Source organism: Mirounga angustirostris, unplaced genomic scaffold (assembly GCF_029215605.1).
Source record: "Mirounga angustirostris isolate CCGP_5_RB_7025 unplaced genomic scaffold, mMirAng1.0.hap1 SCAF_1, whole genome shotgun sequence".
Taxonomy (NCBI): Eukaryota; Metazoa; Chordata; class Mammalia; order Carnivora; family Phocidae; genus Mirounga; species Mirounga angustirostris.
The window spans coordinates 93,649,897-93,938,254 of record NW_026991709.1 but is presented as its reverse complement, the minus strand read 5'-3'; the positions used below and the strand labels follow the sequence as shown (position 1 = coordinate 93,938,254).

General features: G+C 38.0%; 4 protein-coding genes and 2 pseudogenes across 17 annotated transcripts; 4 read left to right on the top strand and 2 right to left on the bottom strand.

Moving 5' to 3' along the window:
- Positions 1-8,725: 8,725 nt before the first annotated feature.
- SEC62 (SEC62 homolog, preprotein translocation factor) lies at positions 8,726-33,023 on the top strand. Its single transcript, XM_045903411.3, has 8 exons — positions 8,726-8,884; positions 16,362-16,470; positions 18,131-18,236; positions 22,654-22,858; positions 23,107-23,199; positions 25,596-25,656; positions 27,909-28,028; positions 31,811-33,023. The coding sequence occupies exons 1-8, from the start codon at positions 8,849-8,851 to the stop codon at positions 32,275-32,277; spliced, it is 1,197 nt and encodes a 398-aa protein (XP_045759367.1). The 5' UTR covers positions 8,726-8,848; the 3' UTR covers positions 32,278-33,023.
- A 9,885-nt stretch (positions 33,024-42,908) lies between these two features.
- On the top strand, positions 42,909-44,123 carry LOC123862892 (large ribosomal subunit protein eL6-like; annotated as a pseudogene).
- A 20,665-nt stretch (positions 44,124-64,788) lies between these two features.
- GPR160 (G protein-coupled receptor 160) lies at positions 64,789-183,676 on the top strand. Of its 5 annotated transcripts, none has more exons than XM_064585569.1 (5): positions 64,789-65,048; positions 65,749-65,880; positions 71,628-71,714; positions 106,200-106,304; positions 110,459-111,729. In XM_064585569.1, the coding sequence occupies exon 5, from the start codon at positions 110,531-110,533 to the stop codon at positions 111,545-111,547; it is 1,017 nt and encodes a 338-aa protein (XP_064441639.1). In that variant the 5' UTR covers positions 64,789-65,048; positions 65,749-65,880; positions 71,628-71,714; positions 106,200-106,304; positions 110,459-110,530; the 3' UTR covers positions 111,548-111,729. The 5 variants fall into 5 exon arrangements, 3 of the variants coding, with proteins under 3 accessions (XP_064441639.1, XP_045759365.1, XP_045759363.1); XR_010409693.1 differs by lacking the exon at positions 71,628-71,714 and adding an exon at positions 183,539-183,676 and having other exon boundaries at positions 64,791-65,048; positions 110,459-110,600; XR_010409694.1 differs by lacking the exon at positions 71,628-71,714 and adding an exon at positions 157,995-161,063 and having other exon boundaries at positions 64,791-65,048; positions 110,459-110,600.
- Positions 113,552-191,099, bottom strand: PHC3 (polyhomeotic homolog 3). 7 transcript variants are annotated; one of them, XM_045903401.3, is made up of 16 exons: positions 190,967-191,099; positions 187,894-188,059; positions 183,545-183,700; positions 182,352-182,429; positions 169,608-169,766; positions 167,493-167,591; positions 158,990-159,236; positions 152,022-152,893; positions 151,685-151,732; positions 147,581-147,731; positions 142,664-142,914; positions 139,300-139,459; positions 130,241-130,355; positions 127,099-127,231; positions 126,776-127,007; positions 113,552-121,518 (listed from the first exon to the last, which is right to left on the bottom strand). In XM_045903401.3, exons 1-16 carry the CDS (start codon positions 190,978-190,980, stop codon positions 121,364-121,366), a joined length of 3,036 nt encoding a protein of 1,011 aa, XP_045759357.1. In that variant the 5' UTR covers positions 190,981-191,099; the 3' UTR covers positions 113,552-121,363. The 7 variants fall into 7 exon arrangements, with proteins under 7 accessions (XP_045759357.1, XP_045759358.1, XP_064441621.1 ...); XM_045903402.3 differs by lacking the exon at positions 190,967-191,099 and adding an exon at positions 190,668-190,954; XM_045903404.3 differs by lacking the exon at positions 113,552-121,518 and adding an exon at positions 126,301-126,600.
- A 3,902-nt stretch (positions 191,100-195,001) lies between these two features.
- On the bottom strand, positions 195,002-196,060 carry LOC123863633 (calcium load-activated calcium channel-like; annotated as a pseudogene).
- A 20,551-nt stretch (positions 196,061-216,611) lies between these two features.
- Positions 216,612-284,347, top strand: PRKCI (protein kinase C iota). Of its 4 annotated transcripts, none has more exons than XM_045903400.3 (18): positions 216,612-216,935; positions 233,100-233,221; positions 248,313-248,402; positions 250,074-250,124; positions 253,539-253,624; positions 255,124-255,264; positions 257,754-257,808; positions 258,904-258,962; positions 265,573-265,749; positions 266,180-266,277; positions 267,275-267,361; positions 269,177-269,312; positions 272,627-272,714; positions 273,976-274,101; positions 274,656-274,735; positions 277,040-277,129; positions 277,511-277,626; positions 281,726-284,347. In XM_045903400.3, the coding sequence occupies exons 1-18, from the start codon at positions 216,835-216,837 to the stop codon at positions 281,811-281,813; spliced, it is 1,791 nt and encodes a 596-aa protein (XP_045759356.1). In that variant the 5' UTR covers positions 216,612-216,834; the 3' UTR covers positions 281,814-284,347. The 4 variants fall into 4 exon arrangements, with proteins under 4 accessions (XP_045759356.1, XP_064441588.1, XP_064441591.1 ...); XM_064585518.1 differs by having other exon boundaries at positions 216,620-216,720; XM_064585521.1 differs by lacking the exon at positions 216,612-216,935 and adding an exon at positions 227,017-227,043.
- Positions 284,348-288,358: the final 4,011 nt, after the last annotated feature.

Genomic DNA, 288,358 nt, shown 5'->3' with positions numbered 1-288,358 from the left:
TCATGACTGTACATGCCTTATCCCATGTTAGATTTTTCTGGTAGGTGAGCACTCAGCTGCATAGTAGCCATAATTGCCTCTGGGTTACTTTATACATTTTTTAAAGTTCATCATCAAGATGTTGGATTAGCACAATTAAAGTCACATAGAAGAAAATGATCTGAATAAGGATGACACAATTACTATTACTCATTTGCAACAGGAGGATAATGTTTCATGAAGATCTGCTTGTTTCATGGGTTGGAAATAGCTAATATGTGTGCTCTGAAGACCAAGCAAACTAGGGTAGATTATTGTTCTAACCCTAGATCCTGATGCCTTATTATCTTAAGACAACAGGTACAAATGAAGCCCAATTGATATTAATATCTGAATCTCAATTATACCCACTCCCACTTGCTCAACTCTCTATAAGAGGCCCAATTTTTAAGTGTCCTTTTTTCTGGAAATTTGCTAGAATCCTCGGGGATCTTCCATGTGTCCATGTGTCAGTAATGCCCATTTATTGCCATTCTGGTGAGTTCGACTAGGATTGCAACCTCGGGGGCTAATGGTTCCGTAGAAGTGACACCCAGAACTGAAACTGCCCCTGCACCCAAGGCTGCCCCCTGGATCCTGGTGAAGCAGAAACTCAACAATGCCTAGAGCTACCTCTAGTGTTACTGAGCTAGAGTCGGGTCGCTGGTCTGGTGGAGTTGGAATCGAAAAGTTGTCCTTGACGGGAGAGGTCCAAATGTCGATCTCACAAAGTGAGAAGGAGAATATTCTTTGGAGAAGGAGAATATTCCCTCTGGGTGACACTCAGGAACAGCAGCACTGGGCCCCACGGTAAGGTTGCGTGGATCCAAAGTGTTTGTGCACTTAGTTTCACAGTTACTTTAATGAATACATTAAACATCTTTTGCCAAGGGTCATACCTACTGCCAGAGGTCCATGTTGAGGTAAGTTCTACAACAATGATCTAAAATCCCCAGCCCCTCTGAAGCTTTGTTACTGGGTCTGACTTCCCTGACCAGGCTCCTTCTTCTCTTGTAAGGTGCTCCCATTGCTCTCATGCTGCACATTATTCCTTCTAAAATTCTGGCTCCTGGGAGGACCCTGCCAGTCCATCACACATGTTGTACATGCTTTCACAGAGTTCAAAGTCTTTTTCTTGCAAAGATGTCTGGCTTCGATGTAGATGAGTGGATGCAAATAGATTCATAATGAGAGATGTTCTCTAGGTCTTCCCCACAAAAACACATGAGCTCTTTTCCAGACCCTCCCCCCACAACACAACTGCACAAATAGCACAAAAGAAGTAGTTGTTATGGGGTGGAATAGAGAACATAGTACTGTGTTGTCTCATTCACAGACCATTCCTAAGTGATGGTCTCAGAGACTCAAGCCAAACTGATCGCTAACTAACTAACTAAATAAATAAATAAATTATTCCCTACAGTATAGTATCCCAATTAATAAATGTAGAGGGAATGAGGGAAATAGAAAATCACTGTTTGGCAAACATAATAGTAATAATTATTTCAGGTAGAAATAATTAATGGACCCTAAAATAAGTTGTCAAAAGTATGATGAAAAGCAAAATATTTATGTAGTTTCAAAGTATCACCTCCTTCAGGACACCTGGTGGCTCAGTCGGTTAAGCATCTGCCTTCAGCTCAGGTCATGATCCCAGGGTCCTGGGATACAGTCCCGCATCTGACTCCTTGCTCAGAGGGGAGCCTGCTTCTCCCTCTGCCTGCCGCTCCCCCTGCTTGTGCTCATACACTCTCTTTCTCTCTCTGGCAAATGGATAATAAAACAACAACAACAAAGTATCACCTCACTAGATGCTTATAAATTTCAAAGGGAAGACAGTAACTTTCCAGTGGTGGAATGGCAGCTGGTAGATGACACCTTAACTAAGTGATCAAAATTAGCATCACCAGTGATAGGACACATCGACTCCGTTCTTCCTGATAGGATGCACTGAGAGGCAGTGTCATTTCTGTGACATTCTTGCTCAAAATGTATAACCTGAACGTAATCATGAGGAAATATCAGAAAAACCCAAATTGAGCAACATTCTAACTGGCCAGTCCTCTTCAAAGAGTCAAAGTCATGAAAGACAAAGAAAAACTGAGGATTTTATTTTTCTTAAGATTAAAGACTAATGAACCATGAAAGCTAAATGAAGTGCACGATCTTGGATTGGATCCTGAGCAGAAAAAAGATACATTAGTAGGACATGACAAAATGTGAATAAGGTCTGTAGATTCCTAGGTAGTATTCTGTCAAATTAATTTCCTGCTTTGAAAATGGTACTGTGGTTACATAAAATTTTGACATTTGTAAGCTGGATGACAAGTATATGGTAATTCTTCATATCATTTTTTTTTTGCAACTTTTCATATGTCTGAAAGTATTTCAAAATGGATTGTTGAAAAAAATTTTAAATAAATTTTAAACACCATGGTGGAGCAAAATTCACTTATTACAATATTGGTTTTTGGACAAAATAAAAATATACATGTTAATTAAAAGAAATAACTTCACTCTTGAATTTAAGACAAGTCTCCTTTGATTAGTCAGGTGTGGAGTTATTCAGGCATTTCTTAAGCATACTCTAAGCTTTTAGCATTTATTTTATTACCAAAACTTGAATATCAGAATAGCAGTTGTATGTGAAATTTCTTAGGTAATTCAGGTCTGTCCAACAATATGAATAGACCTCAGGTGGGAATTGTTTTATTATGACAGTAGAATTCTAAATACACTGACCTACAGATCAGCAATTCCTGGGTGGAAGGTGGATAGAAGAGGACATTTTCCCAACTGGCAGATTAAAAAATGAAGACCCCTCCCCATATCCCTTTCCTTACAACGTATAGCTTAGGAAAGGAACCTAGTACTTTTTTTGCTGTGTACCTTGAAATATATCACTTCAAATGCAATGAGTTCTTTTGGGGGGCAAGGGAGAGGCTGCATAACTTAGGGGCAACCTGTAGAAAAAAGATAACAATAATTGGAGCCATGGGAAGCAAAATATCTTACATGTCACATAGTAACAGTTGCCTACATAAATATACAAGGAAAAATAATTGAATAGCTTGTAGCTTTAATTTGGGGTTAGACCCATAATTACCACAGCCTCCACCAAGTTATTTAGATAACTACCTAAAACTTAAAATACCCAGGGCACCTGGGTGGCTCAGTTGTTAAACGTCTGCCTTTGGCTCAGGTCATGATCCCAGGGTCCTGGGATCGAGCCCCACATTGGGCTCCCTGCTCAGCAAGGAGCCTGCTTCTCCCTCTCCCTCTGCTCCCCCTGCTTGTGTGCTCTCTGTCAAATAAATAAATAAAATCTTTAAAAAACAAAAAAAAATAAAAGTTAAAATATCCAATCTATAAGATTTACTGGCCTGTTCTTTTTATTTCAGAGAAATCAGCATTATTGAACTAGTACTCAAGCACAAGAGCTGTCAGAAAATTATCTGAGGCCAACATAAGAAAGGAAAAGGTTAGGATTTTTATCCCAATGTCCAGGCTCTCCTGGTCTAGGAGCCCTGGTTTTCTTGGCCCTCCTCACTTCCATTCCATGAATTTTGTGCCAGTTGGACTTCTGTTCTTTATTGCCAATCCTCTCCTCTCTTCCAGTCCTCATAGATGTTGGGTTTGCACAAAAAACAAGTTCTAGGTATACTAATAACCTCTGAGGTTTAGCTGCCTTTCCGTGTCCAAAAGGCTTTAATCTGAGGCATTTAGCTTTGTCAAACCCTGTATTTCCTCTCAGATTGCTAGGTTGGAGGTAGGTTGAAAGGGTAGATCCTCACATGTCTCTTTTCTCAGATAAGACTACACTCACAGGAAACTGGGAAAAATGACTGATAGATAGATTCTCTCTTCTTGTATGGAAAAGTGCCTCCTCAACCTAATCTAGGGGAGCTTCTTATTAAATTGATTTCCTTTTAAATTTCAAGAGGACTATAGAGATAGTAGAAGCCTTGAGATATAATGAAGACTTCCCAACATAATTTTGTCTGCCTTATAAGAATATTCCTCTCATTTACTAAAGCTCCAGAGAATAAGGACCTGTCATTCTCATCATTTGTCATCTACTCCATTGACATCTATTCACTCTGAACCAGGCACTGGATTAGACATTGAGAACAGTCTGAGTGTTTCACAGTCTGGTAGAAAGAAAAACAACAAATAATGTAAATTTATATACTATAGCAATGAGTACACGAAATGTTATAAGAGCCAGAGAAAGACACAATTAAGTCTGCTGAAGGATTAATTCAGGGAAGGTTTCACTGTGGAGGTGACGTGTTAACTGATTCTTGAAGGATATGGTAAGTGGGAAGGGGGAAAAAATGGGAAACATGTGAGTGTGAAAGTGCACAGGCAGGATGGGGGAGTAGGAGGAGAAATGTAGTCTTGATGAGGGATAGGAGCAGAAAAATGTTCACCTTTCACCCAGAAGGCTGACCTATAGCTTGCATAGTTTTGATAAGGATCAAATACACAGTGGTTGCTACATTCTTTTTTTTTTTTTTTTTGGTTGCTACATTCTTAAAGCGTCTCATGACTGCCTGTATATCTCACTGATGGTCAAAATCAAACTGAATGATAAGCACCAGAGAAATCTTGCAAAAGTAGTTTTATGAATAGAAATTCAAAGAAGTTATTTATGATCTAATACTCCTGCACATTCCCTCCCCCTTGAGCACTAAGCATGTAACCATCAGCTTCATACAGCAGAAGTGCAGCCCTTTCTGCCCATGGGTCCTGTCTCTGTGCTGCTTCAGTAAATTTACTAAGTTATACCCTAAAACGTCTCGAGATTTCTTTCCTGGCCCTTGCACTCCACGACCCCGCAAGTCTCACCTTATCAAAGATGAAGGAGGAAAGGTAGACATGAACTAGGTGATTCTAAAGAAGAAGATAATGGTTGCACGTGGTCAACTAGCACACAGTATAAGAGGAAAGCTAAAGTGTTCATTTCCCGACTCCCTTACAATTAGAATTCTGGTTCTAATTCAATGCACTGGCAGGAGATCAGGACAAAAGTAATGAGGAGGCCATCTTCCTGGTACACTGGCCTTTACTCTGCTGGCAAAGTAAGGTCATGGAGACACAGGGTTTTTCTAGTGTCCAGTCTTGAGTGTGGGAGTTAAGAGGCTGTTGTAGCCGTGCTGGCAATAGCTTCTGATCCTGGCTTTCTGACAGCTGGGTCACAGTTATCCTGGTAGGTTCTTGAGCTCAGTGTTGCTAATTCTGGATTCCTGACTCCCCAAGGGTAGATTTCCCTAACTGGTCTATGCTGCACAGTTCTGGCAGTCATTCAGGCAGCCTCAGACTTGAACCTGCTCCTCCAGTCTTTCAAGGATGTTGGAAACATCTAATTCCCCTAATTGAGTTCCTTTCTTATTAAAATACCTAGATTAGTTTCTCTTTTGTGCACTGAACCCGGACTAATAGGGTAAAAGAAATTGTGAGTATCTGGTATCTGAATGAGATTGGTACTGCTAACATTTGTGTTTGAAATGACAAAATAATTACCATTTCAGTTAAAAAGACAGTGAAGAGCACCTGGGTGGCTCAGACATTAAGCATCTGCCTTCGGCTCAGGTCATGATCCCAGGGTCCTGGGATCGAGCCCCACATCGGGCTCCCTGCTCAGCGGGAAGCCTGCTTCTCCCTCTCCCACTCCCCCTGCTTGTGTTCCCTCTCTTGCTGTGTCTCTGCCAAATAAATAAATAAAATCTTTAAAAAAAAAAGACAAAGTGATTTTTATTTATGTTTTTTATATATTTTTTAAGATTTTTATGTATTTATTTGAGAAAGAGAGCATGGGTATTGGGGGGAGCAGAGTGGGAGGGAAAGGGACAAGCCGACTCTGTGCTGAGGGTGTAGCCCAATGCGGGGCTCAATCTCATGACCCTGAGATCATGAATGGAGCTGAAACCCAGAGTCAGACCCTTAACCAACTGAGCCACCCAGGTGCCCCGACAAAGTGATTTTTAAATATTAAACATAAAAATATACATTTTTTGTTCCGAAACATTTTTATTTTTCATTTAACATTAAGAACACTTTTTCCATTTCTACTTTCCATTTCTACTATTCTAAGCAATGCTGCTGCAGTGAATTTCCCTTGCACACATAGTATATATATATATTTTAAAATATTAGCATGTTAATATATAGCACTTTTTCAAAACAAAATATCTGTGCTTGTTTTTCAATGATACAGGCTCAATGTCTTATTTATGCCATTTTTTATTTATGCTAGAAGTCTAAAGAATCAATTTATTTTAAAATATTAAATCAGGGGCGCCTGGATGGCTCAGTTGGTTAAGCGTCTGCCTTCAGCTGCGGTCATGATCCTGGGGTCCTGGGATTGAGTCCCCGCATTGGGCTCCCTGCTCAGTGGGGAGTCTGCTTCTCCCTTTCCCTCTGCTGTTCCCCCACTTCTGTTCTCTCTCTCACTCACTGAGATAAATAAATAAAATCTTTAAAAAAACAAATATTAAATCAATTTTCAAATAAAATGGGGCTTACCAGCCCTTTAAATATATTAAATATATTTATATTAAATGTATTTTTCTTTGTAATAACAGCTTTAAGTCATTGACATTATTAACTACATATTTTTAAATGCTCTTATAAAAACCATGCCCCAGGGGCACCTGGTGGCTCAGTCAGTTAAGCGTCTGCCTTCGGCTCAGGTCATGATCCCAGGGTCCTGGGTTCGAACCCTGCATCAGATTCTCTGCTCAGCGGGGAGCCTGCTTCTCCTTCTGCCTGCCTCTCCCCCTGCTTGTGCTCGCTCTCTCTCCCTCTTTCTCTCTGTCAAATAAATAAGAAAAAATATTAAATAAATAAGTAAATAAATAAAAACCATGCCCCAGAAAGTCCTGTCCATTTATTTGCTATACTTCCCTATAATTTCTTTCTTTTTGATTTAGTCACACATACATGTTTAACATAAAAAATGGACCCAGAGAAAGTGTTATTTAAAACAAAAATCTGAATGTACCAGTTTCCAGTTTACTTAAGTCTTATCAATGGGAATACTTCTATATACTATTCCCTTCCAATTACTGGGATGGTAGAACCCAAGAAACTGAATTTTTCAACCCCCACCTATTCATCAGTCCTCCAGAGACGGGATCCAAAGTGGAGAACCCTTTGTTTAGTAGAGCAAGGTAATGAGTCTTTTAATCTATATGCCCGAAGGAATCCAGTAAAGAGTGAAGACCTCAATTTCTCTATTCTATGAAGCAAGAGAAATCTAATTTTCAGAGGGAGCCCTAGGGAGAAGAAGTGACAGAGCGCAGGGGCAAAGGAAAGTTTTGCTTTGGTGAAACATAGGAGAAGAGGCAATGCTCCTCCTTTGGGAAAGAAAGAACAGTCAAATGACAGGAGTGAGATTGTAAATTCAAAGGGAAAGCAGAGCAAGAAGTGGCCAGGAGAAATTCCCTGCTACCGCCATCAAATATATAAATGGAGTGCTGGGAAGAGTGTTTGAGCTGTTTTTATATACATATTAAATAGAAGAAATTTGAAATTTGGCTTGTATGTGTGAACATTAGCTATCATGAATGCTGTACACAACTGGAGAGCCATGGGATGGTGGAGTGGAAGACACTTGGGATGTAGCAGAGAGGGCAGAGTTGGGGCAAATGATCAGGAGGCTCTTGCAACAATAGTCCAGGTAAGTAATGATAAAGACCTGACAAAGAAATGGCAGTAGGAATGATGAGGAAGGAAAGAATTCCAAACATCTCAGTTGTAGAATCAACTGGATTGGTAACTGATTAGCAAAGCATGTTTGGGATACTTCCAAGGTTTCTAATAGGAGTAACTGAGTGAACAATGACAAAGTTATCAGAGATTTAAAATACAGCCAAAGGGGCAGGTTTTGTTGGGGAAATGGTCTTTTAATTGGACATTCAGTGGAAATATCCAGAAGACAGAAATAAACATTCATGCAATATATTTTGAAATTAAGCTGTAAGCATGACTGAGAATCTCTAAAATAATAATAGTTGGAGTAGTAAGAGTAATTCACCAGACTAAGTAGCCTGCCTCCCAACTTCTTAGACTCTTTCTCCCACTTATCTTACTAGTTGCTTGTACTTCCCTAAATTCTGACTCTCGGATTCTAAAGGTGAGTTTCGAGAAACAAGGTAGAAAATGCAATGGAGAATCCAAACTTTAAGATGAGCCCTACTACCCCGTACTTTGTACGGAAAAAAGAAAATTGGTTTAGGGCTCGGCTCCGCCGGTCTACCACCTGTGGAGACTTAGGTAAATCAGTTCATAGCTGTGCCCCTCAGTTGTTTTCCCATCTCTTAAATGGGTTTAAAAGAATTTACATATGGACCAAGTCTCGTTGGTGCGTCAGAACTCGTTGAAAAGATAGGAATTGCCAGAGACGGCCGGAATTCCGCAGACCTTAGTAAATCTCTCCGTGAAAGGTCCCACCCCAAACGTACCGACCCTGGGAGGGGTGGGGCCCGGGAATCTGTATCTTAGCAACTTCCCAGGTGATTCAGATGCCCAGTCGGGTCTGAGAACCAAGGACTCTCCAGCCCTCCTGTTCTCTGAACCTCTTCTCAATTCCCTTCTTGGTCCCAGAGGTTTCCAGTTCCTGCAACAAAAGGAGTGAAGAGGAGAAAGAAGAAGCCAACCAGGCCCGCCCGGCGGGCCCAGCCTCTCGCCGGCCTTCCCCCGCCCCGGGGGGTCGGCGGCGGGCGCCCGCCGCCAGATTACATAACGGGCCCACGCGCGCTCTCGCGAGGTTTCCACCGCCCCCCTCCTCGCTCCACGTCAGAGGGAACCGGGCGGAGCGGCCAACATGGCGGAACGCAGGCGACACAAGAAGCGGATCCAGGTAGTAAGGGCGAGCCCTGGGGTAGGGGACTTCAGAGCGCTCGGCAGTAGAAGAAGCGAGGGAAGCCCCTGGAAGGGCGAGCGAAACCGAGGGCGACACAAGCTGGGGTTCCGCTGCGAGGTCTCCGGGTGCGGGCTGCGTCGTTGTGAGGGGCCTGGGGGGGGGGTGTTGGCGACGGAGGAGAGCGAGGCGGACGTGGTGGGGCAGCGGCGGAAAGCAAAAGGCGCCCCTTGGAATCGGCCGCCGAGGCGCGGCTGCCAGCGTAGGGTTGCTGTGACTGTTCCGGCCCAGGCCTGCGCCGAGAGGTCGGCCTCCTCCCGAGCTCAGACACCGACCTCCCCGGGCTCCTCCCCTCCCTTTTCTGCCTCATTCTCTCGCCTTAGTTATCCCGAAATTAAGGCCACGGTAATTAGGGTAGAAGGAGATGGAGGACTGGTTGACCTAAAGCAGCCGGTTCTTTGTGCGCAAATAAATAGGAGGAACGTAGGAGAGGGAGTAATCCGGGTTCGGTCAGCTGCCCCGGGGGCCCGGCCGACGGTCTGCCTATCCAGATGTTCAGTTGCGTATTCCCTCCTTTCTCTTCAGTGGTACTAACTTAATAGCCCAATCGAAGCTTTCCGGCTCTTTCAGGCGATACAGTGTAAATAAACACAACCTCATTGGTACTGCAGCGACCTGGTCATGCAGAAACCTTTCACCTGCTAGTGTGTTAGCCTCATAACCTACAGAACATCCGTCCCTTGTTCCACATATATGTTATCTGTGCATTTCTTCCCTGCAGTTTTCCCCCTGTTGTTCTAGCTTTTTGCCAAGAGGATTAAATAGAGGAACATCTTAGACTCAGGATGTTTTTATTAGTCAGTTGTCTTATTTTATCTGCCTAGAAACCTTCATATGTCATCATAAATTGATAAAATGTTGTAATTTGTTAATATACTAATCACAAATTGTTACACTTACTTTCTGTTTCTTAGTATTTCATTGCTTAGAATGACTTTTTCTGTTTAGGGTTTTATTCCTCCATTAAAAAAAAAAAACAACTTTGTCACTTAATTGGCCTATACAGGTGATTTGAGCCATGCACGTTAAAATTCTCCGGAAAACTGTGAAGTACTACGAAAAAAAGATGCCAGTGATCAGTAAATTTGGAATTTTGGAATTGAGCAGAAGTAAGAATGTAGTTCCCAACAAAGTACAGAAGACAATCAAAAGGGACAAATTCCCCCAAGTTCCAACAGGTCATCAAACCAGGGTTTAAGGTTATTATGGAAGAAGTTTCTAATTATACTATTCCTAGTTTCAGAATTTAGGATTATTGGTTGGGTGTGGATATATAATACTTTCATTAGAATTTGTATTGAAGTTGTTGGTTAGATTTGTAATTACTTAAATTTATGCATATAGTACATGTTATACCCTTTAATAGACATTATTTGTATATTTCAACTTTCGTTTAACATTATTGTAAAGGTGATCCTTACTTTTGAATAGCTGCTCTTTTTTCAGTTTTGATCTTATATTAAACAGTAAGGTAGATGAAGAAGCTGTGTGGTAGTGGCAGGGAGACTTGGGCCAGACTGCCTGTTTGTACCCTAGTTTGACTAATTATTAGTTGTGTAACTTTGGGCAAGTTACTTCAATTTACAAATATTCAAAAAGGATATGTACCTCAAAAAAGGGTTGTAGAGTTATTGTGAAAAATAGGTGAGTCAGTGATTTGTTATTAAAGGTTGTAGAAGTTAGTAAAAGAGTGTTTGGCATATAACTCCTTCCTTTCCCTTCTCCAAAAGGAGGAAGGATTTAGGATAGTTTGTTTTGGTTTTTGTTAACCACTGTTTTACGCTGAAGAAAGATTAACAGCTATCCAGTAAATAAACCATTAGGTTGTGAGTTCCATAAAGTATAGCTATTTACCTAATATTGTTTATTTGAGGATCAGATAAATACGTGAGGATCTTATTGTTAAAAATCAGCTTGACATATTGCTAAATGAAAATATATAACATTTGTTTTTTTCCATCCTGGAAGTTTATACATAGCTGCGCTAGAATGTTGTGGAGATCTTGGGAGTGCTATTTGGAGTACTACTATGCAGTGTTTAACAAATTAATAAAAATGTAAAATATAACATCCTTGGGTTTCTCTCCACCCACCCCGTCCCAAATCAGAAACTATAATATTGGCATCGCTTTAGACAAAAAGATCAAATGTAATGACAAAGTTCAGAGTTTAAGTTACAGAAGAGATTCTATTGTAAGACTTTGGGCAAAAAAGTCTGTAATATCAACTGAATTTCCTGTTGTTTGTTACTTGATGTTTCATGTTTAGAAAAGATTTTTATGTTTAATAGGTTCAAGTGACCTTGAATTGTAATTTGTACATTGGGAGAAATGATTGATACAATTTCAGGGTTTGGAAAAGTAGCTAATTTATTTGCTTTTTCTAGTGTTACATAATTTCAGATTCTGATATCCCATCAAAGTTGGAAGGAAGGGGACTATTTTGTCACATTTTCTTCTTGGATTCACTTTACTGATCACTGAAAACTGGAAGTGTGCTACATGTTTATTAACGTTATAATAGGAAATTTTAATGATTGAGATTCTCAAAATGAGAATGAGAATGATGTCAATCAAATTAATGGACCATTTGAAAATAATAAATAATTTTAAGATTTAAGAAATGAATTATGTAAGTTTTTAAGAATATACAGTATGTGCTTGTTGGCTAACAAAGTGCTTACTGGTTTGGAATGCTGGTATCATGAAATTTTAGAGTTGAGAAGGATTTTCAGATAATAGAATTTGTTTGGAATCCTTTTGCACAAATGCAGAATGATTGGCCCAAAGCCCTGTCACCTCAGTACCCCACTACCATCATCCCATACCTCATGGTCCTTTAAGCTGTTTTTAGGACCAACATCTAAAAGTTTGCTAGGTATAAAACTTATTGATCTAATATGTCACCATCATTTTATAGATAAACTAAGGTTCAGTGAGGTTATGTGATTTGATCCAGGGTCACTCGTCAAGGTAGTAAAACCAGACTTAGACCAAGTCTTCTAATTCCCAATTGAGTGTTCTTTCCACCTCCCCAGTGATAAAATAAAAATAAATTGTTCCGAAATGCTTTAATCCTAAAATTTTTATATTAAATTATATAACATAAAGTTTTAACATAACTTGTCCCTGCTAAAGAGAGAAACATCCCATTTAGTATTCTGCTTACGTGTATTCAGTTGAGTTTTGGGACATTTAAATGGCTTACTAATTCTTAGAACTTTTATAATCTTCATCTCAGTTAATTTTATTGCACCCATCTGTCTGCCTGGCAGTAAAACCCTGACATATCCTGGGCCTTGATGCTTAATTTCAGAAAAGGGAAGGAAAGAGAAAGTTTGTGACCATACAATCTGACTCTCTCAGACCTTCTGAAGAAAATAGAAGGAACCCAAGAAGCCAGTCCTAAGTCTGAAAACTCCCCCAGAGGCTTAATGAAGGGCTTGCAATAGGAGTGAAACAGTGGGGTATTTACAGAAGGGCACTGTCATAGTCAAGATACAGAGACTCTTGAAAAGCTTTATTAGTAATATGCTGTGTGACTTTAAGCAAATGATTTATCTAAGGTCCCCTCCAACTTTCAGATTTTACTGTTAATCTATTTGCATTTCACAAATATTTTATACTGCTTGTATGAAGATACAAATTTATGATTTGTGAACTAATCTTTTTCTTTTTTGCTTCCTTCACTCGACAAAGCAACCAAGCTTATTTCTATTGAATATAGCAATTTAAAAAATTCTGTAAGATTGAAGACTGGCTTATTGACTCTTTAATATTTTTTCCCAAAAAGGTTATCATAGGTACTGGCTAAAATAATATATAGTTAAAAATGGTAACACCCCTATTTCATTATTGTATTTGCATCTTGATCTACAGTAAAAATAGTACTTGTTAAGGAACTTAAAAAGAATGTTCTAACCAAACTTTCAACTTATATGATTTTGGATTGTGAGTTGTGACAGCCAGCATTTTGGTATTTGGGTGCAAAGATGGCAGTCCAGCCTCAAAACCTATTGGCTCTTTCTTTGCTTTCTCTTTCTAAGACATTTGAGCTCACTGATTGAGCTATGAAGTTCTTTTCATTTGAGGGTTGATGAGCTGGCTTCTCTTTATTAGTGGTTGATGCTATTCCCAAAGGCCTTCACTTCTTGTTAGAAGGTTTCTAGAAAAGTTATGAAAATATTCTGAAGATTTGTTCACATCAAAAGGGAACAAAGAAGGGAAGTACTATAGTCTAATGTATAAACAGGAAGAGGATAAGACTGTTTTATACTCTTTAGGCTGCAGCAGGGGAGCAGTGAGAGTGAAGACTCCATGGCAAGATCTTCTACCTAACCAGCTTCCCACGGTCATGTTCTCTTGGTAGTCTTTTTTTTTTTTTTTAAGATTTTATTTATTTCTTTGACAGAGAGAGACACAGCGAGAGAGGGAACACAAGCAGGGGGAGTGGGAGAGGGAGAAGCAGGCTTCCTGCGGAGCAGGGATGCGGGGCTTGATCCCAGGACCCTGGGATCATGACCTGAGCCGAAGGCAGACACTTAACCGACTAAGCCACCCAGGCGCCCCTCTTGGTAGTCTTTTATAGCAATCCTTCTTTCTGTCTTCAGAGCCCCAGCAGATGGCACAAATTCTATACTTTTCACCTAAAGGCATTCTACAATATGTATAACTTATATGTGATATAATGAACATTTCATAATTCACAAAAGAAAATAGAAACTTATTAAGGATCAAGGAAGGTTATCAGTTCTGTTATACCAATATCTTGATAGACTTCATTACTTTTCTTGTCATTTTCAAAGGAAGTTTGATACTTTAAAAAAGTATCAATGTATAAGTAACTGTGTCTACTTGGGAAAGATTATCTAAGTCCATGTTTTCTGGGTCTCTTCTGTTCATTGTTATTTAGTAGTACCTTTACCAAGGAGGGGAAAGGAATAAAAATAGATTACTTGAGTCTGTCTTGAGGTTGTTTGAAGACTTTGGTGAACTTGAAGTTAATTGTTAAAATGAGGTTTAAAAGTGTTGTGGATTCATGTAGAATCAGATTCCCTACTGTATAATAATAGAATGAACTTTTGCATATACTGTATAATAATAGAATGAACTTTTGCATTTCTTGTGTATCCTTATATCAGATTTTACATGTGATGCCTCTGTCAAAAAATCATTAGATTAGTACATTTATACCTCTCTTTAGTAAATAGTTTGAGTGCTAGTATGAGTATAAACTTGTCACATATAAAGTTGATGTGCTTGTAAAATATATGTTTCTGGAAAATAGCAATTGCTATTTTGGATAGTTGTAATATAGTTATCACACCTTACAAATTTTGGTATTAACTGAAACACCCAGAGGTATTCTAAGGTATACACACAGTAAGTATGTATTTGAACAATTTATGTTTATTTAGACTTATGTCACGTGGTCATTTTCAATCAAGCATATCCCAGTAACAACTTATTAATTACATAAAACTTGACAACAGATCTATCAAATGAGAAAAAAATTGAGCATATGTGGGTGTGATTATAAAATAGAATTGTTTCCATAAGCTAATTTATAGTATCACATTATTTTCAACTATTTATAGTATTACTTTTTTGGCTGTACCATGAATATATGGGATATTATTTACTAATAGATGAGCCTCCTAGAAATGCATTGTATTGTACAAGCACAATTAAATACTACCATTTAACATGATATTAATACATATCAATATACTTTAGTGTGATTTCAAAAATTGAAATACAGACTTTTCACCCTTTAGTTTGTCAGAAAGTATATTTTGTGGCTAAGCTCCAAATCATTATGAACCTTGTAGCTGTTAGTGAACTTGGAGTGTAACATTTTGTTAATTAATTTTGTTAATAGTGTTAATTTTGCATTTGTAAATTTTTAAGATTTTATTTTTCTGTGATACATATTTTTTATATAAAACTAAAGGCTTTTTATTCACACAGATATTTGGTTTTTACTGTAGTCTTCATTTGGATTGAATGGTTTGAGCTTTTAATTTTTATTGCCACATATAACCCCGAAATGGGTTACTAGCAGAGTATAAGAATCATGCACTATTAATTGGGCAATTGGAAGTAGAGGAGTTGGAAAATGCAGAGGAAGAAATAGGAGAAGTAGCTACCAGGTGATTTAACAACCAAAGCACAGGCTTTCACTTCAACAAATTATTCCTTTTCAGGATAAAATTGAAGCTGGAAGCTTGGTTTTTTGTTTCCTCATTTTCATCAAACATAACTGAATTCAGACTTATCTAAAATTTGTAGGAAAACTGACGTAAAGACAGATGATTTGAGTAGATCATTTTTTTCTATTTTGTGTTATTAGAATGTCTTGTCTAAAACATAACTGTCTTTAGTAGCATTAATTGTTTTCAGCATCCTAGATTCTTGGCAGATAATTCTTTACTAATATTTGGCACTTCGTTTAGTTAAGAAACAGACCTTCCTGAAATCATTCACATTTAGATAATACATTGCTGGAAGTAGTGCTTGAGTATGTATCATTCTTAAACATGAAATTAAAGACAGTACTTTTGTTACAGTAGCTTATAGCAATAAGACAACTTATACAAGTTGAAGATGTATACAAATGTAGACTGCCTTCATTTTCTTCAGTATTTGGGTGGAGTAGTTCAGAATGTAAGGAAATAAAAGGAAGATAGGAAATGATAAACAATGAAGAAAATAATAGAAAATTTGGAGAAAGGAATGGAAGAAAGCAAACAGGGAAGGATTAAAGCAGCCTTTCCAAACTCTTTGTGTACTTCCATTAATGAGTTAAATTAGATTATAATTTATCTGTTTATTGCATTTTTATTTTTGCCTCACCCCTACTAGGGAAGAAAAGAAGAAAGACAAGGTGAGAAAAGAGTCTCAAATAGTCTTATGGCTCCCACACTGAGACAGCTCTCTTTGGTTAATCTGAGAATTCCTCCTACAGTCTTTTGTCCATTGTTCAGGGTTCATAGCTTTGACTATTACTTAATATTTATTTATGGCACCTGTTTCTACTTACTTTTGACATTTGGGCACTCACTATTGGCAACTTCTTAATCTTTTAAATTATTGCTTTGTGGCTTATAAAGAGATCAGGCAAGAGTGAAGGTGAACTAGTACAAAGTAGTTACCATACTGGAAAAACAACTCAAAATAAATAAACGCCTTGTAGCTGAGGCAAAGAGGCAGGTTTTGACCCTATCAACATGTATTTTAAAACACATGTAATTTTAAAAATCTCTATTCTGTCTTTTGTATACATTACAAGGTCTGCTCCATAGAAAGCTTGAAAGAAAGGCTTATACTTCACTTTAAAAGATTTGCCAAACACATCTGTAAATTCAGTGCGTGAATTTGTGAAGTAAATGATTATATTAAATATTCTTATTTTGCAGGAAGTTGGTGAACCATCTAAAGAAGAGAAGGCTGTAGCCAAGTATCTTCGATTCAACTGTCCAACAAAGTCCACCAATATGATGGGGCACCGAGTTGATTATTTTATTGGTAGGATTATATCAGTAAAATGATACTAGTGTACATATTTTATGAAGATAATTAAATTTCAGTTTTGTAGATGTTTTAAAAGTGCTTTCCAAGTATGCTTGATGAAGCTGGGTGATGGGCATATGACAATTGATTATTCTGTTCTTTCCTTTTATGATTGGAAATGTCAATAGCAAAAGATAAAAGGGGCACCTGGGTGGCTCAGTCAATTAACTGTCCAACTCCTGATGGAGCTCAGTTCATGATCTCAGGGTTGTGAGATCAAGCCCTGCATAGGCTCCTCACTGGGCATGGAGCCTGCTTAAGATTCTGTCCCTCTCCCTCTGACCCTCCCCTGCTCTCTCCCTCTTAAAAAAAAAAAGGTAAAAGAAAGTGCTTTGTAATACCATTTGTTGCAAATTTTAAAAATAAGATTTATTTTCAGTATTAATACTACCTTTTGTTCAGATAGTATATGTACTTGAAAATAATCTTTCTTTAAAACTCTGGAGTAGGGGCGCCTGGGTGGCTCAGTCGTTGGGCGTCTGCCTTCGGCTCGGGTCGTGGTCCTGGGGTCCTGGGATCGAGTCCCGCATCGGGCTCCCTGCTCAGCGGGAAGCCTGCCTCTCCCTCTCCCACTCCCCCTGCTTGTGTTCCTGCTCTAGCGATCTCTCTCTCTGTCAAATAAATAAATAAAATCTTTAAAAAAATAAAAAAATAAAAAAAAAAAACCTCTGGAGTAGAATTCAGTGTGAAACAAGTCTTTTGGAACTAATGTGGGAGCTTTGGTTCTTCACATCATCCAAAGAACATTACTATAAGCTAATGTCATCTACAGTATAGCCCCATAACTCAACCACTAACCACTAAATGGTTGAGTTTGCCTGTCTCATTGATTAAAATTGAATTGCCATTACAAAGAAGAAATTTTGTTATCTTCCCTTTCTTTAGTGTTACAATTAATGATTTTGATGTTCATTAAAAATAAAAATAAATGCCATCCTCTTCCGATCTAATATATTTAGCTTCTTCTGGTGGTAGCAGTAGATTTTTCACAGAGCTTATTTCTCAGTGGGTAACAGTAAAGCTTGATAACAGAATTTCCATTACCATGGGAGAGGAAGTTTTTTGGTTTGTTTAGCCTACATTTAATTGTGATTATTTGATTAAGAGTGATACTTATATTTATTTTAAATGTTTTTGTTTAGAACATTTTCCCATAACATTTTACTTAATATTTTTGAATGTCAGTTATTTCCCAGCATTACTTTAAAAAGACCCTTATTGCTATGTTTCATAAATTGAGGTTTTTTGTTTTTTTTTTTAAAGATTTTATTTATTTATTTGAGAGAGAGAGCACATGAGAGGGGGAGGGTTGGGAGGGTCAGAGGGAGAAGCAGACTCCCTGCCAAGCAGGGAGCCCATGCGGGACTCAATCCAGGGACTCCAGGATCATGACCTGAGCCGAAGGCAGTCGCCCAACCAACTGAGCCACCCAGGCACCCATAAATTGAGGTTTTAAGGAACTGTTTATTTATCGTAATCATGTCCAACTCATTTTCCTCTGGATTTGGTTTTATTTTCTGATGCCAGAATGTTGATATTTGTCTTATAAATTATTATTTAGACAGACATAAATTCCCATGTATACTAAATTTAAAATGACAAATTTCTTCTTCAGCTTCAAAAGCAGTGGATTGTCTTTTGGATTCAAAGTGGGCAAAGGCCAAGAAAGGAGAGGAAGCTTTATTTACAACGAGGGAGTCTGTGGTTGACTACTGCAACAGGTAGTGTTTATTTCTTAGTGACGGATAACATAAATAGTAATATCAAAATACTCGCCATAGTCCAGAAGCTCCTTACCCATTTTTATTATTAAATCTAGTGATATTACAGCATAGCTCAAATAGAACTTTTACATGCAACCTGGATTTTTTCAATACCTCTGGAAATGGCATTTATTTGGTGTTAGATATATTTTCATAATTTTAATTTGTGTTCTATTATGTTTGTACATTTGCCAGGCTGACTGAACTGAAAGATCAGCAATAAAAATCATATACCAGTGCCAAAAGTAACCAAAAAATTCTTTTCTAGGGCAAATGGCTAAGGAGTCTTTTCCAGAACTTTGGCAGGAATTCTTAATAGACCTATTATCCCTCGGTTGGTTGGTTGGTTATTTTTGTGCCTACACGGGGTTATTAGTCAGGTACCCTTCCTTATTTTGTTCAGTGATTGCTCATGTTTTACTGGTAAAATCAAGGCAACTACAACATCTGCCTTTTCTTGATTCCGTGGTGAAGTATCGATAGTTCAGTAACAGGTCCATGTTTTTCATAATTGGTACTTTGGGAAACATCAAAACTGAAGTTTATAATCAGTAGGAATTTAACATTTCAAATTATTTTATAGCCTTGGTAGTGAGATACACAAAGTATTTACTAATGTATTGTTTAATGGCATTTAAAGTATCAGTCAGATGAGACCCATTTAAAAACCACTGTTTCACAACCTGGTTTTAAAACTGTGAAGTTAAAGAATTATCAAATATTTCTTAAAATTCTTAATTGCCAAAAACTAAAGTCACTATTGGACCTTTCAAAAACAATGGAAGTTTCACTGGTGGGGCAGGAATGAGCTAACAGTGGTATAGCTGGCATTTTTCTCTACAGCCATTTATGTAGAACTCCAAAGTGCAAATTTCCCTGCCTGCCTCAAAGTAGATTTATTTTGTATATATGGTGTGAAAATTAAGAGATGCTATACATGCAAAAACAGAGAAGTTAGGTAATTTACCCAAGGTCACACAGCTAGTAAGTGGTAGAGCCAGAATTCTAAATCCAGCACTCAAACTCCATAGTCCATGCTCTTAACCACTGTGGTATACTATCTCCTCCAACAAAATGAGGATGCATTTAATGAAACAAAAACTAAGATGAAGGATTCGTCTGTGAATACTATTTGAATATTAAATCTGTGAACCCAGACAGAGCAGCCAGTATTAACCCACATCTCTTGTCATTTTAGGAACCTTCATACCGTGTTCTATGAAAAGCCCTAAAGACCTAGAGATACACTCACTTTTCATTGTATATGTTATTCCCATTCATGTCAGGTTGTTTGTGTCCTTTCTGCACTAAAATAGAGAAGCATAACCACCTAAGTTCTTCAGAGCCACTTCTGATAACAAGCATGGCCAGCCCTCATGGGTTCCAGCCTGACTACAAACAAACCCAGGAAGGGACATTTGTCTAGTCTCATTTTATAAAACTGATAAGTGGACTTGAGGGAGTCTGAAGAAAAAAGAAAGCAGGAAAGTGTAGGATGGTACAAAGCAGCCTTTTCTAATATGCTCTGTGCCTCTTAATGGCCTAATTTGAGTATGAACCTTTGATCTAGCACCATTCTAACTCCATGTGACTTTGCATCTCCAACCCACTAGTCCAGTAATGTCCTTCTCACTCTCATTCATATACCACTTAATAAAACCTCACCATTGCCACATAGGTGAAAGTCTTAAACACATGTCTGACTTCAATAAATGTTTATAAAACCTGAAAAAAAAAAGTACGAGGTGAGAAAAAATATAAGCAATTTAATAATTTTGTACAAGATGCTTTTAACAATCCGTTTAAATTTATCAAATATCTATTGTATTCCAAGCCCCAAGAATACAGAGATGACTGTGACTTGGTCTCCATCCCCAAAGTACATATTCTAGCTTATTAGAGAAGAGTTATGACTAATTACAGTGCATTGCGTTCTGTAAGGAGGACAGGGATGAGAAAACTTCAAGAATGGCTTCACAGGGAAAATGTTTAATCAAATTTTGAAACATAAATAGGTGATTACTTGGGAAACAATGGGAGAAAAGACAGTCAATCCTGGCAAAGGGGACAGAACACACTGGGAGAAGGAAGTAGTTCTGTGAAAATGTAAGAGAGCTTTGTTGAGTGATTTGTACTATATGATGTGTTAAATAAATGGAGACACTGATTTTATTATAATAGTAAATATCATCTCACTTTTCCAGCCATAGAGTGAGTTGAATTAGGCATTCTCTAAAGACCTACCAAGGAATAAGTCAATAATTTTACTTATTACTGAATAGATTGATGCTGTAATGTAATAATATGAAACCAAAGTGTGTGTGTGTTTGTGTGTGTGTGTATTCCATAACTATTAAACAAAATTAAGATTTTGCTATAGCAATAATAATGCTAACTTTGAGTACATATATTCCAGGCACCATGCTATAAACAATCTGTGTGCTTCTCATTTAGTCCTAGAAACCCCTGCGAGGTAGATACCCCATTTTAGAAATTTTACTAAAATTAAGTAATTTACCCAAACCCACACAGTTAGTTAAGTGGTAGACATGGTATTTGAACTCATGTACCTGAATGTGAACTTTTCAACACCAGTTTGACTGGTTAATAGTCTGCAGTTGACCCTTGAACATGTCAACCCCCACACAGTCAAAAATCCATATTTTCAACTCTTCCACAACTTAACTACTAATAGCCTACTGTTGACCGGAAGCCTTACTGATAACACAAACAGTTGACTAACACATATTTTGTATGTTACATGTCTTATATGCTGTATTCTTACAATAAAGTAAGCTAGAGAAAAGAAAATGTTATTAAGGAAAACATGGGGGGCACCTGGGTGGCTCAGTCGCTGAAGCATCTGCCTTTGGCTCAGGTCATGATCCTGGGGTCCTGAGATCGAGTCCCATATCAGGCTCCCTGCTCGGTGGGAAGCCTGCTTCTCCCTCTCCCACTCCCCCTGCTTGTGTTCCTTCTCTTGCTTTGTCTCTCTCTCTCAAATAAATTAAATCTTTAAAAAAAAAAAAAAAAAGGAAATCATGGGAAAGAGAAATGCATTTACAGTGCATACTGTATCTATCAAAAAAACAAACCACATGTAAATAGATGTGCGTGGTTCAAACGTGTTGTTCAAGGGTCAGTTGCACCTGGGTAATAGGCATTAATGGTAGAGTTTTGGGGACATTTCAGACAGTTGCACAATTTTATGCTATACAGATCTTTTGAACAAGTAGAAGTCCAAATGAGAAGACCTAAAAGTTAGTTTTGTAGAGATGTTCATGGGGTGGACCTAATTGGGTAGCAGAATAAAGCCCAACCAGGCAGTTGAAAACACAGATGCCTCAGAGGGCACAGCATAATGACCAGAAATAAGTGGTCACTGGGCTGGAAGGAAGCATAAACTTAACAAGTGGTATGATGTGTTGGAGCAGGTATTAGTGGAGGTAGAAAGGTGGGTAGTCAACAGGCACAAATAGTGGCAATAAGACCTAGCTTATAGGTTGTGTTTTGGTAGTTGTACATTATCAAGGAAGGAATGAAGGAACAAACCAAGAACTCTGAAATTGGAACATAAGATTTGAAAGGATGGCTTTTAGGTAACAAAGGTAAGGGCAACCCAGTTTCTTGAGTAGGATTATGAGGTTAGAAAGGAACTACCACCTAGATTGACTTAATTTTGGGTCTTCTAAGTTTATCAGATAATGAATAAAGCAAAGATCTCCTAAGTAGTTTATAGTCTAGTGAAGGGGGCAGACAGACATAAATTGTATGTTAAGTTAGAAGATAAATGCTATGGATAGGATAAGAGGAAACAAGAGGGAGGGCTGGGGTGGGTTTGTAATTTTAAACAGGATAGGACTAGTTGAGAAGGTAACATTTGAGGGAAGACTTGAAGGAAGTGAGGGAACATCAAGAAAGACAGCTGAAGACATGATTTAGATCAGTCAAATCATGGGCACATTTTTAATCTGCTAACATTTCTTAAACTGTTGAATTTCCCCTTTCTTATGTCTGCTCTTGAATTTGAGACTTAACATTAAATAAAACAGAATCTTGATTTACTCTTATGAATTCAGAGAAAAGTTTCATAAGGATAATTCCAAGCCTATAATCTGTTATATCTAAATTATATAGTTGAAAAATGATGAAAATTAGATTGACAAAAATTTTATATAATCACATTGGCAGTACGGGGTTTTTTTTTTTTTAGAGGTGGAGTTGACTATTTTTCCATTGATTTACTAGTTGTAATTTCTTTTGTGAGTTACCAATGTAGTCTTTGCTCATTTTATTTGGGTTTGGTGTTTTTTTCTTTTCAGTCTGTATCTGTATAGTTGGTAAGGAACGGAATGTCATACCATTTTTTCCATAGGCTTTTAAAGAAGCAGTTTTTTCACCGGGCACTAAAAGTAATGAAAATGAAGTATGATAAAGACATAAAAAAAGAAAAAGAGAAAGGAAAGGCCGAAAGTGGAAAAGAAGAAGATAAAAAGAGCAGGAAAGAAAATCTAAAGGATGAAAAGACGAAAAAAGAAAAAGAAAAAAAAAAAGATGGCGAAAAGGAAGAACCCAAAAAGGTGATTTCAGCTACATTTAAGTAAAAATAAATTATTATGTGCCTATGATCACTGGCATATGAGCACTTTTGAAATGCTGTGCAACAAGCACTTAAAAGATAACTATATTAGGGTTCTTATAAATACCATGGTTGAGAATTTTTATCTCTGTGTCTCAAAAGTGAAACTTTTTTTGACTTTGTGAATGTCTTACTGTTTTTTGCTTTTTGTAAGTGTTTTTTTCTTCTGTCTAACTTGTGTTTTAATAGGAGGAAACTCCAGGAACTCCCAAAAAGAAGGAAACTAAGAAAAAATTCAAACTTGAGCCACATGATGATCAAGTTTTTCTGGATGGAAATGAGGTGAGAGTATCTAGCTTATAAATAGAAATCCAGTTTTCCATAGGAGTTTTTAGAATTATCTTTGGTAACTTTACTAAGAAAAGAAGTACTTTTGGTAAATCTAACCATGTAGCTACTACTCTTTAAAAAAAAAATCAGTAATTTCTCTGAATTTAGAATTACAAAAAATGTATAAGAAAATTAGTCAGAATTAGGTTTAGCTGTCTATGAGTGATAGGAAATCTGAAATAACAGTGACTTAAAGTAGATGCTTGTTTCTCTCTAATCAGTGAAGTCTGAAGGTAAATAGTACAGATCTGGCAGCTCTATGGTGGAGCTATTTGAGGCAATTAGTAAAGGTTACCTTATGGTCCAAAATGACTGCCAGCCTCATAGCTGCATCCAAAGGAGGAAAGGAGAATGAGGGACATGCCTCCTCTTTAAGGACACCTTCCAGGAAGCTAGCAGTTGCATTTCTGTGTGGATTCCAGTGGCCAAAACTTAGTCACATGGTCGTGGCCTACCTGCAGTAAAGTCTTAGAAATGTGCTTTTTATACTGGTGGTCATTTGCCCAGCTAAAATGCAGTATTTCCTTTACAATCAAAGAAAAATGGGTAGAAGGGTTAATGGAGAACACCTACAGTTTTGTGCCTCTTATAATCAGACACACTAGGGGCCTAAAATTTTCAGCATTACTTGATGCTTTACTCAAGGAAATTGTTTTTATTTCTTTTGTAATGGGAGATTTGTGTGATGGTAGCCTTCCATGAAGATTGCTTAGTCATTTAACCAATACAAAAACATGAGTTATATACTGGCCATTGAGTTCTTGTGGATTTCAAGACCTATTTTTTCTGTTATACTTAATATAAAAGTAGTATATATAAAGTAGTGGTTCCTAGAGCTATGAGTTTGAAATTCTGGGAAGGCTTTTCAGAAAATACGTGCTCTTGGCTCATTCCAGACATACTTGCATGAGAATCTATAGTTCAGAATCTAAGGGTGTGTGTGTGTGTGTGTGTGTGTGCTGTATGTGTGTGTGTGTTGTATAATATGTTCCAGGGTGATTCTGATGTGAACCCCTGGTTAAGAACCACTGTAATAGAAGACCACGGGTCTTCCCTAATGTGAAAGGTCAAATACCTTCATTTAAACATCAAGCATGAGCTGTATGCAAAGACATTTTTATAGGTGCTCGGAATAGCATGATAAATAAGATAAATTCTTTTCTTGGAAGTGCTTTATACTCTAGCAAAGATACAAGCTTTTACACATTACTGTATCACAGTGTGGTGAGTGTTACGATTTGAGAACATCAATTAAGAATATTAAGTTTAATCAAGACAGGATAAGGAGAGTCTGGAGACCTTGAACACTTGAGCTGAGCTTTGAAGGATGACTGGCAGATTACCAGGTACACTGGGAAGAAGTTACAGATCTATTAGGTGAAGGAAGCAGCCTGAGCAAAAGCAGGGGTGCTTGCGTTCTTGAAAAGACTATATTTTATTCTGTAGAAAGCAACATGCTTTCAAACTTTTAAAGCTGGGAAATGTCTTTAAAATCTTGGTTTTTAGAATGCTAACTGGCAGAAGTGAGGTCTGTGGATCTGATTTCCAGGGGAAATGTGCAGTTAAAAAAGAGGAGTGGAATCCCTTGTGTTAGAAGTAGAACCAAGTCAAAAAGACAATAACAAAGAACTCTGGTCAAAATAAAATCAGGAAATGGAAGAGTACTGATATTTATAGAAACTAAGATAAAACTAGGAGTTTTAGATGGGGATTGAGCAGAGTTCTGATTGTTCTAAATGAAGTAAACTTCTCTCGTGTAAAAGTAAATCAAGCTTTAAAGCAGTGGTTCCCAACTTACAGGCTATAGACCCTCCCCAAGGGAGTAGGCAGTGTAATTATGGCAGATAGTCATAGAATCTTTATGTTCAGTAAGCATGAACTTCATTAATGATTCTTTGCATTTCATTGATGGGAGTCAACAAGGTAGAGTTGATTGCTGCTGGATCTGTAATAGGGCCTGGCTGGATCTATCTTAACTGTGCTCTTAGCCCAGACTGCTTCTACTTATACAACTGTACCATTACATTAGGGACAAAAAGTTGTACAGTTGCTAGTCTTTGGGTTGAGAATAAGTAATGGTTGGCACACATGAACAAATTGTTAAGTTCATGTAAGTATGTGGAAATTTACTTAAGTGTATTACAGAAGTTATAATTTTGAAAATAATTTTCTAACTAAATGAATACCTAAAGAAACCCTACTACTGAAGGAAGGGTCTTAGAAATTTGTTTACCTTAGGAAGTAGTTCTTATATGTTAAGAAGTTGAAAGCAACTGTAGTAGAGGATATAGAATTAAGCTTAACTTTCTAATGTAACCTTAAGCACTGAGGTTTCTTGATTTTTGTAGGTATTTGTGTGGATCTATGACCCAGTTCACTTTAAAACGTTTGTCATGGGATTAATTCTTGGTAAGTACAATCTCTAAAATTTAGAAAGGAAAATAAAAATACAAAAGCCATAAAGAAAAATATTCAACATAAAATAGTTATTTTAAAAGAGGTGTACTTTAAATAAAGTCAGAAGATAAATGATAAGCTGAGGAAAATAGTTACAAGACATGAAAGCAAAAATTAAGAGATTAACAACCCCGTAGAAAAACAGTAAAGGTAGCCCACAGAAAAAAAAATACAGTGATCAATAATCATGAACAAAACGTAATCACACATAATAAATATACATTAAAGCAACCATGATTAAGAGGATTACAAAGTTTGATAGCACTGAGTCTTAGTGAAGGTCCAACACTTAACAAAAAACCAACGCTCTCCAACAGTTGATTGTATGTCCATTGTTTTAGTTTTTATGGAGAACATTTTGCTGATGTCTTTCAGATTTTAAATGCACAGACACTAAGCAGCTGTGCTGCTTCTAGGAATTTATCCCATGACTGTTCTTAATACAGTTATACAAAGTATCTATTCAAAAATGTTCATTGACACATTATTCTTTTTTTTTTTTTTAAGATTGTATTTATTTGAGAGAGAGCTCATACACTTGACCAGGGTAGGGGGGTGGGTAGAGGGAGAGCAAGAAACAGACTCCCCAGGTCCCCCATGCGGGGCTCTGTGCAGGGCTCCATGCAGCTCCAGGACCCTGGGATCATGACCCGAGCCAAAGGCAGCCGCCTAACCAACTGAGCCACCCAGGCGCCCCTCACTGACACATATTCTAATTATTCTAATCCAAGTCCCTCAGACTATATAGGGTAATTAGCAATTATCTTTTAAATTTTAAATGTCTATACCTTTTGACCTAACAATTATACTTCAAGAAATTTATCCTATGAATATCCTATGTATACTACCCTAATTACAGTTGCACAGATGTACAGTACTTTGGTATTTGTTGCACTGTTGTCTGTAATAGAATAAAACTGGAAACAATTCAAGTTCCTGCATAGGAGAATGGTGAAATAAATTATAGCACAACTGCACACTAGAATACCATGCAGCTTTTAAGAATTAGGTAGGATATACTGATGGAAAAATATCTAAAATAGATTAAATGAAAAAAAATTATAAATGTAAGAAGAATATAAGCTCATTTTTGTAGAAAAAATATCCCATGTAGCTAGTTTTAATTATACATAGGCAGTCTCTGGTTGTATAAATTAGAAACATAATAGTAGTAATCTCTGGGGGTAGACCAATAATTGGATGAAGACTTCACTTTATACCTTTGGATTGTTTTTCTTACCATGGGTGTGTGTTATTCCTATAAGTTCAAGGTGGGAGCCTGGGAAGGAGGGTATTTAACAAGTAGAAAAAAATAGTCAAATAATAAGCATGATCAATATGATAGCATAGGATCCCATTCAAAATAATTCCATTAAATACTACCCGAATTGCTAATAACTGTTGATCACTTACTATGTACTAGTCACTTCGCTGAATATTTTACATGCATTGTTTCATTTCATCCTCACGACAACCTTTAAAAAAGAGGAAGAGGCACATATTAAATATAAAGTAACTTAGCCTTGAAGGGGTTAAATAACTTGCCCAGGGTTACTTAGCTTAAAAATGATAGAACTAGAATTTGAATCCTGGTCTCTGTTGCTCTCAAGACCTAAAACCAGACTTCCGATTTCTTCTGATTATTCCATGTGGTCCCATGGTACTTGGAAAAAAACTGGAGATGTTTGTATCCAGTTTCCCTAACTACCAAAAAACTATCAGAATCACCTGCTGAGCTTTTCAGTCTGTAAATGTCAAAGCTGCACCTCAGACTCACCCCGCCCTGAGGGAGGGATCTTCGGAATCATTTTTTAGTTAGTGTTGTTTGGTGATTGTTTCTTTAAGCTGCCCTATTCAGTAGGCAGATATATTCGAAAAATAATACAGACATTGCTTGAAAACAGTAGCAGTCGATCATTTAAGGAGCTAACAATTTCACATTTTTAGGCACTTTTTTCTAATCATATGTAATTTGTACTAGAAAAAATCCTAACCTAAAATCAATAGTGAAAATGTTAAGTTGAACTATGTGAAATGGCTAGTAATTTACCATTTTTTACCTATAAAAATGGCAATTTTTTATGTTTCAGTATGTTTGCATTTCAGTTCTACCCCCTAGGAAAATACTCTCTGTTATTGCAACCACGCCATTTAAAATTTTAATCTCAGAGTTATCTGTGTAACTTTGTCATTTCTCGTTCTAGTGATTGCAGTGATAGCAGCCACCCTCTTCCCTCTTTGGCCAGCAGAAATGAGAGTAGGTGTTTATTACCTCAGTGTGGGTGCAGGCTGTTTTGTAGCCAGCATTCTTCTTCTTGCTGTTGGTAAGTATTGTTATCAGTAAATTTGACCTTAGTAAGGTAGATACCAAGCAGTTGGGACTGCAGTCTGGAGCTTCAAGTAAAGTTTAATAGCAAAGCTAATGTAGACAAATGAAGTATATGGACCTACTTTTTGGGTCATATCCCAAAACTGACTCAAGTTTGAAATAGAATATGTACCTAATTCAATTTGGTCTATTGTGAAGAAAAAGTATTTAATGTCTCTTAATCTGCATGTAGATCTGTTTTAAAAGTTTAGCCACCACAAAGACTTTAATATTTTTACAGGGGTTGATCATTTATGAGGCGCAATACTTTAGGTAAAGCATTTTTATATATTGACTTAAGACAAATGAAACTTGTATTAAATGTTTAAGTTCTATGTGTGTTTTCAATAAATGATTCTAAACAATTGATTTGCCATTTGGGGAAAAATTTTGCACCCGTATACCAAAATAAATTCTAGATGCATTAAGGGGTTTTAAAATGGTTTTTAAAAATCAAACAAAACATAAGTAATGTTTTTTTACACTTCTGGATGAATAGGGTCTTTATAGCTAAAAACAAACCAATATAAAAATAACTCACTTCAAATGAGGAAATTAAAAAACAAATGATTAATAAATACATGAAAAATTCTCATCACCAGTAATCAAACAATAAAATTAAGATAATGAAGTAGTTTTTTGCCTGTTTAATTAGGAAGTTTTTTTGTTTTTGTTTTTGTTTTAAATGGAAATACTCAATGCCAGGGAGGGTTTGACTAGAAGGAAATACACCTAAATATAAATAGTGGTGATAGTTGTGAATACTTTTAAGGTTGTTCTTTATACTTGTCTGTATTTTTTACAATGAGTATGTTACTTAAACTGTGAAAAAAACCAACAAATATTATTTTACTTAAAATCCTAGTCTTTGAAGATTTTCCCATATCGGGTGAGCAGGTCTGATTTAACTTTTACTTTGAGAAAGAAATGGGAATTTTTCTCAGCTTATCTAAAGTTGTATATTGATTTTTAAACTTCTATATATAATTCTTTGGTCCCTGTAGAGTTTATATTGGCATATGGTACTAAGTTCTGATTGTTTTCCCCAAATGACAAATCCACTTTCCACCAAGATGTGAGAGAGTACTTCCTGTACAGAAAGAAAAAACAACATCACAGTATTGACCTAATGTCTGTTGTTAGAGGACATACTTTGATTATCCGAGCTGAGCACATGTTATTCTGAGGTTCTGTGATACATAGTATCCTATATTATAAAGCATTACTCATCTATTCCTAAGCAATTTTCCTCTGCATGTCCATTCACCCTGGACATCAGGGTGTCTGAGTTAGTGCCACCATCCCTGGACCCAGTGGCTCATGTAGTATTTTCATTCAATTTATCATGTTTATGGGCCTCCCTTTTCTCTCTCTGGTCTCTGACTCTGTGAAGCTTTCTTCACCCACCTTTCATATTTTCCCTCCTCTAACTTAGTCACCTTGAGGAAATCCCCTGATGCTTCTGCATATAACACAGCACATTTGTAGGCCAAGAAATTATATTTAAGATTGTGAAGCAGCTAACTAGTGGTAGTATACTACCTGCATCAAGAATGAGAAGCTATAAACTTTGATCTGACATTAGATAGAATCAAATTGGTTATCTTCAGGTTCTCAAATCCCTGAAAATTTAGAAGCTCTTTGAAAAACTTCAGTGAAGATTTAACTCTACTGAATAGAATTACTTATCTTTTATTTAAACTAGTATTCACAATAAGTTATAGTTATTATATCATTTTGCTCTTTAAAAATACCATTTTTTAGTAGTGTTTTTTATCATTTTTCATTTTAAATATACTATGAATTTAAAAATGCATTGTGGATTAATAATCTTGTAAATTAAACTATAAAACAAACCCAACATTTTGTTTATGTTAGAAAATGCAATTCCAAATATGCTTTCTTTTTTTAAAATTTTATTTTATTATGTTATGTTAGTCACCATACATTACATCATTAGTTTTTGATGTAGTGTTCCATGATTCATTGTTTGTGTATAATACCCAGTGCTCCATGCAATACATGTCCAAATATACTTTCAAATAGTTTTCATCTGTAGCCCACTTATAAACTGGATATTTTATATTATCCTGTGAAATATTATTTATTGGTCAAAATTATATTTGGTGCACCTTTGAATATGTATAAGGCCTTTGACAGTTTTCTAAATGTGTCCTTTTTAGTGTAAGAGCAGTATGGCAGTAAATACACAGTGGTTTTCCCATGATTGTTCCATGTTTGCCCCTGGTAATCTAATGCCACATAAAACCTGTTGGAATTTTGCTGTTTGCAGTTTATATATGTGGAGAATTTAAGTTTGTGCCATTTCTGTATTTTTTTTTTTTTGGATTTGAGTCAAGATTTCCAATTATGGACCATCTGTCTTATAACCTTACAACGTCTATCATGGTATCATAATTTTATTTGGAGTATCATAGTATCATAATTTTATTTGAAGAAAAAAATATGTGGCCTCCTTAAAAAACATTCATTATTTCTTTTTATCAGTGGAATTTATTCTTAAATCATAATTTCAAACATATTTGCCTTTTCTCTTTGTACCTCAAAAGATATAATGTGTACAGACTTTTAGAATATTTATGTTCTTTGTGAAAATAGTAATTACTACTTCATAAAAGTCAAGGCAGTTATAACCATTTCCTTTTAGTTATCCCAAGCAGACTAATGGAGGAGGCACAGATAGCTGAGCTTTTTTCAGACCTGACATGAAAATGGTGATATAATTGTAAAGAAAATGAAAAGCAAAACAAACCAAAATCTGTCATAATTGTTTGTCCATAACATTCACATAATTATTATGACCTTAAAAAAAACAAAACAAAAAAAAAACAGGAAAAATCACACAGCTCTGTACAACTGGTAAATTAAGAGAAAACTATATGAAATACTGAGGCTTGTGTTTGTGAAAACTCATTACTATAAACTTTAAAATTCTCAAATTCTTCCATTATCTAACCACAGTTTCGAGTTTGAGTTTTGAGAGTAACCTCAAGCCCTACCGTTTTATTATTTCCTAATATTAGGAGAGGAATGGCCCCTAAATAAGCAGAAATTAGATAACTAGTTAACAAAATTGTAGCCAGGAAAGGTATGTTCAGAAGTATGTAATTTTACTTAGAAGACTTACCGTTCAGGCAGAGTAGGCACATGCCTTGGATCCGTGACATATTTAGGGCCCTGTAGAAATGTATTTTCATTTCTTTTAAAATCAGAAGTAGTAATATGTACACATGTATATAGTAATGAACCTATGCATATTTGTATTTATACCAATATGGTCATAAAGAGTATAATTTTTAATATTTTTTTATGGAGGAATTGCCTCACAAAGGCAAAAGTGCCTAGAGTCCAGGAAAGTCATGATGCAGCCTTGTTTTTTCCCTTTTAAGGGCTTCTTAAAATATCCTTCATCCCTGACTACATTTATTTCCTTTTTCTTATACTGTGGTCTCATGCATACTTAAACGTCCAACTGAGGCTATGCTTATTGATCTACGACATAGCAAAGTGTGCCCTCAGGATCAGAGCAGAATGCTCTGCACCAAGGATACTGTGGTTGCTGCCATAAACTAGCCAGGATTTAATTGTTTATATTCAAGTTACATGTAATGTGCAAATAATAAACTTTATGAATATTTTTTCAGTTTTTTGTTAAATATTCCCCGTTATCTGAGTCAATGCTTGAATTATTCAGTTAGAGACATTTTTTTCCTACAGCTCGTTGCATTCTGTTTCTCATCATTTGGCTCATAACTGGAGGAAGGCACCACTTTTGGTTCTTGCCAAACCTGACTGCTGACGTGGGCTTCATCGACTCCTTCAGGCCTCTGTACACACATGAATATAAAGGACCAAAAGCAGACTTCAAGAAAGATGAGAAATCTGAAACCAAAAAGCAACAGAAGTCCGACAGTGAGGAAAAGTCAGACAGTGAGAAAAAGGAAGATGAGGAGGGTAAAGTAGGACCAGGGAATCATGGAACAGAAGGCTCAGGTGGAGAACGGCATTCAGACACAGACAGTGACAGGAGGGAAGATGACCGATCCCAACACAGTAGTGGAAATGGGAATGATTTTGAAATGATCACAAAAGAGGAACTGGAACAGCAAACAGATGGGGATTGTGAAGAGGAGGAAGAAGACAATGATGGAGAAACAACTAAATCTTCACATGAAAAATCATAACCTGACTAATTTGGGACTAAAAGTGCAAGAGGTTGGATTTTCTATGTTGGCTGATCATCCTAATGTACACATTTGTAGCATTCTTTAAATCCATTTGCTGAAATGTATTTGACATCCAAACAATTATATTCAGTCCTTCATTTCATAGAATATTATTATTGGTACAGTCTGAAGCCATTTATAAGTTGTATCTATTTGATAATTTTACAATAAGTAGGTCTTATTCGTTTTGATAGTTATCAAAGATGCATTTTCCACAATGATATTTAGATTAATGGCATTTTTGATAGTTGTATGGCTTTTTACTATTAGATTAATCAAAATAACTAAAACGGATAAAAAAGAAACACCAACATTTCAGATTATGCATAGTTATATAGCCATTTCACAGTTTCTTTAAAATGAAATGCTTAAACTCCTTGTTCTTGATGGTTAAGCTTTGGTTGAGTATAAAAGTATACCAGGAAATTTCTAAGATTCTGAGTTAGCAGGGTTCAAAAGCATTTTGTGGAAACAAGCCAACTAGTAATACAGCAACACTTTTAGTTTAGCTACAAATTCTCCTTTTCCAACTTAGGAAATCCAAACTGATTTGTACATCTGACTCAGAGAAAGATAGTCATCTCCAACAGAGAAAGCGAAACAGCATTGGTTGGAAGGCGATGGCTCTTCTTCCCATTTCCTTGTCGTAAAGTAAAATGTATTCTGTACATAATTTACAAATAAACATTTTATTTTAATTGTTACTTATTATTTAGACATTTTCTCAACACTTAAATTTGTAAAATTAAGACCATGTAAGGGTATGTTTTTAGAGAAATGGAAGTTTCAATAACCCACAGAACATCTGTGATCTTTCTACAGCAGCTTCAGTTTTGTGCCAACATTCCATGTATTTGAATATGAGTTAAAAAGATCCTTATTAAATAAGAGCAGACTTAAAGTAGCTGTTTGTATGCCTTAATGTTCATTTTGATTTATCTTAAATCTCTACGTTCAGAAAGGAGGTACAATATTATCAGACCAGGAGGCACTGCTATGAAAGATAATTTACTGTTCTAAAATATCAATTTAAAATAAAGAACATAAAAGAAAACATAAGAGAACCATTGGACTCTAATTGCTTTGAACTAGTTTTGCAGTTTGATTTTATGTCTTGCATACCTTAGTTACAAATCTTTTGGAAAAATCTTGTGTTTACCTATGAGCATAATATCTTTCCTTGGACTTCTACTCTTATAAAATGATAATGAATATTAAATTATTTTCCTTCAGTCACAGAGCATTTTGCTTTGTAGTTGAAATAGGTGTTATGGGTAGGTCTTTTTTTTCTTTAGGCTGTTTCCCATCTAGTGTTTGACTAAAGATGTTAAATTTTTCTAATTGTGAAAAAAGACATTTTCTGTATACCGACACCTTTTATGAAACATGGTTTGACTGCTTCTTTATAGTATTCCTTGTAAGTGGACAGAAATATGGCTATTTGATGTTAATGCAACTCTGTCAAGGCTGCAAACAGTCATTTTAAAAGTTTCCTCCTAGCAAATGTTCGTTGATTTAAGTGCCTGGGTGTTTTCCCCCTCACATTTTCAGAGCTCTACTGCTTACTTCCACAGTAAGAGTATGCGTAATTATAGCTTCTGAGCTTCTTAATCACCAGTAGCACTAATACCTATTTGGGGGTATGGTAATGGTACCAAAATTGTTTTTTCAAAAATAAAAAAATGACTTAACTTTTACTACTATGATAATACCCAGGCACTCAATATTTATCCTAAAGCTCTTATAATATATGTAGTATGTCTAGTCTTAAAGACGTCTGGAGCATGGCAAGAAAGTCAGCTTCTCATTGATGTTTGTGGATTCTTACAGAATTTAGTACAAATTTTTATATATATTTGGTGGTCCCTGGGGAAAAATATCATTCTTACTATGGTTAGAAAGTGAGTTAGAAATTTCAGCTCAGTGTCTTCTACTATACAAGGTTGTATACTTTAAACAACTATAAAAATCAAAAGGCTGCCACTATCCTGACACCTCAGAAGAATAGCTGGTTGTCTTTGTTGGCTAACATTAAATATTCTTAGGCCAGAGCATGGAGGAGCTGTTTACATTAGTCAATGAAATGGTGATTTTTTTTTTTTTTTAAGGAACTTCAAGTTTGCTATGCTACTGTAAGTAGAAGCATGAAGCTTTTGGTTAATGTAGGATTTATTGTGGAGTAGATATAAATTGGCCTAACTAAGGATTGAATTAACCAGCTGAGTCCAGGTAATAAGAATAAAGCATATGTAATTGTTCTTAAAGTCAATGTATTAGATTGTTTTCACTTTTTCCCTCCCACTAACTTTAATTTTCCAACTATATGGCCTAGACAACTTGAATTGAAATAATTTGGATTTAGTCAAATACTATTCAGAAACTAATAAATTTTAATGTAACACATCAAAATTATGCAGTGGTGATGGGTTTTAATGTTTCTCCCCCCCTTTGGTTTTGCATTATAAGTACCAGTTAGTTGCTGACATAGAAAAACCATCTTTTGTAAATTGAATTTTCTTTTTTGAATCTTTATTAGGAACTGGAAGATAGCAAGTACAGTTGATTATTGTTCTTCGTGGCAGTTAGATTTTATAGTCACCACTAACACAGAATTAATGCTGAACCATTGCTCCTAGGGGAAATACAGGGCTATTGTTCTGCAAGCCTCTGGTCACATTTTTATCAACTAATCAATACATAAGCTTGTTTCAGGTGTCTGTGTTTTGTTGATTTACTAACACTGAACTTAGGGTCAGCAGCCCTGTAACTTCACGCTTGACTAAAGCTCATCTAACGCATATTATTTTCTCCATGAGGGACGTCACAGCCTTCTTGTATACCTATTACGAACATTAGACACCCTTCAGTGCTACATCTGAGGGCCATTTTGAATAGGGAAATCACCAAAGAAAGGACAAAAATGCAAAAAACGTGGCACTAACTAGAGCAAAGGATACTCATTTATGAGAGCTGAAGTACTTTGTTCAACCTCAAGTGGGAATATATGCATTGAGCAAGTCAAAATTTTCACTCCACAGGTGACCATGAAAACACCAGGAAAGTTTAAAGAGTAGGCAAACATCCAAACACCGAATCCATGAATAATGAGGCTCAATTGTACTTAATTATATTACAAAGCTATGTTATCTATCTGCCTGATCTACAGAATGTATTGCTGAATCCTGTATTTCCATAACATTTATTTAAATTTTTTAAAAGGTTTTATTTTTAAGTAATCTCTCCACCCAACATGGGGTTCAAACCCACAACCCCAAGATCAGGAGTCACACACTCCCCTGACTGAGCCAGCCAGGTGCCCCTCCATGACTTTTTTTTTTTAAGATTTATTTATTTTAGAGCATGCAAAGGGGGTGGGCGGGGCAGAGACAGAAGGAGAGAATCTCAAGAGGACTTCCCCTGAGCATGGAGCCCAACATGAGGCTTGATCTCATGGTCCTGACATGACCTGAGCCGAAATCAAGAGTTGGAAGCCTAACAAGTGAGCCACCCAGATGATCTCCCCTCCATAATATTTTAAATGCCCACTGTCTAAAACTGAATACTTAGTTCCCACCTGTTTGCTTTTACTCAGTTTCAGCAGCATTTCAGCTCTCAGTTTAATCATTCAGTAATACTGAGCACTTACTGTGTGCCAGAATTTTATTAGGCACAGCCACGAATTTGAAAATTACAGTTCTGCCCTCTTGGCCCATCGAATAGTGTGTTATGTCTTCTGGTAGGGACTGGTCAAATGTGCTGGGTATCTCTCCCCCTCCATCTTTTCTCCACCCTCTTTCCCATGAAGCTGATGAATGGACCACAGCAGTGAGCTCCTTTGCCTCCTGGCTTCTAAGTGGGTTTGGTCAAGGAGTGTCCTGGTCAGAGAGAGACAGATGGTCAGGGTATCGATCCTTTTGGCTCTGTCATCACTTCCAAACTTACCTTCACTAATTTCCTCTGATTTGCCGTTCCCTGTGCTTTTCCCTTCTGGCCAAGGGGTAATGTCAGCTCTGCTGCCACTAACCTGGGGTTGCTAAAGCTAGTGTGCTTCCTGTTACAGCTCCCTGCACCAATGCCTTTGTACAGTATCTCCTCAGAGTATCTTAATTTAAGGACCATCTGCTTCCTCTTGGAACCAAGACCAAGAAACCAAGGAGGAATTCCTAGAGAACAAATACTCCAATGAGTTTATCTCTGACAGGTCCTTGTCACCAATTATCAGAAAGGATCTCATAACTACAGAGTATGTCCTAACAGTTTTGGTAACCCATATCCTATTCTGTAGATATCTATGCAGATACTACACAAACAAATGAATTTTTCTTGGACAAACTCTTAAGCCAATGTCTGCAGCATTTAGTTGTGAGTTTATGAGTAGATCTAAATGCATTTACTCCACTCTTCCAGCCTACCCTGGGGACCCTTTGAAACGCAGTAAGTCACACGGCTTTTCCATCCAAACAGATTTTCAATCTGAGAAAGAACATCTTTTCTTAGATCTATAGTTTTAGGATTGTGCAAAAGACCTGTAATCTCTATTCTTAGCCTGGCAGTACAGAGGGCAAGAGGGCAAAGTTTCTCTGGAGTCAGATCACCACACGTTGGTCTCATTTCATGTTAAGCGAATGCCAAGATCCGTTCAACTTTTTTGTACCATGGACCCTTTTTCAGAATAATATTTCTAAGTGCAGAAAATGAAATGCATGGGATTACAAAGAAAACCAATTATATTGAAGTGTAAGTTATCAAAATATATAAATGTGTGATACAATAATAAATGTGTTCATTTAATAACACATCTAGCAAGAGGTTTAATAACCGCTCTGACCTTGAAGTAGCATAAACACTATATTGAGATCTCTGCAACAACTAATGAGATATGAAAATACCTGCTTTCTGTTATTGACAGAGTCACAGTCACTGCCTGATACAGCTCTGCATTGTTGTATTTATGCGCAAAAGAAATACTAAATTCCACTTACAGTTTAGAAAAAATAATTCTTGTTCCCATGCAAGTGCACATATCCTCTGAATTCTACCCTTAAATCTCTTGGAGGTCTGGACTCCGGGTTAAGATTCCCTGACCTAGCTAACCAGATATTGGTGGCAATATTTCAAATAGGACAATAACATTATATTCAATGGCCAATGATACTTAATACAGCATAATTTGGTATTTAATATTCACATCTCATGTCTACTTCATTAACACATATGTAGCAAATTACATGTGTGAGGTTTTATTTAAAATAGATTATACCTTGGGGTTCCTGTCTGGCTCAGTCGGTAGAGTGTATGACTCTTGATCTTGGACTTGTGGGTTTGACCCCCACATTGGGTATAGAGATTACTTTAAAAAAAGTAAAATATTCAAAATTCAAGATTATTTTTTAGGAACTTTATAAATGAGGGAAGCAGGGCACGATCTTATTCATACTGAGGTTATCTTCCAATCATGCAATAAACATTCATGAGCCATTCATTATACAATCACTGAACTCGAGCTAGTTCAGTGAGGGACAAGTGCTTATGGAAACAAGTACTTGCCACAGAGTGTACTGTGATGTCAAGAGTATCAAGGACATGCTTGTGGGATCACATAAATGTATACCCAGCCCAGACAGGGAGGATTAGGAAGAGCTTGAAGGATGAGTTGGCAGCAGGTAAAGAATAGAGGAAGGCTATTTGCGGCCAATGCAATGAGATGCACAAAATAAAAGACAATGAAGTGAGTTTGCCATGTTCCTGGAACTGAAAACAGTTCAGGTGCAGCTGGGAAAGAGATGAGTCTGGAGAATCGTGGAGTGTGACTGATGGTCGGACAGCCCAGGGAACCTGCCTGCTGCCATGCTGCCGCCATGACCATCCCTATGTGCTGCTTCACCGTAGCAAGATCGCCGACGAGTGGGAGGCCTACCTGGGGTTGCTGCAGGCCCGTACACCGAGGGGGCTGGCCCACACCGACCTGATGGAGAAGCTGCTCGAGTCTGCACGCCTGGAGAAGTGACCGTGCTGGAACCTCCCGCTGCCCTGCTGACCACAGCCACGTGGGCTCGTGTTCTCCCACTCTGGAAGGAACCATCCAGTAAAGGTCCTGGCAGGACCAAAAGAGAGAGAGAGAGATGAGTCTGGAGAGGGAAGAGGTCATGGTTTGCCTAGAATCCTTTCCTTTCGGAAATACCCATTCTCCTCTGTTGTATGCCTCATTCCATTCTAGAGTGACTGGCCAAGGAGGAGCACATGACCCAGCCCAGGCCTCTCCCTTCCTCAGGATCTGAGTTTGAAGGACCTTGGGTTGCCAATGGCTACGTTGCTTCCACATAGACAGAGCCTGTCTAGAAATAAAACTAACATGAGAAAAAGCAGGACTAGGAATGATAGATATTAATACCATCTTTAAACTCCTAAATCTAGGCCTGCCTAAAGCCAACCTTGGACTCTTCAGTTACATGAATAAACAAATTCCTCATTTTTGCTTAAGCTACTTTGAGTGAGGTTTCTGTCACTTGGAACTGAAAGGTGACCGACTTACATAGGACAGTAAATATGAACAGTGACACTGACATCCCTTTGGAGGGGAGTGACTCAAAGCAGGGAAGCAACACCATCAAATTTGCATCATGGACAACACTGACCACTAGAAATGGGCACGTCTAGAGGGAAGGAGGATGATGTGGCTATTGAAGTGACCATCACCGTCTCTGAATATTTCTAAGAATCCTCAGATTTGCATGTACTAACCACAACCCCCCTCTTGTTTCAAAATAACTTGAGATTTTTTCTTATTACAGAAAACTCAGAAAATACTCAAGAGCAAAAATAAGGAAACAGAAAACTCCCAAACCTACCCTCCAGGGACAATCACTGTTAAAACTCCTATGCATCTTTCTAAGCCCTTATGTGTGTGGCATGTGTCTGCATGTTCACAGAAGTTCGTAGACCAGTTTCTACGTACACACTGCTTTCCCTCAGTTTTAGACTAATTTGCTTGATAGTGATTTTACTTCTTATTTCCAGTATAAAGTCTCATAATTGTAAGAGGTGAGGGCGTATACTTGAAGATATGGGAAAGTTAATGATGAAATCTTCTTCTGATCCCCTTTTACATTGATCATCGAACACATTGCAATGTGGAAATCCTTGTCTGTGGTATGCATTTGGCATTCACCTAGTCTAAGGTTAACATAAGTTTGCATTTTGAAGTTTTAAGTTGAGGAACAGGAATATGATTCAAAATCATAAGCTGATCAGTGATTTGTTCTTCTGGAAAAATACTAAACCTTTGGTTTCGCACATGTTCTTTTTTCCAGATTATTGATTTTTGCATATTTGAAGTGCAAGGTACATATGGTATGATCTCATTTGCTTAATACCTTTTCCTACTTCAGTGAACATGCAGACACATGTCACACACGTAAGGGTTTAGAAAGATGCATATGAGTTTTAACAGTGACCTGATCCACCATCCCCTTTTTTTTTTTTAAGATTTTATTTATTTATTTGACAGAGAGACACAGCGAGAGAGGGAACACAAGCAGGGGGAGTGGGAGAGGGAGAAGCAGGCTTCCCGTTGAGCAGGGAGCCCAACGCGGGGCTCCATCCCAGGACCCTGGGATTATGACCTGAGCCAAAGGCAGATGCTTAATAACTGAGCCACCCAGGCGCCCCAACCAACCCTTCTTTTCTTCATTCAGCCAGCCAACACTTCCTGAACCCCTGCTAGGTACCAATGGAAATACAACATAAGGGACCTGCAGCCTCTGCCCCCAGGCAGCTCAGAGTCCGGGGAAGGAGCGAGGAAAGAGCCTCCACCATGCAAGAACAGAGAAGGTGCAGGAGATAAATTTCTATTCAAAGAGCTATGGTCTCTGGCGCTGGAAAGTTTCCAGTCTGGAGGGGGATAGGGCAACTACAAAGCCAAACCCTATGTGCCCTAGAGACAAAACACCGATGATTGTGGGACTTGGAGAGAGAGAACCAGAAGGCGAGATTGGGGAGGCAAAGAAAAGACCAATGAGATCGTGTTTGTCCAGCCAGCGAGGATTTTACAGCTGCCATCACTCATTCCCTGTTTCTTTCTTTCTTTTTTTTTTTTTTTTAAGATTTTACTTATTTATTTGACAGAGAGAGACACAGCGAGAGAGGGAACACAAGCAGGGGGAGTGGGAGAGGGAGAAGCAGGCTTCCCGCTGAGCAGAGAGCCCGATGCGGGGCTCGATCCCAGGACCCTGGGATCATGACCTGAGCCGAAGGCAGACGCTTAACGACTGAGCCACCCAGGTGTCCCTCTCTGTTTCTTTTTTGCCATCAACAGATGCTTTCCAAAACTGAGAATATTGCCCTCTAGGAGTTTACAAATCCAAGTGAAAAATAACCACTAACTGTTGGAGTAGAAAGGAAAGGGACAAAAGGATAACTCTTTGGGCCTCTGTGATAGAGGCTTCCAGCACCAAGCCATAACATCTAGGACAATATCAACTAAGCATTCCATTTCTCTCTGAAGTTTCTTGCACTTATCATAGCTCAAGTTAAACTTGCCTAAAATAAAATCCACCAGGATGCTCATTTTGTTTACCCTACTCCCACCCACCACGTTACAAAGAGGAAGCAACCCAAGACATTGTTCTAGGCTGCTGAGAACAATTCCATTTCCTTCCTGTTGGGTGCTTTTTTTTTTTTTTTTTCTTAATAGGATATGCAATTATGGGAATTTTTTTCCAAATACATTTGTGCTCTAAAACTTAATCACTGCTGGAGCAACATAAGATCCCCCGGCACATGAAGGCAGCCAAGAACTGTGCATTTAGAGAAGGCGGTTTGCCTTAATGTTGTGTGTGACAGAGGCGTCTGTATGGCTTAGTCGGTTAAGCGTCTGCCTTCGGCTCGGGGTCATGATCCCAGGGTCCAGGGACTGAGCACCGCATAGGGCTCCCTGCTCAGTGAGGAGTCTGTATCTCCCTCTCCCCCTCTGCCTGCTTGTTCTCTCTTTCTCTCTCAAATAAATAAATAAAAGCTTAAAAAATGTGTGTGACCAATTTCCTGTTGCTTTTCAATGTTCTGCTGCTAGAACAGTTCAATTGGATAATTAATTTAGAAATGTATACCTGCACAACAAATATTTTAAAACAAACTTTTAAAGTAAAGTGTATCATACCTAGAGAAAAATGTTCATATCATAAGTGCATGGCTCAGTGAATCATCACAAAGGGAACCTACCCTTGTGACATCAGTCAGACCAAGAAGTAGAACACCAGCATCTAGAAGCTCCCCATGCATCTCCCAAGCACCTGACTCCTCCTCTCCCCACAGTACTCACTTTTGACACCATGGATTAATTTTGCCTTTTTAACTTCATGTAAATGGAATCACCATATGTAGTCTTCTGTGTTGGACTTTTCAACATCATGAGATCTGTGTAGCAGCATACATTTTCTCCACCCTGACAAATAATCACATCCTAGAGGGGAGAGAGGACGACACAGATGAGTGTGAGGTTTTCCTCAGACTGGGACTCCAAGTGCAACTTCATTTCCTCATCTCCCAGTGTAACTTTGGATAAGCATAGCTGCCATTATCCACCGACGGTGGATTCCTGGCTAGAATAATAATTTCCTGAGAACTTGCTAACCATTGTAGCTCAATCCCTATTAAGAATTGCTCTGGAGGCACCTGGGTGGCTCAGTCAGTTAAGCATCCCACTCTTGTTTTTGGCTCGGGTCATAATCTCAGGGTCATGAGATGGAGCCTGCTCAGGGCTCCATGCTCAGTGGGGAATCTGTCTCTTTCCCTCTCCCTCTGCCCCTCCCCCTGCTCTCACAAGAGCACTCTCTCTCTCTCTCAAAATAAATAAATAAATCTTAAAAAAAAAAATATGGATGCACTAAGAATACAACTTCAAAATACATGAAGCAAAAACTGTTAGACTTGATAGGAGAAATACTGTCCTACAGATATAAAGACTTCAGCACTACTGTCTCAGGATAAGTAGAAAAATCAGAAAAGATGTAGAAGAGAATTACACTATTAGCCTATGTGATCTAATTTCCATCTATAGAACACTCTGTCCAATCAGCAGAATACTATCCAAGTGCACATAGAACATTCACCAGGATAAATCATATTCTAGCTATAAACCTTTTTTAAATGAATTGAAATCATACTAAATTTTCTGTCTACAGCAGAATTAAAATAGAAATCTAAAATGGAAGGTAGCTGGTAAATCCCCATATGTTTGGAAGTTAAACAACATGCTTCTAAATAACCCATGGGTCTACAAGGAGGTCAAATGAATGATTAGAAAATATTTTGGGGGTGCCTGGGTGGCTCAGTTGGTTAAGCATCCAACTCTTAATCTTGACTTGGGTCTTGATCTCAAGGTCATGGGTTCAAGCCCTGCTTTAGGCTCCATGCAAGGCATGGAGCCTATTTGAAATATATATATATATCAAACTAAATGAAAATACAGATAAAACATATCAGAATTTGGGGCATATAGCTAAAACAGTACTTAGAGAGAAATTTATAGCACTAAATGTTTATATTAGAAAAAAGAGAAAGTTTTGCTCTTTCCCATTTTGCAAGACGGTAGGTGAAAAAGCTGAGAAGCCAGATACTAAGGAGAAGAAATCTGAAGCCAAGACTGCTGATACTAGTCAAGGTTAAGAAGTATAACCTCAAGGATAAAACGTCAAGGAAGGGGAAGCCCCATTGCAGCCGAAACCCTGTCCTAGTCAGAGGAATTGACAGCTATTCCCAATCGGCTGTGTATTCCAGAAAGGCCATGTACATATGAGAGGATGTATTAAGCAGCTAAATCCAGGGTTGAAAAGAAAAAGAAGGAAAAGGTTCTTGCTACTGTTACAAAACCAGTTGGTGGTAATGAGAATGGTGGTACCCAAGTGGTTAAACTTTGCAAAATGCCTAGGTATTATCTTACTGAAGACGTGCCTCAAATGCTGTTGAGCCATGGCAAAAAACCCTTCAGTCCGCATGTGAGAAAACTGTGAGGTAGCATCACTCCTGGGACCATTTTGATCATCTTCACTGGGCACCACAGAGGAAAGAGGGTGGTTTTCCTAAAGCAACTGAGCAGTGGCTTGCTCCCTGTGACCGGACCTCTGGTCCTCAATCAAGTTCCTCTGCATAGAACCCACCAGAAATTTATCATTGCCACCTCCACCAATATTGATATCAGCAGTGTGAAAATCCCAAAACATCTCACTGATGCTTACTTTAAGAAGAACCACCCACATAACCCCAGACACCAGGAGGGTGAGATCTTCCACACAAAGAAAGAGAAATATGAAATTACAGAGCAGTGCAAGGTTGATCAGAAAGCTGTGGACTTGCAAATTATGCCAAAAATCAAAGCCATTCCTCAGCTTCAGGGCTACCTCCACTCTGTGTTTTCTCTCACAAATGGAGTTTATTCTTACAAATTGATGTTCTAAATTTCTTGCAAAGAACCTAATTAAATAACTGATCCATAAAAAAAAAAGACAAAGAAAAAGAAAGGTTTCAAATCAATGATCTAAGACTCTACCTTAAAAAACTAGAAAAAAAAATTAAGCCCAAAGCAAGTAGAAGGAAACCATAAAGAAAAAAGGGATATCAATGAAAACAGTATAGTAAAATCAATGAAACCAAACAAGTTATTTAAAAGTATTTAAAGTGGGTACACTTCTAGTGAAATGCAAGAAAAAAAGAAATCAAGAAACAAACGACAAATACCAGACGCCTATGGACATTAAAGAGATAGTAAGAGAATATTGTGAACCATTTTATGACAATAAATTTGATAAATTAGGTGAAATAAAATGCCCTGAAAAATACAAACAATCAAAGCCCATTCAGAAGGAAATAAATAGGGGTGCCTGGGTGGCTCAGTCGTTGTTAGGCATCTGCCTTCAGCAAAGGTCATGATCCCAGGGTCCTGGGATCGAGCCCCGCATCGGGCTCCCTGCTCTGCAGGGAGGCCTGCTTCTCCCTCTCCTACTCCCCTGCTTGTGTTCCCTCTCTTGCTGTGTCTCTCTCTGTTAAATGAATAAACAAAATCTTAAAAAAAAAAAAGGAAATAAATAACCTGAATATTCTTATATCCCTTTTTAAAAACTAAATTTGTATTTAAGAACTTTCCCATAAAGAAAATTTCAGGTTCAGATAGTTATACTCATAAATTTAAAAATGTTAATACTTTATGATTCCCTTTATATAATATTCTCACAATGCAAAACTACAGAAATGGAGAATGGACTAATGGTTACCAGGAGACAGGGATACTGGTTGCATATAGAAGGGTAGCACAGGGGAGTTCTTTTGTGGTGATAAAACGGTCTTATATCTTGATTGTGGTGGTAGTTACATGAATCTATGTGTAAGATAAAATTGCATAGAACTATACACACAGGGGCACCTGAGTGCTCAGTGGTTAGGCGTCTGCCTTCAGCTCAGGTCCTGATCCTAGGGTCCTGGGATTAAGCCCTGCATTGGGCTCCCTGCTCAGTGGGTGGCCTTCTTCTCCCTCTCCCTCTGCCTGCTGCTCTGCCTGCTTGTGCTCTCACTCTCTCTCTTTCTGTCAAATAAATAAATAAAACCTTTAAAAAAAAAAAAAAAGAACCATACACACAAACACAAATGTATGTTAAAAATGGTGAAAACCAAATAAGATCTGTAGCCTAATTAACAGACTTATACCAATGTTATTTTCCTTGCTTTGATATTGCACTACAGTTATACCTTTGGGAGAAACTGGGGGAAGAGTACAAGGGACTCTATGTATGCTTTTGCAACTTCCTGTAAGACTATAATTATTTTAAAATAAGTTATAAAAAATGAACTGTGCATTAGTGAGCTGTGGAACAACTTTAAGTAGTCAAATATGTGTATAATTGGAATCCCTGAAATATGAGAGAGGGCAACTGAAAGAACATAGGAAGAATTAACGACCAAAGTTTTCCAAGTTTGATGAAAACTTTAAACCTACAGATCAAAAAGTCCCAACAAACCCCAAGCACAAGAAACGTGAGAAGTAGAAAAAAACCCAAAAAACCTACACCAACGTATAGCATAATCAAAGTGCTCAAAACCAGGGATAAGGAGAAAATCTTAAACACAGGAGTAGAAAAAACACATTGCATACAGAGAAACAAAAATAGAGATGACAGTAGATTTCTTATCAGAAGCAATGCAAGTGAAGGCAACAAAAGCGAAAACAACTAAGTGGGACTGCGGCAAACAACAAAGCTTCTGCACAGCAAGGGAAATCATCGATGATATGAAAAGGCAACTTCCTGGATGGGAGAAAATATTTGCAAATTATATATCTGATAAAGGGTTAATATCTAAAATATGTAAAAATCTCATACAACTCAATAACAAAAAAAATCAATCTGATTAAAAGAATGGGCAGAGGATCTGAATAGGCATTTTTCCAAAGGAGACAAATGGATGGCTAAAAGTTATATGAAGCACTGTACGTTAACTAACTAGAATTTAAATAAAAGCCTGAAAAAAACAAAACAAGAGGTACATGAAAAGGTGCTCCACATCACCTATCATCAGGTAAATGCAAATCAAAACTGCAATAAGATATCACTTCACACCTGTCAGAAAGTCAAAAAGATAAGAAATAACAACTGTTGGCGAGGATGTGGAGAAAAGTGAACCCTTGTGCACTGTTGGGAATATAAATTGGTACTACAACTATGGAAAACAGTATGAAGTTTCCTCAAAAAATTAAAAATACAACTACCATATGATCCAACAATTCCACTTCTGAGTATTTATCTGAAGGAAGTGAACATACTCACTTGAAAAAGACATCTGCACCCCCACTTCCCTTGCAGCATTATTTACAATAGCCAAGACATGGAAGCAATCTAAGTGCCCATCAATGGATGAATGGATAAAGAAGACATGGTATATATAAATACAATGGAATATTATTCAGCCATAAAAAAGATGGGGCGCCTGGGTGGCTCAGTTGGTTGGGCGACTGCCTTCAGCTCAGGTCATGATCCTGCAGTCCCGGGATCAAGTCCCACATCGGGCTCCCTGCTCAGTGGGGAGTCTGCTTCTTCCTCTGACCCTCCCCCCTCTCATGCTCTCTCTCTCTATCTCATTCTCTCTCTCAAATAAATAAATAAAATCTTTAAAAAAAAAAAAAGAACACCTGCCATTTGCAACAACATGGACGAACTTTGAGGACGTTATGCTAAATGAAATAAGTCAGACAGAGAAAGACAAATACTGTATGAGCTCACATGTGGGATCTAAAAAAAATAAAATAAGAACCTGAACTCAGACGCAGAGAATAGATTTAGTCATTGCCAGAGGCAGACGGTGGAGTGTGGTTGAAATGGATGAAGGTGGTCAAAAGGTACAAACTTCCAGCTATCAAACATAGTTGTAGAGATGTAATGTACAGTATGATGACTATACTTAGTAATATTCTATTGTATATTTGAAAGTTGCTAAGCGAGTAGATCACAAGGAAAAAAATGTTACTATGTGTGGTGATGGATGTTAACGAGATTTATTGTGGTGATTCTTTCGCAATTCCATACAAATATTGAATCATTATGCTATCCACCCCAAACTGTTTCAATGTTATATGTTAATTGTAATTATATCCCAATTAAAAAAAGAAATAGTTTAAGTGAAAAGATAGTGGAGCAACACCATTAAAATACTGAAATAAAATACTGTTGACAGAGAAACCTATCACCCCAGTGAAAATATCTTCCAAGAGCCAAAGAAAATACTTTTTTCAAACGTACACAAGCTGAAAGAATTCATTACCAACAGACCCACGTTGCAAGAAATGTAAAAGGAAAATGGTGCCAGATGGAAGCATAGATCCACACAAAGAATGAAGAACACCAAAAATGGCAGCAGTTCTCAACATCTGGTCTGGGGACTGCTGGTTGTCCCCCTCCAGGAGGTCTGCAGGTTCTAATTATTTTCCTAATAATGCTAATATGTTCCTGCCCTTCCGTGCCCATTTTCTCGAAGTGTACAGTGGAGTTTTCCAGTGTGATATGGCAGAGCAAAAATACACAGGCAGAAAAGAAATTCTAATTTTCTTCTATGAAGCTAGACATTGAAGAGATTTGTTAAAAATAGTACGGATATATTTTGGAAAACATATTTATGTGATTCAGGTTAACCTGTAATCTCTTTCATTGTTGTCTTAAAATTAATTATTTTTTTTACTTCCTGCTTTTCAAATGTTCAATGCAGTGAGTGATCCACAGAAGCAGAAGCTTTTCTAGCATCCTCAATCATTTTTAAGATTAGTTAAGGAATTCTGAGACCAAAAAAAAAAAAATGTGAGGGTGCTGTCCAGAGCAGTTTAGCATGTAAAGGCCCTTGACGAAGATGATGAAAATGAGGGTTTGGTGACACAAGGAGCCGTGTGGTGAGAAAAGGGATGAAGGAAAGGCTTTAGAAACGAGGCAGCCAGCATAAGACCCAGAAAACCCAAGCTGGAGGTTTGCACAAAATAAAGGAAGGGCAAAAGCTTTGAGATTGTATCCGGGGTGTAAATCACTTACCTGCTCACTGTGGACCCCTTATGCCTGGCAAATATAATTGCCCGGCAACTTCAGCAATGAGTTGTTTGAGACACAGATATGATTGCCGATTGCGGCTGCATTTAATAATACTATCATTTAAATTGCATCGGGGGCGCCAGGCTGGCTCAGGCGGTAGAACATGTGACTCTTGATCTCAGGGTTCTGAGTTCAAGCCCCCTGTTGGGCATGGAGCCTGCTTAAAAACAAAACAAAACAAAACAAAAACTTAAAAAAAAAAAAAAGTAAGTAAATAAATAAATAAATTGCATCGGCACATAGGGACACTGTCCTCGTCCCTGGCGGAATCGACATTCACAGTTACCTTTCCACCATCCCGCATCCATTTTCCTTTAAAGAAACTGCACGCTTGCAGAAGGCTAGAGTGTGGGACTTTGGATTCAGGTAACCCCGGACTCAAAATCCCCCCAGTCCGGCCTCCCCCTAGACATCACGATGTGAGATGTTATGCATTTCTAGCTCGAACCGCTGAAGATGTTGGCCTGGGAAACAGGAGAGCGCGGGCCCCGCCCCAGGGTGCCTTCTCCCCCTACAGCCCGCTGTTTGAGCTCCAGCTTTTCCCATGAATCTCAGAGCCACACGGACTCTGCCTCTCAGTTCATTTTCCCTCAGCCCCCTCCTCCCTTGCACTTGTCACGGTCCAACGGTTTTACTACAGGGTTGATTTCTGTTGTTTGCGGCTAAAGTGACTGTGGGTGATCTCAAAACAAATCAAGCCCCAAGCACTTCATGGAAAACCCTCCCTATGTGATGCTTCATCTTCCCAGTTGAGGGACTACTCTGACTTGTATGAGCCCAGAGCAGTAAGAAGTCAATACCACATAACCCCAGAAGGCAAGTAGCATTTGCCCAGGAGGCCGTGGGGAATTTTCCACCCTTCTGAAATGGAGAGTTCGTGAAAATATCTATCCCTAACTTCCAAGTCCCAACATTTGCAAAGGCTCTCTCTGAGTCCTGGACTCCACGTATAAATCTGGTCACAGGTTCCAGAGAATTAATACATCTCAGGAGCAGCTTTCAACCAACTGTTGGGGACTCGTAGATAACTATTCCAGTTCCCTCATCCTGCAGGATAGTTTTGTTAAAGATCCTCTCTCTCTCTCTTTTCATTGAGAAAAAATTCACATGCCATAAAACTCACACTTTATAAAGATTAGTTATTTGAGAAAAGGGGAGGGAGAAGCAGATTCCCTGCTGAGCAGGGGGCCCAATGCGGGGCTGGATCCCAGGAACCTGGGATTCCAGAACATTTTCATCACACCAAAAAGAAACCCTATACCCATTAGTAGCCACTCCCCATTCCACCCTCCCTCTAGCCCCTAACAATCACTAATGGACCTTCTGTCTCCATGGATTTGTCTTTCTAGAAATTTCAAATAAATGGAATCATGTAATATGTGGCCTTTCATGATTGGCTTCTTTCACTTAACATGTGTTCAAGATCCATTCATGTTGTAGCATGTATCAGTACTCCATTCTTTTCTTTACTGAATAATATTCCATTTTATGGATAGACCACATTTTGTATATGCGTTCATCAACTGATGGGCATTTGCATTGTTTCTGTTTCATTTGGCTGCTATGAACATTCATGTACAAGTTTTTGTGTGGACATGTATTTTCCATTCTCTTGGGTATATACCTCGGAGTGGAATTGCTGGGTTATATGCTAACTCTATGTTTAAGTGTTTGAGGAACTGGAAAACTATTTTCCAAAGTGGCTGCACCATAATCTCACCAGCAAGGAATGAGCGTTCTTACTTCTCTATATCTTCATCAACCCCTGTTATTGTCCATTTTTTTATTATTAGCCATTATTCCCTAATTATTTATGATATTGCTATAGACCGAATGTTTATGTTCCCTAAAATTCATATGTCAAAGCCCTAATAGGATGGTGTTTGAAGGTCAGGATGTTGGGAGGTAATTAGGCCATGAGTGTGGAGCCTCATTAGTTTCGTCGTTAGAAGAGGAAGAGAGCTAGTCCTCTGTATGAGGATACAATGAGAAGACAGACATCTGCAAGCCGGGAAGAGGGCCTTCTCCAAGAACCTGGCCATGCTGACACCCTGATCTTGGACTTCCAGCCTCTAGAACTGTGAGAAATAAATGTTTGCTGCTTAAGCTGCCCAGTCTATGGTATTCTGTTTTAGCAGCTCAAACAGACTAAGATGGATGTTAAACATCTTTTCTTGTAGTTTTTGGCCATTTACATATATTCTTCGGATAAATATCTATTCTCGCCCATTTTTAGACTGAGTTGCCTTTTTATTGCTGAGTCTGGCAGGACAGTTTTGAGATGCGCATTCCCCCTGGTCTGCAGAGTGGTGCATTTGAGGCACGTTGGTAACTTGCTTGATAGCAAATCTTTTATCGGCACCTTCTCTTCTGTATGAGTTTGCTGGGACTGCCAGAACAAAGTTGTAGAGACTCGGGCTTTGACAACAGAAATGTATTGTCTCACAGTTCTGGAGGCTGGAAGTCCAGATCGAGGTGCTGTCCATCTTGGTTTCATCCAAACAGAGAAAAAAATCTGTTCCATTCTTGTAAGCTAGCTTCTGATGGTTTGCTTGCAATCTTTGCTGTTCCCTGGCTTACAGAAGTGTCACTCTGATCTGCCTTGATGTTCGTGTGGTTTTCTACCTCTGTATGTGTTTGTGTTCAAATTTTCCCTTTTATTTTATTTTATTTTTTTTTAAGATTTTATTTATTTATTTGACAGAGAGGGAACACAAGCAGGGGGAGTGGGAGAGGGAGAAGCAGGCTTCCTGCAGAGCAGGGAGCCCGATGCGGGGCTCGATCCCAGGACCCTGGGATCATGACCTGAGCTGAAGGCAGATGCTTAACCAACTGAGCCACCCAGGTGCCCCTATTTTTTTTTTTTTAAAGATTTTATTTATTTATTTGACAGAGAGAGAGACAGCGAGAGAGGGAACACAAGCAGGGGGAGTGGGAGAGGGAGAAGCAGGCTTCCCGCTGAGCAGGGAGCCCGATGCGGGACGCGATCCCAGGACCCTGGGATCATGACCTGAGCTGAAGGCAGACGCTTAATGACTGAGCCACCCAGGTGCCCCTCAAATTTCCCCTTTTAAAAAAACATCAATCATGTTGGATTAAGGCCCATCCCACTTCAGATGACCTCATCCTAACTTAACTAATCATATGTGTAATATCCTATTCCCAAATAAGGTCACATTTTGAGGTACTGGGAGTTAGGAATTCAAAATAAGTTTTGGGGGAAAACAGTTCAACCCCTAACACCTTCTTTGTTTTACTTTCCTACTCCCCAGTTGATGTTTGCTATCACTGCCCAATAAACTAGGTGCACTCAAATCCTTGTCTCAGGGCCTGCTTCCAGGAGACCCAAAGTCAAGACAAACAATCAGGCCCTTGCCAGGTTTAAAGGCAAACATCACTCCAAGAGCCTATGATCACCTTCTTCCAACAGGGTCAAAACTTCCAGTGACACTTATCCTTTCTGAAAGAACCAAGGGTTTGGTCTGGAAATATGAACTCATTGGCTACTTTTCTTCAGAACTTAATATAACTTGGTAACTCTGGGGGTGGGAGTCTTTGTTAATCAAGCTTTTGTAGTTTATTTGGTGACATTTTCAACTTATAAAAAGAATTTAAATGAGGTAGGTAGATTAGAAGGGAAGGTTTTTGCCAGAACTATGAAGATCAAGTAAAGAGGCTGTCTAAAACTCAGATAAAAAATTGGGCACACCACTGTTCACTTCCCCCAGTGACCACCACACATGCTTCTGATGAACTGGAGTTTCAGATTTCCCTAAACACACCAAGCTCTCATAGATCTTTCTGCCTTTGCCTGGGCTATTTTCTCCATCCCACCAAGAATTCACAAGTTCTGACACTTTAAGTTCCAGCTCAAATGTCACTCCTTATTTTAAGTCATTCCCAACTTAGTCTAATCAGAGTGAATTCCAGGACCTGTGTGGCAGCTATCAGTCCAGATAGGCAGGTGGCCTGGAGCTCCTGGCATTCATCTTGCCACCATATGGAGCCTGAGAATGAAGCCAACACGGAGACAAACAGACAAGAGAAATGGAAAGAAGCCAAGAACCAGGACATCATTGAACTCCTGGATCAAACTATGCCAAACCCTGCCAATCCCTTGACATTTCCATGTCATGTGCCAAAGTATTTCACCTTCTTGCTTAACTCAATTTGAGTTGGCTGTTGCCTTTTAAAAATGAATCAGAGATCTAAGACGGAATCATCCATGAGATACAACTTCCAAGACATGGGCAGGATGGCTATGGAGACCTGCAGGCCTAACCTTCACCATAGCAGGGGTCCTAGAATGAAACAGCATCTAACTCCTATGTCAAGTCTCTTCTGGGTAGAACATTTTGTTAATCAAGTCACATAATCTGGAAGTTCCTTTTATGTCATAACCTCAAAAACAATATTCCCTAATGTTTTAACAAAAGAATTGAGGAAATCTTAATATTTTCACTGTATCTTGCATTTAGTAGATATCCAATTAAAATATCTAGTTATGATTTTTCTATTCCTTAGAATCTCGATTTTAGACGAGAGGAGATTTTAAAGGTATGGAGAGGAAACAATTGCACAGGCATTTAACATTTGGTTAAATGGCTTTGCAAAGGTCCTGCGGCTCGCTAATGGGGGGTGAGAGGGAGCCAGAGGGAAAGAACCCGGTCTCTCAACTCCTATGCCAATGCTTCTGCATTATTCATCTACTCCAAAGCATCTAGCACAGTACTGAGCACATAGCAAGTGCCTGATTAATGAAGAAATGACTGATGACCCACGGGGCATGCTGCTCAACTCAGGTGGAGGCCTGAGAACATCAGCTCTGAGACTTCTCCAAAAGGACAGGATGAATGCTCGAAGAGCCTCCTAGCTGCAGGGTTCCTAACTTAGTTGGCCTGCTTTAGCCCCCTTCGTACTGTTTTGGAGAGCAGCTCAGATCTCAAGTAAGCCGGTTTCTTGCAAGTCAGAGATGATTCCTCCAGGGCTGCTGCCAGCAAATGCAAACATCCAAGAGGTGGCTGGGATTGAAATCGTGCTGCCGAAAGCCACACTTCTTATTGCTGCTTTGCAGAGCCAGGTGATTCAAAGAGCCGGTCTCTTGGTCTGAAATAGTAACTTTCCCATCTTTTAGGGAAAAAACACACCATCACCTTTAAGGTGATTTTCAGGTGGAAAACAAGCTGGCCTATGACATGCCCCATGTTGAAGGATTTGGTGTTTTGAAGTCACCTTCTCCCCACAAGGGATGGGAGATCACAGACAGGCCTCTGATTAAAAAAAAAAAAAAAACCCTAGCTCTCAAAACTACACCAACCAGCTCAGTAACCAAAAGCTTAGAGCCACACTGGACTTCTGACATGACAATTTAGCCCCACTACAAAAGGCTTCATGTTTGGCTTTTGAAAACCCCTTACCCTCTTCCTCGTTCTAGGGCTAAAATCCTAACAGTGCAGATAGGGAGGAACAAAATGGTCTGCTGCAGACTCAACCACCAAAATTACCTGGAGCCCAACGCCCAAATCCCGCCTTCTTGTTCAAGGAGTCCCTAGGTAGCTCATAAATGCTCCCCAGTGGCCACAATGGTCCTTTTGTGACCCTAGCATGCTCCCTGCCTCCCTCACCCATGCTCAGGGACCACCTGTGCTCTGTATCCATCCCTTCCTTGCTATTCTGTCAAAACCCTTCTACCATAGAGGCTGCCCCTGTCATCACTCTCCTGACATGCTGTTGTCTCGTCCTAGCCACCCTTCCACCGGGCTCCGGCAGGCACGGCTCTGCCCCTGGAGCCTTCCACTCTCTGGTTCTATCAACTGTCACTGACAGACTCTGTTTCATGAGGCATTTCCCTCTCTTTACAGGAATGTGATGCCCGGCACCTGGTTGGCTGGACCGGAAGGTAAGGTGAGGGTACTGCCAGGGCCCATTTTCTGGGAAGCATGCGAGCCCTTGGCAAATGTCCCCACAAACCAGTCTCAGGAAATGCTTAACAAAATATTCAACTCCGAAAGAGTCCTTATCTCTCAGAAATACATACTGAAATATTTACGGATGAAATGATACAAAGTCTGGGATTCCCTTCTGAACAAAACGTGGGCAGAAGTGGGTAGGTAGAGATGAAACAAGCCTGAGCTAAGAATTGCTGAAGTTGGGGGGTGGGAACATGGGGGGTTCATTATACTATCCTATTTTTTGCATGTTTAAAATCGTCCATAATAAAAAAAGTTAAGGCAAAAAAAGGCCTCATATTTCACTTTATGTCACTGAAAGGAACTTAACATTTGGATATATTTTACTCCCTAAGTAATTGCCTTGGGGTGCCTGGGTGGCTCAGTCGGTTAAGCGTCTGCCTTTGGCTCAGGTCATGATTCCAGGGTCCCAGGATCGAGTCCTGCATTGGGCTCCCTGTCAGCAAGGAGTCTACTTCTTCCTCTCCCGCTCCCCCTGCTTGTGTTCCCTCTCTCTCAAATAAATAAAATCTGTAAAAAAAATAATTGCCTAGATTAAAAGAATAAATGCAAGCATACAGATATTTGACAAAACAGTCATTTTCTATGGGTCACTGGAGTCACAGCAGAGAAGAGAAAGTGCTGGATATCTTGACTGATCTCATCTTGAAAAAATAATGGTCCTGTCCTCCAGAGAAGAAACAATAAAACTCTAGAACATCATTCCAGTAATTTGATTCAAAGAGCTAAAGATATCATTTGGGAAAAGACAGCTTAACTTGATTAAGGGATGACTGTGGCTCTTTATGATGAAAGTGATGAACTGGCTTAACCTGTCTCAGAATGTTTATGCATTAATTTCCAGGCAGCATATTAGCATTAGAAACCCTTTGGGTCATGAAACTGTGGTTTTTAGCCTCAGTACAAAGCTGAGAAAAACAACTTGAGAAATGGATAGAATTTTCTTTGGAACATCTTCACCTGCCTTTTCAGCACTCCTGTGAGACAATACTATGTAGTGAAAAGACCACAGACTTTAGAGCCAAAGAAGTTGACTTGACTTCCATTTCAGCACCTGCTGTGTGACTTTGGTCAAGTTGCATAACCTTTCTGAACCTCAATTTCCTCATCTATAAAAGGGCCTTCTAATATCCACTTACAGGGAAGCTGTGAGAATTTTGGGTAAATGTACATAAAATCCTTCTCCATCACAGACAGTTAATGGTACCCTACTGCATTTCTCTTTAGCCCACTCTATATCTCCCAATAGAGTACCTAGCCCATGGTAAGAATGCAACAAATGTTTGCTGAATTACATTAAACCTGGAGGTGGTAGATAGAGTTAGTGGGAGGAAGTAGTTGGACTATCCCAGAATCCCCCCTTTGCAGGTCACTCAACCTCATGAGAGTTTCTCCACCTGATTGTTCAAGCCAGACAACAAGGACCCACTGGTGATGTCTCCCTCTTCCTCTTCCTCAGATATAATCAATCACCAAGTTCTATCTATGCAAGTTCCCAATTACCCCTAGAACCTTCCACTTCCCTCAAATCCTACCACTATCACCTCAGTTCAAGATCTTATCTTCTCTTTCACCTGGTCTGCAGCAAAGTCAGTTCCCCTCACATCTGTTCTGACCCCTCTACAATCCTTTCTGTTCATTGTAGCTGGAGAAATATTTTTTTTAATTGTGGAAGAATTTAAATATTCACAAAAATAAAGAGTATCATGTACCCAGCATGCAGCTTCAACAATGATCAATGAATGGCCAATTTTGTTTCATATATACTCCACCCACTTGGTTCAGTGTCCTAGGATTATTTAAAACAAGTCCAGAAGTCATAGCTTTTTGGAGGGATCTTTTCACACATTCAGAATAAAATTCGAATTTCTTCACGATCTGATCCCTGTCAACTTCTCCAACTACAGATCACAATTTGCTATTCCCCCCTTCCCAGATCCAGCCACACTAGCCCTCTCTCAGTTCCTCCAGCATTTTCGGTTGTCTCCTTGTGGTCTGGAGGCCTTCACGTTGGGCTATTTTCAAGTGCCCAGAAAGCCCTTCCTTTCCCTTCTCTTGCCCTTGTTGCTCGGCATCAGCTGCTACTGCTTCTGCTGTCACCCTGCACATCACTTCTGAGAGGCCCCAACCCTGGGGCTCAGCACCCCATGTCTGCACCCTGTGCTTCTCCTCCAGTTATACATACATAATTGTGTAAGTAGTCATGCAAAGTCGTCTCCCCTGTTAGAAGTCAACTCCATGGGCATAAGAACTGTGTCTGTCCTAGTCCCTGATGAGGGACCCAGCATGCAATTCAATACCTTCGTTATAAGAAGCACTTAATAAGTATTTGTTGAATAAGGTGCCCGAGAAAGGTAAACACAAAAGCCAATGCATTTCATGTTATAAATTGCTTAGAGATCAATGTCCTAAACCTTTTATAACTGCAAGAGCAATGCTTAGGCTTTTAATTTTCAGTGTGTTTTATTCTGTTCAATGTTACGTTACATGTTATATTCAATGACTTTTAAAAAAATATTATGAGCTGTATTATGCTAAACACTAAGGATTCAAAGCTGAATAATACACGGATCCTACCCTCAAAGAGCTGAGTCTAGTAGAAAAGACAGTCTAATTGTTTGAAAATTGGTAATTTCTCATGTTTTATATATATGAATCAGAATATTTAATTAGCCAGAGAATCTGTAAAGTGTCAAACAACTAAGAATAAACATAAACTGCTATAAAAATAATAGCTGACGTTTACTGGGTCCTTCATTTGGTCCAGGTATGATAAAAAAGCATATTTCACACATGCTGTCATTTAATCCTTATAACACCCTTTGAGATATGCTTTATTCCCATTTTGCCGATTTTTTTTTAAACTACAAAGACATTAAAAGCTTAGATAACTCTAAGTCACCCAGGATTTGAAACCTGGGAATCCAACTCCAGATGGCAGGCCCTGACACTCTTTGCTGGGGCTAACAAGTAATCTTTGAGTACTGCTGCAAGAAAAAAATAAAAAAGGACACTTTCCAATTCATCAGTGCTTCCTACTTGGTGTCCTGGTTTCTGAGCTATGTGTACACTTTCATAGGAAAACAGCAGCTGTTGAAAAACCTGTTACTGATAAGGTCAGGGTCCTGTGGGCCCAAGGCTTTAACCATGAATTTGGACTTTGTACCAAATCTTTCCTATAAAGAAATACGAACTAGAAACTCGCAAGTTGTAAAGACACTACCTGCTGTGAACCTAGCCTGTCTTCTCGGCCAAATTGAAAGCTCCGCTTGTTTCCTTCATTGCGCAGTGGATCTTGTCTGCTTATTTCCTACAGATGGGTTCTGACCCAAAGGAAATTGATTGTATTTTAAAAGGGTGAAATTGTTAGGGTAAATTACACGTGTGCACTCTGAACCATGAAAAACGATTTTCTATTAATTATGCATATTTGGGAATTTGTTTTTAATTTTTTATTAAGGAAATTTTCCATCATATACAAAAGTAGTCCAAATAATATAATAAACCCCCTTGTACCCATCACCCTGCTCTAACCATGACCAACTCATAACCAATCTGTCTCATTTATATTGTCATCGACTTTCTACCCCTCTTGTTTTGTGTTGAAGCAAACACATTTGGGGATATTTTGAATGCTATGTTCTGTTGGTAAAATATAGAATGTAGGGAATCAATCGAATAAATAAACATGACTCGGGCAGCAAGATACTTGGGGAAACAGGGACAAGAAAGAGGAGTAAGTTGTATGGTTTGGAACAGCACAGAAAAGATGGGAGGACTGGCGTCGATTATTGGCAGTGTTTGCACAAGCAGACAAGAAGGCACCATGGGGGGGCACCTGGGTGGCTCAGTCGGTTAAGCGACTGCCTTCGGCTCAGGTCATGATCCTGGAGTCCCTGGATCAAGTCCCACATCGGGCTCCCTGCTCAGCAGGGAGTCTGCTTCTCCCTCTGACCCTCCTCCGTCTCATGTGCTCTCTCTCATTCTCTCTCTCTCAAATAAATAAAATAAAATCTTTAAAAAAAAAAAAAAAAAGGCACCATGGGGCAAAGTTTTGATTGTGGACAAGGGAATATGGTGCATCTACCTGTCAAGTGTCTTGAACATACCACCTCTGCCTCTTGTTCTTCTCCGGCATGTTCACCACCAATGTAATTAAGCCATCTGTTTGTAGATCCATATTGCCTCCTGTCTTGCCTAAACCATTGCTTCACAAAAGGGACCCCTAGAGCAGCACTATCTGATCAAAATATAATGTGAGCCACAGGTACAATTTTACATATTCTAGTAGCCACATTGTAAAGGGTAAGGAGAAGAAACCTGTGAAATTAATTTTTAATTCTCTATTTCATTTAACCCAATATATATAAAATATTATCATTCCAATATGGTACCAATATATAAAATTATTATGAAAATATTTTACATTCTTTCCTTTATGCAGTGTGTGTTTTGAAGTTACAGCATATATCAGTTTGAACCACTGATATTTTAAGGGCTTAACAGCCATATGTACTAGTGACTACCATATTGGACAGAGTAACCCAAGAGATCCCAGGGCAGCGGAGGCAATGGCTACTTGGCAATTTACTTGAAAATAATGCTACTGAAGATTTCTGGTAAAAGTTGAAGTATATTATGTATATGCTAGGCTTCTCCAGGAAATCTACTGAGATGAACAAGAGAAAACGCAACAATAAAAAACTTAGAGGTGCCTGGGTGGCTCAGTTGGTTAAGTGTCTGCCTCCAGCTCAGGTCATGATCCCAGGGTCCTGGGATCGAGTCCTGCATTGGGCTCCCTGCTCTGCAAGGAGTCTGCTTCTCCCTCTCCCTCTGCCTGGTACTCCCCCTGCTTGTGTGCTCTCTCTCTCTCAAATAAATAAATAAAATCTTAAAAAAAAAAAAAACTTACACAAGTCCATCTAAAAACAACAAAATAACTACAACCTCCAAAACCCGGGCAATGAAGAAATGTGGCTCTTTGGATCTTGAGCAAGGTTAGGGCAAGTGTAGAAACAGGTTAGTGGTTCCTGAGAGGTTCTTCATTTACAAGGATGGCAAAGTGCAGTGGCCCTGGTTACTCAAACCCTGTTCTGTTCTGTACATCATGTGGCTTGAGCAAGTTCTTTCATCTCTTGGTGCCTCTGGTTCCTCATCTGTAACACGGGGATCGTAAAAATGAGGGTGGTTGGAAGGATTCAATCAGGGAATATCTGTAAAACACTTAGAACTATGCCTGGCCCATGTTTACTTCTCCATGAATGTTAACCATTAAAAGCAAAAACAAAACAAACCCAACAGCAACAGAATTGTGGACAGACCCAGAAGAAAGTGGAGCTGGTGATAAAACTGAATTCCTGAATCATTTTTATTTTCTCTGAAATCTAATCTAATTAAATTGCTTGGAGATGAGAAGGGAGAGGAAACCAAAGCTGGCGTGGCAGGTGCTGACCAGAGCCCATGAAGCACGGTTAAACCCCCAATCACCAGCTATCATCCAGGAATCATTACAACTCTCTCCCACTTGGGCAACCTCCTCCCACCCAGAACAAGGACAATACAGATAACTTGGCAAGAGCATTCTGAGGCTGCATTTTCACTTTGAAGTTGCCCACTATGCCGGCTCACTCCACTGACCCACTCCAAATTGTTTTTGAACAACAGGCAGACCCAGATATAACTGTTCACATCTGGAGGTAAGTTGGACACAGCAAGTGCAACTTAGGTCATATTGGCACAACTAAAAGAAAGAGACACATATGGAAGGATATTTAAGAAAAATAATTCTCCCAAAGAATTTAAAAAGAACCGATGATTCAAGAGCTTCAGGAAGAGATATAAGAGATCAGAGAGTAAGATGAAGTAAAATGGCATCAACCAGGAAAGAAATGAAATGTAACATTGAAAGCATTTTGGAAATAAAAACCACAACAGAAACGGTAAGAAGTATAGATATGTCTGAAAAAAAGAATCAGTGACTTGGAAGATGGGCTTGAGAAAATAGAGAAGCCTGAGGTAAAGGAAAGACAATGAGTTGAGATGATAGATATAAGGAGAGGTGACTCAAAATATGGCACCCATCAACCCTTCTTGGAAAAGTTACTTGCAAAATTGAGAAAATCAAAAGGCAGTCTAAGATAAAGAATTTAAGAATGGGAAAGACACTGCCTCCTTAATGGATCGTTGGTGAGCAGTGAATCCTTTAAATATCAAACTAAGGTAATCAATAGCAAGAATTATTACAAGAATTATTACAATGAGTTGCAGGGTTGACATCATCAATGTAAACAATCAATCAGGTGGTCCAGGAGGGCAAGCTGGGCATCTCAGAGGCACCAGCAGTGGGGTGTTCATGGGCGGAGTCACCAAGGTACAATTTGGCATTATTCCTGTCTGCAGAGGTGCATTTGGCCCTCTGATCTGTCCAGAGATTCTGTGAGCTTCCCTTTAAAAAAATTTATTTTTCTGCTTAAATTAGCTAGAGTGGATTCTGTTGTTTGTCATTGACACTCTGTCTGATAAGCCCTTCAAATAACATTTAAGAAACACAGGTGTGTGGTCAAAGTGGTAAGTGTGAGGGGAAAACAGTGCTCAGTTGGTAGGAATGTTGTTCCAACCTTTTGAAAGGGCAATTTGGAAGTGTTGATGAAAATTTTAAACATAAATCCCCGTGACCCAGAAATTGTACTTCTATTCTAGGAACTTCTCTTACATATTTAAACACACTTTCATCACTCAACAAGTCTATACTAAAAACTACTAGGCCCTGGAGATACTGCAATAAACAAACAAATCCCTACTCTCAAAAAAAAAAAAAGAAAGAAAAATCCTTACTCTCTTGGAACTCACATCCTGAGGTGGAATGGTAGAGAGAAAACAGATAGTAAAGAAGGTAACACTTCAAAGATACAATATGTTAGAAGGTGAAAAGTGCTAAAGGGAAAGGAGAATGCAGGAAGGGGAACCAGGAGGTGTACTTAGTAATTTGTGACCAGGGAAGATGTTCATGTGAGTAAAGACTTGAAAGAGGTAAAAGATTAAGTCTTATGGTATTTGGAAGAAAAGAGTTACGAAAAGAGGAGATGGCAAGTGCAAAGGCCCTGAGGCAGAAGCATACATGGCACATAAAAAAATAGGCCACTAGGAAGCTAGTGTGGCTGGAGCAGAGTGGGATATGGTTCAGAGAGGTAATGGCTTTGGGGGCAGACAGTATAGCTTTATAGGCCATTGTAGGGATTTTGGTTTCTCTCTGAATTTGAGAAGGAAGCCACTGGGAAGTTTTGAGCAGAGAGGGATAATATATGACCTGACATTTTAACATGACTATTCCAGCTGCTGGATTGAAAGAGGGCAGGACAGGGAGCCATTCAGGAGGCTATTCAAATAATCCAATCAACAAATGGATAGTGGCTTGGAGTTGGCAGGATGGGAAGGTAGCAGTAGAGTGGGGAGATGTGGTCAGCTTACAGGAATGGGCCAAAGTGTAGGGACAAAGATGTTCAAGGCAATGTTGTTTGTAATTGTGAAAAACTAAAAATAACCTAAATGTTTAGTAACAGAAGGCAGGTTAAATAATTAACCAGGTTAAATTATGGTAATTTTTTTAACTTAAAAATTATAGGGGTGCCTGGGTGGCTCAGTCAGTTAAACATCCGATTCTTGATTTCCTTCGGCTCAGGTCATGATCTCAGGGTTGTGAGATTGAGCCCTGAATCGGGCTCCGTGTTGGGCATGGAGCCTGCTTAAGATTCTCTCTCTCCCTCTCCCTCTGCCCCTCTCCCCAAAAAATGAAAATAAAAGTAAAAAATAAAAAATAAAGAGGGCACTTTTTATGATGAGCACTGGGTGTTGTATGTAAGTGATGAATCACTGAATTCTACTCTAGAAAACAATATTGCACTGCATGTTAACTACCTAAAATTTAAATTTAAAAAACCTGCAGTAGTTGAAAGCATGTATATTTTTTAATTAAAAATCTAAGCAAATAAACTCATTTTTTTAAAGATTTTATTTATTTATTTGACAGAGAGAGACACAGCGAGAGAGAGAACACAAGCAGGGGGAGTGGGAGAGGGAGAAGCAGGCTTCCTGTGGAACAGAGAGCCCAGGACCCTGGGATCATGACCTGAGCCAAAGGCTTAACGACTGAGCCACCCAGGCGCCCCGAATAATACTCATTTTTAATGCTATTCAATTTCAGCAAAGAGGGATATGATGCAGTTTCAACAAAAGCATGTTTTTGGACCATGAAATCATTTTGTTTGGTAATTAAAAATGCAAACCTAGAAGCATTGAAATTAGAGTTTCTTATTTTAAAAAGAGTCAAACAAATATGCACCTGCATTTGTCAAACTAGGGTACTGTAATTCATGACTAGTCACTACAAAGCACATACTTCTATTATTTTTTTATTATTTATTTATTTTTAAGTAAACTGTAGGCTCAACATGGGGCTCAAACTCATAACCGGGAGATCAAAAGTGGCAGGCTCTATGGACTGAGCCAGCCATGCGCCTCTCTATTCTTTTTTTAAAAACAATTTTTGGTACAGCAGATATAGTCTAGAAATTGAGGAAACAAGATACTAGACAAGTGATGGTTTTTACTTAAAGATTGGCTTTGCTGTTACAAAGCATCTAAGATCTGAATAGGCAAAAAAATTTGTCTAAGGGATGAAACTGGAAAGTGGATATGTGATTCTGAATCCACATAAGGCCAGGTATCCATCTAGTGGAGGCTAAAAACCATTAGATAAGAATTATCTCAATATCTCAGTGATCATTTATTAATCACTAACTGTATGCCAGGCACTGTGCCTTGTGTTTTTTATGACAACTTCTGACTTTACAATACATAATCTAATTTCACAAATTTGTCCAAAGTCGTTAGCTAAAAAAGAAAAAAAAGGAAGTGCTGAAACTCATACTTGGATTATCTCATGCCAAAACCCATCCTCTTTCTGCTATTACTACTCTGTAACAGGGAGGGTATTAATCAGGATTGATTTTTGAGGCTTGTTCTTGGGAAAGAATAGCGTATCCATTAGGATTGTATTCAATTGCTTGTGACACAGCCCCTGGTGTGTTGCCCTGTGTCTTAAAACAGCTGCTCCTCCTCCAACTTTACAAGCACCTCACAGCAGGAAGGAAACAGAAGGAGAAATGCGGTGGCAACTGTATTAGGAAAGTACAATCTCAGGATGTGCTAGGCAACTTCCTCCTACATCTCAGTGGCCAGAATCAAGTCATCTTGACTGTCCCGCAAAGATCTCTGGGGAGATGAGCATTCCCGCCCCCCGCCCCGCCCCCACTCCACCTATTGCCTTTCCTAACAAAATCTGGGTTCTCCTAGAAAGGGGAAATGGAGATCAGGAAGGCAGTGAGCAATGTCTGCCCCATGAAGAATATTTGGCAGATCAAAGATGTTGGGGGAGGAATAGTTACCTCAGAAGTGCTACAGGATCAGGGGCATTCTAGGGGCTCTGGGCACCACTGTTGAATTTTGTTGCAAGAAAGGCAAGGAAATGTAGTCTTTGTTCTAAGTGGTCCTAGGATCCAGCTTCAGTTCTGTTATCGTGGAAGGAGAGAAGAGACATTGGGGAACAACCAAGGGCTCTGCCTCAGTCCCTCCACAGGCCCCTGAGACAGGGTTTCTCCTTGGGAAGGCGTCTGATGCGCACAGCCACCAGCTCTGGAATCTTTTCCAGACAGGCGGAGCCTGAGGGCAGTTGCTGACACAGGCTTTGGGAATGGAGGGAAAGCAGAAGGCACTCCGGGGATATCTGGGGATGCTGGGAGCACCTGAAGACAAATTCAGCCTGCTGGATTGGCCTGGAAAGTGTCAGTAAGAGTGAGGCTAGCCCCTCGGAGTCCCCTCTTCCCAACTCTGTCACTAGTAAGTCTTCATTTCGTTCTTGGGGGAGTAATAACCCTACCTTGTAGGGCGGGTGTGAGCTTAGTTTCAAGCGATGCATGTCCAGCTCCTGTTTTAATATACACTCCATAGATGGCAGCTGTTATTTTTTATAGGAGCATCATCTGGCCCCCCACGGCCCCGGCTCTAACTCAGCTGACATCCTCTCCTTCTCAGCTATACTGACTCACATACCATTCCTCTTACCAGAATATGCACGCCCTGCCTAGCTTTCTGCTTCTGGCTTTGCTCACGGTGGAATCCCGGCTGGAACGCTTCACATGCCGGTGAATCCTGTAGTCCTTCATGACAGCTCACCTCTCCCCTTCAGGGACTCTTCTCTGGGGAGGTCCTCGGTTCCCTTGGCAGCGCGCACTTACTTCTACCACCGCTCGGTTCTTACTGCACCCTCTGGCGGGCGTTTACTAGATTCCTTGTAAAGCCAGGCCAGGCTCTCTGAGAGGTTAAGAGAGGCTCAGGCCAACTCCCCTCGTTCAGGGCTCTGCATGAAAAGGAGGAGGAAATTGTGCCACATTTTAAATGTTTAAACGACTGGCAAATTGTAGGTATTCAACAAATACTTACTGAATAAATACAACATTTTAGCACCGTTGTTGACGAAAAATAAGACAATGCAATACAATTGTGCTATTTGCAAATGTGCTATTTGCAGATTTTTATATAAAAAGGTGAATTCATAGTGCACTACAGGCAGTTGCTTGGTGGCATGCATGTTTCAAGCTCTGTCACCCTGTGTGTACCTTCATCTGGAGACAACTGCCAATGGTCCCCTGCCCACCCTGCAGATATAGGAGCTCCCTGGGTTGGGGCTAGGGCCTCCAGGCCTGGTACGTGGAAGGGGGTCTCACTGAGCCGCGGGAGGCTCCGGCTCTCCCCATCCTCCATCGCCTTTCGCCCCCCCGCCAGCAGGCGGCGTCCCTCCGGCCAGCCTCCCACCGGGGTCGCGACGGGGCGTGCGCGCTCACAGGCTGCCCGGCTCGGACGCCCGCACTTCCTGGTCGGAACGGGCCTAGCGGCGGCGGGGTCCCACCGCACTCTCAGGGGCCGCGCTCGCTGCCCCCGCCCTCCTCCCGCTAACGCTCGGGGCGGAGCCGGGCGGGCGCGCGGGGCTCCCGCCCCTCTCCCGGCGGTCACCTGGGGCCCGGCGCAGCAGGTGTCTGGTCTGGCGTCCCGCGCCGGGGACTCGGAGCGCGAGCCGGGACCCTCGACGCGTCGGGTGAGTGCGAGGGCCGGCGGTCCGCCGCTGCTTGCCCGCCCCGGGCTTCGGGTGGTCGTTCCACCCGCGCCGCTCGCGGCTTCTCCGGCGGGCGCTGGGCGCGTCGAGGAGGGAGACGAATTTCTCTTTCAGGGATTCAGAGGCTGGCGTTTCTCCACCACTTAAGAGATCGCGGAGTGCGGCGGGGGCCCTTGGCGGAAAGCTGCAGACGCCGGAGCCTCACCGCTTGGGCTTGGGGGTTATCGCGTAGTCTCCGCGCCGGCTGTCTGTCGTGGGTTTGGGGTCCGGGGGCCCGGGGATGAAAGCCGGTGGCCTGGGTTGGCCAGATGCTCGCACCCTGTCTCTCCAGTGGAGATGGCTTTTAAACATGATAAAATAGGTGCTGTTTTCGAAATGATGTATGTAATTTTTATTCTTCTGGCACCCAGGGGTGGGTGTAATCAGTCACGTACACAGACGCACGTGTGTTCGTTGGGGCGGACTCTGCGTTCCCTCTCCTCGCCTTTCGGCGTTGGGGACTGAGCCCCCGCGCGCCCGGCGCTGGGATTAAGCCTCACGGTTTTTGCGGGGCCGTGTGTTCGCGGAGACCGTGGCGTCCTGGCTGGCTCCTCTGCCCTGGCTGGCTCAGAATTCTCCCTCGATAACCTGGGACTGCCCTCCGGAACTCGTTAGCTGAAGCTGCCTTTTCTCACCTGAGCAGGTGAGCCCAGGGACTTGGCGGCAGGGCCCACCCCCGGAATTCCAGAGGCGACCGCAAGGACCCAGCTGGCGGAGGAAGGTCCAGCAGGGAGGGAACGCGCTCGCTTCGCCCCACCTTGTGCAAATGACTCGGGTAAGGCGGGGGTGTGCTCAAACCCCAGAAATAAACCCACACGGATCAGAATTGCGAAGGACACGTGATTGAGCGTTGGGCTCTGAGAATTGCTAATAATCGCTCGGGTCAAATCGTTTCGCTTCTACTTTAAAGATTTTTTTTTTTAACTTCTTTAATTATAGAAACGACTGCTTAATATACGTATCTGATTTTCTTGACAAGCCTCTCAGACTGGAATCTTCTTGTGGCATCCGCGGTATTGAATTATTGGGAATTGCCAGTAGAGATCAGCCTGGCCGCTCTGAGAATCACTGGGAAGGAGAACCTGCAGTTTAAACACTGTTGAAGAGATCTGACACGCAATGCAATGTGCGAATGTTGGTTGGATCCTGAAGGAAAAAAGTTCATAAAAAATTGAGCTGATAAAGGAATTTTTACTGGCTAGTCGATAGTATTAAGATTGGCTTTGTTATTTTTGGTGATGGCATTATGATTATGGTTTTTTTTTTTTTTAAGCTTTATCTTTTAGAAATACATACTGAAGTTGAAATACAGGTGGAGGATTTGCTTCGAAATAATTTAGTTTGGGGGAGCGCTGCTAGTGGAAAAGTGAGGGGGGGGAGCTCCAGAGGAGATTGGCTGTGAGTTGTCGCTAACGGGATGAAGGGTGGAGTATGGAATTCCTTACACTATTGTCTCTACTTTGGTATGTTTGGCATTTTCCTTTAAAAGTAACACCACCACCATCACCACCAATGGAACTTTATTTTTGCAGAAGGTAGGTTTGGAAGGCACTGCTGGTGTTTCTAGATTCCAGACCTTCGTTCTGCAGACCCTCACTCTTTGTAAATCGGGTGTAAAGCCTGCCTCTCCAGACTCATTAAAAAGTCGTCTTTTTCTCCCTCCCGCGGAGCTGCTTTATTATTATCTTTGGGTTTTTTTGCTCTGAAGGCATCGGGTGTTGCTGAGTGTGACCGAGCTGAGGGGATCAAGTTGATGCAGGTGGATGCTGGGTCAGCTTTTTTTATACAAAGAGTATTAGCAAGCTGGAGATTGAATTGTGTGCCAACAGACAGGTTGTGTAAAATGTGTTAGCAATTTTTCTGAACTGCCCAAATACTTTCCAAGTTATGCTCATCAAAAAAACAGAGCTCAGAGTAGTAAACACACGACTTACCCACTTAAGATGTGTGTATACTTGTGGAAGCATGCTATACATCAATAAAAAGTGTACATTATAAAAACAAATCACAGGGTCAGTGGAGATGTACTTACTGCCTGAAAGAGATCTTATCTGTTTGTATTGTCCTTTTCACCTTGTTTGCCTCAGGCATCATGATGTGTAAATATTTAGCAAAGAATTGACTCCTAAAACATTCTGCCCTGTTCTTTTTGCTTTCCAAGAACCTGCTTTGAAGGAGAGGGACGTGGGCAGTAATATCTATATAGTCATCCAACTTGCTCATTTTTTTTCTCTAGATTTATCATACAATTCCTACTCATTCTGTCATGCTTGATTAGTAATTTGGGAATGTGGCGATTGCGTGAGGGGGCTGTTAAAATTTGGGTTGGGGAGAGGCATACTGCTAAAAAATAAACCTGCATTTCTTAGTAGCTTCGGTGGAACTGACTATAATGCCTCTTTGCTTTTAAGAGAAAAACTAAGTAAATGATACTGTGATCGTTGAAAGTTGAAGTGCTAGATCAACCTAGCCCTTGCTGGTGTGGTTCCACTAGTGGAAAGAAGTTGTAAAGATGCCGTAAGTCAGTCCGTGGAGGAAATGCCAAAGCATGTCCCAGTTTTGTCACAGGGTGTGGGAAAATGAGAACTGACAAAAATCCCTTACAGTTGGAAAATGTCATAGTGAATTTTTGATGATACTTAAGTGTAGCCGTTTGGCCTGTGGCTCAGTTTTCTTTGTGTGGGTAAAAGAAAGATGCAGCTGGTTAAGTGACTTTATTTTCTACCTCAGTTCTCTGAAACAAGAATGTGGAGAGAGAAAACAAACTTGCTGGGCCCTTAAGTGACCGGTCAGTGACCTAATGTTTCCTGGCCTCTGTGTGAGGGTGGGGGGGATTCAGCCCTGAGGAGTTGATTGCTAATAGCAGTTTTAAGGAATGACTACAACTGTGATTCCATCTTCTGCCCGCATCACGTTATGGAAGGGTAGAAACACATTAGGGAAGCAAATTAGTGCTTTGTTGGCCTTGAAATGAGAGGAAAAGCTGTTGGCAATCAGGTCAATCATACTTCTCTAGTTTGTAAGCACCCTGCTTTCATCTGCACCACTTCATGCCATCCTGTGGGGTTAGAACAGCGGTGCTGGAGCATGATTCTAGTTTCTAACAGATGAGGACAATGAAATCTAAAGAAGCTAAGACTCAGCCAAGTCAATTCTTTAGAGATATGGGGGAAAGAAATTTGGCATTTATGAAGGGTTCATGGTAGTCTTCACACACACACACACACACACACACACACACACACACACACGTTTTTTAAGTCTCACAAATCTCTCAGAGTTGGTCTCATCAGCCATTTTGCACATGGAATTGTAGCTAAGAGGGGTTGGTTAATAGTTCACTTGAGGCCTTGCATCTAGTAAGAGTAGAGCCAGGATTCAAACTCAGATCTGTTGAATTGTAGTGTTTACATGATTCTCCAGCCTCTGTGTTGTCCACACTGCCTTTTTTATTTTATTATGTTATGTTAGTCACCATACATTACATCATTAGTTTTTGATGTAGTGTTCCATGATTCATTGTTTGCGTGTAACACCCAGTGCTCCATTCAATACGTGCCCTCTTTAATACCCATCACCAGGCTAACCCATCCTCCCACCCCTCTCCCCTCTAGAACCCTCAGTTTGTTTCTCAGAGTCCATAGTTTCTCATGGTTCACCTCCCCATCCGATTTCCCGCCCTTCATTTTTCCCTTCCTGCTATCTTCTTCTTCTTTTTTTTTAACATATAATGTATTATTTGTTTCAGAGGCACGGGTCTGTGATTCACCAGTCTTACTTCACAGTGCTCACCATAGCACATACCCTCCCCCACTGTCTGTCACCCAGCCACCCCATCCCTCCCACCCCCACCACTCCAGCAGCCCTCAGTTTGTTTCCTGAGATTAAGAATACTGCCTTTTGCAGACAGCTGAGCTCCACACCCGAGTTGGTTAGCCTAGGCAAGCCGTCTTTTATTGACCACTCTCAGCTGCCTTGGATGTTTTATCAGGCCAGCAGAGTTAAAATTGAACCAGTGGTGCAGATTGGGAGATTGAAATATTCTGTGCCCAGGGATTCCCAAAGGCAGTACGGAGCAGCCTCCTCCCTGGCGCAGAGTAGTGCCCCGGGTTCCCCTGGTCTCCGCTACTCCCTGAAGCGTCTGCCATCTCGAGGCAGGGCCCCACACATCGGCGATGCTGTTTCTCCCACAGTGAGCAGTCTTTTTGTGGATGCCTCTGTCCAAAAGGGGATAACAAAAATAGGTCGAGGGGCGCCTGGGTGGCTCAGTCAGTTAAGCGCTGCCTTTGGCTCAGGTCACGATCCCAGCTGGGATCAAGTCCCACATCAGGCTCCCTGCTCAGCGGGAAGTCTGCTTCTCCCTCTCCCTCTGCTGCTCCCCCTGCTTGTGTGCTCGCTCGCTCTCTAATAAATAAATAAAATCTTTAAAAAAAAAAAAAATAGGTCGAGAGGCTCTTGTCCCAAGAAAAATGGGAAAGTGCATATTCATTTGAGGGAATGAAGAGTCTTGTTTTCTCTGCAGTGTTTGCATGTCAGAGGTACAAGGTACGTCATTTCCCTGCACCCTGCCTGCTTGGGCTTATCACACACAACTTTAGTTCCTGTCCCTGCTCTACAACACAGATGGAGTGCTGCATTGTGGGCAAGCCACAGTGGAGAAAAGGAATGCCCCCAATACCCAAACCACTAACTCTTTGTGAGTGGGAGTATGGGTCTTGTGCACCTTGGGATTCCCCAGGGTGTCCCGTGGGGATAGGGATCCACTGGGATCCACCTGGATCCTGGAGCTTGGGTGTTGGCTCTCTGGAACTGCTCTGAGGGTTCTGAGGACTTGCAAGGGTACTCCCCACCCTCCGTTCCTGCCCACCCATCTCCAGCCTGGGACAGGTCTGCTACACGCTGCTTGCTTACACACAGCCCCATCCAAGGGCTCTGCAGGAATGAGGAACTGGATGCCCACAGCCCAGCCGTTGAGAGATTTCTGTGATACAAGTTGAAGGATGGCCCAATTTCCTCATCTTGACACTTTCAGTTAAGGGTCATGGAACAGATGTTCTCACCTCTGTCTATATCTGGAGTTTTATTACAGTTGAAGCTTCTGTTTTGATCTTTGTTTCCTTCCCCTGCAGTCTTGAGTGTTCACAGATCGGGTGTGGGGGGGAGGGTCAAAAAGGAAGAGAAAATACCACAAATGGAACCTCGTGGAGTGGTTTTGAGGAAATGTCAGGTGATGTTTTGGGGTCTGTCACTAGAACTGTCTGTAGGCATATACATACAGTAAGGTGATAGAAAAGAACAAGTGAGGGCTGTAAGTAGAATGCCTTGTTTAGTTGAGAGACACAAGTTTAGAGACTGAGGTGTTTGGGAAATGCTAGACTAGCCAGTTGATTGGATCCTTTCAGAACTCAGATTCAGGTTTGTGGGTGCGTGCTCCTTCAGATAGGAGATTACTGAGTCCCTGGTCAAACAGACAGATGGCAAGGGAAAGCGGCTGATTGGTTATTGGCCAGACCTAACAGAGGTGAGGTGGAGGGATCCTGGGTGTGGACTGTAGCCAGATCTCTGGATTTATTTCTGGTTTTTCTACCTAGCTGTGTGTCCTTGACCAATTTTTTTTTTTTAACCACTCTGAGCCTCAGTTTTCTCCTGTGCAAAACGGATGTAATAATAATCCCCATCTTGTAGAGCTGTGTGGATTCCATGGCACATCAAGCCTTACGGAATAAGGATTCACCGGGGTTTAGCTATTATTGTTGTTGGTAGAGCCCTGCCTCCTTCACTTTTGCCTTTATTTGCAGCATTTTCCCCCATGGCTTTAGAAGGCAGGCTACAGGGGAGAGATGGTTCCCAGTTCTGACCCCTCTGTTTTCAGAGTGAGCCAAGGGCTGCCCATCTGAGCAGCCTCATAGCCTTAGGGAAATGTTATCCATGACAAAAGCTAACAGGGTGTTTGATGCGGTAGCAGCTTTGGAATTGACAAAGAGAGCGAGGCCTGAGCCCATGACAGTGAACCCTGAGCTTTGGCTCTGTTGTTGGGGGAGTTAAAATCTGCACTGACTCTGGAGAGCAATGGAATCTCCTGGCATTCCATGTGGGTGCAGACTCCATCCTGTGGTGGAAGAACAGGCTGACGTCAGCGCGGAATAGAGGGATGGACGCAGGAGTCCCAGCCCCACCTCTGCCACCTTCTCTGGTGGCTTGTGGTGCCACTGTGCGACCAGTGCCTCTCCGTCAGCTGGGGATAAGTGGGTCTCATAGGAGTGTTGGGAGAGGTTTACAAAAATTTTGTGAAATCCTGACACAGGTACAATGAAGCCCTGTGTCCAGCTTGCCCCCTGTTTAGAAGTAAAATCATAGAGCGGGTACACTGGCAGGTTTACCCTTTAACTCGGAGAAGTAAGGAAGATGCTATTAACTAACACTTACATGGCACTTTGTAGTTTTCAGAGGAGCTAATTTGATCATCAACCAGTGGTGCAGATTTATTTGTATTTGTTTCTATTGCCTTTCGTTGCCTACCAGGAGAGGTGCCAAAGCAAAGTGAGACTCGGGCCAGAAATGAGCCCAGAAGTGGGAACATAGCACTGGGCTTCATTAGAGGAGGTCAAGGTGAGTGTATATTCCTTACCCCCTTAAGGAATTCTGAGGAGCCCTGACATCCTAGGGAGGGAGAGGGAGAGATTGATAGTTGGGGTGTTCCTAGGAAGCAGAAAGCACCCACTGTGTCCAGGGAGGCTGAGCGGAGGCACAGGCAGCCCCCTCCAACCATCTGAGGCTGTGGGCTCCCCTGTTGACAGCTTCTGCCCAGACCTATTTGTGGAAGCACCAGCTGGGGGTCAGGGAGGAAGGGAGTGGGTTGCTGGACCCCTTCCTTCTCCTCGCCCATATCCAAACTTGTAGCTTCAGCAGTCCAGCCTACCTGCACTAAACCAGTTGTCCTCCTTCTCCCATTTTTCTCCCTCCACCCCCAGCCAGGTGTTCCAGTGAGTTCTCTTACAGCCTCACACTCGCACCCCACCCCCCAGCTAATAAGCCCCCAAGCCTGCTCTCTGTCACCGGCCCTTGGATGGGCTTCTCTCCACCGCCTCCTCCACTTTCCATGGGTACCCTTGCATCCCTTTATCTTCATCACGCACAGGCTTCTTCCTTTCCATTTTATTTTATTTTGGAAAGGTGAAAGGAAAAAAAAAATCCTCTATTACCCCCACTGTTCAAGGACGCAAAGACGTGAACATTTTGGCATATTTCTTGCCAGTTTTGTTGTGTTTTGCTTTTTTAACAAAATAATGATTTTAACATGTTATAAACATTTACTTCATTTTATGTTAGCATTTTAACAAAGTTCTCATACTGTGATTAAAATTTACCACTGCATTTTTTCATGTCATTACAAATACGGTGCGTAATAACAACATGCTATTTCAACCTTTTTTGAGCCATTCCCTTACTATTAGAGAACTAGGTGGGTGCTTATTTTTTGATATTGTGAATCATTCTAAGTTGCATATACATAAACCTTTGATTCTGTGATATAATAAGAAATAAATACACTTGGTCCTCATCCCCAGTTCTGGTACAGAGCTCCTGGTGAGAGGAGTATCTTTTGTTATTCAGAATAAGCTCCTTTCCATTATAAGGGAGTTTGTGCTAATGAGATCATTCTGACCAAATGGGGGCTGGTTGCCGGAGGAGCCAACCCTGTGATTAGAGGGGTGGAGCTTTCAGCCTCTACTCCCCCGCCAAGGGGCTGGAGATTGACTTAATCACTAATGGCCAATTATTTAATCAGTCATGCCTAGGTAGTGGGATTTGGAGAGCTTCAGGTTGGTGAGCACATCAAGGTGCTAGGAGGGTGATGTGCCCAGAGCAGGTGTAGAAGCTCTGCGCCCTCTCTTCGTACTTTGCCCTGTGCATCTCTTCATTTGGCTTTTCCTGAATTGTAGCCTTTATAATAAACCAGTAATAGTAAAGTGTTGCCCTGAGTTCTGTGACCTGTTAAATTGTTAAACCTGAGGGGGGCATTGTGGGAACCCCCGATTTTTAGCTTGGTAGAAGTGTAAGTGACAACCTGGACTTGTGGCTGGCATCTGGAATGGGAAGCAGCCTTCTTGGGGGGGGGCTGAACCCCCACCCTGGGGGGTCTGCGCTAACTCTGGGCAGTGTCAGAACTGCTTGGTGTGGAAAACCTCACATTTGGTGCTAGAAGTGTTGTGAGTAAAGACCGTGTTTTTACCTTTTTTTCTTTCTTTCTTTTTTTTAAAGATTTTATTTATTTATTTGACAGAGAGAGACACAGAGAGGGAACACAAGCAGTGGGAGAGGGAGAAGCAGGCTTCCTGCGGAGCAGGGAGCCCGATGCGGGGCTCGATCCCAGGACCCTGGGATCATGACCTGAGCCGAAGGCAGACGCTTAATGACTGAGCCACCCAGGCGCCCCCAGAATCCATTTTTTAAAAAGACCCGCACAGGTTTAAGAAGTACTGGTTTCCAAGACCACGATCTTACCAATCACAGGGAGCCTGGCATTGATTACCCCTGATCTGTCTATACACATACATTTTTCCTATTCACCCAGTATTGGGATAGTCCTCTCTGTACCACTGGTTTTCAGTCTCCCATCCGCCCCTACTGTAAGATGGTCTGAGGACAAGAGCTCACTCCCCTCAGTAACACTGATTCCGGGATCAGCAGAATCTCTGGGAAGCAGGGGGAGTTCCACTCTGCCCCCTGTGAGAAGCCCTGATATATACAGCTTGTAGCTTGCTTCTGTCATTTAACATTATATTGTCAGCATTTTCCAGTACACTTTCCTGCAAAGCTTGTCTTTCATGGCTGCAGGTAGTGTGACCATTATGATTCATTTGACTACTTCCCTGTTGTCAGGCAGTTAAGTTGTTTTGATTCTTCGGGGGCGTGAGAGTGTTCTGTAGGCAATTACGAGTATGCCAAAGTGAGCTGCTCATTCCTTCAACTCTTGATTATTTCCTTACGATAAATTCCTGGAGTGGAGATACTGGATCAAAAGCCATAAACGTTGTAAACGGTCTTGAGAAAGTACGAGGAGTGTAGGAAGTACCCTGACACTACCCTCCTGGGCACTGGCCAGTGTGGGCTGTAGACAGACTCATTCATCATCGCATCTCCAGGCCTGGCTTAGCGCAGACTCTAAGCTGTGCCTCTGAGGGGGCTTGGGGGCGGAAGGGTGGAGGCTTCCTGTGGTGGCAGCGTTCCTTTCCTCCTAGCCTGAGTCATGAGCTGTTAGAGATGCCACTGTCCAGGCAGCAGCTTCAGGGCAGAGGAGAGCAGGTATGTGGGTGTGAGTGTGGGTGGGTGTGTGGACCTGTGGTTAGTGGAAGCCCAAAATGCCTACCTCATTTGCTAGTCCTGAATCTGCTGGACTTGATTGGCACCAAATGTGGTTTTGCTTCAGAAGTCTGAGACTGTTAGGTTGTCTGACCCTTTTTCTTTCCATTACCAGACCAGGAAACTCACGGTAACCAAACATCGTTCTGAAAGGTATACTCTGATTCTGACATGAAGAAAAAGTGAACTATCAATATTGTGTTTGTGATTGAGCTGCAGTTTGAAGTTGGATGCCTGGAAAATATTTTTAGCCCTCCATAAATATTTTTGGAGTAAATGAGTGAATGAATATGCAAAGAATAAATGAGTTTGATTCTGTTCCATAACACACATAAGTTAAATATATATGTATCATATGATATAATTAAAACATTTGAAAAAGAGTATTAAATCACTAGCCACTCATTTTTATTAACTATTTGACATGTTATGGTTTCCAAATAGACACTTATCCTACCTTCAGGAAATAAACGTGATAGAGTTTGTCTAGTAGTAAGGTTTTGGTGGAGTTTTGGAGGGCATTTTTAATCATTTAAAAATTCATCGAGGTGCATACAATAAAATGCACAGCTCTTAAGTGTTGTGTGTGGGGTTTTTTTTAAAGATTTTATTTATTTATTTGAGAGAGAGAGAGAGAAACAGCATGAGAGGGGAGAGGGCCAGAGGGAGAAGCAGGCTCCCCGCCGAGCCGGGAGCCCGATGTGGGACTCGATCCCAGGATTCCGGGATCATGACCTGAGCCGAAGGCAGTCGCTTAACCAGCTGAGCCACCCAGGCGCCCCAAGTGTTGTGTTCTGATCAGTGTATGCACCCAGATAAACAACATCTCTGTCAAGGTACAGAACATTTTGAGGGCGCCTGGGTGGCTCATTCGGTTAAACATCCAACTCTTGACTTTAGCTCAGGTCATGATCTCAGGGTCCTAGGATCAAGCCCCACGTAGGGGCTCTGTGCTCAGAGGGGAGTCTGCTTTAGGATTCCCTCTCTCTCCCTCTACTCCTCCCCCCACTCACTCTCACTCTCTTTCTCTCAAATAAATAAATAAATCTTTTAAAAAAAAGATAGAACATTTTCATGCTCCAGAAATTTCTCTCATGCCCCTTTGCAGTCAGTCTCCCTACCCCGGAGGTAAAAGCTGCCCTGATTTCTAGCAACATAAGTGAGCTTTGCCTGTTCTTGAAATTCATATAAATGAAATGAAGCCAGAACAAAACTGGCTTCTTTTTGTCAACATGTTTTGGAGATTCATGCATGTTGTGTATTTCAGTAATTTGGTTTTTATTAATAAATAATACTCCATTTTTTATTATGGCACAATTTATCTGTTCTCCTTGGAAGATCATTTGGGTTGGGGCTATTATGTTGAATAAAGCTGTTATAAACATTCTTGTACAAGTTTAAAAAAAAAAGTTTTATTGTATAATTTACATGCCCTAAAATCCATCCATCATAAGGGTACAGTTCTTTTATTTTTATAGACTTTTACACCCATCACCACATTCTAATTTCAGAACATTTCTATCACCCCAAAGTTGGCTCATGCCACCTTACAGCCAAGACACCATTAATCTACTTTCTGTCTTTTGCCTTTTCTGGATATTTCCTATAAATGGAATCCTAGAATATGCAGTTTTTTGTGTCTGGTTTCTTCCACTTAGTGTAATAGTTTTGAGGTTCATCCATGTTGCCACATATATCAGTAGCTTGTCCTTTTGTATTGTTGAATAGTATTTAGTTTTATGGATGTGTACCATATTTTGTTTATCCATTTACTTGTTGATGGACATTTTAATTGTTTCCAGTTTTTGGCCATTATAAATCATGTATGGGTGTTTATGTGGACCTATGTTTTTATGTTTGTTGGGTAGATTCTTAGGAGTGTGATTACTGGATCACATGGTAAGTTTATATTTAACCTTTTAAGAAGCTGCCACACTTTTCCCAGAAGTGACTGTACAATGTTAGAGTCTCACCAACAGTATATGAGGGTTTTGATTTCCCTACATTCTTGCCAACACTCAATATTGTTGTTTTGATTATAGCTGTTCGAGTGGATGTGTAGTGATATCTCATTGCAGTTTTAATTTACATTTCCCTAATGACTAATGATGTTGAGCACCTTTCCATGTGCTCGTTAGTCATTCATATATCTTCTTTGGCTAAATGTTTAGTTAAATCTTCTCATTTTTAAAATTGGGTTCTCATTGTTACCTTAGTTTCAAAATTTTAAAAATATTCTTTAAAATGTTTAATAAAAATATTCATGTTTTTAAAATTTCCTCTAAAAAGTTTTTTATCAGATATATGATTTGCAAATATTTTCTCTGAGTCTGTGACTTAGCTTTTTATTTTCTTAATGGTGCCTTTTATAGAAAAAGTTTTAAATTTTGATGAAGTCTAAGTTACCTGTTTTTTTTCTTTTATGGTTTGTGTTTTTAATTCCATATTTAAGAGATATTTCCTAACCTACAAGCCTTTTTTCTTAATATACTTTATTATTTTTTTTAAGATTTTATTTATTTATATGACAGAGACACAGCGAGAGAGGGAACACAAGCAGGGAGAGTGGGAGAGGGAGAAGCAGGCTTCCCGCTGAGCAAGGAGCCTGACGTGGGGCTCCATCCCAGGACCCTGGGATTATGACATGAGCCAAAGGCAGACATCTAACAACTGAGACACCCAGGCCCCCAGTAGACTTTATCTTTTAGAGCAATTTTAGATTCACAGCAAACTTGAGCAGAAGGTACAATTTCCCAAAGAGATTCCCTATCTACGCCCTACCGCCACACATACACTGCCTCCCTTGTTATATCGGAGTGGTACGTTTGTTGCAGTTGTTGAACCTACATTGATACATTCAGTTACCTCAAATCCACAGTTTGCACTGCAATTCACTCTTGGTGGTGTATATTCTATGGGTTTGGACAAATCCAGAAAGACATACACAATTCACAATTATAGTATCATACTAAAAATCTGTTCTTCCCTCCCTCCCCTCCTTCTCCTGGTGACCACTGATCTTTTTACTGTCTCCCTAATTTTGCCTTTTCCAGAATGTCATTCACTTGGAATCATATAGTGTGTAGCCTTTTTAAATTGTCTTCTTTCGGGCGCCTGGGTGGCTCAGTTGGTTAAGCGACTGCCTTCGGCTCAGGTCATGATCCTGGAGTCCCGGGATCGAGTCCCGCATCGGGCTCCCTGCTCGGCAGGGAGTCTGCTTCTCCCTCTGACCCTCCTCCCTCTCATGCTCTCTGTCTCAAATAAATAAATAAATAAAATCTTTAAAAAAAAAAAAATTGTCTTCTTTCACTTAGTAATATGCATTTAAGTTTCCTCTATGTCTTTTCGTGGCTTGATAGCATTTTTCTTTTTAAACCACTGAGTAATAACAGTTTATCCAAGGACATCTTGGTTTCTTCCAAATTTTGGCAATTATAAGTAAAGCTGTTGTAAACACTAGTGAGCAGTCTTTTGTGTGGACGTAAGTTTTCAACCCCTCTGGGTAAATACCAAGGAGGACAGTTGTATGGTAAGAATACATTTAGGGGCACCTGGCTGGCTCAGTTGGTGGAGCATGTGACTCTTGATCTCCAGGTTGTGAGTTTGAGCCCCATAGTGGTGTAAAGATTACTTAAAAACAGTCTTTTTAAAAAATATGTTTAGTTTTGTTAAAAAAAACAAAAAAACACTGCCAAACTGTCTTCCAGAGTAGCTGTACCATTTTGCATTCCTACTAGCAGTGAGAGTTCCTGTTGCTTCACATCCTCACGAGCACACGGTGTTGTCACACCAGTTTTTTGGTGGACATATATTTTGGTTTCTCCTGAATAAATACTTGAGAGTGGAAGTACTGAATCATAGGATAGGTGTATGTTTAAGTGCCAAACTGTTTTCCAAGGGATTATACCATTTTACACTCCCACGTCTTTTCTAGTACGTGGTATTGGTCATTTTAATTTTGGCCATTCTGATGGATGTGAAATTGTATGTCATTGTGATTCCAATTAGCTTTTTCCTGATGACTAATGATGTTGAGCACCTTTTCACTTGCTATTGATCATTTGTACATTTTCCTTTTGAGGTGTCTTTTCAAGTAGTTTGCCCATTTTTGTTTTGAGTGTCTTTTTATTCTTGATTTGTAGGCTATATATATGTATATATACATATATATATGTAATCTGGTAGTCTGGGCACAAGTCCTTTGTTAGATATACATATTGTGAATTATTTTTTCCAGCGTGTTTCTTGCCTTTTCATTTTCTTATGAGCAGAAGATTTAAATTTTATTGAGTCCTCTTTATCTAGTTTTTTCTTTTATGGTTGGTGCTTTTGTATTTTGCTTAAGAATTCTTTCCTACCCCAAGATTGCAAGGATATCCTCCTTTGTTTTCCTTCTAGAGGGTTTAATCTTAGCTTTTATGTTTAAACTTGTGATCCATCCTGAATTAATACTTGTGTGTGTGGTAAGAGGTGGGATTGAGGTGCCTTTTTTTTCCCCCCACACATTTATCCAGTTGGTCCAACACCATTTGTTGAAAAGACTTTCCATTGAATTGCATTGGTATTTTCCTGTAAATCAAATGGGCCTTTGGAGCCCTCTCATCTGTTCTCCTTAAGTCAATACCACACTTGTCTTTGCTTCTGCAGTTAAAAGGTCTGGAAATCAGGTATTCTAAACCTTCCAGCTTTGTTCTTTTTCAAAATTTTTGACTATTCCAGTCCTTTGTATTTCCTTATACATTTTAGAATCAGTTTGGTTGATTTTTCTATAAAGAGAGCATAGTTGGATTTTGATCGGGACTATATTGAATCCGTCAGTATGGGGAGCACTGCTCTCTTAATCTTTTTATCCATGGACATGGTATATTTTGTCATTTATTTAGGTCTTCAGTTTCTCTCAGCAGTATTTTATAGTTTTTAGCATTGATGTTTTGTACATAGTTTAAAAGTTTTGTTTCTACATATTTGATGTTTTTGAATCTATTGTAAAAATAGTATTTTTACATCTTAAGTTTTTGTTTATATATATGCACACGTGTATATATATAATTTTTAAAATTGATCTGCAACCTTAATAAAATTAATTTATTAATTGCAGTAAGTTGTTGCCTTAGCATTTTCTCTATACAGTCGACCCTTGAACAGTGCAGGGGTTAGAAGTGCTGACCTCTCCCCACAGTCGAAAATCCACATATAGCTTTTGAATCCCTAAAACTTAACTACTAGTAGCCTACTATTGACCAGAAGCCTAACCAATAATATAAACAGTTGATTAACACATATTTTGTATATGTATTATATACTGTATTTTTACAATAAAGTAAGCTACAGAAAAGAAATGTTAAGAAAATCATGAGAGAAAATACATTTACAGTACTCTGTTGATACCATAAGTTGATGTTCACTTACAAGATGAATCATTTGTCCGTCAGTACCTACATCAGTATTGTTTTATATGGTAAAAACCCTATAGCTGTTATATATACTGCTAACACTAGACATCAAAAACAAAAGACAATGTGAAAAAGAAATTCGTGTTTATTTACAGGTATAATGATTAACAAGCAACAATATGATTGTTTTTGGTAGCTTAGCCTATATGCTAATGAATAAATCATTAGAATATTTTTATGGCAGGGGAGCTTGGGTAGCTCAGTCAATTAAGGGTCCAACTCTTGGTTTTGGCTCAGGGTCATGAGATCAAGCCTTGGGTCTGGCTCTGCACTCAGCACGAAGTCTGCCTGAGATTCTTGCCCCCTCCCTCTCCCTCCTAACCTGCTCCATCCCCCTCACCTCACGCTCTCTCTCTCTCTCTCAGATAAATAAATAGTCTTTAAAATTTTTCTGGCATACAGTATTACTGTCATATTTGAAATGCAGTGTTGGAAACGTTACATTTTTTTAAGCAGCTTAACCTGTGGTGATAGGCTGATAACAGTTTCTCCAAGTAGGAGAGAGAGGGTCATACTGTATGGTAGTGTTATTCTTTGAAAACAAAGTTATAAAACAATATGAAAAACAACACATTATTAATTTTACATTAAATATCAGTCAGCTTATGCCTGTGCAGGAGAGGCTATCCACTTGCATACAAGCTTGTGTGTGATGTTTTATATGGTGAATACTTAGGTGATGCTGTTGATGAGGACATAAAAATGTGTCCTGCAGTTCTTGCCATACAGTTATTAGATTTTCACACGAAGATGCTCACACACACACACACACCAGATAGACTTATTAACTGTACAGTGTGATGATTCTTTACTGCTCATTAAGTGGAAGTGGACCACGTAAAGGTCTTCATCCTTGTCGCCATCATGTCGAGTAGGCTGAGGGGACGGCAGAGGTAGAGGAGGTGGAAGGGGAGTCAGGCATGCGTGGGGTAACTTTATGGAAATACATTGGAATTTCTGTCTGATATTTTTTGCTTTGTCACTTCTCTAAAAATGTTTCTGTAAGGTACCGATCCTCCTTCCACCATTGGCTTTAGCCTCAGTGCTAGTATTATAGAAGAGTCCATAGCATAAAAGTAAATAGCAGTCTGGAATAAGCAGAACCCTCCTTGTCTGCCGGACTGTCTAATCTGCCAGCTTGGCGGGTACAGTTTGTTTGCTGGGACTGCTTGCTCTGTATACATCTTTTTCCTCCTCGTCTCGGCACAGGTTTGGAAACACTCAAGTCATTTTCTGTTAATTCCTCTGGTGTGGTGTCTATTAGCTCTTGAATTTCTTCAAAATTCATATCTCGAAACCCTTTACCCCCACCTTTTTTTTTTTTCCCTCTGTATCCACAGTTTCTTTCATTTCTTTTCATTGGCTCTGTTGTGAATCCTGTGAAGTCATGCACAACATCTGGACACAGTTTTCTCCAGCAGGAATTTGTTTCAGGTTTGATGGCACTTTCAATGGTGTAATCCTTCCAGACTTCCATGCTGTTCTCTCCCATTGGAGTTCTCTTCCACAGCACTGACATTCCTTTCCACAGAGTACCGTATACAGTGAGCCGTAATGGTCCCTATGATCCCCTGCTCTAGAGGCTGAATTAGAGACATTGTGTTTGGAGGCAGGTGGGCCCCTTTAATGCCTTGGTGTTGAACTGATGGGGTTCTGGGGTTCATATGGGTTCTCTCGTGTTGTTCAGGGTTTGTGGATTGCAGTAAACATGATAAAAAATACCTGTGAGAAATCATTTTTTACTATGATATGCCTTTTACTGGAGAGGCAAGCTGCTCATGTGGAGATGATTAGGTTAGTATCACATGGCGTTTTAAGTGAATGCTCAACAACACTTGAGCCTACTCCAAATAGGAGGTGGCTGTGAGATTATTACAGTAGTACAGTATATACTACAGTTAATTTTATGTCGTTCTGATTTCACACTGCATCTTCATGCTTGTTTACATTTCTCTTGAATGCAAATGATGCCATTTATGGCCTGTAAGTGTGTATGTAAGTTTTGATTAAGTTTAACTTTTTATAATAAATTTGTGTATATTCTATGGTAGTAAATGATAAAACAGACTAGTATATCTGCATATATTTTATGCATTCATGGCATACCTTTTTCTTAATTTTTTCGATATTTCTAGGTTACACAGTTTGTGTTTGGGTTTTTTCAAATTGTCACAGATCTCCAAAAAATTTTCCCATACGTTTATTGAAAAAAATCCACATGTAAATTTGAGAAACAAGGCAGAGGATCATAGGGGAAGGGAGGGGAAAATGAAACAAGATGAAACCGGAGAGGGAGACAAACCATAAGAGACTCTTAATCTCAGGAAACAAACTGAGGGTTGCTGGATGGAGGGGAGGATGTGGGGGCTCAGTGATGGACATTGGGGAGGGTATGTGCTATGGTGAGCGCTAAAATTGTGTAAGATGATGAATCATAGACCTGTACTCCTGAAACAAATAATACGTTATATGTTAATTAAAAAAAGAAAGAAAAAAAATCCACATGTAAATGGGCCTGCACAGTTTAAACCCTTAGATTTAGGGTCAACTGTATATACGCATCACGTACAAATAGTTTTACTTACCCTTTCTAGTCTCTGCTCTTCCCCCCCGCCCCTTGCCTTACTGAACTGGCTAGGACATCCTAAAATGTTGGATAGAAGTGATCAGAGCAGATATCTTTGCCTTGTTCCCAGTTTTAAAGGGAAAGTGGTCAGTCTTTCACAGTTAAGTATGATGATAGATGTCCTTTCTCAAGTTGAGGAAATTTCCCACAATTCTTACTTTGCTAAGAGGTTTTATATTATGAATGGGTGTTGATTTTTGTCAGAAGCCTTTTCTGCTGGGCGCCTGGGTGGCTCAGATGGTTAAGCGTCTGCCTTCGGCTCAGGTCATGATCCCAGGGTCCTGGGATCAAGTCCCGCATCGGGCTCTCTGCTCCTTGGGAGCCTGCTTCTCGCTCTGCCTCTCTCTCTCTCTCATGAATAAATAAATAAAATCTTTAAAAAAAAAAAAAAAAGCCTTTTCTGCATCTCTCAAGATTATCATATGATTTGTTTTCCTTTATTCTGTTAATATGAGTATGTCTCTTTTTCATAGGGACTTTCTCCTCAAATTAAGGAAAAATTATTAGGGAAGGAAAGAAACTGCTACTCAATTTTAATAGTTGAACATCTTGGTATCATTCATGGAATATAGGTTTAGGAGCATGATTTAGACACTTTGAATCACACAATCTCCGTAAAATATAAACTGAAAAGTACCATATATATTTAGGTAGAATTATTTGACTTACGGGATCTGCCTGCCCCCAAAAACTTGTCTTAATCTCTGAAACATTCACCATTAGTGTATGCTTTTAAAGAAAAAAAAAATCAGTCCGAGGAGATGTGTATTTCATCTTTTCTGAACCCTGAGGGAAGGGAAACAAAGGAGGCAAGTTTTTATGGTAGTAGAGTAAGCTGGTGCAGGACTTCAATGCCCTTGTGGTTGACTGGCGAGGCTACCCAGATTGTGTGATGTTGAGAAAAGGCTCTCCTCAGGTGACTGGCTTGGTTCACTTTCTTAGCAATGACAAACAGAGCCATGGTTTTGGAAGCCATAAATAACTGAACTTGAGCAGTGTCATCATCTCTTTGGCTCTTAAGTCATCTCAGGAACTGTGTTCAGTAGCTTGGGACTTCTGAGCAAAGTCTCAGCAACTACTGAGCATATATTTCTGATTGGTACTTCCTAGGTCATTGTATGGTCACTCTTCCTTTGCTTAAGAGCAAGACTAAAGTTGATGATAATCACTAAGAACTAAGAAGCAGTCTCTAGTTCAGATGTGTTTTGACAACAAAATGTGAGCGTGTTTGCTAAGCAGCCATCCCATCTATATTTGGACATTTCTGGTGGCGGTGCAAACACTAGCTCCCAAACAAATAAATCCTTCTTTCGAACAACCCCCATTCTTATTCTTTAATAAGAATTTAATAATAATATTCTTTAACTGTTGCTGTTATGAATAGCTTTACCATATTTGTTAATTTCTTTAGGTATATTCCTATTTATTGGTATCTTAAAATTTGGTAGCAAAAAGTGAACAACTAATACAAGGTATAGAACTCCTTTTCCCTAATTCTGAGCATTGTACTTATATTAATTATCTGTTTCCACCAAAATGATGGAGAGGTGAATATATATGTGGAATTTTAAGTAAGTAAGAAGTCACAGTCACATTGTGAGGGAGGGATATGTTAAAATATATATCACCAGGATATTAATTTACTATATTTAAGCAAACATAGAGCGTTGGGTAAAAATTAATGGTAGCTGTATGGAAAACTGAATCGTATCAGTATAACCTAATTTTCTCAAGAACCATTGGAAAGATCTGGAGGAAGCAGGGCACATATATCTTGATTTTCTCATGCTGTTGATTTAATTATGAGAAATGTAATCATCAACAACCCACGGAAACATAGTTTAGCTCAGATGATACCACTATTAGATGGTGGGAAGGTCATACAGAGACATTATAAAGGATGTTGTGCTGGTATGGATAGCTTTTATCAGTTAACCTTTCAGAGGTAAGGCTGGGACCCAGTTTTATTTAATCAGTTTTAATCCATGGCTAGTGATGTACTGCGTATATGTATTTGTATGCCAGAAATACTGGAAACAAGTCAAAATAACCTAGATAAATTGTGTACTTATAAATTGGACAAAGTCAAATGAAGGCTAGTTAATTTTATAAAGTAAGTTCAGATTGCTAAATGATTGGCTTTGTGCCTGTCCTTGGCAGAAAAAGCCCCTGCGCCATGGTGAATCACAAGGTCGTTGAGCCATCAATAACCGTAATACAAGTGTATGTGGAATACCACATTTCATAAATCAGTGCTCTGGTTCGGGATATTTATATGAGGCTGATAGCAGGCAGAAGATATACTGAAGGCATACAGTGAATAAAAATTTTGTAATGGAAGTGGGATATATGTAGCAAGAGGGGAAAGATATGAAGAAGAACCAATTAGATAGACGTATATTGTATTAATAGAATGGGATAAAATGCTGTACAAATAGACCAGAAATGTAATGGCTCAAATTTAGTACAAGCTTCTTTCTTTCATGTCACAGTCCTGGGTGGGTATGTCAGGTTACTGGGGGGCTCTGCATACTCAGGGCCCCAGCTGGGGATGGTAGCTCTGCCACCTTCACCATGTGTTCTTTAGAGTTGTTCTCGTTGCCCACAGGAAGGGGGGATGAGCTCAGCCCAGAAGTGGGTAATGTCACATCTGCTTACATCCCTTTGGCTAGAAATCAGTTATGTGTCCATACCTAACTGCAAAGGAGTTTCCCTACCTGGGAAATACAGGTCAGCTCTGGGCTTCAAAAAAAGAAGGGGACATAAATTTTGAGAGCTGCTAACAGTTTCTGCCATACCTCTAAGAAACAACAGCTAAACTGACAGCAGATTTCTCATCAACAATAGAATTTAGAGCACAAGAGACTAATATTTCAACTTAGAATTCAATATTAGTTAAACCATCATTTAAGAATGAGGGGAAAGATGGCAAAGTAGGAGGATCCTGAGTTCACTCTGTCCCACAGACACACTGAAGCAACCATTACATCTGTGCAACTAACTCTGAAAACCTGAAGACTGGCAGAACAAATCTGCTAGTTGCAGAGAGAAGGCCACATCGGAACGGGCTGGATGGGTAGAAACGCAGTCTGGAACCAAACTCCCTGCTGTGACTCACTACAAACAGGAGGGACATCACAAGCATAGAAGAGTGAGACCATTAGACCCTACACTGGGCACCCTGGGCCTGGGGACCTGCCCTGGGAAAACAAGACCCTTTAACATCTGGCTTTGAAAATCAGCCTAGGCTTAACTCTGGGAGAGCCAGTGGGTGACAGGAAACCAGGTCCTTGCCCTTATCGAGCCAGCACACTAAGTAACTTGCCCAGAGGGGTGCCTGGGTGGCTCAGTTAAGTGTTCTGCCTTTGGCTCAGGTCATGATCCCAGGATCCTGGGATTGAGCCCCACATCAGGGTCCCTGCTCAGCAAAGAGTTTGCTTCTCCCTCTGCCTGCCGCTCCTCCTGCTTGTGCACACTCTCTCTCTCTCTGACAAATAAATAAATAAAATCTTTTAAAAAATAAATAAATAACTTGCCCAGAGACACAGCACAGAAGCTGCAGTTTGAAAGGCACCTGGGGTATACCTGAAGGAGATTTATTGACGAATCTTACAACATGTGCTGCAGGAGATTTCTCCTGGAACAAAAGTGCTGGTGGGTGCCATTTTTCTTGCCCTGCCTTAGCCTAGATAGCCAGACACTTGCAGGAGCCAATTCTAACACTCTCCATCTACCTAGCACTGTGTGCTCTGGTCCAGAGTTCCCCTGAAGACCCACCCCACGCAGCCCTCCTGCCTCTGCAGGCACCACTCCAAAGTGATTCGTGCCCTAGGGAGGCAGAGAAAATAATCCCACACTCTTGCATATCCTTAGTTTCTGCAGCCAAGCCTCTTAGGTAGGTGCTTGGGGAGCAAGCTCTGCCCTTCAGTGTGCCTACAGCTATGGCAGAGGTTAATTGCAGATACTTGGGCTGTGTGCCAGCCCCACCCACCAGTGAGCCCACTACAGCTGCAGCTGGGCCTCTAAACAGCATGGGCAGTAAACTCTGCTTAGGTGAAGTAGGTCATTGCGGCCAGCTGGGCTAAAGGCCAGCCCATCCACCAGCATGCCCACAGCAGTTGTGGCACAACCAGTATGGGAGGTTTGATGGAACCCACATAGAGGATACCCCTGGAGAATTGGTATGGTTGACCACTGGGGATTATGCCATAGGGAACCTCAGGACCTTTTCTACACAAGGCCACTACTTTCAAGATAGGAGACAGCTGATCTTCCTAATACATATAAACAAATACAGAGAGACAAAATGAAGAAACAGAGAACTATGTCCCAAATGAACGAACAAATGAAAAATCACAGAAAAAGAGCTAAATGAAATGAAGATAAGCAACATGCCTGGTACAGAGTTCAAAGTAATGGCCATAAAGATACTCACTGGACTTGGGAAAAGAATGGATGAATGAACTCAGAACTTCAACAAAGATACAGAAAATATAAAAAAACAGTCAGAGCTGAAGAATACAATAACTGAAATGAAGAATACTCTAGAAGGAATCAACAGCAGATTAGAGGGTATAGAAGAATAGATCAGCAATCTGGAAGAAGGGTAATGGAAAACAACCAAGCTGAACAGCCAGAAGAAAAGAGGAAAATAAAATACGAGAATAGGTTAAGGGAACTCTGTGACATCATCATGCATAATAACATACACATTATAGGGATTCCGGAAAGAGAAGAGAAAAAAGGGACCAAAAAACAAAATTGAAGAAATATTAGCTGAAAATCTCTAATCTGGGGAAGGAAAAAAACATCTAGGTTCAAGAAGCATAGAAATCCCCTAATAAGATGAACCCAGGAAGGGCCACACCAAAACACATAATAATAAAAATGGCAAAAATTAATGATAAAGATCATCTTAAAAACAGAAGAGAAAATAGTTATATATAGGGAAACCCTATAAGACTGCCAGCTCAGTTTTCAGCAGAAACTCTCTGGGCTAGAAGGGAGTGGATGATATACTCAAAGTGCTGAAAGGAAAAAACTACAAGCAAGAATACTCTCCACCAAGACTGTCATTCAGAATTGGAGAGAGAGAGTTTCCCAGACAAACAAAAGTTAAAGGAGTTCATCACCAGTAAACCAGCCTTACAAGAAATGTTAAACAGAATCCTTTAAGTAGGAAGAAAGGGCCATAAGTAAAAGGAAATTATGAAAGGAAAAAATTTCACAGGTAAAAACCAACATATAGTAAAGGTAGCAGATTTACCACTAATAAAGTCAGGGGAGATTAAAACACAACAGTAGTAAAATCCACTGTATCTAAAAAAAATAAGTCAAGGGATATACAAAATAAAAAGATGTAAAATATGACATACATAAAATGTGGAGAGGGTAGAAGTTTAGTGCTTTTAGAATGTGTTCAAAGTTAAGTGACCATTAATTTAATATAGACTGCTATACACATAGAATGTTATATATGAAGCCAATGGTAACCACAAATTAAAAACCTAAAATAAATACACAAATAAAGTTTCGAAAGGAATCCAAACATAACACTAAAGAAAGCCATCAAACCACAGAGAGGAAAGCAAGAGAAGAAGGGAACAGAGAAGAAAACTACAAAAACAACCAGAAAACAGTGAACAGTGGGTGCCTGCGTGGCTCATTCAGTTAAGCATCTGCCTTTGGCTCAGGTCATGATCCCAGGGTCTTGGGATCAAGCCCTGCATCGGGCTCCCTGCTCAGCAGGGAGTCTGCTTCTCCCTCTGCCTCCCCTCGCCCCACCTCTTGGGCTCCCTTTCTCTTGCTCACTCTCTCAAATAAATAAATAAAATCTTAAAAAAAAAGAAAGCCGAACAAGATGGCAGTAAGTATGTACCTATCAACAATTACTTTAAATACACTAAATGCTCCCATCAAAAGACATAAGGTAACTGAATGGATTAAAAAAAAAAAGTCCATCTATATGTTGCCCACAAGAGACTCACTTCAGACGTAAATACACACACAGACTGAAAGTGTGAGGCGAACGTGATAACCACTACACTACGGAAACCCACACCAGACTGAAAGTGAAGAGATGGAAAAAGACATTCTGCATGGAAGCAAAACAAAACCAAAAAAACTGAGGTAGCAACTTATATCAGAGAATACAGACTTTAAAACAAAGACTGTAGCAAGAGACAAGGGCATTAAATAATGATAAAGGTATCAATCCATCGGGAGAATATAACGATTGTAAATATCTATGCACCCAACATAGGAGCACCTAAATACATAAAGCAAATATTAACAGATATAAAGGGAGAAATTGAGAGTAATAAAATAATAGAGGGGACTTTAAAACCCCATTTACATCAATGAATAGATCATCCAGACAGAAAATCAACAAGGAAACAATGGCTTTGAATGGCACATATAGACCAGGTGGACTTAACAGATCTATAAAGAACATTCTGTCAAAAAACAGAATACACATTCTTCTCAAGTGCACATGGAACATTCTCCAGCATAGATTACATGTTAGGTCACAAAACAAGTCTCAGTAAATTTAAGATCAAAATCATTTCAAGCATCTTTTCTGACCACAATGATATGAAACTAGAAATCACAAAAATCTACAAAAAAACACAAACACATAAAGGCTAAAACATGATGCTTAACAACCAATGGGTCAACAAAGAAATCAAAGGAGAAATAAAAAATACATGGAGATGAAAATGAAAACAATGATCTAAAATCTTTTTTTTTTTTTTTAAGATTTTATTTATTATCTGACACAGAGAGAGAGAGGAATCACAAGCAGGCAGAGTGGCAGGGAGTGGCAGAGGGAGAAGCAGGCTCCCCGCCGAGCAAGGAGCCCGATGTGGGACTAAAATCTTTTTTAAAAAAGATTTTATTTGAGAGAGAGAGAATGAACAGGGGGAGGGGCAGAGGGAGAAGGAGAAGCAGACTCCCCACTGAGTTGAGAGCCTGATGTGGGGCTCAATCCCAGGACCCTGAGATCATGACCTGAGCCGAAGACATATGCTTAACCGACTGAGCCATTCAGGCGCCCCGAATCTAAAATCTTTAGGACACAACACAAGCAGTTCTAAGAGGGAAGTTTAGAGTAATACAGGCCTATCTTAAGAAACAAGAAAAATCTCAAACAATCTAACTACAAGGATTATACCTTGTATTATACCTCAAGGACCTAGAGAAAGAACAAGCAACACCCAAAGTTAGTAGAAGGAAAGAAATAACAAAGATTAGAGTGGAAAACAATGAAATAGAGACTAAAGAAACAACGGAAAAGATCAATGAAACCAAGAGGTGGTTCTTTGAAAAGATAAAATTGATAAACTTTTAACCAGACTCACCAAGAAAAAAAGGGAGGACTTAAATAAATAAAATGAGAAATGAAGAAGGAGAAATAAAACCAACGCCACAGAAATGCAAAGGGTTATAAGAGAAGACCATACAAAATTATATGCCAACAAATTGGACAACCTAGAAGAAATGGATAAATTCCTGGAAAGATACACTTCCAAAATTGAATCAGGAAGAATAGAAAATTTGAACAGATGGATTACTAGTAATGAACTGAATCAGTTATCAAAAAACAAAAGTCCAGAATTAGGTGGCTTCACAGGCGGATTCCACCAAACACTTAAAGAAGAGATAATACCCATTCTTCTCCAACTATTCCAAAAAATAAAAGAGGAAGAAAAACTTCCAAATTCATTTTATGAGTCCAGCATTAGCCTGATACCAAAAGTAGACACACTACAAATGAAACAGTATAGGCCAATATTCCTGATAAACATATATGTAAAAATTCTCAACGAAATATTAGCAAAGCTAATTATAATACATAAAAAAGGATCATTCACCACAATCAAATGGGATTTATTCCAAGGATGTGAGGGTGGTTCAATATTTGCAACTCAATCAGTGTAATACATCATATTAACAAGAGGAAGGATAAAAACCCTCAATAAAGTAGGTTGAGAGGGAACATATCTCAACATAATAAAGGCCATCTATGAGAAACCCACAGCTATAACATCATACTCAATGGTGAAAAACTGAGAGCTTTTCCTATAAGATCAGGAATAAGACAAGGATGTCTACTCTTACCACTTTTATTTAACGTAGTACTGGAAGTCCTAGCCACAGCAATAAGACAAGAAAAAGAAATAAAAAGGCATCCAAATTGGTAAGGAAGAAGTAAAACTGTCACTATTTGCAGATGACATGGTACTATATATAGAAAACCCTAAAGACTCCTCCAAAAAACTATTAGAATAAATGAATTCAGTAAGGCTGAAGGATACAAAATTAATATACAGAAATGTTTTATATTTCTGTACACTAAAAGTGAAGCAGCAGAAAGAAATTAAGAAAACAATCCCATTTGCAATTGCACAAAAAAGGATAAAATACCTAGGAGTAAATTTAACCAAGGATATGAAAGACCTGTACTCTGAAAACTATAAAACACTGATGAAAGAAATTGAAGATGACACAAATGGAAAGATATTCATGCTTGTGGAATGGAAGAATTATACCACCCAAAGCAAGCTACAGATTCAGTGCATGCAATTTCTATCAAAATACGAGTAGCATCTTTCACAGAATTAGAACAAACGATCCTAAAATTTGTATGGAACCACAAAAGACCCCTAATAGCCAATCTTGAGAAAGAAGAATAAAGTTGGAGATATCACAATTCCAGATTTTAAGATACACTACAAAGCTATAGTACTCAAAACAGTATAGTACTGACACAGAAATAAACACAAAGATCAATGGAACAGGTAAAATAGTCAATCTATGACAAAGGGGGCAAGAATATACAATGGGAAAAGACAGTCTTCAATAAATGGTGTTTGGAAGGCTGGACAGCTACATGCAAAAGAATGAAACTAGACCACTTTCTAACACCATACACAAAAATACATTTAAAATGGATTAGAGACCTAAATGTGAGACCTGAAACCATTAAACTCCTAAAAGAAAAATAGACAGTAATCTCTTGGACATTGCCCTTAGCAACATTTTTCTAGATATGTCTCTTCAGGCAAGGGAAACAAAAACAAAAATAAACTATTGAGACTACATCAAAATAAAGGCTTTTACACAGCAAAACAAAACAAACAGGCATCCTACTGAATGGGAAAAATATTTGCAAATGATATATTAGATAAGGGGTTTATATCTAAAATATATAAAGAATTTTTATAACTCAACACCAACAAAAACAAAAACAAACCGATTAAAACATGGTCAGAGGACCTGGACAGACATCTTTCTTTCTTTAATTTAATTTATTTATTTGACAGAGAGCACAAGCAGGGGAAGCAGCAGAGGGAGAGGGACAAGCAGACTCTGGGTGGAGCAGGGAGCCTGACATGGGTCTCGATCCCAGGACTCTAGGATCATGACCTGAGCCAAAGGCAGATGCTTAACTGATTGAGCCACCTAGGCGCCCCCAGACATCTTTCAGAGGAGACACCCAGATGGCCAAAGGAAACATGAAAAGATGCTCAACATCACTCATCATCAGGGAAATGCAAATCAAAACCAAATGAGATCTCACCTCACACTAGTCAGGATGGCTAAAATCAAAACCATAGGAAACAACTGTTGGTGAGGATATGGAGAAAAACGAACCATGGTGCACTGTTGGTAGAAATGCACACTGGTGCAGCCAGTGGGAAATAGTATGGAGGTTTCTCAAAAAACTAAAAATAGAAATACCATATGATCCGGTACTTCTACTACTGGGTGTATACCCAAAGAAAATGAAAACGCTAATTCAAAAAGATACATGCACCCCTACGTTTATTGTAGCATTATTTACAGTAACCAAGATATGAAAGCAACCCAAGTGTCCGTAGATAGATGAATGGATAAGGAAGGTACATGGGGGGCGCCTGGGTGGCTCAGATGGTTAAGCGCCTGCCTTCAGCTCAGGTCATGATCCCAGGGTCCTGGGATCGAGTTCCACATCGGACTCCTTGCTCCTTGGGGAGCCTGCTTCTCCCTCTGTCTCTGCCTCTCTCTCTCATGAATAAATAAATAAAATCTTAAAAAAGAAAAAAAGGAAGGTACATGTATACATACACAATAGAATATAGCTCGACGGTAAAAAAATCTTTAAAAAAAATTTAAGAAAAGAATGAAATCTTGCCATTTGTGACAACATGGATGGAGATAGAGGGTATTATGCTAAATGAAATAAGTCAGACAAAGAAAAATACCACATGATTTCACTTACATGAGTAATCTAAAGAACCCAACTATGAAACCAAAAAGCAAACTCTTAAATACAGAGAACAAACTGGCTGTTGCCAGATGGGAGATGGGTGGTGCGATGGGCAAAATTGGGAAAGCAAATTCAGAGGACAAACTTCTAGTTATAAAGTCAGTCCATCATGGAAATGAAAAGTACAGCATCTCCCTCTCCCACTCCCCCTGCTTGTATTCCCTCTTGCTGTGTCTCTGTCAAATAAAGTCTTTTTTAAAAAAGAAGAAGAAAAAAAAGAAGTACAGCCTAGGGAATATATTTAATAATATTGTAACAATGTGGTATGGTAACAAATGATGACCAGTTATTGTGGTAAGAAAAAGGAAGTCAGCCGTCACTATGGAAGAGAATTTGGTGATACCTAACAAAAGCTCATAAGCATTTACCCTCTGACCTAGCAGTTTCACTTCTAGTAATTCTTCCAGAGGAAACACCTCCACAAATCATTTTTGCAGAAGATGCTTAGGAACTATAAGCCAGAAACAAATGGTAAGTGGGTGGTGGATATGGTTGGGAGGGGGATAAGGAATGGAAATGGGACTTTCCTTAGTATTCTTTTATATATAGTTTTGAATTTAAACCATGTAAATATCTTACATATTCAATTACATAAAAAAATAAAATGAAAACAAAGCAAATCCTCTAATTGAATATACAAAGAGCAACTAATAAAAACAAATTGATTACATAAACACAAAGTAAAACAAAAAGCTAGTTGGGTAACTTTTATCACAGTGCTCTGACTGGACACCATAGTGGGGACAAGAAGAGTGGGAAAGAAATGTTGCTCTTTATTTCCTGGTTAGTTATAGGCAGTGGTGTGAGTGTAGTAAGTCCGAAACTCTTTAGTACGTATTATAGTCAGAACAAATAAATCGACATGCTAATGTAATTGGGAACCAGGTTCTCATTATGGGAGAAGGGAGATAAAAATACGGAATGAGGTAAAGTGAAAGGAAGACTCTTGTGATGTTTGCTTTGAATTGGAGGTTATCAGTATGAAGTCTTGATTTAAAAAAAATTTCTAGCCCCACCTACCGAAAGGGCCTAGACACAGTGACACACCCTAGTGTAATGTGCGTACCTGGAGCTCAGATGTTGCTTTTTCAGTACCGTTTTTTCAATAAAAGGAACTAGGATTCTTTGAAAAAAAAATGACTCTGGGTCAGCAGAAGCTCAAGATGCCAGAAAGCAAACAGGCACTTCAGAGACCCGTCAAGAGGACACAGGGGCTAGCTTGAAGGAACTCTTGACAGGAGGAATTTGGGAAAAAATTAGGCATTCAAAGGAATACTGATGGTGCTGGATTATGACACACTGAATAAAAACAAATTGAATATGTATTTCCGGAAAAAAGAAAAACTGCTAGTTCATGAAAGCAGAATGAATCCTAGAATTAGAAAAATCACTGTTTTCCCAATATGGTAATTGATTCAGGCAAGGATGAGAATGGATGATAAACCATGAGGTGAAACTTTGTTGCGGAACAGCACAGTCTGACAGTCTCAAGGGCTTAGCCTGGAGATCACTTACTGATTACAAAAGGGAGAAAGTACCCCTACGGTAGAGAAGTATGACACACACCTGGGTCAAATGATCTAGCTTCACAGGAGCAGTTACGAGACAAACTGACAGTGGGTTGCATAATCTAGTGTTTCTGTGAAAAATGTTTCATGCTGAGGACAGTGACTGTAAGAGGCCATCAGCATCCTGGCTTAAGAGAGAAAAAATGGTGGAGAACAGCATACCCTAAAAATAGGTGAAATACAGACTTTTGTTTTAAAGTAAAATTTCCTTATTGTCATTTTCAAATACAACTTTAATTTTTACCCAAGTAACAAAGGTACATTGTTCAAAAGGATTACCTGGTTGGGTCACAGGCTTATTCCAGGACTTTAAAAAAAAAAAAAAAAAAAAGAGTCCTTTCTCTGCCTGCTCCTCTGCTCCTCACGGGCAACTTCAGTTCCTTTTGCCGATGGTATTTACCTTCATACCTCTGATAATGTGCTTATTATACATTCAGCATTTCTCACTTTAAGCATTAGCTGTTTACTTCCTAAAGGGAAGGTGATTATCCAGGCCTCTTCTGTCTTGCTGGGAAGCCCCACTACCACCGTCATTTTACCCATGCACATTTCCCAGGCCCCGTGCTGTCAACATCACCATGTTCTAATCATGTTTAGAGCAGTGTCCAGTGTTAACATTAGTAGGACTCTGCAAAAACCATCCACAGCTAACCAATGTTGTATGTATATTACAGTTGCATTTCCTTTCCTGAACAACATTTTTGTTTTCCTTTGGTCTTTTTTCTTTATTTCTTTATATTTGTCACTAATTCAACCATAAATTCTTCCTATTCTGTAAATCTCTTCAAGTACACTCAAAGATATTTGGAATGTCCATCTTCTAGAAATTTCTCCCGTAGCCATATGCCCTGCTCTAATTTAGATGGTGTGCTGTACACACAAATGTATAGCTTAATGGATTATAAGGTGAACACCCTTGTGACTACCACTCAGATAAAGACCTAGGCCTCGGCCCCATACAGCCCTTCTGTGGGGCCTCTCCCATTCCCAGCTCCTTTCCCCCAGAGTAACACGGCTCACAGAGCAGTCACTTCCTTGTATTTCTAAAAGATGGTCTAATCACCCAAATGTGTATCCCTGGAGACTTCAGTCTTACTCTTTTAAAAAAAATTATTTGAGATGTCTTTTTTTTTTTAATAGGCTCCACACTGGGTGTGGAGCCCCAACGTGGGGCTCGAACTCACAACCCTGAGATCAAGACCTGAACTGAGATTAAGAGTCGGACACTCAACTGACCGAGCTACCCAGGTGCCCCGGAGATGTCTTAAGTCTCTTTTTTGCTCTATAGATTACTTCTCCATTCCCCTTTCCCCTGTTCTTCTATTGAAGAACTGAACCATTTGACCTTTAGAGTTTTCCACAGTGTGACTTTTGCTGATTACATGCTCTTGGTACCACCTAGTAGGTCCCTCTGTTCTCTGCATTTCTTTCCTTTTTTAAAAACAGCTTTATTCAAGTATAACTAACATACAGTAAACAGCACATACTTATTGTGTACAGTTTGAGACCTTCTGCCATATGTCTGCACCCACGAAAAGATCGCCACCATCAGGATAATAAATACACCTATCACCCCCCAAAAGTTCCTTGTGCCCCTTTGTAATTTCTCCCTTTTGCCTCTCCCTATCTCCTTTGCAACTGAGGATCTGCTTTCCTTATTATAGGTATGTTTGTATTTTCTAAGATTTTACATAAATGGAATCATGCAGTGCACATTTTTTTTTTTTCTTTTGGCCTGGCCTCTCTCATTCAGCATCATTATTTTGAGATTCATCCCTGTTGCAAGTTTGGGTACTTTCTTCCTTTTTTATTGCTGAGTAATATTCCATTGTGTGGATACACTACTGTTCATCCATTCAGTTGTTGATAGAAATTTGGATTACTTCCAGTTTGTATCCTCTGTATTTCTTCCAAATTGGCAGCTGAGCTGGAGATTTTTATCAGACTCCAGGTCAGTCTGTAGGAGACACTGAATGTCTGGTTTTTCTCCTGCTGTGATGATGGGTAGCAATAGTTGCTTAAGGTTTATACCTGTTAATTCATGGGTGGGAGGTTGGGGAAGAAGAGCTGGTTGCAAAATGATTGGAATTCTAAGTCTACAATTTATTTTTCATTTTTAAGTTGGAACACTCTTTAAAGAGCTACTTCCCCTCATCTGCCACTTGGTTGTCCAGTGGTATATCTCATATGGGGGAGGGTAAATTATTCTTTCCCTTAATTTACCTGTTTTCAAGTTACCCACCCAGCTCTCATTTCTTTGAATGATCATATTTTTATTTTCCAAGAGTACTTTCTTGTTTTCTGTTGTCATTTTAAAGATTTTTTTTTATTTATTTATTTGAGACAGAATGAGAGAGAGAGAGCACATGAGAGGGGGGAGGGTCAGAGGGAGAAGCAGGTTCCTTGCTGAGCAGGGACCCCGATGCGGGACTCGATCCAGGGACTCCAGGATCATGACCTGAGCCGAAGGCAGTCGCTTAACCAACTGAGCCACCCAGGCGCCCTCTGTTGTCATTTTAAATAGCCTCTCTTCTTGTTTCATGGATGTAGTGTTTCCTACCTGAAAACAAGGAGTTTCTAAATAAAGTTTTCTTCTAATGTTGATTGTGTCTCTTTCCTCCAAGTTGTCTTTTTCTCCTTGTGGGTTTGACTTTTCATAGTGGAGATTTTCTTTGAATGTCTGATGATCTTTGGATATGTAATCATATTGATCAATAGGGCATTGTCTAGGATATTTCCTTAAGGAAGACTCAAGGTCAGTATCATTAGATATTTTTGTGATTAATGGTATTCAAAAATCCAAGTGGGGAAAAGCAGGCTGGAGAGGTCTCAACTTTTAATATGTGTATTTTTCCTTGGTCTCCCTCTTTTTCCAGCATGGTATCCCTCCATTCTGAACTCTTTCCAGAGTCCAGAGACCATCTGTTTTACTCTTGCCAGAGGAGAAAACCTCCATTCTTACTCCATGAAGAGGCAGTCAGCTGTTGTATTGAGTCAGGGAAGGGATCTGGGATCTGTTTTTCATTTGCAACAGTCCTGTTTTTAGCCCCACCTTTGCATCCCTTTCCAAAGTTACCTGAGCCAGCAATTCCTGAGCCTTTTGAGGGCCCTGAGGTAGAAATTAGGTTGCCACTGTGCCTGTTCCCCTGCTAGCTTCTCGGTCTGTTAGCAGTATATGGGGTTCATTTGAGGATTTTATTAAAAATGCAGATTGAGGGACACCTGGGTGGCTCAGTTGGTTAAGCATCTGCCTTCGGCTCAGGTCATGATCCCAGCGTCCTGGGATCGAGCCCCATGTTGGGCTCCCAGCTCACCGGGGAGTCTGCTTCTCCCTCTCCCCCTGCTTGTGCTCTCTTCTCTGAAATGAATAAATAAAATCTTAAAAAAATAAATAAAAATGCAGATTGATTCAGTAGGTCCAAGTTGGAGCCTGAGATTTTGTACTTAAAACAGCTCCTAGGTGATGCTATGCTTCTGCTCCTCAGACCACACTTTATGTAGCAGGATGCTAAGTCATTTACCATTCATCCATTCATTTTCCAGCCTCTGGACTTTTTTTTTTTTTTTGCCTGGTGTCTGCTATAAATTCTTTTGTCGTTGGAAGTTTTTGCTTTTTTTTTTTTTAAGATTTATTTATTTATTTGACAGAGAGAGAGAGACAGTGAGAGAGGGTACACAAGCAGGGGGAGTGGGAGAGGGAGAAGCAGGCTTCCCGCGGACTAGGGAGTCCGATGCGGGGCTCGATCCCAGGACCCTGGGATCATGACCTGAGCCGAAGGCAGATACCCAACCGACTAAGCCACCCAGGTGCCCCGAAAGTTTTTGCTTTTAAAAAATTTATGAAAAATTTCAGACATATATACAAATAAATAGAATAACCATTAACTTGTGGTCAGTCCTGCCCCATCTATACTCCCATCAACCCCCACCCTGGCCAAACACATATTATGTACTGTATTATTTTGAAGCAAATTCTAGAGAACATATCTCATCTGTAAATATTTCAGTATGTATTTTTACATTTTTTGAATTACCATAGAAGTTGTTTAGGGCTGCACTCCTTGGCTAACAGTAGCCACCTTCTTGGCATGTCCTTGCGTGGTCTTTCCTATATGTGCACACAGCCCAGGTGTCTCTTGTGTGTGTCCAAATCTCTCCTTATAAGGATACCAATCAGATTGGATAAGGTTCCCCCCACTGCCAGGTGGCCTCATTTCATTTTAATTATCTCTTTAAAGGCCTCATAATCATATACAGTCACATTCTGAGGTACTGGAGATTAGAGCTTCAACATACGAATTTTGGGGACCACAGTTCAGCCATCACAAAATACCATTATAATGCCAAAAATTAATAACTCATTAATACCTCAAATTTCTAGGCAGTGTTCTAATTTCCAGTTTCTTATAAATGTAATTTTTTTTTAAGATTTTATTTATTTATTAGAGCGAGACAGTGTGCACAAGCAAGGGGAGCAGCAGGGAGAGGGAGAAGCAGACTCCCTGCTGAGCAGAGAGCCGGATGCGGGACTCGATCCCAGGACTCTGGGATCATGACCTGAGCCGAAGGCAGACACTCAACCAACTGAGCCACCCATGCGCCCCATAAATGTAATTGTTTCGTTGAATTCAGATAAGTTCTACACGTTGCACTTAGTTGATGTATCTGAAGTCTCATCTTTTGTTATTGATGCAGTTTACTGAACATACAAGTTGTTTGTCCTGGAGAGTTGACCTCCAGCTGGATTTTGCTTACTGCATTTCCTGGGGCTATGTGACATGTTCTTTTGTCCTCTGTTTTTTCTAAGTAAGTAGTTGAATCTGCAGGCTTGGTCAGGTTCTGTTTTCGGCAAGTCTACTTCATAGAGATGGTGGTACATCCTTCCATCTCTCCCTTTGGATGTTAGTAGCTACTGATGATTATTGGCTGCCTCCATTAATACATCAGGATTTACAGAATGGTGATTTTCAAATTTTATTATTCCTTATTCACTTAGAGAGCTTCTATAAAAGTAAACACCCCCTCACTATTCTGTCACCTAGTGGTACAGTTAGTTTAAAAAAAAAAGGCAGAAAAAAATGCTTGATTGTTTCCTCTTTTTACCAGTTTAAAAACATAGTGACTTGGTTCTCTAGTGTCCTCACATGTAACAAATTAGGTTTGCTTGTTCGTTTTAGAATCAGGTACAAATTCAATTTACTGTTAGTTTCGTGGCATTATGAGAGCAAGTAGAGGTAATTGCATTTATTCAAAATGCCATCTTTCATTGGAAGTTGTATCATAATTTATATAGACAATTTCTTATTGTTGGATATTTATTTATTTACTTTTAAAGATTTTATTTATTTGATAGAGAGAGACACAGCGAGAGAGGGAACACAAGCAGGGGGAGTGGGAGAGGGAGAAGCAGGCTTCCTGCCAAGCAGGGAGCCCGATGCAGGGCTCGATCCCAGGACCCCGGGATCATGACCTGAGCCGAAGGCAGACGCTTAACGACTGAGCCACCCAGGTGCCCCTTATTGTTGGATATTTAAATTAATTCTGGGCTTCCGCTTGTATATCCAATACTGTGAGATGAACATTCTTAAGAAATAAAAACACTCATTTTCAGGGTACAGTTTGAATTTTGAAAAATGTATAGAACATTTGCATCTCTACGGAAAGCTCCCTGGTGCCCCCTTGCCCCAGCCTAGCCCCAGATTTCCACTGATGGTCTGTCTGGAGCATGGATTTGTTTTGTTCTTCTGGAATTCCATGGAATCTTGCTGTCTGTACTCTTGTATCAGGTTCTTTTCATTCAGCACATTTCTGAGATTTATCCCTGTGTAGCATATATCCTTTTTATTCATTCCTTTTTCTTGCTGAGAAGTACATTATATGGGTACACTACAATCTGTTCATTCATCCTCCTATTGATGGACATACGAAACATTTCCAGTTTGGACCCATGGTGAATAAAGCTGCTATACACATTTGTGTACACATTTTGTGGACATCTGTTTTCATTTCTCTTGGGTAAATAGCTGGATGAAATGGTAATTGAATGTTTAACATTGTCAGAAGGCTCCAAAGTGAGCAGTGTTTGAGAGGTCTGGTCCTTCTACTTCCTTGCCGCACATGTACTGTCAGTTCTTCTAAATGTTACTGTTCTCGTGGGTGTGCATCTCATTGTGGTTTTCATTTGCATTTGTGTCTGCTCAGTGTGTCTGTTCGAACCTTTTGCCCATTTTGCTAATGGGCTAATTGTCTTACTGAGTTGTAAGAGTCCTTTTACATGTGTAAGAATCCTTTTACATTCTGGATTCAAGTCACTGGTCACATCTTTATTGTATTTTCTCCCAGTCTGTAGCTTTCCTTTTCTGTTTCTTAACTATGCTTTTAAAGAGAAGTATTTCTTTTTTAACAAGCCCAGTTTTTCAATTTGTGTATATGCACATGGATTTCCTAAGAAAAGCTATGCCTACTTTAGTGGATTGCCTAGGATCCCCCCAAAATTCATGTCCACCTGGAATGCAGCCTTATTTGGAACTAGGTTTTTGCAGATGTAATTAAGGTGAGGTCATATAGGATTAAGGTAGACCTAAATGCAGTAGTGTTCTTACAAAGAGTGGACACACCGGAGAAGGCCATGTAAAGACAGAAGCAGAGATTGGCCACGGATCGCCAGCGGCCATCAGAAGCTGGAAGAGATGAGGAGCATTCTCGGGGGCCTTTAAAGGGAGTGTGACGTGGCTGACACTTCAGTCTTCTGGCTTCTAGAACTGTGAGAACACATTCCTGTTGTTTTGAGCCACCCGGTGGTTAATTTGTTATGGCAGGCCGAGGAATCAGATACACCCACCCAGGATCACAACGATTTGCTTTTTTCTTCCAGAAATTTCCATTTCACATTGGCATTTTTAAGTTTTAAAAATTTTTAAGTCTTTTTAAGTTTTTATTTAAATTCCAGCTAGTTAACATACGGTATCTATAATAATAGTTTCAGGTGTACAATATAGTGATTTCAGCACTTCCATACAACAGCCACTGCTCCTCACAAGTACACTCCTTAATCCCCATCACCTACTTCACCCATCTCCCTCCCCACACACACATTTAAAAAGTCTTATCCATTCTGAGTTTATTTTTGTGTATGATGTGATGTAATTTTTCCCATATGAATATCCACTTTACAGCGTCATTTTTAGAAGAGGCTGTCCTTTGCCCCATTGAATTACCTTGCTTTTGAAAATCAAGTGACCATAAATGTGTATGTCTATTTCTGGATCCTCTTCTGTTTCACTGATTTATAGGACTATCCTTAATGCTGATACCATCCCCTCTTCCCTCTTTCTGTGCCTTTATAACAAGTCTTAAAATCAGGTAGTATAAGTCCTCCAACTTTGTTGTTCTTAAAAATTATTTTGGCTCTGCTCAGTCCTTTACATTTCTATATAAATTGTAGAATCAGCCTGCCAGTTTCAACAACCAAAAAATACACTGAGTCTTCCAACCCATGGTGTATATATCTTCATTGTTCTATATCTTCAGTTTCTTTCCGTATTGTTTAAAATTTTCAGAATACTGTCTTGCATGTGCTTTGTCAAATTTATCCCTAAATGTTTCATATTTTTAATGCTACCACTAAAATGTTATTTCATTTTTCAGTTGTTTATCACGTGTCTAGAAATACGATTTTTAAAAAACCTGCAACCTTGCTAAATTTACTTGTTACTTTTAGTAGCTTTATTATAGATTTAGATTTTCTAAGTACGTGATCCATGATTACAGTTTTACTTCTTTCTTTCCAGTCTTCATGGCTTTTATTTCCTCTTAAGGCATTACTGCACTGGATAGGGGTTCTAAAAAAAATGTTGAGTGAAGGGTGGATCTTAGGGGGGTAAATGGCCATTCTTTCATCACTAAGCATGACGTTAGATGTAGGTTTTAGGTTTATCACAGCTGCTTTTTATCTGGTTGCCAAGTTCCCTCTTATTTTTTGTTTGTGGAAGTTTTAATCATGTTGGATTTTGTTAAGTGCTTTTTCTGTGTCAATTCAGGTGATCATACAGTTTTTCTCCTTTATTCTGTTAACATAGTGAATTACGTTACATTGATTTTCTAATGTTAAACCAAGCTTGCATTGGCTGTGATGTATTAGGGTATATTCTTTATATATGTATCAATGGGTTTAATTTGATAATATTTTGTTAAGGGTTTTTGACTCTGTTCTTGAGGGATGTTGATTTATAATTTAGTTTTCTTGAAATGTTTTTGCTTTTGGTATCAGGGTGATTCCGGTCTGGTAAAAGAAGTTAGGAGGTATTTCTATCTTCTGTTTTCTTTCAAGTTTGGTATTTCTTCCTTAAATGTTAGTAGAATTCATCTACATTGAGCCTAGGTTTTCTTTGTGGGAAGGTTTTTAAGTGCAATATCGGTTTAATAGAGATTGTTAGGGATCTTTTTGAATGAGATTTGGTAGTGTCCTTCCAGAAATTTATGTCCTGTGACAGTAGTCTCATTAAAATTATTCATAACAGTCCCTTATTATCCTTTTAATGTTTGTAGGATCTGTAGTGAGGTCCTCTCTTTCCTAATTTTGTTAGGTTCTTCTTAGTTTGGCTGAAGTTTTATCAGTTCGTTGTTGTTGTTTTTCCAAGGAACCAGCTTTTGGTTCACTGGTTGTTCTGTTTGTTTTATAAACTTCATTGTTTTCTGCTCTTAGTGCCTTCCTTTAGCTTACTTTGGGTTTAATTCACCCTTTATTTAAGGTAGAAACTTAGTAGGTCATTGAATTGAGACCTTCTTTCCCAATATAGACAAATATAAAGAAAATCAGAACAAAACAATGCAAAGGCAGTTAATGTATTGGGAATTAAAACTGAGTTTTTATTTTACCAATTTTCTGACATTTGCACTGTTGCTTTTCAAAGTTGTTTTCTTCTATAGCTTTTTAAAATTCTGATAAATAATACATGCTGTTGAAAAATTTCAAATTCTATGGAAATGTGTTCAGATAGGCCATAGGAAATAATCACAAAATCTTTGCAGCTTAATATGACAGACTTTAATTTCTTGCATATACCATACATCCACTGTGCATCATCAGGGGCTTTCTTCCACACAGTCACTCAAGGACCAAGGTTGAAAGAGGCCCCACCATTTCAAGCTGTACCATCTGGAACACATGGCCTCTTTATTCCCTGTGGCAGGAGAAGAGAACACTGAAGGGGCTGTCCTCTGCAATTAAATGCTTTGGCCTCATAACCCTTTGGCTAGAAATAGCCACATCATGGGCCCACCTAATTTTAAGTGTCAGGGAACTGAAATCTCCCTATGGTCCCAGAAGCAGAGAAGTAGGTAGGAGTGAGCACTGTAATTCTATACTCCAGGAAAAACAGATCACCTGTCATCTTACCCTGAGATAATCCCTACTTCCTGTCATCCTGCCTGGCCTCGCTGCCCTTCCTCATGGCCAGCCTTATGTTTGGGGTTGGTGGGAATTACTCCTGTGATCTGACGAATCATTGATTCATATTTTGTTGTGTTCTACCTTTGCAGCTCTTATGTGATGTTATCAGTATACAAATGAGACTTGGGGAGGGGCAAATCAAGAATCCTTTGCTAGCTTCCTTAGCAACAGGGAAATTCCAAGTTTCTTTTTAAAACCTTGCTTTAGAGTATCTCTGAAAGATAGACAAGTAACTGGTAACCATAGTTTTATCTAGGGAGGGAACTGGACTGGATAGGAGTTGGGAGTAAGGAGTGTTGAAAGAGTGGGCAGGATGAATAATTTTCACAGCATACACTTCTATAACTTGACTTTTATACCATGTAAATTATATTACCTATTTTTAAAAACAAGTTAAATAAAAACTTGTTTCCTGTATTTTCTTAACTTTCTATATTGAATTTCATTATACTATGTAAATGAATGAAAACATATTTCTTTAAAAGCTGTCAGATGATGTCATTTATATGGGGAATCTAAAACAAACAGAAAGTTCCACTCAGACACCAAGAGTGGAAAAGTAGTTACCAGGGGCTGGGGGGTAGGGGAAACAGGGAGAGGCTGGTAAAAGGGTACAAACTTTTTTTTTTTTTTTGTAAGATTTTTTATTTATTTGACAGAGAGAGACAGCGAGAGAGGGAATACAAGCAGGGGGAGTGGGAGAGGGAGAAGCAGGCTCCCTGAGCAGGGAGCCCGATGCGGGGCTCGATCCCAGGACCCTGGGATCATGACCTGAACCGAAGGCAGATGCTTAACGACTGAGCCACCCAGGTGCCCCAAAGGGTACAAACTTTTGAGTATAAGATGAATGAGGTCTGAGGATCTAATGTTTAACGTAGTGACTGTAACTGATAATACTGTACTGGATAACTGAAATTTGCTTAAGAGAGAAGAACTTAAATGCACTCAACGACGAGCAAAAATATGTGAGGTAAGTATCACAACTGATTACTTAATTTGACAGGGGGATCCTTTCAGTGTATATGTACACCAAATCATCATGGCATATGCTTTAAATGTCTTACAATTTTATTTGTCAATTATACCTCAATAAAGCTGGGAAAGAGAACACAGTAAAAAAAAAAAAAGTTGTCAGAGTTGAATGACATTTTATTTTTTAACTGAACTTTGACCTATCATCAAGCAAGGACCATATTTTGAAAGTTTCTTTACAGTTACCTTTTGAAGGAATAAAATTACATTATCCACATAGATTAGTTATGGTCCTTTGGGTATCAGTAATCACAGTCACTTTTATTTGGATGTTACCTTTTCAGAACTTTTTACATACTTAAGTTGATCCCTTTCTACATTTCCAGTTGTGAGTTGAGCCATAATGTAACTTACTGAAGAATATGAGCTTTGAATTCAGACCTGAGCTTGAATTTCAGCTCCCACATTTATCAGTCATCCACCCTCAGGAAATGGGCTTATTTACCCCTGCATCTGCTTCCTCATGGGGAAGAATATCTACCTTTTTGTGATTGTTGTAAGGGTTATTAGGTAAACGGTATGTAAACCCCTGAACAAGGCTCAGTATGGTATTTCTACTATAGGTTTTCTCCATTCATTGGCATCAGCAAATCTAGCTACAGTGCTAATTCCATTTTCTGTACAAGAGTAGACCAGAATGTTAACCCTGCTCCTCTTTATATACTGCTGTTTGATGCAAATGGTTCTGTCAGACTTCTCTGAGACTGCATAACACAACTCTTTGATTATAATATTATGTATTTTTATTCTCAAACTCTCATCATGTAACACATGACTTTGCAAAAGCTACATGATGTGTGATATTACAACTGATTACAGATGAGAAATTCAGCTGCCTGCTATTGAGCTGAACACCAAAGCAGTTTGTGACATGGGAAAAAATGCCACTCTGCTCACTAAATTTTTCCTTTTGGGAAAATATAATTTTTCATTAAAATGTTACTTATGTTACGTGCAACAAGTGTCAAAAGGTCCTGAAACCAAATAGTTTGAGAACTACTGGTTTAGACTCTGACGGCTAAGGGCAAAAACTGCAAGGCAAGCAAGACTTCTTTAAATAGATGCCATGTGATATGTACCCATATCTCAGGGTCTTTGGGGGCTTCAACCTAAATGTATCCCCTGTCTTCCTTTCCCCGGAAAAAAAGAATATAAGCAGTTAATTACTGGCTCTAATCCCACAGAAAGTTAGTTTTTCTAAGCAGAGAGTTGGAGCCAGTTAGATACACTGAAGTCCCACTACGACTGCTATTAATGATGGTTATTTATGTTTGCTATCTTTCACACAGAGCTTAGTTGCATGGCATTTTGGAATGCCAGGTACCAAAAGTGAGATTACTGAAGGCAGTAAAACTGAGATTATCAGCCAAGAAAGACCTACTGGAGAAAGCAAAGTAAGTATGTTAAGTGTCGTTGTGTTAAGAATTAATTGGGGTTTTTTGTTGTTTATTTGAGAGAGCTCAAGCAGGGGGAGGGACAGAGGAAGAGGGACAAGCAGAGTGGAGCTTGGAGCCCAACAGGGGCCACAGGGCTCGCTGGATCCCAGAAACCTGAGATCATGCCCTGAGCGGAAATCAAGAGTTAGACGCTTAACCGACTGAACCACCCAGGCGCCCCTGGGCTTTAAATAAGAACCCAGAGACTGATCCAGAAATCATGGTTTGTTTCCTGCTAATTCTTCTAAACTGGCCAGATCGCAGAGCAAGCCCAAAGATGCCTTAAAAGGACTTCCACATTAACTATTCACATTGTATGTGAAACATAGGAGTTGATTCATAGTTTAAAAAATCATTTGGGAAAAGAGCTGTATCTTCTAAAAATCTCTGGCTTCCTGCAGTTATGGTGAACATTCTTCAAGGGAAAATTCAGTACAGGTAGCCTATCAAAGGATTTTTTTTGTCTTGGGAGATTGTTTAAAGAACAAAATACTGGAATTTTGAATACTTTCAGTTTATGGGGAAGTGTGGCATAAAATTGGTATCATGAGAAAGTTTTGACTGGTTTCCAGGATCACGATATTCAGGAACCAGTGTAAAACGACTAGAACCTCGTGTTCCGATATCCTTCCTTTTGATTGCTTTTTATTGCCTCGAGTTGCGTATCCTCCCAGGGCCTTTTCCCCCTCATCTCTCGTTTCTTACAGCTTTCTGATTCTCTTACACATTCCATTGCAAACTTGTCTTTATTCTTCCACTCCTCTTCTAACGAGGTTCATGGCTGGTGCCTTGGGTGGTTATCGCTGATCATCCTTCTCCTCAGTTACTTTCTTCTTCCAATTAGCCTGCTTTTCTGTCCTTCCAGTTGGCCCCTCTCTCAGAGCCAGTGAAGAAATGGACACTCCGGAAATATCCCTTGGATGCTGACCACTTAAACATGGATTCCTTAGCTTTATTTAATTTCGGATGAGAGTTATAAAGGATAAAATTATTTTATACAGATAATTCTGTTTCTTTTATCCTGTATTTTTTTTAGATGGGTCTTTATAAATACGAACCTCCTCTATTTACCTTCTTCACACCCCTTCTAAACAACGTTGACTATTTAAAACAGCCTGTTTTTTTTTCTTGGCACAAGGAGGACGTCATATATTCTTCATCCCATCTGGGCTTCCTTATCCAAACACCACCACTTATAAAGCCAGTGGCATTTGTCAAGGTGGTAGCCATGAGTCTATGCCTTTGTACATCAAATCTGAATGGAGCTTTTTGGTAAAGGGTCAAGTTAAAGTATATATATAATTTGGAAAAAAATTGAGCATATAAAAGAACTTGTTTCATTGGTTCTTTTATAGTTATGAAAATAGGTATTAACTGATTTTTTATAACTGTCTTTATAGTTACTTTTTTATATACACGTGTGTATGTGTATATAATTTGTGTACCTTAGTAAGTCAGCTTATGAAATGGTAGATTTATAGCCATGACAGTGTGTTAAAGAAAAAATCATTCATGACCCTTGTTAAAGAACAGTAAGGCAGACTTTTATCCAGGACCTTTGTGCTAGGTGTAGGGACCACTACAATGGGATTTTGCAGTTGGGTAGAAAGATTGGGCTCAACTCTGAATACAACAAGGAATAGTAGGAATTTATAGCCAAGGAGCAAGGTGGAGGTGAGTGGGTGGAATATGACTGAGGAAACATCAGGGATAATAAGGGATTCTTGCTAAAGGCAGGACAGGGTGATAGGTCATCATTGGAAGATGGTGTGGGATAAGGAACCCAATCAGATATTGAAAGAGGTCAGATCCTGAGAATGACAAAGTCTGGCTAACCTCACTCAGCAGGATTCTTGATAAAGTTGGACAATGAAAAGATGAACATGGAAGCTCAAGAAATCAGTTGAACTCTCTTCTCAACAAGGATGGAAAGACTGTCAAGATAGGGTTCAGTCTGTAAAGAGAACGGATAGCCTTTCCTCACCCTGATCTTTTTTCTTTACCCTCAGACAATATCCTCAACTACTCCCTTGAAATTAATCATCATTTATCTGGTTTTAGGCAAATACAGGTTTTTTTACTTTTCAGACTTGATATTCCCTTACTTTTTACCTTTAAGTTTGAGAAATTCAGAGAAACCTATAACTCGATGAGTACCCTTTTAGTCTTTTTCTGTACATGCATAATGTCTTAATAATTAGATGTTGCTGCATAATTTTGTAACCTGCAATTCACTTAACATACTGTAGAAATTTATATTTTTTAACATGTAACAAATTCATTAGGCTTAACATTTAACAAGTACAAAAGAGGAAGAGTGAAAACTAAGTCTTCCTCCTATCTGGAGAAGCAGTTTTAATAGCTGCCTAACAGTATATCATAAGGATGTACCATGTATCATTTTTAACCCATCTCCAATTGTTGACATTTGTGAGTGGGTTTGTTACTATTTCATTATTTATGAACACTGGTGGAACAGCCTTACAGAAACAACTTTTGGTCAACCCTGTGATTTTTTTTTTTAATGATAAATTTTTCTTGAACTTCCTTCCATCCTTTGTTTTTATTATTATTATTTTTTTAAGTAATCTCTACCTCCAATGTGGGACCCAGACTCACTACCCTGAAATCAGAGTCGCAAGCTCTACCAACTGAGCCAGTCAGGCACCTTCCTTCCATCCTTTTTCTGATTTCTTCCCCTTTGACCTTTTTCATCTTTTTTTTCCTGCCTCCAAATGCCCTCAAGCCTCAACTCCTGTTCCTTGGCCTTTCCCTAGCAGTTCTTAATGTTCTCTGGTATCGATACTCAACCCCTGTTCCTTCCTCGGATTCCGTCATCTGTCCAGGTGCCATATCTGATTTTCTTTCCTTTACCTATGTCCCCAGTATTTTCAGCTTTACCATCTGCTTTTTATCTTCGAGTTTCAGAATGATGATCCTGCGGCGAAACGCTATCCTACATTTCTTTTTTTTTTTTTTTTTAAGATTTTATTTATTTATTTGAGAGAGAGAGAATGAGAGAGAGAGAACACATGAGAGGGGATAGGGTCAGAGGATGAAGCAGACTCCCTGCCGAGCAGGGAGCCCGACGCGGGACTCGATCCAGGGACTCCAGGATCATGACCTGAGCCAAAGGCAGTCGCTTAACCAACTGAGCCACCCAGGCGCCCGCTATCCTACATTTCACTGACAAAAAGAAAGCTGGGTGGATAATAATGTTCATGGTCTGGAGTCAGAGTAAAACTGGGTTAACAGCCATCAGTGATTGTTACTGTTATTCCTCTCAGGCTGCTATTTTAATCCTGTGTTTTGGTTCTGGTAGATAAAAGTACTTTTCTATCTCTACAACTTATTAAAACCTGTACTTTTACAGAAGTTGTAGCTTATATGTAAAATTTTGCTTATAGATCTGAGAGTTCTGGACCATCTGGGTCTCAAAAAATGACCAAAGTATACACATTCTTTCTGATCATATTCTGTATTACGAGAAATACAAATTCCTATTTATATATTTATAGTGGACCCTTGAACAACACCGGTTTGAAGTGCAAAGGTCCACTTATATGCAGATTTTTCCAATATGGGACAGTGCTATATATGTATTTTCCTTATGGTTTTCCTAATATTTTCTTTTCTCTAGCTTACTTTACTGTAAGAATACAGTAATGTAACACATATACAAAATATGTGTTAACTGACTTACCAGTAAGGTCAAGAGTAGGCTATTAGTAGTGAAGTTCTGGGGGAGTCAAAAGTTATATACCGATTTTTGACTGTACAGGGAATCAGCACCCCTTCCTTGTTCAAAAATCAACTGTAATTATTTGGGAAATGAGTGGATTAAATTAGTTCTTTGAGAATAAAGTTCTTTTTGTTTTGTTTTTTTAAAGATTTTACTTATTTGACATGGGGGGGGCCCAAGCAAGGGGAAGGGAAGAGGGAGAAGCAGGCTCCCCGCTGAGCAGAGAGCCCGATGCGGGGCTCGATCCCAGGACCCTGAGATCATACCTGAGCCGAAGGCAGACCTTTAACCGACTGAGCCACCCAGGCACCTGAGAATAAAGCTTTAAATTAGACATACCATGAGGTTTTCTTTTCGTTCTTCCTTACAGGGATGGAAGCGAAAGTGAAGCAGTGTTTTATCCTATGTACTTCGGCAGACCTTCTGCAATTCAGCTAAAACCATGACTGCTCTTTCTTCAGAGAACTGCTCTTTTCAGTACCAGTTACATCAAGCAAATCAGCCTCTAGATGGTAACTGTCTGCTATTCTTGATTATACTTGGGAAAATATTACTGAATATCCTCACATTAGGAATGAGAAGAAAAATCACCTATCAAAATTTTATGGAATATTTCTGCATTTCACTAGCGTTCATCGATCTTTTACTTTTAGTAAACATTTCCATTATATCCTATTTCAGGGATTTTGTATTTTTAGGCATTAGGTTTACTAAATACCACATCTGCCTATTTACTCAAATTATTTCTTTCACTTATGGTTTTCTGCATTATCCAGTTTTCCTGATAGCTTATATAGATTATTACCTGAATTTCTCCAAAACCACAAAGCTAGCATTTAAGTGTCAAAAATTATTTTATTTCTTTATAGTAATTTTAATTTGGATTTCAGTCCTTGCTTACGTTTTGGGAGATCCAGCTATCTACCAAAGCCTGAAGGCACAGAATGTTTATTCTTACCAGTGTCCTTTCTACATTAGCATTCAGAGTTACTGGCTGTCATTTTCCATGGTGGTGATTTTATTTATGGCTTTTCTAACCTCTTGGTCAGAAGTTACTGCCTTGGTACAGGCTGTTAGGATGACTTCCTATATGAATGAGACTATCCTGTATTTTCCCTTTTCATCCCATTGTAGTTATACTCTGAGCTCTAAAAAAACACTCTTGCCCAAGTTCATTATCTGTTTTCTTGGTACCTGGTTACCATTTGTACTACTTCAAGTAATTATCCTTTTACTTAAAGTACAGATTCCAGCATTTATTGAGATGAACATCCCGTGGTTGTACTTCGTCAATAGTTTTCTCATTGCTACAGTTTATTGGTTTAATTGTCACAAGCTTAATTTAAGAGACATCGCATTACCTGTGGATCCATTCGTCAACTGGAAATGCTGCTTCATTCCACTTACAATTCATAATCTTGAGCAAATTGAAAAGCCTATATCAATAATAATTTGTTAATGTTGCCATGTTAAAACTAAAACTGACAACTACAGTAGGAATCATAATTTTACAAAGGGAAAGGACATACAAAGATTGAACTGAACTGAACTGAGGCTCCCCTCCCCGGCCCCAACTTTCATACCTTTTCAGAATGTGTCTTTTGGGACTATGGTATTAAAAACAAAATAATTCCAAGAAAATTTTTTATACCTGTTCAGGAACACTGCGTGTTACCAATATTAATTTAACACAGAAGTGAAGCGAGTTAATATTTGGCCATACTGATTTCATGTTACCCAAAAAACTAGTGGATGCAAACTGTTATGTAAATCTGAGCTTCTCTGCCAGTGATATATAAATGTAAATAAACATTTTTATTAAATTCAGAGCAAGAAAATCAAGATCATTTTCTTAAAATTATTTGGTGTAAATATTCCTTTAACATAAAGGGAAAATTAGCTCAATTTAAATTTAGGTAATTTTCAAAACTCTCTCTCTGTTCTTAATACAGATATTCCTGGAAGAAAAGTTTTAGTTGCTCACCTTACAGAACCGGGGAGTAGTGACTAGGTCTCTTTCCATGACATACCAGATTCATTTTCATTTATAACTTATATGTCACATACTTGCATGTCAAATCATAATCACATGGGCAATGTATCACACTGTAAAAGTAAAGGAGGGTTTCTTATCCTCAGCACTGTTCACATTTTGGGTTGGATAATTCTTTGTTGTGGGAGACTGCCCTGTGCACTGCAGGGTCTTCGCCAGAGTAAAGCCATCTCAATGGCAGAAATCAACTGAAGTCACTTTGTTCAACTACGTAGATACTGTCTATAACTGTCACCATTTCTAAACTTCATCCCCTCTACTTCTCTGGGTTACTTTCCCTCTGACTGTACCACTTTCTAACTAACTGGCCATTACCTAGGACTGAGATACTTTAAAATATATTGTACTTAGTAAAGATTTACACTCTGCAGATTATAAATAGGCAAATTTGTAACTATTTCAAAGCCCTCATAAGCTTAAAGAAAAAATTATTCAATCGACCAGCCAAATGGAAGAGGCTTTTATTTGTAAAGAAATGAACTTACAACTGGTCTACAATATATTATTGTAATATAAACAATATAAATAAATGATCCTGTAGGCCCACTAACCTTCCATCCAGACCCACATGAGGCAATGTTAACAACAATATTCTATATGAAAATGTGCAGGTAACAAAGGTGCAATTACAAGCAAGTTTAAGCAGCAGAGTATAAGGTGCTTTAATTTAACAGTTAATGTTGCCATCAACAAACATTTGAATGCTCAATTTTACTTCACTGAATACAGACACAACAAATATGAAAATCTAAAATTCATACACATGCTACTTGTTAATATGAAAGTGCTTTCTCTTTTAAAAAAATACACCAAATGGACAGTCTTTTTACATAGATCATGATGTGCTCTTATAATGCAAAATTAACTTCATTTTCAGGTTATACATTTTAAAACTGTAGCTATAGACACCAATCTAGGAACGCTAATGCTAAGAGTGCTAAAACTATTTCATTTCCTGTAAGGAGGACTCTAATACAATATCCAGTGGAAAGAATACATCTATATATAATCTTAACATCTGTTTTTTGTAAAAGTAAAAAAGGTTTCCTTTCCCCTTGGTGATGCTTTGTTCAACCTGGGTAGATGAGCTTTTGAGGTTTTAGTAATATGAAAGTCCTATTTTAGAACAATGGGAGGAACCAAAAGGAATTTAAAAATCAGTTAATGTGTGCTTGAAGCATCAAAAAAAAATTACAACAATTTGCCTTTGTTAAATCAACAAAGTAACATTTTTTTTAACAAGCAAGAAGACAAAAAGCAGTAATTTAACAGAGGCTTGAAACGCCCACCCTCGCCTCTCCTGTCAGTACCCCTCCACACACTGTGTCTACAACTCCAGCCTTCACCACAGCTCACTCCTCACTCTGAGGATAGTTTTTAGAACTCACTTTGACTTTTTTTTCCTATGGAAAAAAACAAGACCAAGCTTCTGAATGAGGTGATTGGGAATCTAAGTGTACTGGCAATCAGACATCTATAATTATGCACACTGCATTAGCTTTTTAAAATTCAAGAATACATATACAAAAAGTATGCTATAGATATTTTAACACCATAAAATATTTGAAAAATTAGGTGAATGAAAACATTTTAAAAGTAAATTTTAACCAGGACCATGGAAAATTCTTTTAAACCCAGACTATTTGGTTACTTGGGTGTCAGTGTTCTATTTTCAATCAGTTTTAGATTCTAATCTAACATGTATTGGGACATTTTCCTGCTTTAAAAGCTGCAACGATGATGCATAAAAGATCTTCTTTAATATTAGGTATTTTTATTTTGAGGGGGTGAGGAAAAAAAGATATTTTCATTTTGTATCTTTATGGAGAATGCTAGCATGATGTTAATCTGTATTGCTGGAACAACAAGAATTAGAACATTTCACAGAACCCCCAAGTGGTAAGGAAATTACCCAGTTAATCAATGCCATTCAATATTTATTCTCCAAATAGCTGTCAATTCAAGCATGGAATGGTTTTATGTTGACCAGTTCTGCATTTTAAAGGAAACCCTTTTAACTATGTAATACATGTGTGCTTTCTAAAAAGTATTTGTAATAACAATAAATTTTGTGTAATTTCTTGCTTTATCAACAAAAGACAATAAAAAACAAACCTGTTTAGCGATCTCCTTTGAGACTTTTCAGTTTTAGAAAGTTACTCCACTGTCAGTACTGGGTGTAAAGCTTTTGTAGTTAACAAATGTATAGTAAATCAGCACCAGCTTCTTTCTTTGTATTGTTCTGTCACACACCCTGTATAGCAACACCTCTGGAATAGATTCAAGGGTCAAAATAATTCTGAGAAATATGAGCTGTCACAACAGTCTGAAAATGTAAATCCTTATCAGGTACCCTTGATTTTGTAACCGATAATCAGGTATATGATTGACTATGATTAGTATGTGAAATGTGTTTTAGGAATATTGTGCTGTGATTCACTCCGACCCCTTAGATGTCATCTAGCTTAATACTTTTATTTACCCCGGACATAAAAATTTCCCTCTCAGTTCCAACTTCACATTCAGTACAGTAAGTAATAGTAATAATAATGTCCATGTTTGTTTAAAGCCACAATCAGAATTGTTTGGGAAGATTTTGTGTACTTATTACCAGTTCCTTAAGTCATGTATACCACACATTGCACATAGTAAGTGTTCAAATGGTTTACTAAAATGAATGGATAAATGCATGAATGACAATGTTCATATGTATTTGTATGTTCAGTGGTTAACTAGTAGGAAGCATTTACAAAAATGCCCTCATTTGCTTGTCTGTACAATTTTCCTTCTCTACTTTAATCCGTAAGAGAACAAAAACTGCAGGTGGCCCAGGAAATGGATGCTTAACATTTATCTTGTAGCAAAAGCTCTTAGTATGAAATGAACTGTTCCAAAGGGAAGAGAGTAAGTAGAAGCAACTTTAAAAATACCCCATTATGTGGCCTAGAATCATAGTTTTAGAGCTGGGAGGTACCTTAAAGATGATTTAAACCAAAATCAGCCTTTTGAGTAGTAGAGGCTCCATACTGTGTATTCAGAAGATGGAACAGGTTAAAAGCAAAGGAAGGGCTGAAGGTGTCACACGCCACTAAGTCACCAACTGCAAGTAAAACTCCCAGCCCCCCAACCAGCATTTTATCTTCTTTCATTTAATGATTATGTTCATCTCTTATTTACTACTGAAGTAGACCATTTAGTACTACCTAAAACAAAAAGAATTAAGACTTTAACAACACATTCTAAATAAAGATTTTAAGCAATGGACACTTCTCGTTTGCTTGAGGCAAGACTAAAAAAAGTTCTTTCTAGAACAGATTCACGTTTATTTCACTACCAGCCCCACCACTATCCTATAAACACCAACTTCTTCACCTCCATTAATTAAAGCTCCACAAAACATGGGTTTAACACTGATAATAGTTCCTAGAGCATAACTTTTCAGCCAATAACTGATGGCTACTATCAATTCTTAAGATGATGACTGGAGTCAGTTGAAGTAGGTGGTCTCAAAGGAATTACTGACTTCTGCTTATATTTAAAACTATGCCATGTTAGCAGAACAGTATGTTAAATTTATATTAAGTTCTTTTTTCTGACTTAAAATTCATCACTAGACTTCTTTTCAGCAATACATTTTAAAACCCTTGTAAAGGTTTTCTTTCTGTGGATTCATACTGACATCATCAATATCAGAGAACAATTATACTTTTCACAAAAGCAGTGGGAACAAATACTTCTCTAATGTACCCTCTTCTCCAACATCTGAGATTAAAATTGTCATCTTTAAATAAAATTAAATGTTCACAAGCTATAAAAAAAGAAAAAAATGAAACATTCATGGAAAACCTTTCCTAAAAGGACCCATAAACATGGCACTGAAGAGGTGTGTGTTCATGAGTTCGAGCAGAATGGGGTTTTCATTAGAGAAGCTGGGCCTCAGAGCTGAAAAGGAGAGAGACCGCTCCCTTTTAATGTCTGTGAGCTCACGTGAAAGTTCAGAAAAAGCCAAACACGGTGCTCTGGAAAATGACGCTAATTTGTATTAGTGCTTTACAACTTTCAAAAAAAGCTTTGTCATAGTATTATTTTAAAATAGATTAAATAAGCTCTAAAAAATAATATGTAAAACTTTAAATTCTTAAAAATTTAGGAAACTTTTTCCAAAGAAGATAATATAATTTTCAACTTTTTTTATTATTATTGAAGAAATGGCTTGTATTGCTGCTATGAAGGAAACTATATAATGGTACATATTATGAACTAACAAAAAAGGAATATCTTCCCAAAGAATTTTTTTAAGATGTACAGTTTATAATAGGTTGAAATTAAACTTTAGTAAGATTGCATATTTATTTTTCTAACACTGTATTTGTGCTTATCTAAATTGAATCACAATCTTTAAGATTAAATCAAATGCTCTTAAATAGACTCATAAAATACCAATATTGATGAATGTGAATTAAACAGTTCATTTCATGATCCACACTACTGTGCATCAAAGAAAGAGAGGTAGGCTTCTGTTGAAATCCATACTAATAACAAGAAAGCTATAGCTCTCTAGTCATCCAATTCTTAGATACAACCTAACAAATAAAATACTATCTTAAAATGCCTTTGTAACAATCAGCCTTGTAAGGTTGATTCAACTGTGGTATCTGAAAATGGATACTGTCCTCTATAATTCCAATAACTCAATTATAACAATTAACCTTTTGAGTTTTTGACAGATACTCTCCAAGTACAATGGTTGTCACTTTTTGAAGTAAAAAATCACTAACTTATATATCACTGGAACTATTTATTAATAGTCCTTTTAGGGGCAGGAAGTCCTCCTAGGGCAGGATCATTTGATACAGAGTGAAAGAATGAGTATGATTACAGGTGAATCTTACTGCTGTAACGGACCCAACCATTACACTGTATTATTCTGAACTACTGAAGGTCATATCTATACTACACACCCTCACTCCGTTAACTGTACTGTCCCCTTGGGTCTGGAATGCTTTTCCTCCTGTTTGTCTCTTCCTCCACTTCCCTGTCCTTCCCACTGGAAAACCTTCCTCGAGGCCCAGCTACATAGATGGTGCACAGGAAACAGACTGAACATTGTTGCGTCGATGGGCCAGTTCCTACTGCCCAAACGTTTCATTGAAACGTGACTGTTAGGTCTTAGAAAGTCCTGCCCCAACTGCCTTCCTAAAATTAACTCTACTACAAAATCCTCTCTAAGGATTTTCAGGCAAAGGTCTCTAAGAAGTTTTCCCATGGTTCTCGCGGGGCTAGAACAGGCTTGAGGGAAGCGAAGCAGTAGGGGAGGGAAGCAGTAGGGGAGGCCCTCTGAGGCTGTCACACAGGCAGCATGCATTCCTGCCAGTCATTAGGGGTGAGGATCTTCAAACCACAAAATATAATCACAAGGTTCTAGTTTAAAATGTCTTTACAACTTTTTAACAGTGTGTCCAATCAGGATTTCAGCTACTCAGTACGGCTGTGAGGACAGCATCATTCACATCCATCTATAATAGTTTATTCTTTCCAAAACGGCTTACACATATGTAAACACAACCTAAGAGTATGCAATCTATATATTGCCCTCCTACCATACTTACGCCATGATGGTACCAGAACCCTCCGAATGCAAACAACAGGACTTTATAACATTTAACTGAACCAGTCTCTAATATGGGACACTGTGACAGGTTTCAGTATCAGACCGGTATTTGAATAAATGTCTGACTATAATTTCACACTTGATATATGAAGATTAGCTAGGTCAAAAATTAGTCAAAGGTATGGGCACAACAATACTTCATACAGTTCTAAGCAAGTGTTTAAACACACTAGGAAACAAAAACAAACAATGGGCTACCTAAAAAAATCATCTCTATTTAAAACATGAATATTAACTTCTTCAAAAGTGCAGAAATTTGTTCAGTGTTGAAGTGGGATAAGCAAAGTGGCAGGTCTCTTGTCTGCCTCTCTCCCATTCTCAAGCTTCTTCGCTAGTATGTCTTCTCCCCATTCCACATTCTCTACTCCTATGTGACAGCCCTTAAGCTGATACTAAGAAAAGCATCTGTTTAGCGATGCCATAGCATCCTGGAAATAGTTATATGCCATTAAAAAGTGACAGGTTTGGGGACAGCACTCTGCCTTATACAATAGTGATTATATCAAAGCTGCATAGCTTGTCAGACACAAGGCTTGATGAAAATCCATATCATGTAAAAATGTTTACAAACCAGCTCTCTGAGTGTGTTTATTTTCTTAGGAACACATGGCTTAAAGCAAATAAAATCTGAAACGTGTAGGTTTTATTTCCCTCAATGGGAAAAGAGTGCATCAGTTTAAAGAAGTCAGAAGATGCAAACTCAGGTAGCAAAAGTAGAAAGAACTTCCCATGTCCCCTTTTTGTCATTCTTTCTCCTCCTAAAACAATTATTAGCATGAAGAAAAAACAACACTCTCCCCACCTACATCATACCAAAACTGTGCTCAGAACCTAGGAGAGAGGTGGATGCCCAGTGTTATCGTCCATATCCATCATATATAACTGAAGCTCTGATTTTAAGATGGTTAATTCTCTAGAAAGAAACAGATGCATCAACAGGGAAAACTACCAGTTGAGCAAATGAGCCATTTCTAAATAAAATAGCTCATTTGAAAAACCAAGTATATTTTCTAGGCATGTTTTGAGTGAGGACAAGAGAAGATCTGGACTACTTTTGAGATTATTACAAGATTTAAGATTATAAGGTGCTCTCATCAAATGGAAACCCCCCCCCCCCCCGCCCCCAGCCGTTCTTATAAGCTTTCTTGAATATTTAACACAGTGCTAGGCATGGGGGCTTTCAGTTAGTATATAATGACTGATATTAGAAAAGGGAGTAAATAAAAGGAGAACCTGTACATAGTTCAAAGTTAATACCTTAAAGGCTATAGATAATATAGTTATGGGCGGTAATCATTATTGCTAGGGGAGTCTATCCCCAAATAATCAATTGCTTGTGGATTATCTACGAAAACGTTTTAATTCCAGAGGAGATTTTCCTTTGTGCCCTCCACACCCTCCCTACCCCTGCAGTGGATCATCTCCTACTAATGCTCAGCCTATACTTGTGTTCTGGAACTGCAAGATGAGGGGGGGAAAGTCAAGCATATGACAACTCTGTCATAACGATTAACTTGCTAACAAATGAAAATTGACTACAGAGTACCTACCTTTCCTTGAAACTTTAATCCAATAATTAAAAATGTGATATAAAGAAATATGTAACATAGACTACAAGCTATTGTAGGTCTGGAAAATGAGCCTTACACTATATTACACATTCTAATCCTACACATAACTGTCAGTAAACATCTTCTTTTAAAACATTACTACACAAAAGAATCCCACAAAGCATACATTCAAACAAGAGGCATCTAAAGATTAAAAAAATTACCCGCTGTATTTTTGTATAAAAATAATCAACATTCTCTAATGTACACAAAGCCAAAAGATAAATATCTGTGATGTCTTTAATGACATCTTTAGTCCTCTACTAGCTCAACACAATCTTTTTGAAAAGAGCAGTGACAATGACTGAAACCCATGGACTCTTCCTTCCCCACTTACTGAACTCCTGCCAAATATCTACGTATGTTCCTTCTATTTTAAAACATTTCCATCGTGTGGCAAAGATAAAAAAAAAAAAAAAGATTAAAATAAATTTTTTATGTCCAGGACTATCAGGCTCTCACGGCTCCCACAACAATTTTGTTTTATTGTCATAATTCTGATAGGACACTATTTGGTGAAAAATTTTACTTTAAAATTTTTTTCCCTAAAACATGTACTTACAAAATTGGGTCTGATAATCCAAGAGATATTATTGGTGGGTACTTTGTAGGAAGCATGCAAGGGTTTAGTCAAGAAAAAGGAATGTGCATTCTAGCTAGACCCAGCATGTTCAAGGTTGGAAAAAAATCCGAAGACCAACCACATATCCACTACAAACTACTGTCATGCCAGGTAAGCTTGGACTCCTTGTAAGGCTATGCACTGGTTCATAAGGTATAATCACATTATGCCTTCATCAGTGCAGAAAAGCAGATATGAAAGATAATTAATAGGAATCTGTACTTTCGGAGAGTCAAATTATTTGTATGCTAGTCCTTATTTTACAGGTCAATTTAGTGGACTTTTCCCTTGTCTCTAGGATGCATAAAACTGGGAAAAATACTTCAGCAGAACATTAATACTATCTGAAATACATCCACTGTATCATGTATTCCTTATTGTGCTCCATCTTTTCAAATTATCCCTTTTGGTAAAAAAGAGCAACATTTATCCCTCCTACACTAGGGTTTCCGAACTTTGACACTACTTGATAAATCTTTGTTTTGGAACCGTCCTGTGCACTGTGGGATATTTAGCAACATCCCTGTCCTCCATGGTCTAGATGCCAATAACAACCCCACCCAGCCCCTCCAAGCTATGACAACCAAAATGTCTCTAGACATTGTCAAATGTCCCCTGGGCAGCAACACTGACCTTCTGTTGAGAACCACTAATCTAAATGTACAAAAACTAAGAGGAAAACTTTCTCAGCCGCACCAAATTCTTAGTCAAGTTTGGAACAGAAACCAACTCTTCTGACTTCCAGATCAGTATTATTCATGCTAGAATGCAATCCTTTTTTTATAGACAAAGCAATTGTCTGACAGACATTTTTTTAAATGCACACTGTTATCTCATGGCATACAATTCCAGTCACTGGACTCCTAAACTATTCCTAAATTACTCCTAAATTATCTCTCTCATGACAACCTATAGAAAACTTACAGGGTAGAAAAATGTATAAGAAAACCGAATCAAAAGAGGAGAAATGTAAATCATTAAATTACTTTTAAAAGGATTCTTTATATTAACGATAAACATCACCTTTAAAAAATTATCTAGTATAACACGTTTCTTTGAAAAATATCATGGCCCTCTATATAAGTCTTTCGTTGTTGCATGTAACCTGTAAAATTAATTTTTACCAATGTTGGCTACTTATGAAAATGTATGATGAATTATATCTGTAGAAGAAATGTCACCTTTTGATGTGGAGATCCCAATGTGCTTGGCTATCCACCACAATATATGATAATATTCTAGGCCAACTTGAGCCTTTACCTTACAAGTCTGTTTAAGAAAAGTAAAAACTGCTGTTTTCTCACAGCCTCATGATCCTGTTAAGATTCCTTCAGAGAGTTGATGCGTGCACAGATCTTCAGGGCCGGGCCTAATTTGATATTCATTGCACTCATAAGATGGTCTTCTTTTAGCAAAAGAAGGGCCTGTCCATCAATCTCCTGTGCTCTGAACTCATCTGCGATATCTTGGCAGCCTGGAATTTGAGCAGAGGACGGAAGTTAGCATTAATACAAAATAATTAGATGTTACGTCTAACAGTCACAGTTATGTTCTCAGTGGATCTGAGTATCTGAAATACAGGCTGAGAAACAAATGAAATTTATTTATGGTAGTCTTGGGTTCACTCCTGAAGAAGAGAATATTTCTTGGAATTCTGAAAATAAGAATTAATTCAAAATCAGGTAAAGCAATTTACTTGGAATTCTTGTTCTAAAAATATTATTATAGAAATAATTAGAGTCAGGAAAAATGTAGATTCATCAGTTCAGATATAACATACCTTGACAAAAAAGACAATGGTATTACCTCAAAGCGTGCCACACATAGAACAAGTTTGGATTAACTAGTTATTATACCTCATGAACTTTTCTTTGTATAATATACCCTTCACATACAGGTGTAGGGAAATAAAATACAATGTTCTGTCATTTGAGTAACAATTTAGAAATATTTTCTCAAGTACCAGAGTACGACTTTCATTATCATTTGTACCTTATTCTAATTTACAACCTTCAATTACCAAGCACATGTAAAACATTTTTATTTTTTACTCAGGAAAGAACCAAACCAACAAGATTGTAGTATCAATCTATTGCAATGCTGCTGAAATGTATTACACTGCTTGACTTGTAATTTCAACTTCAAATCTTAGTATCACTGGATTTGTCTCTACTTTTGATAAGAAAACATAAATTCCCATTGAAATTATGAACTTGCCCCCTAATCTCTTGCCAAATATTTTATCTCTCAGTGTAAACCAGGCGCTTTAGCAGGTAGCAATGCTAACATCTACTTGAACCTCAAACGTTTTTATTATCTACCAAATTTTGCACAGCCATGTTACTCAATAAACTTCCCCACTAAGGGTAAAGAAACAACGAGGGAAGGTACGAAGAAAGGAGAGAATGCAATAATGTGGAAGCTTCCTTGTAAGAGACAGTGAAATTATAAAAATGAATTTAAGAGTAAAAACTAACAGCTTCAAGTCTATTTTATTCAAATCAGCATTCTAAGAGAAAACACAAAGATAACGAATAATGGAAATGGTTACATTACACCGCTGGAGAGCACAACTTTGCTGGAATGATTATCCTTTCTACTGCAAATGTGTCATCCACTTGTTTACATAAGATAATGATATCATCCCTATAACCCCGGTACCAAGCACAAAGCATTGTTAGGTGCTAAATACATACATTTCTGTATAAGTGAAGGACTGGATGAGTGAATAAACAAACAATAAACAAAAACAGGATCTTCTACGGAAGAGCTACTTGTAAGAGTAATACACTTTCTTCTGTATTCAGCTGTATGGGCATCTTTTCTCTTGGTTATTTCTCTTCCCATCTTCTCTGTTGTTTCTTTCCTGTTTCATATATGGCAGCCAGCTTTTCAATTTCTCTATTTTAATTTCTCAGACTAAAAAACTGACATTTCAAAAGTACCCTAAGCAGAATGTGATGGTTTTGCCCATTTACCATATGAAAGAAATTATACAGTTAAAACGGGATTACTCACCATAGAAAAGCTCCCTTTCTTTTCCCAGAGGTAGCTCTCAAAACTGGGCAGACAAAACTGACTAATCTTGCATCTAGTTGTGACTTCATCCTTCTTTTTATGAAAGAACTAATGTTCTTCTCTCTTCAGTCTTACTTACAAGAACACAGGAAAGAAAAGAAGAGAGAGAAAGACAGGGCGGGACTTATTTAGATTCAGAAAACAGGAGCAATGAGAAGTAATGAGGACTGTAAGAGCTACATTTGGGAATAGAAACAAGGAGTTCTCCATGAAGAAATACATAGCACGTGTTTTTCCTCTGTACTGGGAGATCCCTCTTCAGATGTCTTCTTGTAGTAAGTTAAATGTATTAGCAAAATAATAATGAACAAAAAATGTTTCGGGAAACACCATGATCGTGTAGGAATGCATTATCTTCAGAATTTTAGATCACAACTTCCATAAGCCAACCACAACAAAGAGCAGTTATACTATACATGAGTATAGAAATGAAAAAATAAAATTACTTTAAAAAAGAAAAAAAAAGGCAGAAGCAAATATTTTTCCGAAACTCACTAAAGAAAAATGAATTTTCAAAAAATGTTTAGATGCTCAGGGTATACTGAGCTAAAAGTTCAATGAGTTTCTGACATTAGAATCTACTTCTGTAAAATGACTGGTGCCCCAGGGACTCATACAAAATATATCCCAACTGCAGCACCCAGTCAGCATTGCTGGCTTTATGTCACCAGAAGCAGCTATCAGGATGGGCATGGACCTCTGCAACTGGACGAGTCCCAACTGAACTTTTCAGTCCAGTCCCTTTTCCAGCTAAACCCAAAACAAAACACTGCACAAAAATGATCTCAGTAAGGCTGGTGAAAATATATCACCTGCCACTTAATATTACATAATAAACAAGTCCCAATAGTAGTATTATGAAAACCAATAGTCATATGTTTTTAGGCTAATTCCTACTTTATATGCCTACAGAGAAACCAAATCTACAGATTCACAAATTAATAAATACAGAATAAACTGACCTTTGCACTGATCGAGTTAAGATACTACAGTTAATTGAAGAGAAGAATCATTCCCATAGAGAACTTTTTAATGCACAAAAATTAGAAGAAAATAGATATTTTTTAATTTAGAGAGAGTGCGCACACGAGGGGGGGGCGTGGACAGAGTGTGTGTGAGAGAATCTTAAGCAGGCGCCAATCTCAAGACCCTGAGATCATAACTTGAGCCAAAACCAAGAGTCAGACACCCAACTGACTGAGCCACCCAGGCACCCCAGAAGAAAATAATTTTTCACTGTGGCAGCAGCTCTGAGATTGGATATACAGCATACAGCTCTAATATGGTCCCACCAGGATGGTTTGTAAGATGACATTATACAAAGAGAAAACTCCAGGAGTAAATATCGGTGCCCTGATGAAAGAGGGAAGCCTATCTCAACTGGAAAGAAAGAAAATACAGAGATTACAAAAGTTATAAGCTTGTTCATTCTATAAGAAAAGGTTGGAAGTAGATTACCTGGAAGAAAAACAATGCAGTCCCGAATGAGCCTGAAAGAGGCTCAAAAGATGTTTACAAAGGCCAGAGGAGCATAGAGAAATGAAGACAAAAGCATTTTCTGATATGAGATTTACTTTAGGCCACAGGGATTATTCAGAGAGAAATACTGAGAAAGAAGATATAACTGATCACACAAATAAGCCTGTTATTTAGCCTGTCAAAGCAGTTCGGAAGGACTCCCATTTAATCAGTTAAAGGAAAGCAGACTCTCACACAGCACCAAACAATTCTAAATTATAAAGCAGTTTCCCTTTAATGATAAGTAATGTTCTCTAAACAACTGGCAACAAAATTGTCTTGATAAACTAAGACAAGCATCTCAAATATAAGCACTTTTTTTTTTTTAAACTGAAATGAAGCAAGAATGAGACAAAGGAGTTTAGCCTTTGTTCTAAAATAGCAGCCAAGAATAACCTCACAGCAAATGGGTATTGGGGAAAGTTTGAAAATTAGCCCTAACAAAAGTATATGAAATGATAGAAGAATCGGATACCTATTATTTGTTAATTATTTGACCAATTACTTTCCTCAGGATATGAACCAATGCTCCTCCCCAAAGGAAAGGAAATAGTTTCCCCAAATGAGAAATCAGGCTAATAGCTTACATGCCCCATGTGGAAGATGAAGATTACTTCTGAAGATGACAGAATCAAAGTCCAACCCCAAGGAATCAGTAGAGAGTCCGGTGTTAATTCTCAAGATATCTAGACTGGTCTAAAAACTAAAATTTATGTCATCAAATATTAAAACCACAACCAGTGAAGACTCACAATCTTCTAACATACCAGTTTTAAAGCAGATTCAAAACCTATATGGTTAGCACTTAACTCATACCTAAGTTTCCTTAGGTGCGTGTTTAAAAAATCTTCAATGAAAAATGTATCCTTTCTTTATTTAAACAACTGCAATCTTTCTTTAAAAGTGACCATATCTTGTTTAAAAAAAAAAACAACAAAAAACTTATTTAGCATTTCTGAAACAAGCTACTGAAAAAATAATAAAATGTCATAGAATTCTGTTTATATAAGGTAAAATGGCAGTTTTTTTTTTTTTTAAAGCAGTAATAGTTCTGAATATACTTTCTTCATTCAGCACATTAACTGTAAGTTTGCTTCTGAGGTAGTGGTTACCTTCACAGAAAGATTAATCAGCAAAAATAGCTGGATTAATTTTAATAAGTCTGTCGAGTTCAAAGGGGATATATTTTTCTGGAAAGTTTGTATCAAGAGAAATAATGTGATTCACAATAAAATCAAAACGGAGCAAACATTTAAAAAATCTCCTTGTTTTCCACATTCGTAAGGTTAAAATGAGTAAGATTTGATTAGAAAAAAAAGTCTTTACATAATCAGTGTGGGTCTCATCATGAGCAATGGTGCAGTTATCTTTAGTAACCAGTCCCTTGGAGAAAGTAGATATAAAAGATTGCTGCATTAAAGAAAAAAGATAAAGAACATAAAGAATTAAGCTGATGGAAAGAGTACCAAAATGAGAGAGCAGGAAAACATAAATAAGAAAGTTACCCTCAATATTGGAATGGAATATCATAACTGAATTTTAGTTGTCTACTTAAAAAATCAAATTTTAGAAGTGTTCTTGATGGCTACTTATTGGAAAGAATCAAGGAATGCAGCTTCCTTTAAAAGAACCAGCTTGATTTTTTAAAAAGAAACCAAAACGTTATCATACTCTAAAAGGTCTTGATTAGCTTTCAAAAATGCAAAAATTTATATATATATAGTCTCTCTTATTTTATTTTAAAAAGGTTAAATTAGGAAATAAAGAGGAAATAGAATAGAAAAATAGAAGAGCAGAAGGGAAGAAGTGTCTGACTCAATCTCTCTACTGACCTCTCGAGAGAAATCAGACTGAAGAGAAGAGAGCACCTTTAATATCTTCACCGGCTGAGGTGTCACAGCAGAAGCAGGACTAGTCAGTTTTTATCGACTTGGGGGGTATGAGAAAATACCCAGTTGTGCTGAGGGAATAAGCAAGAGGAAACAGATCACATTTCAATAGCAAATGCCATTTAATTAATACATATACATAGTACTTCTCTAGCCCTTTTGTGCAATAGGTGTGGATGGATCTAATATCATTCCTGTGTGTGAATGCACGAGAAAAATGTAAGGCCAAAGTGGTGAATTACATACCAGGCAAAGAGTGGATGAAGGCCCACACATCATCAACTGTCCAGATAGATGGCTCTGTTTGTGCAACTGGTAGCAAGTCACTGTTCTCAGGCATTTTCCTAATTCTCACATCCCGAAGCTCACGTTCTCTTTCCCGCTCACTCTGCCTGCGCAGGCGTGTTGTCATAGCAGATGGAACAGAATCTTCATGAGAAGCCAAGTCTTCTTCTGCAGATGGATAAGTAATTGGAAGCTGGAAAATGTAGTACAAGTAAAATACAGCATTGCACTTTCCTTGCATTTCGGAAAAGGGTATAGTACATTGAAGCAAGGTTTCTACAGACCTGCCTAAGGATATGTTCTCTTGCTGCCCCATCAGGGCCACTTGGACGACGGCCACGATGCCCAAGACTTTGATTATCAGGCTTACGATTCCAACGACTAAGTGCAAATTTTTTAGAACAGCTAACATTGTACCTAAGAAATTCAAGTAAGAAAAAATATTAAGCGATATGTGGAACACTCCATTTAGTATTTAATTATGACTTTAAAGTGCACTTGTGAATCAGTAAGTGCCAAATACTTCATTAAGGACTGTTAATACCTCAGAAAGTAAACCATAGTGTTCAGTGGATTTACTTATGCTGACAGTCAAAAAATGGCCTCTGTATATTTCATAATATTGCACAATATAGTGATATACATTACTGGACACCTGTAACAAGGTACTGATATTTTCTCCTAATAACAGTATGATAGTGGGAAACTTCATGCAAAATACAGAGGATAACTGATTTTTTGCAAAATAATTCAAGGTTCAGGAGAAAACGAAGTTATGAATTATGTAGATGTTCACACTGATGTTTTCCCAAGTAATCATTTCTAAAGAGAGATTAATATAAAGAAGTTAAGGGAGTAGAGAAGGGGAAATCTCAAATGGCTAGTAAAAGATTTTTCAAATATTACTGAAATCAAAGAGTGAAAATGTAAAGTTGAGATTTCAGAGTTACACAAGGAATTCATAGTTCTCACTATTGAGGAAATTCAAATACACGTAGTTCTTTAAAATTAGCTGAAAGATTATTTTCATTTTATCAAAATAGACTAGTATTTTTTTAATATAGACCTGTATAAGGCATGATGACAGTTTAAAAGAGTCCTATGCTGTTTACTGGGTTTCAAGGCCTAGAATAGGGCTGGCAGACTTTTTCTACAAAGGGCCACACAGTAAATATTTTAAGCTTTGTGGACAATACAAGTGTCTGTCACAACTACTCAACTCTGCAACTGTAACATGAAAGCAGCCATAAACAATAATGAATGAGCATGGCCATGTTCCAATAAAATTTTACTTAGACCAAAATTTGAATTTCACATAATTTTCATATGTTATGAAATATTCTTTTCATTTTTTTTCTAACCATCTAAAAATTCAAGAACCATCCTTAGCTCAGGCATCATCCACAAATAGGCTACATGAAGGACGTGGCCTGGGTACAGTTTGCCAACCCCTTCCTTAGAAAGAAGAGTGAAAAGAAGTAATTTAAGAAACAAATTTCTGAAAAGCTAAAGGCATAGAAAAATACATATAGTTCCTTTCTTAAACACATAAAGCTGCCACTGTAATTTCTTATTTTCAAAACTCTTTTGCTCTAAGATTTCTCAGGAAAAAGACAAGAATAAATCCCAATGAACTTTGCTATTGATTAACTATTCTAGGACCAATATACAGATACCAAAACAAATTTTCCTCATCTGTTTTATGAAAATATCAGCAAATGGAAGTAAGGAGTACTATGAAAATGAATAGGCTATTTTTTTCCCTAAAAATAGATTTTTTAAAAAGTGCCCAGATGGCCACTTCATTTTACTCTAAACGACTCAACAAGCTCCTGCTGTGTTCAATATGCTGATCTGTGCGCTCACCTCTATACGTTTCTGATTTCCATTCACAGCAACCTACAAAACTTCCTTCCCCACTGACTAGAGAACAGAGAGACTAACCTTACATTTGCTATTTAGCCCCTAAATATTTAAATCTCCAAGGCAGACATGTAGATAGCAGTTCTTCCCCCATCTAACTTATCCTTTCCTCCTTGCTCTCTCATCTGCATTTCCCTTATATTAGGATCCCTCACCCCCTGAAAGAGGTTCACCTAAAGGTATAATAACTTGACAACTCAGCAATCATCCCTGGGAGGAGAGATGGTAGTGTTAAATATTCTGAAATATTTAATAGTCAAGACATTTAAAATATTCTGAAAGGCCATCCTTTTCCCTCAGAGTTGTTAATCCTTAGAATGAGAGAGCTACTCATCTTTTTTGTGGTGTATGCAAACTGGAAAACTCCCAAGTTAAAACAGGAGTTACATAATTTGGTTAGGGCTATCAATAACACGAGATAATATGTGAATAGAAGACTAACAACTGAGAAACCAAATGAAGCCATTTTTGGAGGAAAATACTCCTATTATTTATTTAACTTAAGATTTACTGAGTATAGGGCGCCTGGGTGGCTGGCTCAGGTCATCCTGGAGCAACTGCCTTCAGCTCAGGTCATCCTGGAGTCCCAGGATCGAGTCCCACATCAGGCTCCCTGCTCAATGGGGAGTCTGCTTCTTCCTCTGGCCCTACTCCTTCTCGTGTACTCTCTCTTTCTCTAATAAATAAAATCTTAAAAAAAAAAAGATTTACTAAGTATATTGTAGTGGCACCATACAAAATAATATATTCATGCAAGAAAAATCCCTAGATACAAACAATTAAGATCTTATATTCTTCGAGAGAATATCACCTTTTGGAACAGAGAACAAACTTCAAAATAACCTGTGCATACACTTCACCTCTAGTGGTAAATACCTATATTAGGATTTATTATCAGAATCAGAGGAGTTTTGTGGGGTTTTTTATGTATACTAAACCTGTGATGAGAACAATGAAGATACTGAACATTCCTTTAGTTATGAACATGGTTTACCTATAATATTACTATTGATAATAGATTTAGAAAAGACCTATTTTCCTCTTTGATGATTTAACAATGTGGGGAACTTGTGCTGCAGCTGTCCCACTTAAAAACCTAGGATAAACAGGATATAATGAAAACAAGTTACAACAAAACAAAGTAAATCCTGGTATTTTCATACTGATCAAACAATAAGGTGATAAAACAAATACTGTTTTGATACCTTAAGGACTAGTAGGTTTATTCACAGGAGACATTCTCCTAAGCATATTCTTGCCAGGAGATTGCTACTTCAATGTCAGAATATGTGGTAAAACTCACTGTAAACGTTATGAATATGTAACTCTCACAGAGCAAAATTTAATAACTAAATATCAAAGTAGCTCCAGAAAATGCCTATTTGATATTCTTCCTGTATATTATAGTATCTAGTTTTGGCTACTAGTAACCTCTACAAGTTTTTGGGTTTCTTACAATGGTTGTTGGTTTCTGCTTCAGGAAAGTCAAGGGAATAGAAATACCTTTTGGCACAGGACATAGTGCAGAATCGTTTTGACCGAAGAAATTCATTAGCATATCCCATCTTCCCACAGAATTCACACTTGAGCAATTCACTGTCCATTTCTTCTAATGTCTCTAAAAAAGAAACAAAGGAAAAAACTTCCAAAAATTTAATTGTGGCAGATTTTCTTTTAGCATCTACTTCAGCTGGATACAACTAGTTCAGTCCCTCCAGGAAACTTAAAGGAATGGTCTTTTAACTTTTCAATCCATAGCCACTGTGGCAGGGAAAATACTCCAAAAACAACTGCAACCACCAATTCCTTCTTACTCCTCCATAAACATTTTATAGAGTTTTCTCTGTATAAATAAGCAATGCATTTTTAAAGGTTCATTTTGCTAAGAATCCAACATACCTAAAATGGGCAAATAACTTCACTGAGCAGTGTAAAAGAAATGAAGATGAATAAGACAAAGTAACAACCTTCAGGAGGAACACTCTCAAAAGCACTGCGTAGGATATGAATTTTGGTGCATGGTGCTACGAAGATACATAGCAGAGAACACAACGTAAATGGAGAGAATGAGGATGACTTCAAAAAGAAGCTAAACTTTTGATATGCTTGATTTTAGAGGAGCATGTAAGAGAACATTTTCAAAGGTCTGCCGTGTACAATAGAAAATATAGATACATCTCTCTTTGTAAAGCAGTCCCTTTGAGGTATATCATATTAAAACAAAAATAATTTAATCTTAAAAATCACAAGTAATTTTGTAATTTCTAAACTCTGCTCCTTTTTGTCAGAGTGTTCTCTTTATTAAGTTAGAATGTCCTTCCCTCCACCTCTATAGCCATAATTTTCTTCAAGCCATATTATTAGACCCAAGAAAACTTTCTACCTAAATCCTCAAGTATCCAGCAACAATCACCTATAAGCAAGAAATTTTATTTTCATGACCCAGAGTATCTTCATCTGTAAAATTAGGTTTATAATACCTTTCCCAAAGAACTGCAATGAAGACTTCATGAGTACCCAGTAGATAGTAGGCATAAAAAAGTGACAGTTCCGTTTCCTATTTTCCACATAAGAATTATGAGTACCAAGACCTGTAATAAGTACTTAAGAAATAAAAATGGTTAAATTCTTTTTTTTTTTTTTTAAAGATTTTATTTATTCACGAGAGAGAGAGAGACAGAGGGAGAAGCAGACTCCCCGTAGAGCAGGGAGCCTGATGCAGGACTTGATCCCAGGACCCTGGAATCATGACCCGAGCTGAAGGCAGACGTTTAACCAACTGAGCCACCCAGGTGCCCTAAATTCTAATTTTTAACTGTTAAATTCTTTTTTTTTTTTTTTTTAAAGATTTTATTTATTTGAGACAGAGAGAATGAGAGACAGAGAGCATGAGAGGGAGGAGGGTCAGAGGGAGAAGCAGACTCCCTGCCAAGCAGGGAGCCCGATGTGGGACTCGATCCAGGGACTCCGGGATCATGACCTGAGCCGAAGACAGTTGCTTAACCAACTGAGCCACCCAGGCGCCCAAACTGTTAAATTCTTAAATCCATCATATTCTGCCATGTTCTTGCATCACGATAATTCCTATGCCAAGTCATGTAGAATACGTAAAAAAGCATACTTTACTAACTAAAGCTTTTAGCTATGAGTCCCCTGTGTGCTTTTCTATGTTACTCATTTAACCAAAGGCTTATTAAGATAAAGAGGGGACTCTGAAATGTAAACATGGATGACATGCACTCAGAAAATTTAGGCAGTCACATTATCCTAGTGTTACTGAAGAAGCAAATGGCAAAGTGCTAAATCAAGATAAGACAGCAAGAACTACTAAAAAACATACTGTGAAATATCTGCAGTCTCAAGGGACAGCCAAATATTATCAACATGACTGATCAAATCATGAACTAGCAAGAGTTCACTGTAAAAAAATTTTCAGGACTACCTTCATAAGCAAGTCATTTGGTGAGTAGCAATGAGAAAGAGTCTAAAAACAAGTAAAATTAAAATTGCTCCTTCCAATGACCTAGAAATGGCTTTTACACAACTGTGGCTCAACAACACATCCCTGGGAACTGATGTCATAAGTTCCAGTATTGTTTTCACTTTGTCATGCTTGTGACCTGGTCTGACATGTGACAGAGCCTCTCACTACCACCTTTGCCACCAATCTGGCCCCAAAGAATCTAGTCATCAAGTTGTTCCATTTCCAGACTATACTGAAAGCTTTAAAAAGCTTGTATTCACTAATGTAGCAATATGGAACACTTGATAATAGTTTAGAATCCCTTACAAAGGAGGACATGTTTTTGCTGGTGAGAGAGGGGAGATCCAAACAGGTATGGTCTAAGGACAGACAACCTAACAAAAAATGAACATCAGTTTTATTTCTCATAATGAAGAGAGGAACATTAACATTCAAAAATCCCTGTTCTGTTTGTCATAATTTTAACAAATTTGGTATTACCAAGGCTACTTTTTCACAGTTGTGAATAAAAAACTACAGAGCCAAATGAGTTCAAAAACTGTTCCTTTAGCTAATAAAGATGGAAGTCTATGGCATAGACAGCTTGGTAATTCTCCCCAACATCCATTCTTCACTTTTCTCCCACAGTAACAAAATCCTAATTTTCAGCAAGGTATATGGGCTCTGAAAATAATAACTCAGTTTCTGCCCTAGGTGTGGCCATCCATGACATGTGAATGGAAATACCTGCAAATTCCAGGTGGTGCCCTTCTCCCCCATCTCACTGATTAGAATGTGAAAATGAAAATTAGCTATCTTGGAAACGAAAGGAACATTCTAGGGATGAGAAAACCACAACACTGGCAGCTTAGGTGCCCAACGCTTGCCTCTGGGCAAAAATTGAACTTCCACCTTATTTAATCAAATATTATTCTGGGTTTCTAATGGAGTGGCCCAACATATATTCTAACTAAGAGATGTCCCCATTTTTTGTGTGTGAGGAGGAGTTACTTTTAAATTTTCCTGAAGACTTGAGATCACTTAATGATAAGAAGCAAAACAGAGAGGCAATGAGACAGAAATCATGATCAATATGATGATTTACCAGGGAAGACAGAAGATATTTTGGTAAATCACAGTCTACTGGTTGGAGATTCTAGTTCTAGAACCAGTCCAAATAGAAACAGAAATTATCCTTTAAAAAGAGAATAATCCTTACACTAAGTTTTTAAGTACTGAATTAAACTGTATATACTGCTAAAGCCAGTAAATAAATGACTTCACCATTTCACTCTATAGTACTTCCCATAAACACTGAAGTACACAGTAATAGAAACACTTTATATAATTACCTTGGGAAGTTAAATTATGAAGTATTTAAAAATTTGGCATATTCTAAAGCTCCACTATGAAACAGATTAATCTTTTTTGACTATATTTACCTTATAACACTGTGCACATTTAAGTGTACATGTTTTAATTTGATACATTTATATATTATGATTGTTGCTGTAGCAATATTTAGCACCTCCATCACCCTCTATCACTTTACATAATTACCCTTTCTTTTTAGTGATTGGAATACTTAAGTTTTAGTCTCTAAGCAATACTGCTGTCTATATTCATTATACTATGTATTAGATCTCTATTGCTTATTTACTACTCAATGCATAGATTAATCATCTTTAAATCTTCCTTTTCATTACTCTGGTAACTTAACGTGTTAAACTACCCTTTGCCTTATCTTCCATAAATCCTTTCCTTCCTCTTCCCACTATAACTACAAGTATCAATTACATACCAAACCTACAGATTCATCCTACAGATGACCTGCAGTTTCCAAAAACACTCTTTTCATGTAATCTGCCTAAAAATCTTCAGTAACCATCCTCTTCACAACAAGATAACTCCTGACGACTTGGGTCAAATATCCAAAATACTCTAGAATCTGATTCTGTCAGTCTTACTTCTCACTATTTCTCTAAGCCCACAGTCTACTCCTCACTGTCCCCTCCTGAAGTTATGTGAACATCCTTTGTACATTTATTCATGGTTCCAACCTGAAAGGTTCTTCCTGTTTGTTATCTATGTTTTATCATCCAAGACCCAGGTCAAATCCCATCTCTACAGAAAACTTACCAAACTGGCAATAATCTCAGCCAGGTTTGTTGTTGTTTTCCATCATGATAAGCATATTCTTTAATCCCCATCACTTACTTCACCCACCTCCCCTCTGGTAGCCAGTTTGTTCTCTATAGTTAAGAGTCTGCTTCTTGGTCTCTCTCTCTCCTTTGCTCATTTGTTTCTTAAATTCCACATGAATGAGATCATGTGGTATCTCTCTTTTTCTGACTTATTTTACTTAGCATTATATTCCCTAGCTCTATCCATGTTGTTGTAATGGCAAGATTTCATTCTTTTTTATGGCTGAGTAATATTCCACTATATGTATATACCACATCTTCTTTATCCATTCATCCATCGATGGACACTTGGGCTGCTTTCACAGTTTGGCTATTGTAAATAATGATGCAATAAATACAGGGGTGCATGTATCCCTCTGAATTAGTGTTGTTGTTTTTTGGAGGGTAAATACCTAATAGTGCTGGATTATAAAGTAGTTCTATTTTTAATTTTTTTTTTTTATTTTTTAAAGATTTTATTTATTTATTCATGAGAGACAGAGAGGGAGAGAGAGAGAGAGAGAGAGAGAGAGAGAAGCAGGCTCCCAAGGAGCAGGGAGCCCGATGTGGGACTCGATCTCAGGACCCTGGGATCATGACCTGAGCCGAAGGCAGACGCTTAACCATCTGAGCCACCCAGGTGTCCCTATTTTTAATTTTTTTTTAAAGATTTTTTTTTACTTATTCATTTGAGACAGAGATAAGAGGGAGAGAGAGTGCATGAGCAGGGGGAGGTACAGAGGGAGAGGGAGAAGCAGGCTCTCCACTGAGCAGGGAGTCGGATGTGGGACTCGATCCCAGGACCCTGGGATCACGACCTGAGCCAAAGGCAGAGGCTTAACCATCTGAGCCACCCAGGTGCCCCTATTTTTAATTGTTTGAGGAATCTCCATACAGTTTTCCATGGTGGCTGTACCAGTTTGCATTCTTTTCAAGTGTTCTACAGAAACAACCATAAAACAGTAACAAAACGGCAATAAGTACTATCTATTAATAATTACTTTGAATGTAACTGGACTAAACGCTGCAATCAAAAGACATAGCGTGATAGAGTGGATAAAAAAAACAAGATCCATTTATATGCTGCCTAAAACAGACTCATTTCAGACAGAAAGACACCTATAGACTGAAAGTGAGGGGATGGAGAAACATTTATCATGCAAATGGATGTCAAAAGAAAGCTGGGACAGCAATCAGACAAAACAGACTTTAAAACAAAGAAGAGACAAAAGACACTATATAATAAGGGGGACAATTCAACAAGAAAATATAACAATTGTAATTATTTATGCACCCAACATGGAGCACCCAAATACATAAAATAGTTAATAACAAACATAAAGGATATAAACGACAGTGATAAAATAATAGTAAGGGACTTTAACACCCCACTTCCACTATGGACAGATCATCCAAACAGAAAATCAACAAGAAAACAGTGGTTTTGAATGACACACTGGATCAGATGGATTTAACAGACATATTCAGAACATTCCATCAACCAGGTTTTTTTTTTTTAAAGATCCTATTTATTTATTTGACAGAGAGAGACAAAGCGAGAGAGGGAACACAAGCAGGGGGAGTGGGAGAGGGAGAAGCAGGCTTCCCACTGAGCAGGGAGCCCGATGTGGGGCTCGACCCCAGGACCCTAGGATCATGACCTGAGCCGAAGGCAGACGCTTAACGACTGAGCCACCCAGGCACCCCGGTTTTTTTTTTTTTTTTTTAAAGATTTTATTTATTTATTTGAGAGAGAGAATGAGACAGAGAGCATGAGAGAGGGGAGGGTCAGAGGGAGAAGCAGACTCCCCACTGAGCAGGGAGCCCAATGTGGGACTCGATCCTGGGACTCCAGGATCATGACCTGAGCTGAAGGCAGCCGCTTAACCGACTGAGCCACCCAGGCGCCCTCAACCAGGTTTTTTTAAATTGAAATATAATTGACATGTAATATTAAATTAGTTTCAGGTGCACAATGTAGTCATTCAGCAGTTATATTCATTATGAAATACTTGCTACAAGTGTATTACAATATTAGTCACTATATTCCCTATCCTGTACAATTTATTTTATAACTGGAAGTTTGTACCTTTTAATCTCCTTCACCAATTTCACCTATCCTCCCACCCTCTCTTCTTCGGCAACCACCAGTTTGTCCTCCGTATTTATAAGTCTGTTTCTTTCTACTGTTATTTGTTTGCTTGTCTTATTTTTTAGATTCCACATATGAGTGAAATCATAGGGTATTTGTCTTTCTCAGTCTGGCTTATCTCATTTAGCATAATACCCTTTAGGTCCATCCATGTTGTCATAGATGGCAAGATTTCATCCTTTTTTATGGCTGAGAAATACTCCATTTTGTGTGTATGTGTGTGCGTGTATATATATATATATATATATATATACACGCACACACACACACACACACCACATCTTCTTTATTCATTCATCTATTTATGATGGACACGTGGGTTGCTTCCATATCTTGACTATTGTAAATAATGCTGCAGTAAACATAGGAGTACATATATATGTATCTTTTTAAATCAGTGTTTTCATTTTCTTTGGATAAATACCCAGAAGTGGAATTACTGGATCATATGGTACATCTTTTTTTAGTTTTCTGAGGAACCACCACACTATTCTCCAGAGTGGCTGCACCAATTTACATTCCCACCAACTGTGCATGAGAGTTCCCTTTCCTCCACATCCTCTCCAACACTTGCTCTTTCTTGTCTTTTTGCTACTAGCCATTCTGACCGGTGTGAGGTGATACTTCATTGTGGTTTTAAAACCACAGTGTGGTTTATCTCAACTGGTTTTAGAATCAGTTTTAAAGTCCCAAGTTCTTACCATCTGTACAATTCATTTAAAACTTACCACATGTTACTCCTTAGTTATCTTAAATTCACTAGTTCCTACTAGATCAAAAGCTCCTCTCAGGTTCTACTACAGTCTAACATATGCTGTATGTCTATTATATTATAAACCATGAGTATCATGACATATGCTGTGAAACTTCCTAAGTGGTTTTCCATTTTTCTCCAATGTGTACACACAATAGGGCACATTATATGTGCTTTTTAGCCTAGAACTTTCATTTATACACTTCTTGTAGTTATAGGCAAGAAAAAAAATCCCTGCAGGGCACCTGGGTGGCTCAGTCGGTTAAACATCTGACTCTTGGTTTTGGCTCAGGTAATGCTCTTGGGATTGTGAGATTGAGCCGTGCATCAGGCCCCACGCCGGGCCTGGAGCCTGCTTGAGATTCTCTCTCTCCCTCTCCCTCTGCCCCAACCCCCCCCCCAAAAAAAAGAAAAGAAAAGAAAAAGAAAGAAAGAAAAATCCCTGCATATTCAACTTTACTACTCATCTCAAATGAAACATTTTCTCAGATAAAATAGTAAGCATAACTAAAAGTATTTAGGAATTAAATGAAATTAAGTTCATAACAAAAGGCAAAATGTAGGCACTGCCTCAATTCTGATTTGAAAAATAACTATAAAAGGATATTTGTAACAATTTATACAATTGTAATACAACTGAGGAAATCTCAATATGAACCAGGTACTAGATGACCCCAAAGAAATTACTATTAATATTGTTTTGTGTGATATAGCATTATACTTACATAAGAAAATGTATATTTTGTAGAAATGCACAATGAACTATATACCAGTGAAATGAAATGAGGACTATGATTTTTTTAAAAAACAGAAAGGAGGAGGGAAGAAAAGAAGAGAAAGAGAGACAGGGGAATGGAGGAAGGAAAACAAAAGGGATAGATGAAGCTAGTATGGCAAAAATGATGTTTGATATTGGGCAATGTTGAGTCTGGGTGAGTGAAGATTCATTATACAATTCTAATTTATGTATGTTTGAAATTTTTCATTGTTAACATTAAAGTGAAAAAAATCAAACTGATCTCAATATAAGTTAGCAGCAAAAACCCAATTTTATACTACGTCATACTCTTTGCTGTTCAAATAAAAGGTAAACCAGGAATAGATTTCAACAGTTTATAACTTACTAACAAACAGAGATGCCTTCCTTTGAACAAACAGGAAAACCATGGGCAAAGACTATTTTGTTTATCAGCATGCTGTTTTGCTTAATTTACCAAAGTTCAGGCACATATAGTATATGCTCAATAAACATGTGAAAGTTAATTAATTTTAGATAAAATATACTAAGATATTAAGGATAATTATTTAGACACAGATGTTAACTAAAACACTACTGTAGAGCCCTGACTACACAAAATTACAGGGCCATGATCAGAATCAATAAAAAATAAATCACTTCTGCATTTATTTGTGTTTGTTTTCCTATAGTCATTTTGTGTACAACTGACTTTTCTGGAGTATTTCACTATTAGACTTAAGTCTATAAAAAAGGAATCTCTGACATTAAGAAGATTTAGTGATATTTTCCTCTTTGAACAAATTTAATCACTTCTTGATTGACAAGTACATCCTTAATACAACTGTAATACCTACCTGACATCAAACATCAGGATATGGAAAGTCTAACACCAAACAACCCAGAAGCTTTAAATTTTTAAGCAAACTCAGTAAAACAGTCACTTAGTTAAGTCTGCTTAGGAAAAAAAGAACTGGTTGCTTTGGTGCTAAAATTCTAAATTACTTTCATATATAGTGGAACTTTCCCTCCCACACTCCTTCAAAAGTCAAATTGACATTATGCAATTAAACATCAATCTTTCTATTGGAATTATTTGGCCATTAAAGGTCTGATTAGCTTTCCATTTACCTCAGTTAAATAATGCATTATATAAGAATAAAAGTGAATAGCTTCCTCGTGTGTGAAAATGTGTAGAATAAAAATCCATATCCTGTTTCAAATGGTAAAAGTCAAAGTTAATTTAAACAGTATCTTAAATAAAATCCACATACCTTCAGCAATCATGTCTTCCATCTCTGTGTCAGATGAATTATCTGCATGCTTTGTATTATTCTGTAGCTCTGGCTGAACACATACAGAATTTATCACCTGATTATCCAAAAGAGGCCTTTTTTTCACAGGCTGTTCTATTAGCAAAGATGAACGACTCACCTTCAAAGGAGACAGAGAATAAAATAATCTTTTAAAAGGCTTTTCAGAAATAACTTGGTTAAAAAACCTCTTGGAATGAATAATATCTGTACTAATTTACTTGTTCAACTGATCAGTTGAACTGATTCACTAAGTGCTTTATTCCTTAAGAAAATTTTAGGCAATCTGGACATCAACAGTTGTATTTCAAGTCATCAGCAGTGCAGATGCTTCAAAGTCTCTGTCAAATGGAACCTTTTCCTAGTTTAGGCAAGTAGTTAAAAAAGGTCTTTAAAAAGCAGTAATAGGGGCACCTGGGTGGCGCAGTCAGTTAGGCACCTGACTCTTGGTTTTGGCTCAGGTCGTGATCTCAGGGTCATGAGATCAGATCAAGCCCTGCATCGGGCTCCACGCTCAGCACAGAGTCTGCCTATGACTCTCTCTCCCTCTCCCTCGACCCCTTCTCCCTACCCCCTGTGCTAGCTCAAGCTCTCTTCCTCGTTGAAATAAATAAGTCTTTTTAAAATAAAAAAATAATAAATATCAGTAATAAATTTTGATTAGCCAGTATCCTTATTTTTTTTCTGCAACAACTTTTAAGATTTAGTTTTCATGTACAAAGCTTTTTACTCGTAGGGTTGTCTCCTCAAGATAGATCACTATTGTATGTATTTTAAAGATAAGTGAACTAATGTTCTAAGTGTTTAGGTGATTTCTTTACAAAAGCAGAATGAGGATTAGAACTCGATCTCCTGACTCCTAGTTCGGCAACCTAATCCACTATAATCACAAAAACAAATGGAAAAATCCTCAAACATTAACATGAAAATCAACAACAAAATATTTGCTTATGTTCAATATACTTGGTTAAGGCATAAATACTACTTATTTTAGAAATGTTTTCAGCAAAAACAATCCAGACCAAAAATATTTACTGATTTGCGAGTGAACCTTTAGCTAATCTGAAACAGAACCTCCTTTAAGAATGCCAGTTAAGTCTCCGATATCTGCCACAGATGGTGAACGTCAGCTTATTGTAAATTTCTACATTTAACTTCAGAGAATAATCACTCATGAACTTTTAAATTTTGTTCATTTCAGTTAGTATATTTAATATACCTCACGTAAAATTTACAAAAGGTATTGCTGAAGAACTGTAATACTCAGTGCTGCTGAGAGTTTACACTTCTGTTGTGTGAATATATTTAAATAATCTTTCCAGAAGTGCTTGGCTGGCTCAGTCAGAAAAGCATGTGACTCTTGATATTGGGGTTGTGAGTTTGAGTCCCACACTGGGTGTAGAGATTACTTAAAAATAAAATCTTTAAAAATAAAAATAAAGCAAATAAATAATCTTTCCAGAAAATAATTTGGCAATATATATCATGAGCCTTATGAATACATATGTAATGTGATTCAATATCTGTACTTCAAGGAATTCGTGCTAAAGAAATTACTAAATATGGAAACCTAAAATGTCCAACAATAATGCAAGGATTACATAAATTATGGCTGTCCATAAAGTGGAGTACTATGTAACCTTTCAAAATGTTTCCAGAGTACTATTTAATCATATGAGAAAACGAAAGCTCTAAATATACTGACAGAAACAGAACTATATATATAATAATCTTGATCATATGAAACATATATGTAAAAAATACACATTGTGGTATTGCTGGGGATGATTTGCTCTGTACATTTCCCATATTTTCCATTTAAAATAATACATTATTAATTTTATAATCAGAAAAAAAAAGTTGTAATTGTCACAAGTGATTGAGTAATAGCAACGATGGGTACTACGTGCCAGGAACTGCACATTTAATTCCCACCACAACCCTCAGAGCCAAGTGTCATCTCCACCTGCCAGATGAGCAAAAATTAAGATCAAAAAGGTTGGGTGACTTAACGAAGGTTACAGTATGCAGCACAGCCAAGATCCAAACCCTGAGGAGCAGGGAAAAGAGACTATTGCTCCACTATCAGAATTCTTACAGGAGATCCAAAGTTATTTATTTATTTTTAAGATTTTATTTATTTATTTGACAGAGAAAGACACAGCAAGAGAAGGAACACAAGCAGGGGGAGTGGGAGAGGGAGAAGCAGGCCTCCCGCAGAGCAGGGAGCCCGATGCAGGGCTCGATCCCAGGACCCCGGGATCATAACTCGAGCCGACCCGAGCAGAAGGCAGACGCTTAAGACTGAGCCACCAAGGCGCCCCAGGAGATCCAAATTTAAAACACACAGTTAACTGAAGCCAAAGGCAAATGATGAGGCAATCCACTATCACAATGCAAGATTTTCCCCACCCAGGAATCTAAAATACCAGGTATAATTCAAAGGCTCTTGAAATGAATTCTTTTGTTTTCTTGTCTTAGATTTTGGCTTTGACTTCGGCCACTTGTCTTTTATTTTCTAAGGAAAAATGTTCATCTCTAGATATTAGCATAGAAATTAAGTACTGCTAGTCTCAACTTATAAGACTTTCAGTGATAGAAAAATAGCACCTCCAATGTTAAGTGAAGATTTTAAGGCATTTTAAAAATCTGACTGAAGGCTGAGATGTAAGGATGAGAAAATCTATTTGCTAATTATAAACCATCAACTGAATAACTTCAGAATTATCAGGTTGGGAAGTTATTATCTTAGGCACTCAAGTTCACAAAGTATCACGTTATATAAGAAACACCGTTTTAAAAAAAATAATGCACTTTAGGTGTCATTTCAGTCCCCTTAAAAAGAAATAAGAGGGGCACCTGGATGGCTTAGTCGGTGAAGCGTCTGCCCTGGGCTCAGGTCATGATCCCAGGGCCCTGGGAACAAGCCCCGCATCGGGCTCCCTGCTCAGCTGGGGGCCCACTTCTCCCTCTGCTCCTACCCCCTGCTCACACTCTCTCTCTCTCTCAAATAAATAAATAAATAAAATCTTTAAAAAGAAAAAATTTATTTCACTGGAGTAATCTTCCCATTATCTTTGTCTAAAAATTATAAAATTGATATCCTTAATAGCCTGAAATTTTTTCCTTAGTTTATATATAGCTAGCATAAAAATTCTAGAAACATATTTGGAAATATATAAATAATATGTAGAGAAATTCTAGATAAGGGATCAACAACTTTTTTGAAATAAAATTATAAGCATTTTATTAGAGAATAATACACTACAATTAAAGATAATGCTACATGAATAATTTTAAAAATACAAATTTGCTTACTACTTACAGGAAATGGCTCCAATCCCTCCTGAATCACAAAGCCTTCAATAACATGGGTTAAGATCTGTGGTTTAACAATAGCCTGTGGAGGTTTGTTTTCTATACTGGGAATGCTACTGGGCACGGATGTACTATTACTCCTCGTGGTAGCAGCAGGAAGTAAGAGTGGAGGTGGAGGAACAGAAACATGTGAAGGATCTGATGGAGATTTAATTACTGAAGCACTGACTGATGCCACAGCAGGTAATTCCACTTGCTCTGGAAAAAAAAGTCATTTTTTTATCTTTAGCATTCTGTGCAGGCAAATAAGAAAACCAAGAATAAACATTAATAACAATAACCGTCCACACCTGGTGCTTTAAAACACCATTCTAAGAACTTTATATTTAATCTCATTTAATCTTATAAGATAGAAGCTACTATTATCCCCACTTTACAGAAGGGGATAACTTGCTCAAAGTGATCATTCCAACCCTGGTTAAAAACAACTATTCCATAAGATATGAAAAGTGTTTCAGAATGTCAATTTAAGAATTATGAAAACTGTTACTTTTTTAAAAAATTTCAAGCTACACAAATATTAAATTCCCTATGTTCCTGTTTATATATTCCAGATGGCATGGGGGAAAAAGTACTTTGAAAGTATACTTAAATAAAAAAGGATCATAAAATCCACAGAATAAGTAGAGATTTTTAAAGGATTACACAGCATCACCTTTATTTCAAATAGTAAGGCTAATCCAAATCCATGCACAATTTTTTTTTTTTAAACAACTCTTCAGTGACACTGTGTATGTCAATTTGGGGGAACACTTTAGTACCAGGCAACTGCAAAATACTGGATTGGATCACTGTGATCCCTCCCCTTGAAACTCTGAAGACCACAAGAAGAGAGACCCCACAGCCTATGATAGACTTTACCTACCCATATGATTGCACCAAACCTGTATTGACTGTACTAAAGTGGAAAGATGGAACCGGTTGGCAGCTAAAAATATCAGTGAGTACAGATGTCTAAGAAAAATAACAAAAAAAGAGCACATGTGTAAAGATAATACTACAACTTACTGAGCACTTACATGCCAGGTACTGTGTAAATGCCTCACATGCTGTAACTCATTTAACCCTCAAAACTAGCCCAAGAGTAGGTACTGCTGTTGTTCTCCATTTCATAGTGTGGAAACAGAAAGATAAAGTAACTTGCCCAAGGGCACACAACTAATAAAGTAATGGAGCTGGGATACTAACCCAGGGAGTCAATTCTTCAGACAGGGCTCTTAATTACTGTGGGAACTCCTCTCCACTAGTAAGAAAAGGGTTGACACCACTATCAAAGATGCTCAAAAGACAGCCCAGCTGGATAAAGAATAGGAATCCCTAAAGAATAAAAATTTCAGCTAAGAAAATAGTGTACTGATCATCTGTATAATCTCAGAAATGGAAAAGCTCTAACAATTCACGCTCAGGAATTGTGATTAATATAATAGAGCTTATCACAGCACTATTAAAAGGCATTTATTAACCTAGTTCCATCAAATAATCCACCAAGATAAACTGCACTGGAAAAACAGTTTAAAATTACACAATCCCTTATTAAAAATTAAACAAGTCAACAGAAAATGCTAGTTTGATTTCGGGAACACAGTATTGTACACATGCATTACCAAACTGAGGAACTCCAGGAAAATCCTATCCTACATACCAAATCTTCACACTTACTCCTAGAAGAAAAGGGATAAAAATTGTAAAACTCTAAAGTGGGACTGAAAGGTTTTTTTTCCTGTTTGAAGGAAAATATAAATCTATGGGGTACTGAAAAATAAAATTTTTTTTTTTAAAGATTTTTTATTTATTTATTTGAGAGAGAGAGAGTGAGAGACAGAGAGCATGAGAGGGAGGAGGGTCAGAGGGAGAAGCAGACTCCCCGCCAAGCAGGGAGCCCGATGCGGGACTCGATCCCGGGACTCCAGGATCATGACCTGAGCCGAAGGTAGTCGCTTAACCAACTGAGCCACCCAGGCGCCCTGAAAAATAAAATTTTAATGTCCCTTACAGATTTATAGATACTTTGTTACTTTAGAAATATAAAGCTAGGGCGCCTGGGTGGCTCAGTCGGTTAAGCATCTGCCTTCGACTCAGGTCATGATCCCAGGTCCTGGGATCGAACCCCGCATCGGGTTCTCTGTTCAGCAGGGAGCCTGCTTCTCCCTCTCCCTCTGCCTGCTTCTTCCCCTGTTTGTGCTCTCTGTCAAATAAATAAATAAAATCTTTAAAAAAAAAAAAAAAGAAAAAGAAATATAAAGCTGCCTTGGGGCACCTGGATGGCTCAATTGGTTAGCATTTGACTCTTGGTTTTGGCTCAGATCATGATCTCAGGGTTGTGAGATCTAGCCCCATGTCAGGCTCCCAGCTCAGGGCAGTCTGCTTGAGATTATTCCCTTTCCCTTGGCCCCTCCCCCCGCCTGGCTCGTGCTCTCTCTCTAAAATAAATAAAAGCTTTAAAACACATGTGTGTGTGTGTATATATGTGTGTGTGTGTGTGTATATATATATATGTATATATATATATATAAAGTTGCATTAAGTATAATATGGTTTGTCAAGAAAATACTGCTTGGTATATGTTCTAATTAATTTTTATATTGTATGTGCCCATCTTTTAACATCCTAAGTGTTTTAAAACTAGAGCTGTTAGTGACTTTTTGAAGAAGCTAATAGCTATTACTTGCCAGTGTATAATCAGCTGTTAAAATAAAACTGAGAAACACTGATGTATTACAGTAGAACAAAAACACAATTATTACACTCTACATTTAAGATAACTGTGAGAGAAAACAAAACTGACAGAACTTTGCCACAGGGTACTCTCTGCCTATTCAGTCTCATTTTCTGAGCAAGATCTATGAGCTTTTCCACCTTTTTTATGGATGCTTTTCACTTTTAAAGAATTTTTAGAGATTTAGGAAAACTGAATACTGGATGGAAACAAATCCCTGTATTTTTGCAGGTCAGTTTATTTCATGATGTGATAAGAGTTATTCTAAAAATCAACTTGTGCTTGTTTTCCCCCTCATACACACAGTAATAAGTATGAAGTAGATTAGAGGAAGATTCAGAACTCTCCATTGCACTCAGACAATTTAGCCAGAGGGATTTGCTTGATAGGATCTTGCCCTGCATCCTTGAGGAAAAAAACGTGAAGATGTTCTTGTGTTCCAATATTTCAGAAGTGTTTAAATTTTCTTTGCGTTACCATTAGTAATGCTTTTTAGGTAAATTAAATCACAGTCACAATGCAAGGTTAGTATCCAATTAAACTTTTATTTCTGCCTTTAAATCAAACTCCAGGAAATCTGCAGCAACATTAAATACATTTCAGTTCAGAGAAACTACAAAAATTTAATACGATAGATGTTCCTAAATCTATCTTTTGTGGTATTATTATGAATAAACACAGGCAATACTATTAAACTTGTCTTAAATATTTTATATCATTTTATTGACTAAACATTTTCTATTTCTCAAGAGGGAGAAAATATTGGAAGAAAACTGATTTTCCCCCTTCTGTGCTTTTCAGAGATTCATAATCAGAGTAAGGGACAAAATCAGAGAGAAGGGAAGGGTTAGAGTGCTGGCACACTTGAAAAGAGAGGGAGGGCAAGGGTAGCTTTGGTAGCAAAGTCAGTGTCCTATTACAATTGGTTTCCATGTAGGTGACAGCGGGTCTTGTTTACTGTAAATAATCACCAGGGCCATGAGAAGTTCAAGAAAACTGAATACTTACAAGGAAGACTGAATCAAGATTAGGATTATCTGGGTCAAGGGTCAGCAAGCTTTCTATAAAGAGCCATACAGACTCTGCAACTGCTCTTCTTTGTCACAGTAATACAAAAGTAAAGATAATATTTGAACAAGTAAAGAAAGGCAGCTGTGTTATACAGAATTTTATTTATGGACAATGAAATTTGAATTTGGTATAATTTTCACATGGCATGAAATATTACTCTTCTTTTGATTTTTTTTTTCAACAATTTAAAAATTTTAAAACCATCCTCAGCTTGTGGGCCATGCAAAAACAGGCAGCAGGAAAGATTTAAAGGATGAGCTATAGTCTGCCAACCCCAATCTAAATAAATTATTCATAAATTTTTAAAAAATCTAACAGTCAGTAGAGCATGCAGCTCTTGATCTCGGGGTCATGAGTTCGAGCCCCACGTTTAAAGGGGAAAAAAAAGAAAAGCTTTTATTAAATAAATAAAACTAAAAATCTACATGGTCCTTAAAAAAAAGACTTAGACACTGGGCTCTAGGTCATACTAATGTTTTAGTAAAACACCCAGGATTCACAATCACTTTAATATTGTGAGGAGGAGCATAAAGATTTACTTCATCTCATGAGTAGCACTAAAGTAGTGAATAAAAATTTAAATGCTTAAGGCCAAGGATTTTTTAATCCATGTCTCTAATAAGAATTAGTGAGGTTTAATTTAAGAATTGTCTGGGAAAGAACACTTTTAAAAACATACTCAGCCTAGATCACAAGCAATTATGAGGAATGTCAGATATGACTCAGAATGCTTTGATTTCTGGAAAGCGTAACTGAAATCTTTCACTAGAACTCTGATTTATTCTAATTTTTAAGCTTAGAAATAGCTTGACAGATGAATCTGAATGGGCATATAAAATATATCTGTGCAAACCACTAAAAATTAGAAAGCTAAAGAATGTTTTTTACTTGAGTGGTTCCTCATCAACTGTTTTAATTGTTCCTCATTTAAAAAAATCTTGAATTCTACTTATATTTTGCTGCAATTACATAATAGCTTAATACCATCTCCAGTTATTAAACTTCACTAACTTTACTAAACTTTATTACTAACATTTACCTAATAGAAAATTCCCCCAAATTTAGATATTTCCTTACCTAACAAAGGATGTTCAGAAGTCAAATCTTCTCTCCCCACAGTTATAGCTGCTGGAGACAGTGTGGGTGGTGGTGGGGTTCTGTCCATCCGGACACATTCATCTGACTCTTCTCGCATTTCTTCTTCACACACATCTTCTACTTGATAAACCTGCAACGACAAACCACACTGCCTTAAAATGTTTCTAAAAATACATTTACTAAGGTGTTCCTAACTTAACTGAAAAAAAAATAAATTCTAAGTGTTTTAAATTTTAAAAAGGCAAAATGATTATTTGACAGGCTGAAAGGAAAACTTTAAAACAGCTCAAATGAGGTTTTCCATAATGCTTGACAATATTTCACTAAAAGCAAGTTGTGGATCAGTATCTAAGCTACAAATTACTAAAGTTTCAAAAAGGTGAAAGTCAAGTCAGAACATATTTTTAATTTTGAGAATTAAAAAAAAAGTTTTGATTTTATACAAAGTAATTATTTGGGGAATTTACTATTGTTTCTATTAACTTCAACTGTCATAAATCAAAATAAATACTAGTATTTTTCACAAGCACACTAAGTAAATCTCCAAAATGACATATATCAGGAACTGCTTAAAGGATGACACCCCAGGCTCTCTTCTTTGTTATATTTATGTGAACTGAAGATTAAATTATGAAAAGTAATGTCTGAAAACATACAAAAAAGGTATGCAATTATATCTTTAATTCTTTAATCTTCTGATCTACTCAAGAATCTAATGAATTTTTATAAGCTAGTACCAGGTAAACAGAAAATATATGTCCTTGAAGTAATACACATACACACACACACACCCCTCCCTAAGCCATTTGACACATTATTTTTAGTTCTTTAATACTACTCCATACTTCTGAAGTTTTTAAGTTTTTTTTGTTTTGTTTTTTTTTGAAGTTTTTAAGTTTTTAACAACCTTGTTATCTAATGCTAAAGAGCATACTGTAAGAAGAAAACATGGACTCAATCTGAGAAGGTACTATGTAACTAAAAATAACTTATTAATTTGTCATTAAACTTAAGGCTGTTTTCAAAGGCCACTTTTAGACTATTTTGTCATCATTATTTTACTAAAAACAAAGCCACAAAGCAGTTCCTTTCTTTTATATAGAAAGCTTATTACTTAAATTTTCAAAAGTCATGAGTTTTTAAGATTACTTACCTAAACTGATTAATATTTCTAATAAACGTGAAAACAAAAATCTCTCAACATTCACAAAAAACTTTGTAATATCTAATACTGTATGTATTTTTAATCAAACTACTGAAAAAGTTTGATGATTTGAAGTATATAAAGTTAAATATAAAAATGGTCAAGATTATTAAAATCAGCATAAACCATGTGTTACAAAAAAGACTATCAAGTTTCATCTACAAAGGCATAAATCCAGCAACAGTGACAGAGTTTAAAAAAAAAAACACCTAATTCTCCAAGCCTCCATTAAGAATAAAATATCTTTAAAAAAAAAAGTCTTTTTAAAAATTTAGAAATCCTAAAAAAAAAAAAAATTAAGAATCGTCTAGTTACTGATGATTTTATACCAAATATAATATCCAGAACTATGATCTGATTCAACTAAGTAGACTACATTTTTAAAAGTTATTTGCTCCCAACCCTGCATCTGGAAATCTGTTTCACCAAGAGATTCCCTGCCTCATGTCTGGATCCTTACAGTACAACGATAGCTGCTAGTATCTGTTCACATAATTTTTTTTAAATGACGATAATGTCCACTACAGGGAAAGTCATCCAAAAGAAATGTCCTGGGGGTTAAAGGAGAAAAAAAACAATCTTCTAGTGAGGAGCATCTGCTGTTGTGGTGATTACCTTAATTTGGCAGTGGTAGGGATGTTGATTCAGAGGTAATTAGACAAGTATGGTTTTACCAACAAGTTCAATTGTATCTGTGTAACATTCCTTTATTAGATATTATCTTTTCTTAAAATGTCAAAATCCTCTCTTTAATATTAATGCTGTCACAGTTTTTCAAACACCTACTACAGTACCTTTTAAGGAATCAAAGTTTGATCATGCATAGAACTCCGGTTTTTAAAAAATAATGAAAGAGTTTTGAAGAGTCATAACATAAACAGCATATTCTGAAATAATCCATCAAAGAATATTATAAAATACTTGTCATTCTTTATAGGTAAGCCTAACTACACAAACTTTCTTTCAAATCTGCTATGTAAAGGTAAAATAAGTTAATAAAAGAAGTAGGCAAAAACAGATCTGTCATAGACATCTGGTACCATCAACATAAAAAAATCTAAGTGCAACAACTAAAATACTGAATAAAGCAAAGAAATAGAGGTTTTACTCACAAGATCATTAGGAGACTGTGCAACGCAATTTGTTTAGTTCATAACTACAACTATTCTAAAACTAGCAATGACTGCCAAACTTACCTCAATAAAATACATTAGTCCCATCTGTCTCCCTTTCCTAAACAAACTGTAGAACATTCATTAATTCTAAATTATCTACTCTCACATATCTTATCATACTCAATGTCAATGACAAATTTTAGTTTTATAAATGTATCTTTTATATATTTTTTAAAAATCTACATTTACTTTGACAATTCATAGTTAATCTTTTAAACTTCAAATCTCTTAAGAAGTAAATAGATATTACTATCTTTAAATATTTGAAAGAACCAGGTAATTGTGAAGAAATGTGTAATTCATGAAGAAACATGATTTGATAAAAAAAGTAAGATGTGATCAAAGATAACAAAGGAAAACATAGTAACTTAATAAAAAGGCTATGGTACTCAAAGAAAGATAAAAGATAAGAAAAACAACATAGGAACATCTATAGCAAGTATGACCACACCAGTGACAGCAGAAAAAGTTACTATTTTCATGGGGGAAAACAAAAACTTCAAAATATGAGATAACATAAATTAAAAAAAAAAAAAAATTTTAAGAGAGGACAGCAAGAACAAGACCTTAAATTTTTTAGCTTTCATGTCTTATTATGTTGATATTTCTATCCCAAATATATTCCTCCAAAGTTTCCCCTAACAAAAACAATTAGAAAATTAGAAGGCATACAAAGAAATTTTACTTTTTACTAATTATTAAAACCCAATTCACTGAACTAGAAAGAATATAAATTTAAATTTGATTTCTTTGAAATTACTATACACTTTGAAGCCTGTGTTTTATAATATCCATTATAAATTCTTCAAAAATCTAAAGGAAAATAGACATGAGAATTGGATGACAAACTTATTTCTAGATGCCCATTGTTGTTTCTATCGAGTTGTTTTTTATAAAAGTAAATTAGAAGTGGAACTCAATCTCTTTATGCCTATTAACATCAATGAGGATGACAAGAATAAAGAATCTATAAATTTGCATCCTGAAAACCATTAAGGAACAGACTTTGAAACTCCTCTCCTGAGTTAATGGTTATTAATTTTTAAGTGATAAAATCTCTTCAGTGAAATCTGATATGAAACCTCCTTTGGGAAGACTGTTTTCCTCAGTTATAAATTATTAATTTGATCCTTCTGCCTAAACATTTAGAGACATTATTTCAATTTTTATTGAAAATTATTTTACAAATTTAAGAAGTCTTTTAGAGAATGTTTTAAAGAAAAACATTCTTCAAGCTACTTTTCTTTCCTAGGCAACATGTACCAATGCTAGAGGTTTATTCTGATAAATTTCACCACAATCTCAATTATTCAAAACTTTTATTCCTCCCAATGGATTTTTTCATCCTCAGTATTCAATTCATCCACTCAGTTTTTTTAGCTTTTTAAATAAGAAATATGTAAAGTGTATATTTTCTCTACATAAATTTAAAAATCAGAAGTTTAATAATTCTAAAAGATGGGTTACAGTTAATGTTTTTTGCAAAGTTGGATTATTTCCTAGAGTAAACGTCTTTCTTACAAAATTTGATTACAAAATATAATTTTACCCCAAAATTACATCATACAAGCATACCTCCACCATGAAACTAAAGCCCCTAAAGGCCCAGGACTTAAAAATGCACACAACCAAAAAGGTTAGGTAGATAAACCATACGTTTAAGAACATACAAGCCAACAGAAGGGATCTATGAAGGATAATCACCTTAAGAGAAAAAACTTTGTGCAGATGACACTGGTTCAAATGCATTCCCTTGGGGAAAAAAAATCAACTCTGTAAAGATAGCAGATGGATTTGTTTAAATAGTAATAAAATTAACGAGGGACTTTAATAACCATCACAAATTATCAAGCATGCAACCATACTACAACAAATGGCATTTTTTTTTTCCCATACAGCATGTTTGTCAGACACTGGCAGATGGAAATTGCAAGCTTTTTAAATTCAAAGGCATTTAGATCTAGCAATGTAACATAATGTGGGAGAAAATAGTATTTACTCTCAGTTCAGTAAGAAAGTCAAAGAGCTTCCAAGGGCTTACCACTGGTGGATCAACAGGTGCTGCTGGTTGTACTTGTAGGTTTACCGCAACAGTCTGTGGAGGAGGAAGAGTCTGAAATGGCAACTGGACCAAAGCTTCTGCAGCTGGAAGCTCCTCTTCTGACACCAAAGCATTCTGCACCAAAACCTGGCCCTGGGATAGAATTTCAGGCTGCACTTGTAAAGACTGCATAGACTGCAAGGGCAGTGGTGGAATCTGAGCTGGAGGAGATGCCGACATCTGCGGAGGGGTTGCAATTGGGATTGGAGAGGACTGCAGGGTTGAATACTGCTGGTGTGATGTTGGAGACACAATCTGCTGACCTGGGGACACCAAAGCGGACTGCTGAACTGGGCCAATGTGTACAACAGGGGAAGCTGGAAGTGGAAGATGGGATGGAAGATTCAGCTGTGCTGTAGACTGCACCTGATTAGCAGTGGATTGCTGCAGGTTTGGCCCTGGCTGGAGAGCTGATGACACAAGAGGGTGTGGCTGAATAAGTGCCTGTGGATGGATAATTATAGTAGGAGACTGACTTGGTGAATGAGGCGGTGGGGGAGACACCACTACAGACTGCTGTGCTGACTGGGACTGGCTAGGAGACACTGGTAAAGGAGGGGGATGGCTCTGAATTGGTGAGCAATGCTGTGACTGGGCATTACTAGGAGTTGGAGGAAGGCCATGGTTCTGGAGTGGCATACAGTGCTGGGATGGGGGTGGGTCTTGAGTTGGATTTTGAAGTGTGATTGGCTGAATTTGCTGTTGCTGCTGCTGTAATATCAGCTGATGATGGGAAACCTTGGGAGGTGGAGAATGAAGAGGAATCTGCTGATGTTTTATTAGAGGATGAGGCTGAATTGGAGGATATGAAGCTGTGAGAGAAAAAAATGACAATTAGTATTTTTTTCCAAAAATATCCTAGAAATTTATAAATAAATCTAAAAGAGGAAAAGTTTTCACATCAGAAGGTCACAATCACCAGAAATCTATTACAAGTCTTCCCAACAAGAGTGATTTGAAAATGTAATGACAAACAACCTTTCCATGGAAAACTATAAAGATTTCATGAAATAAACTGTACTGTGATAAGCTCCAAAAAAAAACTGCCTAAAACAATGTATTCATAAATCTGAAATATACACATGATTTATTCTTATTAAATTTTAGAGGTCATTAGAATATCTGCATTAACTTTTAACGAAGTTTATCCATCTGAATTCCTTCTTTGGGGAGAAGAGGAGTATCCCTGAACAAATACAAGATCTATAAAAATAACTTCAAAATCATAAAAATGCAATATCAAAATTCATAAAGGTCTCAAAACTTTCTAATCTATGTCTAAATAGTCTTCCAACTAACAGTCAATGTAATTATTTATAAAGCTTCCCAAATATGTTTCCAAATTTGAGCCAAGATGAAAAGTTGGTATTACTCGACCCAGGAAGAGAAAATGTTTTGTATAACAAGTTAATTCAGCTAAGCAAAACACATGTGTGAATTCTATAGCACTGTAACTAAGAAATAAAATTTCAGGGGCCATTCCAAATGCAGGAGAGCGCTAGTTTTGCTTGCAGAGAGAATGAGGCAATCAGAAGTCCATGCTGTCTAAATAAAGGATCCTATTTTACTTTTCCCCTGCCCCCACCAAAAAAGCCAACAAAAACAACAAAAAAACCCTACAGTAATCTTTAAATGACAGTATCCGTTTTTTCCACAGAAGAGTCACTCACAATAGGGATAATATATATAAGAATTAGCAAAATCAAGTAGTAAATAGTTGTTCCATTATTATGCCTCTTCTGCATACTAGTGCGTATGTTTACAGAGGGAGATGCTGGTGAAATCCTGCCTAATGAAAAATGGAAAACGGGCTTCACTAGAAGATAAACTGAAAAGATTGCTTAATACCCTACAAAGGCTATATGCATTTAAAATAGGTCTAAAGAGAGGGCAAAACTTTTTTCTTAATCTCAGAACGTTAAGATAAAGGCTATAACATCTTGCATCTATTTTTATACTTAACCAGTTAACCACATTTGTGACAAAGGCCTTATAAAAACTTGTAACAACTTTTTTTTTTAATATTCTTCCATTTGGTTGGTTATCATTTAAAATTTTGGAGATCCTTTAAGGAAATTAACATCTGATTAACATCTCAAAAGACAGGCATTTAAAAGGTTCAAAAAATACCCACAAATTGTATTTTAAAAAAAAAAAAAGAGATAGGTCTAAAATTTCACCTAACAAAGTAATTTTCACATAACTAGACTAGCACTTCAAACTCAGACTGAAAATTTTATGCCAGCACTTTGCAAATGTGTTGATAAAGACTCTCTCTATATTATAGAGCATTCAACAAAATCCTAGAATCCTAGAGTGCCTTTCCTCCAAAGGGCTCAAGGTGCTTTCACATTTCTCTCTCATTTGTTCAAGCCCACTTTAATTCAGTTTTTTAAGTTATAATTAAAATACCATATTCTTGATGTATAATGTATATCATATTTATGGCAATAAAAATTCTTTCTCAGCTCTAGTTAGTAAGCAATCTTTTTTTATATGCTAGAGCTGATAATTCAATAGTATTCAATTAATACTTTCACCTAAATTAAATTTTTCTTTGATGAGAAATCAGAGTGAGTCTACATATTTTATATTAGTCCCTAAGCCCAACTGACAATCACATCTATTAGAGAATAATTGTGAGGATATCTGAAACAATACTTCTGTATAAGAAAAGCCCTAGTGCTCTGGAGAATGATACCATGTTTGTTAATTTCTCTGATTTTAATAAACCCTTTATTATTGTCAGGATGGCCTTTATCTGGAGAATTAATGATTGGTATCATCTCTCACATATATAGAACTCTTTATATAATTACTTACAATTAAATATATTATAAATTATTAAACATATTATTTTACTAAGTAGTTACAACAACCCCATGAGGTAGACAGGGTACTACATTAATCCAATATATCACTGGAGAAGAAACTGGGCAGTTAAGTGCATTGCCTGAAATCACCTGGCTTTTGAGGGGCAGCCCTGGGTCTAAAAGAACCCAAAGTACTAGATGAGTCTGGGTTCCTATTATGGACTGAATGTTTGAGTCCCCAAAAATGTGTATGTTGAAACCCTAACCCTAACGTGACTATATGGTAATGGGGCCTCTACGGAAGTAATTAAGGTGAAATGAGGTCAGAAGGGTGGGGCCCTTACAAGAAGACATATCAGAAAGCTCGCTATCCTCTCCCTCCTGGTACTCAGATAAAAGGCCAAGTGAGGACACAGGAAGAAGGCAGCCATCTGCAAGCCTCGAAAAGAGCTCCCACCAAAAACCAAACACTGCCAGACCTTGATCTTGGGTTTTTCAGCCTCCAGAACTGTGAGAAAATAATGTTCTACTGTTTAAGCCACCTATCTATGATATCCTTTATGGCAGCCTGAGGAGACTAGCATAGGCTTTTCACTACATATTAATGTCTACAAAAAGTGGTACATATTTTTTTCCAACTAATGTCATAAAAGCTCTAAAAACTGCTATAAAAACTTGAACTCGGATACAGTTCATAATTTCCAGTCATATGGTTAAAACTCACCTTTATTTTATATATTAAAAATAGATTAACTATCAAGTGAGAGCTACACATTCAAGAAGAAATGAAGAAAACCAAATGATTTTAGCACCTTAGAAATAAATTTAAGGAAACAATAACCATATCCATTATAATAATTATTAGTCTCTACTACAGAACACCAGTAAATTTTTTCATATTTGAAAGCGACCTATATACATAGGCATTTTTCTAACTAAGGAACAGGATAAATTACCAAGAATCTCAAAAAAAAAAAAAAAGAAAGAAAGAAAGAAGAAGAAGAAAAACAATTTAGCTTCAGGCTTTTTCTGCTCTCAACAAGAGCAGAAAAACTAAGAGTAGAGAAATCCAGCTATTGCCTAGCCAGAAGATACAAACTGCTTTGAATAACTGCAGTGTAAAGCTTGAGTGAATTTATAAGTTTGGTTAACTGCAAAGGTTTTTGTGGCTTAGGGTATTTCATCTGGTTTTATTTCTGATCAACACCACATGGGAAACCAGAGTTTGGTTAATACACTTAAGAGATCTAAATCTGGAATTGCAATCATCCTTAGAGTCTGATAGTTTTAGCTTACTGGTCTCCTCCATACCTACATAAAATATTGGCCATCAGAGGAAGGCAACAATAGAGATCCTATCACACTATCAATGAAAGAAAAGGGGAAGAGTAATTGTCAACTTAGAACCAGGTACTGGGAGTTCAGGAGAACTGAAAATCTAAAAGTAGATCTCCTTGCTTGAACTAACCCTGCAAGACGTCCTATCTTTATCTGAAGGTAGCATTCTCTTTGGAAGGAAATTAACGTACCCTCCATTATAATCTATCAAAACTATAAAAATCACTAAAAATTGTCCCAAGCAGTCATGTCAAGTGCAGTGGGTCATTACTGCTCCACAATGACGCCTATCAAAACTGGCCAGAGGCTGGTTTGAGGCTGAAAATACTCTGGACAGTACAGTACAAAAATCCTGTTATGAAGCCATACAGAGAGCAGGACCTAGGCACACAGATGTTTACAAAAAAGAATTCACATCACACTACACTATGAATGGATTTATTAATTTATACATTACAACAAAGCCTGAACTTATCTAAAGATTCAGATTTAAAAACTTCAAGCAGTGATACCCAATGAGTTTGAATGAAAGAAATTGTGCTGTGATTTCCAAAATTCAAATGGAAACATAGATCAACTATTAATCCACCAAATATTTACTGGCCTCCTGTTGCAAATAAGTACATATAAGGCACAACTTAGTGCTGTCTAGATAAAAGGATGAAAAGGTGAAAGTGAAAAAGGATTAAAGGAGTTAATAACTGTAAAGTACCTGACACATAAGTGTTCATTATTATTATCCTACTCTCAAAGAACTTACTATACAGTAGAAAAGCTAAGATCACTAAGTATATAAATAACTACAAAAGAAAAAGAACCACAAAGTATAAAAACACTATACAAGTTCAAAGTGATGAGAGATTTCTAACTAGGGGACTCAAACAATTCCAAGACAATGAGATTGGGTACTACAGAGAATGCAAGCAATATCAGCACAGAGGAAACATGCAAGAGAAACAGGTTTAGGTGGAGAAAAAACAGACTTCAGTAGTATAAAATGAATCTTTAAAAAGCAATACAGAGTTATAAAAAGACAGAAAGAAGGTGCTTACTTGATAAAGTTGAATCAAGGGAGGATTTTTTTTTTAATGAAACATATGTGGTGTCTAGCCCAGTGCATGACACACACACATACTTTCAATAAACAGCAGTTGGACTGGAATAAAAACGTAGGCAGATATATTACAAATAGAAGAGATCCAAGTATGCTTGAGAAGCAAAGGAAAGGATCCAGCATGAGGGAGACAAAAGATGCTGTAACAACTACAGAAGGTTAGGAGCTGGTAAAAAAAAAAAAGATGCAATCAATGACACAAGCAGTGTAAACTTTAAAGTAGAAAACGAGTAACTCCTTATCTTATTAGAAGTAAAGAAAGCTCAACACTGAGTAATTGTGAGATGAACAGAATGGGTGGTAAGGAAACTCACTCTGGATGGCCCCAACATTTTCAGCATGAAAACCATGAAGCAGAGGATCTTGTGTATAGCAGAGGGAGCACATGTGGGAATCAAAGGTGGAGGTGAATGAAAATGACTTAGCTGATTGCCTGACATCTTTCTCTCAGAGATGAAATCAGAGATGGAAAAAAAGCAACATGGTAAGAAAAATAATTATACAAAATCCTTATTTTTGGAAAGTGGTAAACTCCACTCACTAATGACAACAAAAATATACATGTTTTTCTTAAGAGCTTTTAGTTCTGTTCCACTAAAGCATATTAAATAAACTACAGTCAAACTTTTTTTTTTTTTAAACTAAAAGGTTTTACAAGAAACAAGTGTTGACGAGGATGTGGAGAAAAAGGAACCCTATGGCACAGTTGGTGGGAATGCAAACTGGTGCAGCCACTGAGGTAAACAGTATAGAGATTCCTCAAAAAATTAAAAATAGAACTATCCTACAATCCAGTAATCACACTACTGGGTATTTACCCAAAGGATATGAAAACACTAATTCGAAAGGATATATCCATCACTGTTTACTGCAGCATTATTTACAACAGCCAAATTATGGAAGCAGCCATGTCCATCAACAGATGAATGGATAAAGAAGATGTGATACACACACACACTGAAATATTATTCAGCCATACAAAAGAATGAAATCCTGCTATTTGCAACAATATAGATAGAGCTAGAGAGTATAATGCTAAGTGAAATAAGTCAGAGAAAGATAAATACCATACGACTTCACTCATGTGTGGAATTTAACAAACAAATGAACAAAGAAAAAAAAATAGAGACAAACTAAAAAACAGACTCTCAACTATAGAGAATAAGCAGATGGTTACCAGAGAGGATTGGATTGGGGGGAACGGGTGAAATAGGTGATGGGGATTAAGAGTACACTTTTCTTGATAAGCAGGGAGTAATATACAGAAGTGTTGAATCACTATACTGTACACCTGAAACTAATATAACACTGTACGTTAACTATACAGGAGTTAAACTTTTTTTTAATTAAGTAAATAAAAAATAAAAGCTATTGGTTTTACCAATACAATGGAAGACCAGCACATAATGAAGATGTTAATCAAATGTCAATTAACCAAAAAAATTTATATTATTATCTGTTTTAGCTGTTGGGCTCTTTTGATTTCTCTTTTTTCAAGCTACAATACTGATTTTTTTTTAACTCATGAAACTCACATTAAAAAATTTTTAGAAGTGTTGTTCTTGTTCAAGTAATAGACATCTTCTGTTTTGCTCTGCCTGTTAATAAAGTGAATGCAACTATTTTCAACAAGTTTATCCCACCTGGTGCTATTAACTGGTGAATACTTGATGTCCGGGTGACAGCTGTGCTTCGTGATTCCAGACTTGGACTTTCTCCCTTCTTATTACTTTCTGGAGAAGGATCTCGTTGGCTGATTTTAGAACTGGTCACTGTTGTTTTGTTATGACAAATTGTCAATGACTGAGTTTGACTAGTGCTTTTTGGCGGACCATTCTGTGAGCTAGATAATACACCCAACTTCTGGCTGCGTAATGTTAAATTCTGAACCTAAGAACCACACAACAAAAAATAAGGATGAAACAGATGGTATTAACTGAGATGTGATAATCATTACCATTATAACAACAATGACAATACATTTATATTGTTTTTTTACACATCAAGTTCCAAGCACTTGAAACGACTGATTCATTCCAAAAGAAAGGGGAGTTATTATTCTAAGTAATCATATTAAGTAAAAATTTTTTAAAAAGACATTAAGGGAATCATTAAGAACAAAATGAAAACAGTATATATACATATTAAATGAACTATGAATATGAGGAAATCACTCTGCAACATACTGCATTTTGAAGTTACCAGCTCAGAGACAGCCAAAGGGAAGGAGAGAAAAGGGTACTCCAGATAAAAAGGAAAACCTGAGCAAAGCCTCAGAGGCAGAAGAGCCCAGGATGCATTAGGGAAGGAGCAATTCCTTCAACTCTGCTCTGACTTCTCCAGGCCAGGACTGTGAAACATTGAAGGTTGCTAGTCCTTTATACTCTTGTGAGAAGTTACTACATACAGTTAGGAGTATGCATATACAATACTGTCATCCTCATAAAGATCAGAAAGAGAACTGCAAAAAAAAAAAAAAGCTACCCATTCTACAGAGATTATAAGGGAATACTCATCTTGTAAATTAGAAAACTCATTCATCAAATCACCTACCCATTATGATAATTATGAAAAGCATTTCCTATCAACTCCTTTTTAAAATCCTGTTGTTATGGAATACTCACTTGGCTTTGAGAACTAGATCTGATGAACTGAAAAGACTGTGCATGGCCTTGAAATGGCTTACGTCATGGCTCCTGTCTACACCTGGGGCTATTCTAAACATACCACCAGTCCGGTGGTGGCAAGATCATCCCAATGACTTTCACCTGAGGTTTATAACATTCCCAAACGGCAAGGCAGAAAATGCCTCTCCAATAGCTGCCTGACCTTTTACCTATCTGGAAATGAATGTATTAAATACATTTATGCTAGCACTAACCCTGAGAAAGAAACTGAAGCAAAAGATTCTAAAGTGACAAAGCAAATGAGATACTGCTGCTTAATAAACATTCTTCAGTTTTCATGTGTGTTCTGCCTCTACACCTGTTATCATTAACTGATACTCACAGGCTAAACCTTCTCTTCCAAAGTGCCAAATGCAGTGGGTAGCCAACAGCAGGTGCTAAACAAATTTTCACTTCAGATCAGTTGAGGCTTGATCAGACTATTCTAAGCTACTGAAAGAATTTTCTGAGACCATATGGAGCATCTTCTCGGATTTTTGTCAAATATTTCATAGCAATGTAGGTGGACTAATAATTGTTGTATTACTGAAATTTAATACAAACATAAAATGTGCTAAAATCCAGGTTTCTCAGCTAGCCACTCAAAGCCCTCCACAGTCAAGGCCCAAACCACCTCAAGCCCCATCTTCCACTACTTCAATCCACAATATTCACATTCTAGCCAAACTGTTCTGCTCACCCTTCTCCAAACACAACTTATACTTCCTCCATTTAGAGCCCTTGCTCAAGTTTCTCTTGCCTAAAATGCCATTTTTCCTTATAGCTGTCTCCTGAAGCCCAATCCTTTCTTCAAGGCCCAGTAAAAATCCTACTCTCTCCCAGAGAAACCTCTCCAAAGTCCCTGGTTAGAAATAATTTCTCCTCGGGCGCCTAGGTGGCTCAGTTGGTTAAGCGACTGCCTTCGGCTCAGGTCATGATCCCGGAGTCCTGGGATCGAGTCCCACATCGGGCTCCCAGCTTGGCGGGGAGCCTGCTTCTCCCTCTGACCCTATCCCCTCTCATGCTGTTTCCCTCTCTCTCTCTCTCTCTCTCAAATAAATAAATAAATAAAATATTTAAAAAAAAAAAAAAAGAAAAAAGAAATAATTTCTCCTCCCCTCTACAATGCCTTTCCCACAGAATTTGGATCATACTGGCCTACAGCACTGACAAATGTCTAGCTTATTTTAGAATTACTAATGTGTCTGTGAAATGCTGAGACACTTGCTGGCAGACTCTCATCCCTGACATTCATTTTTGTACTCCCCACAGTTGAGTGCTACAGACATAACAGAAACTCCACAAGTCTGAGATATTCTATTTCTAATTTTAAAATATATATTAATTTTTTTTGCTAAGTGTTTAGTTCTATTTATGGTTCTTTTTAGGCAAACAGTAAAATCTGTTCATATTCAACCAAAAAAATCTCAACAAATTTCTAGTGGAGGCACATTACAATCTTTCAGGAAGCAAGGAAAAAACAGCATAAAATTTAACATCTGCCATAAATGATCTATAAAATGAACCAAATCATAATGATATCCAAAGGCTAAATTATAATCTGAAAAACCTGAAAACCTTCTTTCAAATAAAAAGCATATTCACAGTAAATGAGGATTTCACACAATGAACCCTAAACCTGAAGCAGTCCATTTCTATAGAATAATATATTTTTTCTTCTAATTTTGTTCTCCGGAATTCTGAAAGAAAATGCATGTGTGTGCTTATTATATATATTATATACATTATTTGTATGAATAAATTTTGGAATATGGCCATAATAGCTATGGTCATCTTGACTTACATATTTAAAATAAATTTCAAAACATGTCAACCATACTCCTAAAGTATATTAGAGTTAATTTAGCTGTTAATAGAAAGATCACATATTCAGATGTCCTTGACAGACCCTGCCTTTTGAGAAGAACCCACCCTCTCCTAGATACAGAATAGTTCTCTAATGTCCAAGTTTCATTTCATCTGAACTTTTCCTATGATCAAATTATGGAAACATTCTAACTTTGGTGGCACATGACATTTCTGCTAATTTCACACATTACATTTTTATAGTGGATTACTCAAATACTCTCACAGCTATTACCTAATTTGGTTCTAACAAATACTGTGTAAATTACTGTGTAGCATCCCTTCTTTGCAGATGAGGAAACTAAGATTTAATGTCATATTGCCAGGAGTAGAGCTGAGTTTCTGGTTTTTAAATCTAAAGGGCTATTTTCTTCTCAATGCTAAAAGCATTCCCCAGATAGCCTTGGTAAGTAAGATTTGTTACTTTTAGTCCTGTATCTTTCTGAAAGTCAGATTTTTTGCTTATTTTTATTTTCTTGGTCATGGTGGGGAGAAGGAATGGAGCATTTAAAATAGTAAATAAGGGTAAGATATTCCAAATTTCTTATTTTTGGACAGTATGCTACAAATGAATTTTAATACTAAGGAAAAATTAACTGTTATAATACTGACTTATGTAAAAGAGCATTAAAATAAAATTGGCATCTCTTAATTACAAATTCATTGTTTTAAAAATTTCATGTAAGTTTAAAAATTAACAAAGTGGAGCACAAATTTTTTCAAAACTAACCGCCCCGAATTTGGGGAAAGTTACCACTAGAATATGCAAAGTATTAGCATCCTCTACCACTGCCAGCTTCATTCACTGCCATTTCAAAAAGCACAGCAAAGAAAAAAATTTGTAGTCAGATTATCACAGAGCCACATACCTGTACCACATCAAACTGGACCCCAAAGAGCCACTTTTATAAAATTACTTTGACTATGCTCACACTAAAGGTACTGCTAAAGACCGCTAAGATGTTTTCTCCATGAGAACCCAGAAGACAGACTCTAGAGCACTCTCTAGAGAGCATGTTAGTTGTTTTTCTAACAACTGGTTTATTTTACCTTGGAAACTGTGAATCATTTAAATGGCTGTCTTTCTCTCTTCACCATTAGCTACTTGAAAGCTAAGAACTGAATTCATGACTTATCTTTAGACAATATATAACAAAAATAGTGATTAGTGGCTTGTGATATGTGCCAGGCACTATGCTAAATACTTTGAGTATGGTCTCATTTACTCCTTTTCACAGCTCTGAGCTATTCTAGTTCACAGTGAAGAAACTGAGGCTTAAGAAATTATATCCAACATAATTTCATTTAAATGCAGTTTAAAAACAGGCAAAACTAACATAGGTCAGGATAGTGTGATCCTTGAGGGGCAGTAATGGCAGGATCAAATGGGCCATCAGGGAGGCTTCTCTGGGTCCTAGTAAGGTTCTCGCTCTTGACTGGGTGGCTTGGGATATAAGTGTATTCTGGTACAGATTATTGAACACTTAAAATATGTTCTGGATATATATTATGTTTTAATAAAAGCTTTAAAATGTCCAAAAAAAAAAAAAAAGAAAAAAGAAACTGAGGCTCAGGGCACCTGGCTGGCTCAGTCGCTAGAGCATGCTGACTCTTGATCTCAGGGTCATGCATTCAAGCCCCACACTGGGTGTAGAGCTTACTTTAAAAAAAGAAAAACTGAGGCTCAGCATAGATAATAATAACAACTAACACGTAGTGAGTGCTAAGTATCAGATACTGTTCTATTTTTCAATTATTTTTTAAAGATGTATTCATTTATTTGAGAGAGAGATGGAGGAGCAGAGGGAGAGAGAATCTCAAGCAGACTCCCTGCTGAGCGTGGAGCCCAACCCCTGAGATCAATCACCACCTGAGCTGAAACCAACAGTCAGATGCTTAAAATATAAAATATTTTATATTTTAAATATAAATAAATAAATATAAATAAAATATAAATAAATATAAAAATATAAATAAAAAATAAAATCTTAAAAAAATAAAATTAATTTTAAAAAATAAAACTTATTCAACTTAATTCATTTTAATCAACTTTACTGCCACCCAAGCGCCCCTTATTTTTCAATTATTAACATAGTTAATCCTCACTACGACCCTATGAAGCATTTTATAAATATTTATTTTATGTTGTTGAAACTGAGGGGAGAGGTCAATGACATACAATGAAAAAGTGGCAGAGCATGTACTTGAACAGGAGAGTCTGGCTCTAGAGCCCAAACTTGTAACAGTATGCTACACTATGACCTTGTCCAAAATCAATCAACTGGCAAGTGACAAAGCTGGCAGTTGAAGTCAGAATTTCAACCCAAGTCTTTCAATCCCTCCCTTTGCAAAAAAAGTACTGAGTACCTATAATGTTCCAGACACTAAATACATCTATTATTCATTCTTCAACTTACCCTACAAGTATATATGACTATATGTATATATATATGATAAAAATGTTTGATAACTTGGCTAAAGTCATACAACTAATAATAGTAGTGGAAGCTGAAATCAAATCCATGGAGGACTTCATGCATGTTATTTGAAAAGGAACCTCACTCCTAACTCTATGCTACTTTTCTATTTTTATTTCTACTTTTTTTATGCATGTTTTCAATTTCTTTTATCTTGTCTTATTGTATACATCTTGTAAATCAATTAAAATCTTAGTTGGAACAAAGTCAAGAATAAAAAAAAAATAAAATTTAACATGTTCTGAAGGTTGATAATGGTCTCTCTTTATTAGGTTTTATAAAACCAAAAGAAAACAGGAAGATCATTACTTTAACAAATCACTCCACAAAGAGATATCATAAAGGTTTAGAGCTCAAAGAACCTTAAAGGTAAGAAAGGTCTTATTTTGTAAATATGGAAACTAAAGTACAAAAAAGTTAAGGAATTGTGGATGGCCAGAGAGCACATTAAGAGAAACCTGAGTTTAATCACCATCTTTATATGCTGATATATGAAAATTGGCCTTTATTATTCAATAAAATAGTAAAGAGGTTCTATGAAAAGTACCAAAGAATATTACTACTCTCTCATTTTTTACCTTTTTAAAAAAAATCGAGATTAAATTAAAAATAAAAAGCCAAGGATGACTCTAAGTTATACCTATGTCTGCCATATGTAGTCTAAAACATTAGCTATGGAAAAAATACCAAAATAGTATCAAAGTAATATCCTACTCAATTGGGTTTTTAAGATTTTTTTTTTAAAGATTTATTTATTTGAGAGAGAGAGTGTGTGTGGGATAGTAGCAGAGGGAGAGGGAGAGAGAATCTCAAGCAGACTCCGTACTGAACACAGAGCCTGAAGTGGGGCTCAATTCCATGACACTGAGATCATGACCTGAGCCAAAATCAAGGGTCAGATGCTCAACTGAGTGCACCACCCAGGCGCCCCTTCTACTTGCTTTAATTTCAAATTTATTCAGGTTGCCTGGCTGGCTCAGTCAGTAGAGCGTGCAACTCTTGATCTCAGGGTTCTGAGTCTGAGCCCCACATTGGGTATAGAGATTACTTGAAAAAAAATAAAATCTTAAAAAAAAATAAAATTAATTTTAAAAAATAAAACTTATTCAACTTAATTCATTTTAATCAACTTTACTGAGGTGTAACTTACATACAATAAAATGAACCAGTTCAATGAGTTCTGATATATGTAAACACCATGTTACCACCACCTTAATGAAAATATGGAACATTTCCATCACTATAAAAGTTCACCCATGCCCATCCCCAATCTCTCCCACCTTCTGACCCAGGTACCACCAATCCAATTTTTTTCACTATAAATTAGCTATGCCTGTTCTGGAATTTCATATAAAAAGAATCACAGGAGTGGCACGTGGGTGGTACAGTCAGTTGAGTGCCCGACTCTTGGTTTCAGCTCAGGTTGTAATCTCAGGGTTGTAAGATACAGCCCCACCTCAGGCTCCACGCTCAACGTGGAGTCTGCTTGGGATTCTCTCTCACTCTCTCTCTGCCCCTCCTACTTGTGCGCTCTCTCTCTCAAGTAAATAAATAAATCTTAAAAAAAAAAAAAAATCAGGGGCACCTGGGTGGCTCAGTTGGTTAAGCATCTGCCTTCGGTTCAGGTCATGATCCTGGAGTCCCTGGATCGAGTCCCGCATCAGGCTCCCTGATCAGCCAGGAGTCGGCTTCTCCCTCTCTCTCTGCCCCTCTGCCCTGCTCATGCTTTCTCGTTTTCTCTCTCAAATAAATAAAATCTTTATAAAAAAAAAAAAAAAAATCACAGGGTAGGTACTCTCTGGTGTCTGCCTTCTTTTGCTATTATAATGTTTCTAAGATGCATCAGGAGTGTGTCCTTTTTTATTTCTTAAATTTGTTTATCCATTCACCAGTTAAAAGACATTGGTTGTTTCCAGTTTGGGGCTATTCTGAATAGAGCTCCTATGAATATTTGTTTTTACACGTCTTTATATGGATATATGTTTCCAAACCACTCAGAGTGAACAACTATAAGCAGATATGATGTTTAACTTTACAAGGAACTGACAAACTCTTTTCCAGAGTTGTTGCACCATTTTACACTCTCACCAGCAATATTATGAAATTATGGCCGCTCCAAGTTCTCACCAACATGTGGTATCGTAAGCCTCCTTCATTTCAGCCATTTTCGTGAGCGTGCAGTGATACTCACTGTGGCTTTGATTTTAATTTCTGTAAGGGTTAATGAGGTTGAACATGTTTTCCTGAGCTTATTGGCCTTTTGTATATCTTCCTTTGTGAAATGTTAAATCTTTGGCCCATTTTTAACTGAATTGCTCATGATCTTACTGAGTTGTAAGCATTATGTTGTATATTCTGGATGCAAGTCTTTTGTCAGATATATGTATTATGAATATTTTCCCTCAGTCTGTGGCTTGCCTCTTCACTTTTGTAACTGTTTTTTGAAGATTTTAATTTTGATAAATTCTGATGTGTTATTTTCTTTTATGGTTAGTGCTTTTTGTGTCCTAAGAGAACTTTGCCTAGTCTAGGGGCCATACCACCCTGAACGTGCCCAATCTCGTCAGAAAGCTTTGCCTACCCTAGAGTTGTAAAGATAATCCTTATGTTCTCCTCTAGAGGTTTTATAGTTTAGGCTTTTACCTTTAAGTCTGTATTTTACTTCTAGCTCATTTTTGTGAATGGTGTGAGGAGAAAATTAACGTTTGTTTCTTTCATAGTACCAAACAAAATAATACTCTATTCCATTTTTCAAGTTAAAGATTTCCCCAATTCATTTTTAAACTTAAAATCTATCTTGACTTCCTTTGCTTGCAAAGGAATCTACACAAAAGAATACAACTCTCATAGTAAGAACAATAAGCCTGCTTTATAATAAAACTAAACATACCATGTGATAGCAAAAACTCATTAACTTTCACTAATGTCAAATAACCTAAATATCTGTGCTTAATGGTAATATAATTTCTATATAACCAAAAAACTTTCTTGAAGTTCTCACAGTATTTCATTAAATTCCAATCCGATATGTAGGACAAAGAGCACTAAAATCATCGGTAACTTGAACATAATGTACGTTTATCTTTAACCTGAAGATCCAGACCTCAAGTACCACAGTACGAAGCAGACAAGCTCACCTGAGTAGCTGCAGACTGACAGGAAGATGACGATGACGACGAGACAACAGGAATGTCAGACTGTACAGCAGCCACAGTGGTAGCGGGTGTGAAAATCAGCTGTACAGACAGAAAAACCAAAAAAATACCCTAAGACAAAAGAACGTGTCCCACACACAATGTATAGCAGGCAAGAGAGACTGAAATTTGTGACAGAAAGACAATGCAGTTTAGGATTATCTCCTAAGCAAAAGGTTTTACGTGACAAAGAAAAGTTTCTAATAGAGAACTCAAAAAAAAAAAAAAAGCATAAACATTTTGAAACAGCTCATGATTCTGATGAGTAGAAAAATAAATCAGTGCTCAAAAAAGAAAATGTATTTTGGTAATATGAAATCCTCATACCAAATTTTGCCCCAAATAAGCTATTATTATACTCAAACTTTTCCCAGTTCAAAAACTACTATGGCAGGATTCCTAAAATGGAAGTTATTTTTAATACACAACCACTCATGTATACAAATTTCAGTGAGAAACCTGAAAAGAAACACAAGTCTTTTCAGTCTTCTTTATCACAAAAGATAACTATGCCCCATACTATACTATTTCACTCAGCTACATGGGATCTATAGTACAAACCTAGGTTGCTCTTGATTTTAAAACTATTCATAAAGAAATATTCATTCCAAATGTAAATGCCACAACATGTCAAAATGCAACAACAAAACAGCCCGCAAAAAAGCTTCACATAAAATAAATAAGGAAGAAAAGACATACTCGATTTATTTACTTCAAATGTTATTTTTCAATATTGAAACAGAATGCCATTAGTTTAAAAAGGCACTACAATCCACTCAGAGATTATCCAATTTAGTAAATTATGACAGTTGTTTCACACAATGTGTAAATACTCTATTTCAAAACTGCATTAGGAGTTCCTTAGTTCCTCTAGCCATTCCTGTTTAAATTAAAATTACTGACTAAAGGATCTTTTAAATTTCAGTTCTTTATAATACTAAATTTAAGTGAATTAAACAACAAAGTATAACTTTCACAAGAAGGTAACTGCCAGAACAAACAGCTGAAAGCACTAAAAATAAAGATGTTTGTTCTATTTAGCTTGAACCATATGTAACTGCAAGTTTTATAGAGGTCAAAAGTGGTCATTTCAAATGATTCAGCCTAATTTTAAAGCATATTATTAATTACATAAGATCTCCTGTAGGAAAAAAAAACAAAAATATGGTAATGTCCACTGAATAATCTATAAATAAAAGGTGGGTCATGTCACTGTTTCCTGCCAGAAATATGATGGAAAACTTTCTTTGTAATTTTAGTGGAGAACTGGGGATCCAGATATATATTCAGTACATTGGACAAAAAAGAATACAAGTAAATATATACTACACCAAAGCTCTTGTCTAGCTATCTGTAAAAACATCAAATAAATGCCAACCAATTCCTTAAAGCAGCTCAACAGGTAAATTAGGAAATCAGTAGGTACTCAAATATAGACCAGCCAAATTAACATTCCTGTATTAACAAAAGATCAAAGTGAACATAAGAACACAAATACCTTACTAATAATTTTGAGATGGGAATAACCAAAGCTAAAAATCAACTGGTAAATTACCAGGAACTCCAATCCAGATTTAAGAAGATCCCACAGTATAAATTCTAACTTATAGTTAACCACTAACTTTTTAACATTGCTAACTATTTCATCAAATTTAAGATGCCCAAGATATACAATGATTTTACATATATATATCTCACTGCAAATATTAATTATAACTGTAAGATGTTATCAATTATAAATGCATCTCAATTTCAGAGATGTTAAGATGTGAAAAAGGTTTGAAATCCATAAAATTTGATATTCAAAAAATAGTCACTCCATGTTACAGAATCTGTTAGCTTCCCAATGTTGCTACTATTTGATACACCAAGAAGGCCTACCAATTAAAAGTAAAATTTTTCATGATATAAATGTATAAGAGCTAAGCACACACATATAAAAAATTTGTTAAACATTTCTGAAATATTAAAAATGCCTCTTATTGCATCAAATCAAGAAACATTTCGATCTCTCTCAAGTCCTTAAACACTGAAAAAATTTGGTAGCTCATATCTTACCATTTGAGCTCGGAGATACATTTGAGCTTGGCTTGCCGTTAGGGTAGGGGAGGTACTCCCTAGTAACATAGTCTGTTGGGTAATACTGCCGCTGGTAGAACTGGAAGCCTGGGAACGGCTTATTAACTGTGCAGGTGTAGGAGAAGTGGAGAGGTTGATCTAAGGAAGAAAACATATTAGGTCATAGGCTTCCATTTCTTGCTTCCATGCCAGTGAATTTCACCAAGCTGCAGTTAGGCTATCAATGGTAAGGAACCTAAAAGAGAGGGCTTCATCTTTGACAGAGCCTCCCTCACTTCTTTGGGCAATTATTTGCAAATATGCAAACAACAGTATGTACTGATTAGGAATTAGGATAATTTTTAAGGATATCCTCAAGGTGTTTCATTCAGTAAGATTCCACTATCTTAAAATACCATTTCCACTACCTCCCAAAAATTAGGGTTAATGTTCCACTATTTAAATATTCCACATACTAACTTAAAACATCTGAATCAAGAGTTTATACTATTTTGTCAGATTCTGTCACATTTTGAGGGGTTTCTCAAGTGAACAAAAATTAAAACACAGATAATCCATTCACATATATATAAACATACATGTAACATATAATTAGAATAACGTTCTCTCTCAAAAGCTCTCAAAGAAGAAAATACAATTGCTACTTGTCAAACAGATGGAAAAATCCTGAATTCTGGTTACAAAATTAAATTATAAGCACTACTCTAAAGTTAAAACTGCTGTTAGAAAAAAGAAAACCAGTTCAGAGTCTCTATCTCTAGGATACATGAGAACCTCATAAATGGTTCTTATCTGTGAAGGCAAACTAGCTGAGGCAGGTAGGGAAGAGGGCAAAGGGAGATAAATATACCCTTTATCTTTCCAATTTCACACCACATGCATATTATCCTTTTTTTCTTTTGTTTGTGTTTCATTTCTCTATTTAGGTTTTTTTTTTTTTCATTTTTATGTGTTATCCATTTTAAAAATAAATATTTTAATGCGTAATATAATCTGACCTCAAGTACTTTTGTGGACAAAGAATAAAATTAAGAAATAAGAATTTATAAAATAGTCTATTAGGCTTTTGATTCAAGCAACAAGGTAGACAGGACTAATACATCCATGCCCAAATACACTCACTGAAATGCCAAATCAACATGAAATACTAGAACACAACTGAACTCCTAAAAGGGGAGGGGAAAGGGAAATTCCCAGGTTGCCGAAAGGAAGAAACTCTAGCTGACAAGAACCACCAAGGCAATCTCAGGGGACACTGGTCTAGAGATAGAAGACCTGATTTTGAGCCTATTTCAGGCAAGAGCTGGAGGTAAAAACCCCTATTTTGAGCCAAGATCTTTAAAAGGGGTACTCAATATGTGAGAAGGGAAAAGGAAAAGCTCCACTCATTGGCCCTAAGAACCAGCAAGGAAGCTTGCCATCTGCCTTGCCCGCAATGGAAGGAGAAAGCCTCCTATGAGAATCAAAATGCCAGGCTTGCGCCATGTGGGGGGTACAAAATCCAAATGTACCCTACCTGCAATTTCATAACCTATCCAAAACATTAGCATTTAAACCAATCCAGGACATTTGTTAAACTGAACAAGTAAGACATCTGTTAAACTGAACAAGTGCCTGGAGGAAGCTAAGTGAAGGCAATACTGGAGGACCTCTCTGTGCTGGTTTTGCATTAACTTCCTATGAGTCTATAATTATTTAAAAATTGAAGTTTTTTAAAAACTGAAAAAAACTGTATGGGGTACACAAGAGTTGGTTAACTAATTCTCTAAACTTATCTATATAAGTATTTTTAATTTTAATAAAATACATTGTACTTAAATCTATAATTCAGTGCATAAAGGCAATGAATACAATACACAGACTTATTCTGCAATATGGTTTTTACTCCTAGCACACCAGTAAAGTCACATTAGCAATAATCACCAACGCCTTCCATCCGACAAATTCAATGGACCTTTTCAGACCATTCCCTCTCAATCTTTTTTACCAGCTCTTCTTTCGGGCCCATCCCCAAAATGTTCGCCCCCAACACTTTCCTTCTTGAACTCCTAGATTAGCACATCCACACTCCCAGTGTCAAAAAACCAAACCTGATGACTCTGAATCCTTAATTATAAACTCATTCTGAGCTCCAGATCCACATACCTACAGAACATGTCTTTCTGGATATCCCTTAGCAACTCATATTCAACATGTTCAAACACCAAACTCATTATTATTCCTTCTTAAACCAGCTTCTCCTCGAATAATCAGTCACTGGCATCTCCTAAAATCCTACAAAACAGATTTTGTTTTGTAAGTCATCTTGATCCTTCCTTCTCCTTTACCACACATACAAAATCAGTCACATCTTACTGTTTATACACCTTTATTTTCTTTGTTTTCATTTTAATCACTTAGTTTGAGAGTCTGGGCCTATGGCACTTCCAGCTAGATTACTTTAACAGCTGCAAACTGACCTCCCTGCCTGAAATCTTGTTTCCTTCTACTTGCCAGATAATCTTTCCCTGATTTAATTAATTACCCATTTAAAAATCTGGATCACATTCGACCTCCCCTGACTAGCGCTCTAGCATCATCTTCTCCCACTCCTCCATACACACCTTTCACATTAGTTATATGAAGCTATTTGCAATTATCATAACGTCCAAGGTCTCTGTGGTCCAAGTAAAAATGCTCTGGACAGGTCTGAGCATCCCCCTAGCCCCATGCCCCACCCCACCTGTACCTACGTAGTGAACCACCCTCTCTCAAAAATCATCTGCTCTAATAAGCTTTTTCAGGCATCCCTACATCCCACAGAACTATCTCCCTTCCTTTTTGCTTGTTATTCATATACTTCTATCTCACCCTTCTAAACAATAATTTCTGTAAGGGTAGGGATCATGAACTATTTACATCTTCATATACCCAATATCTACAAAAGTACTTTCATTCAATATGTTTATTAAGTTAATGAATGCCACGTTATTTTAAGGCATGCTTCATAGTTTTAATGTAATATATAAGCTCACCATAAAGAGTGTGAGTGTGTATGAGAAAAAAAACCAATTTAGGATAGTCCCTAACAAAGCAGAGTAAAAATGCAGAGACAGTGTGGTGATATTCATTCAATTCTATTTTTGATGTGCTACATAACAAATTATTAGTAAGCCCCCCCAAAACTATTTTCCTACACCTCTACAAATGGACACTTTGGATAAAGCCTTGCTACAAAGATCAAATCACTTAGCAGGATAAAACTGGACCCAGGTTTTCTGGCTCATATATTTTGGCATTCAGAGTGGTTTCCTACACCCTGATAGCTTGCGAATCTGGGTCACTGCAATAATAGTGCCATGGCACTTTTTTTCAGACAGTGGAAGGAAGAGAGGATGGAAGGGAGGGAAAGAAGGAAGGAACTCTAGTCAGGATAGACCACACAGTCTTTAAACAGAAACACAATAAAAGTGTTTTTAAAAAATGACTGGCTGGTAGCTAAAATGCCTGAGAGTGCTCTTTAAGGAAGCAGAACACAAAGTACGAACAGAACACTTTTCTTTTTCTTAGAAAAGAAAAAAAGGAAGTAAGAAAACGAAATAGTAACTTCCACCTGCATTCCATTTTGTCTAAGTTGTGAGATCAAAAAACCAATTTCATGTTTATTTTTAAGTTCCATATAGCAAGTAACATTTCAGGCAGTGTCTACTCACAAATGCCCAACCCATGAATAAGTGCAATTATATCTCTGCAAGAAGTCCATCTCCACAAATGGCCTAACGAAAAAAAAAAACAAACACTTCCCTTCCTTTCCACAACTGATACGTCTCTCCTCTACTTTCTGCTTTGTTCTGCTGACCTGGACCGGAGGCCTTAATTGTTTGCATTATATTCTCTGTCTCCATCCCAACATTCCTAATTCCTTTTCACTTTAAACCCTTGGCAAATCCTGTCACTTCATACCTGAAGCCCCACACTCCATAAAGGAACTTACTCCTTGAGCCCTTATTACTGGAAGCTCTCTCCCCAGTTGGAAGCACTAATTCCAAGAGTCACCAGAGAAAACCATATCTACAAAGAAAAGCCATTTAACTCACAACCACATCTTGGTGTCCCTCCAAAACGAGATTACATAGGGTTTCTGGCCCAGAGTACTCCCTAGAACCAAAGCCCATTTGAGAACCATTGCTGCCATTTGACTGATCAAAATCAATCAGGTATATCTATAGAAACATAGTACACAGACATTAAAAGGATAACGCATACCTTTATTATTCAATGACGTGAAAATATCTTTATAACCCACTGCTGAATGAAAAAAACTACAGAATAACATATACAGTACAATCCCATTTATATAATCACATAAAAATGTGTCCATGTAAAAATAAACATATCACATATGAAAAACACGTCGAGAGAAAAACAAATGCATTGTATATACACACAATAATGCACACTCATAAAACTGTATATGATTAAATTTGATATAGACATATAGGCATACATACACCATTCTGGAAGAATAATCACCAAAATGTAAAGGTGAATAATGTCTACTAGGGGTAAAATTTGGGATAATGTGTGTTTTCTTTTATCTTTTTTGTCTTTTCTGTGTAGGTATGAACTTTAGAATCAGAGAGGAAATGCTATTTTCCTTTTTTTTTTTTAATGTTTACTTTAGTACATTGTTTTTACCACTTTAAAGCAGTGTATACATTTTCTTGCCTCATTATTCAGTGGGGATTTGTATATGAGTAATTCAAGCATCCAGAAGTATAAAATGCTATATTAAAATTTCAAATAATAATATCTACCCATGAAAGATTTCCTTTAAGAGACTATACTCCTTTACTAATAATATGAAATAAAATGTGAATCCTATTTATTATAGAAAACCATTATTTCTACTATTTGCAATACAAGCTATAAACATAACAGCAGCAATGCCTGGGTGGCTCAGTTAGTTAAGCGTCTATCTTCAGCTCAGGTCATGATCCCAGGGTCCTGGGATCAAGTCCCACATCGAGCTCCTTGCTCAGCAGGGAGCCTGCTTCTCCCTCTGCCTGCCGTTCCCCCTGCTGTGCTCTCCCTCTCCCCCTCTTTCTGACAAATAAATAAAGTCTTAAAAAAAAAACACACACAACAGCAAAACAAGAAGCCTCATAATTTCCCATTTGCTTTCAGATTTCAATATCTTAAAAAAGTTGCAATGCTGAAACAATTAAAATACTGGAAATAAAGTGTTCAGCAACAGGGACGGTTACATAAAATAAAGTGCATCCATACCATGCAACACTATGCAACAACTTGAGTGAGATTGAGCTTTGTGTGCTAACACAGAAAGATCTCAAAACTGTTGAGTGTAAAAAACAAAATGCAGGGTGCCTAGGTGGCTCAGTTGGTTAAGCGACTGCCTTCGGCTCAGGTCATGATCCTGGAGTCCCGGGATCGAGTCCCGCATCGGGCTCCCTGCTCAGCAGGGAGTCTGCTTCTCCCTCTGACCCTCCTCCCTCTCATGCTCTCTTTCATTCTCTCTCTCAAATAAATAAATAAAATCTTTAAAAAAAAAAAAATGCAGAATACTGTGTTTCCAGCGTATAAAAAAAAAGTGTTAACACATATACACACATTTCTTTATGCTATATATGTCCATAACACATAGGTAAAGATACGGAGGGATATCCAGCAAACTGAGGAGTCAGAAGGACTGAAGAGGACTGAAAGAAGGCTGAAGGGGACTTAACACTTTTTCACGTTTCCTGTACTATTGGAGTATTTTACAAGAATGCACTAAAGCAGGGCGCCTGACTGGCTCAGTCGGTTGAGCGTCTGCCTTCGGCTTGGGTCATGATCCCAGGGCTCTGGGATCGAGCCCTGCGTCGGGCTCCCTGCTCAGCAGACAGCCTGCTCCTCCCTCTGCCTCTCATGAATAAATAAATAAAATCTTAAAAAAAAAAAAATTACATTTTTAAAAATCCTTGATTAAAGTACCTCCTAAAATAGGTAAGAGGATGAGGACATTAGCAATAGACCACTGAGAATGACTAGTTATAAGCAAGTAATCTTCTCTCAGAAAAAACTTATAATGGATTCATTTGATATGTGGATCTGATTGAGACATTTTTAGAGAAAAGCAAACATTTTTAAGGTTCTTGATCTAAAAAACCACCTCACTGACCCAGTAAGTGTACTCTTAAGAAATTTTTTAAAAACAAGTAACTACATATATGTATACAAAAATATATAACAGAATATCCAATGCAGGTTTACTTATAATAGCAAAATTTCTAATACAGTCACGTGGGGGTTAGGGCTTCAACACATGAACTTTGCGGAGATGCAATTCAGTGTGTAACACCCTCTATTGAACCTTCTCCTTGATCTAGACCCAGGGTTATCTGGGTGAAAAGAGTAATAAAAACCATGTAATTAGACAACTGAATTTTACACAGAAGAAAACTGGGGTATAAATGACTAAGGAGGCTAAATGACTTGCCCTAAGTCATGCTACCAGTCAGTCACAGAATGAGGACTAGAACCCATGTCCCTTATCTCCTCCGTTCTACCAATCTTTCATGATAACCCAGAATTGGTAGTAATCATGTAATTTTTCTTAGGACTTGAGTTTTCAATGAGATGCACAAGACATCACTAATCACCAGACCTCCACATGAACTCCAAACTCATATATCCAATGTTTACTCAACATCCACCACAAAGAATGTCCAAAACTGAACTCCTGATTTTCTTCTCCAACACCTGCTTTGTCAGGTCCTTCCAGATGTTCAGGCCAAAATACTAGTTATCCTTGACTCGTCACCCTTCCTCACATCTTTGATTCAATTCATCAGCATACCCTATTAGCTCTACTTTTAAAACATATAAATTTCTATAATAAAATATTGTTAAAAAAAAAATCTAGAATCTGGCCAACAACTTTTCACCACATCTACTGTCACCATCATGGTGCAAGCCACCAATCTCTCTTGGATTACTACAAGAATCATTTAACTGGTCTCCCTGCTTCTATCTTTGCCCCCTAGAACCTAACACTGTCACTAAGTTAAAACCTGAGATCATGTGACTTCCCTACTGAAATAGCTTTCTAACAGCTTCCCAACTCGAGTAAAAGAGTTTTATAATCTCCTCATGATTGGATTACAATTACCTCTCTGTCATCTCTAACCATACTCCCACTCTCTCATTCTACTCCAACCACAATACCCTCCTTTCTGTTCCTTCAGCATGTTTGCCTCCCTGACCCTCCTTCAAATACCATCTTTATTAGCAATGCCTTCCCTGACCACCCTAGTTAGAACAGCAAATTCCCTCATCCCATTCCCTTTTCTTGCTTTATTCTTCTTTATAGCACTTACCATCTGACATATACCAGTTTACCATCTGTCTATCCTTAGCTCCGTAAGAACAGAGAGTTTGTTGTGTTGCTGTGTTCCCAGTACCTAAAGGGTTTTGGCACACATTAAATGCTCAATAAATGTATGTTGTATGAATGACTGAATGTATGAATGAAAAAAATCATAAAACTAACTGGACTTCCAAAGCTCATCTTGTCTAGCACCATAACTATATGTGATAGAAAGCTATCACAAACAAGGTCTTTCCCTTTTTGACTAAATAGTACAGTGAATTAAACTCAAAACATCTGGGATTAATGTAGACTCCAGGACCAAAAAACAACAAAGAAAAAGAAAGGGAATGAGATACAAACAGCCCTTGAGTCATTTAGAGACTTATGATTGCAATTTTCAGCTATATAATCCTTTCCAGCTGAAAATGCCCAATGATGTAAAAGCATATAGAGAATGACAGCACATCACCTACATTAAAATAAAATTAACCATAGGCCTATCTATTTACATTTATGTGTAGAAACACACAGTAATAAAATAGGAAAGTTTCACACAAAACTTTTTCATGGCAAAAGGGACTACTGAAAAGGGATGTCCCTTTTACTCCACACATTTGTAGTGTCTCTCCCTTAGACAACAAGAGTATATTCACGTTTTATTTAGGCAATATAAAAATTAACAAAATAGGGGCACCTGGGTGGCTCAGTCAGTTGAGTGCCTGCCTTCGGCTCAGGTCATGATCCCAGTGTCCTGGGATTGAGCCTCGAGTTGGGCTCCCTGCTGAGCAGGGAGCCTGCTTCTCCCTCTCCGCCCACCCCCCCACCCCTCGCCTACACACGCACGCGCCCCCTCTCTCTCACTCTCTCTCAAATAAAATCTTAAAATTAACAAAATAAAGCTCTTCAACTTGCTTCCTCAGAGATAATCACTGATTAACAATTTGTTGTGTATTATAGATTTTCTTCTTGAATAATCAGGCAGATATATAATTTTTTATGAAGTTAAGTGACAGGAATTCTGTTTCCAGAAAGATGGAACAGACATACTTTTCCCTATTCCTTCCTCTAAATACAACTAAAAACCCTAGATGTAACATATATAATAAGCATAAGATCCCGAAAGATGGAGAAAAGCAGACTGGCTAGGGACCTCAGAACACACAGAACCATGTGGTTGTGAGCTCCCTGGGTTTTCCTTTTGTCTTATATAAGCCAAACTTAGAGCTGAAAACGTCTGTAACTCAGAAACACAAATGGGTGCAAACAAACAAACAAAAGCCCCAAAAGAAGCCTGCTCTTTCTAGCCAAAGGAACAAGAAAGAGACTTCCTAGCAACATAGAGAACTTTTAGACAGTTGCTCTACTCCAGCCAAATACCACAGAAAACACTGTGGCCCCACCCACACCAGCAAAGACTTCCACCTATACCCAACTCCCCTAATCCCTCCAGTGAATAAGCATCAGAGAAGGTGAAAAGAGAGACAGGACTTTTGTCCCAGTCATGCAGGAGTAGACTACCACGACCAAACCACCCCACCCCTAAGGTGTATCAGTGGAGACCAAGTGGGGAGCCATAACATGGCACTCTTATTCCCTCCCCCACCCTGTTCAGCCAGGGACGCATCCATGGAGGTCTAGTGAGGAGCCAGAACTCACACCCACTCAACAATTATGAGAAGCACCCTCTCAGATGTCAATGGAGACCAAATGGATAACCTGGACTTCTACCCTCAGACAGTTATTAAGGAGTTGGCACACATTCCCTTTCAGAAGCCAGCCAAAACACAAAGTTTAAATATGATCCATAGTCTCATAACATAATACTCAAAATGATGAGGTTTCAGAAATCACTTATACCAAGAACCAGAAAGACCAAAGCTGAATAAAAAAGACAATCAATGGGGTGACTGGGTGGCTCAGTGGTTAAGCGTCTGCCTTCGGCTCAGGTCATGATCCCAGCGTCCTGGGATGGAGCCCCGCATCGGGCTCCCTGCTTGGCGGGGGGGCCTGTTTCTCCCTCCCCCTCTGCCCCTGCTTGTGTTCCCTCTCTCACTGTGTCTCTCTCTGTCAAATAAATAAATAAAATCTTTAAAAAAAAACAAAAAAAGATAGTAAGTAGATGCCAACACCAAGATGAAAGAGATATGATAATTGGATAGATTTTAAAGCAGTCATCATAAAAATGCTTTCAACAAGCAACATGAGCCCACTTGAATGAAAAAGCAAAATCCCTCAGCAAACAGAAGATATAAATAAGAACCAAATGGAAATTTTAGAACTGAAATATAGAATAACCTAAATAAATAACTTAATGAGATCATACTATACATTTTTGCTTTTTTCACTTAATACCTAATGAAAATTTAAGTCTCTCTGTATACACACATAGAGCATTTTTATTAGCTATAGTATTCCTCTGTATGAATTAACTATAATCTTCAATTAATGGGCACCTATTTATATTGCTTATAATTTTTCACTATTACAAACCATACATATTTGCATAATTATGTCATTTTTACATGAGTATGTCATAATTATCTATTTTTAGTAAATGACATCACTAAAAATAAGTGATAAGTGAATGTGAATGCACAATTTAAATTTTCATACACGTTGTCAAATAATCCTCCAGAAAAGTTGCACCAAATACATTCCCACTGATAGCGTATGAGTGTATCTACTTTTTCACATCCTTGCTAAAAATGGATATTGGGTCAATGTTTTTCCTTGTTTTCTAATTTGAGAGATATCATTGTTATTTTTACATACATTTCTTTATTACTAATATGGTAAATACATTTTCACATGTTTAAAACCCAGAAATAGTCTTTCTTTTGAAAATTACCAGTGCAGGTCTTTTGTGAATTCTCACTGTTTATCTCACCACTATAAAAGATTCCTTGTTATTTCACAAATATAACTGGTTGACCTACAAGGTACAAAAATATTTTCAACCATTTTGTGTTTTTTAACTTTGTTGATGCTTTAATTGGTTTAGATTTCATTTTGACAAATCAAATTGAACTAAATCTAAGTCCTGTTCAGTTAAAGTACAGAGACATCAACCTAAACACACAGTCCCAACTAGTTTTAGAGCCAAACAATCATGAAACCACCCCTCTCACTACTAATCAGTGTCTAGAATTAGTCTTTCTGTTTTAATGAGAGGAAAGAAGAGGATGCTGGCATCCACTATTTACCTATATATTCAATTAACAACAGCCTTCTCCAGTTTCCCCAGGTCATAATGATTGGACTTCTGACTGTTTAATAATATTCCATTTCCCCACTGGGATCCCACTCCTACTCTAAACCCAAGTCTATCTAGCTGATGACTTGACAACCTACCTTCTAGTCCTTTTTCTACTGGAGGCTGGACCCTTCCCCATGGGCTTTCACTGTTAATCTGGAACCCTACCTCGAAATAACCAAAACTCTGAAAACTACTAGACTGCCACCTAACATGGGTCATTAGTATCATTACCTAGAGATTTCTGCTACCATGTTCTGCTCCTCTTTTGGAGACTGACACATATCCACTAAGCTACCTTGGTATCATAATTTGGACAGCTAGTCAACTCACTTGAGCTATTATTATTCAGCTGGGATAGAAAATGAAGCAAATGCAATGCATTTCTTTTTTTTTTTCCTGGACATCTGTTTTCCCTGCTTACTTCTTTTCCCCCACGAACCAGTCACAGGTTCTGGCATACTTTATCATACAAGGCTGCCTAGTTTATGACAAGCAGCACTAACATCATCATAAAAAATAAACACAATCACTGGAATTATAATTTCTGTGAAAGTCAAATACATAAAATCATAATGAGAAAAAAATAGTTTAAAAGGATACCTTTTTAGTAATTTGAAAAAATTCGAAAACACCTCTCTTTATACATACATACTCTGTTATTCCAGTATTTCATAGAATAAAAAAATTGTCTATAATTTTTTTTAAAGATTTTTTTATTTATTTGACAGAGAGAGAGAGAGAGAGAGAGAGCACAAGCAGGGGAAGCAGCAGGCAGAAGGAAAGGGAGAAGCAAGCTCCCCCAGGAGCAGGGAGCCCGATGTGGGGCTTGATCCCAGGACCCCAGGATCATGACCTGAGCCGAAGGCAGTCGCTTAACCAACTGAGCCACCCAGGCACCCCTATAATTTTTTTAACCAGACCACAAATGTTTATCAGTGCTTGCCTTAACTACCAACGTATTAAAGACAGAGATGACATCAATAACCATAATTATAGTATTAATGCTTAGGGCTAGATTATACTACTTAAATTTTTCATTTTCTTCAGTCTAACATTTTCAAGTCATAATTTCTTAACTAATTTTATTTATACTCCAGGATACTTTCATGCTAAAAAAGAACAGAATTTTTTAATTAACAATGTCATGGCTCGGGGCACCTGGGTGGCTCAGATGTTTGAGCGTCTGCCTTCGGCTTAGGTCATGATCCTGGGGTCCTGGGATAGAGCCCCACATTGGGATCCCCGCTCAGAGGGGAGTCTGTTTCTCCCTCTCCCTCTGCCCTTATCCCCCTGCTCATGCTCTTTCTCTATCTGTCTCAAATGAATAAATAAAAAAAAATGTCATGGCTCAGTTAAGTGTCCAACTCTTGATTTCGGCTCAGGTCATGATCTCAGGGTTGTGAGATCGAGCCCCAAAACAGGCTCAGCAATGGGCGTGGAGTCTGCTTAAGAGTCTCTGTCTCCCTCTCCCCTGCCTCTCCCCTGCCCCTCCCCTGCCTTTCTCTCGCCCTCCAATTTGAAATTACATCAAAATAAAAAGTTAAGCAAGTATTACCATGCCTGCAAATTTCTTTTAACTGGAAAACTTTGCACAATTTCCCAGTATATATGTCAAATCAGATTTACTCCTTTCTCAAAATAAATTACATTATCGTGGATGCATACTTGTAAATTTGGTCAAGATAAGTACATAAGCTGAAAAGTAATAATTTCTAAAATGTGAGGTGCCCAGAAAAAGCTAGAAACATTTAGACGTCTACCAAGGGTTAACATTGTTTAGTATATCATAGTAAATGCATGGCCTAATACCCCTTGCAATGTGTATTTCAGGCACACTGAAAACTGCAATCATTTTGAATCACATCAGATCTGAACAAAATCAGTAGGAAAACATGTATAAGAAATAATACGAAAACGTTTTTTTTAAGACTCAGATTTTCAGAAGCTTAACATTAGTTCTGAATTCTTGAAACTTACCATTTCTATTTCTAGGCACTTATTACTTAAGTAGCAATCAACAAATCACAATAGCAACTTTGTAAATAGTAACAGTTTACTTCTGGAAAACTTAAGTAATTAAAATTTTTAAATCCAGGAAAAAAATTAGGGCACTTACAGATGTCTGAGACATACTTGACTGTTGTGTGACACTTCCTGTGGGGGATGTAGATGGTCTTCCACTGGATAAACTTGCCTAAAATAATAAGATCTTTATAATAGATCTATAAGAATCTGAAGTTAAAAGCTTTTGGTACCAGGATACCACAAAACCACGATAAAAGTCAAAATGTCTACATTATAAACCAATCCATTTCACAGTCACCATAGATTAAGCTTTGGCCAAACAGATTAAGAAGAAAATAAAAAGCTGAATGATAAAAACAGAGGATCCAAAGGCTAATCTTATTTTAATGGCTGCACTCATCATCAGTTTTACTCATCAATTCTCTGTCTTCTTTGAAGTGGAACCACCATTCCAACATTATGAAAAAGAAATTGGAGCTACACGGAGTACCAGTTGGTTTCAGTTTCCTAACTTGTATCATGAACATGAGGTTATTTAAAATTACACTACGAAAAAGCAGCAACAGCTGGGGATGTGTTTCTAACAGAAATAACTCTTTTTCAGGTTTAGTCAACTGAGATCCTTCTCTAATAAGAAGATTTAAGATTAAATCTCACATATGGTTTTATTTAAATAAACAGAATAATGAAAATCTTTTTTTAAAAAAGCATTTAATCAAAATTATCCTGTTATCAGTAGGAAAAGTATGTGTGGACATTAGAAAGGTGCATGGATACATATTTTAGATAGAAAATTTCTGGACTGATACATATTAAACAGTGGCCATGACTGAAGAATGAAAAACAGTAGTGAGTCTGGAAAAGGAACACCTCCACTTTACCTCTTATAAACAATTTTATACAGTTTGATTTTTTTAATGAATGTAAATTACTTACATTAAAAAAAACCCTTTTTTCATTGAAATGTAAATACAAATCATGTAACCCAAAGTATTCACTGTTGTACCTAGAATTTTATACACAAATTCGTGACACTAGCATAGTATTTCTGCAATGCCGATAAAAAGCAGTGGCGTAAAAGCTAGTGACAGAGTACCATATAAAACAGCCATATTTTTTAAATTAACTGCTACTTGGCCACCTATTAATTTAATTTCTTTAAGAAAAAATAATCACAGCACATTTGAGAATTGTGAAATAATACCCAATGTATTTATTTTCAGTAATTATCTGCAAATAATGTCAACTTTAGTCTCACAAATTCTTAACTTATTTCAGTCTCACCTGAACAGCAGCAAGGCTCTGAAGCTGGGAGCTGCTTAAGTGCTGCTGCTGAAGAGCTGCGGTGTGTAGCATCAAGTGCTGCTGCTGAGCCGCGTACATCTGCTGAAGGTACTGAGCAGCTGAGCTGGGGGGGCGATGCAAGGCCTGCTGGATCACCTGTGACGAGCCAATTGCACGAAGGTCAAACCATGATCTTAACATTAATCTTAATCATAAAATAAAGTATAACAAAACTGGCAGTTGAAAACTTCACTACTGTAATAGTCAATGTCAAGTTTATTAACACAGTTCTCTCCTAGTTACATATCACTGAGGTTCACTATTCTACACAAATTAAAACCACCCAAAGAGGCAATTCAGAAAAGAAAAAAAGCCAAACAAGCACTTGAAAAGATCTTCAATCTCATTAGTAGTCAAAATTTACAAATTAAAACAAGATACTATTTTCCAACTTTCAGATGAATGAAGATTTTTTTTTTAAAAATTTGATTTATGGGGCGCCTGGGTGGCTCAGTTGGTTGAGCGACTGCCTTCGGCTCGGGTCATGATCCCGGAGTCCCGGGATCGAGTCCCGCTTCGGGCTCCCTGCTCGGCGGGGAGTCTGTTTCTCCCTCGGACCCTCCCCCCTCTCATGTGCTCTCTTTCTCATTCTCTCTCTCTCAAATAAATAAATAAAATCTTTAAAAAAATAAAAATAAAAATAAAAATAAAAATTTGATTTATTTGATAGAGAGAGAAACAGAGAGAGCAGGAACACAAGCAGGGGGAGTGGGAGAGGGAGAAGCAGGCTTCCCGCTGAGCAGGGAGCCCGATGCGGGGCTCGATCCCAGGACTCTGGGATCATGACCTGAGCCGAAGGCAGACGCTTAACGACTGAGCCACCCAGGTGCCCCAGATGAGTAAAGATTTCAAAGAGTATTACCACTAAATGGGAAAACAGATACTCCCATACAGTGTTAGTAAGAATATAAATTGGTATAACTATTTTAGATAAAACTTAGTTGAATTCCGGGCTTGGGTGTAGAGAGGAGTATACATAACCCTGCAGTCGTTACAAATAGTAACACAGAGGTGCCTGGGTGGCTCAGTCAGTTGAGGGTCTTTTTTTTTTTTTAAACAGATAATGTATTATTTGTTTCAGGGGTACAGGTCTGTGATTCTGCCTCTTGATTTCAACTCAGGTCATGCATGATCTCAGGCTCATGAGATTGAGCCCTGTGTCAGGCTCTGCACTGGGCACTGAGCCTGCTTAAGATTCTCTCTCCCTCTCCCCCATCCTCCCCAACTCTCTCTCTCTCTCAAAAAAAAAAAAAAATAGTAATGTAGATCAATGCTGCCCAATATAGCAGCCACTAGCCACATGTGTCTCCTGAGTACTTACAAATGTAGCTAACGCAACTAAGAAAATCAGTTTTTAATTTTACTAAATTTTAATATAAAGAGCCACACATACCTAGGAGTTACTGTGTATGGAATACAGATGTATCTACATTTATCAACAAGAACAAAAATTCCCAAATATATCATTAGGTGAAAAAAGCAGATTACTAAATAGTGTATAACATACCATTTTTATATTAAAATATTTTAAAGAATATTCAGAAAAACATTAAAAGACTACCAACAGGTAACTAGATTCAAGGTGATTTTTACCTTCTCATTTGTACTTTTCTTTAAATGTCTGAAAAACATCTGAGTAGTATTATATTAATAATCACATAAAATTATAACGCTGTTTCATGTTTTAAATTATTAAATAATGACTTTTTTAGATGTTTTTTAAGTGTCAGATTCCTTTCAACATAGACTAAAACTATTCTAACTAAAAAGAATTCCTGAAAAAGTGTAAATTACTGTCAATATTTGTTAATGAAATATAAAATCTGAGCCTGAAACTTCATAAATAAATGTAAAAAAGTCAAGTATTCTAAAAACAGAGAAAAATCCTTTATCTGTCCAAACCCGTAAGTCAGACTACACCAGTCCTCTGCAACCATGTCCCAAAGTCATATCATGCCCACAGTGACTATGAAACAGCACAGAACCCTAATCTGAGCACCAACCCACAGTTTTCAGAGCTAAGAGAGTAATAGAGCCATAATCCTACAGCTTGAGGTCTGAGTCAGGACACCATGAACCACAAAGAAATGAATCTCTTCCTCCAAATTCCAAGAAAACATATTTCCCTGTGTTTACTTTCATGTATTCATATCTCATCTCTCCAACTACAGATTACTAAACCTGCTACAGACTCTTGTCACAAAATCAATGTAGGCTTTTGACCCCTAGTTGCAGAAGACTATAGACCAGCATTAAGTGATTTAGAATTAGAACAGTATGTCTTTTTGGTCAGGTAAATCTATATATGCTCTTTAAATTACATAACAAAACTAAAATCAAACATTTTAGTTCGATGAAATGAATAATCTATTTGACACATTTTTGGCAGAGTGTAGTTATTTCTTCTATTGTCAGCATAGTCTTTCATTACCATTCAACCATACACTCATGGGAGAGACTCTTTAAATACAAGTTAAAGGTACAACACACTGTTCTTTTATTATTCCTCTAAAGAAATGAAGAGGGCAAACAGAATTCACAGGGCTGAAAAAGAATGCTGGAAGGTATTAAAGAACTCCTTAGGTAATTCAATAAATACTGATTTGATTACATTTTAGGGGAAGCATTTATATGACCTCATTAGAACTAGTGTTAGTGCTATTTGTGAGATACATGTATATCTACACACTTCCATTTATTAACATATCCAGCTGAGGTAAAAACTAGAGATCAAAATGGCACATTAAAATACCACATTATCTGTATGCTCAAAGATCTAGATACTCTTTCCTATGTCCTTTTCCTCAAAGAAAGCTGAAGAACATTAAAAACACATTCCTCATTCCAGTTTGAACTTTTGCTGAACTGACTCAGTCTCCCAACAATTCTGATTCCACCCCATGGTAACTTCAGAATCCTAAACAACAGAGCAGTTAAATAGCAATGGAGTGGAGAGAGGAATATGTTGCAAACAATAAGTTATTTTCAGAGTAGAATGAAATTATGGAGATCATAGAGAGAGTAAGCAGGTATAATGAAAAAAATAAAAACTCAGCGTGATTAAAGGCACAACTCTAAAACCAGACAATCTACTCGCTATATGAATTTAGGAAAAGTTATTTAACCCATTTAAAACACCGGTTTTCCCACTTGTAAAATGGAGATAATAATAGTATCTATTTCATAGAGGTCTGGTGAGGATTAAAAGAGATAATCCACGTAAAGCATTCATCAAATGCTTGGCACATACCAACTGTTCAATAAATATTAGCTATTATTATTGACTGGGCATATATATTGTGCTCCACACAGTTCTAATGCTTCCTTTTATCCCCATAACTGGGGCGCCTGGGTGGCTCAGTCAATTAAGGCTCTGATTCTTGGTTTTGACTCAGATCATGATCTCAGGGTCGTGAGATTAAGCCCCCCACGACCAGTTCGCATGCAGCTGGGAGTTCCACTTGGGATATTTTTCTCTCTCTCTACCTCCCCCTTTGCCCCTCCCCTCACTTGAGCTCATGCACTTGCTCTCTCCCTAAAATAAATAAATAAAATGAATAAAGTATTTTTTAAAAATCCTCATAACTAAGGAACTAGGTGGTCTCACCCTCATTTTATAGTTTCCTGATGTGCAGAGATCACGCCCCTCAGCCAACACTACATAGCTACTAATGATTAAGAAAATGGAATTCGAACACAGAGCATATCAGACTGCAATGCCCATGCCCTTTTTATGCAATACCATATTGTCTCAACCTCCGTTATTATAAAGATTAATTTTCTCAACCAAGTGAAGACCTAAAACTTTTCCTAGTTAAATATTCCTTCCCCCTCTGCCCCTAGGAGCTTTTAAATGGATCCTCCTACTTAGGTTCTTAGGCCACTTGAGCTTAAAATGTACCTCTTAACACATCTACAGACCTGAATAGATCTTCTTAAGTCTCTATTTTGGGTTCAAATACCAAAGAACCCAGAAAAACCTAGAGCCATTCTGCACATTAAGGCTGTGGGTTGAGTGTCTCCACATTGCAGCAGCACCTAAAGACCTTCCAATTATAATTGTCCTGACCTATCATTTTATAAGCCACATGCTGACAAATATAAGCCCTCTCAATAGAATGATAATTAAATAACTTTTTGATTATTTCAAACATTAACAACCCTAACTGTACTCATTTAGAGAATATCATGTGACTCATCTGAGGGTGTGAAACAATAGCTTCATCCGGCTTCAGAGAAAAGTAATGACATGCTAAGTCCCAGCCTACCCCTCATTCTAACTGAAATACCTGCACAGCATGGCGGTCCGAGCCACTGTAGACAGAGATCTGTGGCTGCTGCATTCGAGAGGAGGAGGTGGTGATGGTGGTGGTGGTAGTGCTGCTGGTTGTTGTCGACACAGAAGATGTGCCAGGGTTTGGCTCACTATCCATAGCTGTATTGTGGTCCTTGAATCTGTCAGATAACACACAGGATTTGCATTGGCAAAAGCATTATTTCATGGGCTTTAAAGAATATTTAATTATTTCAAAGAAATAATCAGCAACAATCTAAATTTTTAAGAAGACCCTCCTAAAATGGCATGGATCACACACAGTCACCATAAACACTTAGAAAGGAAAAGTACTTCACAAATATGTAGCACATTTGAAAATTAATCTCCACTAAATTTGCATTCAATTGATTCAGGATGTGCAACTTAAATAAATCCTGGCCTAAACTCTATCTTTCCATTATTGAAAGATAAGTGAAACCAAAACAGGTTTATAAGAGAATACTAAACTACCTAAAAAATAAATACTTAAGCAGCATCAGAGTACTTTAAAATATTTCTTTACATTCTTTTGCCCATATTACAAATTAAAGTAATTCTTATCTACACATTAAAATAGGATGCCTAAGGACTTGTTAATTGGCTTATTTCTGGTTACCATATGCACTCTGCTTTAAAAATATGTTCTCAGGGTGCCTGGGTGGCTCAGTCGTTAAGCATCTGCCTTCGGCTCAGGTCATGATCTCAGGGTCCTGGGATCAAGCCCCGCATCAGGCTCCCTACTGGGCGGGAAGCCTGCTTCTCCCTCTCCCACTCCCCTTGCTTGTGTTCCCTCTCTCGCTGTGTCTCTCTCTGTCAAATAAATAAATAAAATCTTTAAAAAATAAAATAAAAAATAAAAATATGTTCTCTTATTAAATAAGTTAATTTAAAAAATAATTCTTTTAAGGTTTTATTTTTTAAGTAATCTCCACATCCAACGTGGGGCTCTAAAGGGCACCTGGCTGGCTCAGTGGGTAGGGCATCCGACTCTTGATCTCAGGGTCATCCTGAATTTAAGCCCAACGTTGGGCACAGAACTTACATTAAAAAAAAAAAAAGTAAAAATAGTAATTTTTTATTAACTCACACTGGCTTTTCCCTAACTAGTCTACAACATTGTCCTTACTACATCTAATAACTCTGGTTATACTTATCAGCAGATTACGCTGGGAAATCAGAGAAGCAGCTGATAACAATTTCTTTACACTTCTTTACAAAAACCTCTTTTCACAAAAAATTGCTCCAAATTCTGAAAACAACATAATTATGTCACTTTCCTCATGTATGAACAGTAAAGTTCATAAAGTATATTTTTGTACCAGGCTTTCTGATTCCTTCCCCTCTAATATTGCAAACTCACTTCATTATTGGGTATAAACTTCCACTTAACACTGAATCTCTACTTGAATATAGTCAAACAACATTGTATTTTAAGTCAATTCTGAAGGCCTCAGTACTGTTAGAAAGAAGAACTACAATGGCTTTTGTAGGGTTAGAAATGCACCAGAATGGTGAAATGCACACTTGAGAATACACCAGTTTTATCTGCCTTTCTTAACCCCTCTTTTCTTCTGAGAAACAAAATCTGACACACATCACATCAGCATCATTGACAAGAATGTAACAAGAACACTTCCTACTTCATGAAAAGACAAAGGAATTTGGCACTAATTGTGCATACATACGCCATTCCCATATGGTGTCCTTTTACGTACAAATATTCTTTGTTCTTTACATCATTTATGTAAATAGTACTTATATGCTCTTCAAGGAAGTAAAAAAAAAACAACTCAATTTAATAAAAGGAAAAGTGAAAGGAAAACAGGTGACTTCACTTTTCTGATTAGTAAATGACTCACACATCTTTATGCTTCTCTGGGGTTTTTTTTTTATAGTTTTGCAAACTGCCTTCCAATCATCAAATCACAGCATCATATGGTAAGTGTTCAACATCATTCAGATTTAGTGGTAGATAAGGTAAACTTTTTACCAAATTACTGAACGTCTTAACACTTCTGAAACACGTAGCAGTAGCTGTGATATGCAAAAAGCCAGTTTAAATTCTGGTCCTTTTAGAGTGCTATTCTATGCAACCATGTCCTCAAACTCAAACCCCTGGGTAGATTTGTTCAGTAACAAACCAAAAATGGTCACAGATAATCCAAATTCTAGGCACAAGTCTAAACATCAATGAGTAGCACTGGCCAAACCATTGTATTGCATTTGGAGACTTAGCACAAAAGAACAATTTTGCTAACTCCACCGTCTGTGCGTAGTACAGTCTGCAAAATAGAGCTGGCAGTCCTGGTACACAAGAGGCCTACCCAGGAAACACTTAAGTTTGAGTAGCTAGCTACGGATACCATCACACACCGCCACACAAGAATATGGCCCTCTAAGGAGGCATCGACACTGCAGCCAGAGACCCAACGGAAACAGGTCCTTCTATCTGGGGTGTTTTCTTCCTGGCCAGACCCGCAGGAACACGACCCCCCCACCCCCTCCACTCCAAGGCCCGCGCTGCGACACCGCCACGCCTCCCGGGGGAGGGCGGTGAGCAGCCTCGTCTCCGGTTCTCCCACCGAGGAGGAGTGGGGTGACGCCGGGGCGGGAAGGAGGGAAGCGCGAAGGAGGCCTGGCAGTGCCCGCCCAACCCTCCCCAGTCTCCGCGGGCCCCCAGCGCGGGCATCCGTGACAAGGCTGCCCGCGGGGCCCACTTGCAGGGATGACAGCGCCTGAGGCACCCACCGGGGCTCAGCTCCCGAAGACCGCAGCAATCGGGGTCCCTGGGGTGACTCTGCACGCAGAGCCCCGCCGATGTGGGATCAGACGGCGGAAGCGGCGCTCCCGCCTGGAGGTAACTAGACCCTTACAGTTGGCCTCCGCCCCCCGATTTGGGCCAAGCGGGATCCTCAACGCTAAGGAAGCTCTTGGGTATCCCTTTCCCTGCACTGCCCGCTAAAGAGCCTTGCGCTTTCCCCTTAGGGGACATGTCGCTGCCCCACTCGCCCCCCGGTTACGACATCAGTCACCAGCAAGTCACTCACTCCGCTTCCGCCATCTTCTCTCCTCCATCACTAACACGGGCTGCGCATGCGCCCCCCGGCAGCGAGCGGAGGGGCGGGGTCGACTCAGCCCTGGGGCCTCCGAGGTCACGTGGCGTCCTCGGTTTCCAATCCCCCCTCCCACGTGAGGCCTTGCTCGGTCTGCGAAGTGAGCAGGTTTCCGCAATTTAGACGCCAGTGTCTCCCGTCCAGCCCCTCGATCTCTCCTGCCTAAGGTCTTACTCTTGAGGTGGGGTCTGTAACCAAGATATAAAAAGTTCTGTTTAGACTGTTAAATTACAAATTTAAAGGACATCTCAAATATACGAAAGCCTATGTAAATTGCAGAGAGTGAGATGAAAAGAAAATACAACCAAGATTGGAAGCTTGAAGTTTCGGTGGGAAAGGAAATGCTGTGGTGGCTGCAGGGCTTGTTACCTGGGGCTCAGTGGAGTTGTGGGTCCAAACCAGCGGTTGCTCTCTCAGGCTCAAAGATAGTGTTCCAGACGCTGGCGAGGTTAAGGAATCACCCTGATTACCCTATGAATACCATTCGTGTCTAGGACATGAATTTACTGAGCACTCGGTAGGGATTGCAAACTTGAATACCAGAGAGAATGAGCAGGAAAGGCCACCAGTTTGCTAATATGTTTTACGGTACAGTATATATGGCAAGTACTCTGAGGCAGAATGAGATAAAGATGAGTATAAAAAGTCCCTGTCTTCCAGGAAGTCTTAATCTGGAGAGTGGAGAGAGGTTTGTAGAAATATCCGTGCAACGTAAGTGTTCTGAAACAGATCCATTAAGTGCTTTGGCAACCTTAAGTTCACAGAATAATCAATCTTTACTACCCTTAACAGAAAAAAAAAAAAAAGTGTACTGATCACAAGCAATGTCTTCTTTTAGTATTTCTTAAGATAGTGGAACTGCACTAATTTCAAGACCTGAGAAAGGAAGTATTGATATAAATCCACCATAAAGTGTAATGTGGTCTAATGAAAAGTATACTTAATCTTAGAAATCTTGTGTTTCAGCTCTCCCTAGGGTAGGGAAAAGAATACTTCCAATGTAAACTTAATTGTCAGTTTACATCTTTTCCCCCACTCTGGGAACATGGGTTTTTTGTTTTAATTATTTATTAGAGAGAGACAGAGAGAGCACAGCAGTGGGGAGGGGCAGAGGGAGAGGGAGAAGCAGGCTTCCTGCTGCGCAGGGAGCTGGATGGGGGACTCCATCCCAGGACTCTGGGATCCTGACCTGAGCTGAAGGCAGACGCTTCACTGACTGAGCCAGCCAGGCGCCCCTTGTTTTGTTTTTTTCAAAGGTTTTATCTATTCATTTGAAACAGAGAGATACAGAGAGAGAGAGAGCATGAGCGGGGGGGAGGCAGAGGGAGAGGGAGAAGCAGACTCCCCGCCAAGCTAGGAGCCCAATGTGGGGCTCGATCCCAGAACCCCAGGATCATGACCCGAGCCGAAGGCAGACGCTTAACCATCTGAGCCACCCAGGCACCACCCCCCTTGTTTTATTTTTTTAAAAGACTTTATTTTTTAAGTAATCGCCACACCTAACATGGGACTCGAACTCACAACCCCTAGATCAAGAGTTGCACACTATACCGACTAAACCAGTCAGGCACCCCTGAAAATGTGGCTTCTTTACCTTATTTTCCTCTCTGAGAGCAGTGCCTTTCGTACTACTCCTAGGAGAACTCCCTGAGAAAGTCCCCTTTGAAAAGTCCCTGTAGATACTTAAAAATAAGATATTACCACTTTTTCTTTCTTTTCTGACCTGCCCATATGATGTCATTGTCATTTGACTCTCAAGAATCAACTGTCCATTGGTATTGCTGAAATTTTTGCTTAGAGAAACAAAAGTGAAGAAAGCACAGTCTTTTTTTTTTTAAAGATTTTTATTTATTTATTTGACACAGAGAGAGCGAGTGCACACACACAAGCAGGGGGAATGGCAGTCAAGGGAGAAGCAGGCTCCCCACTGAGCGAGGGGCCTGATGTGGGACTCGATCCCAGGACCCCGGGATCATGACCTGAGCCAAAGGCAGACGCTTAACCAACTGAGCCACCCAGAGGCCCCAAGAAAGCACAATCTTAAACCTAAAGATGGAAAGTGCATAATTCAAAGGAGTGTTTGGAATAAATGGGGCAAAATTGTTCCTTTCATCCGTCTTTTCCTTGAACATCTAAGGCCTATGTCTATACTGTCACCCAGTGAAGATCGGCTTTAAAACTCCAGATGGATGTTAGGTAAAGTCAGACCAGTATTGCTTTTTAGAACATTTCCAAACTCAATAGTTATTATAACATCAACCATTTCTACAGCGTTTTACTAAGTGCAGAGGATTTTCACAAACTCATTTACTCTTCGCAACAACCCTGTGATGTAATTAGCATCATTCCCATTTAGCACAGAAGTATAGTGAGGTGATTAAGTACCCGTGGTGTCTGTGCTCGAATGTACCAGATGCAGGGTTCTAATTTAAGCTTCCCATCTCCAAAGCCAAGTTGTTGTGTTTTTTTTTTCTCACAGCAGCATTCAGCAAGCCACTGTGAGATATGTTAGAATTGAAAAAGTATGATAAGGGACTACTCTTGAGAAATTTATCATCACTTACCTGATCAGACAGAGGAAGGTGTTTTACTTCTTTGTGATTTCCTAAGGAAAGGATGTATATGGTGTGCTAGCCCGTTGAACTTCTTTCTAAAGTTTCCAGGAACCATTACCTTGGAGAAGTGCTAGGATCCTATTTGATTTTAGAAAAACCTCTCTAGCTTTGTGAAGAATGGATTGGAAGAAAATGAAAATGGACACATGGCAACTAACTGAGACACTGTATGAATCCTAAGAGAAATGGTAAAGCCTACAGGAGTGGAAGAAAGGGCTAGATTAAAATTTTAGTTCCTTAGTTGCATGAGTCACACATCAAGTGCTCAGTAGTGACAACTATATTGTGCAGTGCAGATATAGAACATTTTCATCATTACAGAAAATTCTACTGGACAGTGCCAGTTTGGACTCTACTAGCAAACCACTATTTTTGCCTTAGTCAGTTGGTGCCACTTGTAACAAATACCATCGATTGGGTGGCTTAAACACCAAACAGTTATTTCTTACAGTTTTGGAGGCTGGGAAGTCCAAGACCAAGGTGCCAGCAGATTCAGTGTCTAGTGAGAACCCTCTTCCTAGTTTGCAGACAGCTCCCTCCTTGCTGTATCCTCACAGTGTATCAGACATGGGGACCATAGACATTTGGGCTACTTCTTCATGTAACCCACTTGTGCCTTCACGGCCTGCTGGGCCCTTTCCATTTGATGATGGAATTCTTCTACGCGCCCCCAACTTTATGGCTTAGAAAGTCAGATAATAGTTTATGATAGCTCAGGTCTCATGGTAACTGGGTGACCCATTCAGTCTCTACTGAGGCCCAGGAGCAGGCCAAGAGCTGGTTCTCAAAAGAAAAGTAGTTATTGGGGCACCTGGGTGGCTCAGTCGTTAAGCGTCTGCCTTCAGCTCAGGTCATGATCCCAGGGTCCTGGGATCGAGCCCCACGTGGGGCTCCCTGCTCGGTGGGAAGCCTGCTTCTCCCTCTCCCACGCCTCCTGCTTATGTTCCTGCTCTATCTTTCTCTCTGTCAAATAAATAAATAAAATCTTTAAAAAAGAAAAGAAGAGAAAAGAAGTTATCTGCAGAGGATGGTAGGGCTTTTTTTCCCCAAAATTCTTTTTTTTTTTTGTAGCTAAAATTCTGGCCTCTTTATTGATCTTGGGTCATATATTTGGCTTGGAAACAACGTACAACAAATAGTTCCAATTAAGATATCACAAACTAGGGGCGCCTGGGTGGCTCAGTTGTTGGGTGTCTGCCTTCGGCTCATATCATGGTCCCGGGGTCCTGGGATCAAGCCCTGCATCGGGCTTCCTGCTCGGTGGGAAGCCTGCTTCTCCCTCTCCCACTCCCCCTGCTTGTGTTCCCTCTCTCGCTGTGTCTCTATTTGTCAAATGAATAAAATCGTTAAAAAATATATATATATCACAAACTAAATTTTTCTTCCAGATCTCTAAATGCTCATGGAGAGCCAACTTCCATGGTACATGGCACACAGCACAGACTTGAGAGTCTGGCCCACAGAAAATATCCATGTAAGCCAAACAAGAAAGATGCTATTTGCTTCTCATTACATAAACATTGCCTGAACTTATCTAACCAACAAACTTATTTTTCTAAAAATTAATCTGTGACTGAAAGTACTATCATGTTTGCTGGGTGCCATTCTCATTTGAATCATATCCAAAAAGTCTACAAATAACTCAGAACTAGAAAGTGGCCCAAGTGCTAAGGCTGTCTTTGGCTCTTGCTACAAAATAGTTGCCAGTCTAATTTGAATGTTTAAAAAGAATGACAGGAATTACAGGGTTCTTCTTGATTTCAAGAGAACTTCCCAGAAGGAGGTGGAGGACCAAGAAATCCACCTGCCTGCTTGGTGGCAGCTCGTGAAGGGGCAAGACCAAGAATCTTCTGGATGTTCTGTCGAATTGACATGGTACAGAGAATATACAGAAAAATGAAGGAACAGTCGGTGGTGTCATCCCCTAGCAGGTTTTGATGAGACAGTCCTTGGATATAGGAAAGGGGGTGAAAGGGAGCTTTGCCACCACTCTACCATCAAATATGGAATTGAACATTCCCATTAGGGCAGTAAAACAAAAGCCAATTGCAAACATGGATTTCATTGGGACCATGGATAGGTCTCTGTTGTTATTTTTCAGTTCCTCTTCTAGCCTCTCTATTTTCTTTTTTTGTTGTTGACCAGCTCACTCTGTTATTGTTTCCTTCTTCTTTTCCAGTTTTTTACTCTGTTTTTCCACCTCCGCTTTCAGTCTCTTGTACTTGTCTGTCCTGTAAACCAAGACCCAGATTATACCCTCAGCAAGAAGAGCCGTGCACACGGAGATAAAAACGATGAGCAGTGTGTCTGCGAACATGGTGCTCATCTCGCGCTTTCCTCTCTGCACTCCCACCCGCCAGGGGGGAAGCACTTGAGAGCCTGCAAAAATTAAACGACAACGACTTCCCTGGATTTCTGGGCCACCGAGTAACACCCTCTGACAGACTAGAGTCCCCAAATTTCTAAGGGTCTGCATGGTGATTCACCTATAGGGGCCTATCAAAAACCTCAAACAGCATCCCCATCTGCAATATACACTTCAAGCACCATTGGATCTGCTGGATCATAAGACCTAAGTGGCAACGCAGCTTGCACAGCAGCCTGGACCTGTCACCAAGCCTTCTCTTGTTCTGGAACCCTACAAAACTAGCAGCTTTGTAGGTCACTCAGTAAATGGGTTGGAGTAAAACACCCAAATGAGGAGTATGTTGCCTCCAAAATCCAAGAGGCCCACTAGGCATTGTGCCTCGTTTTTGTTTGTAGGAGGCCAGATGCAACAATTCATCCTTCCCTTAAGAAGGGATATCTTGACATGCCCCATACCATTGGGCCCCTAGAAATGTCACTGAGGTAGAAGCCCCACAGTCTTTTTGGATTTATTTCCCACCCTGTGACATGCAAATGCCTTCCTAACAAGTCTAGAGTAGTTACTACTCCTTGCTTACTAAGTCCAATCAGCATAATATCATCGATGTAATGAACCAGTGTGATACCTTGTGGAAGGGAAAAGGGATCAAGATCTCTGGGAGCTAAATTATGGCATAGGGCTGGAGAGTTGGTATACCCCCAAGGTAGGACAGTGAAGGTGTACCGATGGCTTTGCCAGCTGAAAGTAAGTTGCTTCTGGTGGTCTTTACTAACAGGTATCAAGAAAGAAAAGCATTTGCCAGATCAATAGCTATGCAACAGGTAGCAGGGTGTGTGTTAATTTGCTCGAGCAAGGAAACCACATCTGGTACAACAGCTGCAACTGGAGTCACCACCTGGTTAAGCTCATGATAGTTCACTGTCATTTTCCAGGTTCCTTCTGTCTTCTGCCCAGGCCAACTAGGGGAGTTGAATAGGTCTGCGGTAGCAGTAATCTCTGCAATCCCTCCAGGAAAGGGCTATTGATTTTTGGCTTACTATTTTTCTAGGTAGAAGCAGTTTCAGGGCCTACCACTTGCCCTTTTCCACCATAACAGCCCTCATTCCACAGGTCAGGGAACCAATGTGGGGATTCTGCTGGCTGCTCAATATATCTATTCCAAGTATGTATTCCAGAACTGAAGAAAGAACCATAGGATAGAGTTGGAGACCAACTGGGCGCACAGTGAGACAGCCCTGAGACCAAATTCCACCAATCACCTGACCTCTGTAAGCCCCTCCTCTGGCTAATGGGCCTCAGTGACATTTGGGTCTCTTGGAATCAATGTTAGTTCAAAGCCATTGTCCAGTAGTCCCCAAAGGGTCTGATTATTTCCTTTACCCCAATGCACAGTTACCCTAGTGGAAGGTTGTAGGTCCCTTTGGTAAAGGCTAGAGAAAGATTAACTATAAATTTTTGGAAGTGCCCCAGCGTCCTTCCTCTAAGGCATGTGGCCTCCCCTTCATTTAGGGGTTTCTGGGGCCTATAAACTGGCTGGAGTCTGAGAATTGATTAAGGGGCTATGACTCTTTTCTTATGATACAGCTTAAACTTTTGTTTACTTAACCAAGAACTTTTCTACTGCCAGTTCAAGTAAGAATTTAGTAAGCTTCCTATTTCCCTTCTAGGAACACCATGATGAACTAGCTAATGACATAGGTCTGCACAAGTCAGACTATTCTGATTGTTGCTTTGACTCTGCTGTCCATCATGGTAACCATGCCCACTTAGCCTTTGGCAGTTAAGTGCTGCCACTTGGCCCTGCCCCCTTAGGATCCAATTACTCCTACTGCATTTAGTTTCCCAAGTCAGTGGCTGCAATTCCCACTGTAAGGTCTGGCCCGCAGAGAAGAGTGAGCACAGAACTCTTCAGGATGCCAGGGCTCCCCTCATAAACTGCAATGGAGTGAACGCGTCCCCGCCCCCCCACAAACTTCATATATTGAAGCCTTAATCCCCCAATGTGATGGTATTTAGGGAGGTAATTAGGTCATCAGGATGGAGCCTTCATAAATGGAATTAGTGCCCCTGTAAGAAGAGACAGGAGAGGGAGATGATCTCTCTCACTGCCAAGTGAGGATACAGCAATAAGATGGCCATCTGCAAACCAGGAATAAGGCTCTTGCCAGACCCCAAGTCTGCCAGCATCTCGATCTTCGACTTCACCACCTCTAGAACTGTGAGAAATGGTTGTTTGTCGTTTGAGCCACCCAGGCTGTGGTATTTGTTATAGCAGCCCAAACTCACCAGCTCAAGCCCAGGGGCCAAATCCAGCCTGCCCCTTGTTTTGTACAGCTCTCAAGAGGAGAATTGTTTTTCCATTTCTAATTGGGGGGGGCAGGGGGGATCAAAAGAAGGATGGTATTTAGTGACAAGTGAAAACTAGGTGAAATTTAGATTTCATTCTCCATTAAGTAGAGTCTTATTGGAGCACAGCTATACCCATCCATTCATGTTTTGTCGTCTGTGGCTGCTTCTTCGCTACGAGGGGCAGGACTGAGTGGCTGCAACAGACAATATAAGGATCCGCTCACTATGTGGCCCTTTACAGAGAGAGTTTGCTGGCCTCTGTTCTAGACCACTGACACCTCCCCTCCCCCGAGCTGGACTCTTTCAGGGTAGTTAATACAGCACACACACTGTCCCATATCCCAACTAGACTGTGATCACTCTCATAGGATCCCATGTGGTGAGACAAAAAATCCAGCAGACCCAGATCTGGAGACGGGGTTCACTACCTTACCAAATGAGCCACCTTGGACAAGTGATTAAACTGTTTCAGGTTTGAGTTTTATAATACGGAAAAGAAGGCGGCAGCAACACCTTATAAAATTGTTGCAAAGTCTTGGGTGCCTGGGTGGCTCAGTTGGTAAAGCCTCTGCCTTCAGCTCAGGTCATGATCTCAGAGTCCCAGGATCAAGCCCTACGTCAAGCTCCCTGCTCGGTAGGGAGTGTGCTTCTCCTTCTGCCCCTCACCCCACTCGTACTCTCTCTCTCAAATAAATAAATAAAATCTTTTTTAAAAAATATTTTATTTATTTATTTGGCACACAGAGATTGAGAGGTAGAGAGCAAGCACAAGGAGGGAGCGTGGGAGAGGGAGAAGCAGGCTCCCCACTGAGCAAGGAGGCCGATGTGGGGCTCAAACCGCAGGACCCTGGGATCATGACCTGAGCCAAAGGCAGCCACTTAACCAACTGAGCCATCCAGGCGCCCCAAATAAATAAAATCTTAAAAAAAAAGAAAAAAGATTGCTGTGAAGTCTTAAAAGGCCAAATGTAAAGTCTAAAAAAGTCCCCTTGTTTATTTTGTAACTTTTTCTCATGGTCTCCCTTCACCTAGATTTGCTCAATAAATGTTATTGAGTATGCCTAATAGTCAATAGGTTTTAAATGCCTGTTGAGGGAATAAATGTTTGAATATTTGGATGAATGAGGCATAAAACTTTAGTATATCCTGAAAATTAGAATGACAACAATGTACGGACCTGCTTTCTCTTTTCTTTGAAAGTAATCTCCTAAAACCAAACACTTTAACTAAGCCAAATAGTGTTGAAACTGAAAAGACAGTCTCTAGTCCTGCAGCCTCTCATCTGCTCTCGCAGTAATCAGTATGCAAATCATATGCTAATCTGTGTTATCTTCCCTTGTATACCTGTGGGCAGCACCATACACAGTCAGCTGTATCTCCCCAGGTGTTGAGTAGTGGCAACACAGAGCATTAAAGCTAGAAGGGACATCAGATGTCATGTGACACAAGCTGGTGAAGAATCCAAGGCAAAAGCAGACTTTGAACCACGATCTCCCATCCTCCCAGTCCAGAGTTTTCTTGTGTTGTGCCACAAAGCCTTACTTCAAGCATATAGGTGCTCAATAAACACTTAAAGATACCATGTACTTTCCATTCTGCCTTTACGCTTTTGTCATTCAGCATTGTGGTACCTAGAATTGTCGTTCGAAGCATGGCTGTGGAATCAGACAGACTTAGATTTGAATAATGGCTCCACCGCTCACGAGCTGTGTGACCTCTTGCAATCCTGTGAGCTCCACCTTCAACATATAACCTCATCCCTGGCCACACCACCATGAACATGCATGAAATCATCAAGATACAAACCGAATCTACGGTTCTCACCATCTCCACTGTTATCTGCCTAGGCCCAGCCACCATCATCTCTTTCCTGGACCGCTGCAATAGGCTCCTGACAGGTCACCCAGCTTCTAGTCTTGTTCCTCTACAGTCTATTTTCCACACAGTAAGGAGAATCATGTCACCGTCCTGCTCAATTCCTCCAATGGCTTCCCATCACATTTAGAACAGGTGGTGCAGTTGGATCCTGAGCTCAAGCCCCGGGTCAGTCTCCATACTCAGCAGGGAGTCTGCTTAAGACTGACTCTCTTCCAGGGCACCTGGGTGGCTCAGATGGTTAAGCGTCTGCCTTCGGCTCAGGTCATGATCCCAGGGTCCTGGGATCGAGCCCTGCATCAGGCTCCCTGCTTGGTGGGGAGCCTGCTTCTCCCTCACCCTCCTACTGTTCCCCCAGCTTGTGCTCTCTTGCTCTCTCTGTCAAATAAATAAATAAAATCTTTAAAAAAAAAAAAAAAGACTTTTCTTTTTTCCTCTCCCCTGCACTCTCTCTCTCTCTCTAAAATAAATAAATCAATCTTGAAAGGTAGAAAGAAAGGAAGGAAGGAAGGAAGGAAGGAAGGAAGGAAGGAAGGAAGGAAGGAAGGAAGGAAGAGAGAAAGAAAAAAAAAAGAGCCCAGAGTCTTCTCTCGCTCTTCTGCTCCAGCTACACTGGCCTCCTTGTTTTGCTTTTCCTCCTTTGCACTTCCTATTTCTGCAGCTGGGAATGCCTTCCCATCACTTTCTTTCCTTTATCCTACTTTTCTTCATAAAACTTGAATGCATCAGACATTATGTTGTGTACATATTTGTTTGTTTATGACACCCATCAACTTGAAGGTTGTAAGCTCCATGTTTTATTGTTTTGTTTCCTACTGCATTCCTAGTTCTTAAAACATTATGTGCTCAATAAATATTCATCGAATGAATGAAATTACTTACCGTCTCTAATTATGGGTTTCCTGATCTGAAAAATGGGGATATTTGCCACAAAGTTATTGTAGAAATTAAATAAAAATGGGGGCGGCTTCTGGCTGGCTCAGTCAGTGAAGCATGAAACTCTTGATCTGAGGGTTGTGAGTTCAGCCCCACATTGGGTGTAGAGACTACTTGAAAATAAAATCTTTCAAAAAAGAAAAATTAAATAAAAATGAAATAATGTATACAAATGGTAGAGGATAAATAAATGCTCACTAAGCATAGCTGTTATGATTGCTCACATTTTTTGTTATTTTGTCACATACTATTATTATTTTTAAAGTAAAGGAAAATATCTTCCTATCCTATTTCCAAAGGTTATGCATTTTTAAAAATTATGAGGCAGTCCTTACTTTTGGAAGGCAGCTATGCTCACCACTATACCACCAACGCGAGGCAGTTCTTACTTTTGAAAGTTAGTTAGCATTATACATTTTTTTAACTTGCATAGCTGTATTTAAAATATTTAGTGTTGGTATCTGAGAATAGATTTTTGCCTGCATGCTCCTAATGTATTACAGTGTCTATAGGTTTCACATTAAATCTTTTTTAATTTTATTTTAAAAAATATTTTATTTATTTATTTGTCAGAGAGAGAGCGAGCACAAACACAGGGAGCGGCAGGCAGAGGGAGAAGGAGAAGCAGACTCCCTGCTGAGCAGGGAGCCCCATGCAGGGCTTCCAGCCCAGGACCCTGGGAACATGACCTGAGCCAAAAGCAGACGCTTCACCGACTGAGCCACTTCCTATTAAATCTTAATTGTAATGTTCTATTTATGATAGATAAGGCTTTCATAATTACATAAAATGCCAACAGGAGTCAGAACAAAATACATAATAGGGAACAAGCAAAGTTTGTGAGCAGGGAGGAAAAGTTGGGGAAAAGTTATGTGGCAGAAGCATCCAAGGATGCAAAATTTAATTTTAATATTTATCTTCAGTGAATCTGGAATACAAAATTGTGTAAAAATTTAAATAATGCAGAAATATATATGAAGTAGAAAGTAAAAGTCCACTATAAATCCATGCTTTCTATGCCCCCAAATAATCATTATTAACAGCCTATTGTACATTCTTATTGATTTTCTATGCACTGACACACGTGGAAGTATATATATATCTGTTTTATCAGAAATGGTGTTGGACTATACATACCCCTCTGCAACTTTTTTCACATAACAATATGTTTCCATGTCAGTGCGCCTCGTTTCTTCCCAGTTCCTCAAACATGCCAAACTGGGCCTACCTCAGGGCCTTCCACACAACCCTAGAATATTCTTCCCACACTTTTCAAATCTAGTTCCTGGTTTCCCTTTAATTCCCTGTATAAATGCTATTTATTTGGATAGATTTTTCCTGATGAATTAATAGAATTCTCCCCACCATTATTCTCTATAACTACACAATATCTCTGTCTCTTGAGCACACACCACAGTTTGTAATCATGTGTCTGTTCACTTGTTTCCTTGGCCATCTTTTCTCTCTAAACTGTGACTCTCACAAGGACAGGGACTAAACTTGTTTTATTCCTTACTGGATATTCAGTGCCAGGCACATAGTAAGCTCTCAATAAATAAATGTTGGAAGAATAAATAAACATATAAGTAATGCACCAAAAAAAGTGTATTTGATCTTTCATTTCCTATACATGATGGATAGAGCATTGCCTTCTTTTTTTTTTTCCCCAGTTCTTTATTTACTCTTAGTTAAGAAACAATACCATAGTTGTCTTGATTTGTACCTGAGATTTGTTTTAATTAGGTATGGTAAGGTGGCAGACCCAGGGACAACTGCCTTTGAAAGAAGAGTTTATTATTACAGCTTCCACACGGAGGGGGCATGCCACACTATACAAGGCCACATGGGAAAGTACCAGCCAGCTAGGAGGCAGAAAGAGTGAAAGAGAAAGCAAGGCCCAGAGCATGTATTGTGGTTTCTGCAGGAAGGAATGGACAAGGCAGTACAAGAAAGTTTGAGCAAATTTGGGCTTGGATAGTTGGAATAATTTTGGCAGGCTCTTGTCTATAATGGCGATCTCTACTTGTCCAATGCCTGGCCCTGGAGTAGTTTAGAGCAGGGGAAACAGGGGCTTGAATATGAGTGAGCCAAAGGAGGTGGTTGGGGATATAGACTTTGGGGGGGTTGGTTTGCATATGAAAGACACAGTCACAGGGGAGTCATCTGCTATCTCTAGGAATTAGCTAGCCCTGGGAGACCTCCTCTGTCACTAAGGCCACCAAGATGGCAAAGCCTCCCAAGATACACAAAATAAAACGCATGATTAATACATTTCCAATTTAGGTATTATGAAATTCATTCCCTGATCAAAGTCTTCAGATTAACTATAAACCATGATTACTATGTGGTATTTTAAATACACTTATATATTTATGCAAAGCATAGTATGATATGCATTGATTTCAGAATAATTTCTGCTATGATGATTTAATACATATAGTTTATCCAAATAATTTGTGTAATATTGACATATTACTTTGAGTAATGCTTGGGTTATTTATTTGAAATAGTTTTATGGAAATAAATTAAAACATTTAAAAGCGGATAAATTTCTCTTAGCCTAAACTATACTATTTAATCTATAAATAAATTACCTCTGTCTCAATATAGTATTTAAGAGCCCAGAAGCAGCCTATTCTTCACAAGAGGTATGGAACATTTTGTAGGAAATTAAATATTTGTGTGTCTGTCTGTCCATCTGTAAGAGTCTTTGTCTAGTTCAATGCAGGAAGCTAGGCAGAGCCTAGCTGGTTAAGTCTTAAGCAATAGTCCTGCTCATTTCTAGATGTGTGCTCTTAGGCAATTCATTTAACCTCTGCACACCAAGCTCATCAACAGTAAAGCACAGATAACAGTAATCTTTACCAGATGAGCTTGTTGCGAAAAATCAATTAATGTAAATGTGATTGTATTTGTAAAAGTGTTTAGTAACTGCAGTGCACTATGCACATGTGTTTAGAATTTACTCTTACCAAAATATAATGCAGGGACTCTTTCAGAAGGTTTTTTTTGTTGTTGTTGTAATTGTAGAAATGTTCAAGGGCAAGATTAGAGGAGGGAACACTAAAAATTGATTCAGGAAAAGAATAATTCACTGTCTATTTATATAGTGAAATTTCAGATTTGAAGGGTACTTTCCATCAATGAACTTCAAAGAGCTTTGAAATGTTTATTTATTTTCATAATATTTTGAAGTCAGTCAGGCTAAAGTTGTCATCATCTATTCTCTGAAAGGGAAATAAATTCACAGCAAATTCCATAACCGGCTTGAGTCAAAAATAGAGCCAAGTCTTTCAAGTTTACCATGTAGTGCTCAGGCTGGAGATTGTAACTTCCTACCATAAACACCTTTTTTGCTGGAGTCATCTAAGATTTGGTTTCATCAAAATACTTAACTGAAACAAGCAATTAAAATATAGAAAATCTGTCATCAAGGGCCACCTGGGTGACTCAGTCCGTTAAGCCGCTGGACTCTTGGTTTTCAGGTCAGGTCTTAATCTCCCCGTCGTCGGGGGAAATCGAGCCCGCATCATCAGACCCGCGCTTAGTGGGGAATCCGTTTTCCCTCTCTCTCTAACTCTGCCTCCCCCTACCCCCCACGCTTGCACTCTCTCTCCGAAATAAATCTTTTTTTAAAAAAGAAAATCTGACATCAAATAATTATTAACAATTCATCAGCAAATAGGCCCCGTCAAGTGCCTCTAATATTCAGGCATTTGGTTTACACTTAATGAAGTTAAAAACCTATATCCTCTCCTAAGGTCCCAGAGCTACCATTCTTGTCTACTCTGGGCCACTCTTCTCTCTGCTCTCATCTAAAGAACCAACATCTTGGGCGCCTGGGTGGCTCAGATGGTTAAGCGTCTGCCTTCGGCTCAGGTCATGATCCCAGGGTCCTGGGATCGAGTCCCACATCGGGCTCCCTGCTCCTTGGGAGCCTGCTTCTCCCTCTGCCTCTCTCTCTCTGTCTCTCATGAATAAATAAATAAAATCTTAAAAAAAAAAAAAGAACCAACATCTTCACATTCTTCTTCTCTAAAACATCTGCAGATTTAGAACTAAATCATAGGACCAAGTTCAAAGCTCCTCCTTCGGCTTACAAAGTCTCTATTTTCTGACTCTAAAACGCCTTTCCCTGCTTCCAACTCCCTTTATACTTAAACTCATTAAACTTCTTGCCGTTCAGACACAAGCTAGGCCTTCTCCCTGCTCTGCCTTTGCCCTCAACGTTAATTCCACCTAAAATAGCAATAAGAGGTTGAGGGGAGAAAGAGAAGGCTATGCTTGTTGAACACTGACTGAGTGCCCTGCATACAGTATCCTATCTAATTTGCACAGCAAACCCATGAAGTAGGTTCCTCCATTTTGCTGATGAGGATACTCATTTCAGCAGGATTAAATAACCTCGTTCAAGGTCACTCAGCCAGCATATGGCAGGACTAGCTTTGGAGCCAAAGTCCAACTCCAAGACCCATGTTCTGGCCTTTTCAGTATGGCTGACTCTCTCCATCCACTGTTGTCTTCCGGCATTATCCTTTAGACTCTGCTCAACGTTTTCTTCTTTTGGCCTACACAGCCTCTCAGATATAGTTAGCTGCCTAGTACCCTGTTTCTGCTCCTCTATGAGTACTTATATTTTTAATTGAGATATAATTTACATAATATAAAATCCATCTGCTTAAAGTTACAACTCACGGGGCTCCAGGCAGGCTCTGTCTGTAGAGCATGGGACTCTTGGATCTCAGGGTCATGAGTTTGAGCCCCATATTGGGGGTAGAGTTTACTTGAAAAAAATAAAATAATTAAAAGAAAGCGTATAACTCAGTGTATATTCAAAATGTTGTATAACCATCACCACTATCTAATTTCAGAACATTTTCATCACTCTAAAAGAAACTCCATGATCATTAAGCAATAGTTCTTCATTACACCTTCTCCACAACCTCTGGTTAGTGGTTACTAATCTTTTTGTTTCTTTGGGTTTGCCTATTCTGGACCTTTACTATAAATGGAATCCTACAGAGGTGCCTGGGTGGCTCATTTGGTTAAGTGCTTGACTCTTGATTTTGGCTCAGGTCATGATCTCAGGGTCTTGGGATCAAGCCCCGCATCAGACTCCCTGCTCATTGTGGAGTCTACTTGAGGATTCTCTCCCTCTGTCCCTCCCCCCACTCACACGCTCCCTCTCTCTCTCTCAAATAAATAAATCTTTAAAAAAATAAAATAAAATAAATGGAATCATACAGTATGTGGCCTTTTGTGTCTGGCTTCTTTTACTTAGCTTAATGTTTTCAAGGTTCACTCACGTTGTAATATCTGTCAGTACCTCATTCCGTTTTACAGATAAATAGGATTCCATTTTATGGATATATCAATTTTGTTTATCCATTCTTCAATTAATAGACATTTCGTTTGATTTCACTTTTTAAGTATTATGAATAACACTTTATTTTTTTACCTTCACACACTTCTTTTTTTTTAATTCATGAGAGAGAGAGATTGGCAGAGAGAGAAGCAGGCTTCCCGTGGAGCAGGGAGCCCGATGCGGGGCTTGATCCCAAGACCCTGGGATCATGACCTGAGCCGAAGGCAGATACTCAACTGACTGAGCCACCCAGGCGCCCTATCTTCACTAGTTTTTGTGCAGACATATGTTTTTAATTCTCAGTTATATAACTAGGAGTGTAATACCTGGGTCATACTCTCTGTTTTACATCTTAAGGAACTGTTTCTAAAGCAGCTGCAGCGCTTTAGATTCCCACCAGCCATGTGTGAGCGTTCCAACTTCTGCTCATCTTTGCCAACACTTGTTATTATCCACCATTTGATTATAGTCAAACTAGACAGTGTGAAGTAGAATCTCATTGTGATTTAGGGCTGCATTTCCCTAATGACTAATGATTTTTTCATGTTTTTATTGGCCATCCTATGTTGTCTTCAGGGAAATATTTATTCAAGTTCTTTGCCCACAAAGAAATTGAGTTATGTGTCTTCTTGTGGTTTAGTTCTAAGAGTTACTTACATATCTGAATACTAGTACCTTACCAAATATAGGATTTGCAAATATATTCTCACATTCTGTGGGATGATTTTTCACTTTCTTGATGGTGTCCTTTGAAATACCAGTATTTTAGGGGGCACCTGGGTGGCTTAGTCAGTTAAGCATCTGACTCTTGATTTCGGCACAGGTCATGATCTCAGGGTTGTGAGATCAAGCCCCACATCAGGCTCTGCGCTGGGCATGGAGCCTGCTTAAGATTCTCTCTCTTCCTCTCCCTCGGCCCCTCCCCCACCAACCCCACCCCTTGCGTGCCCTCTCTCTCTCTCAAAAAAAAAAAAAAAAAGGAAAGAAATATCCGTGCTTTTAATTTTGATGAAGTTCAATTTATTTTTTTTCTTTTGTTATTTGTGTTTCTGGTGTCAACCTAAGAAACCATTGCCTAATCTTAGGTCATAAAGATTTACTATGTTTTCTTCTAAGGGTTTTATAATTTTAGCTCTTACATTTAGATCTTTAATACATTTTGAGTTAAATTTTGTAAATGGTTTAGGTAGGGGTCCAACTTCATTTTTTGTACATGGATATCCAACTGTTCCAGCATCATTTGTTAAAAACAACTACAATTATTTCCCCCACTTAAATGGCTTGGCTCTTACCACAATTTTTTTTTTTTTTAAGATTTTATTTATTTGAAAGACAGAGAGAGAGAGAGCACAAGTGGGAGGGGAGGGACAGTGGGAGAGGGAGAAACAGACTCCCCACTGAGCAGGGAGCCTGATGTGGGCCTCAATCCCAGGATCCCAAGATCATGACCTGAGCAGAAGGCAGACGTTTAACTGACTGAGCCACCCAGGAATCCTCCTTACCACATGTTTTTAAATAAATGTTGACATGTATCTACTACTGTGAACTTGGGGCAAGTTTTTTTGTATTCCTACCTCCATGTCCAGCATGGGACTATGACATAGTAAACCGTCAACAAACGTGTTCAATGAATGAAAAGCTGGTTGGAGATTCCTAGTATCGACCAACAAATACCAAGTGCCATAAACTTTGCTGGGTGCTGGGGAAATTTTATACATAAAGAAAGTTCACAGTCCAGTGAGTTTTTTCAAACCCAAAAGGGTCCAAGAGTTCCCAGAATCCTACAGTTCTAGACCGGAATTGGTCTTGGAAATCATGGACCTCATTTTCTAATAAGAAAAAGCAGACCTTGAAAGGCTGCATAGCAACTTGTGGCCTATCTCATGTAAATTTGCCAAGGGACTCAGGTCTCTTTGAAATTACATTCTCTTACAAGTTAACAAAGGATTTTTTCAGGGAGTCCTTGATAAAGCATTTTTTCAGTTAGTCCTTGATAAAGTCCCTTCCAGATGAAAGACAACTGCTTCTGTTTTATACCACACTTATCTTCTGAGATAACTGCTATCAGAGATTGAAAACAAAATTCCTCCACCCTCACTGCACATAATTATTCCTTTCTCTGAATTTCTATGGATCAGACTTGCTCTTCCACAAGATTAGCAATTTCTTCTGTACTGCCCTATTGCTTTCGATTGTTATGTAATCTTGAATTGTTACTTATCACAGGTTTATGTGTGACTCTCCTAAGTAGACTGCTCCAACTAGCCTTAGGGGCAAAAATTGGATTTTATGTTTTTGTATGAAATATAGAGCCTTGTATCTAGGGGACATGCAGTACATGTTTCTTGATATTATTTGTGTATTTAAATAATTCCTGTTTAAAATAAGAAGCTAGTTGGCCTAAGTGTCATTCTGTTTTCCCTTTTCCACAGATAATAAGGCAGCTTACTCAGATGCTCAGGGTGAGAGGCCCTAGGGGAAAAGCACATTTACTCATTTGGAAATTTTCTAGTGCCCTTCCACTTGCTTTCCTAGAGGAATGGAGAGACTGGAGACCCAATAACTAGTGCATAAATATATTTAAATATTTCTTTAATATTACTATTAATGTTTTAAAATTCTATTAAAAGGATAAAAAAGATTGGCAGAATTCCCCCAAGAACTGAGTAAATTTAACTCTCAAGGGAACTCTGAGTGGTAGTTTTAAATTACTGAGCTAGAAAGTACAGAAAGACATCCTGTTTGTCTTATCTCAAGCTTGCTTTCTAGTTATGAGATGGAGAAACGAGATAGAATAATCTAGCCTCATATTGAATAGTGCCTTGCAGGACATAACCAAAATCTTTGGAACTGTTTGAGTTAAAATTTTTTTTTTTAAGATTTTGTTTTTTTAAGTAACCTCTACACCCAATGTGGGACTCAAACTCACAACCCCGAGATCAAGGGTTGCATCCTCTACTGACTGAAACAGCCAGGCATCCCAATTTAAAATTTTAGTTTTTTTTAAAGATTTTATTGGTTTGTTTGAGAGAGAGAGAGAGAGAGAGAGAGCATGGGGGGGTTGTGCAGAGAGTGAAGGAGACTCCCCGCTGAGCAGGGAGACCTATGTAGGGCTCCATCCCAGGACCCCAGGATCATGACCTGAGCCAAAGACAGACGCTCGACTAAACCACCCAGGTGTTCCCCTGATTTAAAATTTTAAATTAAGACTAAATAAAAGGTTTCTAAACGAGAAGAAATGAGTATGTCAGGAGACGCTACTCAGTACACTGTCACGCATCTATGGGAATACAGTGAGTCTATTAATTGATTGTGATGAGAACAAATTATGTGTGGGTTAAAGTGATTCTCTAATTACAACAAATCCAGACAGCATTTTCATATGTGGTTAGATCATAGAATACAAACAAATAAAAAACAAAAACGAAACTAAGAATTTTGGGAAGTTAATTTTCTTCTTCATCTGCCAGAAACCACTCATTCCCTGTTTCAAATTCATATGTAAAAATTATGCTAATGAATGAAAAGCTTTGAGGCAATGATAAAAATCATTGTCATTTCACTTCTCTGGACTTCATTTGTAAAATGAAGCCCAGACTTTTAGCTCCTCAAACTCATCACTGGACCAGCAGCATAATTATCCCACAAAAGCTGGTTTGAAATGCAGAATCTGGGACCCATTTTATACCTTTTATTTATTTATTTTTAAAGATTTTTATTTATTTATTCATGAGAGACAGGGAGAGAGAGAGATAGAGAGGCAGAGGCAGAGGGAGAAGCGGGCTCCCTGCGGGACTCGATCCCAGGACCCTGGGATCATGACCTGAGCCGAAAGCAGACGTTCAACCATCTGAGTCACCCAGGGGCCCCATTTTATACCTTTTAAATCAGAATCTGTACTGTAATAAAATCTCTACTTAATTTGTATGCATATTAAAGTTTCAGGGACGCCTGGGTGGCCCAGTCAGTGAAGCGTCTGCCTTCAGCTCAGGTCATGATCCCAGCGTCCTGGGATCGAGCCCCACATCAGGCTCCTTGCTCAGCAGGGAGCCTGCTTCTCCCTCTCCCTGGCTGCTCCCCCTGTTTGTGTGCGCTTTCTCTGTCAAAGAAATAAAAATCTTAAAAAAAATAAAATAGGGGGCGCCTGGGTGGCTCAGTTGGTTAAGCGACTGCCTTCGGCTCAGGTCATGATCCTGGAGTCCCGGGATCGAGTCCCGCATCGGGCTCCCTGCTCGGCAGGGAGTCTGCTTCTCCCTCTGACCCTAACCCCTTGCATGTGCTCTCTTTCTCAAATAAATAAATAGAATCTTTAAAAAAATAAAATAAAATAAAATAAAAATAAAAAAAGAAAATAGAATTAAAAAAAATAAAAATAAAGCTTCAGACAACTGAATTAGATGATATAAAGTAAATTGTAGATAGTAAACTCTACCAACCCATGATTCGAGTTGAAAGGTTCCAGTTTAGGTAAAATCAGAGTCACTTCCTTACAAGCTGTGTTTGACTTGAGTAAATAGATTGCTCAGCAAGTTGAACTAACTTTTCAGGTCACAGCTTTAACAGCTTTAAGGCAAACAGCAAATAAAGACTCGCTCTGCTGGTTTGGTGTTGCCAGCTTCCTTCCTCTTTCACTAAGATAAATTTTAGTATTTAAGTGGACATAAACCAATGTAAAATTATTTAAATATCAAATTAAATGACTTAATATATGTTGAATACCTAGAATTTTCTAAATGCCAAAAGAATTTACAAGGTAAGATTCCTGCTCTCGAGGCACCTAATGAAGATAGTAGCTTCGCTGTAAAAGTCTCCGTATCTGGAGCCCTTTGCTGATTTAATTATAGACTGATGTGTCATTTGTTATTATCTGGAAGAAGAAGCCATACCGATTTAGTGAAATATCTCCTGCTCAAGTTGCAGGATGATAAGCCCAGTGTGCAGATGAACTAACAGGCAGCTTTATCTCTGGAGTGCTGTTCCCATTGACACTGCATGTGTGATTAAGCAGCCAGAAATCATTATAAACTATGAACACTGCTTTCTCCTCTGATTTCTCTGTGGCCCAAAATAGAATATGGTTTAATTCAAGATCAGCAGAAATTCAATATGAAATATGAGTCCAATAGGAAGTGGGTGGAGGCTGTGGAGAAAATGAGTGAGTCGTCCGTGGCAGGGCAGAGGGGTTGGCAACCTTGCTGGGGAGAAGGGTTGACTGCAGAGGCTGTGAGAAAGAACTGGGTCACTGAAGAGGCCAGTGCTGGGTGAGTGAGCAGCTGGAGCAGTGAGAATTTATTAGATAAAGTTTACATTTTCAATCGAATGTGCCAGCCTCAAGAACAGGTTTGCTTTTTCAAATTGGAGGGGAGCTTGTATTTAATAGCTGATTGCTGTTAGCGACAGCACCCTGGGTATGCAAACATCATTAGACAACGATACTTCTAAACAAAGTTTCTGTGTGTTGATGGAGGCTCCTTCAACAGGTTGTTTTACTAGTCAACTTTGTGCCTTTCAATCTAGCCAGACACAAGTGGGTTCTTCTGGTTCCCAAAGAAGACAAGGTAGTATTCATGAGCTGTTGCAATGATTCTTTATCGCTTATTGGCACGTAGCTTGCTATTTTGCATTTTTTTCCCTCTTTATTAGTGTATGTCCTGACATTCTACCTGGATTATACCTTTCTTGAAAAGGAGACAATACTGCCTGACACCAATTAACCTTATAGGAGTTAATTATGTTGAGATTTCTTAGACCTCTTTGAGTATTCAGCAACTTTCATTAAGTAAACGTTTTAAAATTTTTTGCATTACTGACTCCACTTAATGGAGCTCTCCATTAAAGCTCTCCATGGCTCATTAAAACAAACCTCTTCTTTCATGTGTTTTTGTATTAACATAGTGCTACTTTATATTTTAAGAAATAATTAGTCCAGCCTCGGGACATCCTTGTCAAATAAAGTCTGACCTTTGTCTTACAGGTAAGAAAAATGAAGCAAAGTGGTATTGTTCAGTATCAACAAACATTATTGAGAACCCGGTATGGGCTAGGTACAGGGGACACAGTGATGAACCAGTTACAGTTCCAGCCTTATAAACATGCCAGTAAGAAAGTAAACTATGATACTGTGAGAAATGTGCTTTATTCGATATATAAAACAGAATGCAGAGCAAGAGTACAAAGAGGAAAAATGAAGAGAATGGATACCTAACAGCATAAAGGAGCAGAGGTGAGTTTGTAAATGAGAAATAGAGAAAGAGAGTGGCAGTCGGCCAGGCCTGGTGGGGACTGAGTTTGGGAGGGCATTTCAGACTAAGCGGAGGGTTATATAGATACAAAGACAGGGATATGTTGTCCCTGGCATAAATAAATGAACTTCCTTTCCTGTGATTGTCAGGGAACATATGACATGAATCTTAAAATTATTTTAAGTTCAAAGTGAAGACATTTTATTTTATTTTTTAAAGATTTTGTTTTTTGGGGTGCCTGGGTGGCTCAGTCAGTTAAGCGTCTGCCTTCGGCTCAGGTCATGATCCCAGGGTCCTGGGATTGAGCCCCATCTCAGGCTCTCTGCTCAGTAGGAGCCTGCTTCTCCCTCTCTCTGTCAAATAAATAAATAAAATCTTAAAAAAAAAAAAGATTTTGTTTTTAAGTAATATCTATACCCAACCTGGGGCTTGAACTCACAACCCCAAGATCAGTGTCACGTGGCTCTACCAACTGAGCCAGCCAGGGGCCCTGAAGTGAGGACATTTTAAATAAGTTAAGGCTAAAACTGCTGTATGTCATCTGTAGTGTGGGAGTGAGATTGGAGAACATAATGGGAATAAGTTTGTGAGGCTGGAGTGAAGGAGTACTCCAGTTAACTTGGAGATAAAGTAGGCCACGTCAGTGGGGCAGTGAGGGCATAGAAGAAGGGGGAAGGAGTCATGAGGGTATTCTCCATTCTAAATCAGCAAGGTTAATTAACACAAAAACTAAACTCTCTCACTAACCTCAGCTGTCAGGACTCCAATCAGGAGTTTTGGTCATGGCTTCTGCTCTTGAAGGTTAAGTACAAAAATGTGCTATTAAGACACCATCACACGGGACCCATGTCTACTATTTATTATCTCATTCGCCATTTTCCAAATAGGTTATTTTTGCTCCACATTGGGACAAGTATTCTTGTGATCACAAAATAAGAAAATGTTAGCCAAAATACTTTAAATCTCTTAAGCCTGTGGATTTGCGCATTAATTAATTTTTCCTATTAAAGTTAATGCAGTGAGCCAAAGCCAGGTTAATTCAGCCCAGTGCTCAATGTTTATCTCTGCAGGTCAGAAAGTACCCCCCCCCCGGCCCCCCGCAAATGATCTGGACTTGCAATTTAAACACTTTTCTTCTCCTTTTAATGACATTATCCCATGCTCAGTGTAACCACTTAAGAATGCTAGGTTAAGGCAGCAGGCTTATCCAAAGCTGAGGGTATTAGTAAGCACCATTAATCAGCACCAACAGAAATTAAATGGGCTGTGGGAGACTTGGTCACAGTGTCTACCACTGACTTTACGTTTTGTACCATTTGATTCTCAGTTGAGGAAGAGGCATCAGAAATACCATAGCAGGATTTATTAGATGACATAAAGAACATGGCAAACAAGTTTTCATATTTGATCCTGATTACAAGACACACTGGTGAGGCTCATTAAGAATGAATATAAAGGTCAACCTCTTCTGATTATTTTTGTTAGAGCAGCTCAATCTATAGAAAGGAAGTGGAATTTTCCAAAAGATATGATTAATGTGATGCCAGGTTCCTTTTAAGCCCTTTTACAGAATCCTCTTTTCTTTAAACTAAAGAGATGGCTCAATACTTTTCAGGGGTTTTTTTTGGGTACTGAAAATAACATAATTTCTGTGACCTGATCATTCTATATGCATAACTCTTTGTGCCTTACATCTGTTTTAATTGCACCCCATTGACTTTAAAAACTAATGTCAGAGCACTTCTGGAATGGAAACATGAGGATCTCCCCATATATTCTCCCCAGTGAAACAACCATAACTGGTGAAAATTATAAATAAAAATTGACCATTGGATCAGACCGTGGAGCCATTTATGGCCCAGGGCGTTGTGAGAAGCATGGGGCAATCATTTGCCAATTAGTGGAGGCCAACAGCTAGGAGTAATATCAATAGAGGCAAACCAGCCAAAAGCTGGATAGGGAGATAAGGAAAAGAGTCAGAGAACCTGACTGAAACCACTGTCATCCCCCAGGGGAGAGAGAAGGAGTCAGGGTGTCAGCGCGCAAGCCAAAGCACTGGGTAGACATCAGAGCCTGCACACTGTGGGGGAAAAAAACTTCCTGAACTAGTCTGGCCAAGTCACTCAACAAATAAAGAAGCGAACAACAGTGACAACAAACCTGGGAGCCAGTCTGGATCAGTCTCCAGAGTTGCTACAGTGGAAATGTACAGCTTGCAACAAAAAAAATAGTGAGAAATACAAACAGGCCATGCACACAGAAACTGCCCTTGAGAGGATGCAGATGTTGGACTTAGCGGACAAAGACTTCAGAACAGCTATCATAATTATGTTCAAAGAGCTAAATGAGGGCGCCTGGGTGGCTCAGTTGGTTAAGCGACTGCCTTCGGCTCAGGTCATGATCCTGGAGTCCCGGAATCGAGTCCCGCATCGGACTCCCTGCTCAGCAGGGAGTCGGCTTCTCCCTCTGATCCTCCCCCCTCTCATGCTCTCTCTGTCTCATTCTCTCTCTCAAATAAATAAAATCTTTTTTTAAAAAAAGTTTATAATCCAGGGGCACCTGGGTGGCTCAGTTGGTTAAGCATCTGCCTTCAGGTCCCAGGGACCTAGGATCTAACCCCCCCTCCGAGATCTCCCTGCTGCTCAGCCGAGAGCCTGCTTCTCCCTCTCCATCTGCTGCTCCCCCTGCTTGTGCTGCTCTCTCTGTCAAATAAATACATCAAATCTTTTTAAAAAAGTGTTCATAACCCAAGTTTGTAGCAGTTGAAGGACATCATGTCAGACCGTCAGACATAACTGATGAGTCAATCCTCCATCCCTATTTTATCATAGTGAAGTTATTTCCTTGATTATTCCAGCCTTTTTAGCATGCGTTGGTGCCAGGACTGATACAGAAGCTGGATTCCTGCTACCTGTAATTTCAGTATGTGACAGAGCCAAGATCACTGGAAGGTCAGAGACTAGGCTACAAGGTCGGATCCTTTATACTGTAATCTTTGGCAAGGCAGTGATAGAAAAAAAAATGCTGATGGAAGGATTGGATAAATACTGTGCACCTGTGCCATGAGACGGCCCTATACAAGGGCCTAGGTATGGGGGCTGCAAAGAAAGAAATGTCGGTCTTTCATCATACCTTCTAGTTGAGTTTCTTCCTTTATTACGTTATTACATTTGTTACATATGTTATTAAATTCTTTCCATAAAAGAGCTGTGCTGAGCCGGTAACCAGTCTTGTTTCCCAAAAAGGCACTCTATTATTGAGATGATTTATGCAATTGGAAGGGAGAATTCATCAGGCAACAAACTGTAGATCGTGACGAAACCCAGTCATTTCCAGTGACCTCAGATGCCCAAGCTACATTCAGGATTTCCAAGCCGAACACTCCCGGCGGCGTGCAAGCTGGAGACAGACTCGCTCGGCTAGAAGGGGAGGATGGTTTCCTACGTAAAGAACCTCCAGTCCCAGAATCCCATCGGGACTCCAAATCCCAGAAAGCCGGCAGGGCAAATCTATCCCAGTCCCTAGGCGGCTGACCGCGGACGCGACCAAGTTAGGAAACCGGGGTGAGATGCCGCAGCCTTTGTCCCCTAATGTTTTCCCTGCAGAAAGGGGGCTTTTTAGGGAGAACTTTGGCATTCTCTCGTCACAGCTCCCAGGAAAACCTCCCTCCCGGCCTGCTTGATACGAGAGCCAGCGTCTCCCATCCTCTCTCCCCCTTTTCCTAGCCCCCGTAAGAATGGTTCGGCCGGGCGGCACGGCGCCTCGAGGTGGATCGCTGTGGCGCCCGCCCTCCCCCGGAATGTGGGCCTTTGGAGCGAGCGAGGTGGGAGGGGCCGAAGCGGGGAGGCGTGCTGGGCCCGGGCGGCGGGAGGAGCCGTGCGGTTCCGGCTGCCCCGGCGAGGCGACCCGTGGGTCCGCGCCGCGGGCGGAGTGGACAGGTAAGCAAGCGGCAGCCGCGGCTCTGGGAGAGGCTCGGGCAGCCGAGACCCCCACGGCGCCCGGCGCCCCCCCCGCACCCTCGGCCTCCGGCGTTGAGGCGGGGGAGTAAGGAGATGCCGACTCAGAGGGAGAGCAGTACCATGTCTCACCCGATCGCAGGCGGCGGCAGCGGGGACCATTCTCACCAGGTCCGGGTGAAAGCCTACTACCGCGGGTGAGTGTCTCAGAGAAGGGGTGGGAGGGGAGAGGAAAGGCCCGCTCGACCTGGACTGGAGGAGGGGAGGGTGAGGGGCTGGAGGTGTGGTGGGCGAATTGCTCCGGGCAGGCGCCTCTAGGGACTTGGGATCGGTCGGGGTGGTCGGGGGAGGAGCATGGGGCGCTACGTTGGGGCACCCCAAGGTGTGTTGCAGGGTGCCCGGGAGTCGCGCGGCTGATGGTCCAGCCTGGGGTCCGAGGGAGGCGTCTTGGAATAGAGCAGGTCCACCTGGTGGGTTCGAGAGAGACTCGCCGACTAAGAGATTTACAAGGGCTTTACGTCATCAAGTCTGGGTGTGTTTGGGGTTGAGAGTTGATTCCGAGTGATGCCTCAGTGAACTAAGTTTGCCATGGGCTTAAAAGACAGTACTACCTTAGTTTGCTGGCTCTTTTGATTACCAGAAGGCCTAAAGCCTCTGGTTTTCTAAGTCAGGTTTACCTTCCTCGCCTAGAAGAGTTCACAAAGTGCATCTGGACTATGGTCAGGCTGCCTGTGTATTAGACATAGGAGTTATTATTTAAGAGTAAAGTTGAACCGTTTTTAGGGATGTGCATTAGGTACTTATGTTTCGCCAAGATTAAGTAGTATATGTGTAAATTAAAAATTTGTGAAAGGACCATTTGATAGGGGGAAACACTGCAGGAAGAGAAGAGGACGAACGGAGGCATAGTTTTAAAATCTGATCTGATCTTTACTCATATTGTTACCCAAGTTATAACTCCTGTGCTTACCAGGAATAATCCAGTCCTAATATTGTTGTATTAGATCATGTTCTATAATCAGTGACCTGAAATATTCCCCTTCCCTTGAATTCAGTTGTGGTCTGAAATATGGGATAATTACATTTAGTAGCATTCGTAAAGGTGAAATGTTAGTGTGAACATGAAGATTTGAAGCTAAGGGTTAACTGAAAACCCAATGGCTTTGGCCTGTCTTACTATTTGTCCAAGCAGAAGTAAATTGCTTAAAAAAAACTCAAGCACTAGGAGGTTGAAACTGCAATGCATACTTTTACATTCCTGAGGGGATCAGTGAAGATAGCAAACTTTCAAAACGCCTCTCTTGTTTTGATTTCAAGGGACATAGAAGGCCTAAATGTGTTATCGATTTATGTAACGACTTACTAGTTCGCTTGCTGCCATGTAGCCTCTGACCTCTTGTTTATTAGCTTGACTGTGTTCAGCAGTAGTTTATAAGAATTATTTTGGACAGTGTCAGTGTTTTTGCTTAAATCGATCAAGGAGGTCTTCTTTTTAAAACAATACCAAGAAGTGTGTGTGTTTTTTAAAAGTTTGTAGTGGTCACAAGAACTGTTTTGACTTGAATATGGTCAGCTATGAACTTTGGACTGTGGGGGAAAGAGAAGCTTTGCTTCCTTTACCTTACCTTTAATTTGATAGATGAGATATTTCACTTTCCCTTTTTTTTTTTTTAAAGAATATTCATTGGTCATACAGGCTTTTTTTTTTTTAAATAAGATTTTATTTATTTGACAGAGAGTGAGGGAGCACAAGGAACAGCAGAGGGAGAGGGAGAAGCAGCTCCGCACTGAGCTGGGAGTGGACTTGGGGCTCAATCCCAGGACCCTGGGACCATGACCTGAGCCCAAGGCAGACACTTAACCGACTGAGCTACCCAGGAGCCCCTCACTTTCCATTTTATAAAGTTGACAGTCCATGAGTTATAAGGCTCAGAGAATGAAATATATAGTGGGTGTTTCTTTTTTTTTTTTGAGGTGTCTCATTATTGACAATTTAAAAAAACTGGATTAAATGAATATACTCACATGGTAGGAATGTGCAAATTGTACAGAGGTATAAAATAAGTGTCTTCCATCCCATCGTCCCAACTTCCAGAGGTATCCTGTTGACAGTTTATTTCTGGTCTTCTGGAGGTTGGCTTTATTTAAAAGTTATACTTCTGTTTCATGATTCAGCTTTAGATAGTACCTATTAATCCCATCCTCTCAAAGATGAGAAATTGGGTGAATACTACCTTTTGCTTGCTTTTCTCCTGGTTGGTGTATCTCAATTTTTGATAGTTAAACTATTATTTTCAGTTCTCTGGTTTACATTTATGACTTTAAACAATGTAAATTCTTGTCTTATTAAATTTAGATAATTTCCAATGATTTTAACTATGAAGGGGAAGAAATTTAGTTCCCTCCCCCATTTTTGCTGGTTTGATAAATGTAAATAGGCCTAGTTAGTAAATTAAAATTATTATAAACTTCTCCTTTGGAAAGAAATCAGTCTGATATATATTAATAATGTAGGTGTCATATTGTCTTGGCTTATTGCTACAATTATTTTTATAAAAGAGAATAAAAAAGGACATATAACCCTTTTAGTGCCTGACTAAAATTTCTCCAAGACATTCAAGTTAACATTTTGCTTTTTAAAATCAGTGAATTTTTGCTAAAGAATGAAACAATCAAGCCCTTGCCCTTTATTGCTTTTTATTCATTGAAAGCTTTCTAACAGTGCCTTTATTTCAAGCCTCATTTAAAGACAACATCAGCACTCTCTAAATTGTACCAATTTCTGTCCCCTGAAATTAGATCTGTTAAGATTATATGTTTATTAACAATAGTCTAACCTGTTGGTTTTGATATTATGTAGTTAGCTGCTCATTACTACAGATGAAACTAAAATGAGTCACCAGTGAGGATAGCTAATAAACAGCCTGGCTAACTAGAACACCTACCTGATTTTAAAATAGAAAATCCTTCCTTTATATCAAGAAATGTAAGGACAACGTGCATTTGAAAAAGGTTTCTTTTCTTTCAGATCTTATGAAAGGTCATTATCAGAAAGTTTTCTCCTTATCCCCTTCTAACAGTATTTCTTTCCAGTGAACATTGAATCTTGGAATAGCCAGAATTTTTTTTTTTTAAGATTTATTTATTTGTTTGAGAGAATGGGAGAGTGAGAGGGAGAAGCCGACTCCCTGATGAGCAGAGAGCCCGATGTGGGACTCGATCCCAGGACTCTGGGATCATGACCTGAGTCAAGGGCAGACGCTTAACCAACTGAGCCACCCAGGCGCCCATAGCCAGAATTTTTTAGTGAATAAATTGCCTTCTTTCAAAGATGTGTATAGTGTTCTCTCATTCAGTTAAATTTGTTCTTAGTGCAAATGTGATGTCCCTCTAGATATAACAGAGATTTAATTAGATTTTTTTTCTAGTTTTTAAGCAGGAGATTAATAACATTGAGAATCTGACTGTATTGGGGTGCCAGTTGGTTAGTTGTCGGACTCTTGATTTTGTCTCAGGTCATGATCTTGGGGTGGTGAGATCGAGCCCAGCGTGGGGCTCCATGCTCAGTGGGGAGTCTGCTTGATATTTTCTTTTCCTGTCCCTCTGCCCCTACCCCCAGCACGCACTTGAGCTTTCTCTCTAAAATAAATAAATAATCTTAAAAAAAAAAAAAAAGAATCTGACTGTGTCACGGCCTATACACCCTTCTTTCCTTGACATGGGAGCTTGTCAGTGAGTGGCCTTCCTTCTTCAATCATTACCTAGTAGTGTTAGGAGGAAGAGAAACAGGTTTTGTTGGTTAGGGATAAATTGCTATTGTATGTACTTTTCCTTATATTGAAGTTACTTGGTATTATGGGATAGAGTTTAACAAGGAAATGTCTGGACTACTTATTTCATTTTACGTTATAAATGTATGGGAAATTTTGCAAAAAGTTTGTAAAAATGCTTTTTATACCACTGCCATTGAACGGTTATAACAATCTAGAGGATTCTTTCTGTGCACATCTACAAATAGGAGGAGATTAACTCCTTGTATATTTGGATTGTATAGCTGGTTCAGTGAAGCAGTATGCAGGATTTTTCTGTGAACAAGTCTTGGCAAGACTTGTTTTTAAAAGTATTGCAAAATAATTTCAGTAGTATAAAGCATATCTCTATAATGTTCTAAGGAAATACAAATAGTATATTGAGTTGGGAGTTGAGAGAATGTTAATTATTGGTCCTGGAGCTTCTGGCAGGGTACCTAACCACAGGACAACTGATCATAGCTTTATCAGAGAAAGAGAAGGGACTTGGTGGCCTGGTGCCAAAAACCAAAACAGCTCACTCAGAAATTTGAATCAGATAATATAGAGATAAATTGCTTGTTAGCAGTGAAGACTGGAGCTGAAGAGTTAAGGGAGAGGCTAGTGAGGCCATGACCAACCCTGTGCAAACGTCAGGTCTGAGAAAGCAGAGGAGAAGGAAGCAGTTTTCTGCAGAAAAAATTCTTCCTGGAGGTCCATAATAGCTTTCTAATACAACTCCCAACCCTCTTGTTAAGGTAACTTGAGTGTTTGGGTTTGTTTTTTTTTTATGGTTGAAATGAGCATAATTAAAACCTGAATTTTTAAAATTCCAGTCTTGCTTAGGATTCCACATATTACCTAAAGTGTGTTTAAACTCACTTTAATAAATATTGTTGAATACCTACTGCCTACTCTAAGGTAGGCACATGGTGCTAGGGTGGACACAAAGGGTGTAGAGATGAATAATCTAAGGCTCTGCCCTCAAGGGACTGAGAAACTTCTAGGAGGAAAGACATAGAAGAGTTAATAAAGGAGTGTGTATGTGTTTATGTGTAAGGTGCTTGCAGGGATGGGTATTGGGGAGGTGTTTGGGTTTGGGAACCTTCCTAGAGGATGAAATGTTTGTGGCTTTTAAAGGATAAATAGGTTTGCCTGGTTGATGAAGATGTTGGGTGGGGGTCATTCCAGGCATTGCACAACTGCGTGGTATGTTTGGGGAATTCAGATCAGTTTAGTTGTTAGTCCCATAGTCATTCCTTATTAGGACATAAAGTTTGAAGTGGGCACTGATAAGAAGTGAGGCTAAGAAGAAGGCTCACAAGCACTACTCATGAAGATTCTCGAATATCATACTTTGGGTTCGGACTTTTTTTCATTGGTGAGGGTTTTAAGTAAGAGATTCATGCTTACATTTTCATCTTAGAAGGATCACTCTTGGAACCAGTATGGGCGATGAATTAGCAGTGGATGAAGACTAATTTGGAGGCTTTGGAAGTAGTTCAGCTGAGAGATTCAGAGGAGGAGAAGAGAATATAGATTGAACAGCGATTTTAGGGGATAGAATCAATGTGAATTATAGATTGATTCCTGTGGGGAAGAGGAGTCTGACAATAATAGGTTTCTTATTTGAGAGAGACTAGGGAATATAGGAGGAAGAGATTAGTGAGAGGAGGTAATTCATTACCTGGAACAAGTAACCGAATTTTGAGTTCATCATGCTTTGTGGGCATCCAGGTGGAAATGCCCAGAATTAACTGAACAATCATTTATTGTGTGCCTGCTGTATGTCCCAAGCCCTGTACCTGGCAGCTAACCTATGTAGGAATGTGGCTGAGAATGATGACAGAAACAAAAATGTCACCAGTGACCAAATGCAGATGACAAAGGCAAGACACTAAAACTAAATTTTAAAAATACAGACGTACAGAAAGTGGAAGGTTCCCCTTGTAGCCTCTCACCCCCACTTCCTAATGGTACCCATTGTTAATAGTTTGGGGTAGTCTACATCATATTAATATATCTATAAGTATAGATATTGTGTACACACATACCCTTTTATTTTTCAAGTAAACAGATTCTATTTCTACACATTTTTCTGCAACTTGATTTGTTTTCATTCATGATCATCTTTCCATGTTAAGGTAGACAAGGATAAATAGATACATATATAGAGAGCAATCTGCTTACTTTATAATTGATATATAGTGTTCTATAGTATTGTTATACCATAATTTAATCTTTTTCCTGACTGATGAACATAAAAAATTACTTTCATTAAATCACTATTTCAAATTATGCTGAAGGAACCTCCTTTTTATTTAATATATATTCTTGCAAACATGGTCCAAAATTTGCCTGTTTTAAAACTTGATATTGTCCTCCAAACACTTATCAATTTATGTTCCAAACAACAGTGTACAAATGAAGTGTTTTCCTTGTGTTCCCATTGCATATTATTGGTCTTTAAAAATTTTCCCAGTAGGGGCGCCTGGGTGGCTCAGGCAGTTAAGCGTCTGCCTTTGGCTCAGGTCCTGATCCTGGAGTCCTGGGATTGAGCCCCACATCGGGCTCCCTGCTCAGCGGGGAGCCTGCTTCTCCCTCTCCTTCTGCCCCTCCCCCCCCGCTTGTGCGTGCTCTCTCTCAAATATATAAAATCTTCAAAAAAAATAAAAATTTTCCCAATAGGCAACACATGCTAACTTTTTTATAGCTATCTTTTTATACATTACTGATCATTTGTAGTTCTTCTGTAGTTTGTTTATTCATGTCTTTTGCCCAGTTTTTCTCTTGGATTCTGTCTCTCTATTGTGCTCTCTTTTCTATCTCTCTGTCAAATAAATAAAAATATTTTTAAAAATTTTATTTTTTCGTCTATTAATTATGCAGCTTTTCAAGTGATTATCTTTTCAATAAATCTGATATTTGGGGTTTAGTTATTTGTGGTGTACTGATACAGCTTAGTTTTTTAAAAATGTATTCTAATATTGTTATTAAATAGGTTCTTTCACCACTGAGTTGAAGGACAACTTTGTTCTATACTAAATTTCTCAGATTGAACATAAGTACTTTTTATTCTGTTTCATTGATTTTTTTTTTTTAAGATTTTATTTATTTGAGAAGCGAGCACAAGCAGAGGGAGAGGCAGAGGGAGAGAGAAAGGGAGAAGCAGACTCTCCACTGAGCAGGGAGCCCGACGCGGGATTCTATCCCAGGACCCCGGGATCATGACCTGAGCTGAAGGCAGACACTTACTGACTGAGCCACCCAGGTGCCCCTGTTTCATTGATTTGGGGGAAAATCTGTTTTTGCACATACCACCATTGGTTTAATTATTATAGTTAGTTTTGATATATACTATGGAAAGGCCATTTCATCAATTTTCTGTTTCTAAATTTTCTTGGCTATTCTTGTACATTTATTTTTTCTTTCAGGTCAGTTTTTGAAGGTTTTTCTAGGTTTCAGAAAAAAAATCTTTTATTTTTATTTTTTTATTTTACTTTATTTTTTTTTTTAAAGATTTTATTTATTTATTCCAGAGATAGAGAGAGAGAGCAAGCAGGAGGAGGAGCAGAGGGATAGGGACAAACAGACTCCCATTTATGCATGGGACCCAATGCGGGATTCGATCGCAGGACCCTGAGATCATGATGAGCTGAAACCCAAGAGTCAGACGCTTAACCAACTGAGCCACCCAAGTGCCCCCAGAAAAAAAAATCTTATTGGTATTTTGATTTGGAATTGCTTTGAATTTATAGGTTAATGTGAGAACGGATAGTTCTATAATATTGAGCTTTGCCTTAGAAGTATAATACCTATTTATTGATCTTTTTCACGTTTTTCAGTAAGATTCCTGTCCCTTAGATCTTACACATTTCCTGTTAAATTTATTCTTAAATGTTTTATAATTTTATTGCTTTTGTGAATGGGATCTTTTGTTTTCATAGGCTTACTAAATACCATCTATTTTTGAATATTTAAGTGGTCACTCACCTTATTCTAATAATTTCTTAGTTAACTGTCTTAGAATTTATAGCTAAATAATGTCATCTGCAAATAACAATTGTGCCTCTTCTTTACTATATATCTCATTTAATTTTTCTTATCTTTACTATTTGGCTAGGGTTTCTAGACAGTGCTGAATTTTAGCAGTGATTCTTTTATCTTTTTTTTTTAAGAGAAGGAAAGGGGGAGCGGCGAGGGGCAGAAGGAGAGAGGGGGAAAGAGAATCTCAAGCAGGATCCATGCCCAGCATGGATCCCAGTGCGGGGCTGCATCTCAACACTGTGAGATCATGATCTGAGCCGAAATCAATGGTTGGACGCTTGACTGACTAAGCCACCCAGACACCCCAGCAGTGATCTTTTATCTTAATGAAATATTATCATTAGTTAGAAAAATTTCTCCAAATTATCTTCAAACATACCCAGTCTCCTTTCCCCCCTTTGAGATATGCTAAAGAACATAGAAACTAATCTTTATAATGTACTCAGTTGTTCCAAGAACTATGATAAGTGTTTTTTTTAATTTAATCTTCATGACAGTATTCAGAGGCAGATATCATTATCTGCATTGTGTGGATGGTAACATTGAGTCTTACCCTTCAGAGAAATTTTTTTCTCCTTTTACTGTATTGATAGGGTTTTTAAAAATCACTTTTTTGCTTTATTGTTAAATTCATACTTCACAGTTCTTTTTGAGCTAGTTTTCTATTTTTTTTTTTTTTTAAGATTTTTTATTCACTTGAGAGAGAGAGTGAGTGAGCACAGAGAGGGGCAGAGGGAGAGGGAAAGAGAAATTCCAGCAGACTCCTCCCTGAGCTCAGAGCCTGACAGGAGTGGGGAGAGTTGGGGGGAGGGTGGCTTACCTCCATCTCAGGACCCTGAGATCATAACCTGAGCCGAAACCAAGAGCTGGACACTCAACCAACTGCACTACCCAAGGGCCCCGTCTATCGTCTTGATCATTAAAAAATGGAAGTTGCTTTATGACTTTCTTATGAATAACAATTAATTTGAGGAGTAATACTATGAGATTGTATGAATATTCTGTTTCCTCAGAACCTTTAACCCAGTGATTTTACCATCCATGGATAATTCTGTCTAAATCTATTGTATCAGTGATTACAAATAAGACTTTTTTCTCTTTATACTACATTTAATTTGGGAGAAAAGCTTATTTTGAGATAGCAGAAGGACTGAACTGGTGGTTCTTTTTTCAGGTTTATTTTTAAAAGCAATCCTACAGAAAAACTTTAGAGTCTATATTTTAGAACATAGGAACATAATGAATGCTTAAAGCAGTTTGTCTTCTGAAGCCCAGTAGCAAAATTAAAACTGCCTTTTTTTTCTACTTTTTTAAAAATTCAGCTAAAACTATATCTAAATTTGCCATTTTGGGAATCTTTGTGGTGAAGCAGACTATATTCTGTCGAAGACCAGTGGTAAGATAATTTATGCTAACACTGAAGTTAAAACCAGAAAAAAAAAATCTTTCATGCATAATTTGTTTTATACCTTTAGAATGTAATATCTTTATTTTGCAGCTCATTTTTAGCTTTAGTGCTGTAATAAGGATCTGGTGTTTGTAGAGGGTATGAACATGGTGCTTTCTTAATTACTTAGAGAAGTGTTTATATAAAACTCCCTTAAATGTTTTAGTTCCTGGAACTTAAGGAGTGGCAGTTGTTAAAGCATTACTCCTTCAGTGAGTCTCTTTAGGATATTTGTACTTATGTTTTTTAAGGATTATTTAAAAAATATTTGTTCTGATAAATATTTTTTAGCTCTTGAAAAGTAAGATTTCTTAAAAGTCCCTATTGTTTACAGACATGCTTACGTATGTGTTAATTGTAAATTCATGTGGACTTTAATAAGGAAGTCATGTTTTGATGATATCTGATACTAATTTTTTCCCCTTGCATTCAAAAAACATAATGCCATACTTGTTCTTTGCCAGAGAAAGTCTATGGAAGCCTTTCCTTCTCTCATTTTATTCTAAAATACATTCTCTCAACCCTTACTCCCTCATACTAATACCCTTGAGGGTATTTTGAAAGAAAAATTGCTGGGGAGGTGGACAGGAGGATGGGCTAATTGGGTGATGGGTATTAAGGAGGGCACTTGTGATGAGCATTAGGTGTTATAGGTAAGTGATGAATCACTAAATTCTACTCCTGAAACCAATACTACACTATATGTTAACTAACTTGAATTTAAATAAAAACTTGGAAGAAAAAAAATAATATAAAAAACTAAATAAAATTGAATTAAAAAAACAAAATTGCTTTAAGGTAAGCATATTCTCTTATAATGTTGTTAGAAGAAAGAACTATTTTCTTTTTTTTCTTTTTTTTTTTTTAAGATTTTATTTATTCATGAGAGACAGAGAGAGAGGCAGAGGCAGAGGGAGAAGCAGGCTCCCCAAGGAGCAGGGAACCTGATGCGGGACCCAATCCCAGGACCCTGGGATGATGACCTGAGCCAAAGACAGACACTTAACCATCTGAACCACCCAGGTGCTCAAAGAACTATTGTCTATTTTTATTTTCTTTTTTAAAAATAAAATTTTAAAATATTTAAAACAATTTTATTCATAAAATTCATTTTAAATTTTGTAAATATTTTATTTATATTTTTTACTAGAAAGTAAATTTTATAATAAAATCATACCTTTATGTGGTAGATAAATTAATGATAATCTATACCATTTAGAAGAGTCTAAATACAAAGTACATCTTCTTTCCATCTCTAATCTCTCCCCAATCCCCAGTTCCACCACCCAGAGTTAACTACTTTTAAAATTTTGTTTTGTTTTGAGGTGGCTGGGTGAATCAGTCAGTTAGGAGCCCGACTCTTGATTTCAGCTCAGGTCACGATCTCAGGGTCCTGAGATCGAGCCAGCGTTGGGCTCTGCGCTGGGTATGGAACCTGCTTAAGAGTCTCTCCCTCTCCTTCTACCCCTTCCCCACTCCCCATGCTCACTCTCTCAAAAAAATGAATACAAATAAAAACCTATAAAATTTTGTTTTATTATATCCATTGCTCAATACGAAAGATGAGGAATTTAGTACTTCTTTATCACCGTCTCTCCTATTTTTAGTTCCAATGGTTATGTTTGTAACTTAAATAATGTACCTTCTTCTGCTTTTCTTTTTAATTGTGGTAAAAAAAACCCCACTAAATTTACATCTTAACCATTTTTAATGTACAGTTCAGTAGTGTTAACTATATTCACTATGTTGTGCAACCAATTTCTAGAACTTTTTCATTTTGTAAAACTAAAACTGTACCTGTTGAACAACTCCCCATTTCCTTCTCCTCTCCCCAACCCCTGGGAACCACTGTTCCAATTAAATGGAGTCATACAGTATTTGTCTTTTTGTGACTGGCCCATTTCACTTAACATAATGTCTTCAAAGTTCATCCATGTGTCAGAATGTCCTTCCATTCATTCATTCATTTATTTAAGTTTATTTATTTAAGTAATCTCTGCACCCAATGTGGGGCTTTAACCCAGGACCCTGAGATCAAGAGTCGCATGCTCCTCTGACTGCTCCAGCCAGGTGTCCCATAATTTCCTTAAAGGCTGAATAATATTCCTTTGTGTTTATATATCACATTTTGTTTATCCATTCCTGTTAATGGACACTTGGGTTGCTTCTACCTTTTGGTTATTTTGAGTAATGCTACTATGAACATGGGTGTACAAATAATTTGTCGGAGTCCCTATGTCTGGTTCTTTTGTACCTGTACCCAGAAGTGGAATTATGGGATCAAATGGAAATTCTGTTTTTAATTTTTTGAGGACCCTCCATACTGTTTTCTGTAGCTGCTGCACGTTTTACATTCCCACCAACAGTGCACAAGGCTTGTGTTTCTCCACATCCTTGTCAACACTTGTTATTCTGTTTTGTTTTGTTTTGTTTTTGATAGTAGTTATCCTAATGGGTATGAGGTGATATTTCATTATGGTTTTGATTTGTATCTCCCTAATGATTAGCGAAGTAGAACATCTTTTCATAAGCTTGTTGGCTATTTGTATATCATTTTGAAGAAATGTCGGTTCAAATCCTTTGCCCATCTTTTATTTGGGTTATTTGGTTTTTTCTTTTTCTTTTTTTCAATATTTTATGTATTTATTAGAGAGAGAGAGAGAGAGAGAGAGAGAGAATGAACGGGGGAGGGGCAGAGGGAGAGGAAGAAGCAGACTCCGTGCTGAGCAGGGAGCCTGATGTGGGACTCAGTCCTAGGACCCTGGGATCATGACCTGAGCAGAAGGCAGATGCTTAACTGACTGAGCCACCCAGGTGCCCCTATTTGGTTTTTTCTTGTTCCCTGTTTTTATTTTTAAATTATTAGTTTTAGATAGAGTATTGACTCTCTACTAGGAAAGAAACATTTTGAATTTATACTTTTATTTTCTCCACATCTTGATTTTTCTTAGTAATTTTTACATTCTAAAAGTTTGTAACATTATTCTGTTCTTTAACTTACAAATGTTTAAAGCAATTTTAAAAAGCATTTATGGGGCACCTGACTGGCTCAGTTGGTGGAGCGTGTGACTCTTGATCTTGGGGTTGTGAGTTCAAGCCCCATGTTGGGTGTAGAGACTACTTAAAAATAAAATCTGGGGGGCGCCTGGGTGGCTCAGTTGGTTAAGCGACTGCCTTCAGCTCAGGTCATGATCCTGGAGTTCCTGGATCGAGTCCCGCATCGGGCTCCCCGCTCCGCGGGGAGCCTGCTTCTCCCTCTGACCCTCCCCCCTCTCATGTGCTCTCTCTCTCTCATTCTCTCTATCTCAAATAAATAAATAAAATCTTTAAAAAAAAATAAAATCTGGGGCACTTGGGTGCTCAGGCAGTTAAGCATCTGACTTCAGCTCAGGTCATGATCTCTGGGTCCTGGGATCAAGCCCTGCATTAGACTCTGTGATCAGCAGGGCACCTGCTTGTCCCTGTCCCTCTGCTTTCCTCCACCTCCGCCCCCCACGCTGGTGCTCTCTCACTCTCTTTCAAATAATTAAATAAAATCTTTTAAAAAAATAAAATCTTAAAAAAAACAAGCATTTATAATGAATGCTTTTGTAGGTGTTAAGCACTTGAAGAGCCAAGTAGTATGAGTAGATGCTTAAAGAAGGAAAAGTAATCTTGTGTAAATAAAACTTTTCTCTTTTATTTTATTTATTTATTTTTTTAAAGATTTTATTTATTAATTTGACAGAGAGAGACACAGCGAGAGAGGGAACACAAGCAGGGGGAGTGGGAGAGGGAGAAGCAGGCTTCCCGCCAAGCCCGACGCGGGGCTCGATCCCAGGACCCTGGGATCATGACCTGAGCCAAAGGCAGATGCTTAACGACTGAGCCACCCAGGCGCCCCAAAACTTTTCTCTTTTAAAGATTCACTTAACTTCGTTGTTTGGGGCTGGTATGTTTTCTTCGTCACTCTTATGCCATCTGTTTTCAGTCATCTGGGATTTTTACTTTCTGTTCCGCTGCTGCTGCCTTTTCTGATTTCTAAGACTTAATTTGCCATTTCAGTTTTCTGTTGTTTCCATGGGCCCTTCAAATGAAGGGATATAGATATGTGTTCCCTCTGCCATATTAAACTAGAAGCATCTGTTGCCTCTGTGTATCGCTTTTATTTTTATTTATTTATTTATTTATTTAAAGATTTTATTTATTTATATGACAGAGAGACACAGCGAGAGAGGGAACACAAGCAGGGGGAGTGGGAGAGGGAGAAGCAGGCTTCCCACGGAGCAGGGAGCCCGATGCGGGGCTCGATCCCAGGACCCTGGGACCATGACCTGAGCCGAAGGCAGACGCGTAACGACTGAGCCACCCAGGTGCCCCTCTGTGTATTGCTTTTAGAAGGTTAGATAGGGAGGGGGAGCGTCAGATCACAGTGTCCACCACAGGTGTCATTAGATTTGGATTTGAAGTCATATTCTATTTTTTTAACTGGGAGAGACTGGCAAATATTCCTTTGTGCTTTGCTTTTTAAAATCTGTAAAATAGATTAGTATGTCTGGTTTGACAGATATTGTGAAGGTTATGCAAGATAAAGTTTGTTTCAACACCCAGAGTACACTCAGTATTCTATAAATGCTTACAGGCAAAGGAGACATAAACCATGATATTGCCTTGTCAGAAGTGCATTTTCTGGAAGATGGGTTTCTTCTAGAGAGTATTTCTTCTGCATTCAGTTAAGAAATGTTTGAGTCCTTATTATGTTAATAGTTATGTGAATCTATGAAGAAGTCCGAGAATTTTTGTCTTCCAGTTGTGTACACTTAGTTGAGGATGTGTTATCAGCATATGAGTTAAATAACAGAAAATTGAACATAAGATACGTGTTGGGCAGGTTTATAAGTATAGACCACTGGGCTTGTGTGGTTGAAAGAGGTTTAATGGAAGTTGGTGTTGAAGCACTTCTTAAAGAATTGATCCCCACCTCCCTATATAAACTGGGCCTTGAATTGCGGAAAGGTCAGAATTAAAACTTGGATCATCAAGGTCTTATGTGTGGAGGTTATGAGTAAACCAGATGTCTGTAGAAGATTATTTGTTTTGGGAATGGTGGGTTCAACTTGAAAATAGAACCAAATTATCAAAAGACTTAAATACCACACAGAGAGCTAGAATTACAGATTTAGAAGACCCCTACACAGAGATAGTAGTTAAAACATTGAATGTGAATTAGGTTTAGAGAGAAAGGAAGAGTGACAGAATGAATGTGAGCGAGGGTATAAAGAGTATCTTGTGATTGAAAACCGAAGGAGACTTGAGTTCAGAAAAGCAGACAGAGAGCCAGGGCAACATACTATTATGAAAGCCAAGGCAAGAGAGTTCTGAGGCAGGGGCAGAAAGCTATGAGATGCTTAGAATGATTATCAAGAAAAGGCCAATTTTCATGTCCTGCTCTCTATTTACCTTTGACAGCCCCTAAAGACTATAGTTTTTTAACTTTTCTTTTTTTACAGATGACTTAAAATTCTAAATTCCTTATTTCCCACTCTATGTTCTGTGTTCTAGCTACCCATGTCTGTTCACAGTTCCTTCCTTTCTTCAGTGAGTATTTGTCAAGAATCCATTCTGTGCCAGACACTGTGTTAGGTGCTGTGTTGGCCACTAGGAATATAATGGACAAAACAAAATCCCTACTTTCACCAAACTTACATTCTAGCTGGGGTAGATGGTAGACTATAAACATTGGTTTACCTGTTGAAGTAGTAGAAGAGGTTGGTCGGAGAGGTAGTCAGGGCCTGGTAGACCCTGCTAGGGACTTTGGATTTGACTCTGCATGGGAAAGAAAGGTACCTGAAGAGTTTAAAACAGGAAGGATATGAACTACATTATCTTTGTAAAACCGTTAGAACAATCTGACACCTAGAGACCACTCTAAGAGTTTGTTAAATTAGAGTCATTCAGTCTATCTGACTTAACGTTTGAAATGATACTGTAGCTGGCTACTGGGCAGAGATTGGATCATAGGGAACCTTCTCCTGGCTCCTTCGAGGAAACCCCAGGCCTCTGCTCTAAACATTTGGGGCGCCTGGGTGGCTCAGTCGTTAAGCGTCTGCCTTCGGCTCAGGTCGTGATCCCAGGGTCCTGGGATCGAGCCCCACATCGGGCTCCCTGCTCGGCGGGAAGCCTGCTTCTCCCTCTCCCACTCCCCGTGCTTGTGTTCCCTCTCTCGCCGTGTCTCTCTTTGTCAAATAAATAAAAAATCTTAAAAACAAACAAAACCATTTTGTTACAATTTTAAGTTTTATAGTGAGTAGCTGCTAGATAGATTTATTTGAATACTGTTGCTTATTTTACAATAAAACAAACATAAATACACATTTATGTCTATTCCTATGTATTTTGGGTATCTACCTTAAAATATTAGTCATATTATAAAACCAATGTGGCAAATGGGAGTTTTTTGGGAAAAGGTGAAAATGAAGGTGTGAAGTCTAAAAATCATGCTGTACAAAGAATGGGTGACAGTCTTATGGGTGGTTAATCTGTGGAAGTGAGGGCTGAGGAAGAGGACATATCAGATCTTTGTCCAGTTATTGAAGAGCCATCTCTTAGATGAAGGATAGACTTCTTAAGGAGGGGAGATCTGGGACCAGCGATTGGAACAGATTTCAGTTAAATATAAGGCAGAAGCTAATCAATAACTGAGCTATTCATCTGTGGAGTTCAGTGCCTCACAAAAAAGTGCACTTCTGAAAACTAATATTAAAGCAAAGTGGGATGACCATCAGAGCAGTTAGGGTGGGCTTCCTGAAGGAAGAGGGAGATTGAATTAAAGTTCCTCACAAATCCACTATTTTTATTTTTTTACTTTTAAATTTTTTTAATTTAAATTCAATTTAGTTAACATTCCACTATTTTTATTTTTAAACATTATTAATACGGCTTTTTTTTTTTTTTAACTTTACAGGGATCGTTTACTGGAATCAATGCAATGATGTACTCACAAAATATCTGACATTCTTCGGATTGTCAGGCATTTAGTAGTATGGAGAACATCATTAGTTTCCGTCATCTTCAAACTTAAAACTCTTTTTCTTTTTCAGGGATATCATGATAACACATTTTGAACCTTCAATCTCCTTTGAGGGCCTTTGCAGTGAGGTTCGAGATATGTGTTCCTTTGACAACGAACAGCTTTTCACCATGAAATGGATAGATGAGGAAGGTGAGTGATAAAGAGAGGGCTATGTGTGTAAGCATTTGATTTAAGATACTATTTTGTCATTTTTTTTTTTTAGATTTTATTTATTTATTTTTTGTCATTTATTTTTAAAATATAGTAAAGGTCCTAATTAATTAAATTAGGACTATTAGGTAAATTAGAAATTTGATGCCATTTTAATTTTGCTTCAAGTACTTAAATGAAAAGAATATCAAAGGGTACAATCTTTGTTTTGTCCTTTTTACCCCAAAATAGAGTGAAATTAAGGTGACTTTCTTCCACCATTAACATAAACATCTCATCAAATTGTGTTATATTTTACTTTAATTTTGAAAGTGAATGTTGTTATATACTTTAGAGATTACCTTCAATAATTGGGTAGTATTTTTTGCTGAATATTACTTCAAAGAAAATGTTACAGAATAAAAGTGATTGTGACACCATGATTTCAAAGATGGTGGCGCTGATGCCTTAATGACTTGGACTCAGAAAACATTTATTGAGTATCTGTGTGCTGAAGATAGATATTTTCTATCCTCAAACTCATTGTCTCATAGGGAGATGGACATGTAAATAACAAATGTGATAAGTTGAACATAAATGCGTAGGGATCTTGGAATGCAAAAGAAGTAGCATCTACATGTGCCTGAAATATTTGTGACATTTGGACTAAAACAGTAACAAAGAATAAAAGTTTTTGAAGTAGAGGTGAAGGGAAAACCATTTCTGACGAAGAGTAAGACAGAAAAAGGACAGAGTTATGAACAACATGGTGTGTGTGGAAGAGCAGTAATTCACTAAATTAAAGTGTGGTGAGTGGTGTGGTATCAAGACTAGATCCTTGCTCCTGAGTGTGGTCTGCAGAACTTTTAGAAAAGACCCCATCACAGACTCCTCATCTGAACCTGTATTTTAACAGGAATTACAGGTAAGTCGCATGAATATTAAACTTGGAGAAGCTTAGGGTTGACTCAATCCTGGAAGGCTTTGCAAACCACATTAGACTTTATTTTACATGATAGAATGTCATTGAAGTATAGCTTAAAGATACCCTAAATACGCTAGCTTTGTATTATGGCCCTCTATTAATTGTAATGCGAATGGAATTTCTTTTTAAGGGATGTCATTATAATATGTAACTCAATATTTGGGGCCATTTCTATGTTTCCTGATAAGAAGAGGCCTGGAAAGATATTATCCCAGATCCAAGCTATACGTAAACTCAAAACCCATTTGCACTTTTGAAACACTTTTTTTTTTTTTTAAAGATTTTATTTATTTATTTGAGAGAGAGAATGAGAGAGAGAGAGAGAGAGAGAGAGAGCATGAGAAGCGGGAGGGTCAGAGGGAGAAGCAGACTCTCTGCCGAGCAGGGAGCCCGATGCGGGACTCAATCCAGGGACTCCAGGATCATGACCTGAGCCGGAGGCAGTCGCTTAACCAACTGAGCCACCCAGGCGCCCGAAACACATTTTTTTTTTAAAGTTTTATTTACCTAATATCTGTGCCCAGTGTGGGACTTGAGCTCATGAACCCGAGATTAAGGGTCACATGGTCCTCCTCCTGAGCCAGTGAGGCGCCCCTTTAAAGACATTTTTAAAAGTTTCCTAAGTAATCCATGTTTGCTATTTGGGAAAAGAAGTAGTACAGGTGTTTTGAAATTTTAAAAGAAGTCTTCCGTTTGCCCTTTCTCTTCTTTCCTTCCTCATCAATCCCAGGCGTAAGAGAGAAAACCACTAGTAACAACTTAGTATGTATCCTTTGAGATATTTTCTCTGTATATACAAATATTTTTGCTTCTGTACATTATTTATAAGTGTACTTTTTTTATACAAAAAGAATTAAATCATACAAACCATTAAATGATATTTTCCTTTTACATTGTGAATTGGATATTTTTTCATTTCAGTGTCAATGAAATTATATCATTACCTTTTTTTTAACGATTTTATTTTTTTTAAGTAATTTCTACACCCAAAGTGGAGCTTGAACTCACAACCCCAAAATCAAGAGTCACATGCTCCACTGACTGAGCCAGCCAGGCGCCCCTACAGCATTACTTTTTATTATTTTTATTTATTTTTATTTTTTAAAATATTTTATTTATTCATTTGAGACACAGAGATAGAGAGAGAGAGCATGAGTAGGGGGAGAGACAGAGGGAGAGGGAGAAGCAGGCTCCCCGCTGAGCCAAGAGCGCGATGTGGGGCTCAATCCCAGCACTCTGGGATCATGTCCTGAGCCAAAGGCAGACGCTTAACCATCTGAGCCACCCAGGTGCCTCTACAGCATTACTTTTTTTAAATGCTGTATATTATACCACATCATTGTAGGTATTTCATGATTTATTTATTTAATTCCTTATTGATGGATGTTTGGACTATTTCCATGGGTTTTTTTGGTACTATAAGCGATACATAATGAACATCTTTATATGTAATTTTGTGCTATTGTATGGGACTTTGTATAGCACATTCATAGACTATGCACATCATAAATTTTGATAGCCAGTGACAGTTTGCTATCAAAAAAAGTTTAAACCAATTTATGGCACAATTACTTTGAATGAGAGCATCCCTTTGCTCTTGCCCTCAGTAGCCTCAGATATTAGGAGTCTTAAAATGTTAAGACTAAAAAATGTTTTGAAGTCTAGTAAGGGAAATACTAACTTGGTATTTTAAATTCTGTATTACTTACGGATAAGACTATCTTTATCTATTCATCCACTTTTGACCACAATGTTAGTTTAAATATTGTTAATTCTAAATGGTGTGGATATCTCACAGTATATCTTCAGCCTGAACATGAGACTATATAATTTAGCACAGTATATACAATATAGTTAGCATCAATAAATTGATTCTTATCATGAACTAATGTTATTCTCATTTTTTTGAAAGTAAACTCTATACCTCATGTGGGGCTCGAGCTCACGACGCCAAGATCAAGAGTCTCATACCCCACCAACTGAGCCAGCGAGACACCCCAATGTTACTCTCATTTTAATCCTATCCTGATCATTTCATGCCATTTATTTGCCATTTAGGATTTTTTTCAATTGGTGGTTTTCAAGCTAGTGCACATAGGAATCATAGATAATGCATTTTATTAAATTGATCTAGAGATAATCCATTAAAAATTGTTATAGTATTCGGTGTGCGTGGGTGGCTCAGTTAAGCATTCGATTCTTGATTTCGGCTCAGGTCATGATCTCGGGGTTGTGAGATAAAGCCCCAGATCGGGCTTGGAGCCTGCTTAAGATTCTCTCTTTCCCTCTCCCTCTCCCCCTCCCTCCATCTCTCTCTCTCTCTCTCCCTCTCTCTAAAAAAAATATAAAATAAAATTTATAGTACTCTTATACTTTGTATTGCCGTTACCTGGGCCAAATTGTTATATTGTTGTCTCTTTCCTGTCATTCAGGTTACTCAAATGTCCTGTCCTCCAAGAAGCCTTTCACTCCTATTCCCTTTATGTCTTACTTTATGGTAGAACGTAAGCCCCATGAGAACAGAGATCTTGTCTTTGCCGTGGAGCTCCAGTGCCTAGAGCAGTTCTCAGTAACAGTAGGCTCAAAACATGTATGAGTTGTAGAAAAGACTGATAGCAAGCCTTTCCTGCAGTTTTATGTTCATTATTGAAGATTTAAGCATTGGGACTTGTGGCTTATTCTATTTTTTCTTAACATTATAGCATATTTTAATTAACAGATTCACATAGTAAATTAAACTAATTCTCTGGTGAAACAGTCTTATCCTTTTATAATGCAATTCAAAGTTCTTTGTCTCTAAATAGCTATTAAGTGTCCTAATTTTCTGGGGAAAACTATAAAACTATAGCCTCATTCAAGGAAAAGGTTAAACTTTCTATTAAAGTCTGCTGATTCCCATGTGATCCTTCTTACCCTGGTTAATTTTGATACTAGTCTCTTCTTAATTTTAGGCATATAGAGCCAGTCGTAATTATTTTTAAGCTCCTTGCAATTATTTTTCAGTTGTAATTTTGTTACCTTTATTTTTAGCCAGGTGGGCATTGGGGCATGCTTATCTAGAGAAAAAAATTATCTCTAGAATCAGTGGAACAGAGGACTATGATTTCTCTGGTTTATGAGCAACACTGTGTAGAAGCTAAGCTTTTAATTGTGGGATTTTTTTATTTTAGAGCAAATAGTGATCATAAACTTCATTTCTTTAAATAGATCTATGACAGTCGTTCTTTTTCCTTGTGTTCAAAACCAGTTTTACTGATTTGTTTTGATGTGCCTGTGGAAAAACTGGTTTGCTTAATCTAAACATTTTAGAGTGAATAGTAATTTTGTAACAATTATACCTCCCTTTTCAGGTGAGAAGAGAGTATGGGACAGAGAAGGATAAATGACTTTTTAGTTCATCATATTTTAATTGTGACTGTTTTTCCATAAGAATATGCCTTTTTATATTCACAGTCTAATATTAAGTATTTTCTAAATTTCTAATTCTGTCAATTTCTAATTTATTCAGAGTCTGATTACCAGGTTTATATTTAACTGCTTCTATTCTGTCACTTCTCTTTTTTTTTTAGATTTTATTTATTTGTTTGATGGAAAGAGAGAGAGCACAAGCAGGGGGAGCAACAGGCAGAGGGAGAATCAGGCTCTCTGAGGAGCAGGGAGCCCAATGCGGGGCTCGATCCCAGAACTCTGGGATCATGACCTGAGTTGCAGTTGCTTAACCCAACTGAGCCGCCCAGGCACCCAGTCACTTCTCTTTTATTAGAAACTAGCCTTTTGATATTTTATTTCTTAGTTAAGTTTTCATTAAGAGTGGTGCTTTTTAACAAAAATATTGATTTGTTTGAAGGAAAAAGTAACTCTGAGGATCCTCAGATCCCCCCAAATAACTCTTATAAACAAATTGATGATGTCTATTTTGGTGAATATACAACTAGAAGGGATAGGGTAACAATTTTTTTCTTTCTTATAAATAGCCAGGTATCGTACAAGCTGTTATTTAACCCACCTTTTCACTTAACATCTTGTGGATTATCTTTCCATATCAGTGTATGTAGATTTATATAACATGGTTTATATAATGTTTATATAACATGGTTATACCATAATTTATTTAACCAATCCTCCTTTGATGGATATTTGGATTATTTGTAGCATATAAAAATATTAATGCAGAGAATATCTTTGTGCATATGTTTTTTGGGACACCTGCGCTGTATTATTTATAGGGTAAATTCCCTGAAATGGAATGTGTCCTTGATAATAGGTGGTACCAAATTGACCTCCAAAAATATTGTACCTTTTGTTATACTTCTCACCAATAACATATGTAAATTATTATTTCATTTACACCCTGTAAGAGACTACGTGAGAGAAAAAGTAGGTGATTTGCAGAGAGTGGGAAAGGATTTTATTCGGATGTAGTTCTTTAATTCATTTCCTTTTGGCTTCAGTAGGTGAGATTCATGGAAATTTGAAATGCATGTAAGCATTCTTTGATGTAAAGAGTATGTGTGGAGTGTTTCTGAATTCCACAAGGTTAAACTTCTTCCTGTTTGCCTTATTAAATCTGATGTGTTCACAGGGGGGATAATTGAGTGTCAAGATGTAACAAAACCACACTTAGGATGGTAAGAAACATACTTCTCTTATGTGATATTTTCCAAACATCTTTAGTCTGATGTACTTTTAGCTGGTGTGTAAGGAACAATCATTCTTCATACTTTTTCTTTATCACCTAACACTGTTTACTGACAGTGTCAGAAGAAACAGTGAGGAGAAAATTTTTTGACTGAATTCAGTGTGACTTCACTTACTTAGATAGCAGTATTACGGATCAAAACTGGGAAATTAAAAAATGAAAATTGATATCAATAAGAAAAAAATCTACTCATTGAACAGATCTTGTTTTGTAACTGGTATTTTCCTTTTAGAGAACTTTTTTTAACATATCCTGTAGTAGAGGTTGGTGTTTGATTAATTCTTTCCTCTTTTTCATATCTTTATTTCATCTTTTTTTTTTTAAAGAAAAAACAGCTTTATTGGGGTTCCTAGGTGGCTCAGTTGGTTAAACATCTGACTCTTAATATCAGCTCAGGTCCTGATCTCAGGGTTATGAATTCAAGCCCTTCTGTTCGGCTCCACACTAGGTATGGAGCCTACTTAACAAAAAACAAAAAACAAGAGGCACACCTGGGTGGCTTAGTCGGTTAAGCATCTGCTTTTGGCTCAGGTCATGATCCTGGAGTCCCGGGATCAAGCCCCACGTCGAGCTCCCTGCTCAGCGGGGAGTCTGCTTGTTCCTCTCCCTCTGCTGCTTCCCCTGCTTGTGCTCTTTCTCTTTCTCAAATAAATAAAATCTTAAAAAAAAAAGAAATTAAAAAACAGCTTTATTGAGGTATAATTGACGTACGATATACTGTACATATTAAAAGTGTACAATTTGATGAGTTTCGACACCCAGGAAACCATCATCACAAGCAAGATAGAGACCATATCCATTACCCCCAAGTGTTTCAGTGTGCTTTGCAATTCCTCACTCCTACCCCTCCATGCCAAGTAACTAGTGATTTGTTTTCTGTCACTATAGATTAGTTTACATTTTCTAGAGTTTTGTAGGTGTGGAATCATACAGTATGTATTCTTTTTTGAGGGGCGGGCTAGTCTGGTTTCTTTCACTGGGCAAAATTATTGATGTGTGTGTTGTGTTTATCAGTAGTTCGTTTCTTTTTATTACTGAGTGGTATTCCATTATGCAGATATACCACAATTTTTTAGCTGTTCCTCTGTTGATGGACATTGAGGTTGTTTCCAGTTTGGGGCTATCACAAATAAAAGCTCTGTGGCAATCACGTATAAGTCTTTGTATAGATATATATTTTCTTTTCTCATGGGCAAATATTTAGAAGTGGAATGGCTGGATCATCTGGTCGGTATAGATCCTTTTTTATTTATTTATTTTTCTTTAAGATTTTATTTACTTATTTGACAGAGAGAGAGATCACAAGTAGGCAGAGTGGCAGGCAGAGGGAGAGGGAGAAGCAGGCTCTGCACTGAGCAGGGAGCCTGATGCGGGAATCGATCCCAGGACCCCGGGATCATGACCTGAGCCGAAGGCAGTCGCTGAACCAACTGAGCCACCCAGGCGCCCGGTCACCTTTGTTTTTGAAAGATAATTTTGCTGGGCAAATAATTCTAGGTTGGCATTTTTTTTTTTTTTTTTTGCATTCTATATACTGTCTTCTAACTTGCATTGTCTCTGATGCAAATCTGTAGGCAGTGACCTTAGTTCTCTATGTAATGTGTCTCTTTGGCTGCTTTTAAGATTTTTCTCTTTATTGTTAGAAAAATTTTGGCCATTATCTCTTCAAATTTTTTTTTTTGTGTCACCATACCCCTCCTTTAGGGACTCAATTACATGTATATTAGGCTTCTTGAGGAGTCCTAAAGCTCACTAATGCTCTGTTCATTTTTTTCCCAATCTTTTCTCTGCATTTCATTTTGGATGGTTTTATTGCTGTCTATTTAAGTTCACCAGTCTTTTCTTCTGCCATTAATCCCATCTAGTATAGTTCAATTTGGGCCTTTTAAAGTATCTTCCATCTTTACTTGACATGCTCAATACCTACAGCTTCTTGAGCATATTGGATATAATTATAATAACTTTTAATATCCATTTCTACAAATTCTTTCATCTTTCAGTTCAGGGTCAGTTTCAATTGATTGATGTTTCTCCTGGTGTGGGTCATATTTTCCTGCTTCTTCACATGCTGGGTATATTTTATTGGATCCTGGACATTGTGACTTTGGCGTTATTGGGTGTTGGATATATTTGTATTTTTCTAAATATTTCTGAGTTTTGTTCAGGGATTCATTTAAGTTACTTAGAAATAGTTGATCCTTTGTTGCTTATTTCCAGTATCTTGAATCATTTTTTTCACTTGTTTTGTAAAGTTTTTTTGTGTGTTTTAGGTGGAGGGTTAAATCAAGTTCCTATTACCTCATCATCTCCAGAAGTGGAAGTTGAGGATGGGCAACTTGATAGAATAGCATATGCTTCTGTAACCGCTGATTTCCGCCTCCTAGAAAAAAGGAAGCGAGAAGCCAAAATCCACTACTATTGTGACTGGGCCTAATATTGAAAGGATGGCCACTTAAACACTATAGCGTTCTTGGACAATTTTTGCAAATCTATATTTTAAGCAATGCAACCCTTCAGAGTGGGGAGTGCGGGAACTTTCACAAGTGGTATGTAGTGTTCTGAACCCAGTTTCCAGAGGTGGGTCCAGTGGGAACAGGCTAAGTCTGTAAATCTGTGGCAGACTCAGACATCAGGGAGAGGAGTGTGGTGATGCTATCTCAGACAAATGTTAAAGGTTGCCAATTTTGGTTGTATGCTGTGTCGATTCTTTCAAGTGTGGGGTACTGAATTGAGTCATATGCTAAAATACCCAATATAACTAGTGTCATATATGTGTTTTAAGTTCCGCATCTTGTCAGGTTATCGCATAAATAACTGAATCTTGCATACTTATCAAATACTTGAGGTCCAGTGCCCAAATTTGGCTCTTTCTTTTTATAGGTGGAAGAAAATATAGATGCACTGAAAAAAAGACATGATCTGCTGGTTATAATACACAGATTTTATTATCTTGAAATGCATTGACCTGAGCATATCTCACTCTGGCTGTATGCCTTTCAGGATGTGAATTTGGACTTTAGTAATAGAGTGGGCCTTGAGAAATAGCTTTTCCTCCTATCTTTGTTTCATGACTCTTCATGGAATGTTTTACTTCTGAGTTACGTGTCCTGCTTTATCAGGCATTAAACAGTTGGCCCAGAAAGGTAATACTTGAACCACAGACATTCAGTCCAATAAAAACAAGATAGATTTGAGTATAGGTAATGTCAGTAATTAACTCCCATTTTCACACTTCTTTGTGATTATTCAAAAGTATCAATCTCTAGGTAAATACTGAATACAGGTACTTTCTTCACCTGGTCTAGGTTTCAACCAACAGCAAACAGGTACTAGTCTGGCAAAAAGACAATGTCTAGCAGAAGGGAAAGATTGATTTTTTAAAATATAGTTATAATGATACTTTTAACAATAGTTAATTCCATTCATGGCATTTAGTCAAAGCACAATAATAAAAGCCACATGTTTAATGGACCAGGCATACTATGAGTCACTTTCAGTATACGATCTTTAGTTTTCCTATCATCCTCACAATATAGATAATAGGCATGCAGAGAGCGATAAATAGATATGTATACACACACACACACACATGCATATATATACATACGAATGACATATTACACACGTTCATATGTGAAAATTTCATTATTTTTTATGTTGCTTTTTTATTTTTGGCTTATACGTAAATCAACTTCTGTAGAAACAAAAGTTTTTTTAACCTATGTAAAAAATGGTATGTAATTATATTGACTTTCACTTTCATAAATGTGGCAAAATGGGAGAAATTTGGGTAACTGAGAAAGTGAGTCTCTGAATGAATTACTTTATTTCTTTGATGCAAACTAAAACTTTGCTTTTGGACTAGAATGTTACTTTGCTCTCAGACTCACTTTTATAAAAATGCTGCAGTAAACATTTTTTCTAAAACATCTTCATTGAGATATAATTTATTATTTAAAGGGGTTTTTAGTATATTCACAGAGTTGCACAACCATCACCACAATCAATTTTAAAACATTTCATCACTCAAAAAATAAGTCCCGTGCTCATTAGCATTCACTACCTATTTCCCCCTAAGCTCTTTACCCCCCACAGCCCGTAGACCTAGGTAACCACTAATCTACTTTGTGTTTCTATAGATTTGCCTAATCTAGATGTGTCATATTGGTACTTGTTCAATTGATGGACATTTGGGTTATTTCCATTTTTTGCCGGTTATGAGTAATATCACTATGAACATTTAGTTACAACTTTTTGTGTGGCCATATGTTTTCATTTCTCTTGGGTATATGCCTAGGTGTAGAATTGCTGGGTCATATGGTAACTATGTTTAATCTTTTGAGGAACTACTGAACTGTTTGCCAAAGTGGCTGCACCATTTTACATTCCCACCAGCAGTATATGAGGAGGATTGGTTCCAGTTTCTTTACAACCTCACCAATACTTGTTATTATCAGTGTATTGAGTGTTGATCCAAAAATGGTGTATCTGTGTAACCTGACTGAATCATTTTGACTCACTATTTTTCATGTAGCATTTTAAAGATATCAATAACACTAAGTTATAAAGTGGGTATATGAGAGAACCAGTCTTTCTTTTATGTAGATTATACTCAGAAAGTATATCAGAAGAAAAGATTTCATCCATAGTAACAACAAAAATTTTTTTTTAAATCTAGAAATAAACTTTAAAGAAATGTGAAGAGGGATGTCTGGGTGGCTCAGTCAGTTAAGCATCTGCTTTCTGCTTGGGTCGTGATCCCAGGGTGCTGGGATTGAGTCCTGCATCAGGTTTCTTGCTCGGAGAGGAGCCTGCTTCTCCCTCTGCCTGCTGTTCCCTCTGCTTGTGCTCTTTCTCTCTCTGGCAAATAAATAAATGAATAAAATCTTTAAAAAAAATAAAAATGTGAAGAAACCATGTAAAGAAACTGAAACAAAAACAACTGGATGCCATAAGCAAAACTTAAAATGAATGGGGTTAGGAAGAAGCATCGTGTAAAATGAGAGCTCCCTACAGATCAATCTATAAAGAGCATGATACTTCCAAAAAATTCTAATGGGAATTTTAAAAAACTGGAAAAATAAACAGGAAAATTCTGAAAAAGGAAATGTAAAAAGGGAAGAATTTTCCTAATTTTGTGTGTTAGAAAACACCATAATCACAGATATAAGAATAGTAACAACTGACAGAAAATATTTGTAACATTTACAAAGGATTGCTATCTCTAATACAAAATAATTAGGTCAAAAAAATAGATGAAAAATCTACTTAAACAAGTGTAGATAGCTAATTCATAAATGACCCAAAAAAGCTCAAAAATTACTAATTTAAAAAACCAAAGATTTAAAAATAAGACATTTTCACCTATCAGATTAGAAGAGATTTAAAATTTAGTAATTATAGGGAGTTAGGAAAGATATGCTGTTGATTGTGTATATGATGACCTTTTGGAGTTCCTGTCATTCTAAATTTTGGAATAATTGTCAAAATTTTAAATGGGGGCACTTTATTTTATTTTTTTAAAGGTTTATTTTAGAGAGAGAAAGAGCACGAGCAGGGAGAGGGACAGAGAGGGAGGGAGAAGGATAGGGAGATAATCCCAAGCAGACTCTCTGCTGGGAACGGAGCCTGTTGCATGGCTCGATCTCACAACCCCGAGATCATGACTTGAGCCGAAATCAAGAGTTGGAAACTTAACCGGCTAAGCTGCCCAGGCACCCCAAATGGGCCCACTTTAAACCAATCAATCCTACTTTTAGGAAATCATCATGAGAAGTTATTCAAACACACAAATACTTCAAGAATATTTGCTATATTATTCACTAATAAAAAGGATTGAAGTACTGATACATTGTACAACGTGGATGAACCTTGAAAACATGTTCAGGGAAAAAAGACAGACATGAAAGACCACATTCTGTATGATTCCATTGATATGAAATGTCCAGAAAAGGCAAATCTAGGTACTGAAAATAGATTAGTGGTTGCCTAGATCTGGCAGTAGGAGGAGAGTTTGGGGGGAAATGGAGAGTGACCGCTATGGGCAAGGGGCTTTTTTGAGGAGGAGATAATGAAAATGTTCTAAAATTAATTATATTGATAGTTGACAGCTCTGTGAACATACTGACAACCACTGGACACTTCAAATGGGTAAATTGAATGCTATGTGAATTATATCTCAATAAAGATATTATTAAAAATTAGGTTATCCTTAAGCTTTTCATAAAATGTGAAATATTACCTCCTGAGGTAAGGCTGTTCAGAATAGGTGGCATTTGTCCTGGGTCTTGTAAAGATTCACAGAATTTCACGATTCGACTTAAAAGTTGGTGGTAAGTTGTTGGTTCCATAACAACTCACCTCAAAGTGTAGTAGCTTTAAAAAACCCCCACCACTTTATTTTATAATCTCTCACACTTCTGTGAGTTGACTGGCTCTGCTGGTCTCACAAGAGGTCTCTCATGCAGTGGCAACCAGAGGACAGCTGGGTCTGGAGTCATGCACGCTCACCAGGGATGCTGGCCTGGTTGGTTCTCTCTCCCTCTCTGTGTAGTCTCATCACAAGGAGGAGGTATCTCATTGATTTTCATTTTCTTAATGATTGGTGATGTTGAACATCTTTGTGTGTGCTCATTGGCCATTTGTATATCTTCTTTGGACTAATGTTCATTTTTTTTCTTGCCTGTGCTTTTGGTGTCAAATCCAAGAAATCATTGCCAAACCCAATGTCATGAAGCTTTCTCCCTATGTTTTCTTCCAAGGATTTTATAGTTTTAGCTCTTAAATTTAAGTCTTTCATCCATTTTGAGTTAATTTTTGTGTATGGTATAAGATAAAAGTTCAACTTTATTCTTTTGCATATGGTTATGTTTGGATATTTTATAGTGAATTTTTGTTAGTCTTTATAGGTTTATAATGGTATTGTGATTATAGGAAGGAATTTTATTTTATTTTTTTATTTTTTTAAAGATTTTATTTATTTATTTATTTGACAGAGAGAAACAGCTAGAGAGGGAACACAAGCAGGGGGAGTGGCAGAGGGAGAAGCAGGCTTCCCGTGGGGCAGGGAGCCCTTGGAGCAGGGAGCCCGATGCGGGGCTTGATCCCAGGACCCTGGGCAGACGCTTAATGATTGAGCCACCCAGGCGCCCCTATAGAAAGGAATTTTAATCTAGAGTTACAGATTTTTGTTCAGAATGATAAGGTAGAAGGGAATAAGTGAGTGGATATGTAGGGGGAATCCAGATTTGGTAATATGTTTGAAAATTTCCCAAATGAGGGACACTTGGGTGGCTCAGTTGGTTAAGTGCCTGACTCTTGATATCAGCTCAGATTTTGATCTCAGGGTCATGAGTTCAAGTCCTGCACTGGGCTCCAGGCTGGGAGTGGAGCCTACTTTAAAAAAAAAAAAGAAAAAGAAAATTTCCAAAATGAAAAGTTAAAAAGGAGAGTTAGTAAACCAGGAGAATGGTGTTTAGAAACCTAGGTGCATGTTGGTGGAGGGATGGGGTAACTGGGTGATGGACATTAAGGAGGGCATGTGATGTAATGAGCACTGGGTGTTACATGCAACTGATGAATTACTGAACTCTACATCTGAAACTAATGATACACTATATGTTAACTAATTGAATTTAAATAAAATAAGTTTTAAAAAAAGAAACCTAGATGCAGAGTTTCTATAGTCAGTGGGCAACTTTGTTAGATGCTATAGAGAGGTCCATTAGAGTAAAGACAGAAAAGGTCCTGTTGATTTTAGCGGCTCTTTTCATGACCTTGGATATAGTAGTTTTAGTAGAGTGTGTGGACTAAAACCGGTTAGCGGAATTTTGAGAGGATAGGAACATGGAGAAAGCAGGGTGGGGTCACTCTTGATATATATATATATATTTTTTAAAGATTTTATTTATTTATTTGAGAGAGAGAGCACATGAGAGGGGTTAGGGTCAGAGGGAGAAGCAGACTCCCTGCCGAGCAGGGAGCCCGATGTGGGACTCGATCCAGGGACTCCAGGATCATGACCTGAGCCGAAGGCAGTCGCTTAACCAACTGAGCCACCCAGGCGCCCGGGTTGCTCTTGATATTAAGAAAAGTTATTTCTAATAAGTCTAAAAGATTATAAACCTCTGACTAAACTCACGAAAGAAAAGTATGAGGTCAAAAACCGAAGGCCCTTCTTCCCCTTCTTCTCACCCACCCCCTCCAGTTTCAGTCTTCAGTTTGCTCTTGAGACATGTGGCTACTGAATGAATGGCATGGCAGCCTGAGTGTGAGGGAGATTATTGAGAGGGAGACTCAGACATGCCTTTGCCTGAGAAGAGCTAGTGGAAGGAAAGAAAAAATGAAAACGGAACTGAAGGGGACTAATGGGATAAGGCCCAGAGAAGATAAAAGGAAGAGATTCAATAAGGGAATCTCCAAGTTGGAGAAAGGTATAGAAGCACTCATTTCTCTGGGACTGCAGGAAAGGAGATGGCTTCATTTTTCTCTCTTGAGTAATAGACATAGTTCTCTGCTGAGAGTGATTGAGGTTTGGATAAGGTTGGTGGCATCTTGTGTGTGGTCACATTTGGTGTAACCACAGGAATGTGCAAAAGCATTGCAGTGTGGAGGACCCAGCTCAGGCCCCAACTGTGATCAAAATGACTTTTTCATTGAGGAATGCCATCATCTGGGGAGATGTGCCATCTCATTGTTTACCAGGGATGACTCAGTTCTTTGGCTGGTTGACTAGGGAGGTGTTTCTCCCTTGGCCTTTTTGTGGGTAAGTTTACTAAAACTATGCATTCACATTTAAAAGCAGCTCAAGCAGGACTGCTCTTTAGTCCAAAGTACTTTAGTAGCTGTGCTTCCTTTCTGTGAACCTCTTGGGTGAAGAAAGGCTCTCAGGTGAAGGAAAAAATGGACAGAATGATTACATGGAGGCCTCTAACCAACCATATTATGGCAGTGAAACCACTTTCACTTCCTCCTTTGAAGAGGTAGGTAACAGAAAGCTTGTCCCTGGCCATTAGTCATATTGTAGTAACAGTCCAGATGTGGTCAGGGTAGATTCCGTTTGCTATATTTTGAATATACATGTTATTGAGAATTAAATGGTTTTTATATGTATCAAATTTGGTATCGATGAGGCTCATGTAATATTTTGTAGTGATAGTTACACTATCACTGTATATGTTAGGGAAGTTATGTTACCTACTTTAGAAAATAGAATTGTCTAAATAAGTATCTAAAATTTGTCCTTGTCAGATACTTCTCTATGTATATATATATATTTGTTTTTCTCAAGATTTTATATAATGGAAATTGTTATTGCTCAAGATTTTATGCAATGAAAATTGTTTATTAAACATTACATTTTAGAGGATTTAAAAAGTGAGCTTTGCTTTATTTTTTATATTTTTTAGGAGACCCGTGTACAGTATCATCTCAGTTGGAGTTAGAAGAAGCCTTTAGGCTTTATGAGCTAAACAAGGATTCTGAACTCTTGATTCATGGTAAAGGAGTAGTCATTTCTTACTCTTCTAGAGCTATAATTTTTTTTAAATAACGCTATATTCTTGACCATTTTAAAACATAATTCTGATGTCTTTTTCTTAATCTCTATCCCTCACTGCTATGTAATTGTTCGTATTTAGTAGCTTCTCAAATGCTAGAGAAAATAAAATCAATTGTCTTATAATATTGGGGAATTTGTTATTTGGGTATGCCTTCATGGATATTAAGCTGCTCATCTCTCAAGTGTTTCACAGCAAAGTTTAGGAGAGAATTTAAAATTGAGTGCCTAGTAGAATTTTAAGTCATTCCCTTGCAGTTTGGTAATGTATGCAAATAATAATCTCCAAAGAGAAGGTATCTGAAATGTCCTTTCTTTTATTTGAGGGTTAACAGTGAAACTACTTACATAGTTATAGAGATCAGTGTGTTAAACATCTGCGGACCCACAAGCTGGATAGTGGTATAGAAGAGACAAAACTCAGCCATCATGTAATGGTGCATTGTAGACCTGGGTATAAAATCTAGGTATTCTGCTTCCAAGTCAATGTTCTTTTCATTCTACTATGCTACCCCTCAGATTTTTTATGTCATGTAAAACCCACTTATATATTGCATTTCATTGGCAATATTTCATGTAACATTTTTAGGAGACCAGACGTACAGAACTCTTTAAAACTTGAACAAATATAAATCTCCCATAAGTATAATGAGTCAGCTCCTTGTTATGATTCCTATGTACTTTTCTTTATAGTGTGTTTTTTAAAAATCAGTAGCTTAATATTTTTCTACCTTCAGAGTTTGACATAGTGACTCCTAAGGGATCCATAATCTAACTTATTGAGGTCCTAGCAGAACTTCAGAAGTCATCCATTTTTGGAGTCATCTCTTTCTAGAATAAAACTACAGTGAATGTTTAAAGAAGTGAATTTATCAATAGTATTAACAGTTTGTTTTAAGTTTTTATTATTTTTATACCATATCACAGAACTGTTTTTAGAAGTTAGCTTATATTTCAACTTTTAAGAATATATTGGGACCTGAGCTTCTCCTCATACATCGTGTTTTGTGTTTTTTTTAAGCCATGTCCTTTTGTACATCATAGACTACAAATAGTTGGCTAGTTCATAAATACACTATGTCTTTATATTCTATCTCTTTATAAAAATGGTCTGAATTAGCCTATTTATAAATTTATAGTTCCTAAGATAAAACTTACATTTTTTGGATTTGAGTACTCTTAGTGGTGTAAATTTTTTCCTAAATTCAGTATACATCATTTAAGAACTGTAATGGTTTATGTTCATATTTGTATATATTTTTGTAATTCAGTTTTAATTTTTCATTGTAGCAAATTTGACAGTACAACAAAGATTTAGGGAAATAGTAGTTAATGATTTCTCTAAGGACAAAAAAAAATCAATTGGTAACATAACAGGGACTAGCATGAATAATTTGAGCTTCTAGTGTGCTTGATTTTGGCTGTTCACTTTTCATGAAAACTTCTTTCATATAGCCTTGATAAATGAATCCCTTGAAAAAATATTACTGACCACATGCTAAGAGAGAGTCAGGTTGAAATTTGGGTCAGTTTTTTTGATACTAGAAATTAAAATTCTTTGTAATTTGTATGTTTTTAATTTGCTATATTAATTTAATTTAATTTCTTTCAGTCTTCCCTTGTGTACCAGAACGTCCTGGAATGCCCTGTCCAGGAGAAGACAGTGAGTGTGTATACACTTCACATCTTTGAGTGTAGAGTTACTTACGGCACAATGGCACAAGTGAAAGGAAACCAGAAATAGAACTTTTAGTCTATTTGATTTCTTTTGCATTCTTTAGTCTAATTTAGACTATCTTAGCAACTGCCTAAATTCTCTGCTTTTGCCAGATGAAAATCAGGCAGTTCTTAGTTACAAGTTACTGACGTAAGGGTCTGTTGTGCATTTGAAAGGAAAATTAAGTGAATTTTAAGTCATGTTCCTTTCTGGTTTTTAATTTTGGAAATTTTCAAACCTATGGAGAAGTTGAAACAACATTGAAAACAAAGACACAAAGATATCCTTTGCCTTCATTGACCAATTATCAACATTTTCTGTGTTTGCTTTATCTCTGCATCTGTATGTGTTCACACATAGGCATACATGTATATACGTAAGAAACATGCTTGTTTTATTTTTATTTTTTTAGTGTACCATTTGAAAGTAACATGATGCTTCCTCTCTAAAGACTTGAGCATGTGTAGTTAGAAATTGTTAGGGATTTTCTTTTGAATGTCTAGGCTGATAGTTATCATTAGTAAGAAGAACTAAAAGAGTCAACTCTCTGGTCTGATGGAACTTAAATACGTAAACTTACTTATGATCATAAGTTACTGCTTTTGATATTCAGTATAACTTATTAGTTGTGGATATTACTCATTTTCATTTCTGGTTTCTGCACATGGCCATGACTTTAGAAAGAATAGTGGTGTTTTCCCTTGAGTTAAGTAAAGTAGTTCTAAACTTTTAGTTCTGTGACTCTTTTGTTGTTGTTTTTTAAGATTTTATTTATTTATTTGAGAGAGCGAAAAAGAGAGAGAGCACAAGCAGGGGGAGCGGTAGGCAGAGGGAGAAGCAGGCTCCCTGCTGAGCAGGAAGCCTAATGTGGGACCCAGTCCCAGGATCCTGGGATCATGACCTGAGTCGAAGGTAGACACTTAACCGACTGAGCCACCCAGGCACCCCAGTTCTGTGACTCTTCCTGCAACTTGGTGAAAAGGAAAAATTAAAGAGCTATGAATATTTATATAGAGTTGAATGGGGGCCATGTACTATATAGGAAATGGGGAAATTTAAGGAAGTAGGTAGAACCCTGAAGCAATAGTAAAAAATTTAGGTCTGGATTCAGTTAAGAATATTTTGCCGGGGTTCCAATGATGGATGGATCAAAGACTGAGCCACCCAGGCACCCCTAGGTTAAGATACGATTAACAGAAACTTTCTGCTTTGGTTACTCCTAACAGAGTAAATAAATAAATAAAAATAAAAGCATCTGTTTTATTTATTTATTTATTTCAAGATTTTATTTATTCATTTGAGAGAGAGAGAGCACAAGCAGGGGGAGAGGCAGGGGGAGAGGGAGAAGCAGACACCCCACTGAGCAGGGAGTCCCAACGTGGGGCTCGATCCAGGCTCCCCAAGCATCTGTATTTATAGTTCTGTATTATGCTATCTTAAGATTTCTAATTCAGAGCATTTCAACTCGTTTTTTCTATCTTAATTTTAAATGATAAACCCAGTGCTACATCTGCTTTAAAATATGAGTTTAGAAACCTAATGGACTCTTTCTACCAGTATATTAACTATTGCTGTGGAATATTAATGACTAATAGACAGTATGTATAATAGTGATTGACTTACTTAACCAGAATTACACAGGTCAACTAGATTTGGTCTTATGGAACCTCTTAGTTTGTTTAGAAAAAGTATTAATATAAAAACCATTGGATTAAAGATTAATGGGGAGGGGCGCCTGGGTGGCTCAGTTCGTTCAGCCTCTGACTCTGATTTCAGCTCAGGTCATGATCTCAGGGTTACGAGATCAGCCCCACCTTAGTTCAGTGCTGGGCGTGGAGCCTGCTTAAGATTCTCTCTCTCCCTCTCCTTCTCCCTCTCCCCCCCTAAAAAAAAAGATTAATGGGGAAGGTATTCTTGTGGTTGCAAAGTGTCCCTTTTATTTTATTTTATTTTATTTTTAAAGATTTTATTTATTTATTTGAGAGAGAGAATGAGAGAGAGCAAGCACATGAGAGGGGGGAGGGTCAGAGGGAGAAGCAGACTCCCTGCCGAGCAGGGAGCCCGATGCGGGACTCGATCCCGGGACTCCAGGATCATGACCTGAGCCAAAGGCAGTCGCTTAACCAACTGAGCCACCCAGGCGCCCACAAAGTGTCCCTTTTAGAGCATCTATGAAAGTAAGTAAAATATACCTTTACAATGAAGAGAAGAAACAGTCACTGCCTTTAACAGAGTGGTTGAACTGGGAGTCAGCAATCTGACATTTGTTTATCTCTTGATGTGATACAAGCAATACATATCACCTATATATTATTTTTGCCAAAAATATTTGATACTGATTCTAATGAGGAAACAGACAAATCCGGAATGTAGGACATAATATAAGACAACTGCCTGGACTCTTTAAAAAAAAAAAATCAATATCACAAAGAATAAACAACAGCAAATATGGCAGCCTGACCGTTTCAGCATACATTCATGAGACAAAAAAAGTATAGCAACCAAAGGCAATACTTAGTCTTGATTGGATCCTGGAGAGAAAAAGAAAGCTATGAAAGATACTTTGAGGACAAACAGGGCTATTTGCATTTGAGCTGTCTATCAGATGATATTGAATTAATGTTGATTTTCTAAGACATGGTAATGGTATTAGGGTTAAGTAGAATTAGGGGAAACGCCCTTAATCTAAGGCAGTGAGTGGATACTTAGGTGTTTAAGGGTGAAGTGTTATATCTGCAACTTACTTTTAAATGATGCAGACATAAAAAAGGCACGTGTATAGAGAGGAAAGCAAATGCGGCATAATGTTAGATATTGGTAAGTCTACGTGAAGGATGCAGCTGTTTATTATTCTGTTCTTTCAACTTTTCTGTGGGCTTAAGATTTTTCAAAATTAAAGGTTGGGGGAAATTTTTTTTTTTTAATTTTATTTATTTTACTTTTGTAAGAGTGAGAGAGTGAGCATGAGTGGGGGCTGGGGGCAGAGGGGGCAGAAGGAGAAGCAGACTCCCCCACTATTCAGGGAGCCCAATTCGGGACTTGATCCCAGGACTCTGGGATCATGACCTGAGCTGAAGGCAGACGCTTAATCGACTGAGCCACCCAGGCGCCCAAAAATTGGGGGGAAAATTAAAAGACAGAGAAGACTGAATAGTAATTTTTAATACATTTTTACTCCATGGGCTTTGTTTTCATTTAGTCCCTTGGTGAATCTATTTTATTTTTTTCACTTTCAGGTTTTTATCAGGGTATTTTTTTCTTGAAGTGAATATCATGAAAAAAAATCACAGACTTAATTATAAAAAGACTTTTATTCACAGTTGCTCTTTTTTCTTTTTTTAACTTTTTATCTCTCTTTAGAATCCATCTACCGCAGAGGTGCACGCCGCTGGAGAAAGCTTTATTGTGCAAATGGCCACACTTTTCAAGCCAAGCGTTTCAACAGGGTAAACCTTAGTTTGTTAAATATTAATAATTTGAGATAACTATTTTTTTCCTCACTACTGTGAAAGAAAAGTAGTCTTGTTTTCCCTTTTAAAGGAGTCAGTAGGGTGACAACATTCCCAGTTTGCTGGGGCAGTATTCCTGTTATCTTCAGGTAATTTTTAATAGCATCTCCTTTCACTCTTAAAAATACCCCTGACTGGGGCGCCTGGGTGGCTCAGATGGTTGGGCGTCTGCCTTCGGCTCAGGTCATGATCCCAGGGTCCTGGGATCGAGTCCCGCATCGGGCTCCCTGCTCACCGGGGAGCCTGCTTCTCCCTCTGCCTCTCTCTCTCTGTGTCTCTCATGAATAAATAAATAAAATCTTAAAAAAAAAAAAAAATACCCCTGACTGAATTATATAGTTACCTTAACTAAAAGAAAGTTGGCTTTTTTACTATAATTCCAGACAACCAGAAAATAAGCAAAGTTTATTTTGCAAACCTTTTAGTGTAATTTTAACTTCCACTGTTTCAAAAATAATAATTGCAAACCATTTACCTAGCTTTTACTATGTACCAGGTACTTTTCCAAATGCTTGACATCTATTGACCCATTTAATCTTTACAACAACCTTGTGAGATAGGTACTATGTATTTCTGTTTTATAGATGAAAAAGCTGAGGTGTGGGTTGGTTAAATAACTTGCCCAAGATGACACAGCTAGTAAGTGGCAGAGCCAAGGTTTGAAAGAAGTCGATTGTTTTTAACTACTCTTGATATCTACAAATACATGGACCCTATTTCCATTGTAAAAGTAGTGCCATGTTCTGAATTCATTCACGTAAATAAAAGCTACGACCCGAGGTTCCCAAAATCCTTTTCCCAGTAGCCCTGATATTTAAAAAGCTTTGAAATGAGCAAGTCACTTCAGGAATTGCTCTGAGAGCAGGGCTTTGGTTTGACCTCTGGAAGGTTTATGTTTGCTTGGGAGTCCTTGCATAGCTTTTTCTGCCTATATTTTTCAAGTTTAATTCACTTTTACTATTTTCAATACTCTGAGTTTATGTGAAGACTAAAAATTCTTGAGCTTATAACAAAACAACATGGTTGCAGATTTCATTCTTGCAAATAAAACTCTTTTCTGTTTATTTTTCTGTGACCATCATAGCTTTGGAAAAGTTATGTATGATGAAGGGAATTGAGTTAGAGAAGAAAGCCACTTATTTTCACTTTTTTTGTTTGTTTGTTTGAGAGAGCGAGTGAGTGGATGGGGGTGGGAGGGGCAGAGGGAGAGGAAGAGAGAGAATCCCAAGCAGGTTCCACACCCAGCGTGGAGCCCTGACCCAGGGCTAGATTCTCACCACCCTGAGATCATTCCCTGAGCCGAGATCAAGATTCAGGCACTTAAACTGACTGAGCCACCAGCCACCCCTTATTTTCACTATTTTATCAGCAAACTGTTGGCAAATGATTATGACTTTTTATTTGTTAATAAAATACTGTTGAATTACTCTTTCCAGCGTGCCCACTGTGCCATCTGTACTGACCGAATATGGGGACTTGGACGTCAGGGATACAAGTGCATCAACTGCAAACTCCTGGTTCATAAGAAGTGCCACAAACTTGTCACCATCGAATGTGGGCGGCATTCTATGCCACCGGTAAGACACAACTGTCTTATTTTAATAGAACATTTTCAGTAACACTGCTAGGACAGAGAGCTAAAATACAGAGGTGGTAAGGAATCACAATTCAACAGTGTTGTTACAGAATGTAACTTTATAGTCCAGTTGACATATTGTGAGTTTTGGAATTGTTATTATAAATTTGTTTATGGTATGTAGTTAACTTCTTGATTTAATCTGCTACAAAATCTAGTTAAATTAGGAAGAGGTAGGGAGAACTATTTAAGAGACTTTTTTTCTCTTAAGATAAACTCAATAGTTTGTAGCTCTCATTGTTTTAGCATCTACACTAAACAGATCAGGTAAGAACAGTCAGAGGCTTCATGTTTGCTATTTAAAGTGTGAGATTACTGGGGAGTTTTTGAATTTAAAATTTTTATTTTCACTTTCTATTTTATTTCTTATTTTTTAAAGATTTTCTTTATTTATTTGACAGAGACACAGTGAGAGAGGGAACACAAGCAGGGGGAAGTGTGAGAGGGAGAAGCAGGCTTCCTGCTGAGCAGGGAGCCTGATGTGGGGCTCGATGCGGGGCTCGAACCCAGCACCCTGGGATCATGACCCGAGCCGAAGGCCAGACGCTTAACGACTGAGCCACCTAGGCACCCCTCGCTTTCTATTTTAAATATGCAGTTACAACATGTTCATAATAGAAAATATAGATAAAGAAAGAAAAATTACATAAAAATCCCCCATGAGATCTACTGTCTAAAGGTAATTGTCTTCTGGTGTATATCCTTCCAGAACTTTTTCTTTGCAAATTTATATGCATAAATACTTGAAATTTTCCATATAGAAAATTTCTATATGGAAGATTTTCTATATGGAAAAATTTTAAATATTTTTGTAGATATAACAGTATAATGAACTTCCGTATACCAGTCACCCGGCTTCAGTAGGTACCAGCTCATGACCAGTCCTATTTCAGTTATGTCCCCACCCATATAACCTGCTTTCATCCTGTATTATTTTGAAACAAATCTAAAAGATAAGGACTCTTTAAAAACTAAAAAGAGAATTCTTTGTTCAATGTTCAAAATTTAATTTGCCTCATAAATGTGAAAATTTTGTTTTTACAGTTTTCATTCTGAATCAGGATCTAAATGTAGTCCATATCTGCAGTTGACTGATATGTGTCCTAGATATTTTTTAACTTACTGATTCTTCCTTCCATCTCTCTCTCTCTCTTTCCCCCACCCCTTAAAATTTAAATATAGCAGAAATTATGTTGTCATTTAAAGTGTTACAGTATTTTTCTCTTTGCTTCTTTATGGTTATGTTTAAAATGTTCCCCTGTCCTCTTTAATTTCTGTGTATTACAGTTGGATCTAGAAGTTTTGTAGATTGTTTTTGAGACTGCTTCATAGAAGGTGGAGTGTTTTTCAGAATGTGCATAATGTTTGAGTCTCATTCTTTTACATAGTTTTTAACAAAAGTGAGATATATATACTGTTTTCTAACCCATTTTTTTCACTTAACTTTATATCTTGGTCATCTTTCCATATCTATCTATATCCTTATCAATTTTAGAATAATTTGTTATATATCTATGTCATAATTTACTTAACCTGTTCCCCATGATTGTACATTTGAGTTGTTTTCTACATTTTCCTGTAACAAAAATCATAAATGAACTTTCTGGTAAATAAATCTTACTATTTCCTTAAGGATCCAGAAGTAAATTATTGGCTTAAAGGATATGCATTTTTAAAAAGATCTGAATGCAGGGGCCTGGGTGGCTCAGTTAGTTAAGCATCTGCCTCTTGATTTCAGCTCAGGTCATGATCTCAGGGTTGTGAGCTCCATGCTGCGTATGGAGCCTGCTTAGGATTCCCTCTTTCCCTTTCCCTCTGTCCCTCCCTACCCTGCCTGAAGAAAAAAAAAAAAAGATCTGGATGCATCTTTCTAAATTGTCTTCTAGAATGAGTACACCATATTTATTCATAGTATCTTCTTTGGACATTGTGAATGTAGGTTATTATTGGTGGCTCTTTGGCATTAGAATTATTTAGCTAGTTCATATAAACTCGGGGGGGGGTTTGTCGTTAGGGAGGTGAAAATCTCATCTTAAGGAAAAAAACAAGGCCAAAAATTGTGAACATTATTTAGGTTACTGTTGATATTCTTGAGTAGTCTTTTTTTTTTTTTTTTAAAGATTTTATTTATTTATTTGACAGAGAGACAGCGAGAGAGGGAACATGAGCAGGGGGAGTGGGAGAGGGAGAAGCAGGCTCCCTGCTGAGCAGGGAGCCCGATGCGGGGCTCCATCCCAGGACCTTAGGATCATGACCTGAACCGAAGGCAGATGCTTTTAACCTACTGAGCCACCCAGGCACCCCAAGTTATATCCTTTCAAGTTTAAATTTTGATATGCTGTGTCGTTGAAATAATGTTTCTGAATTTATAGTGGTGTTGGGATTTAGAAAGAACCCACTAAGTCACTGTGTCTTTGGAAATGTTTGCAGGAACCAATGATGCCCATGGACCAGTCATCCATGCATTCAGACCATGCACAGACAGGTAAGAATACCATTGTTCATCAACAGAGTATCATTTAAAGACTTCTTTAGGTGATTCTTTAACTTAAGTTTAAAACCAGTTATGTTCTTCCCAAATTAAAAGTTAGTTAACCCTATTTTGTAGTGGTACTGTCAGTCACAATATTTAACATATACCTTTGGCGTTTTAAGAAGACAACTGTGTAAACTACAACAAATGACTCTTTTCTCTAATTCAGATAAATTTCTTCTAAGACTTTTTTTAAATTGAGCAAACCAGTTTTTTTCAACAATGAAACATACGGATTTTGTGGGTCATGTTGAATGTTCGGGTGATCTGTTTTTATTAAAAGCTTTATTATCAGAAGTGAAATTATGTAAAAGACACAGAGATGCAGTATTGAAAATTCAAAATAGATCATGTGACCTCAGATGTCAAATAGATACAGAACCTTAAATATATATCTGCGAAGTTTGGGGAGCAATTAACTGGGCAGAGCGTACTGATCTCAGATGAATCCAGAAAGGGAAGGTGAGGGAGTTTTTCTGGAAGGACAGAATATAGTTTCTTGTTCATGCAAGAAGCTGGTTATATGAAATGTGGGGGGTTTTTTGGCCTGAAGTAGCTTTAAGGAATAGATACCTAGAGTTCAATCTTTGTCAGTTCTTTACTTGACCTATGTGGTTTGGTAGTTAGGAACATTTTGAGTATGAAGGAAGTGAGGAGTAAAAACCAAAGGCACCTATCTCTATGCCTTAGTCATATTAAAATAACTGAATAAGGTTTATAGAGTCACCCTTACAGAAGGAATTGATTAATTTGTGAAGAGGAGAAATATTTTCAAAATACCAGAAATATTTGTTAAGATCAGTACTTGGCTGCTAATTGGTTCTTGCTCTCCCCTCTCATTAAAGATTAGGATTTAACTCACGAATACATACAATTTATTACTAGTAGACAGATACTCAATTTTAAATAATGAAAACTTATTCTGAAAAACTTAAATCATGAGAACATTTTAAGTCAAACTCAGTTAATAGGTGCTATGTTTTTCTTTTCTTTTTTTTTTTTTTTTTTTTTTCTTTTTTTCCCCCATGTTTGGGATTGTGTTTTCAGTAATTCCATATAATCCTTCAAGTCATGAGAGTTTGGACCAAGTTGGTGAAGAAAAGGAGGTAAGATAATTAGTTTTATTTTATATTACATCATCAGCTTTTTAATAAGACTTGACAGTTAAAAAATATGACAATTAACTTGCTTAGATTTTAAATCATAATGGTAAAATGCAGGAATGATGTTTAATGATGCTAAAGTTCTATTCTGATTTAATCTAATAATTATTAATTTCATTTAAATTAAATCTGGTGAGATAACTTCTCTTCTTTTTTTAACAAGAGAAAATAAAATTTAATAGCATACAGGGATAACTTATTTCATTTTAAGATAGCATAACCTAAAAAATATAATTAAGAATGAGGTTTAGAATACTTGGTAGTATTGTTAAGATATATTATAAATCCTTCCATCTTATGAGCTAATTGTTTATTTAAAGTATAAATGATAAGCATCTTAACTGCTATTTTTTCTATTAAACATTTGATCAGCTTTTAAAGCAATAGGTTTTTTAATTAAAATGTGTAATTAAAATTTTTTTGTTTTGTTTTTTTTTTTTTTTTTAAAGATTTTATTTATTTATTTGAGAGAGAGAGAATGAGAGACAGAGAGCATGAGAGGGAGGAGGGTCAGAGGGAGAAGCAGACTCCCTGCTGAGCAGGGAGCCTGATGTGGGACTCGATCCCGGGACTCCAGGATCATGACCTGAGCCGAAGGCAGTCGCTTAACCAACTGAGCCACCCAGGCGCCCTAAAATTTTTTTTTTTTTAAAAAGCTTGTAGTAAAAAAGATTTATCATGCCTCACACCTTTGACTCCCACTTTGACTTCTGCGAGGCAACTCTTTTTAATCATTTGCAGTTGTGCCTATAATGTTTATACCTCTGTTTTTCGGTTTTCCAACTTTATATATTTTAGGCCATCAAGATTTAGTTCACAGTACCTCCCCCTTTTCCCTTCTCTTTCGTTTGATAGGTGCATTATGTTTTACTCATGGTTACCTTAAAAAAAAAAAAACCCAACGTTTTATTATGGAAGATTTCAACTGTAGTTAGAAGTAAACAGAATAGTATAACAAAGCCCCTTTATCCATTACCCAGAAAAAACAGATTGTCAGTGTACAGCCAGTGTTGTTTTGTCTGCCCGCTTCCTTCACTCCTGTATTACCTTGAAGCACATCTGTTGATTCCGTGTTTAATCTCCTATCCTAGTTTTTTGTTCTGTTTAAGTCAATACCTTGACTCTCCTTTAGCTATTCCTTCTCTTTCTTCCAACTTTCCTCTTTTACATACATACATACATATTTATTTATTTATTTAATTTTTTTTTTTTTAAGATTTTATTTATTTATTTGAGACATAGAATGAGAGACAGAGAGCACGAGAGGGAAGAGGGCAGAGGGAGAAGCAGACCCCCTGCTGAGCAAGGAGCCCGATATGGGACTGGATCCCGGGACCCCAGGATCATGACCTGAGCCGAAGGCAGTCGCTTAACCGACTGAGCCACCCAGGCGCCCCATTAAGATTTTATTTATTTATTCAGGAGAGACAGAGAGAGAGAAAGAGGCAGAGGGAGAAGCAGGCTCCCAAGGAGCAGGGAGCCCGATGCGGGACTCGATCCCAGGACCCTGGGATCATGACCTGAGCCGAAGGCAGCCGCTTAACCCTCTGAGCCACCCAGGCGCCCTACATACATATTTATTTTTACATTGCCAAGGTTGTTAACGTTTATAATCTGTCCTGCAACCGTAACTACATCTTCCGTATTTTGTTCACAAGTTGAATGAATCATTCAAAAGAAGAAATTCCTAATGATAAGGAAAGAATTCTCTATTCTTCTAGCACCATGAATTGCTAATATTTCTTTTCAATCCTTGACACTCTTTTACAGCTTTTTGTTCTTTTTGGAGTTTCTCATTGCCTTTATTGTTATTGTTTATTGGTTTGGTTGTTTACCAAAGACTCATTTGTTTGTATCATCAAGATTTGTAATATATTTTAAAATTGAAGAATGACATACAATGAAGTACACAAACCATGAGTATATAGCTAGATGAATTTTCAGAGTGGACACTGTGTAATGACCACCGTGATCAGGAAATAGGATCTACTAATATCCCATGAGCCCATCATGTGCCTTCTCCCAGTCACTAACACCCCCTTCTCACTATGGTCTTTACACCAGAGATTAATTTTGCTTTTCCCCCAAACTTCATATGAATGGATTCATACAGTATGTAGTTTGTGTGTGTGTCTGGTTTCTTTTGCTCAATATTGTGTTTGTGAGATTCAGTCATGTTTCATGTAGTTGTATTTCATTTATTTTCACTGTTGTTTCAATTTATGTATTTTACTATTGATCCCCCTCCCCCCCCGATTGGGATTATTATGATATGCTGTTATGAACATTCTTGTAAGTGGAGTTTGGCACACATACATAAACATTTCTGTTAGGTATATAATTAGTGGAATTCCTGAGTCAAGAGTAACTGAACTTTAGTAGATAATACCAAACAGTTTTCCAAAGAGCTTGTATCAATTTATACTTTCACCAATAATGTGTGTTCGATTGGCTCCACAAATCTGTCAGCATTTTGTATGGTCTATCTTTTTAATTTTAGTGAATCTGTTGAATGTGTAGTGGTAGTCATTATAGTTTTTTAATGTGCATTTCCTTGCTGCACAACTTTTCATATATTTATTGACCATTGGGTATCATTTTTAGTTAGGTGTCTTTTTTTTAAATGAGTGGTCTTTGTTGTGTTGATTTAAAGGACTTCTTTGTATTTCTTGACATTATTAGCCTTTTATCAGTTATATTTGCAAATATATTCTCCCACTCTATGGCTAGTATTTTCACCTTGTTAATGGTATCTTTTGATGAATAGATGTACTTGATTTTTAATGTAGTGAAATACATTCATCTTTTCCTTTTTGGTAGTGCTTTTGGGCCTTAAGAACTCTGTTTTTCCCAAGGTTATTGAAGATATTGAAAAGGCTGTACCTTTCCCCATTACTCTGCAAAGCTATCTCTTCATCAATTATATGCTCATTGCATGATATAATTCTAGATTCTTTTATTTTTTATTTTATTATTAGCGGATATCATGCTTCATGATTACTATAGCTTTATAATAAGTCTACCTAGTAAAATTCTTCTACTTTGCTGTTCTGGGGCTTATCTTGGCTACTCTTTCTGGCTTTTTGAATTTCCATGTAAATTTTAGAATCAGTTTGCTGGTTTCCACAAAATCAAGCAAATAAACCAAACCTATCGATACATTTCAGAAAAAGTGACATCTTTACAATATGAAATCTTCAACCATGAGCATGATATATTCCTTCACTTATTTAGGTCTTCCTTAAATTCTGGCAATGTTTTATAGTGTTCAAAGTCTTTGAACTATAGGTATTGGATGTAAATGGTATTATTTTAAAATATAATTGTCTATTTAATACTGTTATATAGAAATAAGGTTTTTTTCCTAAATTGCCTTTTTTCCCGACACCTTGCTACCTATTAATTCTGATAGCTTATCTATAGATAACTTTAGATTTTCTACATATATAATCATCTTATCAGTGAATAACAGTATCATTCCTTCCTTTTCAAATCTTATAGACTTGTAGTTTTCTTGCCTTATTGAATCAGCAAGGACCTCTACAGATGACCAAAATGATGTTGACAAGTAGTCATCAGATATCATTGTCTTGTTATATATATCAGAGGAAATCTAGTATTTCATCAATAAGTTTGATGTTTGCAACAGATTTTTATTTTATAGATACCCCTTATCAAAATGAGGGAGTTTGTTTCTAGTTTGCTAAGACTTGTGTCTTTATCATGACAAGACAAGATTTTATCAAAAACATTTTATGACATTTCTGGAGTTGATCATATGTAAATTTCATTAATTTTCAATTGTTGAGCCTATTTTTCATTTCTGGAATAAACTCCATGTGTGTCATGATATATAATTCTTTTATATACTGGTGGATCTGATTTGCCAATATTTAGGTTTTGTTTTTTATTTTCTTTTAAAAATTAATGTGAGTCATTGACCTGTAATTTCCCTGTTTTAAATTGGATTGCCTAGTTTTGGTGTCATAAAACGATTTTGGAATTTTTTGTATTCCTGAAAAGAATTCCTATAAGATTGCATTCGTTCTTCTTCTTTTTTTTTTTTAAGATTTTATTTATTTATTTGACAGAGAGAGGGTACAAGCAGGGGGAGTAGGAGAGGCAGAGGGAGAAGCAGGCTCCCCACGGAGCAGGGAGTCCAATGCGGAACTCGATCCCAGGACTCTGGGATCATGACCTGATCCAAAGGCAGACGCTTAACTGACTGAACCACCCAGGCGCCCTGCATTATTTATATTTTTTAAAAAGTTCATCAGAAAAGCACTCTGGGCTTGGAGTTTTCTTTTTGGGAAGGATTTTAATTCTGTAATTTATGTCTGAATAGATCTGGGACAGTTTAGATATCTCTATTTTGTCTTGCGTTTATGTTATTCTTAGGAATTTGTTTAACCTAAATTTTCAGGTTTTTATTGACATAAAGTTGTCCATTTCTGAGAATATGAAATGACATCCTTTTTTATTCCTGATAAAATTTATTGTGCATTCCCTTTTTCTTCATCATTCTTGGCAGGGGGATATCCATTTATTAGTCTTTTCAGAGAACTAACTTTTGGTTCTTCTCTATTGAATGCTTATTTACTATTCTAGTGCATTGATTTCTCCTCTGATTATCTCCTTATGCTTTTTTGTCATTCACTGTAAAGTATATCTTAATCTCTATTATGATTTCTTCTTTGATCAGAGCATAACTTTAAAGTATACTGATTTTTACATATTTGGAAAATTTTTTAACTTCTAACTTAATTCCTCTACAAATCAGAAAATGCATTGGGTGTGATTTCTGTCCTTTAAATTTTGTTGAAACTTGCTTGAAGGCCAAGCACATAGGCATTGGTATATGTTCCATACGTATTTTCAAATACAGTATGTTTTATAGTTATTGGGTGTGGTGTTCTGTACAGGTCAGTTAGGTCAAGATTATTAACAATGTTATTCCATCTCTGTGACCTCACTGACTGCTTGCTCTTTCTCAACCACAAGGTTACATTATAGCTTTGTCTGTTCCTTGTTTGTTTTGTTAGCTTTTGCTTTATATATTTGAGGCCATGTTATTAAATACATACAAATTTAGAATCATATTATCTTCTGTTGGATTAACACCTTTTCATCATGAAATATCCCTTTCTGTTTATAGTAATGCTTTTTGCCTTAAAGTCCTTATGTTAGATAATTGCTATGTAACAAATAATCTCAAAATTTAGTGACTTAAAACAACAAGATTTATAATGTCATAGCTTCTATGGGTCAGGAATCTAAGCATGACTTATCTGGGTCCTTTGCCCCAGAATCACATACAGGTGCTGGCAAGGACTGCTTTTATCTCAAAGCTTGACTGGGGAAGAAGCTGCTTCCACACTTACCTAATTGTTGGCAGGATTCTGTTCCTTGCCAGGTGGGCCTCTCTGTAAGGCAGCTTACAACAAAGTAGCTTGCTTTATTTCATCAGAGCAAGTAAGCAGTAAGATCCAGAGGGAGTGAATGCTAGCAGAACAGAACTCAGTCATGTCATTCTCTTTTATAGTTCCCAGTTAACCATATTTAAAGTCTGTATATTGCCTTATCTTCTTACCATTCTGTGCTTTCTTAATCTGCTCTAATCTGATTTCTTTCACTCCTCTTTATTTATCCTTGTTACCACATCGGATTTTTGTTTCTAGATTTTTGTAAATGACCCTTCTCTTGAAAAATCATTCTCCTTCAGTTTTCATAATTTTTTTTTTCCGATTTGTGCTTACTCGTTTTTCTTAAAATTTGCTCTTTGCTCTTCTTGATACTCTTCACTTGAGAAAATTCATACTTAATTCTTATGGGTACATCTGTTGATTGTATGTGGAGGATTTTGCAGATATGTTTAAAAAGATTATCTTCGGTCTTCTCTATAAATTACCAGAAGCCTAAGTTTTTAGTTGTAAATGAATTAAAAGGCTAATTTTCTCATTCCAAAGGAGCCTGGGTACTATGTAGAAAAAAATGTTTTCCATTAGTTAAGCTGCCTCATGCTTGTTTTCTGTCTATAGCTTCTAAAAATGTCTCTGAATGTGTCCTCCCATTAGTTCAGATGTCATATATCAAGCTTCCAGTAGACTCTTTAATCTTGATATCCCATTGTAGCTTGTATCTTCAGGATGAAAAAGCAAGCCTATTATCTCAACAGCTCTGTCAATCTTATCCTGTGTGCACACTTTGTTTTTCTGTCAGTAGTACCTCCAATCTCCCGGTCATCAAAGTTAGTGTCATTTTTTAAATTCATGTATCTTCATTGCCTCCAGACCCAAAATTTGTCAGATCTTAAGATACCCTTTAACACTTCTCAGATGTCAACTTCCTATCATTATCCCTCTGACCTCAACTCATGAATTCATCCTACCTGTTGCGTAGTTAGATTATATCGTATGATGTAAGAAAAGAACTATTAAGAACTTAAATCAGAAGATATTTTAAAATCATCTTAGGTATAACCAGGGCTTAGAAATATAATGTATTATGCAAAATTCCTCTAGGTATAACTCTTTGATGTAAATGTTCTCAACAGGCAATGAATACCAGGGAAAGTGGCAAAGCTTCATCCAGTTTAGGTCTTCAGGACTTTGATTTGCTTCGGGTAATAGGTAGAGGAAGTTATGCCAAAGTACTATTGGTGCGATTGAAAAAAACAGATCGTATTTATGCAATGAAAGTTGTGAAAAAAGAGCTGGTCAACGATGATGAGGTAAGCACAATGATTTATTATTTCTGAACTGTTAAATTGGCTTAGGTGTACTATTTCAGAGAAAACCTCAATGTTTGTGTCTTATAATTTCAGTCTATTCTAAATATATGCTTCAAACAGATTACATAAGATAGATTTAATGTAATGTGATGATTACTAGATTTTTAAAAAATAAAAATCAAACCATATTATTATCAAGGGAAAGTACAGGAGCTTTGTAAAAGTTTTTTAGACTGTTTCATAATACTGAAAGATTTATTGGTGGTGTTTCTCTATTTGTATATAAGCTCTTGTTTCATGATTATCAGTGCTTTTGGTATTTAGCCTAGTTAGTAATTGCGTATGTGGTAAATGAATTACTAAGAACAAATTTATCATAGTTTTGATGATAATTCAGTTTGACATAGATTTCTTCCATATTTTGAAATAGGATATTGATTGGGTACAGACGGAGAAGCATGTTTTTGAACAGGCATCCAATCATCCTTTTCTTGTTGGGCTGCATTCTTGCTTTCAGACAGAAAGCAGGTAAGATTGAAAGATAATGGAATAATTACTGGGCTTTACACATTTTGGTATATTAGACAATGACAGTTGCTTTCTATTGTAAGCCTGAAGTGGAAGACGTGGAGATGGACACAACAGTACTATGCTTAAAATTTCCTACTACTCAGACTCCAATCAGTGATATCATTTTAACATTGGAGTGGCATTAGGAAATTACCCACTTTAGGCAAAAAAAAAAAAAAAAAAAAAAAATCAAGTCATAAATATCTCCAAGATTCTAGTTTTAGTACTTAAAGTTTCCTAAAGTTTAACTAGAGGGAGAAATCCTAACTTCTTTACCTTAAGTGACAGTTGAAAATGACTTATCTTGCAAATGCTAAAATTGGGGTGAGAGTGAGAGGCTCTGGATTGCTAGTGGTACTACTTTCAAATAGAAGACACAGTTTACACAATTATGCTGGTTTATTTTCTTGTATCTTCTGTGATTAAACAGCTTTCGACTCCAACTACCCTTTGTTTCCACCAAATTCCTGGAATGTTTGTTAAGGGTAAATCTATAGAATGCTCTCTATGTTGTAACTGGTCTCTGTAGTATTTAAAATGCAAAGTGACAGTGCCTTATTTTGGATCTTGGTTTCATGTGCTCTCTCCTGTATTTATTTATTTTTTTTAAGCCTGACATATAAAGTTCCTGGATTTAAGCCTTGCTGATTTTCTTTTCTTTTTTTTTTCTTAATTAAAAAATACTTTTTTCCTCTAAGTTTTTATTTAAATTCCAGTTAGTTAACATACAGTGTGATATTAGTTTCAGGTCTATAATATAGTGTATCAACACTTTCATACAACACCTGGTGCTCCTTGCAAGTACCCTCCTTAATCCCTACCACCTCTGCCCCTGCCCACCTCCCCTCTAGTAACCATCACTTTGTTCTCTAGAGTTAAGAGTCTGTTCCTTGGTTTGCCTCTTCCCCCCACCCCACATTCATTTGTTTTGTTTCTTATCTCTCCTGTGTTTTAGATTGTTCTTTGTCATAGAGTATGTAAATGGAGGAGATCTAATGTTTCATATGCAGCGACAAAGAAAACTTCCTGAAGAACATGCCAGGTAAATATGTACTGTTTGTGTTAGATTTTTGCTGGAGGTGGGGCTGGGTGGGGGGAGGGTTGGGGGTAGGGAATGCTATGGGACTTTTTATGTGCCACTGGTTGAAAAGATTAGATAAATTATTTATTTTGATGCTAGTTTTTTGTAAGTCATGTAGGGGCTAAGCTAAAAGTTAGTTTACATTATAATATATATTAATATAAGCAGTTGAAAAGTATAAACAGTGTTAAAGGGAGAACCTTTAGTTTACTAAACCCAGTTATTTAAAAATACTTTGTCTATTCAACGTCCACAACTGAAATAATTGATGAATTTACACTTATTCATCTAGGGTTTGCAGTGATCTCTGACAGTTTTTCATTGATTCTTATTCATATATACTAGAGTAATAGAACAATTCCTTTTAAGCTATTATGTAATTCTGACTATTCTTCCTGTAATTATAATTTCTGAATTTTTCTGCCTTTGACTTGTTTTTTCTCTCATCTCATGCCTGTCGATAAAAAAGAGAAAAGATCATTAAATATTATTTACTTATTTATTTTGTGTCTTTAATTTGATATTATTATATAAGACTGTAAATTGCTTATATGTTGGAGGAGTTAGGTGGGGAAGGATCATGGCCTTGGATAAGTTTAATTCATCTGTGCCATGTATTGCTTTGTTTTTACTCAGAATTAGGAATAATCCTCACCCTTTTGTGTTCCATAAAAGTAATGCCAAAATGAAGCATATGAGTTTGTATATGCATGTAATAAAGGTTAAAGATATTATTTTTATAAATACTTGTTTCATGGAAATCTTGCAAGGACGTTGATTATTTCTTGTCAAAAAGAGATAATATCCTTCAATTTTATAAGGTAGAAATTGTACTAATCTAATCTTGGACGAAACTGTGTTTTGTTTTGTTAATTTCCTGTATTTAGTCTTTATTAAATGATCACCCTTTATAGCAGAGCCACAAATGATATTTCTAATTGTGACCATAGCCTGTATTTGTTCCTTGTTTGTTCAGTGGGACTTGGGGAGAGTAGTTTCTACTGTATTCAAGTGCCAGTTCTGGTTTTATTTCATCTTTACTTTTCTGGGAACCAAAGTGCAAAATAAAGGCTTAGGTTCTCTATGCATAGAATTAAGTAGCTGAGAAGGTATGTGTTAAGCACCTCGAACCATGATCATGGTAACATTCACCAAAGTAGCCATAAACCAACTTGGGTGTTTCGTTTTCATTATTCAGGTCAAAAGTTCTCATTATCACCAATGAGTTAGTTAGTGGCAGTTCTAAAAAGCTCTTTAATATTAAATGGTATGGTTGTAGAATAATTTAATTCCCTCTCTAGAATTTTGGTATGGATTTTATAGTTTGAGTAGAACTTTTAGTATTTTTTCTATTCTAGACCAATCAGTGACTCTTAGCATTTGGGGAGAGCATTGGTCTCTTAGAGAAGTGATGAAAGCTGTGGAAACCCTATAGAAGCGGTATAAGTACTCATGTACATACCACCGTGCCTCTGGTTGTAGCAGCAGAGGTCTGGCCAAGGACCCAGATTAAGAACTTCTGTTCAAGACTTGCAAATTAATAATTTTATGACAAGTACGAGTTTCATGTAGACTGGAACTTTTATAATTGTCTTCTGGGCTTAGATGTTTTAAAGTGGTACTTCAATTTGTGTTTTGGTATTGTTTCTAAAAACATTGGGAGAAAAAAAATCTTTTGACATGATTTTGGTGTTTTCATCTGCAGGTGGGGGTAGGACTTCTAGAAACTTACCACAATTTAAAAATTTGAATCAAATAAGTTATTTTTCATTTTAGATTTTACTCTGCAGAAATCAGTCTGGCATTAAATTATCTTCATGAACGAGGGATAATTTATAGAGATTTGAAATTGGACAATGTATTGCTGGACTCAGAAGGACACATTAAACTCACTGACTATGGCATGTGTAAGGTGAGGGAAATTTCTAGTTAATCAGAAGATCTCAGCAGCTCATAAAATTGTTTTGGTAAAATAACAGTATTTAAAGTTGAGGAAATGACTGCTACTTTGGGATACTTTTTGGGATTTTAGCACAAGGACAAACATACATACTTTCTAACCATTTACAAAATTCCGTATTTTCTGTGAGTGTTATATGTACTATAATAATTTCTTTTTATTGTCTGTAACTTTTTATCTTGAATGTTGTGATACTATAGAAGAAAATTTGGAAATAAAAATTGTCTGCAATCCCATGACTTTAGCATAACTACTTGCATGTCACCTTCCAGTCTTTGACATTTAATTGTAACTCTTGATAATGCATTCAAGATTTTCCCAGGAAGTCTATCATTTTTTATATTTAAGGTTTAAATATCTGACATAAGGTACAGTAGAACAAAATAAGAATTTCAGTTACTGTCAGGACAATATCCTTTATTTCTTGGTACTTTATTCTTTTTGTAACAGTGTTTCATTTAAGGGTCGAGTGTTTTTGCACAAAATGTGTAGGGAGCTACTCTCCTTGTTAGAAGTAGCTGGGGCAGAATTATCCTCACACAGTAATATGGCAACAAGCAGGGGCGCCTGGGTGGCTCAGTTGGTTAAGCGACTGCCTTCAGCTCAGGTCATGATCCTGGAGTCCACATCGGGCTCCCTGCTCGGCTCAGAGTCTGCTTCTCCCTCTGGCCCTCCTCCCTCTCATGCTCTCTCTCTCTCATTCTCTCTCTCGCAAATAAATAAAATCTTAAAAAAAATATATATATATATATGGCAACAAGCATGTAAATGTATGAATTACACTCCCCCATTCACCTGAGGGAAATGCCTCCAGAGGTTGGAGATTATTTAAATGTTAACATTAAGACACTCTAATAGTATTGAAGATTTGACCTTATTATCTGTTCAGCAACATTAGAAAAGAAAATCTTTACCTAAAGTGTTTTTGCTTTTAGGTACAAAACTCAGTCATTTATCTTTTTTTTTTTTTTAAGATTTTATTTATTTATTTATTTGAGAAAGAATGAGAGAGAGTGAGCATGAAAGGGGGGAGGGTCAGAGGGAGAAGCAGACTCCCTGCTGAGCAGGGAGCCTGATGCAGGACTCACTCCTAGGACTCCAGGATCATGACATGAGCCAAAGGCAGTCGCTTAACCAGCTGAGCCATCCAGGCGCCCCTCTCTGTCACCTTTTTCCCCCAGTGGATTTTTTTCTTATTTCAAAAGAAAAATGACAATAATATAAAAGTCTTATAATTTGTCAAAGGAAAATAAAGCTGAACCACAACAAAAAAACATGAAGAATGCTAACCTTGCTACAAAGTATACACATTAAAACAATAATGAGACTTCATTTTTGCATGTCAGATACTGGTTTTTAAAATTATAATAGTCTACTTACAAGAGTTTAAAGAAATGGGTATTCTCCTGTATCAATGGTGAATGTATGCATTGTTACAATCTTTTGGAAAGTAGTTGGTGGTGATGTATCAGAAATCTTAAAGATGTACAGCCATACTTTTTTATCTAGTACTTCTGCCTCTGGGATATTCTGAGTGAATATTTTGGTCTATGAGGAAAAGTTTATGACCAAAGTTTTTTATTATAGTTTGTGATAAATATTATATATAATCTACATGGCCACTGGTAAGGAGAATGATTAGGGAAATTATGGCATGACTACAGTACAGAGCATTATGAAGTCATTAAGATGTTTACCAAAAGTTCATAACAATGTAAAATGTTTATAATATCACATTAAATAAAGTTCTAAAGTAGAGCATTGTCTAATTCTTTATGTGTTGTTCTGTTATGTAGCATTACACATTTATTTTGTTTACTTTTACATATTTTTTAAGTTACTATAATGGGCATGCATTACTTAAACAATGAAACTCATGAAAATGAATTGTCTTTCTCTTGCTTGTTTAATTGTATATTTAATATTATTTGTCTTGTTTTTAAACTATCTTTTTATTGTTGATTTCTTATTTAATTGCCTTGTGGCCAGCAAATGGTATGAATGATACAGGTTTCTTTGAAAATATATTGAGGTTTCCTTTGTGACTTAGCATTTGATCAGTATCCCACATGTACTTAAAAAAAGATATATAATCTCTTGTTTCCATGCAAGGAGTCTCTCTGTCCTTCACTCTCTTTCTTTCCCTCCTCCCTTTCTCCTCACATGCACATAGATTATACATATTCTCTAAGTATATATATTATATTTAGCTCTAGCTTTTGTCTAAATCTTTTTCTGCTTACTAAATTTTTTTGTCTGTATGATATATCATTTTCTGATACAGATGTGTTAAAATCACTTGTCATGATTGGGGATTGTATTATCACTTCAGGCTGCTGTATCAATATACTGTAGACTAGGTGACTTAAGCACCAAACATTTATTTCTCACACTTCTGGAGGCTGGGAAGTCCAAGATCAAGGTACTAGCAGAACTAGTGTCTGGTGAAGGCACTCTTCATGGTTTGCAGATGTGTCTTCTTGTTGTATCCTCACATGGCAGAAAGAGAGAGAGGGAGCTCTCTTCTTCTTATAAAGACAACTAATTCCATCAGGATTAGGCTCCAACCTAATGACCTAATTACTTCCCAAAGGCCCCATCTCCCAGTGCTATCACATTAGGGCTTCAGCATATGAATTTTGGGGGCATACAAACGTTCATTCCATAGCAGGGATTGTGAAATTCTCCTAATTTATCTATTTTTACTCTTTGTGTTTTGAGACTGTGTTGTTAGGTGCATGCAAGTTTCTTATAACTTTTTGGTGATTTTTCCATTGTCATTGTGTAGTTTCTCTATTTATACACATTAGTATGTTTTGCCTTAATTTTTTCAATTGAAATACAAAACAAAAAAATGTATGCCTTAGGAAAAACAACCAGAAGGAAAACATCATTATGGCAGCAGTGCTTGTGTTAGGAGATGGGATATACAGTGCTTCTTTTCTTCATAAAATATGTTGATTCCTTTTACTCATACAAGTTAAATTTTTGTATTAAATTTTTACTTGATTATAAATTATTTCAAGTGCAATTTTTATCTTAACTGAACTCTGCCAACATCTAATGAGGACAGGTTTTCTTTAAGCTATTTAGTGGCAACCTGTGATTTTAATAATATGGAAAACTGCTAGTGGTATTTTATTTAAGCTTAATATATTACCTATAGATGCTGAGCTTATATAATAGATGAAATAAAAGAGATGAATTTAGAAGATAATTTTCTATCTTATTATATCTTTTTTTTCTTTTCTTTTTTTTTATAAAAGGAAGGATTACGGCCAGGAGATACAACCAGCACTTTTTGTGGTACTCCCAATTACATTGCTCCTGAAATTTTAAGAGGAGAAGATTATGGTAATAAATAAATAGGTGGCATTTTAGCTATGTGCTAGATGAGTGGTTAAATGTGGTACCAATTGCATTATATTATACTGTAGTATTTAAATACTAATCTTATTAATATAAACTTTCTTGATCCCCTTAAAACCTACATGAAAACCCTAGTATGAAATTGGAGACAGTAGGATCTTAGCAGTATTTGGGGGTACAGATTTGAATAATATCTTATTAATGGCAACACTAAAAGTACTAGGCACTAATATAAGCAGTTTACACATATTAATTAAGCCTCTCAATAATCCTAGGAGGTAAGCACTGTTAATTCCCATTTTACAGAAAGTTTAAATAACTTGCCCGAGTTCATACAGCTAGAAAGTGGCAGAGTAGGGATTTATATTTTAGCCATGTGACTCCAGAGTCATGAACCCTTAGAAGATTGTTCATATTTCCTGGGATGTTTCCTCCAGGAATCTGAAAAATGAGGGAAAGATTGTGAGGGTGTTATAGATAAGAGGGTGACTGCTTGTCAGGAATCAGAGGATATATTTATCTTAAGAACACATTTGACTTCTTGGGTTCTGGCCCTCTGATTTCAGCAGATGTAAAGGAGGATGGGTACTTCTGACAGCTGTTCATAATCTCATTCCAAGGTCCTTCAAGGATCTTTAAGCAGCTAGCAGAAGATCAGGTTTCAGACCAATGAAAGTTATTCTCAAGTACAATTTAATTATATCCTCAAAAACAACATGTTAGAAACAGATCATGAGTCTGAAATTGCAGGCATATTTGGGAAAAGAAATTTATGTTTCATTTCCAATATTTTATTTTTTTAATTTATTTTTAAAGATTTTATTCACTTATTTTAGGGAGAGTGAGAGAGAGATAGCCTATGCAGGTAGGGGGAGAGGCAGAGGGGGAGGGAGAGGAAGAGGGAAAGAATCCCAAGCAGACTGCACTGAGCCCGGAACCCGATGCAGGGATCAAACCCATTCCCTGAGATCACGACCTGAGTTGAAACCAAGAGTCAGGTGCTTAACTGACTCTTGGGTGTCCCTCCAATATTTTATTTTTCAAGTTATCTTTTAGTTACCTCCCCTTGTTGATAAGTGAATTATTCCTGTAATCTTCGGTGCCTACCATGATAGTTATAATGCATTTAGAGTTTAGGTTTTCATTATGTTTATTTTTTCATTATATAATAAAATGAATCTCAAGTTACTGACTTTCAAGAATGCAGAATAGATAATTTGTTGCTTCAAAAATTTCTTTTTTGAAGGTTTCAGTGTCGACTGGTGGGCCCTTGGAGTATTAATGTTTGAGATGATGGCAGGAAGATCTCCATTTGATATTGTTGGAAGCTCTGATAACCCTGATCAAAACACAGAGGATTATCTCTTCCAAGGTAATTTACAGTATTTTACAGAGATTCTCTGTGAATAACCTATTCTAGAGCATGAATGAGGATGGCTCACGTTTTTACTTTGGGTAAGAAAAAGGAAAATAATTTGGACAGTGTACTTCTTAATATGTGAGTCTTAATTAAAAAAAATATATCTTCCTACCTCTGTACTTTCAGTCCATTTGCCAACTATTTTCTCATACTCAAAAATATAACAAAGAGGTTCATTCAGATTTTATACCACAGAGATTGGAGGAAGGAATCCTGTGGCTAGAGAGGACAGTCTTTTCACATGGACCCTGTGAGTGCATAAGTCCAAGAACAATATGGAGAAAAAGTAGGGTACCAAGAATATAAGAGGATCAAAAGGTGAAAAAAAAAAAGGGCCCACGATTAGAAATACAAAGAATCGTACTGGATAAAAACAAGCAGACGCTGAAGTGATATATGTAATGTCTTATTTTTTCTGCTAGAATGCCTTATGCACCTCATAATAAAAATGTAAAGATCGAAGCCATGTAAAAGTTAAATATAATGCCATAATTTTATCTTTCTAGTTATTTTGGAAAAACAAATACGCATACCACGTTCTCTGTCTGTAAAAGCTGCAAGTGTCCTGAAGAGTTTTCTCAACAAGGTATAAATTGTGTATAACAATCTTTAGTGGTTTATCTGTATATAATAAATGAAACTATAACTAGAGGTTCAGGCAGTGTAACATTCCAGAACATCAGAGTATATAATTTTTTCAGTTAGATCTAGAATTTGGCTCTTCACCAGAGGGTAATTTGACAGCATTAGATCCTGAGATGAGTTGTCCTTTCCATTTCGGCAATGTAATTCACCCCCAGCTATATACTACGTATGGTGTTTTTAATGTAAATGATATATATCATGTACACAATTAGAGAAAAATTACAATCTTTGGGGATAGCCGCAATCGTACTTATAGCTCTATTATTCAGTTTTCTCTGGGTTATTAGTCATAGAATCTCATTACTTACTGAGCACTTGGCAGTAGTGTTTCCCGTAGATTATCATGTCAAAAGCCCTAGATAAAATTCAGAAGAAATGAAATGCTGTCATTGGTCTTAAAAAATCTGAAGACCATTCAGTTATTTGTTGTGGTCAGTAGGTTAGAAGAGTTTTAGGACCTAAGATTATGATTCTGAACAGTTTTTACTCACAACACTTCTAACACCAGATGTGTAGGTTTTTTCCACACCAACAACCAATTCTCCCAACTCTCCAGACATAGTGGGGGTCCTACACAATTCATTTTTTTTTCTGACACTAACTACCCAGAGTTACCATCAGATTCCAGGGGTTTAAGGGCTCAGTCCCACAAGACTGTCTTCACTTCAGATGCCAGTCACAAGTACCGAGTACCCACACTTCTGTGTGACTTGGTTACAAAATTGGGGGTTCCCACAGCCCTCCCACTTCAGGTTCAGTAATTTGCTGGAACGGCTTACAGAACTCAGGGAGATAGTTTACTTACTATCACTGGTTTGTTATAAAGGATACAAATGTACAACCAGATGGAAAGATACCCAGGGTGAGGTCCAGAGGGATCCTGAGCACGGGAGCTTCTGTCCCTGTGGAGTTGGGGTACACCACCCTCACAGCACATGGATGTGTTCACCAACCGAGAAGCTCTCCAAACCCCAGGGTTCAGAGGGTTTTGTGGAGGTTCCATGACATTGGCATGATTGATTAAGTCACTGACCATTGGTGATTGAACTCAATTTCCAGCCCTTCTGAAAATGAAAGTTACAACTCTAATCACATGGTTGGTTCTTCTGGCAACCAGATCCCATCCTGAAGCTATTGCAGGCCCACCAAGAGTCACCTTACTAGCATAAACTAAGGTATAATCAAAAGGGACTCGTTATGAATAACGACACGTCTGTGACTCAGGAAATTATAAGGGTTTTAGGAGCTCTGTGTCGGGAACCTGGGACAGACCCCAGATATGCTTCTTATAGTATCACAGTGATCTTGGCAGTCATAAATCTTACTTTAAATAAATTGTAGGTTAGACAGTAGGTTGGTGTGCATTTACCTTCTAAGGTACATATAGATAAGATAATGATGAATTTTAATAGAATAAGTTGAAGCTTTTGAGTACTTTATATGAAGAAAGATTTAAAATGGAAATCTAAGTATTAACACACTGAGAAATGAAGGTGAGAGGTTTTAATATTAAATATCTTTTATTGGAAAGGAAAATAGTAACATGTTCTCATTCACAGTAATGAATAAGCTATGACTTTTTATAAGTTGCAGCCCCTTCTCAGTCCAATGGTTCACATAATGGTTGTATCACTGTTGTATACAGATTATGGTTTGTTGCTGTAATTGGGCATTGGGCTTTTAAAATGAGCCAAGAACAAACTTGTAAAGTTTGGGGTTTGTATATTTTGACCAGCACTCTAATCTCTGCCAAAGAAATATCAGGGTGCTGCTCAAATGATTCTGCTGCTTTTTTTTTTTTTAAGATTTTTTTTTTTCTATTCATGAGAGACAGAGTGAGAGAGAAAGGCAAAGGGAGAAGTAGGCTCCCAAGGAGCAGGGAGCCTGATGAGGGACTCGATCCCAGGACCCTGAGATCATGACCTGAGCCGAAGGCAGACGCTTAACCATCTGAGCCACCCAGGCGCCCAGATTCTGCTGCTTTTCCTCCCATTTTCTTTAGCAAGGAGTAGTGACCTATGTCCACTATAATCACATGATAGCTAGAGAGAGCCATGAGGAAATCTTGTCACAAGCTTCAGATACTCATTTAAGTCTAGTGTTGTACTATGTAGAAATGAAAGGTAGACCATTCTGATTTCAGATATAAGGTATCATGTAATAGACACGAAACCCAGGTCACAAAGATGACTTATTCTAAAACATGATATCCACCTACTTCTTGAAACATTTCTTCCCACCGTAGGACCCAAAGGAACGATTGGGTTGTCATCCTCAAACAGGATTTGCTGATATTCAGGGACACCCATTCTTTCGAAATGTTGATTGGGATATGGTATGTAAATTTTCATTGTTTTCTATGTTAGGTTTCATTATTATCTTGGGCCAAATTTTATTATCTTAAAAGAATGTTGAAAAACAAATATATCACAGCTTTAGTAATAACTTAAAACCACTCTCTAAAGTGCTTTTTTAAAAAGCTTTTAAAACAGTAAAAGCTTAGAATATTAATTTAATGGAGCAGGTTGTAATATTAGTAAGGCCTGCGTCAGTGTTCAGTTTTGTAAATGACTTCCATCCTTGTGAATACTGTAGAGCCATGGCTGAGAACTCACGGGGATAGACCGAGGAGGCATCTGAGGGCAGAGGAGAAATGTAGAGGTGGAATTTTTCTGAGAACGTAGGCTTGAGCTGTCATCTAATATGTCTTTCCTAGATGGAGCAAAAGCAGGTGGTACCTCCCTTTAAACCAAATATTTCTGGGGAATTTGGTTTGGACAACTTTGATTCTCAGTTTACTAATGAACCTGTCCAGCTCACTCCAGATGATGAGTAAGTAATTCTATAGACTGAAATATTTCTAAAGTTCTTTGAAAGTTTCATTGTTAGTGGCTACACAGTGCTTCATTATGAGATTATAATATACTTTACTTAGCCATTCAGTTACGGGATTATTTGAATCTATGAGACTCTTATAAATTATAACAACTGCCCTCTTCTACTTTCCCTTCCGTGCCTTATCTCGAATTCTCACGACAACCTTGTGAATCTACTTATTGTCCTCTTCGTCTTACAGGCAAGGAAACTGAGGCTCGGAGAGGGGAAGCAGAGTTTTAGAGTTGCCAGGTGGCTGCCAGGCAGCGGCGTCAGGACGCAAACCCCAGTCTGCCCAAGTCCACGCACTTGCGCTGCCCTGGACTGCCCTGTTGTGCAGGCCGCCATCTTTGTCAGAGTCCCTGCGTGTTACCTTGAGATAGATTCCTCGAAAGGGTGTTAGTCCAAGGGGATCAAATGTTTCAAGCTCTTGATATGTATTGCCCGACTGCTTTTAAAAAGATTACATTACCCTACCAAGTCCAGCCAGCAGTGAGCTGACATATTTTTTATGTTTATGTTGAATCTTTTAAAAGTAGGGTTTAGAATAATTTGGGGACATTTGATCATTTACCTGTCATTACAGATTCGTTCTCTGATCTCGAGGAGGCCCTTCCTCCTCGGCAGTATTTTTACTCACATCTTGTTAATTCCTACCACATTCTTCGTGCCAACTGTTCCAGACTGTCTCGAAATTTCAGAAGCCTTCAGTCCTACCCCCACGACCCCCACTGTTAGTGGATCAGCCTTGCCTTAACCTTGACTGCAAGGATGGGGACCCCGTCCCCCTCCGGTGGGAGCTTGCTCCCTTTTCAGATCTCACCAGACCACCTCGAGGCTCACAATTGCTCTCTTACCTCCTCTTCCTTCTTCCCTGCGCTTGGGTGTCCCTCGCTTGCAGGGGGTGCCCCGTGGCCCTAACCTGTTTCCTTAGCTTCTGCCAGGATCTCATTTTGTTAGTTAACGTCCATTCCTCTACCTCCTTTAATTTCTCTTTCCCTGCTGCATTTCTGCTACTTATCAACATGCCCAGAAATCCTAGTTTTTCCCCTGAATCTTAGCACATCTTTGAACCATCACATTTTCTTCCTTCATTTTTTCAAAATAGTTAATAGAATCTCATGGTAAAAGAGAAATAGATAAGCAGTATCTCTCCCAGACTCCTTGAGAATAGTCAACGTTGACTGGGGCTTTCTTACTACCGGCACTTTAACTCCTTACAGTTTAACCTGTTCCTTCAGCGTCTGAAGGTTGAATTGACTGGTTAATTTCTGACTTTTAAAGCATATTCGGAGCAGTCCTCATCTCCCCTGATGTCTGTACGGCATTTGGCACTCACGGCCTTGCTTTGTTGGCACTACCCCTCCTGGTTTTGCTGCATCTGTGTGACCACTTGTCACCCCTTTTTCCCTGTCCCCAGTGAGACTGGGATGTTCCACAGTTGCGTTCATGACAGCCTTCTCTTTGCTATATGCAGTTTGTGCCTTGGAGAGTTCAGCCAGCCCCACAATATTGATACCAGCTATTTAAATGACGCCCAGCTAAACTGGGAAACAGTTGAGCAAAAGGCAGTGTACTAAGTACTAGACATTCAAAGACGATTAACATGTAGGTGGGTCTCACAAAAAGCTTACTATTTACTAAAGGAGAGAGAGGTGTACCAATATAATTACTTCTGACAGCGTCATGTATTAGAAAGAATACCAGATTCGATCAAAGGACAGGAATTTGAGTCCTGACACCACCTCTTACCAACCGGGTAACCTGGGTTTGAATTTCTTTCTTTCTTTTTTTTTTTTTTTAAGATTTTATTTATTTGACGCAGAGAGAGAGAGAGCACAAGCAGAGGGAGAAGCAGGCTCCCCACTGAGCAAGGAGCCCGATGCAGGACTTGATCCCAAGACCCTGGGATCATGACCTGAGCCAAAGGCAGATGCTTAACGACTGAGCCACCCAGGTGTCCCTGGGTTTGAATTTCCTAACTTTTCTGAGCCTGTTTATTTTCTTACTGCCTCCGTCACAAGGCCACTGTGAAGAATAAATGAACGACGATTCTGAAGCACCTAGCCTCCACCCAGTATCTCTTCTGAGCTGCATTTCTGTCTGCTTGTGTAAACATCTCCCCTAGGTCGCCAGATAAGCACCTCAAACATACAAAATCTAAAATACCTTTAGTAATGACTCTTGAGGTTCCTAGCTGGGTCAGCCAGTGGAGCTTGTGACTTGATCTCCGGGTCGTGATTTCGAGCTCCATGTTGCGTATAGAGATTAAAAAAGAAAGAAAGAAAAGAAAAGTAATGATTCTTTATGGTCTCTTTTTCTGTTATTCTCAATCAGTTCCTTGTTTTTATTTACCCTTTTCTGCTCATTATGCTATCACGTATTCGTTCAGATTCAAAATGTCCGTGATTATTGACTCTTCCTTTTTCTTAACAAACTGTAACATACTCAGCTGCCAAGTCCTTGTCTCTTTTCCCTTTACTTCATTACTCGCATCAGATCCTTCATTTCCATTCCCATTGCCATGAGTCTAGTTCACATCTCTTTTAGATCATACCCAGAATATTACACTATCCTCCTCATTGGGCACCTTCTTTGCTTTGCCACCCATTCCACACATCTCAGTAGCACTCCCTTGTCGGAAGCCTCCAGGAACCTCCTGCTTGCCTAGCAGATAAAATCTGTCCCCTTGGCCAGCAGTGCTGGCCTCCCACCATCTCCTGCCTGACCCCCCGGTCGTCTCTCGCTGGCTCTAGCACAGATGCTGTGCTCTGACCAGTCTCCGTTACTGTGCGTCCTCTGGTAGAGTGCTCTGACCTTCGCTCATGCCGCTCCTCTGTCAGCACCCTTCATTTTTACGTACGGAGTCTTCATCTGTCTGAGCTACCTCAGATGCAGCCACATCTTTGATGAATCAAGGTGAACCTCTTCCGTGTAAACGGCACCGGCTGCTTTGAGCTAGCCATTACCTTCCTTCCAGATCATCTGTCATTTGACATGCTTCTGTTCCTGTGCTTTCAACTCTAATAAATTACTTGCATTTTTCGCAGACCCAACATCATCTTTCATAATTCCGTTTGGTAAGTGTTTATACAATGAATGCTGGCATTCTCGATTTCTCTAACTAGAAGTCACCCCCCCCCCTTTTTTTTTTTTAGAACTGTGGTTAGATCAGGACTTAGCTGTCCTGTATGAAATTTAGCAGGTACTGCTTTCTCTTGTAGATTTTCATTATACGAGATACCTTCCCTCCTTAAAGGAGGGGACTATATCCTGTGTAACTTTGTGCTCTGCAGTACGGTGTGTGCATTTAAGTATTAAAATATTCAATAGTACTACTCTTATTGCATATTAAAGTAGAAGCTTAGTGTAGCAGAATGCTAGCGTCTCTACTACCTCCCTGCAGTATCCGCTCCTTATTTCAGGTCTGTGTACCTGTCCCTATTGCCTTTTCCTTTCAGTTAACTTCTCCTGGGCCTTGTCACCATCTTCCTGTTGAGGTGATGACTAAATTGAATGCTAATTCAGACCTGGATGTTTACCTATAAATACGAATGTTCAGGTCAAAAGTTAAAATTAACTAGACTTGTGACAGTTTGTGACTTTTTTATTCCTAGCCTCCAATTTTGGACCACCTTTTAGTTCCAAACTTGCCTGTGGGATTGTTAGTCTTATTTTCAGTATTCTTGATTCTTCTAGAAAATGTTTTGGAACTAATCTAAACACTTAAGAGATTTTTTTCCCCCATAATCTATGTAAATTAGCCTTATTTTTTTTGTTTTTTTGTTATTTTTTTTTCTAAGATTTTATTTATTTGACAGCACGAGCTGGGGGGAGGGGCAGAGGGAGAAGCAGGCTCCCCACTGAGTAGGGCGCCCAACGCGGGACTCAATCCCAAAACCCCAGAACCTCATGACCCGAGCAGAAGGCAGACGCCCAACCAACTGAGCCACCCAGGCGCCCCTGCTTTTTTTTTTTTTTTCATTTTATTTTACCAATTAAGTAAAAAGTTGAAGAAATCTAGATTATGAAAATTAATTTATTCTTCTCTCAACAGTGACATCGTGAGGAAGATTGATCAGTCTGAATTCGAAGGTTTTGAGTACATCAATCCTCTTTTGATGTCTGCAGAAGAATGTGTCTGATCCTCATTTTCCAACTATGCATTTTGCTTGTGTTGCCATTTAATGCATGAATAAACTTGTTACCAGCCTGGATACCATGAACCATTTTATATTTTTCACCTACAAAAAAGCACTCAATATCTTCTGTTATTGGCTGTAAGAGTCAATTATTACATCTAACTATGAAAAAGAAAATGAAACTAGTTTCCAGACAGTCGTGTCAACACTTAACTATACTGGTAATCCAGCAGCCTACTGATGAGTAATGAAGTCGTCCTTTTGTTTAAAGGAAATACTTACACTGCTTTTAAACAGCATATCCGTTGCATTAAGGCACCTGGTGGGATTACGTCGTAAGCCTCCCGTGATTTTTTTGTCATTCTTCATTCACTTCATCTTGAAGTGTTTAATTTTGATATAAAAGAATAATTCAAAAAACAACAATTTATTATATTACCTATTACTTTCTGAGTTGTGTTTAAAAATTCAGTTGTAAATTTTATTGCCTTGGATAATTAAATTATTGATTTTTAAGGCAACAGTTATTAAACTGGTAATCAAAGATGTCGTTGCTTGCTTAGAATTAGGGATACAAATTCTCCTTGAGGGAAAAAACAGGCATATTGTATTAAGTATCAGATTCCAAATCATTAGCTGTTTTTGAAAAACTGATTAGAGTGATTTCTTTAGTATATGGGCATTAGCTTCTGAGCTTACCCCTTTAGCCAGAACTTTAACTGGAATGTTAATAAATGTCACTCAAAGAGCCCAGGATGCATTTGAATGTAGCATTTTTCAGTATATAGAAAGGAAAAAAATAGAAATTTAAAATAGATACCGAAAAGTAAGATTGTGAGATTTATTTCCTTATTAGCAAATCCCACAGTTATTTTTTGTGATTTGGTTTAGATAATAAGGAAGCAGTCATTATCAGACTTGTAAAAGCATTCCATTATCCAGTGGAGACAGAACGTATGCTATTTTTTCCTTATAATTTAGTATACAGAAAAAGTATTTATCTTCCAAATAGTGTCTTAACCATACTCACTTAAACATACTCACTTCTTCACCAAAGCCCCATTATCCATACTTTTGGACCCTGCTTATGGAGTCTTCAGTGAAATTTTTAAAAATAAGGTACACATGAATAAATATTAAGGACATGCACATACATACCCCACAGTTCCAGCTCCTTAAGTGAGTTTTTATTAAGTAGGTAACACATGTAAAAAGTAGAATACATTTCAGGGGCAGAGTTCTTCAGATTATTTTTTATTAATATTAGTGTTTAGCAATTTATTATTTAAAGGGATGCCAATGATAGCATCTGTTTATTTTGAATATTTTTTTAATATAAAGGGATGTAAAAAGTAACCATAATCATCTAAGTTACTGTCTAATCTTAGTAAAATTGAATTTTGGGGAAAGCTATCTAGTCTTAAATTTAGAATGATTTAAAATTTATAGGCATTTAATAAATTATCTCTTTTGGATGCTACATTTTATTAGAAATGTAATTTTTCTGAAGTTTCTGGCCATATACTCATTTTTCTTGAAATAACTAAATCTGAAAGCAATGAAAACCTCAAAGGAAAACGTTTATATACATTCCCATGTTTATGTAACAGGTATATATGTTTTTCTTAATACCTGAAACTTGTTTAAAGAAACAGAATTCACTGCAAACCATAAACTCATAGAAAATTCGGACATATCAGAAATATATTTATGATCTTGCTTTTAAGTGGTACTGTTTCCCTAGGGCATTAGTTCTCAAATTTTAGAATGGGGAACAATCACCTGGGATATTTGTTTAAAATGCACATTGCTGGGCCCACCTTAGAATTCTTTCGGGTCTTTGGACCTTATTTTGAGAAACACTTTCTTTGAGCTATTCTTTTATTTTGTCCTGTAGTTATATATTAGAATATTCATGATAAGTGTTGAGAAAGGGGTAGGCAGTGAGTTACTATCTTATCTACAATTTTAAATAAATTTTGAATGACTTCTTCAAGTTAGATATCTCCCCTCCCCCCAAAATCCCATCTATTTTCTATCAGTAATGTTACAAATGATGAACATTTTTCTGTGATGAGGTTTTAACCATTATTCAGGGTGGTCTTTTGTTTTTAAATATTTTTTTTAACAAGATTTACCATGTATATTTTATACAAAATTGCATTACAAATATGTTTTTAATTGTGTTCTGTTTTTTGTAGTTTTTAAGTGCCATGCCAATTCCTTTTATATTATATAGAAGTTCTTTCAAAATACTCAACGGGAATAAGGCAGTTGACAGAATGGTTGGAATTTTGGTGTTCTAAGAAAAAAACTTATTTTGCATAAGCATGTCTGTGGTCAGATCATTTTATGTGTATGCAGCCTGAATTGCATATCCGGTATTATGCTTGTTTGGTACCTGTATATTTACTTTTTAAATTTTGTTCTGTTTTGATTTTTGTCATGTAGAATACTGCCTTGGTCATCATAATGTAATCTGTATTTGTGTACCCTTTTTTTACTTTAAAATCTTTAAATAAAATGTTTAATACTCACCAAGACTGGAACAGGTTTAATATGTAGCATTTCAGAAATTTGCATAAGCACAGGGTGCATCAAAATTTGTTCAAGGAGGAAAGTAGAAATTTTAGAGTTTGGAATTTTGCTTTACTTAAAGTAGCATTCTGGTAGTGCTAATGCCATATCACAGACGTTCATTCATAAAATATCGTTCAGTGTATTTTTAAACTCACTCTTCTATGCATCCCTGCTTATTGGGAAACAAATTAGTAAAAAAATCAGCTGTGAACATAGAGCATTTTAACTAGCTTTAAAACTGAAGCGAATTTAAACAGATTCAGAACAGGTTATTCCCAAATTATGTTGTACAGTGACTTAAAGTTCCAGAACTTCTCCTTTCTCGGATGTACCTGGTGTCTATAAATAAAAGGTATGAGCCTGGCGCCCCACACTTAACAAACCTCTTTACCATAACTTAATGTCTCCTTCCCTTCACCAGGAGAATAAAATCTTAAGTGCCTTTACTTTTTTTCTTCAGTGGACTTCTCAGAGAGCTAGTGCTTATATATTAAAACCACCAAAGACTGATCTCCTGTGTCTTATTTTTTTAAAGATTTTAAAGTAATCTCTACACCCAACATGGAGCTCAAACTTACAACCCTGAGATCAAGTCACACACTCTACCAACTAAGCCAGCCCCACACCTCCTGTGTCTTATTATTTTATCCGAATTTCAATTCTTCCTTAAAATGGAGTTATAGACAGTATTAAGCTCTGCTCAAGCTAGCCCCTGTATCAAATCATAAATTTGGTTGTTTTCTTTGAAATAGTAAAATCCCAAAGCAGAGTCCAAAGAGGAGTTTGAAGCTCTAGGGAAATTGTGCAGTAAGGCGACCAGTTTCTCCCTGGTAAAGCCAATCTCCAGTTTTTAGCATTCAGCAGCTTGGTTTCTGGACAACACCCAACAGTGAGTTGTTTGGTATATTGATGGCCTGTATCTCCCTAGATTTACCCTCCTCTGCCCTAGTGCTTAAGGGATCAGTTAAGACCCAGATAGTCCGAGTAGTTGGTATCTATAGTTTACTGTTTCAGAATATACTGTAATTTACTATGCACGGCACTAAAAAAGAATCTCTGGCCTTGGCATTCAAGACAGAGCATGGACATGCTGAGAAAGATGTTCGTGTCTACAACAAATAGTCCAATGAGAGGAGCCAAATAAATGCAATAAAATCTACTCCTAATAGTTTATCAGCTTCACCAATGAAACTTGTCTGAGTTTTACTTGACATTTGTATGTGATTTATGCTAGACATTTTTCAGATGTATGGTAGATTCCACAAAGCTTTCAGAATTCATATATACACAATAAGAATTCATTTATAAACACTAAGAATCCATATATATACATATATGCACTTGTATATTTACATTTGATTGTTTTTGGCTCTTGTGCCCAGAAATATGAATGGGAATGGAAGACAAAATTGTTAAATGCTTCTGCTTAGATTGGATTTTGTACAATTCATCTTTGAAATTTACGATGAAAATGAATCTGGCTCAGAATTTGAGAGTGATTTCCGGCAGTCAGTCCACCTTCATGTAGCAATTTGTGCCTTACTGGCATTGACATGATTTTTACTCTAATTACTATTCTTAATGTTTTTATTGAAGAAAATGAAATTCTAATTTTTCTAAGAGTTAAGTGATTAATTACTTGGTGTGATCTTTTATAGGATGTCTGAAATTTAAAACCCATGCCAGATGGATTTGAGGTTTGAGAGAGCTTTAGCTTTTTTTTTTTTTTTTTTAAAGATTTTATTTACTTATTTGACAGAGAGAGGGAGAGCACAAGCAGGGGGAGTGATAGGCAGAAGGAGAAGGAGAAGCAGGCTCCCTGCTGAGCAGGAAGCCCAATGTGGGGCTCAATGTGGGGCTCGATGAGGGGCTCGATGAGGGGCTCGATCCCAGGATCCTGGGATCATGACGTGAGCTAAAGGCAGACGCTTAACTGACTGAGCCACCCAGGCGCCCCAAGAGCTTTAGCTTTTCATTGACAGTTTAGCTGATCAGAAGCAAATTCTAATTATATAGGAAAATCCGTTAGAAAAGAAAAAAGCCAGTTGAAAAGCTCTACCAAAATCCATGAAAAATTAGATGCTGCTTTTTTTTTTCCATAAAAGGTAAGTGCTGGGTTTCTAGAGGTAGTGACACGAAATGAGATTTAAAACTTACATGATATAAACTGTCTGCAATGTGGGTGGTTATACTTGGTGACTTTTTACATTATTCATAACATATTTAGGGGAAAATCAGGTAAAGGTAGTTAAGTACAGGAACCTATTTTAACTCACATTTTATGGCCTTTTACAGAACATTTTCTTTCTAAGCCAAATTTTTTTCTTGGCACTCTAGGTTTTTATTTAAAAGTCAGGTTTTTAAATTTAAAGATCATGAAAGGATGTGCATTTGTGAACAGTTCGAAAGTTTACCCAGTTTGAAACAATATTTCAGTGAGGAAATCTAAGTCACTGTGGCAAAGACTTGATATTTTGCTAAGTTATTCCTTCTTTAAGTTTAAATTTTTAATTATATTTATCGGAGGCGTTACAATGTGTCTAAGCACTCTGTCAATTCCGCAGGATTTAGAAACATTTTATTATGAGGAATTTTTTGTGATCTAAAGAATAAATGTGTTCAGAAAAGTTGACGTAAGTTCAAAAGAAAAGTCTGTGTGCATGTTATCCCTTTAGGTAGGGGATATTTCCTATGATTAAAATAAAGTTAACATTCTCCCCCAGGCAGTGAGGTCTGAAACACATGGGAGGGAGAGACAGCCGTATATCCGTCTCTCAGAATGGTGATTCTCTTTGCTTTACCACCACCAGGGGCCAGTCTGTTGCTGTAATCAGGTCAGAGTTACCAGCACCTTAGCCCTCTGGAAGAGGCAGTATGTTCACTGCAAGCCAGTGAACAAGAGGTTCCAGGATTTCATTGGTGCTAAACATGTGTATTGTGACTTTACAGAACTATCAGAAATCAACATTTGAACTGCTCTTCTGTGGGAAGTCTCAAATATGTTATCTGGGAGGCTGGTAAGTTTTCAGAGAAGTGCTTTGCCTCCTGGTGTCAGAACTTTTAGATCTATTAAACACAAGTGAGGACCTACTATGTGCCAGGCACTGGGGATATATCAAGCAAGAATTTCGTCATATCATATCTCATGCTTCCCCTCTATGGAGGGTACCTTCAGCTGAAAATAAAACCAGAGCTGTTTTCAGCCACTTAAATGTTGAGAAATTCAGTGAAAACAAAATCCAAGAAATGGCCCACATTCTTTAGTTGTGGAACTTTCTATATCAAATATTGGGTGGCACCACAGATTTAACCCATGAATGTTTGTAGACCCTCAGATTGTCCATTAAAAACATGATTTCAGAAGAATTTTGACTCTGTTGCTATTTCAAAAACACTAAACACTTTTGTACTGGAGGTAAATGGTTGAAAGCATCAGTTTGCCAAGAAAAGGCATTTTCTTGTTAATCCTGTTGAAAATTAATTTCCACCATGCCTCAACTCCAGGCAGGTATTTACTTCATTGCCCAAAATAACTGATTGGATGATGTGCGTAAGTTGCATTAAACAACCTCACACCTTCTCCTTCACAACTTTTCATCAACAAGTTTTTTTAAGCCTGGTTGTGTTGTTGACACCACTTTATAATCTGCACATTGTAACTTGGTAGTAAGAGTAACTAGGAAGTATGATAGCCGTCCACTTGCACAGTATTCTTAGAAGTATAAGAATTCCTTTCTGTTTTTTAAAATAGTTTTTAAAAAAGCTTGTACTTTAGAATGAGGCCTGGCATTTTTTTGTTTTGGTTTTGGTTTTTTTGCTTCTTCGTTTTTTTTACTTCTGTTTGATTTTCAGTGATGCCAGAGGAAGTTACATTTCCCGAAGAAAGTTGCTCCTCCATGTTGGGTCCACCCAAAAAGGAATATTATTTATGGATTTTAATAGCTGACGTGGGCCAGGCATATGCTAAA

Excerpts from the sequence above, each read along its gene's own strand:
- PHC3 (XM_045903401.3), bottom strand. Across the intron at positions 152,894-158,989 it reads TCACCAGTTAATAGCACCAG|CTTCATATCCTCCAATTCAG; the intron begins GTGGGATAAACT and ends TTTCTCTCACAG. Across the intron at positions 130,356-139,299 it reads GGAAGACATGATTGCTGAAG|AGACATTAGAAGAAATGGAC; the intron begins GTATGTGGATTT and ends TTTCTTTTTTAG.
- GPR160 (XM_045903409.3), top strand. The coding sequence starts at position 110,531 with ATGACTGCTCTTTCTTCAGAGAACTGCTCTTTTCAGTACCAGTTACAT.
- PRKCI (XM_045903400.3), top strand. The coding sequence starts at position 216,835 with ATGCCGACTCAGAGGGAGAGCAGTACCATGTCTCACCCGATCGCAGGC. Across the intron at positions 248,403-250,073 it reads TTCTGAACTCTTGATTCATG|TCTTCCCTTGTGTACCAGAA; the intron begins GTAAAGGAGTAG and ends AATTTCTTTCAG. Across the intron at positions 258,963-265,572 it reads AAGTTGGTGAAGAAAAGGAG|GCAATGAATACCAGGGAAAG; the intron begins GTAAGATAATTA and ends TGTTCTCAACAG.
- SEC62 (XM_045903411.3), top strand. The coding sequence starts at position 8,849 with ATGGCGGAACGCAGGCGACACAAGAAGCGGATCCAG. Across the intron at positions 18,237-22,653 it reads GTGGTTGACTACTGCAACAG|GCTTTTAAAGAAGCAGTTTT; the intron begins GTAGTGTTTATT and ends TTTTTTCCATAG. Across the intron at positions 25,657-27,908 it reads TGTCATGGGATTAATTCTTG|TGATTGCAGTGATAGCAGCC; the intron begins GTAAGTACAATC and ends TTCTCGTTCTAG.